This window comes from Ictidomys tridecemlineatus, chromosome 10 (assembly GCF_052094955.1).
Source record: "Ictidomys tridecemlineatus isolate mIctTri1 chromosome 10, mIctTri1.hap1, whole genome shotgun sequence".
Lineage (NCBI taxonomy): Eukaryota > Metazoa > Chordata > Mammalia > Rodentia > Sciuridae > Ictidomys > Ictidomys tridecemlineatus.
This window is the reverse complement of record NC_135486.1, coordinates 16321301-16595268: the sequence shown is the minus strand read 5'-3', so window position 1 is coordinate 16595268 and position 273968 is coordinate 16321301. Positions and strand designations below refer to the sequence as shown.

The window sequence follows — 273968 nt, the reverse complement described above, 5'->3', positions numbered from 1 at the left end:
AGGCCAAACTTTGTGTTAGACTCTACTGATTGTCCTGTGAGTCCTGCTGCCCATTATAGTAACTTTCCCACTTTTCTAGTCTAGCAGTTAAGTAAACTATGTGTGCAATGATGGTTCTATAATGTAATGGAGCTGAAAAATTCCTCTTGCCTAGTAATATCATAGCTAGTGTAACATAGCACAGCACATACATGTTTGTGGTGATGCTGATGTAAACAAACCTGCGCTGCCAGTCATATAAAAATAGAGCACATATAATTGTGTAAAGTATAATACTTGATATAATGATCATCAAAGACTGTGTTACTGCTTTATGTATTTACTGTACTCTGAATCATTGTTTTAGAGTATACTTCTTATTAAAGAAAAAAAAAATCACTGTAAAACAGTATGCCATGTTATGCCAGCAGCAGCTTTGTAGACCTTGTGTTTACTGTGCTTCTTGATTGCATCAAGAAGCTGCATCAAATTATCAACTTAATATATACTATCTCAGTTTGTGTAAGTACATTCTCTGATGTTTGCACCACCTAGAAATCACCTAACACACTTCCCAGAATGCATCTTCATTGCCAAGCAATGAATGACTAATTTGTTTCAAGACACATTAATCTTGACAAAGCACATTGACTTAGGGAGTCCATTTTAACTGAAGCATCTCCCACTGCCCTAGCTTACAGACATACTCTAAATCTTATCTAGAATTCAGGTGCTTTGTTCACCAGTACTTTTTCTTAATGCCTTTGTAAAGAGTTAGCCATCAATTGGCTAGTCTAAGCATGGTGCCAGCATCTCAGCATCTGGTGAGACCCTTACTTATGCATCAATTGGCTAGACTTCTGATAAGGGAAAAATAGCTAAAGGATCACATATATTAAATCTTCTCCACATAGTGTGTCTTTCATTTCCTTCATTGTATTAGTGAATTTCTAGCATTTCACTTCCAATTTAGATGAGCCATTGCTGAATCAAATGTCCTTCAATCAGGTGATCAGAACCACTCCAATTTGTTCAAGTTCACAAACTAAGCCAAAATCTCTACTATAGGTGTACTTGTCTTAGTATTTTTTCTGGTGCTCTAACAGTACTACAGGTGGGTAATTTTTAAAGAATGAAGATATATTCAACTTGTTATTCTGGAGGCTGGCTAGTCTAAGAGCATGTTGCCAGCATCTTGACATCTGGTGAGAGCCTTGCTTCTGCATCAAAATGTGGCAGAAGGCAGCATGATGAGGGACAGCAAGTGTGCCAGAGAGCTGACTTACATAACAAAGCCATTCCCTCAATAATTCAATCCATGAGTGAGTCCATCCCTGCTGGCAGAGCTCCCATGATCTAGTCACCTCCAAAAGTTCTCCCCTCCAAAAACCATTGGCAGAATTCTGGGGAGTTCTCAACAGGAATTTTGGGGGAAAACATTCAAACCACAGCAGTTCACTAATATTGATAATTTGGTGCAATTTAAAATCATGTTCTTGCCTTAAAGTAAGGCCTTATATACTCAAAATCTATTTCCACAGTTATTCTACATATCATCAATATGATCAAGGGGACTGGGAATATAGCTCAGTTGGTAGAGGGCTTCCCTTGAATGCACAAGGCCCTGGGCTCATCCCCAGCAACACACACTCACAAATATATTAAAGTTTTCAGATCAGACTCAAACTGTTGTGTCTTTGTGTGTGTGTGTGTGTGGTGCTGGGGATTGAACCCAGGGTTTTGTGCATGTGAGGCAAGTACTCTACCAACTGAGCTACTTCTCCAGCATCTTTGTTGTGTCTTTGAGACAATAAGGGATTGTACATATAGGGCATGTGGGCTTTTCTCCAAGGCAACTCCTTTAAGTGAGGTTACTAAGGGGTTATCACCAAGATAACAAGGAATTAGGGATTTAGAGGATACTCATCTAAGTCTTTCCAAAATTGATTGCAGTTCTCAGAATACTACTTTCTTGACCAGTTTCTACTCTCACAATACCTACCAAGATAGCAGTTCAGCTATTGTGGAGGATCAAAATGTTTTCCAGCCATCTCAGCCTTAAAGGTACAAGGGGATAAAGTAACATCTCACAATATTAGTCTCAATAGTAAGAATGTGGTTTTCCATCATTAGGAAAGGGAATTTGCCATGCCCAGGAAAATGCTGCAAAATCTGAACATCTAAAACAATAGTGTCAGTATTTGTCTACAATGACTCATCATCCCTGGACTCTTCCCCCCCCGCCCCCGCCAACCCCCCCTCCCCCGCAAAATTTTTTTTAGTTGGTCATGGACAGAATGCCTGTATTTGTTTATGTGGTGCTGAGGATGGAACCCAGTGCTTCACACATGCTAGGCAAGTGCTCTGCCACTAAGCTACAGCCCCAGCCCTAATCCTGTCCTTTGCTGCCAACTTTTACCACTCTGCAAGAACCAACCTCTCTTCCAGCTCAAGGATCCTTTTCTAGCTCTCTGGAGGAGATTATCAATAAAGACTATTAAATTTAAAATATGAATAAATTGTAAGTATGTGTTATCCAAAACGTATTAACTTCTTAAACCTAATTTATATAATTAAGGTGTACTAAGAAGAGCAAATGAGATGACCCCAGTGATAAAACTGTAAAAAACACCTTCTAGGAAGTGAAGTGTTAATTGTAATAGCTTGTATTTATGTGAGAGAGCACTAACCATGTGTGTTGGCAATGTTTATATGATCTATAGCAGTAGTTATCATCCACATTTCATAGAAAGAGATTTAACCAGTGTCACTCAAACTGGCAAGAGCAAGAGCAAAGATTCAACCCCAGGCAGACATCAGAGCTCATGCTTTTAGCCACTTGGTAATCTCCATTTATTAAAGAAAATAAGGACATGTGAAGTTTACGAAGTTAAAAAGGAAGTCCAGTAGAAACTTCTGGAACAGAGTTATTATAAAAGATAACTGTACACTTTTCATTTCTGAAATCTTAATCAGTATACTTTTTACTCAATATTTGTATGCAGAAAGCACTTACTCAGCTTCATTCTCACTTTCTATGGCCCCAGTTTTCCCAAGGCTTAGTTTGTGCATCTTAAGTGTGCCCAAATCTGAAAGATTTTGCTACATAGCTTCAAAGATAAAGCATTCATGTCTCAGAGGTAGGAACAAACAGACATCAGCCCTTCATCTTCTAAGAACTAAGATAACTTTGCTAAGGTTAGGCCTTATCCAGGTACAAAAAGGAGAGCCACTGTTTTATTTTCATCTTTTTTGTTGTTGTTTTACTAAAGCAATACACATTTTTTTTACATCAAATTAATTTTTAGGAGTGGAAATAGGAGGCCAAGGACGACTCACTTCCTATTTCTAAATAACATACCCATAATCCTCTTATTTTCTTTTATTTTTAAAATGATATATGACAGTAGGAATATATGTTGACATGTCATACAATACATAATCAGAGTATGACTTGCCTTTCTTCTGGTTGTACATGATGTGGAGTTACACTGGTTGTGTATTCCTATATGAACATTGGAAGTTATGTTCAATTAATTCTGTCTTTCCATTCCCCCACCCAATCCAATGAAACTCCACTCCTCCCTCCCCTCTGCCTATTGTGAGTCAGCATCCACATATCACAGAGAACATTCGGTCTTTGGTTTTGGGGATTGTCTTATTTCACTTAGCATGATAGTCTCCAGTTCCATCCATTCACCAGCAAATGCCATAATTTCATTCTTTATGGTTGAGTAATATTCCATTACATATATATACACCACATTTTCTTTATCCATTCATCTGTTGAAGGGTACCTATGTTGGTTCCATAGCTTAGCTATTGTGAATTGAGCTGCCATAAACATTGATGTGGCTACCATCACTATAGTAAGTCCTCTGGGTATATGCTGAGGAGTGGGATAACTGGATCAAATGGTGGTTCCATTCTAAAAGTTTTCTGAGGAATCTCCATACTGCTTTCCAGAGTGGTTGCACCAATTTGTAGTCCCACCAGTAATGTATGAGTATACCTTTTCCCCTACATCCTTTACTTTTAATTTGCATTTCTCTAATTGTCAGTGATGTTGAACACTTTTTCACATATTTGTTTGTAGCGGATTGTATTTCTTCCATGAAGTGTCCAGGTCCTTTGCCCATTTATTGATTGGGTTATTTGGTGTTTTTTTTTTTAATTTTTGTTGTTTGTTTGTTTTGGTGTTTTTTGAGTTGTTTGTATATCCTAGATATTAATGCTCTGAGGTTGAAGCAGCAAAGACTTTCTTCCTTTCTCTTAGGCTCTCTCTTCACATTCTTGAATGTTTCCTTTGCTGTGAAGAAGCTTTTTAGTTTGATATCATCCCATTTCTTAATTCTTGATTTTACTTCTTGCGCTTTAGGAGTCACGTTGAGGAATTCAGTTCCTAAACTGATATGATAGAGAGTTGAGCCTACTTTTTCTTCTAGTAGGCACAGGGTCTGTGTTCTAATGTTTAAGTCCTTGATCTATTTTGAGTTGAACTTTGGGCAGGGTGAGAAATAGGAGATTAATTTCATTTTTTAAAGAATTTAAAAAAAAATTTTTTAGTTGTTGATAAACTTTATTTATATGTGGTCCTGAGAATTGAATCAAGTGCCTCACACATGCTAGGCAAACACTTTACCACTGAGGTGTAGGTGGCAAAGATTTTCTCACGCTCTGTCTTCATATTCTTTTTTGAGGGGTAGGTATTGGGGACTGAACTCAGGGGTACTTGATCATTGAGCCATGTCTCAGCCCTATTTTGGATTTTATTTAGAGACAGAGTCTCACTGAAGCACCTCCCAGTAGCTGAGGCTGGCTTTGAATTCATGATCCTCCTGCCTGGGCCTCCTGAGCCACTGGGATTACAGGCCTGTGCCACCGAGCCCAGTTCTCTTCACATTTTTGATTGTTTCCTTTTCTGTGAGGAAACTTTTTAGTTTGATACCATCCCGTTTATTACAGGTGGCTGGGGAATACTAGGAATTGAACCCAGGGGCACTCGGCCATTAAACCACATCCCCAGCCCTTTTTTGTATTTTATTTAGAGTTTCATTGGTTTGCTTAGTGCCTTGCTTTTGCTGAGGCTGACTTTGAACTCGGGATCCTCCTGCCTCAGCCTTCTGAGCCACTGGGTATGTGCACCACTACACCCAGCTCTAATCTCATTTTGATACATATGGATTTCCAGTTTTCCCAGCACTATTTTTTTTAAGAGGCTGTCTTTTCTCCAGTGTATGTTTTTGGCATCTTTGTCTAGTATGAGATAACTATTTAGGTGAGTTTGTCTCTTTTATTCTGTCCCTTTGGTCTTCATATCCGTTTTAGTGCCAACACCATGCTGATTTTGTTACTATAGCTCTGTAGTATAATTTAGGGTCTAGTGTTGTAATGCCTCCTGCTTCACTTTTCATGCTGAGGATTGCTTTGGCTATTCTGGAACTCTTATTTTCCAAATGAATTTCATGACTATTCCAATGAAGAACATCATTAGTCCTCCTTATTTTCAAGCTTAGGCATCATCTATTGAATTTTAACTATGAAAGATAAAAGGGATTACTCTGATTATATATATATATGGTCTATTTTCCTACAGGAGATTCCCATGCTTGCTGTACATGTTTTGTTTTTGGCTTTTTATTTTTTGTTTTGTAGATAGACACACTCTTTGTTTATTTTTATGTGGTGCCGAGGATCAAACCCAGTGCCTCACACATGTGAGGCAAGCACTGTATCACTCAACTATAGCCCCAGTCCTTATTCTTCATGGAAGGCATTGTCTGAGTCCTTTCAGTCTGGAAACCCAGGTCCTTCACTTGAGTCACTTTCTTGTGTTGCTTAATAATTTTCTCTCATGCATTCCTTCTTTCTTCCTAAAACTTTTTATACTTAGATTTCAGAACTTTCAGACTTGTAAATTTTTCTTTTTCTAACTTCCGTCTTTTTACAAATTTTCAGAGATATATTTCACTTTATTGGTTTTAAATATTTCCTGTATGATTCCTTTATTCTCACTTCCTTTAAAAGAGGGTCCTGCTTTTAATTTGAATGTAAGAGTTGCTCTGAGATTTTAGTTTTTAAATTTTTCCATTACTACTTCTTGCATGTCTTAAAGACACCAAGAGATTCCATGTTTGGTAAAGGCTGCCTCCTTGATTCACAGATAGCCATCTTTGGGCTGGGGATGTGGCTCAAGCGGTAGCGCGCTTGCCTGACATGCGTGCGGCCCGGGTTCAATCCTCAGCACCACATACAAAGGTGTTGTGTCTGCTGAAAACTAAAAAATAAATATTAAAATTCTCTCTCTCTCACTCTCCTCCCTCTCTCTCTCTCTTTAAAAAACAAACAAACAAAAAACAGATAGCCATCTTCTTCCTGTGACCTCACAAGGTGGAAGGGGCAAAACAGCTCTCTGAAGTCTCTTTCATAAAGGTCCTAATCCCATTGACATGACAACTACAATTAACTTGTGGGATGTTTCAACATAGGAATTTTGGTTGGCCATCTTTTTTTCTTTTTTTAAGAGGGATCTGAAGTGACTTTACTTTTTATTTCCTTAACTTTAAGCCAATTATGAAATTTCACAGTGATTTCTGGGGTAGGGGTAGAAGAAAGGTGGTGTTCAGAATCGGGCTGTGGCCCAGGTGGCCTGAGGAGGTGTGGGCAGGGCACCCTCACTGGGGGCTGGAGGAGCACAGACTGCCCTGCTGGCAGGTAAGTGATGTTCCAAGAGCGTGAGAGCTGGTATGCTATGTCCTCGGCGGCTTCCAGCTTGCGCAGCTCAATCAGGCCATCACCTGCAGTGGCCAGTGAGTTGGCAATCAGCTCGGCTGCCTTAGAGTCACCCTCGGCAGAGATGATGGCGGCTTTCTTTTGTTGTTCAGCCTTTTCCACCACAAATCTGGCCTTCTCTGCTTCCTGCTGAGCCAACTGTTTGGCTTCTACCACTTCTGTGAACTCCTTCCCAAAGGTCAGCTGTGTCAAGGACACGTCATTCAGAATGAGCCCAAAGGTTGCTGCTCGCTCTATAAGGTCATTGCTCACCTGGAGACCAGCTCTCTCTGGGTGGTCAGTTTGCCAGTATCAAAGCGAGCCACCACTGACTTCAGGAGCTCTGTGGTGATGGATGGCAGCACTCGTTCATCATAGTCCCCTCTAATGCTGGTGAAGATTCGAGGAAGCTGAATAGCAACAGGTCAGAAAAGGATGCGCAGTGTGATGTTGACATTCTGCAAATCTTTGCTACCAGTGATGACTGTGGCACATTACGTGGTCGAGAGCGGCAATCAAAGATAATTGGTTTCTGAACCCAAGGAATGAGAAAGTGAGTTCCTTCCCCTACCACAATGTCCTGTACACCATGGAATCGGTCAAAGATGACAGCTCTGTGCCCAGCATCCACATTATATAAGGCAGAGTTCACCACGCCTCCTGCAATGGCTAAGGCCAGGCCAAACTTGCCAATGGATGCAAACACTTTGGCAGCCATGTTTCCTTCTGCTGGACCCACTCACACCTGCTTACACTCTGACCTCCACATGAATTCCCCTGGGTTGGCCATCTTTAGCCTATAATAGGATATTACCTTTTCATCAATTTTTTTAAGAGAGAGTGAGAGAGGAGAGAGAGAGAAATTTTAATATTTATTTTTTAGTTATCGGCGAACACAACATCTTTGTATGTGGTGCTGAGAATCGAACCCGGGTCGCACGCATGCCAGGCGAGCGTGCTACCACTTGAGCCACATCCCCAGCCCCTCATCAATTTTTTTTTACACCCTTTAACAACATCTCACCTTCCCTGACCCCATCTCTTATATCCTGGCAACTACCATTAAACACTCTGGTTCTGAGTTCAACTGTGTTAGATTCCACATAGGTTAGACCACGCATATGTTTACATATATTTGCTTTATCCACTCATGTATCAGTGGACACTTAGGCTGAGTCCAGAACTTAGTTTTGTGAATAATGCTGCACTAAATGTCTCTTTGACAAACTTTATTTCCTTTGGATATATGCCAAGAGTAGGATTGATGAATGATACAGTACTTTTATTTTTTGAGAAACTTTTATACTGTTTTCCATATGGTTATATTAACCTACTTTCCCACCAACAATGTACAATTCTTTCCCTCCACATCTCCTTATTAATACCTCATTGTGGCTTTTATAGTTCCCCAGTCATTAGTCATATTGAGCATTTCTTCATGTATTTGTCTTTTGAAAAATGTCTTTTTAGGTCCTTTGCCTATATTAGAGGAATTTCTAACTATTGAGTTCTGTAAACATTTTTGAATATTAAACCCGTATCAGGTATATGGTTTGCAAATATTTTCTCCCACTCTGCAATTTCTCTCTTCACTGTTGATTCCCTCCTTTGTTACATAGATGCATTTTAGTTTTCAATGCAGCCACATTTGTCTGTTTTTGCATTTGTCCTGCTTTTAAAGTCATGTCCAAAACAAACAAATCACTGTTCAGACCAAAGTCATATCCCCCCACCCCCCCAGCCTTCTAATAGTTTTACAGTTTTAACTTAGTTAATTCTTTAATCAACTTTGAATTGATTTTGGTAGGTGGTATAAGATGAGAGTTCAGCTTCCCTTCTTCTGCATGTGGAGATCCAGTTTTCCCAACACTACTTATTAGAAAAGGGTTCTTTTTTCATCCCATGTCTTTGGTTATCTTTGTTGAAAATCAACTGACTGTAGATGCATGGATTTGACCTCTATTCTGTTTCATTGGTGTATATGTCTGTGTTTTCACGCCTATACCATACTGTTGTGTATCTTTTACAATCAGGTAGTAGGCAACCTCCAGCTTTGTTCTTTTTGCTCAAGATTGCTTTGGCTATTTAAGGGGTCTTTCAAGATGACCTCCTTGACTGCTATTCAGTAAAATGGAGAAGAATTGTTTGGAAAATAACTTGGTTGGCTTTTAACTTGCAATCCTTCTGCCTCAGTCTCCCCAGCTGCTGGGATTACAAGTGTATCATTGCACCTAGCCCTTTCAGTATTTCCTTATTGTTAATAATACTCCTATATATCCTCCCTTTATGGTGATCTTCATCCCAATCTCAAAGTAGTGTTTCTTCCTCCAAACACCACCTATTTGGTCCACACAGTGGATGAAAGGAGTTATAGCAGGTTGTAAGGCCTAATCCAAGAGGACCACGTTTGTGCAGGCTATTGCTGCAGCTGAGGAAGACACTGATGCGATTGCATCTGTTGACTACACCAAGACTTGGCATGGGCTTAAAGTGATGTCAACAAGGAGGACCTCCTAAAGGTGGTTCTGAGTAACTAATGAAGTTACTGGCAGCAAATGCATAGCTGCTGAAAAAGAACCCCATGAGGAAATTTACAAGGAAGGGTTTAGGAGAAACCTTTTGGGCAGTGGGGTAGGGGTTCAGTGGTGGGAATCAAACACAGATCTCGTGGACACAAGTGTTCTCTGTACACCCAACCCTAGGGGAAACTTTTGCAGACCTCAACAAGCTCCTTAAGAGTTTGAAACACAGACTCCAGCACCAAAAGGTTTCTTCTAATTGAGAGGACTGTTCTTGGTACATTATCTGCCTATAAGGAAATCTGTTAAAAAAATAAAAAAGTAAACCCCTATGGACATTTCTCAAGAGAGACACACCTCAAGATGAACCTAAAAAATGGAAAACAAAAACTTATAAGGTTACAAAAATATTTTTGTACAACTCTACTTTGTTCAAGCTAAATGTTATTATAAGAGTAAAAAAGTTAAAAAATTACTTTGTAAAATGAGAAAGATACTATTATAGGTTGACTTACTATTGGACGAAGAATTTACTTTATCAATTTAGTGTAGCCTGAATGCAGTGTTTATATAAAGTCTACAGCAGTGTACAGTACCATCCTAGGCTTTCACAGTCACTACCTGACTCACCTGGAGGAGTTCCAGTCCTACAGATTACATTCATAACAGTACCCCATACAGGTGTACTTTTAATAAGATCTTGCTGTTACCCAAGCTAGTTTCAAAAACTTATGGGCCTGAGAGTTTGCCCCACTTAGGTCTTCCCAGTAGCTAGACTTCTCATGTGCATCATCACTCCTGGCTTATATTTCTTTGGGGAGGGTACCGGAGATTGAACTCAGGAGCACTCGACCACTGAGTCACATCCCCAGCCCTATTTTGTATTTTATTTAGACAGGGTCTCACTGAGTTGCTTAGTGGCTTGCTTTTTGCAGAGGTTGGCTTTCAACCCACAATCTTCCTGCCTCAGCCTCAAGAGCCTCTGGAATTACAAGTGCGTGTGCCAGCACGCCCAGCCTGGCTTATATTTCCACTGTATCGTTTCTGTTTACCTAGAAAGTTACCAATATAAGTCAGCTATCAACAGTATTCAGTACAGTAACTAAACACTGTAGACTAGGTCCTTCAGGCAGAACCAAATAGCCTAGTTGTGTAAGGCCATGCTATCTAGGTATGTTTATACAAAGAAGTCACCTAATGGTTACTTCTTATAACCTATCACCATCATCAAACAACTGTATACAATTTTCTTATAATCAAAAGTATAAAAAAAATCAAAAAAACACTTCATCAACCAACCATTTCTCCAAATTCCTTTGTTATATTCCTAACCCCCAATGATATTTGGAAGTGGGGCCTTTTGTTTTTAGCCATCTGCTATTTTGTTATAGCAGCCTCAGTTAACATTTTAGCTATTCAATTACCTTTACCAGTGCTATTTCTTTTAGGGGGTAACCAGGGATTGAACTCAAGAGGCACTCAACCACTGAGCCTCATCCCCAGCCCTATTTTATGTTTTATTTAGAGACAGGGTCTCATTACGGTGGCTGGCTTTGAACTCACCATCCTCCTGCCTCAGCCTCCTGAGCCGCTGGGATTACAGGCGTGCACCACCGCACCCAGCACCAGTGCTATTTCTTGTATACTTCATGTTACTATCCAATGTCTTTTATTTTTGCATTACAATTCTTAATACACTATTATATCATAATTCATCATATTTCGGATTATATAAAGTATGTTGACACCAAATTCACATCTTCATACATGTATTTTGTATAGTGATGAGGGTCTTTCACCATCCATGCTATTCCCCTTCTCCCTCCCTTTCCCTCCCACCCCTATTCCCTATCTAGAGATAATCTTCCTCCCTTGCTCTCCCTCCCAACCCCATTTTGAGTCATACCCATTATATCAGAGAAGATATTCAGCACTTGTTTTTTTGGATTGGCTAACTTCACTTAGCATAATCTTCTCTAATGCCATCCATTCCCCTGCAAATGCCATGATCTTATTCTTTTTTATTGATGAGTAATATTCCATTGTGTATAAATGCCACATTCTTTTTTATCCACTCATCCACTGAAGGACATCTAGGTTGGCTCCACATTTAGCTATTTTGAATTGTGTTGCTATAAACATTGATGTGGCTGTGTCCCTGTAATATGCTGTTTTTAGGTCCTTTGGGTATAGTCCAAGAAGAGGAATAGCTGGGTCAAATGGTGGTTCCATTCCCAGTTTTCCAAGGAATATCCATACTGCTTTCCAAATTGGCTGTACCAATTTGCACTCCCACCAGCAGTGTATGAGTGTATCTTTTCCCCCACATCCCCGCCAGCACTTGTCTGTCTTCATAATGGCAGCCATTATTACTGGAGTGAGATGGTATCTTAGAGTACTGTTAATTTGCATTTCTGATTGCTAGAGATGATAAGCATTTTTTTGTATATTTTTTGATTGATTATATATCCTCTTCTGAGAAGTCTCCGTTCAGGTTCTTGGCCCATTTATTGATTGGACTATTTGTTTTAAGTGAAGCATGAAAGACTCCCTTTAATATTTCTTATCTCTTCTATGTAATAAACTGCTTTTCTCTTCCTGCTTCAAAGATTTTTTCCTTCGTGGCTCTATCATAGTTTGTGGAGCTTTCTGTTTGTGCAGTTGTTTTTCATCAAACTCATGTTTCTGACAATGATTTCTTCAAATATACTTCCTGCCCATTTCTCTTTTTGGAATCTACATTCTACCAAATTAGTAATACTTGGTAGTATCCTACAGTCTCTAATGCTAAGACTCATTTGTTATATATATTTGCAGACAGGATATTTTCAATTGAGTTGCCTTCAAGTTCGTTATTCTGATAGTTGAAAAATGCCAAGACCCTCTAGTGAGTTTTTAATCCATATTTCAATTTTATTTTTTCATAATTTATCTCTTGATATTTACTATTTGGTGAATACTTCTCCCCATTTAGTTTAGACATATTGTGCTTCATCTTTTTTCCTTACTTTGGTGTCAAAATTCATGTGTTATAAAGTATTTTTTCCCCCCACAAAATCCCTAGAAACTGAGCTTTTTGCATTAAATGAGCTGAATCAGATCAAAAAAAGACAAGCTCTGAAAGTAAAGCTTTTCAAAAAGTAAAATCAAATAGTGACAACTGATACCAGGTGCGGTAGCACACGCCTGTAATCCCAGCAGCTCGGGAGGCTGAGGCAGGAGGATCATGAGTTCAAAGCCAGCCTAAGCAAAATTGAGGTCTCAGTGAAGTGAGACCCTGTCTCTAAATAAAATAGAAAATAGGACTAGGGATGCAACAGTGGTCGAGTGCCCCTGAGTTCAATCCCTGATACAAACAACAACAGAAACAAATAGTGACAATTGACATGAGACTTGGGGGGAGTTAAAGTACTGTTTTGGGGGGACTCCAAACTTAACTCATTGGGGGATCTTCACTCTCTCTAGTGGTTGGCTCAATGATGGTTTTTACAGCTATCAGGTGGGAGAAAGCATCTTCAAGGTTACTCTAGAGCTTGGGAAAGCAGCATAGGGAACTTTAAAAAAATACTACAAAACTTACATGTATGTTCTTCCAATTCTTAGAAGCCTTTGGTTAATTCTAGAGTTCTGAAAAAGCTGATTTTGACAACTTTTGTTGTTCATGTTGCTTTTACACAACAGTGGATTTTTAAGAGATCCTTGGGTGCTCCACTGTAACAGAAAGGTTAAGTTTTCAGCTACAACTGCACACTAATTAAAATTCCTTTAATTATGCTTGTAAGATGAGCATGCAAAAGGTGTGTGTGTGTGTAGATATTTGCAAGTATTTCTAAATAAAATGCCATGGAAATTTAAGAGATGCCTTTTCTCATCAGTCATTTCAACTACCTTATGTTTGAATGAATCATGAGCCTAAGCTTTCTCAAGTTCACAAGGAAATGATGTTTTCTTCCAAAGTTTCAAAGGATTAAAAATGATAATGTAGGGCTGGGCATGTGGCTCAAGTGGTAGCGTGCTCGCCTGGCATGCATGGGGCGCTGGGTTTGATCCTCAGCACCACATAAAAATAAAGATGTTGTGCCCACCGAAAACTAAAAAACATTAAAAAAAATGATAATGTAAAATTTATTCCTCATGAGGTTCACAGGATTGAAAATGGTAATGTAAAACTTAATCAAAACAGTGTGGCAGAGGGGCTGGGGATGTGGCTCAAGTGGTAGCATGCTCGCCTGACAGGCGTGCGGCCCGGGTTCGATCCTCAGCACCACATACAAAGATGTTGTGTCCACCGAAAACTAAAAAATAAATATTAAAATTCTCTCTCTCTAAAAACAAAAAACAAACAAAAAAAAAAAACCCAGTGTGGCACAAGTGTAACGACAAACAGACCATTAAAATATAAAGTCCCAAAATAAAATACAAAGTCCCTCTCATATGCAGGCAACTGATTTTGAACAAGGATGCCAAAATCACTTTGGAGAATGAACTATTCTATGGCTAAGAAAACTGGATGTCCACATGCAAATAATTAAAGTTGGATCCTGAAATTTCACCATATCCAAAACAAAATGGATCAAAGACCTATGTGTAAAAGATAAAACTATGAAACTCTTAAGACAAAAACAGGAAACTCTTCATGATACTGGATAGCACAATGATTTCTTCAATGACACCAAAAGCACAGCTAACAGAAGAAAAAAAAATAGATGAAATGGATTTCATCAAAATTAAACATTTCTGTACATTAAGGATACTGATCAAGAGCAAAAAACAAAACAAAACAAAAAAACCCCAAAAAAACACAGACACAGAATGGGGGAAACATTTGCATGTCATATAATAATTTCCAGAATATATAAAGAACTTGTACAACCCAATAACAACCTAATTTAAAATGGGCAAAGGAGCCAGGACACCTGCGGTCTTGGCTCCTTGGGAGGCAAAGGCAGAACTGCTTGAGCCCAGGAGTTCAATGTCAGATGAGACAACATATTGAGACACCCCCCTCATCTCAAAAAGTAATATTAATAATAAAGCACTGGGCATGAAGCTTAGTGATAAGAATGCTTGCCTGGCACATACAAGGCCCTAGGTTTGATACCTGCAGTGATGGTGGTGGAAGGAGCCGAGGATGTGAATACACATTTCTCTACACATGATACACAAATAGTCAACTAGTACATGAAAACATGCTCAACATCAAAAGTCATTAAGGAAATGTAAAAACTACAGTTGGAGGACACACCCATTAGGATGGTTAAATATAACAATTAGGATTGCTATTTAAAAAAAATAGTGTTGCAGAGATGTATAAAACTGCAACTCTTATTCACTGCTGATGGCAATGTAAAATGTTGCAGCCACTGGAAAATAACTTTGGAGTACCTCAAAAAAATCAAAGAAAATTACAGTATGATCTAGTAGTTCCATTTCTACCTATATATCTTAAATAGAAAGCAGGGACTCAATTTTATACTTACATAGTAATAATGTTTGTTATAGTGTTACTCACAATACCAAAAAGTGTCTATTAATACATGAGTAAACAAAATATGGTATTTACATGTTATTATCCAGTCACATAACAAGGGAAGAGTTTATGGAGATTATTTACTGTATAAACTTTCTTTTTGGAATGATGAAAAAGATTTGGAAATAGATAATGGTAAACATTACACCACACTGTCAATGTATCTTATCCCAATGAACTGGGCATGGTGGAGTGAGCCTCCATGTCCCAGCTACTCAGAAAGATGAGACAGAAGAATCATTTGAGTCCTGAAGTTTGAGGCCAACCTAAGCAAATAGCCAGATTCTGTCTCCCCTCACCTACCCACCCCCCAAAAAGTTAAAATGGTAAATTTGACTATATATATATTACCATAATAAACTTAAAAAAAAAATGTATACTTTAAAGGCCTTTATCAAGTTTGGTGAGTCACTTGAGCCTGTGGATACAGAAATTACTTGTATTTACGAACCCCTGGCCAGTAGTGATGGCCAACAATCTCTACTTCCCCTGCCACAACACACACACATATATATACACACACTCTCAATGTTCTATGAAATACCTATAATTACATCTTGCAAAGGATTACACATCCAATGACTTCACTAATGATGCAAACAGTTTATGTCCTCCCATACTGACAGATAAAAACATACATTCTCTAAGCACAAAGCTTATAGTCACAAATAACTTTCTGCTTAAAGACAATTTCAATTAATAACCACAATGGGAATTTAGTTATGTAATGCAACCACTAATCTAACATGTCACCAATAAAATCTAAGCAGATTTATCACAAAACCAGGGTTATATTCATTGGACATGCATTAATAATCTATACAACTTAACATTACACCAGAAAAGGAATTTATAAAACTTCTCTTAATTTTTGGTGGTTTTCAAATTTCATGGCACAATTACCAAAAAAACTGTAAAAACAGATTTCAAATATATTCAATAAAATGGTAAAAAATTGAATAAGCCTTTAAATTTTTATACTCAAGTTTTAAAACATCAAGCTGGTCCCAATCTGTCAAAATTGACAGATAAATATTTACAATGACTAGACAGACTTTAGTTACAGCGGTATTGGAGGTCTACTCCCTCCTCTCAAAACCCTTTGGGGTTAATTTCTCAATGCAAAACATGTCTTTGTAAATACTGTGGATAATATAAAATTTAAAACATACCTACAATCAGGACAGGAATGAAAATAACATTTAAGTCAATCTTTTTTCTGACCTGTTAGCATAAAGCCTTCTGGCTCCCAGTCAACACTGTCCCGTAATATAAAACTAGTAAGAGTAGAATAACTTCACCCTGTTGTAGTGGCTGACATTCTTCTACAGAATTACCTTTCACTATTTATCAAAGCAGGGCTTAAGCTCCATTAATCTGCTTCTACAGAGTATAATTAGCAGAGCACCAAATTTATACACTGGTACAGCAACTTAAAATGCTAAGCACACTTTTCAAACAGAAGCAAACCTATTTTTTCCATGTACCACATTGTTCTCAAAACTTATGTGGCTACCAATAAGAAAAGAATTAGGGAAGCTTTGAACATATCTTGTACTTTTCATCAAGGCTAAAGTGCAAAATATCTCCATATTTCTGATATTTTAATAGGGTAAAAAAACATCAAACACATAATAAAGGAACTAAAGTGACAGTAGGAACTAACACAAAAAGCTTAAATAAACAATTGAGGACTACGTATTACTACCAATTTAATTTTTCTTTCTTCAGTGAAATATGTCAATGACCCATGTGCTCATAGAACTTAAGGTTTTGATTCTCTTCCCCAAGACCAGAACATCTAAACTTACAGGAAGGAAAAAAGGAAAAAAAAAAAAATAACATTGCATGACAATGGACACCAAGTTCATACAGAACCTCTTTTAAAAACGAGATATTATGGAAGAAAATACCATGAAAATAATAATCCTATGAGAATTGTTTTTAAGCACAGTAAGTTTGAGCCTCAGTCTTCATGAAGATACTACAGTTTATATAGAAAACTATAAATATACAAGACTCCAAGGAAAAAAAGTCAGAATACATATTAACAATCTGTAGGCCTAAAAAACTTTTGAGGGGAGACGGAAAAGGACGGCCAACTGAATCTTCACTTAAGAATACAGAACTATGAAAAATTCCCAGGTCAAAGGTGCTCCCAATGGAACCATACTTTGTGAAAGCACACAACTTAGATATATTCTTCAAAGGAAAGCAAAAATACTGAATAACTATAGTCCCTTTCAAAAAGTAAATCTTAAATTAAGGGGAAATGATTCTAAAAGTGTAAACGAGTCTGGCTCAGAAAGAAAAATTGAACAACATATCCAAGATCTGTCCATAAAAGTAATGATGGTACATCTTTAATATTAAAGAAACAGGCTATAAAAAAGTTCAGTCTCAGAATTGGTTTTTAAAAGCTCATTTGTGCTCCTTGGTGGGTGCGTAATAAAGTTCCATGGGTTTATTCACTTTCCAGTACTTCTCACTGACCAATTCCAAAGAAAAAGAGCCATTTAATACCTAAAAGAAAAAAGAAAAAAAAATTATAAAAACTGCATGAAGCACAATAATAGCGAGATAAAACGAAAACAGAAGTCTACAGAATCTTTTTTATTTTTAGTCCTGGGGATTGAACCCAGGGGCACTTCACCAGTGAGCCATATCCCCAGCCATTTTTATCTCACTACGTTGCTTAGAGCTTTGCTAAATTCCTGAGGCTGCCTTTGAACTTGTGATCCTCCTGTCTCAGCCTTAGCTAGTTTATAGGCATGGGAATACAGGCATGTACCAACATTCCCAGCTCTTTTTTTTTATAATCTTAGGGAATATCAAAAGTGAACTACTCTGTTGCAATTTCTTTTCTAGGGGTCTTAGGGCTATACATTGTTTTCTTAAGTCTCACCCCACCACTCCCCACTCGAGCTGGTCAAGATGCTCCTATTATTTTATAAATAGTCCATTATTTTAAATACTCACAGTGAACTGGCCACTTGCTGTTGCTATATAAATGGTATACTGCTTCTCACTGGCTGTGTCAAGGTTCATCTGGTTTGATTCTCCCTTGCTTCGAAGTTCTTCTAAAGCTAATCTCACAGCCAGATACTTGGATAAGTGATCAACAGTGGCATTACCTGAAGTCTTTATATATCTGGAAGAATTAAAAATTAAAAATTTAATTTGTAGAATACCCTGAGAAAAATGTAAATTATGCATTATATTTCTAGAAAAGCTAAAGTGAAATGCTAATGTTTCAATTATTGACAAAGTAACAAATTTGTTGCTCTATAACCTAAAACTTTCTAATTGAAAGGTACAACACGCTCACTGTCGGATATGAAAGCTCTACCATCCTTACCTCCTGTAAAAAGTGACAAAAATAAAAAAATATACACAAAGTACTACAGAAAGTACAATATGCCCTTCAACCCCAATGATTAAGATCTACTGCCTATGGCAGCAAGAGGAATAGTAAGAATATCAGCAAATTGTTTATTGTATAAGATTTAAAATTTCTGTTTTTAAAAACTGAGCATAGAAGTTCTAGGGATTTTTTAAAAACATTGTAATTCTATTCATTCATTCATTCATTCATTCAATTATTATTTTGTTAATCTGCACTCAATCACACAGGCAGGATGCTGGGAATACAGAGGCAAATGCATCTTTGCAGCTTGAATTTTAAAAGCCTTTTGGTACCTGATATGGTCCTTTCCTGTCCTCTACCTAGGAGGGTCGTTCTTTTCATATGTACAACTTTGGATGGAGGTACATAGGAAAAGAAAGCCATGCAGGACCTATATAAACAAGCTGAACCCTAACAATAGATGACAAATACTGCTTCTATTTCTTATGCAAAATTGCTCCCTACCTTTTTTATGGGGGACCATAGTGTTAAGAATCAAACCCAACACCATGGTCCCCCATAAAAAAGTCACAGTCACCTTTTAACTCCAAATTAAACATTTTGAACTCATATAGCTAAAACTAGCCCACACATTTACCTTGTCTGTGCACTGTCATCTTTTTCCATAAGTGTGGGATGAGGCCTGAATACTAATTCAATTTCACTAGCACCATCTATTACTGGATCAATTGCCACTGTTGCATTGTTATTATCAAGTTCAAGCCCAGAATCATCAGATGTTTTGGTCCGTTTGTTACTAGGGCCTGCTTCCTGATTGCTATGTGTGGATGCATTACTACAATGTGAACTGTCACCATTATCTTCTGCTCCACTGCCATTTTCAATCTGCTGTTTCTTGCCTCGCTGTAATCTAGTTAAGGAGAAGGGGGAGAAAAAGAAAATAAAGGATGCATAAATTTATATTTAGGCCTTTAAACCATCAAATATGAAGCATGTTTGCTACTGAACTTTAGAATTCTAAAAAATTTTGATAAGTCAATTTGGTTAGTTGAATAATATCATTGCTTCCCACATGTCCCTGAACGGTCTAGAAAATCTCACCACACACTTTATTGATTTAAACCAATTTGTCAACTCACTTTTATACTGGTAAGTCTTGTTTATATTTTATCATTTTTATAAGACTATAATTCTAAAGAAAGGCATGATTCAAATTTGAAAAAGTAAAACCTCTAAGGGAAGTTATTTATGCCTCTTTCAGGTGTAAATTAGAACACTGTTAAGCAAATATAATATAGAGGAGGATGGATATTTAGCACTAGCTCCCGGGAGACTTGTCTCAAAGTCTGCTAATGTAATGCAAATGAGGAAAATGGGATGGATACAGATGCAGCTCAGCTAACAAGCTCAAATTCTAAAGCCAATTACTGGGCAAGGAACTTTGTGTTCATAATCTCCTTTACTCCTCAAAACAATCTGGCAAGGCAATACATTTCCATCAATTTGTAGTTAAGAAAAGCCAAAGAAACTGAGTTACAAAGTTAAATAAATGGCAGGAAGAAAGCTAGAATGTGATAACAGACCACATTCTTTCTACAATATTGCCTGTTTCTACCTGTATGCACAATGAGAGGGATGATGAAAAAGATAGGAAAGAATGACATGTACTTCTGAGATTAGTATGTTTATTGCCAGTAACAAGGATAACCTATTGATTTTAAAAATAATTTAAAAAAGTAAAATTCTACTTACAAAAATCTATGGATCATCTCAAAAATTTTAAAACAAAGATTAATGCATTCAAGGGCAAAATTATGATTCAAAAAGATACACAGTGGGATATTATTCAGTCTTAAAAAGGAATGAACTCTGGTCCCATACTACCATGTGGAGAAACATGTTGAAAATACTATGCTAAAGTGAAATAAACCAGTCACAAAAAGACAAATACTGAATCCCTTATATGAGGTTATCAATTTATATAAACAAAAAATAAAATGGTAGCTACCATGTGCAGGGGCTAGGAAGGGAAATGGGGAGTTACTGCTTAATTGGTAAGCTGGAGTTTTAAAAGATAAAAAGGATTCTGGAGATTGGTTGCAAAACAGTGTAAATGTACTTAACACAACTGAACTCCACACTCAAAAATGGCTAAGAGACAGTAAAAAAATTTTTAAACACTTTTAAATTTTATTTATTGTTTAGCTGTAAATGGGCACAATACTTTCTTTCTTTTTTTCTTTATTTGTGGTGCTGAGGATAGAACCTCACATATACTAGGCCAGCACTCTACACTGAGCTATAACCACAGCCCCTAGACAGTAAAATTTGTTTCATGGTTTTGGGAGGTTTTTGGTGTGTGTGGTGCTGAGGATCTAAGGAGTGCTCTACCACCAAGCTACATCCACAACTCTTTTTAATTTTTTATTCTGAAACAGCATTTTGCTAAACTGCCCAGGCCTTGAATTTGTGATCCTCTCCTGCCCCTGTTTCCCCAGCATCTGGGATTATAGGCATGTAAAACTGCTCCAAGCTAGATTCCGGTGTTTTAAAAGGAATACCCTGAGCTGGGGTTGTGACTCAGTGGTAGAGCACTTGCCTAACATGTGTGAAGCACTGGGTTCAATCTCAGCACCACATACAAATAAATGAATAAAATAAAGGTCCATCAATATCTAATTAAAAAAGAAAAGAAGAAAGAAAAAGGAATACCCTAATTAGGCCTACAAGCATATATTATAATGAAAAGGTACTCATGTAGTACTACGATTTGTTACCATCTTTTATTTACACTTTTCAAAAAGTAAATTCAATATTTAATATTCAGAAAAATGGCTATCAGGTCAGTCTCTCTTTCCCATTTACCTGTTCATGGCCTGTATCTTCAGTCCTTCCTCAATGCTGTGACTGAGTGCCTGTTGATTATTGTGCTTGTTGATCCTGGCTAATACTCTCTCTTGATGAGCTTCATACTCATCACGACTTGGATAAATTTTGCTGATGAGTGCATCAAAGTTTGGATCTGGCCTTAGTGATCTTTTGGAAACTAGCTTTTTCCGACAAGTAGGACATTCTTTGTTGCTAAATAAAAAGAGGAGAGAAAAATGCAAATAATGCTAGTATCTTGGGCTAAAGACAAAAATATCCAGTTCTTTATTACAGTTATCATTTTTACTAAGTCACAGAATTTTAAATGATTAATCTGAACTTTCCTGAAAAATCTAACCAGTAGGTAAGTAAAATTTTAGAAATCTTAGACACCATCACTTACAAATAGAAAAATTTGAATACTTTTTAATAATAATTTACATACAACCATTTTAGAAATAAAAATCATCCCCCCCCTTCTTTTTTCTCACAGTACTGGGGATTGAGCCTAGGGGCATTCTACGGCTCAACTACATTCCCAGCCCTTTTATTTTGAGACAGGGTTTCACCAAGTTGCTGAAGTATGAATATAGGATCCTCCTGCTTCAGCCTCCTGAGTCACTGGGATTATAGGTGTGCACCACAACACCCAACTGTCCTTTTCTAATCTATATTTCCCTCTTCTAATATCCTTGCCATACAAGGAAAAATTACCTTCTACTTACTTACAGGTTATCAATTTTTTTCTTAGAATAACACTTTCATATGGATATTATTTTATATATTTAACAAATAGGAAAGCCATGGTTTCATGTTTTATAATTTTATCAAAATAAATACTTATCCTATGAGACTTCTGAAATTACATGAAACCAATGATTTCAAAACAAATATTTGCCAATAATTAAAAACTAGGCTTTAACCAAATACTTTGGTCGGAATACATTTCTCCAACTCCAGAGAGCCCTGTCATGGTACAATTTAAGTACACAGTATAACTTATTTCAACATACCCACTTCTAAGGGCTGTGATAATACAATCTGCACAAAAACGATGCAAACACTCCTTTGTAGTCATGGTGTTCTTCAACATATCCAAACAAATTGGGCACATTAATTCACTGTGTAGACTTCTAGGTGAAACCACAATCTCCAAGCCATCTGTTATTGCCTCCTGTAAGAGATTCACTTTAAAATTGAATGCTAATTTTTTAAAAAATTATGAACAAATCTGACCATATAAAAGTACTGAAAATGGTAAAAATTAACATGTATGTATCCATCACCCAACTACTACCACTGTTAACTCATAATCAATCTTCTTTCAGCTATAATATAATCTAATTCCCCTCAACCCCACCATCACTTCATAAATACTTTTATTTTAATGCTAAAGATAACAATGTATACAAAAACTTAGTAGTAAAAAATTATCCTGGTGTGATTAAAAAGCACATTTGAATATATTTGAATAGATAACTAAAATGCATATATTTGAATTTGAAATCATATACCTTAGTAGCTCTAGTTATTAATTCTGTACCTCTAAATTATTATGACACTATTTTATTTTGTCTGCAAAATAAGGAAGTTAGGACTAATTGAACTATAAGAATTCTTCCATCTTCAAAAATTACCACTTTATTAAATTGTGTTCCATGCTACCAATGAAAGTATTTTAAGATTCCAACAAAAGTACATATTGATTTATCAATTTAATAGGATTTCATTTCTAAATCACTTTTTAACCTCAAAAAAGTATTATCCTAAGAGCAATTCTATAAAAAAGTGTTCAGGTTTTCAGACTAACCCACAACTATTTTAAACCACAACACATCTGAAGTGTATTACCATATGTAACTGTCCCTAACTGTCTGCAAAAATGCATTTGGAGTTCCAATGAAGAATTCCAGGATACCCTGCAACAGAGTGATTAGTAAATCCTCCCTACAAGTGGCACTAAGAACAAAAGATTACCTAACTCTACAGCCACCAATATCAGCTCAGATGGACTAAAGAAAGTTCTTGTAAGGTGGGTAATGAAAAGTAATAGAGAAGCTGCAAGTAAGGGTTTTCCAGCATGCTACAGACACTTCCTGTTTCCACTGCTCTCCATCTTACTTGTGCTTTCTTCAATATGGCCAGAGATCAACCACTTTCAAGCCAAGTCAGTAATTATAGATAATGTCCATAAAGGGCTCAAGTAGAATATATTTAAATTTACAATAATAATTACCATTATTATTAAGTAATTATTACGTTTTAATCTCTCTACACAAAGCACTGTAAACATTTTACTTTACTTAAACAAGCATACTTTTTTCCTGTGTTATTGTTTTTTAAAAATACATTTTTAATTAAAATATAGTAATTATACATAGTTATGGGACACAGTATAACATTCCAATACTTGTATATAGTGTATAATAATAAGATCAGGGTACTTAGTGTATCTACCACTATCACCTCATACATAAATATTTGTATTTTTTTTAAAATTTTTTTTAGATGTTGATGGACCTTTATTTTATTCATTTATTTATATGTGGTGCTGAGAATCGAACCTAGGGCCTCATACATGCTAGGCAAGTGCTCTACCACCAAGCCACAACTCCAGTCCCTAAATATTTGTGTTAGAACACTCAAAATTCTAACACACAAACTTTTGATTTAAGAATTATAACCTCTATTTTATAGATTAGAAAACTATCACTCAGCTATTATGATGAACCAATTATTATCTCCCTCTTTAGAACAGACCTTACAAAATTGAATCCTGGATAAACGTACCACCTGGAGCATACAACAATGTGGGGGCAAAGAAAGAGGAGAACCAGAATGCTATTGCTAAAAATTTCACCAGCCTGAAATGGGCATCCAAGGCTGCTCAAACTAGTTTTTTCTTTCTCTACACTATTTAATACTTTTTCTTCTATCTGCAGGCATTCTTCTACCTGCAATAGATTACTTTATATGATATTTCATTAAAAGAAGCTTCCTCACTTTCTATCAAACCTATAAATTATCTTCTCTCCTTTCAAGAAGAACTATGCCTCTTCCTATCAAAAGTAAATTCCTTCATTTCTTCTCAAAGACATCCCTCTTTGGATTATTTTATTTGCTCTCAGGCTTCAGCAATCTCTCCCTCTACATTAAATCAGCCTGTGACATTACTATCTCAATAGAGTTGCTGCATAATGAAATGTGAAAGATACATTCTACATATGTCCTAGAATGTGCAAGAGGAAGCAGGGAAAGGGGCATTCTATCTTAGAAAACAAAACAAAATTGAAAACTACTCAATCCACATTCCCCTCTGAAATTTTGCTCCATTTCTCTGCTTCCCTGCACGGCCAAACTTTTCAGAAAAATTACCTATTTGTTTTTTTCCTGTTACACACAATTATGATAGCCTTGGTTCATGACAAATTATATCCTGAATCAATACATGAAGTGTCAGCTAACAAACCTAAGTCAGGTTGTCTTGTATATAAATTTACTATTACTGGTATGTTTTAAGTTTTCAATTTCTAAAACTATATTCCAGTTTACATATACCTCATATTTCCCCTAGGTTATCTTTGTCTATATTACCTGAGGTGTTCGTTGTAATTCATATAAACTGAGTTCCCATGTTTTGCTTAATGGTTGAGTTCCATTTGTCTGCACAGCCTGAGACATTGCTAGGAATAAAAAGAAGACAAAAATGATTTTAGTATTTGGAAAGAAAAATGTATGGTCAGAATGTATGTGTATCCCCAAAACTGAGATTGAAACTATAGGTGGGTTCAGAAAACTGAACTCTAAAATATGTCTCCCTGGGCTGGGGCTGGGGCTCAGTGGTAGAGCGCTTGCCTAGCATGCGTGAGGCACTGGGTTCAATCCTCAGCACCACATAAAAAATAAATTAATAATTAAAGTCATGTCCATCTATGACTAAAAAGGTATTTTAAAAAATAAATAAAAATAAAATATGCCTCCCTGAACTTCAAAAGCGAGAGCACCTGGCAAGTAGCAAACACAGGGAAGAATTTTCTCTGAGGTTCCTTTGCCTGGTTTACCACAGGTTCTGCCAAAGATGAACATACATGCCTCCAAATATTCTTTTTTCTTTTGTGATTGAATTCAGAGAACTTCACACATTCTAGGTAAGTAAGTGCTCTACCATCAAGTTATATCTGTTGCCCCTTTTCATTTTATTTTGGGACAGGGTCTCAGTAAATTGCCCAGACTGCTCTGAAACTTGCAATCCTCTTGCCTCAGCCTCCTGGGATTACAAATGTCCACCATGTCTGGCCAAATATTCTTACTGAAATTTCATCATCCAAGGAAGACTAAATACATGTGAAAAGAAAGAAGCTGAAAAATCAAACACCTGGGGCTGGGGTGGTAGCTCAGTGAGAAAGCACTTGCCTAGCATGCATGAGGCACTGGGTTCAATTCTCAGTACCACATGTAAATAAATAAAATAAAGGTCCATTGAAAAATCACACACCACACCTACAACCCAGAGGAACTATGTCCCAGACCACTGTCTATTGAAGTTCATCCCTACTCCCCTAAAAATTATTTATTAACCCTCTAAAATTAAATTACCTATAGCCTCCAACTTCTCTCTCCCCTATCTATGAAAACAGTAGTTAAGCCTCAACCAACTGGCCTTTCATAATTCATAGGAAATTTGTATGATTTTTCTCCTTTTAATCTGCCTATTATCAGTTTGTTTCAGCAGAGTCAATTATTAAATCTTCAAAGGAAAAGTCTGAACTTCCCTAGAAAACCTAATCTCCAAAGCAATAGTATGAAGAGGTGGGGACTTTGGGAGGTTATTAGGTCTTGAGAAATCAGTGTCCTTTTAAGAGGCTTAGGGAACCATTTTGCCATGCTACTATCTGAGGACACAGAAGGTGCCATGTATGACCAGACTCTGAATTTGCTGGTGCCTTAATCTTGAACTTTCCAGTTTCTAGAACTGTGAGTTGTAAATTTATGTTGCTTATAAGTTATCCAGTCTAAAGTATTTTGTTATAGTAGGTCAAATGGATGAAGACAGAAAGTAAGCCTCAAAACTAATTTTTAGCAATTGTTAATCTTAAAATAATAAAAACAAATTATACTTTGGTTCCTCAAAATTAAAAAGAGGAGAGGTATAAGAATATGTCCATTTATAAACATAAATTATTTACAGCAAGAGACTACCACTGATGTCCGAATGCTGGCATACAGAAAGTACTAAACATTATCAAAAATGCAGAACCATCATTGAATACATAGAAAATGATCTTAGCTCAAAACAATATTTTTATGAAATTCATGGTCATGGAACTTAAGACTGAGTCAAGAAAATTTCAGACACTCCAGTATAGCCGTATAGTCCAGCTTTGCTTACAATATTTTAAACCACAGGTCATTCTGCTCCCACTTTCATAGCTCTACCCTAGGAAGTCAGTTCTAATGCTGAGCTTAAAATTGCTAACTCTTCATCCTATAGCTCCCCTCTAAAGAGAAACTGATTAACATCTGATGATTTTTCTACATGAAAATTGTTTAAATATTCAGAGACCTGATCTTTGTTTTTGGCTAACTATCGTAGTTCCTCCAACTACTTCCCATTTGACAGCATTTCAAGATCTCTTCATTACCCTCATTCATTAATCCTGCCTTCAGTCCCAGTATAAATCAATCAAATAATGTAAGACCCATTTCTCACCTATTTTTATATAGGGTGATGGACTCAAGTAAACACTTGGAGAAGTGTCAACTCTTCTGGGGCACAGAAAAACAAAGGGTCTCCAATTGTACAAATATTTAGTAGGTATCTGTTATTTATTAGCCAAGCATTAGTTTCCTAAGGTCCTTACCTCAAAATTATAGTCTTAAATGGTTAAACCATAGTATGATGAGATTAAGTCTAAGGAGGAGTACGGATAAAACATTGTGGAATTATAGAGAAGGATCAGGGAATTTGAGGAGTCAAGGAAAGCTTTTACAGAGATGAAATAAGCCTTAGAAAGAAGTTACTATAGTGGTATTGGAGTACAAAAGCAATGGGGTTTTAGTCCAAAGAGAGAGCTGATGTATGAAAACAAAGACGCCTAAAAACCAGGTATGCTTATGTTTGGAAGGCACCAGAAATTTAAAACAAGAGAGTAACATGATCCAGTAGTTTTATAGAAACTCATGCATAGTATAGAAAAATAGAAACCAACAGCAATAAAGTCGGTAAAAAAACCATTGGAAGAAAATCTGAGTGATGTGGTAACTATATGCACTAAACCATAGACCATTAAGTGACACACAGGACAAAGGTGTAAGAAATAAGGGTCAAAGATGACTTTGTGAAACCAACCGTAGTTTACTAAGGTAGAGAATATAGAAGGTGTGAGAAGAGTAGTGGAGTTGCTACACGATAAGTTTTAATTACTTACAGACCTTTAGTACAGAGGTCCAGTAGATAGTGAAAAAGAAATATCCCATGCCTACCTGAAGACACAATCTGTCCTTTATTTCTATGCTCAGGGGCTAAAGATTAACAGACTATTAATCATACAGTTTGATTACCATGGACCCAAGCCACCAAGCTGTATGGCTAGATATCTGCTATAGCAACTGTCTCTTTGAGTCAAAGTGAAAGCTGCAAACTTCTCTTGGCAGAACTCGTCTCCTCTACACGTTCTTACTATAATCCTAAATTATTATGCTTACTAAAATTACCTCAGCTTTTATGGGAAATTTTGGACATGTCAAAGATAATATCTCTAAGAGAAGCTCGAGAAAAATAAGGAGAGAAAGTACTGAAAGTACAATGGCTAGCCTTTTTTGATTGGTATGCCAAGGCCTCAAAATGAAACTCTGGCTTCAAAACAACATCCCTGAAAAATTCTCTTGCAAGAGCCAAAGAAACCAAACTCTCTGAAATCTGCTCTCATTATATATAATATCAAACACTTCATAATTTCATTTCATCATCTACCTTCTATTCCTCTTTATTCCCTCCCCTAAAAGCCTAAATCAAGATCACTCTTAAGAAAATAACCATTGACTACACACCCACTTGTAACTGCTACAGTGCTGGGTAAGCCAATGGAAACTAAATTAAGACACAATTTAGGACTGAGTTAACAACCAAAGCCAACAGATGTGTGGAAGAAGTTTTAAAAAAACGTTTATAATATTCAGCAGGGACTAGAGTGAGCAAAAGTAGGGTAACACTTATATAAGGCCTTATGTAAGTGTTTTTCCTTTCAAAGTTAGATTAGGAGTAACATCAGCAAGTTGGCAAAATAGAAAGCCTTGGACCCTCCTTCCTTCCCACAAACACACCAAGACAGATAGATGCCCTTTGTGAAAAATCCAGAAAGTGGTTAGGAGGCTCTGGCACCCCTGCTGAGTGCAGGGTCACCCACATGGGAGCTGGTATGAAAACTTGTTAGACAACTCCATGTCATAACCCCTACCCTGTTAGTAGGAAACCTTCTAGCTCCCAGCTTCTTCCTGGGGAGGAAGAACACAAGCACTGCACCCCCAATGATCCAAACTTTTCTGGGATCCTTTCAGAAGACTGACTGCTGTCTACCCTATCTTGGGAATGCTGGGAGCTAACCCAGGAGGGATCAGTGAGAACAGAGATAGAAGTTCAAGTGGATGGTTTACTGTAGTCCCTTCTCCCCTGGCTCAGGAGAAGAGAACTGATGAAAAAATCACAGCTCCTAGCTTCTCTATGGGAACAGTTGTAAAGATCAAAGACATAACTTATCTAAGTAATGGCTAAGAAAACTGTCTTGCTTGTCTTAGAATGCTGGAGGAACCCAGAATACTCCAAACATCTAGAGACTACTAAGGACAAACACAGCAGACTAGACTAGCACAAAGATTTGTGGGGCCCCCACAATCTCTGGTTAGGCTGATCAGTTATATAAGGTTTTGCCCAATCAGTGAGGCTGATCAGGCTGTCTTCTGGTTTCTGCCTTGTCCTCCAGCCTTTCAGACTGTAACTATTACCTAGACCATCCATCTTTGTTCTTTTCCTCTTCTCTATTTATGTTAGTTTCTACATTTATAGGTGACGCTCAAAGTTTACTCCTAGGACTGGGGATGTGGCTCAAGCGGTAGCGCGCTTGCCTGGCATGCGTGTGGCCCAGGTTCGATCCTCAGCCCCACAAACAAACAAAGATGTTGTGACCGCTGAAAACTAAAAAATAAATATTGAAAATATTCTCTCTCTCTCAAAAAAAAAAAAAAAAAAAGTTTACTCCTAACAGGGTAAGGGTTATAACATGGAGTTGTCTCAAGTTTTCATACCAGCTCCCATGTAGGTGATTGTGCACTTACCAGGGGTGCCAGAGCCTCCTAACGTGTCTGTGCAAGGGCAGTCTGTGAAGACTAGGAAAGGTGGTTGTTTAGTCTGATGCACAGTGTTAAGGAATGAAGAAATAGGGAGATATATTCAAAACAAAAAAATAAAACACATCTCCAGAAACTGACCTTGATGAAACAGAGCTATAATTTCCCTACCAGAGAATTTTAAATAACTGTCCAAAAGCTTTTCACCAAGGTCAGGAGAATAATGCATGAACAGAAAAAAAAAAAAATCAAAAGAAAGAAAACTTTATAAACTACCTATGAGAAAAAAATGATGCTGAAAAATAGAATTTGCTACCATTTGATAAACTAGGATAACAAAGGCTTTGAAGAGGTTTCTTGTCCTTTTCTCTCTCTCTCTCTCTCTTTCTCTCTCTCGTTATATCTGCATCACAGTGTTTATTTGTATCGAGAGTCTTAAATAGTACCCCATGGATGCTATCTTACCTGACAGTGTAGCAGAGGATTCTGAGACCAGGGAGGGAAGAGGAAAAAGCCAACCTTGCTGATTGCCAAAACAATTATCTAAACTGTTAAGAACATGTCAGCAATGCAGATGTTTTACTGGCCTTCCCTTTAACCTAGCTAAAAAGAGTGGCAAAAGAGGACCTGAGAACAAAAAATTCCATTTTTGCCTTGAGACACAATTCACATATACAGAGGTGGCTATAAAGTCTACTCTTGAATGAAGAACATGATAACACACACACACACAATTTCCACTTTTAGCAGTCACTGAAGATAAACTCAAAAAATTATCTTTCTTTGCTCTAGGTCAATAAAGTGCTTCATTTAAATTTAACGTAAATTCCACAAATTTGCTATAAATTTCTATAAAATTTCTTCCCAAAATTTTCTATAACCTTTCTCTTCTTTGGCTTAGTGAGAAGTTGCATTTCTGCTTGTAGTTCTCCCTTGCTCCAGCCAAGCCAAATGTAAAGCACACTTAGCTTCTGCTTTTCACGTCTAAATGGGGACTTCAATCAACAGTATTTGAGCGTCACCTATAAATGTAGAAACTAACATAAATAGAGAAGAGAAAAAGAAGAAAAATAGATGGCCTAGGTAACAGTTACAGTCTGAAAGGCTGGACATAAAGCTGAAACCAGAAGACAGGAAATGAAGTATCAACAAAGTCTCAAGGATTCTTTCCATGGACCTGAAGATTTGTGCCACAACCTGCAAATCTTCAATAGGTAACTAAAAACAAGATTAAAAAATGTGCAGGTCTGCCTCCATTTCACACCTATATTCTTTGCTCTGAGTCATTCTGTCCTGCACTCACTTTGGATTCCAGGGAATAGGTCTATGACAAAAACATCTTATGATGAGGTCAAACTACACCCTAGGCAACAGCAACTTTCTTTTGGCCAAAGGCAAGTCCCCTCCTGACCTATCCAGAGATAATGATCAAAAGGACCACAGTATGACCAAGATTACTTGACAATGCATACTTTTTTTTATTCTAATTTGTTATATGTGACAGCAGAATGTATTACAATTCATATTACACATGGCAATACATACTTTTGCCCTGCTCTGTTCCTTATAATCTGAAAGCTCAGGTGAGAACCTCTGAAGATAGGGCTGAGGACACTTATATCCCTTGTCCTCGTGGTATATCTATACTGATTACAGTTCCTTTCCTGCCTTCACTACACTCCTTCTCTTTGATTGACATCTTGAGATGGGTGACAGAAACTAGTCCATTGGGACTCCTAGAGGAACCTTCACCATTAAACTCCAATAACACTTATTCTATGAAACAAGTGTTCAGTGAGCTGAAACAGAGAAAGCTTGTATTACAGTGAGAAAAGGGCTGAAAACAGAAGAAAGAGTACAACAAACAGATTCGTTGTTTCAAAGTTACTTTTCTTACAGGGTTACAACAGAGGGGACTTCCTTCCAAGCAGGTTCAGGTTAATTGAAATCTCTGCTTTCTAGAAAACTGACCTATTTCAAAGTTCAAGTGGAATAGGTGGCATAAGGCACAAGTGTCTCCACACTGGTTTGGCATGCATGGTCTGCAGTGGCCTGGTTCTGAAGGCTTGTCCAAAACAATGCCCTATCCCATAAACTTTCATTTACAGGACCAATCCCTAGTTACAGGAAGTTAATTGTACTTCTGAATAAAGAATACCTGACACAATAGAAACGTGTCAAAAATAAACAAACAAATAAAATATGTGGAGAATATATAAATGAAAAGTAACATTGGTCTGTCTGTATTAGAAAACTTCAGTAGCAGAAGCAGAAACAAAATAAATCTAATATAAGAATTAGCCACATTGGAGGGAAGGGTTGTAGTAGAGTGCTTGCCCAGCACCTGTGAGGCAGAGTTCAATCCTAGCACCACATAAATAAAATAAAGTTTAAAAATTTTAAAAAATAAAGTCAGTAGATTTTGAAAAGCAGGCAGTTTTAAAAAAACAAAGGGGAAATATCAATAGGATATTCAGAATGCTCATTTGGAAACCGCAAGTACTTGGCATTTGCTGAGCGTAGTGGTGCACATCTGTAAATCCCAACCACTCAGAAGGCTGAGGTAGGTGAATCCCAAGTTCAAAAACAGTACCAAAAAAAAAAAAAAAAGAAATGAGTTAATGCAGAGGCAAAAGACACACTGTAATGGTTAAAGGAAATATCAAATTGAAAATTACATGTTGTTTTTAAGTGAATAAAATAAAAACACTACCTTACCAAAATACATGTGATATGCAGTGAGACAAATTTCACTCAGAAATATTTATAACCTACATTTTTAAATAATAAAACCACAAAGATGGAAAAAAATGAACTAAGCACTAGAAATCAGAAAAAGAAACCTAAAGAAAAGGGGGAAATTATCAATATGAGAGCAGAATTCAAATAGCTTAAAAAATTGCTGAGATTTTTTCAATTAAATCAAAGAAATTAATTTTAAAATTAATTTTAAAATCCTGAAACAATTAACATTAAAAAAACTATAAAACATCTAGAGGAAAAGAGGGTAGAATGTCAAATTCTATTGGGATGAGGCAGCTTAAGCCAAGACAAGAAAGGTTCCTATTTCACCTCATAAAAAAGTTTTAAATTTCTTTTTTTTAATATTTATTTTTTAGTTTTCAGTGGACACAACATCTTTATTTTATTTTTATGTGGTACTGAGGATCAAACCCAGTGCTCCATGCATGACAGGTGAGTGCGCTACCGCTTGAGCCACATCCCCAGCCCCCAAATTTTAAATTTCTATTAAAAAAAATAAACAAAAGAAATCATAAGCAAATTCAAAAGATTAGCAATAGAGAAAAATATCAACAACATGTATAATAATCAAATGCCAATATCCATAATACAGAGTCATCCCCTAAAACAACACTTCTGACACTAACACTAAATGTGTACATTCTTTTATATCAGCAGATGATTCTTTAATTCTCCAGATACCACTGAGTGTCCAGTGATTCAATTTAGTTCTGACACTTAACTGTCTAAAGTTAGTTCAAGACCCCATTTAGGGCTCAGTCCACAGACTGCCCCCACCTGAGACATTCTTTCTAAGTCCGGGCCTCATGTACTTTTGACCAACTGCCTATGTAAGAAATGAGGAAGTCCCACAATCCCCTCCTCACATTTGATAATTTGCTAGAATGGCTCACAAAATTCAGAAAAACACTTTATTTCCATTTACCAGATTATCATAAAAAATATTACCAAGGATAGACATGAACAAGGATAGACATGAACAAGCATCTAGCTGACTCCTTACCTTTAAGAGCAGCCTATTATATGTCAAATATTTCAAGGCACTTAAATTTTGATATCATAATGGCACTTTCGGTTTCACTATAGCACATTTATAGCCTCTAAGCTTCTTGAAAGATGGCTGGCTATATCTTACCCACCACAATATATACTCAATACCTTTTAATGTACCTGGTACATAGCAGTTATTCAATACGTATTTTGCTTAAAAAAAATAAAAGTGACTAAAGGAGCTCAAATAGGCTTCCTTAACATTTTACATTTCCAAGGTGAAAAAAGTCACATTAACACAGGAGTTAAAGTGTCTTGCTTTGGTTTTCTGCTTTAACAGTTTTTGGTCAGAATCCGGTATGTACAGTTTCAATGCCATCACCTCTCAGGTGCCTGCCACAAGAACTGCATCTTCATCCCACATGCACCAAATACAAAGGCTGCCATCAAGTGCCATATCAACCTAGAGCTCTGTCCACCTTACTGCTTTGACAGTGCAAAGATGTAGCTTTGAAGAACTTTGCCAAACATTTCCTTCACCAATCTATAAGAGGTATGCTGAGAAAATGATGAAGTTGCCTAAACTCCTTGAGAAAATCACCTTCAGGAAGAAAGATTTTTATTGGCTGTTTTAACAGTTTCCCTCCATGATTAGCAGGCTCCACTACTATAAACCTGTGGTGAAGTCAAAACATCATGGCAAAAGAATATGGCGGAACGAAGTTGCTCTCCTCATGGTGAGTGGGAAGGAGAAGAAATGGGGGTAAAGGTGTTTCCTCTCAATCCAGTCAACCTGACAACCTAGACTCACCATCATACTCCTGCAGAATATCAAGAAACCAAATCACAATGACTAGGAGAAGAGGCTGAACACAATGGAGTGTGTATTACACTTAGAAAAAAAATGCATCAATTATTACTAGACCCTTGCAAACTTGTCACGGAAAAAAATGACGTATGACTTCAATGAGATGCATTACCTGAATAAGGAGGTGAAATCTACCAAAGATGTGAGACAAACCTGCAGCATGTTAGGGTTGCCTTAACCTTTCTACATGTTGCACCAAAACATCCGCTTAAATTTACATTGTAATTGTACAATGCCTTCAAATAAAAACTTTGGTACTAAAAGGAGGACAGGTGTAAAAGAAAACAAAGATTTAACAATGAACATATTTTTATGTTTCTCTATGATCAGGTATTTTTGAGCAAAGAAATTGTCCTTCAAATAACAAGCCTTGAGGGCTGGGGATGTGGCTCAAGCGGTAGCGCGCTCGCCTGGCATGCGTGAGGCCCGGGTTCGATCCTCAGCACCACATATAGATAAAGATGCTGTGTCCACCGATAATTAATTAAAATTCTCTCTCTCTTTAAAAACAAAAACAAAAAAAAAGGATTTTACATTAATCCTTTCAAAGAGTACTTTTTTTTTTTTTGAGAAGAAAATACTGGAAGTTAAGAACTAGAAGCTTTGGTTATATACCTCATATTACAGAAAGGCAATGAGTAGGCAGATTCTAAATGACTCATTCAAGAATTATAACAAAAATTGTCAATACAGATTTGTCAGTTGCCTGTTAATAACCTGTATACCAAAGATTCCTAGAAGATTAGGGGGAGAGAATGATTTTTTTTAATTATAGATTTTTTTATGTGGTGCCGAGGATCGAACCCAGTGCCTCAGCGTGCAAGGTGGGTGCTCTACCACAGAGCTCCAGCCCAAGCCCAATGGGAAAGAATATTTATTGAACAGAGATGTTTCTGGGTTATATTTCATAAGAAAATTGTGGATTCTTTATAAAATGTTTCTTGAATTATCCCTCCTCCCCCAAACACACACTATCTTTGAGGAGAGGAAGATAACACTGCTGCCTAAAGGACAAGAGCAGAGAATACATGGCCTTTGTTCTTTGGTCAGACTTTCAATAAACCAGTCTCAAGTGACAGACTATGGCATATGTTGGGTTACTATGAACTGACACCTCAATTCTTGGATGAGAGTCTCAAGTGAATATTTTCAATAGCACAGGTAGAAGATAAAACACATGTTAAATACCAGATGGGCAGGAAAAAAGAGATGACATGTCTATTGTAAAATTTTAGGAGTCTGAACTACTCTTACCAGAGTAGTTGAAGGAATAGGCAGCCTCCAAGGAACTTCCAGATTAGATGAAACATTTTTCTCAAAAAAAGGAACTTTAAAATAAAATTTAACTTATTTTGAGCTAAATTATCATGAGTTCTGTGCCTAAAAAGGTTTACCAGCTGCTTTAATCATAAAAATTGCCTGGTATATTCAGAGCATCTAAAATAAAACTGTAGTCCAATATGAGTAAGCTATAAATTATAACCCTTGAAAAGGAAGGAACTTAGGTGAACAGGGTTATTTAGAAAAGTCTATTACACTCTGAAGAATGATTGCTACATCAGTTTTCTATGGCTGCTGTAACAAATTACCACAAATTTGGTGCTTTAAATCAATAGTACTTTATTCTCTTACAGGTCTAGAGATAAGAAATTCGAATTCAGTTTTCACTGGGCCAAGATCAAAGTGTTGGCAGTGTCACCTTCCTCCAGAAGCTCTAAGGGAGAATCTGTTCCTTAGCTCTTTTCAGCTTGGGGTAAGTGCATTTTTTGGCATATGGCCACATCATTCCAGTGTTTGCTTCTGAAGTCATACTGCCTCCTCTTTTTTGACTGTAATTTCCCTTTGCCTCCTTCCTCTTTTTTTCCCCCACATTTTTTTGGTGGGGGGTGGGGTGGTGGTGCTAGGGATTGAACCCAGGACCTTGTGCATGTGAGCAAGCATTCTACCAACTGAGCTATATCCCCAGCCCTTCCCCCACAATTTTTATTGGTGTATTATAGTTATACATAATGGTGTTCACTGTTCGTTATGCACACTATATAAAAAAGTATAATTTGGCCAACATTCCCCACCAGCACCCTTCCTGGTTTGTTTTGTTCTTGTACTAGGGAGTGAATCCAGAGGCACTGAGTCACATCCCTAACTCTTTGTATTTTTATATATATTTAGTTATACACGGACACAATATCTTTATTTTGTTTATTTATTCTCATGTGGTGCTGAGGATGGAACCCAGGGTCTCACACATGCGAGGCGAGCGCTCTACCACTGAACCACAACCCCAGCCCTATTTATTTATTGAGACAGGATCTCACTAAGTTTTTTTAGGGCCTCACTAAATTGCTGAGTATCATCTTGAACTTGAGATCCTCTTCCTCAGCTTCTGTGAGTCACTGGGATTACAGGCATGCAACACAACATCCAGCAGCATATGGATATTTGCAATGATATAAGGACATATGCACTGACATTCAGAGTCCACACAGGTAATCCAGAATAATAGCATTTCAAAATCATTAATTTAATTACTTATGAAAAGTCCCTTTTTCTGGGTTCCAGGGATTGTAATGTGGTTGTCTTCAAGGTTTCATTTATCAACTTACCACATTTGACAAACATAACTATAACATACCAATGAATACAACCAGTTCTCCACAGACAATACTAAAATCTTTATCCTGTATGTGATTAGTTTCCTTAATTTGTTTTTACACCGTGAAATAAATATCAGAAAATATAATCACTTCTAAATTACTTAGATTATCCCATTTTCCTAGGGAGCATTTTTCTTCATTAGAGATATGCTTCTCTAATTACTAATAAACAAAGAAAACTAAAAAGTTTCTATTTTTTATTTTTGGCAATACTGAGGATTGAATCCAGGAGTACTTCTACCACTAAGCTATATTCCCAGTCTTGGCTTTGTTTTTCTAGTCGGATATCACTAAATTGGTCTTGAATTTGGCAATCTTCCTGCCTCAGCCTTCCAAATAGCTAGCTGGGATTACAGGTATATGCCATGGGCCAGTAGTTTCTATGTCTTGAATAAGCAAATTCTTCCTTAGTTAAAACATTGCTTGCTTACAGAACACAGGTGTTAGATTTTAGAAATGAACTCAAGACTAGGCAAATCAGGGAGCTATAAAAAATTCTGAGTAAGCAATCCAACTGCTATCATAACATTGCCTGCAGTGACTATTACCTCATAAATACCACTTTCAGCATTTTAATCTAAAACTACAGCTGTAAGACAGACACTAATTTCTGTAAACTTCTAAAAACACAAATAGTTATTTCCTTATTAAAAAAGCGCCATTATACTGAACATCTGGAATACTCATCTAAATTAGTTTTGGCAAGCTAATAGCTTCTTTATTTAAAAAGGTAATATAATCAATTCCTAATTGGATTATATATCTTTCCCACACTGTGGAATACAGTACCAGGAACACAGAACAGGAACCATTTAAAGGTGATTTTACAAATCCTCATTATTCAGTTTTAATTAAGTTTTTGAGTTTAATTAAGTTTTTGAGTAATAAATTTAATGTTTTCTAGATTATAAAGTTATTGTTACAAGAAAAATAAATGCTGTAAGACTTTTAAGGCTTAGCTTAAAATGCAGACCTAGATTATTTAGTGTGATCTGTGTCCTTTTAACATATTTCTCCTAACACCATTTTATCTCTTCCAACGAGGTACCCTTTTACACACATACAGGTACTTTTGCAGTAGTCCAAATTTAGTCTTCCCTTAAGGTTTCAGAACATACCTATTAAGGTCTAATACTGGTTAACACAGTTATATTAGCAGGAGTCTTATTTTCCTTCTGTCCCTTTGCCTATCCATATTGGAAGCTAACAGACTTATGAAAACCTCCAAGACCTTACTGGCTTAAGGGAAAGGACAGTCCCTAAACATACACGTTTTCAATACAATTTGATAAATGTTACAAGAGCAACAAAAAAGTCAACTGGGGGAGCAGAAATTAAAACAGGTTTCCTAGAGAAAGGGACTCCTCTCTTAGAGGAGCAACTGAAGGGTTAATCAAGTGAGGAAAGAAAAGCTGCCCAGAAGGACGAATATAACAAGTAATAAGCAAAGGCAGAACTCAGCATGGTGTGTTCAGGAAACTCCAATCAGTTTACTATGAAATGAGTCAAATGAGGGCGTTAGGGAGTAGCTTGGGGTAAGGCTGAATCACTGAACTGTGGATTATATCAGGGAGACCTAATATGCCATAGAAATGTGTCAGGAAAGATCCACAGAACAACAAAGTCAGATTTGCATTTAGACAGAGCAGTCACCTCTGGCCAGAGTGGAGAATAGATTATAACTGTTAATAATGATGCCAGAAGCAGTGGCACATGCCTATAATCCCAGCAATCTGGGAGGGTGAGGCAGGAGGACCACAAGTTTAAGGCCAGCCTCAGCAATCGAGAAAGACCTTGTCTCAAAATAAAATGGGCTGGAGATGTAGCTCAGTGGTAAAGTTCCCCTGGGTTAAATCCTGAGTTAAAAAAAACAAAACAAACAAACAAACAAAAAACTATTAATAGGATGAATTAGGAAGGCAGGGCTCAAAAATACTTACTTGTATTTTGATACAAGGAATATAGAAAATAAGAAAGAAGTGCTCCCAAACTTGTGGCTGCAGAGATGTTGTTGACAGAAAATAAGACAGTACAACAAGAAATGGTATTTTTACTACATACATACATATTAGTGAATATTCTAATCAGAATGGGAGGAAAGGGAAAGTAAAAAAAAATGAAAGAATTTATCCAAGTTGAAGGGGAGGCACACAAAAATCAGCTGCATTTCTGTTCACTAACAATGAACAATCTAAAGAAGAAATTAATAAAAAATCCCATTTACAATAACAAAAAATAATAATAGAATATGCATCACATAACCATATTCCAGTAAATGACAGACTATATATACACTGGTGGTCCCACAAGACTATACCACCTAGTGACATCGTAGCCACTTTACTTTGTGTAAGTACACTCTATGATATTCACATGGTGATGACAACTCCTGCCAACTCATTTCTCAGTAATGTTCCCAATGTTAACTGGTGTGTGACCGTACTTAAATTACTTAACCAAAGGAGGCAAAATAAAGTCTGTACACTGAAAATTACAAAACACTCCTGAAAGTAATGAAAGACTAAGTAAATGGGAATACATCCTATGTGCATAGGCTAGACGATTTAATATGAAGATGAGAATAGTACTCAAAGTAATCTACAGATACAATGTAATCCTAATGAAAATCCCAGTGCCTGTGTTTTGCCTGTCTGGTATCCCCAACCCAAAAAATAATGAAAAACTCATCCTAAAAATTCTTACAAACTCTCAAAGGACTCCAAATAGCCAGAATAATCCTGAAATAGAAGAATAAAGCTAGAGGACTCCGATCTCTAGATTTCAAGACACAAGCACTGGGATTTTCATTAGGATTACATTGTATCTGTAGATTACTTTGAGTACTATTCTCATCTTCATATTAAATCTTCTAGCCTATGCACATAGGATGTATTCCCATTTACTTAGTCTTTCATTACTTTCAAGTAATGAAAATAATGCTCAAGTAATCAAAATAATGTCCACTGATAGAAGAATGGATAAACAAAATACAGTGTGTGTATGTGTGTATATACACACACATATGTATATGAGTGTGTGTACACACACACACACACACACACACACATATGTATAGTGACATATTGCCCTGCCTCAAAAAAGAATGGAACTCTCATACACACTATTACCATAAACCTGGAAAGAATTATATATTAAGCACAATAACCAACATAAAAGGACAAAGATTATATAAGTGCATTTGCATGAGGTGGTTAAACTAGTCATGTTAACACTCAGAAAATGGAACAGTGTTGGGCTGGGGCTGTGGTTCAGTGGCAAAACACTTGCCTAGCATGTGAGAGGCACTGGGTTTGATCCTTAGCACTGCATACAAAAAATAAACAAAGGCATGCTGTCCATCTACCACTACAAAAAATTTAAAAAGAAAGAAAAGAAAACAGAACAGTGGTTAGCAGAAGCTGGGGAAAGAACGCAGTAGGATCTTACTATTTAATAAGTAGAGTTTCACTGTGGTTATTATGATTTCCATAGAAAGGAACAGTGGTGATAGCTATCCAACAAAGTTAATGTAATTAATGTCACCAAACTACAGAAAATATGACAAACTTTGTCATGTATATTTTATCACAATAATAAAATAAAAACGTATGCCAGGCGTGATGGTGCACACCTCATATCTGAGTGGCTTGAGAGGCTGAGGCAGGAGGATGCCTCAGCAACTTAGCAAGGCCCTAAGTAACTGTGCAAGACCCTGTCTCAAAATAAAAAAGGGCTGGGGATGTGGTTCAGTGGTAAAGCACCCCCTGAGGGGTTCAATCCCTGGTACTCCCTACCACAAAAGAGAAGAAAAAAAGGAAGTGGTATAACATTTTCTAGAAAGAAATGGAAAGCTGAATTCCTTTTTGGACTTCTTGACTATAAGGTACATGTAGGTCACCAAGAAAACACACACACACACACACACACACACACACACACACACACAGCCTTAAAGACTTTGAATTACAGACTCTCTGTATCTGACTAAAATGTAATACTTCAGGAGGTCTAGGGAAGAATACTTTTCATTTTCTAGCTTTTAGAGAATATCTACATCTTTTGGCCTGTGGCCCCTTCCTACCTCAAGGAAGACAATACTATCTGGCAGGGAAAAAACCTACATTAAACCTGCAACAACTCTTCTGAGACAATACAAAAAAAAAAAAAAAAAACACCAAAGTATAAAATATAAAGTACATATTTAATAGAATTCTGTGAAGAATATGTGGTTATTATGATTGTTGTAATAAAAACAAGACAAACCAACCTATCCTATCCAATATACATTCCTAATAAAGGAGAAATGGCAGGCTGCTCCAAGGGATAATAATAAACATTAATCATAATTCATGAAATAAAAGTTAACTTACCTAGCTACAATGTTACAGCTAAATAAGAAGAAAAAATTCTGGTGTTTTGTTGTACCACAAGATGACTATGGTTAATAAAAATGTATATTTCATTTTGGATTATAATATTTTATCAATCTAAGATACAGTAAAATATCCCATTTATAAATTCTAAACTTCCTTTAGAATTAAGTCTTCAACTAGAGTAGATTGAATAATGGCCCCCCAAGACATCCATGCCCTAATTCCCAAAGTTTGTGAAAGTTACTTTACACGGGATAAGGAATTTACAGGGCCAATGTGGTTAAACCAAGAATTGTGAGAAACTTATCCTGGATGATCTAGATTTGGCCCAATATAATTACGAGGGTCCTTATGAGTCAGACAAGGTGATATGATGACAGAGTACAGTCAAAAAAGGAGACGTGATGAAGGAGGTAGAGGTAGTAAAGTGAGAAATCTCAAAAACACAAAGTTGCTGCCTTGAGACAGATGAGGGGCCACAGGCCAAAAGGTGTAGGCAGCATCTAAAAGCTAGAACAGGAAAGGTATTCTCTCCTAGACTTCCACAAAAAAAAAAAAAAAAAAAAATCAGACCTTCCAACGCCTTAACTTTAAACTCATAAAACCCATTTTGGACTTCTGTCAGAAAGTAACAGAATAAATTCATGTTTCTTATGGTATGGATGTAAGGTGTCCCCCAAAAAACATGTGTGAGACAACATAAGGAGGTTTGGAGGAGAAACGACTGGGCCACAATTTTAATCTAATCAGTGAAATAATCCTCTGATGGGATTAACTGTATGGTGGCTGCAGGCAGGTGGGTATGGCTAGAGGAAATGGCTCACTAGGGGGCATATAGCTATAGGGTATACATTTTGTATCTGGAGAATAAACTCGCCCCCTTTCTGATTATCATTTGAGCTGTTCCCTCTGCCACATTCTTTGCCATGATGTTCGACCTCACCTAGTGTGAAACGGCCCGAGGAGTGGAATTCAAAAACCATGAACCCCTAAATAAACCTTTCCTCCTTCATTGTTGTTCTGGTCAGGTCCTTTTAGTCACAGCAGCGGAAAAAGCTAACTAAAACAGTGTTGTTTCCAAGTTACTAATTTGTTATGGCAATAATAGGAAACTAATAGGACAGGTGAACCCCAATTATCAGGAGAAACCCAATAGTAGAATGGAAGAAGGTGAGGGAAAATACGAACTTTAGTTTATTTGCCCAGTGGAATCTCATCTTCCACAAAAAGAAAACTAAACACACCCACAGGAAAAAGTCTTCCTCTAGAAAACTAGTTCTCAATTTTAGTTGCATATAGAAATTACCTGGAGAACTTTTAAACAATGTTGATATCTAAGTCCTATTTTAGGTCAACTGAATTTAACATCTCTCATGTCACAGTATAATTTAAAAGCCAGACAAATAGTTTTTATGTGCAGCCAAAATTATAAATCAGACAAAAATTAGTGTCCTAATGACCTAAGAAATTTCTGACTTTTCCAACTATGACTAGAAGTTCCTGAAACATTCACTGAAATGTGGCTCAGCATTCATTTATTCCATGGTTTACTGTATGTTTTGCTGACATCAACTTTGACAAAAAGAAGTTACAGGAAAAAAAAAAATTGCTAGGGACAAATTCCCAGAAGTACCATCATTGGATCAAAAGGCAGATATATATATTTTTTTTACTCTGACAAATACTGCTAAATAGCTATACTAACTTACATTTATACAAATTAGGGATTAGCAACATTTTTTAAAAAGCCTGTCCAGTTGGATAAGTGGGAATGACATTTCCTAATTTGCAAGTCTTAATCATTCGTGAAAGGGATTATCTTTTCACAGCTTTATTGGTCATTTTTTGGTCTCTCAATGACTTATATCCATTTTTATCAACTTTTATTTATTTATTTATTTTAGTTGTAGTTGGACACAACACTTTCATTTTATTTATTTTTATGTGGTGTTGAGGATTGAACCCAGGGCCTCGAAGATACTAGGCAAGCACTCTACCATTGAGCCACAACCCCAACCCTAGCTTTTTAAAAGGTTTGTAAGAAAATGACTTTTGTTTGTTAAATGTGTTTCCCCCCAGTTTCTGGCTTTTGTTTTTACTTCTTATTTGTATTTTAACTTTTTCTCCATGGCATCTACACTCTAAAATTATAAAACATCTACCTACAATTTCTAATATTTTCAGATTTTTTAAAAAAATACATACTTAAGAGATCAGGAATCTAATTTTTCCATTCCATGTAATTGGCAAGTTACTCCAACATATTTATTGTTCTCTCTTCTCATCAACAAGTTAGCATGCTATCTTTTAACTCTTAATAAGTTCTCCCTAGCATTTTTCTCCCTTGTTTGTACTCAGCCTTGTGATATATTTGCTGCCACTAGATGGAGACAATTTCATAGTAAGAATATTGGTAACTGAAGAGGAATAGCCACAAAATTTCTACAAAACACCAACTGTAAAGAAGTCGTACTTAATTTTAGGGTGAAATAAGACGAGTAACTTTAGTTGCAAATTCAGTTTCCTCTTTTGTAAATGTATGGCTTTATAGGTAGCCTCAAAAACTCACAACTCTAAATATTCTATGGAACAAACTTGTTTAAGAATGAAAAAAAGAACTGTATCTTTGAATACATATACATATATTTTATGCCTATATAATACGTAGGTAAGTATGTGAAAACTCCATAAAACATAAGATTAACCCACTGTACACCTTTCTACACTGTTGTCAATAATTCTGACATACAGAATATACAAATCCCTTGTATATTCCGTGTATACTGTCCATCAAGTGACCATGTAACAATGCAGAAAGTAAGTCACAGCAACATTCCCTTAGCTACTGAAAATATAAAATACACTATACCACTGAAAATATACTTTTCTAGGAATGGCACAATCAGTTGAATAATTATACCTGTGGTAAGAAAGTAACCTAATAATCAGATTAAGATAAGAAAGACAGAACTTGAATGAAAGCTGAGGCTCCCACACTTTTCAAAATTTTTTTTTAGTTGCAGATGGACACAATATCCTTATTTTATGTGGTGCTGTGGATCAAACCCAGTGTCTCACATGTGTGAGCTACAACCCCAGCCCGGCCTTCGAACTCTTTAAACAGCAACTGAAATAACCCTTTCATAAAGCAGCTAAGCAATTCATTTCTAGAGATAAAAAAAATTCATGCTCTTTAACATACTAACCTTAGTCCTAAGAAATCATGCATTTCCATGCATGGTGGCGCACATCTATAATCCCAGTGGCTCAGGAGGCTGAGGCAGGAGCATCAAAAGTTCAAAGCTAGCCTGCAAGGTGCTAAACAACTCAGTGAGACCCTGTATCTAAATAAAATACAAAATAGGGCTGAGGATATGGCTCAGTGGTCCAGTGTCCCAGAGTTCAATCCTGGTACCCACCCCCCCAAAAAAAGAAATAATGCACTGATAATAGGTAATAGTTACAGAGTGCTTACCACTTTGTTTGAGATTCTGTTTAATTCTAACAACCCTATGAAGTAAATGCCAAATTACTGGCTTCATTTAATAAATTTAGTTTAATAACTAATGAGATATTTATGTAACAAATAAGGAAAGAGAGTCGAAATACAAACAATTTGCTTAAAGGTCTCAATGTAAATGTTAGAGGCAACACTCAAAAACAGGCCTGTTTTACTAAGGTCATGCCCTTAACCAAAACTAAACACACAATTATTATTGGTACTATATAATAAAAATACCATTCATATGTATGTTTACCATAAGCACAATTTTTTTTTCATTTCAATCATCAAAGAAAAGTTATTAATACCATATGCAATGACCAGAAATACCTACAAAATTATGATACCAATCATTTGCATCTGTGCTACAATTAGAGCTGTAAAACTTTTTGGGGGAGTGGGGGTGGGAAGGGGGTACCAGAGATTGAACCAGGGACACTCAACCACTGAGCCATATCCCTAGCCCTATTTTGTATTTAATTTAGAGACAGGGGCTCACTGAGTTGCTTAGCACCTCACTCTTGGGGAAGCTTGCTAAGAACTCGAGATCCTCTTGCTTCAGCCTCCCAAGCCCCTGGGATTACAAGCATGCAACATTGCACCACTGCTAAAACTTATATTCTAAAAGGTAACTTGGAGTTAAGAGTTTTTCAGTTTTTGTGTTTTTTTTTTTTGAAAGGGGAGTTCCCTTACATCTTTCAACTTCAACTATTATGTTACCACATTACAATTAGCACAGACTTTAACAAACATTTTTTTTTTTTTTTAGAGAGGGGGACAGAGAGAGAGAGAGAGAATTTTAACATTTATTTATTTTTTCTTAGTTCTTGGCGGACACAACATCTTCGTTTGTATATGGTGCTGAGGATCGAACCCAGGCCGCACGCTTGCTAGGCGAGCGCGCTACCGCTTGAGCCATATCCCCAGCCCAACAAACATTTTTAATATAACAAGAGACAAGAGCAGGAGTGAAGAAATTATTTCAGGTATCTCTTTCAAATAGGGTAAATTTTCATTTGCAAAATAGACACCCCCTCCCAAAAAAATATTATTATGGAGACTATCAACAACCAGATGGGGATTCAGAAGATCTCAATTCTCATTTTGTGATTTGAAGGAATTGCAAAAGCATATCAATTTTGTATCAATCTCCCTCTCTCTGTCTCTGTATAAAATACACACCTATCTACCCACCCACCCTTCCTTATCTTTCAATTCCTGCAAATTGCATCAAAAAAGAAATTCTGCCAGAAGTACCTCCAGAAGTTCTAAAGGCCAAAACAAAATCAGGTACTTGGAACAGGAAGGGAGTGGGGGACTTTTATAAAGATTTATCTTTTAAGATTAACACAATCACAAAAGCTGCAAAAATTTAGCACAGTTCATATGTTACTGGAAATTACCATGACTTTGAGCAAGTCAATATACAGTTCCAAATATCATCATGTATAAAATGAGCACGTTTTAGATAATATACTTAAAAAAAAAATAAAACTGTTGCTCTGGAAATAATGTAAAGACCGCCACAAAATGATGAAATGCCACAAGAGCAAAGCTACTTATTAACCATTAGTTAGGCTTTTATTATTATTATTATTATTTTGGTGGATCAAATCTGAGGTTAGGAGCATACTAAGCAAGCACTCTACCACTGAGTCATACCCCCACCCAGGCTTAACAATCTTTTTTTTTTTTTTTTTTTAAAGAGAGAATTTTTTTAAATATTTATTTTTAGTTCTCGGAGGATACAACATCTTTGTTGGTATGTGGTGCTGAGGATCGAACCCGGGCCGCACGCATTCCAGGCGAGCGCTACCGCTTGAGCCACATCCCCAGCCCCAGGCTTAACAATCTTAATGCTGAGTTATTCTAACAATAAATGTTAAAGAGAAAAATTGTAATAATGCCTTCCTAATGTTTTTTTTTAAACAGACAAAATAATAAAATCCATCCTCTCATAAGCAAAACTGATTCTACATTATTGGATAATAAAAGGAAAAGAACACTAATATTAATTCAATATAACAGATATTGTTTGTGGAACTTTTTACAGTTTTCAATCAGCCTCCATTTTTAAACAAAATTTGTACAAGTTCATGGTTCTTAATTAACCCTAACCCTAACTCTCTTTAAGAATCTGGTGAGAGCTGGGGCTGTGGCTCAGTAGTAGAGTGCTTGTCTTGCACTGGGTTTGATCCTCAGCACATTAAAAAAAAAAAAAATTAAATAAAGGTCAAAAAAACAGCTGATAAAAGTAAGAAACTCTTATTACTTCTTGGAGGAAAAAAGGACACACAAAAACATGTGTACAAACAATTTCAGAGTATGCATGGATCCACAGAGGGGACCAAGAACAAGATCTACGGGGATCAAGAATACCTGTTCCACACTATGTAAAAAAGAATTTCCAAGACTAAATGGGGAAACCGTTTATCTTCTCTAATCCCTTGTTTTCTCTTCAATTGTACTGCACAAGTTGCTGCCATCAAAGAGTTACAGATTTCATCCTTTAAAGGTAAACTTATGGGCTGGGGATGTGGCTCAAGCAGTAGGTAGCACGCTAGCCTGGCATGCGAGTGGCCAGGGTTCAATCCTCAGCACCACATACAAACAGATGTTGTGTCCGCCAAAAACTAAAAAATAAATGTTGAAAGTTCTCTCTCTCTCTCCCTCCCTTCCCCTCTCTCTGTCTCACTCTCTCTTAAAATAAATAAATAAAGGTAAACTTATACCCAGGCTAGGTGGAACACACCTGTAATTCCAGCGGCTCAGGAGGCTGAGGCTGGAGAGTCACGAGTACAAAGCCAGCCTCAGCAATTCATTGAGACCGTGTTTCTAAATAAAATACAAAGTAGGCTCAGTGGTTGAGTACCTGAGTCCAAAAAAAAGAAAGGTAAATTTATGGAGGTAACAGGTACTTTTTTCACCCCACTGATACAATGATCACTGGACCTCCCTATCATCAACATAAGTAGTAAGCTAAGAGAAACTTTATGATCCAACCACAAGGAAATGATTAAACATACTATGGTATATCCAACCACAATTTGCAATCATTAGAAACGGTACCAAAGCTGGTGCAGTGGCAAAAAAAAAAAAAAAAAAAAAGAATTAAGCAACAACTGAAATGATATCTGATTAAAAGACTATAATTTATGAAAAAGCTTAGGAGGCTGAGACAGAAGGATCACAAATTCAAAGCCAGGCTCAGCAACTTGGAGAAACCCTAAACAACTCAGTGAGAATTTGACTCAAAATAAAAAATAAAAAGGGCTGGGAATGTCTCTCAATGGTTATGAACTCCTGGATTCAATTCCTGGTAACAAAATAAATGAATAAACAAATTACCAAGCTATGACACAAATATTTATGATCTTCGATGTTAGATCTTTTTTAAACACTCAAATTTAGATCTACATATAAAATACAGTTAAAACTGTGGTTTTTCCTTTTTAAAAAAATATTTTTAGTTGTAGATAGACACAATACTTTATTTTGTTTATTTAGTTTTATGTGGTGCTGGGGATCTAACCCAGGGCCTCATACATGCTAGGCAAGTGCTCTACTACTGAGCTACAACCCCAACCCCTAAAACTGTGTTTTGAACAAAACCAAATTTATTCTCAAAAGGAAATACATCAAAATTAAGAGCAGTTGAGTACTGAAAGCACAGATTATTTTTCCTACTTCTTAAATTTTACAAAACTAAAAACCCTTTTAAAAATGAATTAAGCAAGGGCTAGGGATATAGCTCAATTGGTAGAGTCCTTGCCTAGCCTACATAATGCCCTGGGTTCAATCCTCAGTACTACCACACACACACACACACACACACACACACACACACAAAAGATTAAGCAACAACTGAAATGATATCTGATTAAAATACTATAATTTATGAACCTTCTCCCATTCTTAGCTCTTAAACTACTACTGAAAGGACTAAAATATTGATCCTAGAGATTAAAACTAAAAATAATCCATTTAAGAAATGAACGATGAATAATTTATCCTCAAAAGCTTTTTCTCCTCACTGGGACACTAATGTTGTCTTACTTTTCCTAAATCAATTATTTCAACAGATTACACAAAAGATTTGAGAACAAATTAAACTGACATTAATAATGTTATCTATATTATATGTAAGTAACATTAGCCTTTTCTATGTGCTGGAGTTGGGCTCAGGGTGAAGCTCAATGGTAGAACATGTGCTTCATGAAATGAGATCCTGAATTCAACTCCCAGCACCAAATGAATAAGTAAGTCAAAGACTTCTGGAGGGAAAAAAGGAAAGAAATTGCATTAATAATTAAACCCTGGCTAACTCAACCTGGCAAATGGGACCTATATTTCAATATAGCTATATAACTATTATATAATTATAATAACAATATTAGCAAAATTCCAGTTTAATATTTTGGACAGTATAAACTACCAGTATATAAACATATACCAACAACATACATTTCTGTCACTGCACTGTCACGTGAGGAAATATTCCTAGGACATAATCTCATAGCTATAAAAAGCATATTTTCGCTCAAAGAGCTGTTTTCTTCACAAATGTTAACCAAATATTTTGAGGAAGGATAAAAAGTTCACTGAAACTAAATAAATAACAATTTTCAATCTTGCTAAGCATACATTTTAAAAGCAGAGATTTTCTGAAACTGATGTAACTCATATAAACCAAAACTTTTTTTAAAAGAGTAATTTCCAGCCAAAACAGTCATAGCATCTGTTTTTGTACTCCCTTAGGCCCTTGTCACTTAAATAATCTACAAAGTGGCAGTTCTGTTCCTACACAAGTAATGAAATCTGAGGTACTATTTCAGGATATAAGCAAGATACTTAACCCTGTGGAAAAGAAACTAATGAGACATGCCAACCTTAAAAAGCTAGGGTTATAGTAATTTCATAACTCCTCCCACATCCCATTCCACCCTAACAATTTTCTCAAAATGGAAACTCAAAAACTTGAAATTAGACACAAAACTCTCACCAGGATCCAAGCCATGAATCAAGGGATCTTTCTCTTTCTTTCTTCATATGCCTCCCTTACATTTACAATGTGCTTTGCTGTTACAAAAACCCCTTTACCTACATTAACTGAGTATCTTAGCAAATAATCTGTATACACACTCAGAAAGGCCAAGAATATTGTCAACAGTGAAACCAGACCTAGAAATCAAGTCTCCTGCCTTCAATTCTAAAGCCTTTCTATTATATACAACAAACACTACCCCTTCTGTAATATAGTAAAGCCTTCTATAAAACATTTGGCTGGGTTCCAAGACAGCCATCCCAGACTGAATTAGACTCTATATAGTAAATAGTGTAAATAGTAAGGGTTTAAGGTTTAATGCAATTACTGGCATGAAGGCATATGTCTTTTTAAAAGTGAAGCATTAGTTGGTTTTAAATTAAATCAATATGGTATGTACATGGTAGGGGAAAGCAAGCAGAACACTTCTAAAATGAAGTCAAAATGAAGTACTGCAGATTTGCACATTTCACAATAGCTAACGGAGATAGTGTAATCAATACAGAAATGAGGAAATAGAGCGGACAATCTTTAAAAATGTGAAAAAAACTGTATATGGTTTTATTTTTAGGAAAATGAAGACAAATTTCTGTCTGCCCCCCCCATAAACAGATCTTTAGAATATTAATTAAGGGGGCTGGGGATGTGGCTCAAGCGGTAGCGCTCCCGCCTGGCATGCGTGCGGCCCGGGTTCGATCCTCAGCACCACATACCAACAAAGATGTTGTGTCCACCGAGAACTAAAAAATAAATATTAAGAATTCTCTCTCTCTATCTCTCTCTCCCCTCTCTCACTCTCTCTAAAAAAAAAAAAAAGAATATTAATTAAGTAATAAAGGAGGTAAAGGAGAATTTTATTCAATCATCAAAAGGAATCCCTGCCAAAATCACTGCTCTGGAATTCAGCAGATCAGAAATCCAACATCCCTTTAATAGATAATTTACTAGTGCTACACAGTTGAACTTAACTGATTATTTTATCCTTTCACTCATATTCATTAAGTCAAATACCACCACCCAAACAATTTATAATGGCCCCAGAAGCAAAAAAACAATGTCTATAAGATTTTATTTTCCTTGTTCAGTACACCTGTAATCCCATCGATCTGGGAGGCTGAGGCAGGAGGACTGCAAGTTCTAATCAGCCTCAGCAATTTAGCTAGGCCCTAATCAACTTAGTGAGGCCCTGTTTCAAAGTAAAAAATAAAAAGGGCTGGAGATGTGGCTCAGTGGTTGAGCACCCCTGGGTTCAAACCCCAGTAACCCCCAAAAAATTTAAAAAAGAATAAAGTTAGATTTGATCATGTATAGATAAAAAAAAGAAATTGTACTAGTCATTTAATTTGGCTAGAAACAGAAAAAGCAAATTGGTTACTATGTCTTTTGGGTTTCCAAAACACATCACTCATCTGTTATTGCATTTAACACACTGTACAGTAGTTTATTTGTCATGGCCACTAAGACTAAATTCCTTAAGAATAAAAACCTAATTTAATTCATTTTTCTATTCCTAAAACCTTGTGAGAGAGTCTGGCACACAGAACATAATCAATAAATTTTTTTTTTGAAAATCAAACTAAGGACAGAGTTAAAAATTTAAATTATTACATTTAACACTATTTATGCAGGTCATTTATTCATTTCTCAACTCTTAAATTACCCTTCTAAGGTGCTTTATGATGCTTAGGTTGAGACAATGCAACTATATTTTACCATCTCTTCTGCCAGATTTTGCCAACCAGGGTAGCAAGTGGAGACTGGAAAACAGGAATTTCGGACTTTCTTCTAGCTCCTGTCAGTGGCAATGACGGTCCCTGGCTCTGGCAGCAGCAACTGGTTCTAGCCTCCAGCTTCTTTTGGTACTTCCAGAACCAACCATATCACATGCCTTCATAGTCACTAACAGCTGAACAATGCTAACCTTTCCAAAAATTCAGCACCAGGTCCATGGAACCTTTCTCAGAGGGTCTTAGGTTCCTATTAGTGTAATGTTCCCTTTTAGCTCTTATGTCCATCTAATCAACCCCCCTACATTAAATCCTCTGTTATTCTTAGTCAAGTTTCTGTTTTTTCAATACATAATAAACACAGTAGGCCAGGTGTGGTGGAGTGCAGGCCTGTAATCCCAGCAACTCAGGAGGCTGAGGCAGGAGGATTGCAAGTTCAAAGTCAGCCTTAGCAACTTAGCATGGCACTTAGCAACTCAGCAAGACCCTGTCTCTAAATAAAATATAAAAAAGGGCTGAGGATGTGGCTCAGTGGTTGAGCACCCCTGGGTTCAATCCTCAGTACCAAAAAATAATAATAAAATAAAATAAACACAGTGATTCTAACTACTCTCCTCCAGATATTTTGCTGCTTCACTAAAGAGGAAACAAAACGTGGGGTTATAGATAAAATCCATCTTATAAAGGTTAGCCTGGAACCTTCCTTTAAGCTGAAGCATAAAAAAAACACTTTTGTGATTTAATTTACTTTGTAGTTTCTTATTCAGCTTTGAGGGGGGTGAGAAATATTATAAATAATGTAGGCTAGCCCAAGGACACCAACATACCTCCTTTTACTATGACACATATCCTAGAGATAATGTGAGATGAGGTTGATCTTCTATGCCCCAGTATTGTCAGTCCCCATGTGCCTCTCATAGTGTGGTGAGAGACCATGCTGATTCTTGTATTTTAAAAAGACTGGGTTTTGGCCAGGCACAGTGGTGGCACAGGAGACTGAGACAGGAGGATCCTGAGGTTCAAAGCCACCATCAGCAACAGTGAGGTGCTAAGCAATTCAGCGAGACCGTCCCTAAATAAAAATACAAAAAATAGGGCTGGGGATATGGCACAGTGGTTAAGTGTCCTGAATTCAATCCCTGGTATGTCCCCGCCACAAAAAAGAATAGGTTTTGAGGGGAGATTTGTTTTGTTATTGTTCAACATGCTCCTAACTATTTCAGCTAGTGTTCAAGGAAAGAAACAGCAATTTCCTGCAACATTAAAGCTAAGCTGAACTTACTGGTAAATTCTGCCTTCCTATTCTCAAGTATTTTTCTTTTTGTTTTGTGCTGGAGAATGCTATTAGCTCTACCAATGAACTACACTCCCGGTCTCAAACATAATTTTTTTTTCACTACGTATGATTTCCATTTTACAGGTTGACTTTGGAATGTAACATCATCATAAAATACAACTAGTGGAATTCTATTTTGCTCTATAGTATAGAAAGAGGGGGAAAAAATGAAAGAAAGAAGCACCTTTGCAGGAGAGCCCATGTTTTTCACTTGGCCATTAAAATTTCACTGAAAAATGTCCAAATTAGGCAATTTAATATGAGGTTAATTTTTAAAATCTTTTTTCACTATTATATTTAATAAATATTTTTTACATTCTGACAAATGGCAGACATGCCAAAGCAGCAAACTGGTTGTTAATTCACTCTCCAAATGAAATGGGAGATGCAAATTTTAAGCAATGAATTTTTGATAACATAGGTAACTGCTGAGCATCCAACAAGACACACCACAGGGACAGTCATACAAGTCCACTTCAGTAGCCCAACACCCACAAGGCAAAAGAGAAACTGAGAACATGGCTAGTTCTACTGGAGTTCCTCCACATAGTATAGAACTGGATAGTGAGTCATCTACCCTTTTAGCATCTACATTCAGGAACTCATCATCCAACTCCCATCTATGAACAAAGTAAAGTTAGTTTCTACTTAAATGTCAAGGGTCCTATTACCAAAGTAAGAATATCTATGTAAAACCACCAAACTCTCTGCAATAAATACCAAAAGATTCAGTGAACACATTAGGTAGAAGGGTCATGTAAGGATCTTTAGACCTGTAGAGAATAGATTGGGAAACTGGTACTGTACTTTTGTACACCAAAAAATACCTCTCAGTTAAATGCAAAATGAGTCAGTAAGTTACTGACAGTTAAGATTTAAAAAAAAAAAAAAAACAAGAAATCAGACAGTGTGATAACAATGTCTGCCTTCCACAGGGCATGTAACAAACATCACCAATTAAAAGTCATTTGTAGATTTGTATGTGTGCAGAATGTATACATAATCCGACAAGTATCTGTCCTTTTTTAAAAAACAGCAAATAGAGGTAAATTTTTAATTTCTCAGAATTTCAAGAAGTGCTTTAAGTTACACTAGAAACACTGGCCGAATTTTGATAAAGTATATTTTAATGTTAACTCATTTCTCTTGCTGGAAGGAGTTACACTTTTTACTAATGCACAGAAATTAAACTGTCACTGAAACATCTGGTTGTGTATTATTCATTAGGCATATCACACCTTTATTCCAAAAACTGCAGAATTACAAATCATGAGTAAATCAGATTAAAGAAAGAAACCTGAGATGACAAACGGAAGGTCAGGAACAGAAAAATGAAATTCCAATCACGTGTACTGGCCTGGTCCATATTTATATCCCCTCAAACCTGGGCGTTTTGAGTGTTTTTGACACAAGCAAAGAAAAACTCAAAATTCCCAGTATTTGATGTCTGCACTGTCTACATATGTTAGTGATTCTTATTTGAAATTTTTTTGTGCGGCACATTTGAGGAGCCTTAGCCTATTTTTCAAATATTCAAACGAAGTAGGTTGACTCAGGCAGTTTTCCTTCTTAAAGTCACCATTTTATTTTTCATCTATAATTAATCTCAAGCGTGGATTCCACAAGGGTACCTGAGGGAAATAACTGAAGTCCTTAGAAAAAGTAAGGGATCATATTTGCTGTGCTATCACTGGAAAAAGGAAGTCTAATATAACTACCCATTATTTTACTTAAAAAGTTGATTAAGTGCATAATCAAGATTTTAAGATACCTGTTGATTGTGACAATCAGAAATTTCAGGCAGAAAAAGGAATATCAAAGAGTCACAGTACTGCCACTTAAATACTTTATAAATCCAAGGATCGGGTTTCACTTTAAGAACCTATATCTAACATATCAATATAAATTATTTTAAAAACTCAACAATTACACCTAATTCAAATCGGATTATCTACCAATTACAGTAAGTATTCTACTAGATAATTCTGGAGGTACCAAAAATAGATTATGTAATGCAAATTGCTCATACATTCGTTTTAAATATAATACTCAGTTTAAAATATTGAAGCCACGGCTTGATTTTTAATTTTCAAAATAACAGCGTATTCCTAAAACGCTGGGTGCATATTTAACCTTTCTTCAAACACCTCAAAGAAACCTGGCATTTTTAAGCCACTTTACAGCGTAAGACACACAGGTAAAACTTCCGACGACCTCCTAAAAGATGCCCACAGGGGTTTTAAGGAGATGAACCTAGAATTGGTCTTGGTGGGCAAATAATCGGAATGAACCTCAAAAGTTTGAAAGACCCATTTTACTAACACCATCTCTGGGAGCTGGAAAGCGACTTGGGCAGGAGGGAAACGATCCTGACAACCAGGACGACAGCTCCCAGGCGACAGTGTACCCAGGATCTCAGCAGAAACCACAGGGTTCAAAACGCGAAGCTTCCATCAGAAACCCCGAGACACCCCCTCCCCCCACGGCTCCTCCGGGCAAGCTCGCGGCTTTGGAAAGCAGCAACAGATATTCCGGAGCAGGGGGCGGCACTCCAGGAATGTGTGGGGCCCGGCGGGGTCTCCCCGCAGCCTACAGGGAGCCCCGACCCGGAGCAGCTCCGGAGCACAAGAACCCCGACTCCGGGCCCCCGGGGGGGAAAACGGGTTGTTTGCACAAAGTGCCCCTACCCCACCCCCACGGTGCAGACACAAGACCGCGGAGGCGAGGGGAAAGCCCGAAGAAAAAACCCGCATTCCACTCCGCCCGCCTCGGGAGCGGGGCCGCAGGGAGGCTGGGCGCCCGCCCCCGGAGGCAGGGGCCGCGCCGCAGCCCGGCCGCCGCGCTGAGCGAGGGCTCGCCGCGAGAGCAGGAGCCCCGGCGCTTCGCCCACCCGGTCCTCCGCGGCGGGCTCACCCCCTCCCCAGGACTCTCGAAGAAACGCGAACAATGAGAAGCCGCCTCCCCCGCCATCCCCGCGGCCAGCACGGCCGGGGGCGGCGGCGCCATCTCCCCTCACGCCCCCGCGGACACACACCCCCCCCTTCCGGGCGCGGGGCCGCCGTCAAGCGCCGGCACCCGGCCGAGCGGACGCGCGTCCCAGCCCGCCGCTCCCGCGCCCTTCGCCTCGCCGCCCGCCCCACTCACCGGCTCCTACCCCAGCCCGGGGCTCCGCTGGCCGCGGCCGGAGCGAGACTCAGGTATCAGCCGCCGCGGCCGCCGGCGCCGCCGCACAATATGGCGAGCCTCGGCTTCCGCAATGGAGCTCGGGAAATACAACAGGGGCCGCTCAATATTCATGAGAGACGGAGGGGAAGCCGGCTCGGCCGGCGCTACGGGGAGGGCGGGAAGAAGCGAGTGAGGGAGGAGGCGGAGGCGCGGGACGGGGACGTGCACGGCGCGGGGAGGCCCGCGGCGCGAGGGGAGGGGGCGCCGCCGCGTGCTGGCCAGGACGGCCTGGGAGCCGCGCCCCGCCCCGGCCGGCGCCCCGCCCCCGCCTCCAGGCCCCGCCCCCGCGCCCCCCGCCCCCGGCGCCCCCCGCGGCCCGTCGCAGCCCCAGGGCTTCGCCTGGTGACGGCGGCGCCACCTTGTCCTCAGTGTGCACTCTCTCCGAGTTCTCATCCCTAGCTCGGTACACCTGGTGCGCCTCCCTGGTCCGCTGTTGGGGTTCAGGCTCAGACTTGGTCTTGGTACACCCATCCCACCGGTAGAAATCCTCGTTCACCTCCACGACTTCACCTGAACTCCCTGCACCCTGGAGTCCCCTGGACACACACACACGCTTTTCATCCTTGCAGAGTAAACCTGCAAGATCTAATTATTTCGGGAAAAAGTGGCCTTCAACTCTAAAAGTATGTTGTTGGACGTCTGTTAGCATTCTGGTCGTTCTCATCAGGGCTCTTACTGTTAGACCTTGCTGCTGTGTTATTTCTACTTCTTGGCCCTTTCCTCTGCTGCATTGTCTTCTGAACTTGAGAATGCAAGAAATAATAGCTTAAATAGATGTAATAACTACCTAAAACACAGCCTATGGGAAATTTTTGCTTGATGGATATAAATTATGAGCTGAAGACGTAAAAGATTTGAAGAAGTGAAAGATTTGCCTAGCTTAAAGATGTACCATCAGTGAGATGTCATTTATCTGGAAAAGATAACCAACAATACCAGACGATGAATGTAAAGGCACTTGTGACAACAAGGAATGGACTTGCACAAAGAATTCAGCAAACCGGTTTATAGCCTCCAATAACTATGTGGTTTAGGTGGATTACGTAACTTCTCTGGACTTTGTTTTCCTCTTTTGCAAAATAAGAAATTGTGTTAAATGATTCTAAGGTCTTGTCCAGCTCCTGAACTCTTTAAAACTCTAGGTAAGCAATTCCAAATAAATGATATGAATTTACATAGGAATTTTAAAAAGACATATCAATCCCAGCTGAAGTACTCGGGGACAATTTCTTGAGGAGCTGGGATTTGAGTTGGTCTTTGACAGCCTTGGATAGGTGGGAAAAAAAGAGGACAGGCATTAAACACATTATTTATGCTTCCTAATAGCTACTAAAGTAAACAAGACCAAAGCATTATTCTTTTCTAGTGGCTTGAAAAAACTCTCCCTTACTATTCATAGTTTTAAATAAGAAATGACTATTTTCTGACTTTACAAACCCTTCAAGGTTAAGCTCTTTCTCAGATGTGAATATAAAGTCAAAATAATCATGAATCTCTGCTTTTCCCTTATTGTGAGAGTCCACTTTGTAGAGACAATACAGTTGTGGAAGCATCTTCTTTCTTTACTCGAGATGACTGTTTTGTAATTCAATCAAAGGAAGACAGCATGTTCATAATTTAGGACCTTTTGCACTAGTTAAAATGTTTTTGAAAAAATTATAATGTGTGGTTAGATTAAGCAATTCAATTGATTTTGAAAAGTGATCATTTGTAGAAAGCACAGGAATTTTATGTATTAAAGTTAATATAGTACTTAAAAAAGATTCACGGGAGAATTAGTGGAAAATGGAAAACTTATGGGATATCTGAATTAAATGTGATTAAAAAGCTAGTCCTCAGGCTAACATCCTTAATATGAAAGACACTACTGACAAATTAATGGAACTTATTATATCTCTTACTGGAACACTTGGTTCTGATAGTAGCACGTGTTTGGGTAAGAGATCTTCCCTAACTATATTAACCAGGAAAAGTTTATATTATGATGTATAGTAACAGACATTGCCATAATGGACATGCCTTAACACAACAAAAAAGTTTATTCATGCTTCTCGCTCCTTATGGGAAAGACTGTTCCAATCCCTTCAGGAGCTAGATTGACAGACTCTGCCATCTTATAGCTCTATCACCAGGAACACAGCAACTCATTTTCTATGGCAAATAAAGAAAATGACTGAAGGTCTCTATGAACTTTTCAGAGCCCTAACTTGGAGGGGAAACAGATCATCAATCATATTTCTTTGCCCAGAACTGCTTACACAGTCCCACACATCTGCGGGGAGACTGAATCCTTGAACCGAGTTCAGGAGAAGTGGGGATTTTGGTGAACAATGCTAATATCACCCACTTTGACATCACCAGTTGGTTTCTGGATGCTATGAAAAACACTCCAATTTTTCTTGTGTAACTTCAAGAAAGTTACACTTTCAAAAACTAATTCTCTATAGGTGTTCAGCTCACTGTTGTATAGAGTGAACTTTCCAATTCCTTTTTCTTTGTATTAATTGTACAGTATAGATTTTCCCCAACTTAAAATGTTTTACTTGAATGTTTCAACTTTGTTATAGTACAAAAGTGCATTCATGCAACTATTTCATTTCTTCACTTTCAGTACAGTGTTCAATAAATTATGTGAGATATTCTGTGTTTTATTATAAAATAGGCTTTATGTTAATTTTGTCCACTGTAAGCTAATTAATATAAGTGACATGAGAATGTTTAAGGGAGAGTAGGTTAAGCTATGATGTGTAATAGGTTAGGTATATTAAATGCATTTTCAATTTAACAATGCTTTCAAGTTACTATGGGTTTATTGAGTCATAACCTGTTTGTAAGACGAGGATCATCTATATATTAATCAATGTAAACGCCACAGTCAATGGATCAGTAGTGATTTGACATATGGAGAATACATTTCTTTTTCATACTCTGACTTGAATCCTAGCCAGGTATGGTGGTGTATGCCTATAATCCCAGTGAATCTGGAGGCTGATTCAAGAGGATTGCATGTTTCGGGCCAACCTCAGCAACTTAGCAAAGCCCTAAATAACTGAACAAGACCCTGTCTCAAATTTTAAAATTAAAAAAAAGGGAGGCTGGGGATGTAGTTCAGTGGTTAAAGTGCCCCTGGGTTAAATCCCCAGTACCAAAGAGGGGGGAAAGATAGAAAGAGTATTATCCTAGATTGAAACTGGGTTTTTATGTCTCACCCTGTACAAAAATCAATTCAGAATGAGTTGATTTGAAAAAGAATATTTTTGTCTAGAGTTCCTCTAGTCATCCACCTTTAATGTGATACTTGAATTATTTAATGTTAATTTAATGTTCTACTTAAAATATGAATGTCACTTTCAATTAGTACATTTGACGTGCAGCATGTAACTAGAAAATTTTTATAATTATTTTGTAAAATAAGACCTAAGTATAAGATCTTAAACTTTGAAACTACTAGAAGAAAACATAGGAGAGACATTTCAAGATATAAACACAGGCAGCAACTTTGTAAGTAAGACTCCAGTAGCTGAGGAAATAATAGCAAGACTTAACAAATGGAATTGCATTAAAATTGAAACCTTCTGCACAGCAAAGGAATCAACTGAGTAAAGTGAAAGACTACAGAATAGAAGAAAAGTCTTTGCCAGGTAACTCTTCTGATAGACGATGAATACCAGAATATATAAAGACCTCAAAAAAACTTAACACCAGAAAACAAACAACAACAACAAAAAATCAATAAATGGACAAATGAATTGAACAGACATTTCTCAAAAACACTATGAATGGGCAATAATTACATGAAAAAAAATGTACAACATATTTAACCCAGAGAAATGCAAATCAAAACTGTTCTTTGATTCCATCTCACCCCAGTCAGAATAGCCACTATCAAGAATACTAAAAACAAATGCTGCTGAGTATACAGGTGGGAGCCAGGGCAGGGGACCAGTATACACTGTTGGTGGAGGGTGAATTGGTGTAGGCACTATGAAAATCAGTATGGAGGGTCCTCAAAAAACTAAAAATAGGGACTGGGGTTGTGGCTCAGTGGGTAGAGCACTTGCCTGGCATGTGTGAGGCACTGAGTTCAATTCTCAGCACCGCATATAAGTAAATGATTAAAATAGAGGTCCATCGACAACTAAAAAATACATATATTTTTTTAAAAAACCTAAAAATAGAACTAACATATGATCCAGGTCTACCACTCTCCCGTATATACCTGAAGGAATTAAAGCAGCATACTGTAGAGATACCTGTATATCCATGTTTATTGTGACACAATTCATAGTAGCCACTTACGGAATCAGCTTAGGTTCCCATCAACTGATGAATGGATACATATATAAAAGAGTATTATTCAGAAATAAGAAAAGCAAAATCATATCATTTACAGGAAAATAGATAAACTGGAGAGCATCATGTTAAATGAAATAAGCCAGACTCAGAGAAGTATCACATGTTTTATATGTGAAATCTAAGGAGGAGAAAATATTACATGAAAGGGAGGTAAAGTAGAAATGGGGGGTAGAAATGATCAAAGTATATTCTATGCATACATGAATTTGTCATGACAAAACCTATTATTCTGTATAATTAATATGCACTTAAACAAAAGTTGCAATGAGGATTAAACGAAATAATGTTCATAAAGTATGGAATATCATCTGGAACAAATTTTCTAATAACCCTCTACTTGCATGTTTAATGTACTAATTGAAAGTGATATTCATATTTTAAGTAGAAGAACATTAAATTAACCCTACATAATCCTACAAAACCTACATGTTAGGTTTTGTAACCTAACAGTCAAAATTTCTATCAAGATTACATCTGGGGTGGGGTTGTGGCTCAGCAGTAGAGCGCTTGCCTAGCATGCGCGAGGCCCTGGGTTAGATCCTCAACACCACATAAAAATAAATAAATAAACAAAATAAAGTATTGTGTCTAACCAAAAAATAAATATTAAAAAAAAAAACAGATTACATCTGGTCCCTCTTTCACTAACTAGGCAATGTATCGGAAATGGAAAATCAGGCTGCCTATTTTATATCCATCACATGGACTTCTTTTCAACCATGCTGCAATTATCTAATTGCTCTCTGCTCATATGCACTGAAGGCTAAGTCTCCAGTAGTCAGTTAATACTAAACTATGTATACATCAAGGTTCACAGAGAACTTTCAGATCTATTATTTTAATGAATTTTCATAATAATACTCCAAGGTATTATTCCATCTTAATAATTGAGAGAAATGTGATTTCTTTGGTTCAATAAGTCTCCTAAACACTGAGTTAGGAAGTTGCAGAGTTGGGGCTCCAACCTAGGTCAGTGGACTCCAGCGCAGGACTTATTACTTTGGCACACATGCCTCACCCTTCCATGCTTCCTGTACCTGTGGTATCTTTCTCCTTTTTGATCAGCAAGTAGTACTTGAAACACACATCTCCAGGGCTGCCTCTCAACATTACTGTTTATTCTGATCCTCAGTGTGGTTTATTTTCAAGAAGCCAGAGATGCAGATGCTGCTACTATAATAGTCTATGAACCTGATCCATTAACAGGAAACCAGCAGGTTCCATTTTTTGTTTTCTTAGAAAACTTGCTTCAACAGAACAAAACAAAATTAAAATGAAAGGTAAGCTAAAAGACTGGAATAGCTTGAGAATTAAATACCATCTCTATATATACTATTGTCAGAATATATCCTCTACCAAAATCTTTATTTTCCATCTTTTGGATGTGTGTGCTTTCTCTGAAAGAGCCAAGTTAAGTAGAAACATGTAGAAAGGCCGAAAGAGACCTATAATTCAAGGTGGCTTTCGGGAACAGGCAACTCAAGATTTACAACCTCTTCAGCTGGAAAAATATAACCCTAGCCACAAGCCTTAGTGAAGTTTTATTTGTATTTCAGCAGAGTGCATTTCTGTCTGTAGCATTTTCCTTAGTGTGCAACTCCTTTTTATATTCCCAAGACAACCAAAATAATTGGTGCTACTCTTATTCGTTGGCTATTCAACTGAAAGGAATTAAACAGGTTAAATGAGATGGGCTAGTTACGCTTTTGGAGAGAGCAAATCAATATTGCTATTTCTCTCCCATGGAGACTTGGAATGGTATTTTATATGTCCCAGATGTGGCCACATTCTGCCTAACATCTGCTAGTGCATTTTATTAAAGTAATGAACTATCATGTGTTTGAAAAGCCAAGGATGAATTAAAGTTTTCATTCTAATGCAACACAAAGAGCTATTTTCTTATAGTTAATAATTGTTAATATAAGGGGAAGATATTGTGATATTATATTTTCAAATATAAACTAAATATTATTTAATAATTGCTAGCTTTTTATTTTCTAATATGAAGAAAGTTTATTCCATTCAAACAAACCTTTGCAGGGTTTGTATTTTTTTGTTTTTTTCCTTCAAAATGTTTACTTCGAGAGATGGGATTTGTGCTTTGGCAGTGATCTAGAAACATCAAGAGTCATCCTGGAAACTAAGAAGGAACAGATAACTCAGATGCAAATTCAGAACTAAAGTAGAAAAGGCTCTGGAAAGGAAGGCCAGAAAATCCTAGAGGGAAAATAGAGATGGAGAGTGAAAAATATTTAAATCAAGTTACAATTCACTCAGATTGCCTTTATGGACATTTTAATTTTTTCCACCTAAGAGAAACATGATGCTAGAATGGATTTTTGTGGGGCATGGGATTAGAGGGTAAAGACACCTCTTTTCTAAGACAGTTTGTAGAAATGTTTTCTGGCAAAGAATTTAGAAGAATTGCCAAATCCCACCCATGCAAGAAAATCTTATTTTATTTTAGACTATATCAATATTTGGAAACCCCTGCAAAACCTTCTGTTGTTCATTAGCATTTTTTACTCCACCAAAGCAAACAATATAAACATATATTGATAACATACCAAAGTAGGTTATAATTTAGATAACTCTGAAAAATCAATCTGGTCAACCTAGAATATTAAGCTTTTTTTTATATATATATATATTTATTTTTTAGTTTTTGGCGGACACAACATCTTTGTTTGTATGTGGTGCTGAGGATCGAACTCGGGCCACAGGCATGCCAGGCAAGCGCACTACTGCTTGAGCCACATCCCCAGCCCTAGAATATTAAGCTTTTAAAAATATTTTTATATGTATGGACCTTTATTTTATTCATTTATTTATATGTGGTGCTGAGGATCAAACCCAGTGCCTCACACATGCTAGGCAAGCGCTCTACCACTGAGCCACAGCCTCAGCCCTAGGATATTAAGCTTTTACGTGTGACATCTCTTAAGAGATATTTTTTTCTAAGGAGTTCTAGTTTTTCTGTAGAAAATATTTTGTTCATGGATCATGCTTATAAACTCAGAATTGACTGTGGCTTAAGAATTATGAGGACTGCCACATAAGAAGTAAGACGGGATAAAGGTAGCTGTAAACTGACCTTGTCATACTGTCTTGTTAGAGATGCATAGGAGGCCTGACTCACCGGGTTGTGTCCCTCTCGAACATTCACTCCTCCTCTGATCTAATCAGTCTTTATTCTAGAACAGTGTTATTGTCCAGAGTTGGTGGATTTCTGATTCCATGACTTCTTGACATGTACTCATCCATAGGCACCTGTCTTCATTCTCGAATTTCATCACCTTAGCTGCCCTAGTTTGAATTTTTTCCAAAAGTTTGAAAGACTACTGTTCTCAATGCAGTTGCTTCTTCCACATGATTCAGTTCTTAACTAGTTTCCAACTTATTCATCCCCTGACTTGGCTTTTTAATTAAGTTTGGCCATAACTGCAGCTCAGCCTTTAGCTTGGGACTTGACACACAGTGAATGCAAACTGTATTGTAAGGGAGTATCACAAACATAATCTATGTCACTCATGGTAAAGAATAACAATAACAACAAACTTTTCTATCGAAAAATGCATAAAATAATGAAGATCCCTGTAGTGGAAAAGGAGAGAAACAAAAAAGTTGTTATCTTTGGTGCTGAATAGAATATGAGTGATCTTCGATCAGGAGAACTTATGTTAGGAAAGTCAGCTGATACTGTCACAGCTACATAGGAAAAGCTACATAGGAAAGTTTGTTCTTGGTGAACTTTCAACAAGTAGGACTACTTGCAGTTGATTTTGAAGAGTCCTAAAACACATTAACATTTAAACATTTTAAATGCTATACATAATCCCAGGATTTTAATTGGAACTTGAAATTTAACTAGTTCAGGCTGGATTTGTGGCTCAGTTGTGGATGCTTGCCTAGCATGAGTGAGGTACTGGGTTCAATTCTCAGCACTGCATATAAATAAACAAAATAAAATTCATTGACAACAAAAAATATATTTAAAAAAAAAAGAAAGAAATTCAACTAGTTCTGTTCTCAGATCATATTTAGCACTTGTCTTTTCTCCAGTTCACTATCTTAGGTTAGTAGTATGTTAGTAGGTCTTTACCATCAGAGTGAAAACAGCGTTAGGATATCATTTATCTTTATGTGTGCCTCAGTATTTGACATAATACAATTTATATGTGTGAAGTATGTCTTCCAAGATTCTTTTTTTTTTTTTTTGGTGGGGGCGGGTTTAATGGGGATTGAACACACGAGCACTCTACTACTGAGCCACATCCCCAGCCCCCCAAGATTTTGTATTTTATTTAGAGACAAGATCTCACTGAGTTGCTTAGCACCTTGTGGTTGCTGAGGCTGGCTTTGAACTTGCAATCCTCCTGTCTCAGCATCCCGAGCCGCTGGGATTACAGTCATGCGCCACGACACCCAGCCCAAGATTCTTTTTTTTTTTTTTTAATATATTTATTTATTTATTTATTTATTTTTCGGCAGACATAACATCTTTGTTGGTATGTGGTGCTGAGGATTTAACCTGGGCCGCACGCATGCCAAGCGAGCGTGCTACCACTTGAGCCACAGCCCCAGCCCAGTACTGATTATTGATATGCTTGAAAAATAATACAGCCTCTGAAGTGGGCTATTTGGTAGTTATCTCTCAAAAGTTTAAATATGTGTATATTTTAGCCTAAGAAATTCATTTCTAGGAATGTATCTGTTACGGTTTGGAGGTGATGTGTCTCCCAAAAGCTCATATCAGACAATGCAGGAAGGTTTAAAGGACAAATGATTGGGTTATGAGAGGCTTAACCCAAGCAGTAAATTAATTCCCTGATGCGATTAACTGAGTGGTAACTGTAGGTGGGTAGGGTGTGGCTGGAGGAGGTGGGTCATCACTGGGGGCATACCTTCAGGATATATATTTTTTATCTGGTGAGAGGGAGTCTCTCTCTCTCTCTCTCTCTCTCCCTCCCTCCCTCCCTCCCTCCCTCCCTCCCTCCCTCCCTCCTTCCTAATGGTCATGTGAGCTGCTTCCTTCCACCACATTCTTTAGTCATGATGTCCTTCCTCAACTTGAGCCCTGAGAAATGGAGCTAGCTGTCTATGGACTGAGACCTCTAAAACCATGAGTCACAAAATAAACTTTTCTTTCTCTAACTGTTCTTGTCAGGTCTTTTAGTCACAACAGTGAAAAAGCTGACTACAACAGTATTCTACAGAGTACTCACAGGAAGTTGGGCGCTGTGGTGCACACCTGTAATCCCAGTGGCTCAGGAATTAAGGCAAAGACAGGCTCAGCAATTTAGCAAGATCCTAAGCAGTTTAGCAAGACCCTGTCTCTAAATAAAAAAATAAAAAGGGCTGGGGATGTGGCTCAGTGGTTAGGTACCCCTGTGTTCAATATCCAGTATAATTACTCACAGAAGCTCTGGATAGTAGAATCCATGGAGATTTCTGAAGCATGGCACATCTAGGGTGAGCAGGGAAGCTCCTTCCCTCTGACCCCACATCCTGTTCTACACATCTCTTTATCTTAGTGTTTGTAACATTCTTTATAAATAAAATGATACACATTTTTCCCTGAGTCTGTCACTTTAGCAAATCAGTTGAACCCAAAAGTTTCAGTTGAACCCCAAAAGTTGGGGACTCTGATTTACAGCCAGTCAAAAAGCATAGAAACTTGGGTCTTGCAATTGGTCTTCAGAAATAGAAGATAGTCTTATGAGACTGAGCCCTTAACCCAAAGGATCTAATACTCTGGATAGTGTCTGAATTGAATTGAACTAGAGGACTCCAGCTGCAATTCCACTGCAGAATTGCTTGCTTGCTTGATGTGTGGGGAAAACCCTATCCACACATGTAGTGTCCACAGCATGTTGTGAGTGTATAGGAAAAAATTGCTTGATATTTTCTCTGTATTATCAAAGTTTGTGTCAATGAAGTGGGGCTTGCTAGAATGGGTCTGGCTCACAGAAACATCTAGTGAGGGAAGAAAAGGACAAAGGGGTAGGGTATGAGGAACCTTTGGTTCCTGGATGCCACGTAGTCACCTAATGTCCGAAGCCACAGCTGTGCTGTCAACAGTTACTAAAGGTGAAAGTTGATAATGGAATTTAGAGATGGATGCAATTCCCAGAAAGTGGGTTCCCTGGATACATAAGAAAATGCAAACTAACCATAAAAAAATTCCTTGGTTGTTCCTGTCTATAATAACTAAAATCATAAACAGAGTACCAGGTGAAGGGAAAGCGAGGAATGAGAGACAGGTAAGTGACAAATGAAAGACTGAGACCAGGCAGAGATACACACGAGAGTTTATTATGTCAGAGTTGACAAATAAAGGCCATCTCTATAGAGGAGAGAGGGAAAACAGGCTTGGGTTCTGGCACTTTTATGGGGCAGTCTCACGAATCATAGCCGGGTGGGTCCTAATGAGGATGGTTAGGGGTTGGGTTGGTACAGGGAGTGGTGAGCCTTTCTCAGAAACGCCCTTGGGCAGGAAAGTGAAACATTTTCCTTAAAATGGCCATCCAGATGCTAAGCAATGCCTTTATATTCTCCCCTTTTTTGTTTTTATTGGGCCCCTTTAGGGAACAGGGCTGTGGGTCAATCTTCTATAACTACTTCCTGCTGGGAAGGGGTGGTGTTTGAATCTCTCATTGATTAGAGATTTTTTGGATCTGCTTTCTTTTAATATTTATATTTTGATTGCAGTGGACACAATACCTTTATTTTATTTATTTTTATGTGGTGCTGAGGATCGAACCCAGGACCTTGAATGTGCTAGGCTGTTCTTGAGCCAATCTAATGGCGCAGGGGACAAGCATTAACAGAAGGCCTATGACAAGGAGAGAGGTCAGGAAAGGAAGTGCCCACTGGAGAAGGGGGTTACTTAGCTGCCATCCTCCAGCACAGGAGAACTGGTGTTTCCGATGTTCAAGGTACTGTTGGAGTTGTTTTATCTTGTCCTTTACTATACCAGATTGATTGACATAAAAATAGCATTCCTCTTATAAGTACAAAGTCCGACTTTTTCAGCCATAAAAAGATCAAGGCCCCTTAGATTCTGCAGAACCACAGCAGCTAAAGATTCAAGCTGGGACTGTATGGTTAGTATAGTTTGATCAAGTTGCTGTAAGTCTCCTAGAAATTGAAATGGTAATTTCTGGTAATGATACCCTGGGGAGGTGAGTGCAGAATAAGGGAGGAGGAAAAAAAGGGAAGGATGGTGCTCAGGGTTCTGCAGTGTCCTCGTGGTTCTCAGAGATCAAGGAAGATTGGGGGTTCTGGCCTTGGAGAAACGCAGCTTGAGAGGGCCTGTGGGTGTCACTGTATAAAAGGGGCAGAAAAAACTGTTTTAAATGGGAGTTATAAACCCAATATGGGATGACCTCAAGGCGGGCCGCTAAGAGAGTGATAAGAATGACCCGATAGGGTCCAGTCCATTTTGTGGAGAGTTGAGGAGGGGGGTTTGTTGGGGGAGGCATTAAAAAGTACCAGGTCACCAGGAGACAGAGTTGGAGAAGGGGAAGAAGCAGAAATAGGCTTTGCCAGAACATCATCATTGTATTGCCAAAGAAGGTTTCTAATGTATGCAAGAAGGGGCCAGAAAAGATGAGGAGCAAGGATAGTGGAGAATCAGAGGGTGGTGAGCTGAGCAGGGAGATAGGCCGTCCATTTGGAGGCTCAAAAGGGGAGATGTTGAGTGGCTTCTTTGGGAGGACTCATAACCTAAGAAGAGGCCAAGGAAGGAGTTTAGTGCAATCTAAATGTAATTCAAGGGATAGTTAATGAGAGTGTTCTTCAAGGTCCTGTTGGTATGTTTCACCTGGCCAGAGGACTGGGGATGGTAGGGGATGTGAAAATGCCAGGAGATGTTGAGAGCCTTAGCTACAGACCGTGAAACATGGGAAGTAAATTCAGGACCATTATCGGACTAGAGTGAGAAGGGAGGCTGAATCGGGGAAGAATGTGTTCAGCGAGGATGCTGGCCACCGTGGGGGCACGTTTATTGTGATAGCAAAAGCCTCGACCCATCCTGAGAAGGTGTCCACAAGTACCAAGAGAAATTAGTATCGCTTAACCAGGGGGCATATGGATGAATCCAGCTGCCAATCAGAGCAGACGTCCTCTTGCAGGGTGCAAAGGGAAGGCAGGTGGGTGGAGAGTGGAGGTGGGATTGGTTTTTTGGCAGATTTCACAGGAGGCAGAGAGGGTAGAGAGAAATTGTAGGTCCTCTGGAGAGAGTTTAAGGTGGGGAGTGAGAAATTGTTTTAAAGATGTGGAGTTAGGGTGAAAGAGGTTGTGATGAAGGTAAGCATCTGTTAAGTGTCAGGTGGGGAAGAGTCCACGGGGGGACTAGCAAGGCAGAGGACCGCAGGTGGAGGAGGCTGTGGGTGGGCGGTGGCCCTCGCCTCAGAGTCTGCCTCGTTGTTGCCAAGTGTCACAAAGGCAGTGTCTGTCGGGTGGGATTTACAGTGTGAGATTCCAACGGCAGTGGGAAGCTTTGAGGCCTGAAGGAGATCGGAGATAAAGGGGGCATTAGTAATTGAGGTTCCCTTGGTGGTAAGGAATCCGCACTCCCTCCAGTAGCAGAGGGGGAGAGAAGTATGCGGAAAGCATACATAGAGTCACTGTAGACATTGAGGGAGGCTCCCTTTGCCAAAGTGAAGGCTCTGATGAGGGCCATAAGTTCAGCCTGCTGATTTGGATGTGTTACTGGGGAGGGAAGCCGGTTCCACAACTGAAGTTACAGAGACTGTAGCATACCCTGCCCGATGAACTCCCTCCTGAAGGAAGAGGAGCCATCTGTGGATCTCGTGTACGTTGCCTGGAGCAAGGGCCTTCCTGTATGTGGGAGGGATGTGGAAGAAGCTTCTCCAGGGTTTCAGTGAATGAATGGGTAAGAGGAGAGTGCTGAGGAAGAGTCCTGAGGAGCGGAGAGGAGGAGCGGGGTTTAAAGGTGAGCATGTGGGGAAAGTAAGACTGGGATCTTCCACCAGGGAAACCTGTAGGGATAAAAGGTGATGGGGGTGCAGGTGGGTAAGCCCTTGTAAATGAGGAGTTCCTTAGGTGATGGGGAACCAGGACAGTGAGTGTGGCCCCAGAGGTGAGTTTCTTTGACTCATTAATGAGTAGAGAGGCTGTGGCCAATGTTCACAAGCCAGGGGCCCATCCCCGAATAGTAGGGTCAAGACCCTTTGATAGACAAGCTACAGGGGCAAAGGTTGGCCCCAGCATGTGTCCGAGGACCCCTAGAGCAAATCCCTGCTTTTTAGCCACATAAAGGTGAAATGGGCGTGTGAGATCAGGGAGGTGGAGGGCAAGGGCCTGGAGGAGGGTCTGCTGGAGCCTGGGGAAGGCTCTGTGACAGAGTGCAATAGAGGTTCAGAGAGGGGGCCCCAGGCCAATATAGAGTAGTTGGGAATCCAAGCTCTCAGGAATCCTGCCAGACCTAGAAAGGAGAGAATTTCTTCCTTAGCAGAGGGTGTTGGTATATTAGCCATAAGGCTCTTTCTATCAACCATAATGGCTTTGTTTAGGGGTCAGGTGGAGGCCTAGGTATGTTACCATTGCCAAGGAAAGCTGTACTTTGGATGGAGAAACCCTATAGCCATGGGCAGAAAGGAAGTGAAGAAGTTTACAGGTGTCCTGATGACTGACCTCAAAGGAGGGACTGCAAAGAAGTAGCACCATAGAGTGAGTGAGATGTATGGATGCTAGGTCCTTAGCCAAGGCTTGTCCGAAGATATGAGGGAGAACTGTCCATGTCAGCTGAGTGGAGTAATAAGACTAGAGTCTGTCCCTGTAAAGGTGAAAATGTCTTGAGAGTCAGAATGGAGGGGAATAGAGAAAAAGACACCTTTCAGGTCCAGTACTGAGAAGTAAGAGGTCCCGCAAGGAACGTGGAGAGAGGGTATAAGGATTGGTTACCACAGGATGAATTAGGACGACCATAGAGTTGATGGAAGGGAGGTCTTGGACCAAGTGGTACAAATCATCAGGCTTTTTTACTGCCAAGATGGAGGTGTAATAAGGGGAGTAAGTAGGTCTAAGGAATCCCTTTCACCAGAGGTCTTGAGTGATAGACTGTGAGCCTAGGAGATTTTGCTGGGAGAGCAGGTATTGTGATTGGGCCAGAAAATGGAGGGGGTCTTTGAGACAGATGTGAATGGGCTTGTGGTGTGAAGGATGGAAGGACTTGAACATTCCAGACAGTAGGGTCCACCTCGGAAAAGGGTAATGGGAAGGCACTGGCAGACGGAATAGGGCATGGTCCTAAGGTAAGGGTGAGGAACAGGGGAGCAGCAGGCGAGTCTGAATGGAAGTGTATATCAGGGGAGAAGGAGAGCATAGCCCCCAACTTTGAGGATGACCCTTCCCATAAGGGGAACATGGCACTGTGGAATGACCAAAATGAAGTGGGTAAAATTAGAGAGCCAAAACCACAAAAAGGTTAGGTGTCTGTAAGCTTTGGTAATGTTCACAATCTACCCTAACAATGAGGTCATAGAACGAGTACTATGCCCTCAGAACTACTTGAGGACTGAGTATGTGGCCCCGGTGTCTAGGAGGAAGGAGACAGGCCTGCCTGAAATCTGCAGAGTTACCCTGGGTCGCGTGGAGTGATGGTAGTGGTCGGGTGGTGGGGACCTGGGCCCCCTCAGTCCTCTGCAGCTAGTCTGAATAGCTGGGAAGGGGAACCTGAAGGGCCAGATGGCCAGGGGCTGCTACAGGCTCAGGGACAATTAACAGCCTAGTGTCCCTTCTAATAGCTTTTAGGACAAGGGCCTGAAGCTTTTTGAGGCATAGGACATGTAGGAGCCCAGTGACCCATCTGACCACATTTAAAACAGGGTCCACGCAGTCCCAAGGGACCCTTCTGCAGGCCAGTGGAACCAGGAGCAGATGGCTTGAGCGATTATCTGATATTTCTGCTTCCAGGCCTTCTTGTCTCACTCATTATACATCTTAAAGGCCACTCCCAGAACCTCAACTTGGGGACTTAGGGAGCCCCTTCCAGGTGCCTTAGTTTGGCCTTAATATCGAGGAAACTCTGGGAGAAAAAGTAGGTCATTAGTAGTTGTCTCCCATCTGGAGCCTCAGGGTCCAGATTAGTACATTGTAATGAAGCCTTGGTCACGCAGTCTAAAAATGTTGAAGGGTTTTCATTCTTACCTTGGAAGATTTCCTGGAGCCTTTCATAATTGATAGCCTATGGGCTGCCTTTCTAAGTCCTGCCATGAGGCAAATCATGAATTGGTTTCTACAGGTTACTCCTCTAGGCGAATTATAATCCCAATTGGGGTCCCAATCAGGGACTGCTTCAGTGCCAATCAGGTGAGGAGGGGATGTACCTCATCAGCATTATTTCTAGCTTGCTCCCCAACTCGCCTGTGCTTCTCTGGCAGGAGGATGTTAGATAAGATCATATATGGACATTATGGAAGGTCAAATTATATGATGGAGCCAGATATTAAAACTCTAAAAATTTTTTTTAGTTGTAGATGGAAACAATATTTTTATTTTATTAATTCATGTGGTGCTAAGGATCGAACTCAGTGTCCCATGCATACAAGGCAAGTTCTCCACCACTGAGCCACAACCCCAGCCAGCCCCGAAACTTTTTTGATATATGTGGTGGGACTTGAAGTGTAGGACCCAAGCCACTTTTCTGTGAAAGATCTGCCAAAGAGAAAGGCACATGACCCTGGATTACACCATCTACCCCAGCCACCTCATGTAGAGGACACAGAGATACAGGTTGCACAGCGGTAGCCCATGAGCGTGTGGCAGGAGGAGAGAAGGGCGGAGGGGCCGAGGGGACAGCTGCTGAGGAGGCTTCATCAAAAAGAGAATTGTGGTATGGTGGGGGCTCATCTGCTGGGTTGAAGGAGGAGGAGTCCTGGGAAGGATCTTCTGTCCCTTTGGAAGCAGATGTAGGGGAGGTGAGAGCTAAGAGGACAGCAAGAGTTGCAAAGAGAGGGCTTAGAACAGACAGAGGAGAAGGCCTGAATGTATGATATCTCTTTCCATTTTCCCAAATGCTCACAATAGTTTAAAAGATCCCTGATAATATGGGATCTAGAGAGCTGTTAAGTGGCCATTTAGAGTCGTTATCCAAAGGATATTGATGCCAGATCTGATTGCACAAGCAGATATGTTTTGGGGGGGTTAGGTCCGGGGTGAGAGAGATCCTAGGTTAGTCAGGAGGCAGCCTAGGAGACTAGGGGAGGGAATGGATGAGGAGCCGCCCATAGTAAAACTGAGTTTACAGGTGGGGCATCCCCAAGTCTCTAGTATCTCCTAGTAGAAAGGATGGTTCCGCTCAGGGGGTTGTCAGCACTGCTGCATAAGCGTCAGGACAGGAGCCCATAGAGGCAGATGGGTGCCCCACCAGGACTCCGTAGTAGGGGCAGAAGCCTGTAGAAGGGGCAGAGCCCTTAGAGATTAACCCAAGGCTGAGGTCTCACTAGGAATAACTCCCAATCACCCTCAGTGGGTTTTCTCAAAACCTAGGACCCAAATAAAAGACCACTTATAGACCCGGTCAACAGTAAGGATCAGCAGTAGCTGTGAAAACTGTGGCTGGGGGTGCCTCCAACCACACAGTAACCTTGAGAGTATGGGACAATCAATGGTCACTTCCCAGGTCCCATAGGTCATTTAGGTCAACCGGAAACAGGAATCTTACTTGAAATGTCCCGTGATGAGTGCAGAGAGGGCGTTTGGCAGAATGGAGGGCCTGGTCCCACAATGGAATCCAGATTGGGGCCGGGATGCTCAGTGATCCTTTAAGAGGGAAGAAGGCAAACCAGGGAACCCAATCTCAGTTTCGGCACCAAAATGAAGGGAAAGTGAGGATCGAGAGACAGGTAAGCAACAAATGAAAGACAGAGACCAGGCAGAGATACACACGAGAGTTTATTTATCAGAGTTGACAAATAAGGACCATCTCTCCATAGCAGAGAGAGGCAAAACAGGCTTGAGTTCTGGGACTTTTATGAGGGAGGCTCAGGAAGCAGAGCCCTGCGGGTCCAATGTGGGTGGTTAAGGCTTGGGTTGGTAGGAGGGAGTGGTGAGCCTTTCTCCGAACGCCCTTGGGTGGGAAATCAAAACTTTTTCCTTAAAATGGCGGCTGTCACTTATGATGGCTATCCAGATGCTAAGCAAGGACCGCATACTAGGTTGGACCTTAATGCTAGACCAAGCTCAGGTTGTAGTTGGTCTGAACTTTGGCCACCGGCCTCAGGGACAACAGAGAGTACTCTTAAGACCTGTGGTTACTAAGGTGGCAGTCAGGTTTGGGGAAGGGCAAAACCAAAAAACTAGTGAAACGAGGTAGTATAGTGTGAAGGAATTACTTCATTTTGTAGATTGGATCCATCAGCTTCCAAGGAGCCATTACTAAAATGGATTCTGGGAGTAGTTCATTTAGGAGCAGTATCTTTGGTATTAAATGATACAGAATGAAGAGCATATTGGGTTGATCCAGGACCCATACCTCAATATTAAAGACATAATGAAAGAAAGGGGGTTGGCAAACTCCTAACGGGCCCAGCAGACAAGGTTGCGGGACAGCAGTCATGCCCTCTTGAATGCCATAGTTCTATGATCTGGTTAATTTAACTTTTAACTGCTTCAAATAAAGTGAATAAAGAAAACATCAATAAAAATTTAACTAAGAGGAAAAATTTAAAAAATAAATAAAAGATACATAAAACTGGTCCCAGCAATGTGGGAATCTCTAGATAGTTATCAAGAAATGAGATAAGGCCAGAGGCTGTGGCACATGCCTATAATCCCAGTGGCTTATTTAGAGACTCTGTCTCTAAATAAAATATTAAAAAGTGCTGGGAATGTGACTCAGTGGTTAAGAGCCCCTCTGTTCAATCCCCAGTACAGGGAAAAAAAAAAAAAAAAAGAAATGGGATAGGAGCTATATAGCTATGTCGTGTCCCATTTAGGCATCACTTCAATATACCTGTCCTAGGGGAAAGAGGCTCCTTCCTCAGGAGGCTTGCTTGCATGCATGAGGCCCTGCATTCAATTACCAGTGCGTGTGCGTAAAGGAATGGAGTGAGTAAAATATGAATTGATAGAGTTAAAAAAAGGTCTTAATACAACACTATGACCGTTGGATGGACCAAAGATATCCCATGCTGGTCACCCAACATTAAAAGTTTTCAAACAAGTTTGCTGCCTTTACTTCAATTTGGAGACATTCAAAAAGTCAGACGGCAAAGATTACCATGAGAAATCTGACCTGAAATTGCCCTGAGCAATAGTCAGGCAGATGAATCAAGTATGACAAAGGGGTTCCTTGGCTTGACCCACTGATGGGGCCCCAAAGTCCCCAAGTGAGTACAACACTCAGGTGGTGGTGAAGAGAACTATCTGGGACTCCCTGATGTAGGAGCCCTGTTCCTCATACCAGGTTCCATTGATGAAGCCCTGACCCAGGCTACTCTTTGACGAAAAGAACATAAAAATTGGAATATTTAAATGGTCTTTATGTAAAGAAATTGTGTTTCCTTTACCTAAGTGTTCCGTGGGAATGGGTCTTACATCTGGCTGGGTCTTACAGTTGGCTTTCCAGTATTGTAGAAGAGAAGGCATGTCAATGTGTCCTACAAGCAATGTTGACAGAATACGCTACAGAGGAAACAGTAAGACAGCCTGAGCCCACACAGTATAAAATAGAAGCTGGAGGGATGATATGGACACAGTCTCTGTTAGGGTCTGTAAACAAGTCAGGATGGCGCCTGGCATTTTGCCAGAGGGAGTGGTTTGTGAAGTAACGCCAGCGAGCCATTAAGTGTGGAGATTCCTTATTGGTTGATTGCTGTATCCAGTTTATGTTAATGAAGATAAGCTGTGTGGAATGTATATATACCCCTCCTGTCCTACAATAAACGGCTTCCACTCCTGCTGTATCAATGTACACAAGTTGTTCGTCACCCCCTGGTTATTTTGCCCAGCCAGCAGGGATGCGGCAAGTGTCTGCGTAATAGTACTATGTGGAACCCGGAGTGGGGCTTGTGACAAAAGTCTGTGAATACGTCCTAGCAAATCATGTGGCTTTGGACTAGAGAATTTCCACTATAATCATTTATCATCTTGCTATCAGATATTAATTGAAGCTACCCCTATGAACAAAGGACATAAAATATAATCTTGAAGCTTGAGATACCCCCACTGAGTACTGTCAGTATCCAGAAAAATTTCACAATAAAATAGAAATGGTTCATACAGGAACATGCTACCTTGGCAATGCCAAGAGGAGATGCTCAAAAGCAAGGAGACTCTTTTCCCCAAGGATGGACCCTAGAGATGGGGGGCAGCTGCTGGATTCTACAGTACTCTATAAGTAGCTCTCAACCAGTGACAAAGAGTTTCTGGGTTTGTGGATGGCAGTTCCATGGTGAACAGACAACAACCTATTTGGACAAATGCCACTCTGATCAAAGAAGGTAAAAACAAATCAACTCAATAAGCTGAATTGCATGCTATTTTCCTAGCAGTAATGGAAGAATTGTACAGTGGTAAAACCCCTGTGTTTGGGTTTATACTGACTTGTGGGTGGTGACCAATGGTCTTGCCATATACTCAGGCAAGGACCATGAGAAACCTGGTCTATTAAAATGATGCGTATATGGGGTATGACCCATGGAAATTTGAGGGGCGGATTAAATAGACATGCTAATGCTCATCAGAAGAACTTGCTTCTGGGTTTGGAAGTTGATTGGAATTGTCAAGCAGATATCCCCATGTGTTCATTCAGGGAGACCGCCTTCATCAAGAAATGAGTGGATCTTCAGCCCAGAGATGGGCTGAATTTAGACTTATTTTCCTACACCCTCTCAGGCACATAATGCCAATAAAGAACTGTTCTATTTGGCAGCAAAAAGAAACAGAGACGGCAGATGGGTATGTGACAGATTCCCCGGTGGGAAGGCCCTGAACATAGCTGGCATGTCAGACTGATGCTGGGGAACTACAAGTGGATTTTGACAGGAATAGACCCTGTCTCTGAACTGGGCTTTACTTACTCAGTAAAAGATGCAAATGCTCGGAGTGCTAATAGAGAAACAAGAACAGAAGATATTATACAGATTTGGATGGCTGAACATCATTTTCTCAGACCAAAGAACACACTGTATAACCCATAATATCCAACAACTGGCAGGGACATAGGCCTCAGAGCAATAGTTTGATAGAGAAATAGAATGGATAATCAAAAGATCAGTTATTAAAATGGGGGACAGGGGACAGAAAAAGGCATCAAGGGCTGCTTTATACACCTTCACCAGCGTGTGTTCATACTCAGCAGCAGTGCAACTAAAGGCATGGTCCTGCTAGATATTCCTGTGTTTTCCTGGTGGTTGTGGGACGAGGGAGTAGGGATAAGATGCTTATGTGACCATACAATTCATGCTAAGGAAGGACAACACTGATACAACGATTATAGTTTTTTGTTTTCTTCCCCACATCACAAGTTGTTTTGCTTTTTATCCTACTTGATGCAGTGGTCACAGACCAGTGTTGCAACTATTATCTTTGGAAGTCGGGATGCTTCACTCCATCTGGCAAAACTGGGGTTAATAATGAATGCAGCTTCATTAGCTATATTGCCTGGTGGTGAAAACTGCTCACTTTTGTAACCTTAACTCTATTTGAATGAAAATGGAATAGTCATGCTACCTGCAGTGGAGACAAGCACAATGGCTAAACCTAATGGAACTTGCAAAGGCGGAACACTTTAGGTACAAATGAAGAGAGGGAAGAATAATAGCTGAGGGTACAGGAATGAATAAATGGGTTATGAATTGAGGAGAATGCAATATTACACCAACGCTGAAAGAGGCTCAGAGCAAGAGATGCCATTGTTTCTTAGCTCAGTTACACACAGTGTCTGAAAGCATGAAACTGTGTGTTTGAGCAGACCACTGCTTCTTTTGGAAACTAACAAGATTGGACAGAAACTCGAAAACCTTAGTGGACTCACCTTGGAGACATATTCATATGATGCACTGGACTAATTACTAGTGGTAAAATTGGATTCTAGCAATGTAGCAGTATCTTTTGAGTACCTCCTTTTGATGTAAGGGCCTATTGGGAGGTTGGGTGGTGAACTTTGTGATATTGCAAAATTTGTATTTGATTTTCACATCTCCTTCCTGCATATAATTCCTAAAATTCTTAGAATCTTCAAAATAAGTGTCTTTTTATGCTAATGAGTTGACAGATGATTGGCAGCCCTAGGTAGCTTCAAGATGGGGTTTGATCACCAGAAAAACCAAGGCAGTGCTGGGTTTCCCATAATTACGGCTATTTGGGAACCTGAGGCAGGAAGATCACTTGAGCCCTGAGTTTTGGGCTAGCCTGGGCAACATAGTGAGACCCTGTCTTTTACCAAAAAGAAAGACAAGGTAGGATTAGAGGGTTGGGAATTTAGCTTACTGCCCCCCACCCCCCATCTTGTTAGGGGACAGGAGCAGAAGATTAAGTTGACCAGTGATTTAATCAATCAAGCCTCTGTTAATGACAACGCCTTACAACCCAAAGGACAGGATTCAGAGTGCTTCAGGTCAGTTGAACCCAGGGAGGTTTCTGGAGGGTGGTTTGCTTCTGAAGGGCATGAAAATTCTGAACCCTGCCCGTTCCCCTGGTGTTTAAACTAGCTATCTCTTCATCTGCATCCTTGGTAATTTCCTTAATAATGAAACAGTAAACGTGTAAAAAAAGAAAAGAAAAGAAAAGAAAAAAACTACTGTGCTATCAGCTTTTCATTACTATGACCAAAATGCCCAACAAAAATAACGTATAAGAACAAACTCATAGTTGGCTGGATCTGCTACCTCATTGCTCTGTGCCCGAGGTGAGGCAGAACATCATGGATCACGGTGGAAGAGTGCGGCACAGGAAAGTTGTCAGCTCATGGCAGACAGGAAGGAGAGAGAGAGAGAGAGAGAGAGAGAGAGAGAGAGAGAGAGAGAGAGAGAGCGCTAGCGAGCTGAGAGAGGAGAAAGTGGCTGGAAAAAAGATAAACTCTTCTAGGGCAAAACCCCAGTGATCTACTTTCTCCAACTAGGTCCCCCCACACCAGACATCCATTCCTCCGTCAATGAATTAATCCAATGATGAGGTCAGAGCTCCCATAGCTCTAGAATATGAGGAATATTCTGGATCCAAACCATAACAGAACTCACACAAATGTGCAAAGAAATATGTACATGGATATTAATTTTTGTTCTGTTTATGTTTGTAAAAACTTAAAATAACCCATAGTTTTTGTCTAAATAAATTTTGATATATCCATACAGTTCTACATCATATAGCCGTCAAAAAGAATAATATAGAGCTACAGAAATGGTTGTAGAAAGATATCAAGACAGGGCTGGGGATGTGGCTCAAGCGGTAGCGCGCTCGCCTGGCATGCGTGCGGCCCAGGTTCGATCCTCAGCACCACATACCAACAAAGATGTTGTGTCTGCCGAGAACTAAAAAATAAATATTAAAAATTCTCTCTCCTCTCTCACTCTATCTTTAAAAAAAAAAAAAAGAAAGATATCAAGACATATTTTTAAAATTAAAAAAAATCAATTTTTTTATACCAAAAGATTCTACTTTTGTAATCATTAATGGAAGGACTATGATAAAGAAAACAACCAGCTCTTCTGTGCCAGGTATGCTCAGCCAAAAGAAATAGAAAAACCATGGACTGGGGTTGTGGCTCAGTGGTAGAGTGCTTGCCTAGCATGTGTGAGGCCCTGGGTTTGTTTGATCCTCAGCACCACATATGAATAAAAAAATAAAGTGAAAAATCCATTGGCAACTAAAAAATATCTAGGAAAAAAAAAAAGAAATAGAAAAACCAGAACTCTGAAATTTCTTTGCTTCTAGAGATCTGTTTGTGCAGTGGCCTTAAAAATCAGGCATTCAAATGACAGTACTAGACATTACTCCCCATTCCCCTTAAACATTTGTCACTCTACTTAGTAAGAATTTAGACTAAGCAGGGACAAACCAATGATTATACATCCCTCAAATTGCAGCTCTTCTAAAAGAGTTCTAGAACCTATATAATTATATTAGGTCTCTCTTCTCCTAATTTATATGCCACAATCTCTAGGGGAACTATCAGGTGCCATTTGCTAATTAGTCTCCTTAGCACTCACTCAAGAAATTCCTACTGACTTAGCACATGATCACTGGAAGCAACAATCAACAGAAGGCAGAGAACCTAATCATTGGATTTGTCACCCTATACCCCTCTCTTCTATAAAATTTTTTATTTTGCAGACACTGAGCCCCTCACAGAGTCAAAAGCTTGGATAATCCATTAGGCTAAAGACTTGAAACCTGGCTCAAATGGCCTGAAGAGGTAATAGCAAGAGCCCCAGCCACCGCAGTTGGCCTAGCATGGGTTCTGCGGAGTGACTCGGGGACTAGCAAATGAGGAAGTCCAGAGAAGCAGGGCTCAGTATAAGTCTAAGGAGATGAAAGTTTCTCATCTGAAAAACTGAATATCAACAACAACTATCTGTCCTCCAGTGGAGAGGAGTTCAAGTGAAATGGAGTATAAGGGGAAGGAAGGCATGATATGGCTCATGTGAGCTGAGAGTAGTGAAGAGGAAGTACCCTTGACCTAGACTCCAGGGTCCCGAACGTTACCAGTGAACCAAATCTGAAGACATATGTAAAACAGAATTATTGAGTAAAAGGGGCGAGAGGCAGAGGATCTGTCAGGGAAACTAGAAACATGGAACCCAGTAAGCTCACCAAATTTGGAAAAAGTCCCTGAGACAAATGGCGTATCAGAGGGTAAGATGAAAAAAGCCAGGAACAGTGACAACTGGGCATGTGAAGCCTGGCTTTGTCTGGATTCTCCTGAAATCAGCATCCTCTGATCCACTCCAGTTCCATCTCTTTTGTGGCTTCTCATTCTCTTTCTAAACATGCCAGGATGTATTTAGGACCCTTTTTCCCTCTTAAGTTATGCCCTGTCCTTAGGTGATCCTATTCAGTCACATGGCTCCAAGTACCTCTCATTTGTTGACAACTCCCAATTTTCTCCAAACTTATGGACCACTCTAAATTTCAAACTTATAGACGTCTCCAAAATTACGACCAGCTCCCTATTTCTCCTTCCCTGTAAATACCTAACCAGTATCTCAAATACTAAATGCCTAAACTGGACCTCTTCTTTGAAACATAAACACAGTGCAATGTATCATTGTGGACTGTCTATGTATATCTATGTTGCTTTACTAGACCCAGAGGAGTTAAAAGAAATTATCATTACAATCATTTAAAGTCATAAAATAACTCAAATGTAAAATAATATTTTAAGTGTATTTACATGCATTTTCTTTAAAAAAAATTTTTTTTAGTTGTAGATGGACACAATACCTTTATTTTACATATTGTTTATGTGGTGCTGAAGATTGAATCCAGTGCCCCACACATGCAAGGCAAAGGCTTTACCACTGAGCTATACCCCCAGCTCCATACATGCATTTTCAATTAATTGTACATTATTCCTTTATTGATAGTCTACAAATGGCTGGGCATGGTGGTGTATGTTTGCAATCTCAGAAACTTGGGAGTTTGAGGCAGGAGGATGGCAAGTTTGAGGCCAGCCTGGGCAACTTATAGAGACTCTGTCTTAAAGTAAAAATTTCAAAAGGGCTACGGATGTAGTTCAGTGATGTAGTACTTGTTTAGCATGCACAAGGCCTTGGGTTCAATCCCTGTTACTGACAGACTAAAAGACACAGACAGAGAGGGAAGATAAAGAGACAGACAGACTATAGATAGGTAGATTCAGAATTCAAAGAGATGTAAGACATTGACTCTGTTCTAAAAGAACCCAGCAGCTGATGGAGTTTTCAGACCCACTAAACCCTCCCTTGAGGTCTATTATAAATTATACATATGGAATAGTATCTCTCACAGGGATCAAGTCATGACAATATTAGCTTTAATCCTAAAACTTAGAAGAGTTACAGATAAATTCTCAAGTGTGCAAGTAGCCAATAACTTTATCAACACTGTATGTGTCGGTGTGTTAGATTTCCACCAGTGAGACGAAATACCTGAGATAATCAACTAATAAGGAAGGAATATTTATTTTGGCTTATGGCTTCAGTGATTTTGGTCCATGTCACTTGGCCCCATTGCCTTTGGGCCGGTAGTAGCACAGAGCAACATGGTGCGAGCCTGTGTTGGAGGAGATCTGTTCATCTCATGGTGGATAAGAAGAAAAGAAGGGGGAGGGTCTCAATATCCCCTTCAAGAGCACACCCCCAATGATTAACTTTCTTCTACTAGGCCCCAACTCTTCAAAGGTTCCATCATTTTCCAGTAGCACCACAGGTTGAAGACTAATTCTTTAGCAATGAGCCTCTAGGAAACTTTTACTTTTTTAAAAAAATTTTTGATATTGGGGATTGAACTCAGGGGCACTCAACCACTGAGCCACATCCCCAGCCTTTTTTATATTTTATTAAGAGACATGGTCTCACTGAGTTGCTTAGGGTCTCACTAAGTTGCTGAGGCTGGTTTTGAACTTGAAATCCTCCTACCTCATATTTCAGAGCTGCTGGGATTTCAGGCACGCACCATGGCACCCAACCTTTAGGGAATTTTTATAATTCAAACCATAACTATCAGGTACAGTGGTAAGTATTTTATAAATATCATCTGACTTAATTTTTACAACAACCCTAGCAGGAAATTATAATCATCATCATATTATGGATTAGAAAATAGAGGCTTAAAGCATTTCAGTGCTTGCCTAAATCAATTCAAAATAGCAGGGTGGGTTAATCCATACCCTTCATCACTGTTTAAATTGCCTTCTCATAATTAGTGGCCCACCTTTATAAAACAAAGCGGTACTTGGTATTTTGAATACTTGTACTAAAATGAAAGAATAAATTTCTGAATAATCCCAAATAGTGAATATATGCCTTAGATTTGGCAATCATATTAAATTATTAAACATAACTGGATAAAAAGGATAATTGCACAGGAATCCCAGCTCTAGGAAATGAAGTTTTCTTAAGCTAATAAAGACCCAGTAGTGAAACTGGCCCTTTTGAATTTCCTGTGGATGGCCTTGAATACGAGTTCTTCATTCTAATGTTCGTTTTGTGTTTTGGGCCCTCTCTTATTACTATGCCAAGGATAAGATGGAAAAATCGTCAGACTTGCAGAGGCTAAGAGAATAAAAGCTAAAGCCTGTAGGAATATAGCCTTCTAAATTTATTATGCTATGCATTGATTTATCACATATGGCAGGAACTTAAAACAGATGTATTTTAATGGAGGGGGTCATCCCATGGCAGCCAGGATATTAGGAATGTGGCCTCCACTTGAAAGCAGAAAATCAGAACTTGTAGGTGGTTCTGAAGTTTCCTTTTATGCTAGTTGCAAACTAGAGTAAACGTTTTCCAAACATCTCTTCAAATAAACTGGGACTCCATTTCTTAATCTGGAAAGTTGTTGAAACTTCTGCCTTTTGAAATGCAATTATTTTTCATTTTCAGAGAGACTGAAGAATTTTTCTGAGTAATTTTTACTTGATCTACAACAAAATATCCTTGGAAGTACAGCTCTGATATGTAAATATTAACATTTACACACTCCCGTTTGCTCTACTTTCCTCTGGAATTTAGACATCACATTTTTATTGCTAGAATTCAATAACACATCTTTGCCATCTGCTTTCTTTTAACTGAAGCTTTAAAAATTTATTCTTTCATGTTACATTTAAGTATTGAAAATAATTTCATTTTAATGGTATACATCTAAGGAAAACGTTTTTTTCCCCCACATTAGCCCCAAATGAGTTACAGTTAAATAGCTGTATAACCTTTTTATTTTCAAAAACTTTAAAAACTACTAGAGGAGAAAACATTTCTCATAACAAATGCTTTAGCTTAGGGAGAATCCTGGAAACGAAAAATATGCAATATGGAATAAATTTGTAGTCACTGAGGGGAAATTATCTTGAAAATCATTAATTTAGCAAAGATGTCTTTCTCGAAAGTACTTGTGATTTAGTTCAGTTTTTGGTTTTATAATATGTTTAAATGATAAGATAATTTTTTTTTGTACTGAGGATTGAACTCAAGGATACTCAACCACTGAGCCACATCCCTGGCCCTTTTTAAAATTTTATTTAGAGACAGGATCTCACTGAGTTGCTTAGCGCCTCACCATTGTTGAGGCTGGCTTTGGACTCGAGATCCTCCGGTCTCAGCCTCCCGAGCTGCTGTGATTACAGGTGTGCGCCACTGCACTCGGCCGATAAAATAAATTTTTAAAAATACTCACTATAGGCAGTTTTCCTATTGTGGGAGAACAACCTAAGACAATTAACTATATGGTGAACACCCACACACACACACCACACTCACATAAATGATTGTGGAAGAATGTTAACTTGCTCAAAGGTAGAGTGATTGTTGACAGTGTAAGAAAAGCCCAGAAGGCAGATTCCTCTCTATAAGGAGTTACCTATAGGAAACTATCAAGTAGGGCTAATAAAAGCTACCTGAATGTCTTGTGCATCTATTAACAGCCCAAACAGTTGGTTCATTTTTAATTTTCCTTGAACATGTATTGAGTGCTCATTGTGTTCTGGACACTTGTAGACATTGGGCGACGGGGAGAAGACCTTAGTGATGTGGCTTGCTTGACCATTTTAGGGTAACAATGGTCGTATTTCTATTTTACATAGCTGTGAAGTGTTTAATGAAATGAAATACATAATGAACTGCCAACACATTGTCATGAGTCTCTGAAATATTAAATGCATATTTATAAGTATAAATACAAAATATATAGCTACTAAGTGTTTAATTGGATGAGTTTTAACAAAGATATAGACTTACACAACCAACACCCCAACCAAGAAATGACACTTCCATCACCTCTAGAAAGTTCCTTCATGCTTTCCTCCAATCAATCTCCTATCCTCTCAAGGTAATCTTCTTCTGATTTCTATCATCACAGCTTAACTTGTTCTTGAAAGTCACATACATGGAATTACATAGTAGTAAGTATTTTTTTATCCCATTTTTTTCATTGCCTTTAATATTTCAGAGATTCATGCCAATATATTGGCAATTCATTCTAAGCAGTATAATGCTTCTTTGTATAGATATACTATGATTACTTTCAATTCATAATCCTGCTGCTGGGTGCAGTGTGGTGTGCCATGCCTGTAATTCAAGACACTCAGGAGGCTGAGGCAGGAGGATCACAAGTTCAAGGTCAACCTTCCTTGGTCAAGCCTTTTTGTTGATGTATATTTTTATTTTCTTTTTTTGATACTAAGGGTTTAACCACTGTCCACATCCCTAGCTGTTTTTATTTTTTATTTTGAGACAGTGTTGTGCTAAATTGAATGTCTCTCTAAATTGCAAGGCTGACTTCAACCTTGAGATTCTCCTGCCTCAGCCTCCCACTGTAGGTGCCCAGATATTTTTATTTTCTTGAGTCAATACTTAGAAGTAGATCTTAGATGGATGTATAATTTGATAAGAAGCTCTCAGTTTTCTAAAGTAACAATATCATTTTAAACCCTGTCCCCTGCCCCTGCAATGTATGAGTATTCCACTTGGACCACACCCATCAACATTTGATGTGAGAAAAGAGTAGTGAAAGGGGGCATTTTTGCCCACTTTGATCTTGCAGGGAAAATTTGGAGGAAAAGTGTTTTTTTTAAATTTTTAAATTTTATTTTTTTAGAGGAGAGAGAGAGAATTTCAATATTTATTTTTCAGTTATCGGTGGACACAACATCTTTGTTGGTATGTGGTGCTGAGGATCGAACCCGGGCCGCACGCATGCCAGGCGAGCGCGCTACTGCTTGAGCCACATCCCCAGCCCCTTAAAATTTCTTTAATTATGACATTAGTTGTAGGTTTTTTGTAGATTTTTTTTTTGTCAAGTCGAGGAAGTTCTGATCTTTTCTTAATTTGTGGAGAGTTTATCATAATGGGTGTTGTACTTTGTTAAGTGCTTGACTGATTGATTGTACTGGACCTTGCGTGCTAGACAAGGACTCTACTGCTGAGACTTATACTCCTAACCCATTTTAAATGTTATTTTGAGACAGGGCATCCTAGGTTGCTGAGGCTAGCCTTGAGTTTGTGATCTCCTGCCTCTGCCTCCAAGGAGCTGGGATTACCGGCATGTCCTTGGCTCTGTTAAATGTGTTTTCGGTATCCATCCATGTAATTGTGTGGGTTTTCTTCTCTAGTCAGTTGATGTGATGGGTTACACAATTGATTTGTAAATGTTGAGCCACTCTTACACACCTGGGGTAAATCCCACTTGATTATTATGTATAATTCTTTTCATACATTGTTGTATTCAATATTTGCTAATATTTTGTTGAGGATTTTTGCATCTATGTTCATGGAACATATTGATCTGTAATTTTCTTGTCATTTCTTCGTCTAGTCTTCATATTAGGGTATTTGGTATTTGGTATTAGGTCTCATAGAATGAGTTGGAAAAATTTCCCGAGCTTTTTATCTTCTGGAAGAGACTGAAGAGAATTGGTAGAATTTCTTCCTTAAATATTTGGTAGAATTTACCAGTGAGCCTATCTGGATTTTCTGTTTTGTGAGGTTATTAATCATTGATTCAATTTCTTGAATTGAAGCATGCATCTTTAAAGAAATTGATTTTGGGATTTCCATCTTTTTCTCAGTGGATTTCTAGTCAAATTATTTTGTGGCCTGGTAGCAGACATTGCATGATTTCTGAGTTTGTTAAGGTGTATTTTATGGATCAGAATATTATCTGGCTTGGTAAATTTTCCATGTCAGCTTGAATAGAATGTACATTCTGTTACTAGTGTATACATGTCAATCGTATTCAGGTGATTGATAATGTTGTTGTTCATCTGTGTCCTTACTGATTTTCTGCCTGCTGGATCTGTCCATTTCTAGTAGAAGGCCGTTGACTTCTCCAAATATGATAATGGATTCTTCTATTTCTCCTTGAAGCTCCATCAATTTTTGCCATGTGGTTTGATGTTCTGTTGTTAGGCACGTGCATATTAATATTAATAATGGTTGTCAGTCTTAGAGAATTTACCCCTTTATCTTTATGCAATGTCTCTGTTTATCCCTACTAAATTTCCTTGCTCTGAAGTTTGATTTTTCTGAAATGAATATAGCTGATTCTGCTTCCTTTTGATTAGTGTTAGCATAGGGTCTCTCTTTCCATTTATTTACTTTTGATCTATATTTATCTTTGTATTTAAAATGTGTTTTTTGTCGACAACATATGGTTGGCTCTTGTTTTTAATCCACTCTGAAAATTCCAATCTTTTTTTGGCTTTTTTTTTTTTTTTTTTTTTTGGTACTGGGGATTGAACCCAGGGATGCTCAATCACTGAGCACATACCCAACTCTTTTCTGTATTTTATTTAGTCCAGGGTATTACTGAGTTGCTTAGGGCCTCGCTAAATTGCTGGGGCTGGTTTTAAACTCTCAATCCTCCTGCCTCAGCCTCCCAAGAGCTGCTGGGATTATAGGTGTGGGTCACCGTGCTTGGCTGACAATTCTGTATTTTTTTAAATATTTATTTTTTAGTTGAAGTTGGACACAATACATTTATTTCACTTATTTATTTTTATGTGGTGCTGAGGATCGAACCCAGCGTCTCGCACATGTGAGTCCAGGGCTCTGCCACTCGCTGAGCTACAAGCCCATGGACAATTCTGTTTTTTAATTGCTTTATTTAGACTATTAGCCTTCAAAGTAATTATTGATACAATTGAATTAATATGTTCACATTTGCTACTCTTTTCTATTTGTTGCTCTTGTTCTTTCTTCACATTTTCATCTTCTATTTCTTTTCTGCTTTCTGTGGTTTAAACTGAATAGTTTATATGACTCCATTTTCTCTCATTTTATAGCATATTTTTATGCCTATTCTATTATTTTTCAGTGATTGCCCTAAAGTTTGCATATACATTTACCACGAATCCAAATCTATTTTCAAATAACGCTGCATATTATCCTTGAACATTGTAAATTCTTGTTAAATATTATTATAACTATTGGTGTCTTCCAAAATGTATGTGTTGGAATCCCAACCCCAAGTCACATTAAAAAGTGGGGCCTCTGGGCGATAATTGGGTCCTAACCTTGGAATTAGTAAATCCTTGTTAAAGAGGTCCCAGAGAGTTCTCTTGCCAACTTTCAGTCATGAGGATTTAAGAAGTTAGCAACTGGAAACCCAGAAGATACACCTCCCAATAGAATCTAATCTCAGATTTTTAGCCTCCAGAACTGTGAGAAATAAATTTTTGTTGCTTGTAAGCCACCCAGCCTAGAATTTGTTATATTGGTCCAAAGTGACTAAGGGAAATATTATGACCTGTACTTGGCTGGTCCATGGGGAATTAAGGAGAATATCTTTATCAGCCAAAGTTGTTGATTGTCAGCAACAGAAACTGACTTTGGCTGGCTGCCTGGAAAAGGAGTTTTACTAAAGGATAGGAGGAGTCAGGCATAGTGTTGCACACCTGTAATCTCAGCTGTTTGAGAGGCTGAGGCAGGAAGATCTCAATTTTGACAGCTTGAACAAATTAGTGATACTTTGTCTCTAAATTAAAAAAATAAGAAAGGGCTGGGGGTATTATCCGGTGGTAGAGCATGCCTGGGTTCAACCCCCCGTACCACCAAAAAATAAAAAGAAAAGGGATATGAGATAGCTCACACAATGAATTGGGGATGGTTGGAGCATCAGGCTAAGGGATAAGTTTTCAGAAAAATGCTCTAAACCGTGCCCCATGAGCAGGTCTAGGGAGGAAGATACTGCACCACCAGACATCAGAAATCAGTTTGTCCCATAGTAGTTCCATGACGGGAATGCAGTTAGACTGTTATCATTACAGTCATCAGCCCTAGTGTAACATTTGTATCAAGAATTCAGATTTGAACCATGTACTACCAGCACAGAGTGAGAGATTGAATATTTCATTAGTGGTCTACAAAAAAATACTTGGCTAACTGCCAGGACAAGCAAAGTATCTGAAAGGGAGAAAGTCGGGAGAGTAAAGAATTCTCAAGTTCTCAAACATTTCTCATGGAAAAAAAAAAATGATACTCTCTAAAGTATCATCCCTTCCCCACCCCCCTCCTTCCTGATCATCATGTGAGCCATTTCCCTCTGCCACACTCTTCCACGGTGATATTCTGTCTTACCTCGCGCCCCAAGGAATGGAGCCAGCCATCGATTGGCGGAGACCTCGGAAACTGTGAGCCCCTAAATAAACCTTTCCTCCTTTACAGTTGTTCTGGTTGGGTATTTTAGTCACAGCAGCGAAAAAGGTGACTAAAACACTTATTTTTGAAAAAATGGGTATGATATACTAGTTTGTAAGAGATGAGTGGACAGCAGAAGACCCATTACTGCAGAAGGGGTTCAGGGAGGAGCCCCCCATTCACAATCCTTGGCACACCGCCATCTGTGGCAGTCCTGCAGTCCCCATCTCTAGGCTGAGTAAAATCTGCTACTCCTGTTGGGTGATTCTGAAACCGATAAATACCCATAAGGTGATGTTATAACTCAAATTCATAGAATTCCTATTCTTTTGGCAGGACTGAGTATCAAACCCAAGGTCTCGTGCATGCCAGGCAAGTGCTCTATCACTGGGAATGAGGCCTATTCCCAGCCCAGAATTCTACTTTTTATTATTTTAGGGAAACGTTTTATAATTACTGTGGTAATTTCTGTGTGTTTGTTGGTTATTTAAATGTTTAGACAGTTTGCACCTTTTTGATTTGAAAGTCTATTCTGTCAAATAGTTGTATTTGAATAGAGTATGCAAAATTTGAAAACATAGATTAAAATATTTTAGGGGAATTTAATACATTTAATCTTATAATTAGTTGCCTATGAACTTAAGAACAAGTAAAATGAGTCTTTTATGTTTTAAGATAATTAGATTTTTATTGACATAATATTTAAACACATTGATTGATGAGGTACCATACAATAATGTAAGACATCTATATACTGTATAATGATCAAATGGGGCAATTAGCACTTATGTATCTTCAAACATTAATCATTTATTTGTTGGAAATAATTAGATTTATAAATAGAATAAATTAAGCATAATAATTATGTTTATTTTAGAAGAAAACAGGGAAAAAGCTTTGTGGCATGGGATTTAACAATAATTTCTTGGATATGACACCCAAAGCACAAGCAATAAAAGAAAATAAATAAAAATTTATCAAAATTGTAAAAGGATACAATCTACTGTCATATATGAATAATTAGAACAAATAAAAAAATTTAAAAAGGAGCTGGGTGGTGCATGCCTATAATCCCAGGACTCAGGAAGCTGAGGCGGGAAGATCACAAGTTTGAAGCCAGCCTCAGCAACTTAGCAAGACCTTTTCTCAAAATAAAAATATAAAAAGGACTAGAGATACGACTCAGTGGTTAAATGCCTCTGGGTTTAATCCTCCATACCAAAAATTAAAAGCTAACAAAGGACACTATCAAGTGAGTGAAGTAACAACCCATAGAGTAGGAGAAAACATTTGCAAATCAGATATCTGATAAAGGATTCACGTCTAGAATATATGAAGGATTTTTACAGTTCAACCACAAAAATGTAAGTAACTCCATTAAAAAACATAAAGATTTAGAAGTGAAAAGGACTACAATAGATATTTTAACAAAGAAGTATACAAGGGCCAACAAGCACACAAGAAGTGCCTGTTCTTAGGGAAGGGCAAACTCTAACCACAACAACAGACCATTTCACCTTTAGGATGGCTATTATAAAAGAATAAAAAGTCACTGTCATGAGGATGCAGAGAAGTTGGTGCCCTTGTGCATTGCTGGTGAGAATGTAAATGGTAGACCTGCTATGAAAACAGTTTGGCTGCTCCTTATGGGAAATTGCATTATGATACATAATTCCATTTCTAGGTATATACCCCAAAGAATTGAATGTAGGGGCACAAACAGATACTGTATACCATGTTCATAACAGCATTGTTCCCAACACCAAAAGGTGCTGTGAACCCAAATGTCCAACTACATGAGAGATGGGTAAACATGGTGTATATATATAATGAAATCTCTTCAGCTATAAAAGAAATGGTATTCTGATATATCTTACAATAGGAATGAATCTTAAACACATTGATGTTAAGTGATATAAACCAGATATGAAGGAACCAATGTTTAAGTACTTGTGTGGGATACCTACAATAGTCAAATTCATAAAGACAGAAAGTAGAACAGTAATGACCCTGGGTTGGGAAGAAGGGTGGATTGGGAAGTTATTGTTTAGTGAACAAAGTATGTTTGAAACGATAAAGAAGTTCTAGAGATGAATAGCAGTGGTAGTTGTACAACACTGTGAGTGTTCTTTTTTAAATAGTTTTTAGATGTTCATGGACCTTTATTTTGTTCATTTATTTGTATTTGGTCCAACCCAGTGTCTCACACATGCTAGGCAAGCGCTCTACCACTGAGCCACAACCCCAGCCCCACTGTGTTTTAAACACTGCTGTCTTGGACACTTAAATTTGATTAAAATGGTAAATTTTATGTGCATTTTACCACCATAAGAAACTATGGAAATATTTAAAACAATGGTTTTAAAATTTACACCTTTGACAAACTGAATACTGATTTTAGTACAAGTAATTGTAGGTGAGTTTTCCTTTCCAAACACAAATCTTCCCAGAACGGTGACAATGGGTCAGTTGACAGAACAGGTCAGTGCAATTTGAAATGAGGAGCCTTCTTTGGCCTTCCAGAGATCAGTTCACATTGTCAGAAGGGAACAGAAGATGGAAATCAGAGGCCGAGGATATGTGTGTGGTGAGGAAGTTGAAGGTCTCTGACTGTGAATGGAAGAAGTAGCCTGTAATTAAAGAAACACTGGGCTAAGCAGAAATGTTTTCCACTGAGGTTAGTCTCTGACAGGATGGGAAGAGATGTGAATGATGGCAAGTGGGGAAACTGAGGAGAGGAAGTCCCGAGGGTTCGGGAAAGGACACTGAGGAGACTGCAGAAGGAAGGACGCAAACTTAGCTAAGTTGGAAAAGAGAAAAGAACAAAAATGTCTAGAAGTTGAAAAGAGAAAAAAAATTTGACCTGTATAGTAGAGGAGCTGGGAGGTTAAATTGTCCTTGGACAGGTAGGAGTCCTGGGAACAGTGGCCCTTGCTGCCCTCTCCCAGTCAGCCACAAGGCTCGTCTCCCATGTCCAAGTCACCCTCTCCAGGAAGCCAGCTCTAGCACCCTATCAATATCGAACCTGCTCTCTGTGGTCTGGAATTCCTTTACCCTCTTTCTTTTCCCGTGGCTCTTATCTCTGACAAATACACTCTATAATTTACTCACCATATTTGTTTTCTCTTACCCTTTGCCTCTCATAAGGGCAGGTTTTGCTTTCCCCCTACTTTGATGACTCAGAATGGTGTCCAGTGGTCAATGGAGAGTTGTTAAATGAATAAAGAAAAAGGGGCAAGGAAAAAGAAGAGACAGATTTTTGAAAACGTGTAGTTTAGAGCAGAGCTGGTGTTCCTTGCTTTGAATCAGACAGCTGAACTGGTTGTTAAAACAGTGCCACACTCCTGTGTCGGTCAGTGATATCTGCTGCTGGGGCAGCCTCAGCTTCTCCCCAGGTCCCGACTCAGCACAGCACATCCAGAGCCTTTCTCAGACCCTGCTCTAGAGCTCTATCCATCCAAGGTTGGTGCCTCCACCCTATGGTTAGAAGATTTGAAAACTTTCTCTCTCTTTTTTTTTTTTTTTTTATGGTGCTTGGGGACAGAACCCAGGGCCTCACATGTGCTGAGCAAGGGCTCTACTTCAGAGTTATATCCCCAACCCAGAAAACTGGAATATTATTCCTAATATAGATGGTGCTAAAGAATCAGTAAGAAATCACAAGAGGATACTGGGCAGCAATACGAGTCCTGGTGAGATGACAATTGTGGATTTACCATGTCAACAGTCATGGGCCTGGGTACCAGCCCACAGAAAGAGACAAAGATGGTGTAGAGAGAGGAGGTATGGACATGAGAAGGGGGAAGGGGTAGTATTAGATATGGAAAATGACAAACCCCCAATAGTGAGGCCTGGGAAAGGGAGTGAGAAAGAAAGCTATACACTGAGAGCATTGGTCCTTTCCCAATATATTCTTTCCCAGTGATAAAACAAACCCTGGGGAGGAGGTATCCATCAAACTTAGGAAAGCAGTCTTTGAGAAGAGGCCAAAGCATTGATTCTTCCCTAAAGAAATCCTTTCCAGATACCAACCACTGACCCCAGTCCTTCATCTGGTCCAGTAAGATAAATCCCAGATATTGATTGCTGACCCCAGACCCCTCCCATTTCGCCCAGTAAAACAGACCCCAAATTCCTGAGTGATCAAGCTGACATGCTCATTAATTAAGTCACCTCTCAGTATAATCTATACAACCCCAGTCCCCTCCTTCGTTCAGTGGCTCATTTTCCATCAGGAGAGTGGGTCCATTCCTGTGGGTGTCATCCTGTTCCTGAAGAAAAGGTAGGCCCAGGCCTTTTGTACTAACAGGTAGAGAGATTCTAGGTGATAGAAACAAGCCTCCTGGGCATGACAGATAATGGAATAGAGACTAAGGGTTAATGTCATTAGGAGTAATGACTTATAACCAGACTTGAAGCAGACAAGAGAGCCCTACCAAGAAGACCCTTACCAAATCTCCACCATATTTGTAACATATTGAGAAACTCCATTTTTGAGAAACCAGCCTCTATCTCAGAGCAAAGCCTGTCTAAGGAAGGGGGACGTGACCCTTGTCCTTGGAAAAACCCACAGAGCACTCCTAGGCACATACCCACCCTGCTGAGTTGTTTATCTACAAATAACAGGAGAGATCTGAAGACCCATAGCAACCCCCTAGCAATCACCAATCAGCATGAGACAGGAAAATACCTGGGATGCCAGATGACCCTCCCAGTAGTTTATGGTGGTTGATAACATGTTGGGAAACCATGTAGTTCAGCACATACTCTCCTGTGGCTTAAACTAATCAGTTCAAAGGAATCCCCCTATTGTACTAACCAATCATCCCTACCCAACTTGTTCCTGCCAGTGAATGTGCTAATTTTAGAGTTGTTTTATGATTTTTTAATAGATATGAATAAGTTTATTGATTTCCAAATTTATATGAATAACAGGCCCCCATGTCTTAAATAAATCAAGCCTGTTACAGGAAAATTTACTTCAAAATAGAAAACAAAACTGCAGGCTGAGATGGTGAAAAATTGAGGAAGACATAACTCTAATATTTTACAAAATATTTCATTAAAAAAGGGGTTGTTTATTCTCAATTCATTATGAGACTAAGCTAAATTCTGACAAAGATTGTAAAAATATTAAAGACCACTATCTCTCCTGAAAAAAAATACATGTATATACACACACACATACCTAACTTCAAAAAGTACCATGTGGATTCAGACAGTATATTAAAAGCATCTTAAATCTGACTAAGTAAATTTTTAACCCAGAAATAGCTTTTTTTTTGGCAATGCTGGAGAGATTGGGCACAAGGGCCTTGCATATGCTAGACAAGTGCCTACTACTGAGTTATATACTCAGCTCCCCATTTTTCTTTAATATTTAAAATAGATCTATGTATATCAACATATTAATAGAAAAAAGAGGAAAGTTTTATGATTTTCCTGCCGTGTGTGATGATTTGCTAAGAGATGCTATGATGTATGTCAAGTCCCTGCCTTCCCCAAAGAGTGTATAAAACTGCTACAAACCCTGGGCTCGGGCCTCTCAGCGTCACCAGTTGCTGTGTGCACGTGGAGGACTGACTAGCTTGCAATAAACACCTCTTTGCTGCTTACATCGATCTTGGCCTCTGCTGGTCTTTTGAAGGTCCCAAATTCGAGCATAACGTTTGGGGACTCATCAGGGATTCCCCTCATAAGCCTACCCAGACACCCTGATCGAGAGGTGATGAAAACCTGGCTGGTAAGTAAAGGCATTGCCGATCTGTAATTTTTCTATACTCTGGTTGCCTGCAGGTTCTGGTTCTGTATTTTCTGGTCCTGGTGGACACTCTATAGGGCAGCCAACGGGAGTTTGTAGGAGATGTCCCCAGCTCCTTCTGAGTTATGAGTGAATTGCCCTTTATTAAGGGCTCTGTATTTTGCAGCTGATGGATCCTCTATCCGCCTCCGCTTTTAGTTTCTGCTTAGCCATCCACGCCACGCTGCGAACTCTGTGGCCGCGCTGCGAATTTTGTGTTATGTGTGTTTGTTTCTATTGTCCTGTCCACCTCCACCCCGACACCCTGGCAAGGGAACTAATCCCCCAATCTGGGGTCACCAGACCCTGAGGGGCATATTCCCCCAATCTGTTTGTCTGAAGGGAAGGCCCCAGTTGGCTTGGGGCCAGCACCCCTCTTCCAATCTGAAAAGGGAATCTGTGTCTTCGTGTGTCTTTTTGTCTGTGTCTCTGTTCAGTGTGATGGCATTGTTTTACTTTGGACAGATGCAGTGTCCCAAGTTCCGATCTGCCTTAGATGCGTGGAGGTAACTTTAACTAAATTTTAGCCTGAAAATGTCCCTGGTATGCTTCTCCTGCTTCCCTGAAAGGAACCAAAAGTCAATAGAACCGCCAGTTTTTCTGTTCTCACCTCTTACACCCCTTTTAGCTGTGTTTTAAAGAACTTTGATAAACTTTACTCCCCTTTGTTAAATGGGATTAGGGAAGCAATGTTTTCTTTTCTTCCCCTACTTGGCTGGCTTGAGTGCACCCACTGCGGAGGGAAATGCCTGCTGGGGATCTAAGAACTTTGTTATCTTCCTTTTTCTTTTCCTCAAACCCTGTCCTCTGTATTAAATTGGCATTAATTGACTTCCGAAGACAGGAACTGAACTTTCAGTTAGAGGAACCCCTACTCTGCTTTCTTGGGGAAGCCCAGCACTCCAACAACTGCATACGGAGGATTAACTTTTTGAGAGCTAACTACTGGAAAGTTAGGAGATATGTCTCGGATCGGACCTAAACAGAGGAGCTAATCCTGTAAGTAAAAGGAGGGACTGAGGGACTCCCAGCAGCTGCCGAAGCCCCTTTTGCTTCAGGGAACTCCCTCGTTCCTTCCCTGAACTGTAAGAATTGCTCCATCTCTGTCTACTTAAAAAAAAGGGGGGGGGGGACACTGAATGCAGTAAAATCACCACACTGAGACCCTTGATTTTACACTTCAGGTTGCCCCTCTGTGAGAACATCTGGTCCATTTGTGGGGACATCTACGGTGCCACTGGTGTAGGAGTCATAATTAAATGGGAGTTAGAAACGTGGGGAGATTTTTCTCTTATCTGGTCTGTTTTAAAAGTTCCTGTCTGTCAGCCATAGTCTGGAGCTCCTTTCTGTCTGTCTTTGTGTTTTTGTTTGTATCTGTTTCTGGCCCTTTAAAACACGGCAATAATGTGTTGATATCAACTGTGGAGTTTTTAAACATTGCAGGGAAGAGCTCATCTTGGAAAAGCTACAAGGCCTTTACTATTGTGTTATGTGCTCACACTTGTGTTATGTGTTGTAAACAGATGAAAATAATGATGTCTTTATGAAAATTGGCAGATATATAGGGTGCTCATGAAAATTTTAAAAATGGATCCATATATCTTTGATTCACGTGATTTAAATGGTTCGATTTAAATTGGATAAACAGATGAAAGAAAAGATGTCTTTAAAATTAAGCTTACAAGTTTTTCTAGGTGTTCAAAAAAAACTAATAAAATGTTAATGTCTATGAAATAATCTGCCTAAATTCAGAAGTTTACAATGATTGTTTCAAAATGTGGACAGAAAAGGAGGTTAACAGATGGAAAAGAAAAATTAGAAGGTTCTAGGTATGGATTTAATAGAAGGAAAATGTGTTTCTGCATAAGAGAGTCTATATGATTAAGTAAATAAGAGGGTTTAAGTAAGTAATAAAGCAGTTCTGTGTACATTGGCTATATAGGTTTAGGTAAGTGATAAAGAAATTCTGTGTAAGTTGGTTATATATGTTTGTTGGTTATATATGTAAGTTGGTTATATAAGTTTTTTGAGCTAGTAATCTTAAAGAAATTAAAAATTATACAACTATGGTTAAACAACAACTGTTATTTTGCAATATTGTAATATGTTATTTCTTTAAGAGCTAAACTTGGTTAATATAAAAACATCAATGTAATTGTGGTGCTACTAATGTGTTCATATCTTCCAGGTATACAAGTCTGTAAGGAAGAAGCTTTAAAAGAGCATTATATCAAGCTGGTGTTCTAAAGTTATATGGTAATTTTAGGCTTAAAAGAAAAACATATTGGAGATTTATTTATATCATTTAATGTTCTATAACTGGACCTGTTATCAATAAGATATGTAAAGTTTATGTTACTTTTTACACTGAGGTACAATTTAAATGTATTTTTAAGTTAATGAGAGCCTAATCTGTGTAAAGGTTAATATTGTAAAACAAGTACTTTGCTACTTTTCCACAAAAGGTTAAAAGCTTTTAGCCTTTCTTTAATTGTATAATAAGTACTTTGTAAATTGTAAAACAAGTACTTTGCTACTTTTCCACAAAAGGTTAAAAGCTTTTAGCCTTTCTTTAATTTATGTTTTAGATGTGATATTATATTGTGTTAGCTAATATTCATGTGAACTTGAGCAACAATTTATGTAGGCTTTGTAAAATGATGTTTAAAAAGCAAAGATCAGCTTCAGAACTAGAGCACTTTATTTAAGATTTATGAAGAGCTCTGTCTTACCTGAGATAAGGCTCTGTGTCCCATCTTCCTACATGTGAGAATGACTATGAAAGAAATAGACCAGATTTCAGTACATTTAAAGTTGTGTCCAAAAGTTGGGTTTTGTCAAGATTACTAGGATCTCAAACAGGGGATATAATGTATAACTCTGCCAAAGTTCAAGGTAGCTATTACACGAACTAAATATGTTTTTTTTAATGTTTATTTTTTTAGTTTTCGGTGGACCAACATCTTTGTTTGTATGTGGTGCCGAGGATCAAACCCGGGCCGCACGCATGCCAGGCGAGCACGCTACTGCTTGAGCCACATCCCCAGCCCCTATGTTTTTACTCTTGTTAATTTTGTTTTGTAGTTTTCTTATAAATGGTCTAAAGATTGCCTGTTAATGTTTTGCAAAGGTACTGCTTTAAGAACACACAACCTGGGTTAATTTAAGATAATAAGTTATCACCTACAGAATAGAGAGATAGACATTAAAGCCTAGTACTCTTAATTTAAGATTGATGGGATTTATTTGCTTGATGTTTAAGATTAACATTTAAAATTAAAGCTAAATTAAAAGGGCCAAGAAAACCAATATTTGGCTCTTGCCCTCTGAGTCAGTCTGAATCCAGGGAACAGGGGACTTCTCTAAAGAGCTTTGCAACTCTGGGCCACATAACTCCCAATCAGGGAGATTAATGAGACCACTGGAGAACAGAAAGCCAATCGGTGCATTTACTATGAAGGGAGGAGGGTCATTGAAAGAGAGACATTCCTGATGTTTCCAAGGGAAGCCACATGGTCAAGCAAGACCTGGACCCATCCTAGCGCAAATGGCACTAGCAGAACTGAGAAGCTGCTGTAAAGTTCCCCCAGGACTCCCAGGGAAACTCAACTAATTGTTAACAATAGATAGCAATGAAAGACGGTTTGACTGCTTCATCTTAAACACCTAGCAAAGACAGTTAAAACCAAAACACAGTTATTCCTGGGCATTTAAAATAATAATAATAATTAAATGTAACTTAAAGTATATACTTTGTGTTAGCCCCCAAGAATAAATAAGACTGGAGGCTACAGGAGAGATCCTTAGGCAGGAATGCCTGGTAACTATCAAAAGAAACCATCAAGAGGAACTGCCAGAGTAATTTTAGTTTAAGGCCTACAGATATTCCTAACCTACACAGGTAGGCTTGGTGTTTGCTAGTGTCATTATCCAGCCCTGAGTAACAGAATTAAAGGTTTCTCATTTAGAGGTCATACTAGTAAAAGGATTTTGCAAGATCAGATGACATTAAATTATTAAACTGTATCTTACGGGAAAGGGCATCTAACACTAAAAGTTAAATGTTATGCTTACATTCCTGATAACTGGAGATGTTAAAGCCTGGTGAGGAAACTTCTATTATACAGCGACATGTTCCAGCTGCTACAACATTTATTCAGTACTCATGGTTTTTGTTTCTCTCATAGAAGCACCCATCCCCAAATGACTTTACAACCTGTTCTTCCTCAACCAGACCTCAAACTGAACTGACTTCTAAAAGGGAACTCACATCCCCCACGTCGTCCCCCATGTCGTCGACATCCGCTCTCAGCTCTGAAGCAGCCAGAACAAGCCATCGCCCCTTCTCCTTACAGCAGTAAGGAGTTCCTAAAATTAGAGGGGGGAATGAATCCAGAAATATAGACAGTATAGATAGGTAAATCGAGTCATGTTGGATCTAGGAAGCCAATTTTGAGTTGTTATGCTTGAATTTGGGTCCCTCAAAAGACCACCAGAGGCTAAGATCAATGTAAGCAGCAAAGAGGTGTTTATTGCGAGCTAGCTCTGTCCTCTCCGTGCACACAGCAACTGGTGATGCTGAGAAGCCGGAGCCCAGGGTTTGTAGCAGTTTTATACACTCTTTGGGGAAGGCAGGGGCTTTATATGCATCATAGCATCTCTTAGCAAATCATCACATACTGTGGGGAAATCAAAAAACAACTCTAAAACATGATTAGCACATTCACTGGAGGGAACAAGTTGGGTAGGGATGATTGGTCAGTACAATTACCTTTGAATTGATTAGTTTAAGCCAGGAGGGGAGTACATGCTAAACTACATGGTTTCCCAACATGTTATCAATCACCATAAACTCCTGGAGGGTCATCTGGAATAAGCCAGGAGGGGAGTACATGCTAAACTACATGGTTTCCCAACATGTTATCAATCACCATAAACTCCTGGAGGGTCATCTGGAATCCCCGGTATTTTCCCTGTCTCATGCTGATTGGTGATTGCTAGGGGGTTGCTGTGGGTCCTCACCTAGCCTGACTGGGTCAGGGACACCTGGTGCTGCAGATGTCCCTGTTATTTGTAGATAAACAACTCAGCAGGGTGGGTATGTGCCTAGGAGTGCTCTGTGGGTTTTTCCAAGGACAAGGGTCACGTCCCCCTTCCTTGGACAGGCTTTGCTCTGAGGTAGAGGACGGTTTCTCAGAGTGAGCCTGGGAAGTTGAAGACTGTCCCCTCAGGGTTACTGTTTACTCTTCCAAGATGTAGAGCCTGCCCAAATAGACTCCCAACGGAGGGAACCATGATTGGTTCCCAAGTTTCCAGACAAAGGGGGGAATGAGCAACTCCATTTTTGAGGCAAGGACCAAAAGCTTTATTTAAAGGATAGAACAGAGAGAGAGAGAGAGACTCACACAGATTCCTCTGCAGAGGAGCGGTCCAAGTTGGTGCCTGAGGTGTGGTGGGGTTCCTGCCCTGTTGATAGATTTTGGATTTCCTTTGTTCTCATGCTCTCTCCTATTTTGCCTACAGAACCCAAAAGGTGGAGTAACCAAGGATGGGAAAGGAGCCACCCCGCCCAGTAGGGCAGGAAGGGAGGGCCCAGGGGGTACTCATTAACCACTCTCTGTTGCAGGAACTGTTCCCTGGAGGCAGGTAACCTTCACCACAGGTGAGGGGAAGTGCCCTGAAAGAATTCGCATTTTATTTCCTTTTGAACCAGTCCCCATCTTCCCGAGTCAATCATTCATTACCTACACTGACTGCCCTTTTGTTGCCCACCCTCCAACTATCAAGGAGGACAAATTTTCTCTACCCCTTTTAGGTTCAACCTTTGGGGACCCGCAAATTAAAATGATATGAGAGATTATCAAGAGAGAAGACAGATTTAGCCACTTACATATGGGAGTTCATAGGAAAATGTGACTCAAGGATGCAGTTAAAATTTTTGACCTATATGTCCTCCTGATAGGAGAGTGGGTGGGAGAAAAGAGCACTGACAGAAAAACAAATGACCTTTTGGAAAGACGAAGGGGCTCTTAGGACAAGAGATGGCAGAAGGGACAGTTTTGGGACAATGCTTACCTACGTGTGGTGTAGAGACTTTCCTTCTCTGATGGTAATGAGTCAGTCTTCCCTGATTGCTCCCACGGAGGGGATTTGTGACAATTAATTTCTTTTGGGAGGCTCTGCTCTTAGGCAGATAAGAGAATTAGGAATGGAAATGCCTTCTGCTCAGAGTAACTTTCATGCCACAGTGGTGTATCTGGAGCCCTCCCTTCCAAACTCATTTCAGCTTTGGGACTAAAAGAGCAGAAAGACAATGTCAACTTCAATTATTCCCCCACCCCCTGCTGTCATATATTCATGAAGTCCTTGTCATTTTAATATTAAATTGGGACAATAACTCTTTATCATGAATTATCTTGAGCATTATCAGATTTAGTATAGTCATATGAGACATGGTATCTGCCCTCAACACGCCTATCGTCTGGTGACAGAAGCAAGATTGGTATTCTCCAAGCAGGCCGTAAGATTGTAAGATTGTTGCTATGTATTATAAATAGGAATGGATGCAGAGACTCTTTTAAGCAATAGCCTCTCTGGATCCTGCAGCCATAAACCTGCTTCCTGAAAATTCCTTGGGTGTCCAGCCTCTTCTGTCTTATATCAGACTGCGGGTTTCAACCCAACATAAAAATAGTGGGTTGTAGGCAATGTCTAGTATTTATTTTTTATTCCATCACTATTTATTTATTTATTTATTTATTTATTTATTTATTTATTTATATGGTTTTGGTACTGGGGATTGAACCCAGGGATGCTTTCACCGTTGAGTCACATCTTTATCCCTGTTTATGTTTTATTTTGAGACAGGGTTTCACTAGATTGCTTAGGGTCTCACTAAGTTGCTGAGGCAGGCCTCGAACTTGCAACCCTCTTGCCTCAGCCCACAGAGCTGCTGGAATTACAGGTGTGCACCACCACACCTGGAAGATTTCATCACCATTCTGTACTATGGCTTCAGGTTCCCCAGAGGTTTCGGCCTGCTGGTGAAAGCACTACCTTGAGACTCTGCTGTGAAACGTTCCAATTCAGTTCAAATGTGATGTATTTCACCATTGCTGTGATTTGCCAACTCACACAAGCTTTGAAAGAGTTCTGGGAATACCTATATTTGGCCCAGTCACAATTTCTATACAGTTCCTTTCACTTTTAAAGAGATTTTTTGTTTGTTTTTTGAATGTTATTAGTAGTCAAGTAGCACAACACACAGATCCTGCTTTGATTTCAACTCTGAATCATGTCTTGTGTCTGTGTGATTTTAATTTAACTGGAGTCTGCTTTTCAGTCTAGACACATGTTTGCCTGGCAAGAACAGGTGATATCATCTGTATTTAGGAATATGCTTTTATTAGACACATTTGTGGTTGAACATACCATGTTTTGGCAAGAAACTATGTAGAGGGAGCTCTGCTTGTGTTATGGGGGCTGGGGGGAGAGGGAATGATATATTTCTTCCTTGGCTTATTATAATTAGAGATATTTGTATGAAAATAGAATGTCTGTTGCTGAAGTGTTGCTCAGCTCCTGCTGATCAGTTCTCACTCACAGGCACCGTCCTTTGTGATATAATAGTTAGTTGCTGTGGAGATGATTACCCTGTCATGGAGAAAAGAGACTTATGAATTTAAATGAAGAATGAACAGCAGGAGCAAAAGAAGTCTGCCAAAAGCCAAGCACTTCATCTAATTTAATTTTCTCCTGCCTTTTTAATATATGTTATTTCATAAAGTTGCATCTATCTGCTTAAATAATACAGTTTCAGGGCTAATGATGAGTAATGAAAAAAAGGAAAAATTTAAAAGAAGTAGCAAGATATCATGTTGACATTCTTTACAGAGGCAAGAATGAGTTCAAGTTACAGAAAATTCAACCACAATAAATATAAACTATTGAGGCAGACTCCATGGTTTAAATAAACAATTAAACTCTTTGGACAGTTCTATTGCAGTCTAACTTTTGATGAATTGCTGTGGTAATGTAAGCATCATTCAACAAGTAGGAGGCTGAATGATGAGACAGAGAATGGACTTTGCTCCAAACAGCTGTTTTGAATCCTTACTCTGCCATTCATAAGTCACTGCCTCAGGCAGGCCCATTAATCCCCTCTGAACTTCAGTTTCGTTAATTATAAAATTAGGATAAATTTGGGCTGTTTTCACGGCTGTTTCAGTGTATCAACTCATATGGCCATAACTTCTCCCTCTCTCTCCTTTTTAATAGTGCTGAGGGTGGAACCCAGAGCCTTGTGCATGCTAGTCATTGTTGCTTTGGGCCTGTGGCAAGGTAGTCTGCGGGGTTTCAGTTCTCTCCACTAAAAGGCTCAGGGGTCACTCCACTAACTGGGCTGCACAAAGTAACCACACAAGAGACACAAATACCTTTTTCTTTGGAGTCGCTGTGACGGCTCCTCTGACCTTAAGGGTCTGGAGGAAGAAAGAGAGAGAGAGAGAGAGAGAGAGAGAGAGAGAGAGAGAGAGAGAGAGAGAGAGAGAGAGAGAGAGAGAGAGAGAGAGAGAGAGAGAGAGAGAGAGAGCACGAGCACATAGACCCTTTTTATTGAGTAGCTATTCAAATGAGGCAAGGGGTCAGGTTTCAGGGGGCTGAGTCTGTCTTCATGACGTCCACTGTCAGCAGGTTGACTGACACCTGGGTAGGCCACACCCAAGGGCACAGTAAGAGAAGGGGACACACACAAGGCACTTCCATGGAAGATTCTATCCTAATCAGGGCAAGGGGTTATATTATAAAGGAACAGGTGAGCATAGCTTCACCCATGGGGCTGCAGCAAGACACACCCATGCAGGAGACACCGACCCTTGGACCCAAGAAGGGTGGGGAAAGCTCTGCCACATTTCTGTGACTGAGCGCCTCAGTACCCAGCTGGGGAGTGTGACTCAGTCATGTGCAAGGTTGGTCTCCCACACAGTTGATCATGGTGACAGCACATGGCAGGGTAAAACTGCTCACCTCATGAGCCAGGGTGCAAAGAGAGTGAGGAGAGGACCAGGATTCCACAATGCCCTTCAAGGGCACACCCCCCATGAGCTCCCACTAGGCCTCATCTCCTAAGGAATTCACTGTCTCCCATTAGCCCCACTTTGGGCACAAAGCCTATCATGCATAGGCCTTTGGGGACATTCAAGAACTAAACCACAGCAGTAGACAAGTCAACAAAGAAATGGCAAAACTCTATCTACAAAAGAGCGATAACTTAAAAATAGTGTCATGTGAAATAAGTTACTAATTTTGAGGTAAAAATAACAACAACAACAAAAAAAGAAAATAGAAAAAAGAAAATAAAAAGAAAAAAGAGAATTAATTACTAGGAAAGTTAGTAGAACTCAGGGCAGCATTAATTCTCCATGGAAAGTTAAATAACATTTTAGGTTAGATTCAGGTACTACCGTCAAGAAGTACAGAAGTCACATTTAACACCAGAACTAGCCTTGGAGGCTGAGGAAATTTCAACCCAATTGCTCTGGCCAAGGTGACATCAGGAGTAGCAGGTGTGTTATGGGAATGGAACAAAGATGAGACCCTGCGGCTTCACAGAAATGACAGGGGAAGACTAAGAAGGCAGAGCTCAGGGATTGCCATTACCCAGTGAGGGGCAGATGAGAAAGGAAATTGTGCATTAATGTATTCAGACCCAAAGATTATAGGGGGGTTTGAATTATGTCTATATTGTAATCATTATCTATATATAGTCCAAATCTCTTAAAGATTTTTAAAAATTGAGTTATATACATATTGTATTATAAGCATTTTCTCATATTGTGAAGAAATACTTATAATATAATTTGTGGCATAGAGAACAGTGTTTTCAAGTGTTAGAAAATGTGCTGTTCAGCAACATATCTTCTTTCATTTAATTTTTAAAGCATCCATATGGAGGAGGTGCTATTATTGAAGCCAGATTTAAAGTTAGGTAGTGTAGTTAGGTAAATCGGGTCTAATATTGAGTAAGATCCAAAATGGAGGCCGTGTTGAGAATGAATTCTGGGAAAAGTTGAACAACTCTTGGAATGTTAATGAAGTCTGAGAAAAGCCCAAGGCCGGAGCCTGTCCCAAAGAAGTGTTAATGAACAGCCTCCAGCAAACTTGAAGATGCTGACTCAGAAGTCCTTCCTGCCCAGATTACTTCTTTGGCCCACCTGTGTCCCACCCCTCGGGCCTTCCCACCTACATTCCATTACTGAAAGAAATATAAAAAGAGGAAACAACCATGCTTCTTCGGATTCCATCTCTTGGGTCCCTTTCTTCCTCCGGGAGAAGTCTTTTCTGCTGTTCTTTAATAAACTTCTATTTTCCACTCTGACCTTGCCTCGGCGTGCTTCTCTGGTGTTATTCTTCAATATTGGGGAAGCAAGGACTCCTCACCGGTCATCAGCGGTAACATTATTACCAGCTTCAGACAAAACATCCCAAGCTAGGAAAATTTGAAGTCACATAGGAAGTTTCTGATCAGGTCAGATGAAACATTGGTTGGTTTGATTTAGAGCTTCTGTTCTTACTACTTACCTTTCCTTGTATGGCATCATGATGTTTCACCAGTTTATCAAAGAGTTTAAACATTTAAACATTATTAAATTTCCCAACTGAAAAGTTATATCAACTGTGGCTTAACCCGTAGTGTATAAAAGTGACCGTTTCCCTCAAACACCCTCCACAATGGGTACTGCAGCTTTAAAATCTTTTTGGTAATAATATAATGGAAAATTGTCAAAAGTTTAGAATCCCAACAATTGACCATATTTGTAGTATTCTAGTATTCTTGGGGTCCTTTGGCATTCCTCTTTAACACAGTGTTATGTTTTAGATAGTAGGTGTCCTCCAAAATACTCAAGTATGAGACAATGCAAGAAGGTTAGAAGAGAAATGATTGAGTCATGAGAGTATTAACCCAAGCAGTGAATTAATCCCTTGATGGGATTAACAGGATGGAAACAAAAGGCAGGTAGGGTGTGGCTGGAGGAGGTGGGTCTATGGGGACATGCCTTGGAGTATACATTTTCTATCTGGCAAGAGAAGTCTGTGTCTGTCTCTGTCTGTCTCAAAATAAAATTAATAAGAGCTGGGGTAGCCCAGTAGTTGAGCAACCCTGGGTTCAATTCTTTGGGGCCCAAGAAAAAAATAAGTTTTCAAACTATTTTGTATATTGCTTTGTTTGGGAGAAAATAAAAACATGCCAAGATTCACTAAATAATGTCTAGAAAATAAGTATTGCTCACCAACTTAAACACAAACAAGATTATCATCTGAAAAATAATTTACGTGTTTACTTGGAAGTATTAAAATTACTTAAAACTAGTAGCACATTATTTTTTTTTTTTTTTGGCAGGGGGTATTACTGGTGATTGAACTCAGGGGCACTCCACCACTGAGCCACATCCCTAGCCCTATTTTGTATTTTATTAGAGACAGGGTCTCATTGAGTTGTTTGGTAACTCTCTAAATTGATGAGGCTGGCTTTGAACTTGTGATCCTCCTGCCTCAGCCTCCTGAGCCACTGGGATTACAGGCTGCACCACTGTGCCCAGGAAGCAACACATTCTTCTTTTTTTTTTTTAAATCTATGCATATATTATTATTGGTGCCTTATAATTATGCTTAATAAGTGGCATTCATTGTTACAGATTCATACATGTATACTAATCTCAGGAGCTTTTTTTTTTAGGGATTTATTTTTTGTATTTGTTTTAATTAGTTACACATGACAGTAGAATGCATTTATGCACTTTGATAAATCATACATAGATGGGATATAATTTCTCATTTTTCTGAGTGTACATGTTGCAGAATCATATTGGTCATGCAGTCACATATATACATAAAGTAATAATGTCTGTTTCATTCTACTATTTTTCCTATCCCCTCCTCTTCCCTCCCATCACTTCCCTCTACCTAATCTATGGTAACACTATTCTTCCCTAATGAACCCCGCCAACCTTATTGTGAATTAGCATCTGCATATTAGAGAAAACATTCAACATTCGGTTTTGTGGGAATTGGCTTATTTCACTTAGCATGATATTCTCCAACTCCAACCATTTACTGGAAAATGTCATAATTTCACTCTTATTTAAAGCCATTGAGTATATATACACCACATTTTCTTTATCCATTCATCTATTGAGCAACACCTAGGTTGATTCCATAGTCTAGCTATTGTGAATTGAGCTACTATAAACATTGACGTGAATATATTAATGTAGTATGCTGATTTTAAGCCCTTTGGATATAAACTGAGGAGTGGAATAGCTGGGTCAAATGGTGGTTCCATTCCCAGTTTTCTGAGGAATCTGCATACTGCTTTCCATAGTGGTTGCACAAATTTGCAGCCCCACCAGCAATGTATGAGTGTATCTTTTCCCCCACATCCTTGCCAACATATTGTTTCGTGTATTCTTGATGATTGTCATTCTGATAGGAGTGAGATTGAAATTAAAAAGTTTCTTCTCAGTAAAGGAAACAATAATGTGAGGAGAGAGCCTACAGATTGGGAGAAAATCTTTACCACATGCACCTCTGATAAAGCATTAATCTCTAGGATAAATAAAGAACTCAAAAAACACCAAAAAAACCCCCCAAATAACCAATTAATAAATGGGCTAAGGAACTGAACAGACACTTAACAAGAAGAAGAAATACAATTGATCAACAAATATATGAAAAAGTGTTCAACATCTCTAGCAATTACAGAAATACAAATCAAAACACATTCTTTATAAGTAACAAGTCTAAGGTAATCTACTTTGTATCTTTTTAGCCAAGCCACAGTATCAACAAGGAAACTGTTAATTTCTAATTTCAGATAAAAATACCACCAATGTGAATGTATATATTAAAATGAAAAGCAATAGTATATGTCAAAATCTTGCATTAAGAACATATGGGCACCAGCGTGATGGTGAACGCCTGTATTCCCAGCAGCTCTGGAGACAGAGGCAGGAGGATCCGCGAGTTCAAAGCCAGCCTCAGCAATTTAGTGAGGCGCTAAGCAACTCAGTGAGACCCTGTCTCTAAATAAATGTGGCTCAGTGGTTGAGTGCCCCTGAGTACCCCCCACCAGAAAAAAAAAAAATGAACATATGGTGTGTGTGTGTGTGTGTGTGTGTGTGTGTGTGTGTGTGTGTGTTTGTGGTACTAGGGCTTCAATCTAGGGCATCACCCATGCTAGACAAGTGCCCTACCACCAAGCTACATCCCCAGCCCAGAAGATAGATTTAATTTTAATTTTTTTATTTTTTAGTTTTCAATGGACCTTTATTTCATTGATTTGTTTGTTTGTTTATATATGGTGTTGAGTATAGAATCCAGTGCCTCACACATACTAAACAAGCACTCTGCCACTGAGCTACAACCCCAGCCAGAAGATTGATTTTTTTGAGTCGGAATAATAATAATAATAATAATAATAATAATAATAATAATAAAAAAAAACCCTGAAAGTTCTGTCACCATCTAGCTATTTACTTGTGGGGTGGGCGGGAGGCACAGTTGCTTAACTTCTTTTATCTTAATTTCCCAAACTATAAAATAGGGATGCTTATACTCAACTAGTGGCCAAGTTATAAGGGTCAAAGGAGACTATGTATCTGAAATGACTAGACATAATAGATGGCTAATAAGTGTTACTTACTTCATTAGTAAATATGTTCTTGGTAGAGAGACTAGTGACCCATATCTGTAATTATCTAGCTAGTCTGAACTCATCACAACTTGACCTTATAGTAATTTAATTTGCTTAGTTATAACAAGCTGTCATTCTCACTGAGGGTACAATTAGGTGTGAAGTAAACAATCTGTGGCTCATTATTTTAAGCTAACAGTAATCCAAGTCTGTTTCCAGGAGATGAATAAGAGAAAATGGAGACAAAAGGTCCAAGGGCACTAGAATATAAAAACTTTTGGAGAATTTTGAGAAAATGGATTGTTTTTAAGGTTAACATTTATTTGAAAATGAGAACTAGCATTAGATATATGCAGGGAATTTTGTGCTTTGAGTGGACATGGTTCAGTGTTAAAGCCTTTAATGTATTTTATTTAACAGCCTTCTAGTCTGTTAAATGGCTAAGAGATTTTGTTTTTGTGTATTAATGCAGCCAAATGAGTAGCTATTAAAGCAATTTTTGATGTGTGAAGTAATATGCCTTTTAATTGCCATTAGTAGGTGTCTTTGATTTAGTGAAATCTCTTCCCTGTCTGTTGAGAGCTTGCCTCTCTGATAAAGCAGAGAATGTTAGCTTGTTGGTAACCATAGATATTATTAGGATCTTTAATAAACACGGTGACAAAGAATTTGATAATAATATGTGAATAGATAAACATGAGGATTTAGATGAGATTTAGGAATGTGAAAAAGTGTCTTTACAAGTGGCACCAAAATTTATCTTCACAAGGAAACTGTCATACTTTAGGAAAGAGCTTCAGGAGATTGCTTGGAGAGGATAAGGGCCAGCGCAGGTGAGAGGATTCCGGGAAGAAGGGGGAGAAAGCACTAGAAATCTGAGGCGTCACCCAGACAATAATCACACCAGCAGAATCTGTCCGATGTAACTGTTTAGGAATGCGAAAAGTATAAAGATGGAATTCTGCGATGACAACACCTGAAGGGGTTGGGAGCGGAGCAGTTATAGGAACAGAGTTTTTGTAGGTTATTGAACTTAAGCTGATCTAACGTCAAATGAGAGTGTTGTAACTTTAAATGTTGAATCTAACCCCCTATGGTAACTACAAAGAAAGTAGTAACAAAAGATACACAAAAGGAAATCGGGAAGGAATTTAAATGTTTCACTGCAAAAAATCAACTAAGCAGCCGGGTGTGGTGGCTCACCCCCTGTAATCCCAGAGGCTCTGGAAGCTGAGGCAGGAGGAGCCTGAGTTCAAAGCCAGCCTTAGCAAAAAGCGAGGCACTAAGCAACTCAGCAAGACCCTGTCTCTAAATAAAATACAAAATAGGGCTGGGGATATGGCTTAGTGGTTAAGTGACCCTGAGATCAATCCTTGGTCCAAAAAAAAAAAAAAAAAAACTGGAGATGGAGCTCCGTGATTAAGCACTTGACCTGAGTTCAATCTCCAGTACCACAAAAATCAAACAAACAAACAAAGCACATTTATACATCTAATAACAGACCAGACCATCAAAATATATAAAGCAAAAATGGACAGAATTGAAGGAAGAAACAATTTGACAATGATAGTTGGAGACCTCAATACCCTATTCTCCATTATGGATAGAACAAGACAGAAGATAAGCAAGGTCTTAGAGGACTTGACCAGCACTATACGTCAACTGTATCTCATGGCTATATGTAGACTACTCTACCCAGCCACAAAAGAATATATAGTGTTCTTTGAGTTCATGTGGGCTTTTCCAAGATAGATTATATATTAGACCACAAATTGTCAATATATTTGATTTCTTTTTTGTACTAGGGATTGAACCCAAGGATACTTTACTACAGAGCTACATCCCTAAGCCCTTTCTATTTTTAATTTTGAGACCTCACTAAATTGCTGAGGTCTGCCACAAATTTGTGATCCTCCTTCCTCAGTCTCCCAACTTGCTGGTACTACAGGCATATGCCACAATGCCCGACTCAATGTATTTGAAAAGATAGATATCATTCAAAGGATGCTTTCTATATTTTCTTTTGCTTTATTCAGCAAAATTAAGTGGTAGATTCAGAAGCTGGTGAACACATTACTACAAGGAAAAATTAATGTTTTGGGTGGGTGGTACTTATTGAGAAGCTTTCCAATCCACAGTGTGTTGGGGTGAAGGAATATTCATAATTTTCACCTGTAGGACTTGAAAGCATTTAGAATACTTGATTTGGTCAGAAATTGCACTAATATCCTCTCAGCTTTTGGGGGCATCAATGTTACCATGAGGGCAATGGGAAACAGCAGGGGGCACCTGACCCTGGCATCAGTATTTGGGGACCTTGATCCTGTACCTTTTAGCTTTTTTTTGTTCCAACTGCTTATCTTCTCTTAGATTCATTCCTGTTGGCTCAGTCTCAGCAGCTCTAGGCGAAGCTGCCTTGCTCATACAAAGCGTGCATGGACAGAATCTAGCTTTTGTGGGCTTCTGCGATTGTGCTTATTCCATCTGGATGCTCCTGTTATCTGGATTAAGCCTGCCCTTCAGCCTCCCTGTCCTCCTTTGCTCGATGACCTATTTTTTATATGTTCTCTGGCCTCTGCTCTATATTCTCCTTCAGACAGTAACTGTGCAGAGAAGTACCCCTTCATCTCCCTGCACTGCAGGGGCACATCTATACAGGAACTGGACCCACAAATCTGTGGGTCCACAGAGACTTCCCAGTAGAAAGAAAAAAATTGTGTCGGGCTCATTCTTCAGTGTGAGTGCAGCTTTCTGTCTGGTTCTCAGATGAGTATTTATCCAGCCGCCTCTGACTCTCAGATGCCTTTCTGGTCTCTGCAGAGTTCTTGGCGCCTGCTCTCTGTTTTTGGTTCTGGCCTCCCAACTGACTTGTCTCCTTCCTGCCTCCCCTGGCAAGCTCCACGGTGTGAGACTTGGATTTAGTCCTGACACACCCACAATGGCTGTTCTCTCTGCTTCTATTTGCTGATTTTATTTTATTTAAAAAATATTTTTTTTAGTTGTTGATGGACGTTTATTTTTCTCATTTTTTAATATGCAGTGCTGAGAATTGTGCCTCACACATGTGAGGCAAGTGCTCTACCACTGAGCCAAGACCCTAGCCCCTATTTCTTGATTTTAAAGGCACAATATATAAAAAGGAATGAAGTTCTGATACATGCTACAGTATATATGCCTCAAAGACATTATAATAAGTGAAAAAGCCAGACACAAAAGGACAAATATTATATGATTCTACTTATATGATCCTACAGATATTATATGACCTCTACATTGGGCAAATTCACAGAGAAAGAAAGTTGATGAGAAGCTTCCATTGTTTGGAGAGAGGGGAGGAATGGGGAGCAATTGCTTGGTCATTCCAAGATTTCTGTTGGGTGCAACTAAAAAATTTTGGGAATAGTGGTAGTAATTGCACAACATGGTACACTATACACTTAAAAATGGTTAACACGGTAAGCCAGGTCTGGTGGTGCACAGCAGCTCAGGAGGCTGAGATAAGAAAATCACAAGTTGAAAGCTAGCCTCAGCAGTGGCGAGGCACTAAGCAACTCAGTGAGACCCTGTCTCTAAATAAAATACAAAATAGGGGTGGGTAGGTGGCTCAGTGGTCAAGTGCCCTTGAGTTCAATCACTGGTTAAAAATTGTACATTTTAAAAATATATATTTAATTTTATATGTTTTAATAATTATAATTTATAATCACAATAAAACAAAAGAAAAAGCCACAATGACACCTCCTTGCCCTTTTTTGTTTAGTTTCCTGCAGGCTGTGCCTTCTCACATGCCTCTCAAACATGAGGGTTCAGCTGTATTTGGCTCCTGGCTCGTTCTCTTTTTTTTTGAGTATCGGAGATTGAGCTCAGGGGCACTCTACCACTGAGCCACATCCCCAGCCCTATTTTGCATTTTACTTAGAGACAGGGTCTCACTGAGTTGCTTATGCCTTGCTTTTTGCTGAGGCTGGCTTTGAACTCACGATCCTCCTGCCTCAGCCTCCCAAGCTGCTGTGATTACAGGCATGTGCCACCGCGCCTGGCTCCTGGTTCTTTCCTATACTGTCCTGCCTGCTCCCTCTGGCTAATCTCCAGTTTGCTAACGATGACTAGTCCTGTGTTTTTAGCAACTCTCTCCTGAGGGCAGCCCCAGGTTATTAAGCAATGACTTGAAATCTCCACGTGGGGATTGATGCTCTGCTGGCTCATCGATCTCAACATTCCCCAGCAGAATTCATTCATTTTTCCCTCTGTCAATCACCAGTCTTCTGCTCTCCACCAACCACAGTTTCCCAGACCACACACTCAGGTGTCTCTTCTTCCTTTTCCCACATCCAGGGTCTTGAAAAGCCCTGTCTTTCCTGCTTCACCTTCCCCAGTGCCTCACCAGTTACCCTACAGCAAAGCCGAGCGGCTGACCTGTCCGTTTAACTCTGTGTCTTTGGAAGCTCCCTCTTTCTGCCTGGGGTATTTTAGAATCATCTTCCTTATTCGTGGTGTCTTTATTTCTCATTGCCCTCAAAATCCCTGCCTCTTCAACTTGGAGACCTGGGTAGAAGGTCTACCTTGTTGATATTGTCGTTTCTTTACCTTCCCTCTGCTCTCCCTTTCTCTTTGGCAGGATAATCTTTCTGTCCTTCTTGCCTAAGGAAGATGCTTAGTCCATTCAGGCTACCCTAACAAGGTACCACAGACTAGGTGGCTTGTAAATGGCAGAAATTGATGTCTCCTAGTTATGGGGCTCAGAGTCCAAGATCAGTGTTCCAACGTGGCTGGGTTCTCCTGAGGGCCCTCACAAGACTGTAGACTGCTGACGTCTGGTGACATCCTCATAGGGTAGAAAGAGGGACAGAGAGCTGTCTGAGGTCTCTTTCACAAGGGCAATAATTTCATTCATGAGCTCTCCACCCTTATGACCTCATACCTTCCAAAATCCCACCTTTGGCACTAGGATGTTAACATGAACTGTAGAGGGATATAAGCATTCAGTCCATGCCTGTGGGAAGTGGTCTCATAAATGACTGTAAATGACTTACAGCTCTCAAATCACAGGGATTGCTTGTTAACTTGGACCATCTCCCCCACCAGGTTCTTTCTTTTTATTTGTCCTCATTCTTTGCAGGGATGGAGGCTGTGTCCAGCTCCCAGCAAACACTCTGGTCCATGGTAGGTCCCCCTCAAAGTCTACTCATTTAACCTTTCAGAGATCTAAATCTATTTAACACTTGAGGTTCTTGTGGTTTTTCAGAAAAGTCAATTCATTTTATGTTTTTTTCTCTCTTTGCTGTTGGGTGTTGCTAAATGGCTGTCACCTAACCGCTCTGAGCAACTGTTGTAATAGCAATTCCCTCCATTTTTTTTTTTTTTGTTACTCCAGATGTTTTTCTGATAGTCCAAATTTTCTACTTCAGCGGGTTTAAATTTGTTGGGACAGGCAGGGCTCAGCCCACACCTCTAATTGCCATATCTCGGGAGGCTAAGGAAGGAGTATGGTCAGTTCAAGGCCAGCCTGGGCAACTTAGTGAGACCTTGCCTCAAAATACAATTAAAAGACTAGGGATATAGCTCAGTGGCACAGCACCCCTGGGTTCGGTCCTCATGACTCAAACCAAACCAAAACAAGAAAGACACACACACACACACACACACACACACACACACACACACACACACCTTACTGGAACACATCTAAAGACAGATATTGCAACACAATCTGGATACAAGCTAAGAACTGAAAAGAAAATTCTAGGGGATCCCTGAAATTAGCACTTCAGAGGGTATAAAGTTGTAGCATTTTCTCTTTGCCTGATTTAATGACAACCTCAGTATCTCTCACAAGTATAACCACAAGGATTTCTAAAATTAAAATGACTCACAATTAATTTTATTTTTAAGTTGTTCAGTCTATTTGTACTGTAATTAGAGTTTGAAAGATTCCAAAGCTGGAGCTAGGGCTGGGGCTCTGTGGTAGATCACTTGCCTTGCACATGAGAGACACTGGGTTCGATCCTCAACGCCACATAAAAATAAATAAAGATATTTTAAAAATATGCATTATAAAAAAAGATTCCAAAGCATATTTTGGATTAGTTTTTGAATAAATGATATTAGAGGCTCTTATTTGCTTCAGTCATCTTAATACTAGTTTACTTTTGATCTGTTACAAATAATGTAGTTACTGTAGCAGTCAAGATTCTCAAGCGAAACAGAACTAATAGTTTGTGAGAGTGGGCAACTTCGTTTACAAGTCCTGAGACTGGAGAGTCCCCAGGAGTGAAGCCAAGAGAGAAGTAATTGGAGCAAAAAGAGCCAGGATGTGTAGGAGCCAGGTATCCAAATATTAGCGACAGATAGAGCACCTGCCTATTGTTTCTGACCACCCCTATGTTGGTGTATTTTCCTCAAATACTTAAACCATATCATTGCAATTTACAATGAAAAAGAAAAGAAAATCCTTCTGATTATATAATATTCTATATATGTGAAAAGATGGATGGTTTATGGGATGGCAGGGTTGGCAAATATGAAATTTATAAGCAGGCCTGAAAACTAGAAATTCAGGCAAGAGTTGAAGTTGCCATCTTGAATCTGAAAATTTGGGGGCAGGCTGGCAGCCTGGAGAAACTCGGTAGGAATTCTGGATTGCAGTCTTTTTTTGTTTTGTTTTTGTATCAGGGATTGATTGACCCAGGGGTGCTGAACCACGGAGCCACATCCCCAACCCTTTTTAATATTTTATTTAGAGACAGGGTCTTGCTGAGTTGCTTGGGGCCTTGCTAAGTTGCTAAGGCTGGCTTTGAACTTGCAATCCTCCTGCCTCAGCCTCCCAAGCCGCTGGGATTACAGGCTGTTTCAATTGATTGAATGAAGCCTATCCACATTATTGAGGATAGTCTCCTCTATTTAAAGTCAATCGATTATAGATGTTTATCACATCTACAAAATACCTTCACCTTATTTATTAGACCCTGTATGTGTATTGGGGTCCAGAGATGTCATTTCTCTTGTCTGCTAAAATTATTTTTCTAATTAAAAAAAAATCTTCACATAAATATCTGGGCTAGCATTTGGACAAACAGCTTGGCATAATAGATTATATCAATCAACACATAAAATTGAATCATCACAGGTACTCTAGTGGATATATATTTATTAGCAGAGGATAACATAAAGCAGTAGTGTGTTCCTCAGATTGTGTGTAATATATGATTAGTTTCCTCATTTAATCTGCACAATGTTTTTGAATATATAATACACTTAAATGTTTACAAATACATCATATAAGAAAGTGGACACATTTTACAAAGGGTTTTTCCCACTTTCTGTCTGTTCCCCAGCCTATATATATAACTTGTTTCTTGTTTCTTGTGTATTGTTCCAGAGATATTTCTCCATATCGTCCTTTAAATAAGTCTTAGCATGCTATGCATATTGCATCTTGCCTTTTTAAGATTAATACCAAATCATGAAAAATCAGTTACTCCATTTCCAACTAGGATGGACTGATTAGGTTACAGCTCTCACAATCTGTTCATTTCCCTTCTGAACATTTCTATATTTACACAGGAGTTGTTGGAGGATACCTCATATCCAAAACATCACATTTCCTTTTTATGGTTTCTAGGTTTGTTTAGTTTTGAATATTTTATTATGTTGCTATATAAATTGACATCTTTAAAATAAACCAGAACTCTTTAAAACTCTGCAGGAAGTCAAAAAGAATATGGTGGACATAGGTCTGTCGTGACCTCCCCTCATCTCTGCCCATTTTCTCCTCTTCATTCTCTTTGAAGAGCTATAGCTGTTTTTCTTTCCATTAAACATGTGAAGCACATACCTGTCTCAGGCTTTGCCCTTGTATTTTGAATATTCTTCCTCCTACTCTTGCATGGCCATCTTTCACTCACACCTAGCTCACATCTGGGTAAATTTTCAGTATAGAGAATTTACCTAAATCATCTCCTGTCACTCTCCACCACAACATTCTTCATTAGCATTTTCCTAGCATCGTGTATCAGGACCAGAAATGATCTGATTTCTTCATTTACATGTCTTGTAATTACTAGAATTTAAGCCCCTTGAAGACCAGACTTTGCTCTGGGGTATCTCCATTGTCTGAAACATGCTGAATATTTATTAGGTAATGGGCACTTGATAGATGTTTATTAACTGTTTACCACCTTCATCTCTGTTGTGTGCAGCTAATTTATCTCTTTTGTTCTCCATTCCTTCGCTATTAGGATAAAGAAGCTTGAAAAAAGGACACCTGAAGTCCCCTGTGGTTCAGTGCAGATGACTGTGTTCCAGAACCTAGAGCAACAACAGGAAAAGATTCTTGTTGTGCCAAAGATTTTTTTAATATCTGCCGTTGAACACTCATTCATTAAGCAAACATTTGTTGAGTGTTCTGCACAGTAGAGATGACTCAGAGCCATTAAGATAAAAGTGCAACTCTCTCAAAAAACAAAAATCAAAACACAAACAAATGCACAAACACTGACAACTCAGAAGTTTGATGCTATTTTTCTCCAGCAGGTTCTATACTGATACTTTTAAGACAATTTCCTCAACATTGCTTAGTTTATATATACTGGGCTACTTCTAAATTAAAGTTATTATCGCTCTTATGGTAGCTATTTTCAAGAATTTGAAGATTAAGTTGTAAAATTTATACAGCTATAACTTCAATAATACCATGTAAAACATGACCATTAATGCTGTAAATTTTCTATCAGTCTGTTTTAATTCTAATTCAAATTCTGCCATACCTCCTCATTTAAATGCATCATTACTTGAGTAAATTTAGAATTATTTGAATCAAATTTTAAAAAGAATTATATATATATATATGTATATATATATATATATATATAATGATACCTGTACATTTCTCTATATATCCAGATCATGATGTAAAGCAGGATTGCTAATTATTTTGCCAAAATTTGAGCCAGCTGCTTTTAAATATAAATTGGAATTAGTGTATATGTATAGTCAATTATTAATCAAATGCCTAGAATGAGAATAAATCCAAACTGACTATAAAGAATGATAAATTACTGAGAAAAGTCAACTATCATATATAATAACTGACATTTGTTGGCTCATACTGCAAATAATTTATGGACAATGATGCTTGCTTTTATTTGTTTTAATCAACTGTATAAAGGAATATAATTTAGCTATGGAATATTTTAATCTTGCATACAAGCAATTTATTTAAAGCCTTATTTTTGTAAAAATGCTTTTGGTTGGGAAAGAAGACAGACATCTACTTTAAATTTGCTTCACAAACAAAAGCAAGGAGAATTTATGGTTTCATATGAGTGGGTGAGCCAGGACTCAACTAATGAGATGCCATCAGAGAATTATATTCTCTCAATGAGGGTTCTCTCTTTTTGATGGACAGATGTCCACTTAGCAGCTCAAGATTCATATTCTACCAGTTTATCAATCCAGGGGAATCCCAGTCTTCTTCAATAGCTGCAATGCAGAGATCCTGGGTAAGATTCTCCTTGGCCTGGCTTAGAAATAACTAGCATAGTGTGTTTTAAAGGACCCCCATGCTTCTAGATTACATTTCCTCCTTCTTCTTCAAACATGATTCTGGCTGACCCTAGCTAAAGTTTTGGTGGAATGCAATTTGATTACATGGATTCACCTTAACATATGCAATATAATAGCTTTATCAGCTATAACCTAAGTGAACAGAAAATTGGTGTCATGTTAAAATGGGAAAATGAATGAAGTAGGGTGGATGAAAATAGTTTTAAACAGGTACAGTAAGTCATGCCAATGGAGAAGAAGGGATTTTTTTTCCATACTTAAGCTCTGAACATCTCTACCCCACTCCCCACACCATTTGTGAGTATAAATATTCAGAGGTATCTGGGGGTGGGGAATGATGTGGTAAGGATCTGCTCTTAGGTCAGGAAAAAGGGTTACATTGTGGGACATCAAAAAGCAATTATAAGCTGCAGTAGTGCACACCTGTAATCCCAGCTACTCAGGAGGCTGAGGTAGGAGGACCAAAAGTTTGAGGCCAGCCTGGACAACTTAGTGAGACACCTACCTCAAAATGTAGGGGATGTAGGTCAGTGGTAAAGCAACCCTAGGTTAAATCTGGAGAGGGAGAGGGAGAGGGAAAGAGAGGAGAACAAAAATGGGGCTTTACAAACTACATTAAAATTCATGTCAAAATGTGTATTATATACAATAAGTACAAGCTTGTACTGTAAAATAATAGATGTAAATCCCAGAAAAAGAGACTAGGAATGGAACCACATATGTGTTCTAGAGGGGAATTCATTTGAAAAGAAGCTTAATGTTAGTATGTGTAAGAAACAGATGAATAATACTGAGTGACTTATAAACTGACCCAAGTACACTCCTGTTAATTGGGTTTGGACCCCAGGCAGTGCAATTTCCCTGAATGCCAGGTAACCTTGGCCCTGCACAGAGTATCATTAGTGGTCCAGCAGGTGGCGCTCTTTCCTAGTACTGTGCACTAGTACCGAATACAGCATCTTCCCACCCCCATGGCACAAGGTAGTTCAGAGCTTTGCATCCTAAAGAACCTGTGGAATTCTGGTTGCCTTTGGCTATGATATATCTATATCTATATATATATATTTTTAAACAAAGACGAGTGTGCTGGTCTTTGACATATTTGAAGCTATGTGCCTACACCTTTAAATTTCTCTTTGGTTCTAAATTTGTCATTCTTAGTTCTATGCCTTTATTGGTTTCTGCTAGAGCATTTATACTTCTACTTTTTAGAGGTCTTGTGCAGTGCTCGAGGGCTATATAAAATTGTGATGATTCGTGTTTGAAAAGTGCATTGAATAAACATTGCTCACCATAAAAAAAAAAATCAATGTCTTCCTTTTTGTTGTTTGTTTTTAGTTAGACTCGGAGCACAAATAAATTTTTTAAAAATAAAATCCTGTGTTTATATACTTAAATGAACTAACATTTGATTATCTACTGTTATATTGTGTATTAATCTCTTTTTCTCCTTTAGCAACATGCTTTATATTTTTTCTTTGTACATTATAATTATCACAGTAGTGGGATTTGTTGTTATACATTCCTACATGCACATAACACAATCCAGTCAATTTCATCCCCTAGTAGCTCCCCTTTCTCTCCCTTCCCCTGGTTTGCTTCCTCTACTCTATTGGTCTCCTATTTTCACGAGATTCCTCCCTCCTCTGTTTTCTCTCTAGCTTCTACATATGAGAGAAAACATATGATCCTTGACTTTCCAATTCTTGCTTATTTTGCTTAAAGCTCTCATGTTCCATCCATTTTCCTGCAAATGACATAATTTTGTTCTTCTTTATGGCTGAGTAGTTTGTGTGTATACACAATTTCTGTTTCTGTTCATCTGTTGACCGAACATCTCAGCTATTTCCTTCATGTCCTGACTTTAATTAATTAGGATAAATACTGAGGAGTGGTCTAGCTGGATCATTCCTAGACTTGAGAAACCTCCATACTGATTTCCATAGTTGTACAAATTTACAATCCCACCAATAGTGTGTACGTGTTCCTTTCCCCCCAATCCTCTCCAGCATTTATTATTTGTATTCATGATTTTTAAAATGTTTATTCACAATACCTTTATTTCATTCATTTATTTTTTACGTGGTGCTGAGGATCGAACTCAGGGTCCCGCGCGTTCTCAAGAGGAGCACGCGCTCTACCGCTGAGCCACAACCCCAGCCCCTGTAGTCATGATTTTTCAACTCTTACTTATTTATTTATTTGTTTGTTTGTTTGTTTTTTTGTGGTATCATATGTTGTGGTTTGGATGTCAGGGGTCTTCCAAAAGCTCACGTGTGAGACAATGCAAGAGATTTGGTGAAGAAATGATTAAGCCATAACCTTAACCTAATCAATAAATTGATCCCTGATGGGATTAACTGGGTAGTGACTGGAGGCAGGTGGGGTGTGGCTGGAGCAAGTGGCTCATTGGGGCATGGCTATGGGGTAGATATTTTGTACCTGGAGAGTGGATTCTCTCTCTCTGCTTCCTGATCACCAGGTGAGCTGCTTCCCTCTGCCACACTCTTCTGTCATGAAGTCCTGCCTCACATTCAGCGCTGAGGAATGGAGCCTGCTGTCTGTGGATATGAAACCCCGAGCCCCTTAATAAACTTTTCCTCCACTACAGTTTTTCTGGTTGGGTCCTTTAGTCACAGCAGTGAAAAAGCTGACTAAAACATTGGGGATCAGACATGCTGGGCAAATGCTCTACCACTGAGCTGCACCCCAGCCCAATCTGTTCTTTCTTCTAACAAAAGTTTACACACCCCGGAACTCCTGGAGCTCTTTCCCTCTCAAAAATTGTTGATGAGCAGAAGTTGGATTCCATTTTATTCAGTTCAGCTTTCTACAGCTTGTTCTGTGAAACAAAATTAAGACTTAAGATAAAAGAAGCACACTCAGGGTTAAAACAATGAATTCTGGAGTCAGACGAGTCCAGGGCTCCAGTGACCTTAGATAGATTTCTTACATTTCTTTTTTTAATTTTTTTTAAAGTTGTAGATGGACACAATATCTTTATTTTGTTTTTATTTATTTATTTTTATGTGGTCCTGAGGATCAAACCCAGGGCCCCAAATGTGCAAGACAAGCACTTTGCCACTGAGCCACAACTCCAGCCCTAAATTTCTTACATTTCTTCATCTTGGTTTCCTCATCTGTTAAATAGTAATAATAACGCTTACCTGGATGGGTTTTGTGAAGATTAAATTACATAACTGATGTCACCAATTAATCAAGTAATTTAAGAGTTCTTATTCCTGTATTATAGGGCAATATGAGGTACTCAGGGAAATACAAAGTCTGAGACCATTCCTCTTCTGTAGGTGGTTAAATACCCCCAAGAGACAGATGTCCCTATGCAAATGAGAACATAGCAAGCAAGTTCATAATTCTCCTTGCAAGAGAATCCCCAAATACAATATTTTAGGATATTATATGACTATCAAACAAATTTGGTTTTTAAAAAGTTTATCTAAATGGGTGAATTTTATGGTATGTGAATTGTATCTCAATGAAGATGTTGACATCATTATTTTGGTGTGTGATATCACCTGAAAGAAAGGGTCATAAGAGTATTTTAACACAAAATATACTGATACAGAATGGAAATGAACATTGCAGAGGAGATTATCTAAATGAGCTGATTTGAGTGATACGAAATTCAATCTGGTTCCTAAAGTTATTATGAATTACTTGGAGACTTACTTTTAATGTGTGATTAATAAAATGATGCCCACATAGGACTTTCAAATATTAAATACTATGACTAAAATAATGAATTCTTTAATTTTTCCTATAAACCATTGGGAGAAAAAGAATTTTATTTGTTTTGGGAAGAAAAAGCAGCAGTTTCTTTCTTAATGCAGCACAATGGTTTTCAAGATCCAAATAACATTTCACTTTCTCTAGAAAATTGCTTCCTGGATCACTCCTGCCCTCGCTGGTGATGATCCTAGCTTCCATTTATTGGACACTCTAATACTCCTGTGAATGTTAAGCATTTCACAGACCTGACCGGATTGTTTTTTTTTGGTCAACAGCTTGTGAAAGAAATGTTATTAGTTCCATTTAACTGATGAAGAAACCGAGATAGGTGCCATGATCTGGATCTGGAATGTCTCCCAAAGGTCTGTGTGTTAAAGGTTGGTCTCCAGTTCCACACGTAGTGGAATTTTTAGGAGGTGACGTCTAATGGAAGGAAGTCAGGTCCTTGGGCCGTGGCTTTAAAGGGAATATTTGGATCCCAGCACTGTCCTCTCTCTCTTTGCTTCCTGGCAGCCACAGGTGAGCAGCTCCTCTGCTGCACACTCCTGCCCTGGTGTAGTGTGCTTCCGCAGGCCCAGAGGAATGGAAAGGCGACAGAACCATGAGACCATGGTCTAAACCCTCTGAAACTGTGAGCCAAAATAACCCTTCCTTCTTTTAAGTTGATTCCCTCAGGTATTTTGTCACAGTGACACAAAGCTGATTAACATAACAGGCGACTTAAGCAATTTGTCCAGGTCACACGGCTAGTTAATTGTTCAAAGCTGGAGCTGCCAGGTTATAAACCTGTTAATACTACACCATGCAGATCCTTTCTTGTACCTTGTTCCTGGTGTACATGCCACAAAGAGGAAAGAATGATCGATTGGTATAATCAGTCTTTTCTCGGAGAATTCCTAAAGAAGAGGTGACAAGCTAAAGCTATACTTCTGGCAGGAGATCTGAATTAGTTTTCTTCAGTAATAATAACATTTGGAGGCACAATTGCAGCGAATTATGTAATGAAAGGGGTTCCCTTCATTATATAAAGTGAGAATACACTTCATTATCAGTGACTAGAACATTAACAACATTGACAGAAGAGCTCAACACTGAGGAGTTTCAATCATTGAGTAGGTATCTGGAAATGCTCTTCATTTATTGAGGACAGTTTTGGTTTTTAAAATTAATTATTTAATTAATTCTAATTAGGTATATATGACAAGCAGGATGCATTTTGACTCATGGTTCACAACTGCAGCATAGCTTTTCATTTCTCTGCTTGTACATGATGCAGTGTCGCGCCCCATGTGCAGTCATACACATACCTAGGGTAGTGACGTCCATCTCATTCCACCATCTTTCCTGCCCCACCTCCCCCCTCTCCACCCCTCCCTTCCTTTTGGAGAAGAGTTTTTGATGAGTCCATATTCTTAATGTTTTATATTTAATTCATTAATTTTTTTTCAGTGATTTTTGTATTGAGCACCTACTATGTGCCAGGTGCTGTTCTAGACATCTGAGATATATCAGAAGGCATAATAGACACAAATATCTGACTTTAGGGAAAATAAAAATGGAAAAATAAAACATGTATTAAAAAAAACAAACAAGAAAGACCAATGATAAAGAAAATTCATGATTTTATGATAGAGTTTATATATCTACAGGAGAAGACAGAAAATATGTTAGATGATGCTAAATGATATGAATAAATATAACAAAGGGCAAGGGTGGTGTTCAGGACTGTGTGTAGACAGGGGATCAAGGAAAGCCTCTAGGAGATATTAGCATTTAAGTAGAAACTTGAATGAAGTGAGAGACTTAGAGAGTACCGTGTGACTATCTGGGAGAAGATCATTGTAGGCACAGGACGAACAAGTACAAAGGCCCTGAGGTTGATGTGTCACAGGAAAAGCTGGAAAGTCCGCGTGGCTGGAGCAGAGAGCAGGGAGGTAAGTGGTGGTGGAAGGGGTCAGAGAATAAGCCAGGCCTAGGTTGTGACAGATGGTGGCTTTTTTCTCTGAAGAAAGGAGACCAGTTAGGAAACACTGAAATGATCAGTTGAGAAATAATGGCAGTGGAGGGCATGAGAATTGGTTGGATATTGGACATATTCTGAAAGTAAAGCTGACAGGACTTTCTGATGGATTGGAATGTGGGGCATAAGAGATTGGGTGCGAGGTGAGAGAAATGTTTGTGTTAAAGTGCTTGTTGATTAACTTCAGAGGCTGCGGTGGGGAGCCCTCAAAGTCCTCCTCAGGCTTTGGTTGTGGTGCATAGAGACCATTGGACCTTGAGGTTAAGTCAACAGGAGTTGCTAAACATCTGACTACTAAGTATAGGACGGAATCCTGGTGACCCCTCTGCCCAGGCTGATCTTATTTGGGATTGACTGCCAAGCCAAACAGCAGTTGTGGGAAAAGAACAAGGGTCCTTTCTAATGATCTACTTCCAGCTTGATAAGGAGAGGACCAACCTGAAGGTCTTCTGTCGAATCTTCCATAGAGTCTCAGGAAGTTTTAGGGCTGGGAGCATAAGACAGCCTTAGTTCTTCCTTAGGTTTTAACATTTTTCTCTCCTTTCTCCCCTTCGTTTCTTACTCTCTCCTTGGCCCAACTTCTTGGCTGCAGGGAGAGATCCTCTACCGGTTCCCATATCTCCGTGTGCATGGGCATTCCCCGGAGGGCCTGCACCACGGAGCTACACCCCCAGCCCCTTCTTTTATTTTGAGGCAGGGTCCAACTACGTTATCCAAGTTGAACCTTAAATCTGCGGTTCTCCTGCCTCAGCCTCCCGAGTGCGTGGGATTTCAGGCGTGGGCCACCGCACAGGCTCCGTTGGAGCAGATCCTGGAGTCCCAGTCCCAGAAGTTTTATTAGACTGAAGTGTGGGCGTGTGTTTAGGGGGCTGGAGAGGGAGGGCGCTGAGGATCTCAGGTGGGTCTTGAGAACCGGTGCTTCAACAGGAAGGGTGAAAGCAAGGGAAATCTTGCCTCCTCCTGGCTCCAGGTGAGTGGGGAAGGTTCCAGATCAGGGAGCACTACAGTCAACCGGGAAATGGTCCACTTCCTCCAGGACGTTTCTGGGCTGCCCCCAAACTGGTGAAAACAAGCGAAAGTCGGCAATGAGTAGGAGCGGGCAGCCCCTGGGGGCTGGCAAGTGAGGCGAGGGCGGGTAGACAGGCCGAGGCCAGCCCACAGATCCTCCGAGGGCGCGGACCGGGAGGAGGCGCCCTAGAAGGCGACGCCTCTTGGAGGAAGTTTGCCCTAAATTACGGAGCCGGGTTCCCGGTCGCATCAACCTTCAGGAGCGAGCCGCGCGCGCAGTCCGGAGCGGCCAGTCCTGTCCCGGACTCGGGCTGGGAAGTTGCTGCGCTCTGCACGCCCGACACAGCCACCATGGGCGGCTCGGCCTCCAGCCAGCTGGACGAGGGCAAGTGCGCCTACATTAGAGGTACGCCCGATCGCCGGGGTCCCGGGGCCAGGGTGGTCGCTGGGCACCCGCCCCAGGGTGCATGGGCAAGCCGGGGCCAGCGGGGTCCCGGGGGCCCACCTGCGCCACGCCAGGTTTCCGATTATAGGCAGGAGCGCAGCTACCAGAGCGCACCCGCCGGGGTGGGGACCTGGGATGGTCACCGTCTGGGAAGCACCTGCAGATGCTGGGGAGAGGGGCAGGTGTAGGATGCCAGGAGGAGATGACTACTCCTCCGCTCCTCCCGCCCGCCCGGGGGTCATTTCGGTCCCCTCCCGGAAACATCTGGCCTTCTGGTACCTGGAGCTGGATTGAGTTCTGAACTTGGCCGCAAAGAAAAGAGCGGGGATATCCCTGGCTGTTAGAGGTTTCCCTGGGGATTCCCGGCCTGAGAAGCAGAATTTCCCTCGGTGTGATGTTGGCTGGGTTTTGTAAAATGCAGCCTGGGCCACAGCTTCACTTGGACTTCATTGTCGCCTGCAGGATCATTTCATCAGAAGCAGAAAAGACCATGTCATTACGTTCCCAGGTTGCATGGTTCCCTTCCCTCCCCAGAGACGGGGGAAAGCGAATGAGGAACCCTGGCATGTTTTGTAAGAGTTGCTAAAGTTACAGATGGAGAGAAGCTCCTTTGGGGAGATGGTCAGAGATAAAGCGACTTGGTAAAGTGAAAGAGGCAGAAGAAACCCAAAACCAAACCGAACTGAAACGGCAGGAAGTGATGAGCCTTTATCTCCTGGTGTATTTGGCCTCCCCCCCAGCCCAACCTTGCCCTCAACCATTACCTAACGTTTTGTGATCTTGTAAATTTAGGAGTCTCTGTGTGTGTGGAAGGGGGGCGGGGAGAGGTGTATTTCCTGGCTTCAAAAATTCTTTTAATACCTAGGTATTAAACCCTTAAATTTTACTTTAATTCTTCCCAATACCTCTTTCTGGTCCTAGACACTTATTTGGTGGTTTGGTTTTGTTTTGGTACCAGGGATTGAACTCAGGGGCACTCAACCACTGAGCCACACCCCCAGCCCTATTTTGTATTTTATGTAGAGACAGGGTCTCACTGAGTTGCTTAGTGCCTCGATTTCTGCTGAGACCGGCTTTGAACTTGCGATGCTCCTGTCTTTGCCTCCTGAGCTGCTGGGATTACAGGCCTTTGCCATCTCATCCAGTCTTTATTTGGTATTCTTATTCCATATTTGTTTTCTGTGGCCACAACATTTAAAATCACTTTAAAAGGATATCAGATCAGGGCAACTCAAAGGGCAGTGTACTGTAATTGATTTTCCAGATTCTTGCTCTGGTGCTTTTGAAGGTAGAAGATCATCAACAATCTGTACTGTCAGGGAAGAAAAGGTGATCACATATCCCTTTGCTGTTGTTTATTAAAAGGGGCAAAAGATGGATGTTTTGTTAGTTAAACTAAGCCCGCCTGGAAAGTTTGGCAGTTTGCTTGTTTTCAACCGAGGGTGGGGCAGAAAGGTGCAGCAGAACAGTTAAGAAGGACTTGTATTTGGTTCTTAGCAACATTAAATTTATGGCCTCTGTAAGACTTTGTTTCACTGGAAAGTTTCAAAGCACCTGAAGTTGAAACAAAGCAATGTATAGTAATCATCTGAAATTCAGCAATATGAAGATAAACTTGCTTGAAGACTTCAAGGTCATGAGAACTATTGTGACTGATGGAGGTATCACACTCATATAAGAAAATGTTTTCTTCTTTATTCTGAAATAAATTATTACGCATACAAAAGTACAGGGTACATTTGAAGGACTTGTCATGGATGCATTTGGATGAGTAAAATTGTAGCAGATTATGCCATAGCCTGGTTCAATTTTGTTTCTTCTTTCTCTTTTTGGAAGGGACTTTCAAGTATGTGTCATGGAGGAGGGGAGAAAAGAGTTAAAGTTAGAATACCTCCAGATAAAATGAGACATGGCTTCATGTGAGAACACTAGTCTTGCCAAAAAAGAAAAGAACCTTGGAAAAATGCACTGTGTTGTGAATTGTTCTTGCGTGAGCAAATGCAGATCACGGGGCTGGGAGTTCTTGGTGGTTTTGAAGCCTCCAATCCCTGAACAAAACCATGACCCTGTCTTTACCCTTCGCCCATCCCTTAGCCTATAAATTTCTCAAGCTTTGATTTAGTTGTAGGCAAACAATGGTAGGTATGACTGCAAAGTTTAAATACAGTTTTATGAACTGTTTCTCATAAAGAAGCCACCAGTGAAATATGAATTTGAAAGCTCCTGTAGCCCAGACAATAAGTTTTTTTTTTTTTTTCCAAGCCTGAAACATTTTGTTAATATGGGGAATGACCAGTCCATATATTTTTTTGAGTTTTGTTAACTTTATTTCATATGTATTTTAAGCATCTGTACTTTCAATATGCTAATGAGTCAATCCGTGTGTTTCCTCTCAGACAAGTCCTTTAACAGCTGCAGTTTATTGTGTGCCTTAAAACTTTGTGTTCACTGTGATCTGTGTCATGTGGCTGTTTTGAAAACACATCATTTATTTGGATTTAATCAGTCTCTAGGTAAAGAGATATGAGATGCATTGAGAAGTTACTTCATTTGTGAAAGTGTCAGTTTTGAAGATGACAACACCTATGTTTCTTAAAATGGACTACATTTTAGTATGGTTTCTAGAGGACTTTCAGTAATTTCCCATGATACAGTGTTTCTGTTAATAAATAATACCGAGACCAACTTGTCTTCAGTGTCATCATTTAGTCATTAGTGATGCTTTTGGCACTAATCTACAAGGATTTTCCTTTGGTGAGGAACAAAACTCATCTAATCTAGGCATTAATGGTCAATTTAAGGTGTCTTTTTCTTTTTCTGCCATATATTTTTTTTCCTTTTAAAACTTTTGGGCTGGGGTTGTGGCTCAGTGGTAGAGCGCTTGTCTAGCACGGGTGAGGCCCTGGGTTCGATCTCCAACACCACATATAAATAAATATAGATAGATGGATAGATAGATATTGTGTCCAACTGAAAAATAAATACTAAAACAATTCTCTCTCTTAAAAAAAAAAAAAAACTTTTGACATGGCTAATATTGAACTTTAGCTAAAAACAAAACAAAGCAAGCAAACAAACAAAAAACCAGGAACAAAACAAAACGAAAACACAAGTTCCCAAAATACAATGTGTTTTCCTGTTTAAAGCAATGATTTTATTTCCTTTTAAAAATCACTATTGAATTTTTAATGAATCAAAAAGAAAACAAACCTGAAACTCTCCCATGTAAGGAGTCCTGTAGAAGATCACGAAAGTACTGGAAAATCAGTGCTGCGGCTGAGAACGGGGACACACAGGCGCTGGGGGGAGTGCTGGGGAGGGGGCCTTCTAGGCCTGCTGGCAGCCAATAGTTTGGAAAATCTTTTTTTTTTTTTCCCCTCTTTAATTCTCTACTCCACTGTCAGTGACAGTCTGTATAGGGCCCAGGGGTTTATTTGGAAATGCTCATCAACCATCTGATGTTTATAAAGTCAGAATTGAGTTTCAGCTTAAGGCAGCACACGTTTCTCTTAGGGGAGTGCTCCCATAGTGACACCCGTGTTGGTGGCTTTATGCTGATAAGTATCTGAGGTGGAGTCCCACTGGCAATGTAGAGGACGGGAAAGCCGTACCCATTTGCAGTCTACCAATGCAAGTGTGTAACTCTAGGTCACACTTTTACTACTTCTTCTGCATAATTTGCTGATGGGAGATGGGTGTAAGAACTGGTCTGGTTTATCGAGCTAATCCTTTTGACGGTCACCGTGGGGTCCAATTTACCTGGCTAGTAGCAATGGCAGTAGGCTGTGATGGAAACGTTAGGATGTGGAGTATGGTAGTCCTTGCAGGATGCCATCCCAGCTTGCTTTCCCCATTCCTCTTCCTAACAGAGTCCCATTTGCACTGTTTTGGAGAGCCTATCTTCATGTATGGCCCCGGTAGGGTGGTGCTGATTGGTTTGGATTTCATTGCACTTGAATGAGAGGTATGAGTTGCTGTTTTTTCTTGAAGAAAAGAGGGAGCTAGCCTAAAGACAAAGGCATTACTGGACAAAGGTAATACTTGGAGCTCTGCAAAGCGGAGGGAGCTTCTCTTGTTTTTTTTTTTTTTTTTTCATTGTTGTTGTTGTTAGCCAAAATATTATTTTTATTTATTTTTTATTTTTTTATTGGCACATTATAGTTTTACATAATGGTGGGATTCATTTTTCCATACTTGTACACGCACACAACATAACAATATAATTTGGTCAATATCATTCCCCAGTATTTCCATGTCCCTCCCCTCCTCCTGAGGGAGCTTCTCAAAGGGAAGCTATGACATGCTTTGCTCATCACCTGCTTTTCCTACCCCTGGGTCTCTCCTGTATATGAAATGTCAAACTCCCTTGGAGTCGGGGAAGTACAGATTGTTAGTTATCTTCCAGTGTCATTCTCTCCTGCCATCTTCTATAGTAGAATCTCCGCAGTTTAGCTGACCGCATGAGCCCCCAGAATAAACTAGCTTCCTTTGTAACTGAGTTTTGGCTGGTGGGTTATAAGCAAAAGGGTTGTATGCTATTTCCAAAGAGTTGACATTAAAAGGCAAGAGTGGGGTGTCCTTTGTCCTGTGCCCCCATACCGGCTGGATTGTGAACCTGGCTACATAGGCATCTTGGATCATGAAGCAACGTTTTAAGGAGTTTGTGCAAAAGTGGAGTAACTGCACAAAAAGGGCCCAGGCTCCTTTGGCGTTCACACGGTAGAACCCCCATAATGAGTTCTGGAGTACCTTCCTCTGGACCTTAATAAGAGAGAAAGAAGTCTCTATCTTATTTAAGCCAGTGTTATTTGTGTTATTACTCTTATCCACATACAAACTTTATCTGTTCTTTGTGGCCAAAAGTATTGTAGCCAATGTACTAAATGCCATCCTATTTTCTCTTTTAAGAAAAATTAATCCAGAGAAATTAGAAAGCAAATAACGATTCTACCATTAGTATTTGTCTTAGGTTCTAATTTATAGAAATGAGTGGACTCTTCTGAGAAGCAAGGAGTTACAGCTCTTCTGGTGAGAGTTAGGGGGCTGGGTAGGGGAAAGAGGAGGGAGAGGGTCCAGTATATTACATATTACTTTATATTCTTGTGTGTGTGTGTGTGTGTGTGTGTGTGTGTGTGTGTGTATAGTTCTGGGGATTGAACCCAGGCCCTTGTGCATGTGAGTTAGGCACTCTTCCAACTGAGCTGTATCCCTGTTTTAAAAACAGAATATATTCTGATTTTAAAAATGTCTTCAAGCATCCCAAACTACTGATGAAACTACTAGGAGTTTTGAATCAGGAACACTGCTGCAGACTGGGAATTTCCAGGGTCAGCTATTACCTTCTACTTCCTTCAGTCTTCATGAACGGAAACCAAGATTTTGGGAAGGGATGCTCTTTAGAAAGCACCAAATCTAATGTTGGAAAACCATAAAAGATTTTGTGAATGGAGAGGGGTTTTTTTTTGGATTGAATCAAAAAGGAAGTAAAGACAGCAGATTGAGATAAATGAACATTTTCTCCTGTCCTTGTGGAGGAAACAGTGACCTGGTCTCTGTGAATTCTAATACAACCTTTGGTGAGTCTCATGGGGTCTGATGCTGAATCAAGACCTGTTCTCGATGGAGCACCTCATTCCACTGCAAACTGACTGCAAGGGATCACACCATGACGGGTGCTATAGTAAGGGGATAATAGTAATTTATGTTACTTTATTTTTTGCTGTGGACTGCTGAACTGACTGCAGTCTTACTGTAATCTTTGGGAAAGTCTGAACTGGATTCACAGGTAGAAAGTACAACAGCAGGGGTGCAATTTGTAGTAATAGTTTCTAATTTAATTAAAATAAGTGTACTATGAAAGTTTTATAAAATATGCTGTATAAATTACAATAATAGAATTCTGATCTCTTAATTGGAAATTTAAAATTTTTTTTTCTTAGTAAAGCTAGGTAACATCACTCTAAGGAGCAAAGTCCATATAACAATTTGCATCATGAAATGGGAAAAGAAGATAAAGGATGATGGAAAGAATAAAAGCACACTCCATCTGCTACAGTAGTTTAAAGCACTTTCTTAAATTATAGGATACGAAGGCTGAAGTTCTAAGTTTCAAACGAAAATGCACTCACACAACCAAACAAAACCCCAAATGCAGTGCAGATTTTTGTCCTTTGAAACTGGAAAATTTATTTTAAAAAGAGACTAGCAAATTGTTGCCAGTAAGAAAATGCAAGCCAGCTTTTAAAAGTACCTCCCCTTTTTTTGGTACTGCGTGTTTTTCTCACTTGGAGGAGAGCATAAAAGGTTCAGAGATATGAAAGCAATTTATTCAGTTTCACAAATTGCAAGGTCTAAGACCCAAAAAAGCTCATATTTCTATGCTTGATGTTCTATGGAATATGTCTATAGGATTAGAACAAATGAATGGTTTTTGCTAGGAGCCCAGAAGTGATTTTTTTTAAAGCCCATTCTGAAGGAATTTTGGAAGAAGAGAAGTGTCTCTATGCCAAACCATGTGGATATTTTTTTAATTCCTTTTTAAACCTATTCTTATTTTAAAATAAAACATAGGATCAGAAAACCACACAGAAAAGATGCATAGCTTAGTGAATCATATAAGACAAATATCCGTGCAGATATTACTCAGGTCAAGAAATAGAAAGAATAGAAAGACTCTCTACAGCTGGACATGGTGGTTCATGCCTGTAATCCCAGTGGCTCAGTAGGCTGAGGCAGGAGGATTGCGAGTTCAAAACCAGTCTCAGCAAAAGCGAGGTGCTCAGCAACTCAGTGAGACCCTGTCTCTAAATAAAAGCCAAAATGGGGCTGGGAATGTGGCTCAGTGGTCAAGTGCCCCTGAGTTCAATCCCTGGTACCACTCCCACTAAAAAAAGAAACCATTGCTGAAACCTCCATGTGTCCCATCCCAGTTCTCCTTGCCTTTGTCTCTCTAAAAATAGCCATTATTTTCGATAGTCTGCTTCGCAGCAGAGTACTTTAAAGACATGGGCTCTAATAGCATATTTATTTGTTCACAATTCTGCTGTCTGGACTAGGGCCAATTGTGTGGTTCTACTTCTTATTTTTGCTTGTGGTCCTTCCTGATTCAGTGTCAGATCATCTGGTGGCTGGACTTAGCTGGGAAGGCTTTCTTTCTGTTCAGGTAGCCTTCCTACATGGTTGATCCAGTAGATTATCAGACTTTTAAAATAGTGGATCAGGGTTTGCAAGAACACCAAAGCTTCAGGAAGGTGCTAGGACTTCTTATGGCCTGGGTCTGTAGAGGCACGACATCACTCTGCCATCTTCTGTTGGGTAATGCAAGTCTCAGAACCAGCCCAGATTCCAGAGGAGGGAACTATTCATAGGCGAGAGTACCAGGAGGAATGGCGATTTAGGGGCCACCCCAGTCACAGACCACTCATCCTAGATTTATGATAATGACTTTCTCAGATTTTCCTTATGGCTTTATCAACTCAACCATGCATTTCTAAACACTGTAGTCTTATGCTCTTAAAAAACATATCTTTCAAATCTCTCTCTCTCTCTCTCTCTCTCTCTCTCTCTCTATATATATATATATATATATATATATATATATATATTTATTTATTTATTGTTGAAGGAGCTGGGCTGTTTGACATGTGGTTTTCCACAGTGAAGAGTTTGCTCCTGGTGCAGTTCCACACATTTCTCCTGTATTTTCTACAAATAGAGAGATGGTGAGATTTGATCCTCAACCTTTTTTTATTTTTTAATCAAGACTACGTGTGTTGCTGTTCTTCATTTGATGACACATAATATACAGTTGTCCTCCCATTAAAAAATTTTTTTTAGTTGTAGATGGACACATATACAATTATTTTATTTATTTGTTTTTATGTGGTGCTGAGGATCGAACCCAGTGCCTCACTTGCGCTAGGCAAGTGCTGAACCATGGAGCCAGAGCCCCAGCCCCAACCAGTTGTCTCTCCTTTTGATGTTAGCAGCTATGGATGTTCATTGCCAGGACTCGTTAATTCTCTGAGGAATGAAAAATAATTTTTTTTGATACTAGGGATTGAACCCGGGGTCACTCAAACACTGAGACACATTCCCAGCCCGCCCCCCCTTTTTTTAAAAATATTTTAGTTTTGAGACAGAGCCTTGCTAAGTTGCTTAGGGCCTTGCCAAGTTGCTGAGGCTGGCTTTGAATTTGTGATCCTCCTGCCTCAGCCTCCTGAGCCATTAGGACTATAGGCGTGTGTCACCACACCCAGTCCTGGCCCTTTGTTCATGTTTTAGTTTAAGATGAGATCTTGCTAAGTCCTTAGGACCTTGATAAATTGCTAAGGTTGGTCTTGAACTTGCTATCCTCCTGTCTCAATCTCCCAGGTCGCTGGGATTTTAGGCGTACACCACCATACCTGGCTCCAAAAATGATCCAATCTTTAAGTCTCTCTGTAAAAGAAAGAAAGAAAGAAAATCTTTGCCAGATGCCTCGCTAGCAGACTTCCCTGATATCCCACTGATCAGAATTAGGCACAAATGTCTTCTTAAGCCATTGCTGGCAAGAGTATGGAATTATTATGATGTTTTAGACCAATCAAAATTTGCCCCTCAAATGAGGTGTGGGGGGGCTACTTTCCTGATGCACATGGCTACGGATCATGGACACCTGAACAAAATCAGGTTCAGTTATAAGAAGCATGAATGGCTCCAGGGTAGGTGAGCAACATTACAAATTTTGATAAATGTCTCAGGTGGAATAAAAAAGGGAATTAAAATAGAAAACTGTTGATAGAGTAGGAAGATGAGATACATGTGAGAGATAGTGTTCAGGAGGATCATAAGTTGCTCTCTCTGTGAAGAACAAAGGGAAGGACGTGGTTTCTGCCGAGTAAATGTTAGTTTAATGAATGAATGAAAGGAGAAAAAGATTTAAAATCTACAATGGATTTCTTACACAATAAAACAACTGTTGAGTTGTAAAACAGGTTCAGGATGTGATGATATGATAATAGAATAAGAAAGAGCTCTTGCAAATTAAAAATCTGATGCTCAGAAATTTAAAAATCCACTTGGTACTTTACAAAATAAAGTTGAAAAACATTTCAGAAAATATATAGAAAATAGAAAAAAGATAAAAAATGGCCAGGTATGGTAACGCATGCTTGTAATTCTAGTGACGTTGGAGGCTGAGGCAGGAGCAATGCAAGCTTGGGTCCAGTCTGAGCAAATTAGTGAGACTCTGTCTTAAAAATTAGAAATAAAAAAGGGATAAGGATATAGTTTAGTGGTAGAGTTCCCCTGGGTTCCCTCTCTAGTAGCAAAGAAAGAAAAAAAAAAAGAAAGAAAGAAGAGGAAAAATAGAAAAGGCAATATTTAAAAAGAAAATCCAAGAGTCAATCCAAAAATTTTAATGTCTGTCTAAAGAATAAAGATAAGGGAGAAAATTATGAAAGAAATAATATAAGACCATGTTCTGGAACAAAGATCATGTGTCTTTGGGTTTATAGGGACAAATAATTCTTGGAACTCAGAGTTGGGAATAGTTTATGCTTCCATCATCCAAAATAGAAAGACCTTGTAATATTGGTCCTTGGGCAGAGTCTTCAGTAGTGAGCAGAAATTAACCCTAGACTACAAGGCTGCTTGGACCTGCTCTAATAAAAAATTAAAAAAAAAAAAACCTCAAAAGAAGCAAACCAATCCCAAATAACTTTATTGCATGAGTAAACAAAGCCCAAATCTTTATAGGAATACAACAAAATGAATTTTCAACAATGTAAAATGGACAATGTCCAGCATCTAATTGAAAATGACTATGCAAGTGAAAAACACAGGAAAATAGCTATAACTACAAGAAAAAAATAAACACACCAATAGAACGGAGTTAGGAATTACAGGCATGATGAATTTAGCAGACAAGGATGATAAGCAGTAATTACAAATATGTTCCATCTGTTAAAGTACAGAAGAGAAATGAAAGATAGAAGAATACTTCTAGTTTCCTAATATTAATACTAGTCTTAAGGAAGAACAACACAATTTCTGTGTTTCTGTAATTGGTTGGGACATCTGGAGAGAGGATAGCTGTGCTGACCTGCTACTAGTGTTCTTTTCTTTTTTAATTTTGTCTTTGTAGTTGTAGATGGACAGCATGTCTTTATTTTGTTTATTTTTATGTGGTGCTAAGGATTGAACCCAGCGCCTCACACACAGCTAGGCAAGTGCTCTGCCACTGAGCTACGGCCCCAGCCATATGTTCTTAGTAGGTTTAGGAGAGGAGCAGGGTAGCCTGCAGAGAACTCTGTGTAAGGGGAGCTGGTGAGGCACCAGGGCTGGTCTGGGACCAGCACAGATGAGCAGGGGCAATTCAGAAATGAAGGGAAATTATGGGTGTTCTTTTTAAAAAGGGAATTGTTAATAGTGGTCATGTCCCCTTAACTATGGGGCTCACAGAGACAAGTACCAATTTCTATGATTAGCCCAAAAGAATTCAGAGGTTTTCCAAATTTGGACTGCATGTGTTTGTTTAAGGAATTATTTCCTACGTAAGTCATGCAGCATGTGTTAGATAGATATGTCTGAATAATTGCCCAAGCAATGCAGACACAGTTAGAATAAGGATAAATTTTATTAGCAACACGGCATATGTGTAATATCTGAGTATAAATATTTAAAATGGTTATGCTGGAGGGAATTAAATGAATAACAATAATTGAAATGCACTGTTTAAACTTAAAGTAAATAAGACTTTTAGAGTATGACTAAGACCTGTAGCAAATCAACTGAGATGTCAGTTCTTAATTACAAATAACTCCTGTTCTGAGGAATGATAACAACAATAGTAAAAGCTAACATTTATTGAATGCCTACCATGTGCCTGGGAAGTAAATGTCTTAGAGAAAGGGAACAGGATAATTCCACAAATTCTAGGTCTTTCTTCTAGAAATTGCCCATTCACACGGCTTTTTTCTTTAATGGAAAACAGTATCAACCTGATCAGATTTGAGCAGTGTCTTAACTCTTTTCAGCCCTTCAAGTGAGCCAAACCTGTTATTGGTCCCTTGGTACAAGATGAAACATTTATTAAAACTTTGATTTCATGTTTTGATCCTAAATGATCTGGATTTTTGTGTGTGTGTGTGTGTGGTGCTGGGATTGAAGTGCATGTGAGGACAATTGGTACTTGTCTCTGTAAGCCCCATAGTTAAGAGGACATGACAAATATTAACAATTTCCTTTTTAAAAGAATATCCATAATTTCCCTTCATTTCTGAATTGCCCCTGCTCATCTGCGCTGGTCCCAGACCAGCCCTGGTGCCTCACCAGCTTCCCCTACACAGAGTTCTCTGCAGGCTACCCTGCTCCTCTCCTAGACCTACTTAAGAACATTGGCAGTGGCTGGGGCCGTAGCTCAATGGCATTAAAATTCATCTAAACATATTATGAAATTTTCAAATGATGCAAGCAGTATTGCAGGTCATTTTAACTTTAAATAAAATGGTGCTGCTAGGTAACTTTTCCATTACAAAGGGAAAATTTATATTTGGGAAGCAAGGCACAGAAGTCTAATTATTGGAGCTTTCATATTTGAAGAACAGGCATGACAATCTCCTGAGGCCTTGCTGGATCTGAAATTGGATTCTCCATAGATATTGTATCTGTGGGCAGGCTACCTTCAGTTTCTTATATGTAAAACAGGGGCTGTAGCAATGTTTGGGAAATAAATGGAGCTGAGAAATGAATAAGATAACATAATAAATGTAATGCGATTCCCAGATTTCCCAGTTCTACTATTATGCTAATCAATTTGTTTTACGATCAGTAATGGCATCAGCCTTTGCAGAGTAAATAATTGGCTTTCACATACTGCCAAATAATACCTATCTTACACATTTGTTCTGTAGACTAATTAATGTTTGAGTGTTTAAACACAATGCCTCTACAGAAGCAATGGCATTATAATGTGTTGGGACACTCTAGTATTGTAATTAGTACTAATTAGATTCTTTTCAACAGCTTGTTGAATTTCCAAATTACTGCATGTAAGGTATTCTGCTTTATTTACTCATTATGAAAGTGTCAGTCACAATGGTTTAAATGGAAACCTTTAAGTAACTATTCTCAAGGTTCAAAACCATCCCCTCCCCTAAAGCTAAGAAAAGGCAATAGGAAGACACCTTCCAAGGAATTGTCATGGGGTACAGCCATCCAAGGAGTAGGCCAGGATTCCTCTTACACTGGCAGGTGCAAGAGCTTGCTCTGGACATTCCTTTCTATTGCAGAGTTCACAGATATCACATGAGTGGTTGGAACCAGCCATTACATGGGTCCTTTCACTTATTTATTTTTTTTGAGACCCCATTTACCAGCACATGACATCCAGTACCCTTCTCTTCACTGTGTGGAGTCTGCTTGCAGCCGTCCAAAGCTAGATTTCAGCTAGCCAGTGTTCACAATGGGCAAGCAGCTGAAATAATCATCCCTCACATCTCAGTGATCCCAGTGCGACTTGTGGGGCTTAGGAATCAGAGTGGGGTCACAGGGACCCAGACGCTTTTTACCTAGGACATTCATTGTGCCGTGGACCCTTTGGTATTCTAGTGAAACCTATGAACCCCTTCTTAGAATAACATTTTAAAATGAAATTAAAAGCAAAACCAAAAACAACCACAGGACTAAAGAAGTAGTATTACTAAATTAACAAAACATGTTTAGAAGTTGCTGCCATAGTAAGATATATACTTCTTTAGGAATGCACTCAATGGCAAGGTCTTGTGGTGGATTTAATAACTGCTGTCACTTTTAACAAGTGCTGTTCTAAGATCTGTGGCAAATGAAATGTACTGTGAAAACATTCCTGAGCCTGGTGGCAAGGTCACAGTACAGCTAAGTTCTGTGGTTTGTTGCCTGTATTCATAATTGAAGGAAATGCTGAATTGAAGTTGGAGGTTAATAAAAATAAAGGTGGTATTTTCCTCACTCGACTCTAAACCCCTGAATTTGGTCCACAGAGCCATAATAAATCCCTGTTTAAGAACCTTGACGTACCCTGACCTAGGGACTCTCTTACTCAGGGCCACAAAGACCTGATGGAGACTGGTGCATAAACACAGGTAAGGGAAGAAGGGTGGAGGAATTTGTGGGTAGATTTGGTGGACCAGGCCTCAAGGTGGCATGGACCATTTCTATCTAACCTTCCCATTTCAATATGCCAGCCTCCTTTTGTAACTTTCCACAGGTAATTCTTATATTAAAAATGTCCTATTCTTTTCTCTATCAGTCGCCTCTTATATCACCCTGAATATGTTAAACTTAACCTTTTGATGAATGATTTTTCTGCTTCAAGTGGATTCTCACTTTGAAGGCAGACTATATATCTTTTTTATCTTTAAGTAGGAACAGTTGAATCCCTCTAAATCTACACCGTCCAGTAGCCATCAGATGTCAGTGACTTAAACACTTGAAATGTGGAATTCCAAATTTATGATGTAAGTTTGAAGATTGAGTGCAAAGAGTATATCAATCTTGAAGAGGCAAATTCAAGCTATACCAATTTTGAAGATTTAGTACAAAGCAAAGAAGGCAAACTAGCTCATTAATATTACTTAGTAGCAATTATATATTGAAGTGATATAGATTGGGACTAATGGATTGAATACAATATGTTAACATGAATTTGTTCAGTTAAAAATTTTCACGTAGCTACTAGGAAACTTTTTTTTTAATATTTATTTTTTAGTTGTAGTTCAACACAATATCTTTATATATTTGTTTTTATATGGTGTTGGGGATTGAACCCAGAGCCTCGCCTGTGCTAGGCGAGCACTCTGCCGCTAAGCCACAACCCCTGCCCCAGGAAACTTAAAGTTACATTTAAGGCTCACATCTAAGGCTCGCATGGTACTTCTTTTACATTGCTGTTCTTAGATAAAGATTCATAAAAGGACTCATAGTGCTGCAACCCTTTTATTGTACTCTGAGAGGCTGAATGAGCTGCCCTCGCCTGCTTAGCGAGTAATGGCAGAAACACTCCTGGTACAGAGTTCTCATAGTCCGTGATGTCTAATCAAACCAGACCAAAAATTTCTAAGTTTTGAGTTTCTACTCTAACCCTGAACATATTCAATAATTCAGCCATAAGCAAGAACCCTGAAAATATGTGTGTGTGTGTGTGTGTGTGTGTGTGTGTGTGTGTGTGTAAGCTTATATAGATTAAAATTTTAAATCTATGGACTATAGACTTCATCCATAGATTTAACACTCACACACACACACACACACACACACACCCTTATCTGTTCTGGATTTGGTCTTATGGGGATGGAAACATGGGGAACCCATATTTAATATGACTGCCCCTTCCTCACAGCCAGGTGGTGGTAGAGGAAAAGCATTTAAAATAAACCAATGATGGGCTTTAATTCCTTTTGCTCTCCCCCATACTTCTTAAAAATAATAAAGAGGATATCTGTAATCTTTACTGACCTTTTTGTTTCAGAATATTCCTTCCCATGGGGTTTCCCCCCGCTCCAACTCAGTCTCCGTCTGTAACTTACCAATTTCTTTTCTTTTCTTTTTTTTTGTAGTTGTAGATGGACAGAAAACCTTTATTTTATTTGTTTTTAGGTGGTGCCAAGGATCAAACCCTATGCCTCACACATGCCAGACAAGCACTCTGCCACTGAGCTACGGCCCCAGCCCAACTTACCAATTTCTGTAGGATCATATTTGAGACTGTTATGGTTTAGCTATGGGGGGCCCCTAAAAGTTCATTTGTGAGACAATGCAAGAAAGTTTAGAGATGAAATGACTGGGTTACGAGTCCCTGAACCTAATCAGTGTGCACTAATCCACTTGAATGGATTAACAGTAGGCAGGTGGGGTGTGGCTGGAGGAGGCAGGCCACTGGGGGATGTCTTTGGGGTTTATATTTTGTTCCTGGTGTGCAGAGCTTCCTCTCTGCTTCCGGTGGCCATGCTCTTGAGCTGCCTTTTCTGCTGTGCCTTCTGCCATGATGCTCTCCCTCACCTGGAGCCCAGAGGAACTGAGCTGGCTGTCTACGGACTAAGACCTCTGAAACCCTGAGCCAAAATAAACTTTCCCTTCTCGATTGTTCTTGTCAGGTCTTTTAGTCACTGATGAAAAAGCTGACTCAAACAGGGCCATTGTGTAGTTAGGAGATATTTAAGATAAAGGCCTAGATAATAAGGCCCTTATTTTAATATATTGCCAATACAACATTCCCTCCCACCCACTTAGAAATTTTAAATAATGTTAGTGCTCTTTCAAATTGTATATTTTGCCGTTGTAATTGAAATCATAGTTACATTACTTCACATTCTTTGCAAGAGATATGACCTAGACTCAGCAGTTGTCCCTCTTTTTTTTTTTTTTTTTCATTTTCAGTGGTCTGTAGAATTCTAAGATCTAAAATGAGCTCTCGGAGTGCCTTCTGACCCATGATAATTTCAGTGACTCACTGACATGTTTCATGTTTCGGCATTTTCTGTCTTTAATAATTGTTATTTGGCACTTTCACAAGAAACTCTTCAGACCTACCTTAACTAATCACTTGGCTAATTTCAGATCATCACAACCACTGACATCAATGGATGTCCAAGAGAGGGAACACAAACCCTTCCTATCTCCATGTGGGTTTTGTAAAACTATATACCTTGAAATGTGTTGACAAGCCAAACTCAGCACTTCTCCAGGGATATTTTTAAATTTTTGCATTGTTAATTAAGAGAAGAAATAGATACATGTGACATATTTTGCAAATAATTGTGAGCTTTGCTAAGATATGTAATAAAAACTTTCAAAATATTATTTACAATATGTATCTACTCATTTTCAGAAAACTGGATAAAATAAAATGAGCTTACAGAGCAGCAGAATTCTTCTATAATGTTAACCACGTAGTTTTCTTGATTCACAGTGCCTTGACTCGTGGGCAGATACTTGTGTTTAGTCGCTGACCCCCACTAGCTGTGCGGCCTTTGGCAAGGTATCTGCCCACCTTTAACTTTGGTTCCTTACATTGCAAAATGGGAAGAGATTGTTATTTTTAAGATTGTTGTGAAGATTCATGACACCAGTTCTTGTAAAGTACTTAACACTGTGATAGGGACAGGGACTCTCAACAATGGGTAGCTTCTTTCTTTCTTCCTTTCTTCTTCTTCTTCTTCTTTTTTTCTTTTTGGCAACACCATGGTTGAACCCAGGATCTTGTGCTATCTAGGCAAATGCTTTATCACTGAGCCACACCCCAAGCCAAATTGCAGCCTTTAGTTTATTCCTTAAAATCTAAACTTCACGGAACCCATCTATTTCTCACAGTAAAGTGTTCATGGCCGCCTTCATTATAGTCGCCAAATAGAGTATGCCCTGTTTTATGAAAGGCAATGAACAAAACAGGCTGAATCACAGAGATGGTGGTGAGGAGAAATAAAAGAAAGAAATAACAAGACTGACTGTGGTGATAAGGTTTTTGAAGCAAGAAGGCCTGTGTGGGTAGAGGATGAGTGATGGGAACTGTGGGCAGAGCAGGGCAGGGACCCAGGGGGAGTCACATCACAGAGGGGTGGACAGACCATTGTCAGGCTTGGGCTTTTTTCCATGGGGAGTTGTGAGCAGCAGTGATTTCTTTAACTGCTGTGTGGAGTTAAGGAGAGAAGAGAGGGAGCAGGAAGGTTAGGAAGAAGCTGGAGATATGATCCAGGTTGGGGATTATGGTGGTTTCCACTAAGGGATGGCTGGCGGAAGTGAGAAGAAGCTGGGTGATAAATGTATTTTGGAGGTGCAGTCGACAGGATTTGCTGATGAGATATGTGGTATATAAGAGAACAGGAAGTGGCTTCAAGGGCGACTCCAAGGTTTACCATCTGTGTAGTAGAAAAAATGGAGTTGTCACTCACTGAAGCAGGGGGAGACTGGGGGAGCAAATGTAAGGACAAAAAAGAAGAGCTCATTTTGGGTCATGTTAAGTTGAAATTCAAGTGGAGATGTCAGGTAGGCAGATGGATGTCTTGCCTAATAGTGACTGTCATGTGTCGATGAGGCCCTAAATTACCTGCCAGGCACTATGTTTAGAACTTCATACATGTGACCGCGTATAAATTGTCACAATAACTTCCTGAGGTAGGTGCAAGTAACCTCATTTTGCAGATGGTGAGACTGAGGCCCAGAGAGATTATCTGTGGTGACTCTGTATGTCTAACCCTTAATGGACAAAGTTCTCCTTGAAGCCAAAGCCCTGCTCTTCCATATGTTTCTCATATGGAAGAAGAGACTGGACTTGAGAATAACCCAACTGAGTTCATGCTCCCATAAGGAGTTTCCTGTGTAGCTTTATTTCTGTTGTGTTGACTTCTTTTTGTCTTAATACTAGTGGACACCTTGAGGGTTATTGAGTTTCAGGTCAGAAATATCATTTGCTATTTAAGAGCAGAAAGATGCTGAAGACATATATTTATGATATATTTTACTCCTGAGGATTACAAATAATTTTCAGCACCAAATACCATAATTCAAGAGAATAGTAAGAACTGTCATCTGATAAAATTATTGTTTCTAAAGGAAATAAGCTTGGATGCTGATCTATGTCCATTATTGTCTTCTTTTATAGCTGAATAAGGCATTTGGCCGTGAATTTTCCTTTCCAGCATACCCTGATCTGAAACCAGCTTCTTATTTGTGATGCTACTGAGCAAGTGAAGTTCTTCCATCTATATTTCATGATAGCCTTTAGATGAACAAGCAGAAGTATAATCATGATATCCTCATTTGCATAAGCATCTCCCTGACAGGTCATCAGATATTTTTATTGTTCTTGGGTACATTTCATGGGCTGCTGAAGGCATGCATAATCATCTCTAGCAATTCATCTTTTTACCTAGCTTAATGGCCCCTGTTACATATCTGGAGAATGATGGAGTGAAAAGACAGTGTGTCTAGGGCCTGTCTGCCTAAGAATGTGGAGTAAATTAGGGGAATAAATTACATTAACTCTTTCTCATCATTCAGTTACCTTTTAAAATTTTTATCTCACTGGGCTACACAATTCTGGATAACCTGTAAAAAAAAAAATCAGACACTTTCTCACCAGCTGGTTCACATTCCTTGTTCCCTGTTAAGATAATAGAAACTGATTCTATTATCTCTTGAGACCAGCTACTTCTAAATTAATAAGGCTGGTGCATTTACTTGAGTTGGGATTGGGAGAAGGGTTCTTACCTTTTTTTTTTTTCTTTCTTTTTTTTTACTATTTTGGAGAGAAAAGCAGATAAAAATTATCTTGTTTTAAATAAACAGTTGATTGAATTTTCTGTTTATTACTTCTTTCTTGGTCTCCACTCAACAAAGATGGCGGTAGTGATGGTGATGGCTGTTGACTGTGATGGAGTCTGGCCTGTGGCTGGTCTGTGGCAGAGCAGGGATCCAAACCCTGTAGATATGGTCATCCTCAGTTTCCTAATAGACTTCATTCAGACTTATGGTTTCTTTTGTTTTTTAATTTGAATATGTGAAATTCATACCTGTTAGCATTTTCCTGACTTAGCTTTGATAGTCTGAAGGAACACAAGATATTTATTCTCGAAAGATTCACAATTCTGTCTCTGTGACACCTCTTACTCTGTTTTCAAACTTATAGTTGGTTGGACAAAGAGAAGGGACACATGGGTGGCTGTGTGCTTCAGTGGGAAGAGTGAACCAAGGATTCAGAGCAGCTCCTATTTGGGTCACCTTGCACAAGTTATTTACTGAGCCCCAGTTCCTACAAATGTAAAATGGGGAACTAACAACTAATTTGCATTTAGTTGTGAGGATTTAGCCATGCTGTGTTCTATTCATAGGGATTCAATGAAAGATAGTTTTTTTTTTATTACTATAAGCCAACTTTTTTGAACAAAAATTTCAAAGAAAAGAAGAGAGGCAAATCACACACTCAGGAGCTTAGTAAATGTAGAAGATTTTAAAACAAAATTAGGGCAAAATATTAAAGAAAAACATCACTTTTATTTAAATATTTTAAGTAATAATCTACCTGAAAATTACTACATGAAAGATGAAGGAAAATATATAAAAAAGTAAATTATTCCTGATTTCCTCAATCCACTGATAAATAATTTGTTTCCTTTCTTTTTATCTACAAGTATCTCTGTCTCTTTCTTTAATATCATACAAATTTATTAATGCACATAAAACACAAGTTTGAACCATATTTTTCATTCAAACCTATATATTGCTACTTCATATTATATCACAAGTTCTCCATCACTAAATATTCTTCTAAAGAGTGTTTATTGGCTGTGGAGCATGCTAGCTTTTGTATATCCTATAATTTATATAGCCATTTCTCTCTTGTTGGGCATTTAGATAATTTTCAAATTTTTATAATTATAATAATATTTAATTGAATATCTTTATATATATATATATATATATATATATATATATATATATATATATATATATGCTTCTCTGATTATTCTCCTAGAATTATTTCTTGGATCAGAGTTTGAACAGTTTTTTAAATTGTAGTTTTTAAAAGAAGGCATAACAGATGCATAATATATCAGCTACACTGAATATCAAAACTCTTGGAATTCAGTAACGAGTCTGAGCTCTTGGTACCAGAAATTTTATCTCATTCATTTTCCTACCATTTCTGTATTCCATGTTATCTCTCATCAATCTTTGTTTGTTGAATGAATGAGTAGATGAAAACGTATTTCCTCTGAACAGGTGTGAATTGACTCTAGACCTCTTAGAGAGAGAAATGTACTTGAATTAGGCCTTTCTAGGTATCGTCTATACCTGAAGGACTCTTGAAAACAAATTCTATAAACTTATATAATAATGACTGTTGTATTTGACTGTTCTTATGCCAAAGGATTCTTCTCTTTTTATTACATATTCTTGAATCTCCCAACTGAGCTTATCCAAGAGTAGGTGGAATAACTAAATCATCTGAGAGTTATTTTTCTGTATCTCTTATTTTTCTACTTCACCATTATTTCGGGAGATTTCTGAATATGTCTCCTAGTTCAAGGGGATAATGGTAAAGGAATAAACATCACCTGCTTGCCCTTTTGGAAGGGAATTTAAAGGTCATTAAAGGTCACCTCATGCTTGAATGCTCTTATCAAACAGGTGAGCAGCTTTCAGTACCCGCAGTAAAAGGAAACTCACTATCTCCTCAAGCCAACCAATCCATATTTGGACAGTTATTTTGTTCATGAGTTATGCCAGGGCAGAATTCTTCCTAGTTCCACCCCTGCCTCTTGGCAGGCACTTAACTCCCATGCCAAGTCCTCTGCCACCCTTTCTTGCTAGGATCAGCCAGTTCTTCCTGATCTCTGGCCCCTGATCAGCACCAGGACTTCTGTTTGTGTAGGCAGAGAACTCAAATTACAAGAATCTGGAATTCAAACCCAGTTCTGTTTAATCTCTGGTCACAACCAGACTTTTTTTTTCCCTACTCCAAATTGTGGTAAAATACATGTGACATAATATTTATCCTCAACCATTTGTATGTATGCAATTCATGATATTGTATAATCATCACCACTATCTGTCCCCAAAACTTTTCCATAATCCTCATCATTGCCTGTTTTCTGTTGCTATCACAACATACCTAAGGCTAGTGATGTATGAAGAAAAGAGGTTTATTTAGCTCACAGTTTTGGAGTCTGAAAGTTCAAGATCAGGCAGCCGCAGGTGTTTGGCCTCTGGTGAGGACCTCATGGGGGATGGTTTCTCAAAGGCAAAAGCACATGCAGAAGAGATCACATGATGAGACAGGAAGCCTGAGACACTCAGGGTCTGGCTTATCTTATAACAGCCCACTCTAGTGGGAGCTAACGGAGTTTCTGGAGAACTACACTAATCCCTCCTGAGGGTGGAACCCTAATAACTAGATTCCTCGCACTGAGCCTCATCTTTAAAGGTTGCACCACCTCTCAGTGTTGCCAGACTGGGGACCAAGTTTCCAGCACATGAAACTTTGAGGGACACTCTCAGACCCCAGTGGTCCGTATATAAACTCTGAACCTGTTAAGTAACAGCTCCCTGTTCCTCGTCTTCCAACTCTGAGTGGCCTTGCTTTTACTTTCCGTTGACGAGTTTGCCTGTCCTGAGTACCTTCTGTAAGTGGAATCCTGTGACTTTTGGACTCCTGTGTCTGAAGTCAGACATCTTCTCACTGCAGCGCCCGGCCTTAGTGGCACTGTTCTCTAGCCCAATGCATTTTGGCTGTTTAATCTTCCTGTACTCTTTTGGGTCCAAGAGCTGCTACACTTTATAGAGATATCACAGGCTTTGACTATGTGTCATGTGATCCAATAGAGAGCAAGGAGGAGGACAATGCAGGTCTTTGTCTTGAACTCTATATAGACTTTTTAGGCAACTTTGCTTCCTGTAGAGCCAGATTCCTTTTTACAAAAATATGAAGAATGTTCCTCCACCCCCATTCGCAGTCATTCTGGTTTTGATCCTGCTTTAAAAAAATGAGGGGCCAGGGTTGTGGGCTCAGTGGTAGAGAGCTTGCCTAGCATGCAGGAAGCACTGGGTTCGATCCTTGGCACTATATATATATATATATATATATATATATATATATATGGTATTGTGTCCATCTACAATTAAAAAAAATTTTTTAAATGAATGTCTCTATTATTTCTCCAATAAATTTGATAACAGCTGTTAGTTTAGAAACAGATACTACTTCTCATCAATTTGCTTAAATCATGAAGTTGCAAGCCATCCATTAATGTCAACTTTATAATCCTTCCTGGTGTTGAAAAGCTCAAAGTCTTCAATATATGTTTATAAATCCCCACTCATTCCTCCTCTTTTCTCCTTTTGAGAATCAGATCTATATTTTTACATTGAACTCTTCTAGCATCTCTCCCTGTTGGCAATGCTGAGCACTCTTATCCCTAAATTTTCCCAGTACACTGGATTGTAGCTGTTTTATAGTGCCCTAATGCCCACTTTATTTTTAATTAATACATAGTAATTGTACATATAAATGTGTTTCCTTGGGATACTTCCATACATGTGTACTGTGTGCATTGATCTTATCTGATCCCCCTCTCCCACTGTCCCCTGCCTACACAACACTCTTCCCTGTCTTTGGTAATTGCTATTTTTACTTTTAGATCAACACTTTTAATGTTTTTCCTCATATTTTAGAGAGAATATGGTACTTGTTTTTCTGTGTCTGACTTGTTTAATTTAACATAAATCCTCCAGTTCCATACATATTGTTGCAAACGATAGGATTTTGTTCTGTGTGTGTGTGTGCGTGTGTGCGTGTGTGCTAGGGATTGAACTCAAGGGCGCTTAAGCCACATCCTCAGCCCTTTCTAGGTTGCTTACTACCTCACTAAGTTGCTGAGTCTGGCTTCAAATCTGCAATCCTCCTGACTCAGCCTCCTGAGTTGCTAGGATCACAGGTGTGAACCCCTGGCCAGGATTTCATTCTTTATGGCTGAACATAGTCCATCATGTATATGAACCACATTTCTTTATCTGTTCATCTGTGGATGGGCACATGGGCTGATTCCATGCCTTAGCCATTGTGAATGGTGCTGCAATAAGCCGAGGCATGCAGATTTCCCTTGGGAATGCTGATACCCAGGCGTGGGACAGCTGCATCACAGGTCGTTCTACTTTTAGGTTTTTGAGGAACCTCTGTACCATACCCCATAGTCCATTGCCCTCTTTAAATCTCTTTACCAGTCTCGGACTTTCTTTTTCTGTAACAATATTTCATCTATTGAGTCTTAAAACTGTTATTCTCAGAAGACAGGAACAGGAGTAATTGTAGGACAGATGTCCCTTCACCTTGTAATTCCAGCATTGTGTCGCGGACATACCTCTTCCTGGCGTTCCTTTTGTTGTTCTTATAAACCGTCGGTCTCCCCCCAGCTGACACTGTTTTTGGAGTGCCCCCGTAATCTTATGCTTGTTCTTGAGGAGCCCCTCTTTCTTTCATCCTAGTCTTTTTGAAATCAGAGGCAACAATAGAATTACGTAGGGGCTCCGTTATTTCTTCCCTGGTGGAATCACAGTCTGTGAATGTGTGGACAGAACTGCAGACTGAACACGGACTCTTTCAGAGTCTCTTGACATAAAGTCATTTTTTTTTAAAGATCTTTAATTTTTTTTAAAAAATTTAGTTGTTGATGGACCTTTGTTTTATTCATATATGATGCCAGAATTGAACCCAGTGCCACACACAAGCTAGGCAAGTGCTCTGCCACTGAGCCCCAACCCCAGCCCCATCATTCTATTTTTTCTGAACCTTTTGAAATTGGCCTTTCTCAAGCCCAGATCATGGCATTTTCATCCACTACTTAACCTGGCTCTCAGAACAGAAGCATTTTACCTGTTGCTGTTGGAATGGAGTTGGACAATTAATCAAAAAGACATTCAAAGTTCCAAATCATAAAGAGATACGTCTTCCTTGAATATTTGATTTTTTTCCCCCTTTCTTTTTTTTTTTTTATTCTTTTTGGTGTTGGAGAGTGAACCCAGGACTTTGCACATGCCATGGGCATACACTCTACCACTGATCGACACTCAAGCCAAGTATATAGTCTTTGTGTGTGTGTGTGTGTGTGTGTGTGTGTGTGTGTGTGTGTGTGTGTGAGAGAGAGAGAGAGAGAGAGAGAGAGAGAGAGAGATAGAGAGAGAGAGATTCAACTAAGCCTCCCAAGCCAAGTGTGTTAAGAACACACTCTACCACTGAGTTACACCCTAGTCTTTGAAAATTTATTTTAATTTAAAATATATTAATGAAACATACATGTGATTCACCAGTCTTTGGCATGGGCTAAGTTCTTTTTAAAAGAAATTATTTGAGTCCTGTGTTGTAACTTTTTCATTATTTGTAATTTGAATTTTTAAAAAGTTGAGGACACCTTTTTTATTTTTGGTACCAGGGATTGAACTCAGGGGTACTCAACCACTGAGCCATAATCCCAGCCCTATTTTGTATTTTATTTAGAGACAGGGTCTGAGTTGCTTAGCACCTTGCTTTTCCCGAGGCTGGCTTTGAACTCACTATCCTCCTGCCTCAGTCTTCTGAGCCACTGGGATTACAGGCATTTGTCACTGCATCTAGCTTGGGCAACAACTTTAAAGAAATCTTACTAGAGACTCCATCTAGATCTATATTCTTCACAGTTTTTAAGTTTTCAAGTGTAGGGCTGGGGTTGTGGCTCAGTGGTAGAGTACTCGCCTAGCACAGGTGAGGCCCTGGGTTCGAACCTCAGCACCACATTAAAAAAAAATTGAAATAAAGATATTGTGTCTACCTACAACTAAAAAATAAATATTAAAAAAAAGTTTTCAAGTGACCTTTACAGTGGTCTTGCCTACACCTAATTTAACAGCAGTTCTTTTGTAGCTATGAAAACATCCTAAAGCATTCGACTTAATTAACACCTCTTCTTTTTACATTAACATTTATTCAGCTTGTATAACATTTAAGTTATTGATGCATCATGTCCAGGACAACTGGCATGAATAGGTTGAAAGGAAACACAACTGGTTGATTGATAGGCACACAATTTGGCAGGTAGTGCAGATACTAGAGAGTGGTCCACAGAACTGGAGCCCTGGCTCCCTGGACATCAGCAACATATTTCCACAAAGACAGTGGAAAGCGAGTGAGAGTTGGGGGTGGCCGAGAGTGCTTCTGCCGTAAGCAATAATGATACCATTGATTTCATCCAAGCTTCATTATTTCACTTCACTAGCTGGCACCGCTCCAAGTAGCAGTTCCCCTGGCAACTACCTCTTTCTATAGAGAAAGTTGTTATTCTGTCCAAGCACTAACTTGCCAGACATTCTGCTTTTAGTTAAGTCTCTAATTGCATGTAGTGGAAGTTTCCCATCACGATTTCATCCTGCATGCCAGCATTGTAAACTGAATTAGAAACACATCATCCATTTCTTCAATTTGGCCAGAGAGTCTGCTAATATCTGATTCATCAACAGTATGATTTTTTCCCCCTCTCATTTAATCCTCATGCAAATGCTATTTCATTGTCTTTATCACCCAGGTTCATGGTTCCATCACACAAGTGATTGGTGATATTTCTTTATCTCTCTTCCTTGCTGATATTTCTTTGGAGTACACCCGAATTCCAGTAACTAGTATAAGATGGTATTTGTCATCTTTCTCACAAGTTCCCATGCTCTGTACCGGTCCCATACATCTATGAGACTCTTGAGAGTCATGTTGGGAACTTTTCCCAAAAAGTATAGGAATCTCATGACTCCGCATGCATTATTCTTTTTCCCACGGCGTGACCGGAGACTTCTATGGTAACTGGCTTCATGGTTTTAATCTAAGCATTGCTTTCTTCCCTTCTTCATATTCTATCTGAACATAGCCTGGTGTCTCCAAGACTCTTCCCTGTTCTTGCGAGATGTGCTTCAACCCTCCCGAAAGCCCATTACTGTATTACCTGATGGCATTGAATAGCAGTGGCCCTCGGATTCCCTACTCACCTCTTCTAGCCCACCACTCCCCCAGTATTCCTTTTCCAAAGTCTTAATCCTTGAGAGGAAGAGGCTACAAGAACCCCATCTGTACCTCTGGGTCTTTCAGTTTCCAGCCAGTGATTTTTTTAGATGCCAATGATTCTCCTTTTGTCTTCAGTAGTGCAGACACTCCCGTGAAGACCTGGGGGTTAGTGGCTTATGATGTCTCAGGAGACTATTGTGTTCCAGAACCAGTCACCAGAAACACAGACAACAAGTTTGACTGGTCATATCTTGTCTGCACAGAGACCCCATTTCCCCCAGTAAGAAGCGGTGACCACCGTCCCTTCACTTCCTCCCAGGGCAGTGGCAGGTTTCCTTGTACTAGTGGTCCTTGGATATCTTTTGGAGGTGATTCCCCAATGCTCTATGTGCACAGAGGTGGCAATCAGCAATGTCTACAGAGGTTACTATGTAGCTGTTGCATTTGTCAGGGACAAATGCATGCATGACTTTTCCATATATCCTTTGGGAAGAGTGGCCTATTCACCCCACCTCTTTTTTGTGATAAGCTTAAAATTCTGAGTTTTCTTTTTTCCCTTTGGGTTGCATCAACCATAGTGTCTAGTATAATGTGTGAGAAAATTTGGCACTTAACACATATTTTTAAGTTAATTAATTCATCTAAGATTCCACTAACTATATGAGCAAAATTTTTGAGAGTCATTTTTGAACAACAATTTGCAGTTGCTGTGTTATTGGTGTTAACTTGCTACACTGTATTTCCTTAGCACATTGCAAATATTGAAGCAGCAAGATACATCTTCAACTTCTTAACAAAACAGTTATTTTTCTTTCCTGTGCCATTCAACATTAACGTGTTCTAGCTCCATTAACCTGAACCTCAAACATAGCCTCTTTGCCTCTCTTAGGAAAATAGAAATTTCTCCCTAAGACTTTTGTGTTTTATTTTGAGATGGGCTCTTTCCAAGTTGCTGAGGATGACTTGGGACTTGCAATCCTCCTGCCTCAGCCTCCTAAATCCCTGGGATTACAGTGGTGTACCACCCAACCCCGCAGGAGTCATCATTTTTATTTCTTTGAATATTTTCTATTTTTTTATTATGTTAAAATACACATAGCATAAAATTTACCATCTGAACACTTTAAAGTGTAGAGTTTAGTGGTACTAAATAGATTCATAGTATTGTGCCATCCTTACCACGATACATCTGCAAAAAGCTTTCATTTTTATAAAACTGTAACACTATAGGAGTTGTCATTTAAGGAACTGAACTTAAGTCTGAACTGAAACATCCATAAATTTTGATGTAATCTCTTTCCTTTGCCTTTCAGGCCAAGGCCATTGTTTCTCCATTCATGGGCTAATGCAGGCTTCCCACATAATGTATTCTGAGCTTTTATGTATTTATTTTTGGTATCAGGGAATTGAACTCAGGGGTACTTAACCACTGAACCCCATATCTAGCCCATTTACTGCATTTTATTTAGAGATAGGATCTCACTGTGTCACTTAGGGCCTCATTAAGTTGCTGAGGCTTTGAAGGTTCGATCCTCCTGCCTCAGTCTCCCAAGCTGCTATGATTACAGGCCTCCACACCAGGCCTGATCTTCTTTTATAAATGAGAACATCAGGATTGCTAACTTCAGAAGGATGCTTCACAGACATCTAAATCAAAGTGTCTTGACTTGGTGTCAGGGAATTTGAAGTGACAGAATTTTGTGACTACATTAATTTTTTTTTCTGTATTCAAAGCTTTCAGCAGGCTATTAAAGGGGTGCATGGCCCCCAAAGCTTAACCATTTTTCTCCATATTTTGATTTACTGAAAAAGGTATCGCTTTCTCTCCAAAATAAGCAAAACACTTTGTTTACATTCTCATTGATGTTCTCATCTCTGGGTGTGACTTTTGTCCTGTTTGGGTTGAGGATTTTTCAAGTCACTGGCTGAAGTGTCAGTGAGTGCAGTTAAGGTGTGAGTGTGAGAGACGCTCTGGCCACTCGTCCTGGGTGCTGGGCTCCTCCCTAGACAGTGTCCAGGAGAAATGGAATGCTTTCACAAATGGCAGCTCTCAGCACATTTCTACTGCACATATATCTACGAAGTTTGGCTTTAAAGATGTTGGTCAAGATTTTCTTTAAACAGGTGATGAAATTCATGGCTTTTGTCCATCTCATTTGTGTTCTTTCTGCTGTGCTAAGTGTTTTTGTATTTTATAACCCGCAAAACGTACCTCCCCTTTTAAGTTGTAAATAGCTAAATGGATGCAAGAAAGGCATAATTTTCATGCAGGAAGGGGAAAGATACCATAATTATCATGTGTTTTTTTTTTTCCTGATAGTTTATTATTGTATTTCTTGGCCTACATAACTTTCATGATGAGCTCTGTTAATTCCCTCAATTTTTTCTACAGGTCAGTAATTTGTGAGTATTTGAATAAACAACTCAGAAACCCCTGCAAATTTTAAATTGTTTCTCTTACTTTGTGTGTGTGCGCGCGCACGCGCGTGCACGCGCTTTCCTGGGGATTGAACTCAGGGCCTCAGACATGCTAAGCAAGCCCTCTACCATTGAGCTATGTACCAGCCACTTCATTTGTTCTTGCAAACTGTAGGCATTGTTATGGTTCTAAGCACTCTCTTAATATAGTCTTTGCTGTTGAGCTCTGGGCCAGGGGAATTTAAGTCAAGATCGGTCCTCTATTTTGTCATCAGCTGTCATTACACTGTCTCCATATACTTCTCTATGGTTAAAAACTTCCCTCTTCTTCTGGGAACTATGAACATCCTTCTCGTGGGAGACACCTGCTCTCTGTACTTCCATGTTGGAGTAACTGAAGACATTGACCCTGTATGACCTCAAAAACCTCAATGACAGACACGACTCTCCTTATCTATAGTATTGTATGCCTTTCGAAGTCCTAGAGATACTTTTTTTGTTTGTGCTCTTTATTTTTTAAAACTTGTTCTTTTTAGTTATACGTGACAGTAGACTGTATTTGACACATCATGCATACATGGAGCATAACTTCCTATTCTTGTGGTTGTATGTGATGTGGAGTTACACTGGTCATGTGTTCATATATGAACATAGGAAAGTGATGTCTGATTCATTCTACTGTCTTTCCTATCCCCTCTCCCTTCCCTTCTTTTCCTCTTTGTCTAATCCTAAGTACTATTCTTCTCCTCCTTATTGTTAGTATCTGCATATCAGAGAGAACATGGGGCCTTTGAGTTTTGGGGATTGGCTTATTTCACTTGCATGATAGAGACACTATTTTTTTTTTTTTAGATGTAGATGGACACAATACCTTTATTTATTTTTATGTGGTGCTGAGGATTTAACCCAGTGCCTTTACCCGTGCAAGGCAAGCACTCTACCACTGAGCTACAACCCCAGCCCCTTAGAAGAGACACAGTTCTTAATGGGGCTAATACTTTGTGACACATGTTTCTTAAAGAGAAGTGGGAGGATTAGATCTGACTTAGGTCAGAGAGCTGCAGCAGGAGTGGAAGAATTTGTTACCAATTAGGGCAAATATGGTCTCCTTCACCTCTGAGCACCTGATCTACTGCTTAATCTTGGCATGTTGCAGGAAGATGCCTATAGGCACCCACCTGTGATATTGTTTAACATGGAACTCAGGGAAGCAGTGGTAAATGGTTTAAGCAACGTGAGTAAAGTAATAGTAGGATCGTATGCTGTGTTCCCCTTTTCCCCTCTCCCAGGGATCTGAATTCAGGAGATTCATGGAATCTCTCCCAGATTCTCTAAATAAAAGTGTTGACATTTTAGGTGTTTAACTTTCCTAACTTAGAATAAAACTTGTTGGCATTGAGAAGGAAAGGAATGCTAAATAGCCTCAACTGGCTTTAGTGTGCATGCTACAATTTCTTTTCTCCTTTCTTTACATTCTCCTCTTTCTCTTTCTTCCTCCTTTTGTGAATCGGATCCCTGAGTGAAGTTTGGGTATTGTTATAGGTGATGTCAAGAGCTGATGAAATGTATATAAAAATTTCCCAAAGAGTGTACAAGAAGAGCAAGGGACAGAAAGGATAGAGCGCAGGGTGGCCAGATCTGCATTTGTATGTACTGGCCCTGCAGCCAGCTGAGAGGTGAGGGACATCCACCCAGAGAACCCCTCTCCAGCAAAGTGGGTGAAAAGGCTTTGATGATTCTACTGTATCTTTTTGGTTCAGAAGTAGGAAGGCCTCCTCACATTTTTACAAGAACCATTTGTCTCTTAACTAAGAGTCCTAAATGTGTGTGAGCATTTTTACTGACAGAATTCATAAGAAAAAAAAATCGCTTTGCCTAACTTTCTTGCTAAATATTTGCTTTAATAGTAAGTTAATGAGGACTCATATGATTGTGACAAGGTTTTAAGACAGCAGTAGCTCTTTCCCGACTCCTACCCAAATAAATTAGAGGATGCTAATTTACACTACTTAGGGTACCACATATTAGGTGTTTAATATGTTTTCCTCAGAAAAGCGTTTAAAAGCAAAAAATTATAAATTGCTCTCTTTCTTATATTTTCAAGCCACTCACCACTCGGTGGTGTGAGGGAAGTCTGTGGTATTACACAATTTGAGGAATTCAAAGTTTCAGGTCATTGCTGGGTCTGCTAAGTTCATTTGGGGAGATTTGTTCACTACCATGCACCTTTGCTGCCATTCATGATCACTGGTTTCTTCAGAGCCGGGTCTTGCAGTGGGCATGGAGAACTCTTATTTATCCACTGAGGTCCAGCCACAGTTCTGATGGTGCTGGCCACTAGGGGCTATGGCTCTCTCGCCAGCACGGTCTCTGAATAATCTCTTACCCACACTGCCCTTTTTTTCAGGGTTGGGGTGTCTCCCCAGAACCTCAGGTTAGCCCAGGACCCAGGCTTTTTATTCACTCCTTCTCACTCTGTCTGGAGACGTGACTTCCTCACTGTTTTCTTCGTTTGGAGAAAACGCTTCAGTCTAACCCATCTCACCAGTACCAGCATCACTGTCTCCACCCTCACAGCCCAAAATCCTTCCCTTGTTCTTTTCTGTTGTCACCCACGTTGGGTGCTATCCTTTTCTCTCTTTTCTTTAACCACCAAACTTTTTCAAGATTAGAACTTTATATTCATGACTTTTATCCTTCCGCCTTACTACTACTCTTTTGTATTCCTGCCTCTACCTTCACTTGTCCACAAAAACTGCCCACAGATGAATGGTGGCCTCTTTTCATGAAATCCAATTTGCTCAGTTGTCCCTCTCCTTGTCTGTAACTTTTGCCACTGTTGAGACCACCATTTTTGTTTGAATCTGTTACTTCCTGCGCTTTCCATGATTGAGGATGACCTCCAGTTTTGTTTCTCCCTTACCAATCTGGCCAATCCCCCTTTCCCACCATTTTTGCCTTTTCTTTCCTTTCCAGATAGGGAGATTTTTCTTTTCCAGATTGTGAGATTATTCTAGACCTTATTCTTCCTTTCTCCTTTCTTCTTACTATTCGATCTCTTGATATCACTACCGTGAATACAGCTCTCAACTGTACACATCCTGGTGAATGATTTTCTTGTGAGTTCAAATTCTGAATTACTGTCTGCTTACTGAGTATTTTCTCTATTTTCTCCTGAAGGTCTTCTCAGAAATACTTCCAGATCCACACATTGGCTACTGAAATATGCAATCTCTGTCAGAGATGAGTGGAATTTATTCTTGCCCACTAGAGGTGTACGATCTAGTGTGGGAGACAGAGTTCTGAGTGGGTCATAATGAGAGTGGCTGGTACCTACTGAGCCCTGAGCTTGGTGGGCAGGCTGCTAAGCCCTTGATGTCACTTATGCTCTGCCATGCTAGCCTGTAGCATCCCATTTGCTAGATAAAGAGATCAAAGTACAGAAAAGTGAAGTCATTGCCCCAAGTGCTTGAGATGGCAAGTGGCAACATGGGGTCTTAAAACCCGTCAGTCACCCTTAATATTAAGTGATGAATGCATTTAAAATGTGTTCAGAGGGGCTTTGGGAATTCCCAAAAGGAAACTTTAAATTTACCTAAAAAGGTCAGAGAAGGCTTCTTAGAGGAAGCAACCTTTGAATTGAGACTCACAGAAGGAGGAAGGAAGAAAGGAAGTTATTTTAGGCAGAGGAATCTGCACCAGAAAAGGACTGCTTACTGGGGACAGTGAAAAAAAAGGGGGTGGGGGAGAAGGCTTGGCCTTGTCACCCTGTGTGTTTTTGCTCTGGTGGTTCTCCCTGCCCCAGAGTCTTTCTGCCTTGGTCTATGCCTTTGGTTATTTCGCCCTGGGAGCACAGCTGTCCTTGGGTCTCTGACAGCCATGTCCGTGGCACTTACCCGGTTCCCAGTGCCTTCTGCCTTGCACTAACAGGCTGCATCTCACCCTGCACGGTGCTCTCCCTTAGAATTCTAAGGCATCTAGGACTGGTACATATAATAACAACTCGACACACTCTAATTGAATGTTGAATGATGTTAATCAGGGCAAGACAAGCAAAATCAGAAAAGTGAGTAAAAATAATCCATAATTCTTCCCAGATGGAATGGTAATCAATTTGCTTTAGGAGTAAATTATCAAATGGGTATTTGATAATGTAACTTGATTTAGCTACTGAGCTGGCTTTTAAACATGCAGCTTCTCCACTGGTCATGGGATATTGGTGATGATTTCTGTGGTAAGCCCTAAAAGCCTACCTTTAAAATTTTGTTTATATTTGGCATCTAAGTCCTCTTAGAACTGTATAATTTCTTATGGGTGAGAAATATGCTTTAGCTTGGAACTCCCATCACAATCATTACATGTTCTGAAAGTAAAGCTTAACAGGATCTAAAAATACTTTTCCTAGTGGCTCCAAGAGGTCAAGACAACCACTTTAAATCTGAAAAATATGTCCAGCATACTTGTATTGATGTCATAGTTTGAATTTCTTTTAGAGTTACATCACTAGGAAGGATTTGATGTGAAATTAAAAAAACACACAGAGAACAGGAGAGAGACTGAGAGAAAGAGAGAGAGAGAGAGAGAGAGAGAGAGAGAGAGAAAGGAAGGAAGAAAAAGGTAGGCAGGCCCTTCTCTTAGTTGCTTTGAAGTTATGCAGATATAACTTGAGAAATGTGGAGGTGTCCTTATTTTTTTCTTCTCCATTAGCTGCCTCAAACAGCTCATCACTAACTAGTAAATTCTAAAGTTCTCTAATATACCTCTTCTCTTACTGATTTCCATGTCAATGCCAACTCTATGCTTTTCCAGGATTGTTGCACCAAATTGTAACTCATCTTCACGACGCTCATTTTCGATGATCTCCAAACCACCCTTGACATGTATAAATCTGAGCATGTGACTTCCCTATTACAGTGTTTCCAACAACTCTCCATGACCGAGTCCTGCTCACCTCTCTGGCTTTATCTTCTGACTCTCTTTCCAGTCACCCCATGCTCTCAGCCTTTGTCTGGACTGGCCTGATAAACCTCCACCTGCTGCCAAGTTCATTTCAGGCCTTATGTCTGTCAGTCTTCCCCAGTCCTTCTGCAGCCTCAGAGTTCCTTGCACCTGCAATGTCCCATGTGCTGAACATCTATTATGCTATTTAGTTCCCACAACGGCCTGTTTAGAGTGGACAGTCTTTATCTGCACACTACAGGAAAGAAAATTGAAGTTCAAAGAACTAAAATAATTTGCCAGAGGTCACACTTTAAGAAAGTAAGTGGTAAACTGGAATTTGAATCTGGTTCCTCAACACGTTGCTCAATTTTTTGAGCTTCCCCCAGCACCCATGTTTCCTTTTATCATGACATTGACTGTTTGCAGTCCTCTCTTTATGCTGTACACATTGAGGGAATCAGCTCTCATTTGATATCTTCAGAAATTATAGAGCATTTGGCTCAGGAGAGTGGTGATGTATGAATCAAACAATATGCAAACAGTATACAAACCTCACCTGTCTGTGTAGAGTGTAACTTGGTCTTTTCTTTGTGGTGATGCAGAGAAGCAGAAGGGGAAGAAGTAATGGGTACCACTCTCTGGAGCAGAAATGGTACAATAGAAGGTGCATGACCTCTAAAACCACTGTAGGAAGGATTTAAAAATCAGCTACAAAAAGAAAAGTTAGGAGTGAATACCTAATGATCATTTTATTATTTTTGAGTATTTGCATTGCCTAATATTTATTATTTCCTCTGATGAACTTATAATTAATTCCTTTTAAAGAAATATTCCTATGTAAGGAGGAAAGATGCAAAGAAGGAATAGGAAAAGGATGGAGAAGTCTTGGGTCCATATGAGACACTGGGTTACTTTATTTGAAAATATTTTTATTTAACAGTGGAGATGAATTTTCTTAATAAGGTGCATTAGGTTGAAGAATGTCTCCCAAGGATGGTCCTAACCCATGGAACCTGGAAATGCTACCTTATTTGGGAAAAGTGTCTTTGCAGATATGATTAAATTAAAAATCTTGAGATGAGGCTATTAAAATACATTCACATGTATCTTCATAAGAGAAAGAGATCAGTTACACACACACACACACACACACACACACACACACACACATTTGAGAAGCCAATGTGAAGATTGAGGCACTATACAGTAATGTAGCCACAAGCCAAGGAGTGCCTGCAGCCACCAAATATGAAATAAGTCAGGAATTCTCCCTTAACACATCTGGAAGGAGTGTGGCCCTCCAGAGGTTGGTGGGACTGCTGATACCTTGATCTCATCCCAGTAATACTGATTTAGACTATTGGCCTCTAGGTCAGTTGGCCTTTAGGATTTCAGCTTTTTTTTTTTTTTTTTTTAAGATTTTGAAATATTTGAATGTACATAATATCTTTGGACTTTAGACCCAAAGCTAACCACAGGATTTACTTATGTTTCATATATACCTTATACATATAGCCTGAAGGTAATTTTATACAATTTTAAAAAATAATTTTGTTCAGGGAATGGAATTTTGTACTTGTAGTGTCATGTTGGTGCTCAAAAAGTTTTGAATTTTGAAGGACTTCAGATTTTTGGATTAGAGATGCCCAACTTAAATGAAAAATATGAAGCCCAAGGAACAGAGAGCTCTGTGTTATCCCTCTATGCCATCCCTGTTTCTCTGGGGAAACTATCTACTTTCATTCTCTTGGAGATCAAAGACAGGAAGAGCCTGCCTCTAGAACTATGCTCCTGGAGTTAGTGAGCTCTCATCTCGTTCTCTGTCTATCAGGATCCTGATTCTAGCATCCACCACAGTGGAGGCCCAGCAGAGATGCATTTTCTCGAGTGAATAGTATATGGCTTTCCCCATCTGATGAGGATATCTGGGAACAGGGCTGTATCCGGATGAGGTCAGTTCTGAGAGGGCAAGCTCATGCTACTTAATTAGTTTAGCATAAATGTAAACCTTTAGATAGGCACTTAGCTTTCTCTTATTTTTGCATCCTCATAAGAATAAGTAGAATTAGATGACAGCTTTGACTTCTTCAGACTCTGAAGTCCTGTTACTCTCTCACTGGTCTCCACTGACTTTCACCTGAGACTGTAGCTCTTTCTTATGTGACCTTCTGCCACCAGATCCAAGTTGAGCTCTCTCTCCCCATATAAGTTCCTGGAGAAGGAGGTTTTATTTTTCATTCTGGATCCCAGATCAAAGTTCAAAACAAACAAACAAACCTCAGTTGATGTCATTGGATTTTGGAATTTACTCAATTAGGCTTTCTTTTCCCAGGTTCCTATATTTTACCCAAAATTATGACCACAGCTTGATCAAGCCAGGTTGAATTCTTACAAACCACTATTCCATTTTCTACATTTTTTCCCTTTTAGTACATTTCTACCATGTTGCTTACTTTAGATCTTCCATTCTCAATCATTTCCATCAATTATTGCCTCTTTTGAGCCCATGATATATCCACATACATATTGAGATTCTTCACTGTTCTCATCTTTCTCATCCCAGTTTCCAATAAGCGTTCATTTCGCCTCCACCTCTAACAATGTCAAGGAGGCCAGTTGGTCCTCAGACTCCCACCTCTGCATTGCTATCAATCACCATGGGATTGGAATACCTGGAGCACAACTTTCTAACTAAACACACTTTGAGTACCTGCTCGAAGCCAGACATTCTATAGCAAGTGTTCAAACTGATTGTCAGTCATAAAGTCCAAGCTTGTTCATTGTGAAGGGAATAGGTAAGATAACCACACCATTGTAAGATGAAGTAGGTGTTTCTGTTAATGGAAATAGCCTCAGGTACAAAGTCAGTAGACCTAAGTTATGGTCCCAATTAGGATATTTGCCATGAGTGTAAATTTATGAGGATTAGTTTTTTAATACACCCAGAGAGTCTAGGGAGACCCTACTTTGGAAGGTGTGTGGATTAAATGGTGTAAGTATGCATGGAAGTGTCTAGTACTATCCCTGGTTCATAACAGGAGATTGGCCAGAGGTTCTAAAATAGCAGAGAAGGGGATTCAAAGGAAGGATAGATCACTTGAGGTTGAGAGGATTCAAAAGGGCTTGTGGAACATGTGGCATTAAAGAGATGTCAGACTGGTGGATCCTCAGGGAAGGAGACTTCTGTCTTAGATTTTACCTATCCTTAATATTCTACCTAGACACTGGGATTACCTTTTCCATAACTCATTTCAAAATTAGATGTTATGTTTCAAATTTTGCAAAAGGTAACCCTGATGTGCAGAAATAGTTGGGGGTATATGGAAATATCTGAAGGGAGAACCACGGAGAGGGTGCTAAAGATAAAATTGACTGTGACATTTGTTTGATTTGAACCTGACCTCAGTTTTAAGTGCACCCTTATTTTGTGTTCCATTAAGAAAAAAAGTGTTGCCAATTACGTTTAATGATTGTCCTATTCTTCACATAAATCAGTCGTACTAGCTTCTCATTGCTTTGACATTTCTTGCATCTGTTCTGAGATATTTAGCACTTTGGCCTGCTCTTATGTATTGCTTGGCATGAGATAGACAATCTTTTGCACATATCTCTGTAGCCAAGTGCAACTCAGCTCCATTTATCTGTTGTTCAGATGCCACAAAATTATTGTTGCTTTTTAGTAAAATAGTGAGTGGTGGAATTCTTCCAAAGACAAATGTTTATTCCACTAATATTGAATTTATCCATTTTCATGCCTTTCTACTTACATGATAATTTTTGTTTCAAGTTTGAATCACTGTAATTTTTAAAAGACATGTAAAATGGCAATTAATTGAACACAATTAAACAAAGCTCAGTTAAGATGCCAGCAATATGAACGCCTATGACCAAGTTTTGTGCACATGCAACTACTGATAACAACTGGTAGAAGGCAGTTTAAGACTGCATTGATTATAAAACACACTCCAAAATTATAGATGTTAAAATGGAAATAAAATATGCATCTTAGAAACAATGGAATACATGGACTTTAGAATGTGCCCTTGGACCCCTCTACCTTTTGCTAAAGTATTTGCTTTATCTTTCAAAGACTCAATTGGTTGAACTATAGCATATCCCGTTGTGGCTCTGGTTTCCTGATGTGCACTAATGTACCCTTTAACCATAATGGATGTTTGGGGAGTACATTCGTCTTACCAAAGGGCTATGCCAGAAGGGAGGCTGGTGCCCTGAGCATTCATGAACTTGAACCCTGTTTCTCCTATCTGGTGCACGAGGAGGCACCACTGACATATTGGTTCTTGCTTCCGTTCACCTGTTACATGTACCAGTTAGGAGTTGGTTTAATGGATGATTTTGTGATTTTGTTGTGTGTTTACTTCTTTTGTTTTGTTTTGCTTTTGTACTGGATATTGAATTCAGGGGCTCTTGACCACTGAGCCACATCCCCAGCCCTATTCTGTATTTTATTTAGAGACAGGGTCTCACTGAGTTGTTGAGCACCTTGCTTTTGCTGAGGCTGGCTTTGAACTTGAGATCCTCCTTCCTCAGCCTCCTAAACTGCTGGGATTACAGGCGTGTGCCACTGCGCCTGGCTTCTGCTTACTTCTTGATAGTTCACATTTCATAAATCATATATTCTTGTATTGAAATCACATCACTTACCCTCCTTGAGCCAGTTTCATTCTTACCATTTTGAGCTTGCTCATCTCAGACATCCTGAACTACAGAGTGTGCCTACAAATAGAGATGTGGGAAACCTGCCAAAAGAAATCAGGCTGTCATTCTCCTTCTCTTCCAGGCAGCAGGTTGATAGATATATCTGTCTGTGTTTTGGCAGCCTTCACTCTGAATTGAACAGATTTCAAACTTTCCTCTCAGCAGTGTACCTAGAGCGAATCTCTGAAGACTTATTTTATTGCTCATTTGCAAAATGAATAGATTTGAGTTTTACCCTATTCATTTTCTTCTAGTTGCTTACTGGTAAAAGAAATACTGAGTGGGAAGTTATGAAAGAGGATAAAGCAATGCTCAGCAAACTAGACAGTCCTGAAAAGTCTGCAAAAGGCAGCCTGGAAGGTAAACATCCCGTGGCTCTTATTCCTGGCAGTCAAGGTCACTGCAACGTGAGCAGGACAACTTCAGCATGAGTGGACTGATCCTTTGGGTGTTCTCTGAGGCTGAAGATTTCTTAATTCATGCCTTTGGTCTTACTTCTATTGCCATCTTAAGAGGATTGCTTTTGTTCTAATCTACTGAGTGCTGGTTAGATGGTGAAATGTGATGTTTACAATCCTAAGCATGATGTTTAGTAGAGGTTATACAAATCTTTCTGTGCCCTTCCAGGTATACTCTAAAATTTTGAGTACACCTTAGTTGAGCTGAAACAATTAACTAATTCATATATATATGTATATATATATATATATAATAACATATATACTATGTTATTTTATATATTATATATAATATGTATAATATATAAATATAATATTATATTTATATATATTACATATTATATAAATATATATTTAGTTGTAGAAGGACACAATACCTTTATTTTATTTTTATGTGGTGCTGAGGATCAAACCCAGTGCCTCACGCATGCCAGGTGAGCATTCTACCATTGAGCCACAGAATTGTATAACAATTTTTGTTTTCTTGTTATATTAAGTTTGAAAAAAACAAAGTTTAGGGGCTGGGGATGTGGCTTAAGCGGTAGCGCCCTCGCCTGGAATGCGTGCGGCCTGGGTTCGATCCTCAGCACCACATACAAACAAAGATGTGTCCGCCGAAAACTAAAATAAATAAATAAATAAATAAATATTTAAAAAAAAAAACAAAGTTTACATTTAAATGTATAATCCATTTTATGGAGAAAAGAAGACATACTTTCAGAGGGAAATTCTTTATTTTGGTGGGGGGTACCAGGGATTGAACTCAGGAGCACTTGGGCACAGGGGGAAATTCTTACGCTAATGAATTTTATGTCTTAAAAAGTAAGTGTCTGAAAACATATTTCTTCTTCTTTGAGAAAGAAAAAAGCCCAGGAAGTTGCTATTTACAAAAAATAAGTGGCAGAGGCCTTTCTTTCACACTTTTAGAAAATCAAACTTACTAAATATCACTTAGTAAGTCAAAACAAAACACTACTTAGAAGCACTTAAAATACTATTATTTTGAGGGAACATAAAAATTTAATATTTTATATTTTTTATATAAATATTAAATATTTTTCAGGGAACATGAATATTTAGAACAAAAGTAAGTAAGTATTTGTTACAAAAGTAAGTATTTGTTAGATGGACTGAATTAGTTTTTTTAAATCTGTATTTTCTGGTGTGAAAAAATATTTCATATTATGATCATGATGTTTGTACAATTATGAACATTTGTTACAAATCACTGAATTTTACTCTTAAACTTGGTGAGTTTTTTGGTATAAATCATACTTCAGTAGGGCTGACAGAAAAATAAAAATGCTTTGGGACTTAGGAGAGGACTGGATGGAATTCCAAGGAAGGGAGTTTCTATGGACAAACTATGACACCAACATAAGAGATGGGAAGAGAGGTTATTTTAGTCGAAAGCCAAGTGTAATGAAACTGTCAGGAAAATGATTCAATATCTGTGCCTTACAAGCATCCCATGAAAATGAGAGGGGTACAAAAGGTAATCAGTGAGAGAGTCAGGTGTTGTGGAAGGTAGTTCCTTCAACTCCCATGAATTAATTTGCCCTAATTAGGTGCACGTAAGGAAGATCTAATGTATTTCAAAAGTATCATGTTCGAAAATTGTAATATGAAAGCAAAAATGAGAAGAGAAAGAGATGAGCCCGTGTTGGTTTTATTGTACAAAAAAATGGTTCTTTAGGGGCTGGGGATGTGGCTCAAGTGGTAGTGCGCTCCCCTGGCATGCTCGAGGCCCGGGTTCGATCCTCAGCACCACATACAAACAAAGATGTTGTGTCCGCCAATAACTAAAAAATAAATATTAAAATTCTCTCTCTCTCTCTCTCTCTCTCTCTCTCTTAAAAAATAATGGTTCTTTAAAATTGGGACTCCAGGCTTCAAATAATCATAGTTCAGAGTCATGTAGTTTAGCTAAATCAACTGCTTATTTCAACTGTCTGGCCTCAAAAATGATGGCAGAATTGATGCTATTTTGAGGATTGAAATTATTGGATTGATTATACCTTACCTGGCAGTTAATAGACCACCCATTTGCCTTGATTTTTAAGTACGAAGTTAATGATATGTAATATGTAATTTGGGTAAATATTGTATACTCTGTAAGCAGGTTATTACTTTGTACAGTTTCCTTAGAGAAAATTTCTTTTATACCCACTTAAAAGTACGCTATGTCTGTATGGCATATAGCTTTATAAAAACAGAAGGAAAATAATTTATCTATGAGCTATTATCCAATGACAATCACTGTTATCATTTTGATGTATTTCCTTCCAGTCTTTTTTCTCTACATAGCTGGTTTTGTTTCTTTTATTTATTTGTGATATTTCTCTATGAAAGTCTTTGCTCACTTTTCTTTTTCTTTTTTTGGTACTGGGGATTGGACTCAGGGGCACTCAACCACTAAACCACATCCCCAGTCCTATTTAGTATTTTATCTAGAGACAGGGTCTCACTGAGTTGCTTAGCACCTCGCCCTTGCTGAGACTATCTTTGAACTCGAGATCCTCCTGTCCCTACCTCCCGAGCTGTTGGGATCACAGGCATGCACCACCACGCCCAGCTGTTTTTGGTTATCTTTATGATGCATTTTTACATGTTTGATTTTTCTATTTTACAAATATCCTTTTAATTGTTCCATTCGGTTTAAAATATGCCATACTTTACTTCCCTAATCTTACTTTTTTCATACTGTATTACACATAATGAAATCTAAAAACACATTTTTTTTTGTGAGAGAAAACTTTTATTTGCTTTAACTTTTATAACTTTAAAGCAGAAAGTTACTAAATTCTACAATTATGGTATCTAGAATCAATCTATTGAATTTTAAATAGTCATAGGTAATTGTAATTAAAGAGATGATCTTATTCTCTTTAAGATGTTTCCCTTAGGTTCTTATTTGATGACTTACATGCACTTGATGATAAACTTTAAAAGGGTTTTACATATAATACACCTTTTGTCTTTGTGGTTTCTATGGGTTATTTTCTTGAACTCTCCCCAAATAGCCATAAATGAGTAATGGATGGGGCTGGGGTTGTGGCTCAGTGGTAGAGTGCTTGCCTAGCATGTTTGCGGCACTGGATTTGATCCTCAGTACCACATTAAAAATAAATAAATAAATAGGGTAAGCTGTCCATCTACAACTACAAAAATAAAAATAAAAATGGGTGTCCTTCATGTCTTGTGATAAACCAGTCACAGGCTCTGAGTTTCTTTCTTAAAATAAGACCCTTGATTTTCCATTTTTATACATTTGTGAGTTTCCTACTCCTCAATGCCCTTGAGTTTAAAGCTCAAAACTACTTCCTCTTTAAAGTTTGCCTCATTTCCTGTCCATTCATTTCCCTGACTTTGGTTGGCAGATCTTATTTAAGTAAGATCAATCTATCTATCTATATCTATCTACCTATCTATCTATCTACCTATCTATATCTATCTATATATTTTTTCTTTCTATTCCTGGATAATTGAGTGAAACAAAGCTTTTCATCTCTTTCCCTTGTAAGGAAATTTCCTTCCACCTGGAGATTGATTTTGAGTATGTGTGATTAAAAATATTGGAGAGAGTTGGTTATTAATTAGAGTTTGTTTTGTATGTTTACTTCCTTACATGAGGGTTATCAAGGAGCAGGTGACTCAGAAGGCACTGTGTACTCACATGCACTTTACACTTATCACCGAGGGTGTCTACCCTGCCACCCCTGGGCATCCTTCACCTGCTGCCATCTCTCACAGGTAGACAGAAGCCGCTAATGAAAAAGAGCAAAATGGATGAAAAGGTAGCTCACCTCTTTTCTTCTGAAGGGTTGTTCTTTTAAAAGTTTTTTTCCAAAATAAATTTGAGTATTTTCTTTCCTAGCAAGTTAATAATGTCTGATATTCAGACAGTTTAAAGCTGATTCTTTTCCTCACACACTGAGTTGGATTAAATTAACCAAGTTGTGTGTGTGCATGTGTGTGTGCGTGTGTGTATGTGTGTATGTATGCACATGTCACATAAGCAGTATCTTCATCTAAATTTCACCTCAAAGCTTTCTTGGTAAATGTGTGGCTTTGATTCTTTTCTCTCAGTGGGACAGTGAGCTTCAGATAGGATTTGGAGAAGAGGAATCAAATGCTCCCTGTGAGAGCTGCCCTCCTGAGCCCCAGGAGAGGAGCAGGTCTGCTTGGTTTACCTCCAGGTCAGGACAGACCAGTTGATACCAGATGTTAAAACACTTTAAGTTACTGATCATCCTGATCATCCTTTTCCCAATTCCTCTCATCCTAAATTTCTGTATTTTAAAACATATTGCTCTAGGATGAGTCTTCCTGACACATTATTATTTATTTGAAATCTTTCTGGTCCTCGAATGAAGGGAAAATAAACTCGTAGTATATATAAGAAACAGACAGGTTTGGAATGGAGCTTTCTGAAGAATTTCAGAGGTACTACTCCTAAGTGTAAACATTGATATAAATGTTCCATTCATGTGGAAAATTCATTTTCCATTTGCTTTCCTTCAAGTCCCATGGTGGAGGAGTTTGGGAGAGTATACAAGGAAATTGCACTTGATATAAGCTAATATTTGCAATGTCAATTCATCAAATATTTATGGGGGAATACTTTGTGCCTGGTACTGACCTCAAGGTTCTCAGGGACAAAGACGAGTAGTGATTGTTCAGTGAGCTGATGTACTGGAGGAAAAGGGCATGTGACTCTATTACTAAACTACAGTGTAGAAATGGGCCCAGGTAGGGGTGGGGAGGTTCAGGTAAAAGCCAGTGTAAACATAGAAAGGGAGCAATTAATTATGACTGAGGTGGTGGGTGAGGGGACGTCAGGAGAAGCTTCAGAGTAGATGATCCGTTGACTTTGAAGATCAACAGCAGTTTGCCTGGGTCTGTGGGTTCCAGGGAGAGGGAACATTTCTCAAGCTGCATTTGAGAGATATTTCCAAGGTCAAATGGGCATGCTTTGTTGATTGTGGCACCAAAAGGAGGAAAGTAAAGGAAAATTCTGAAATGCTTGCTGGAGGCACCCAGGTGATGGTGAGTCTGTTAACTGAGAGATGGGAGCAAGTTTGAAGTGCTTGAAGGAGATGAGTGCTTCTTTTTCTTTAGGGCTTAAGCAAATTTGTGGGTTAAAAAAACAGTAGAGAAGGAGATAAGGATGATCCAAGAAAAAGGAGATGATTGATAGGGTGAGTCTGCAAGAAGAATATTAGCATGTTTTCCTTTTGAGACAAGCAGGAAGAAGGAAAGTGTAGCTGATGATGAAAATGAACTTTGAACTGGTAGGAGAGAAATGCCATTTATAATACCAGCATTTCCTTCAATAAGGGGATCTTCTGAGAACAAACGGAGGGTGGAGACCAGGGTTTGTGGATACTTATAAAGATGCAATAGCTTCTTTGAAAAGGGGACCAGTCAGCCATTAGGCATGAGAAACATTTGTTGGGTAGTGACGGTCTGGCCGAGGCCAGTGCTCATTTGTTTGTACTGGAACCAGTGCACAGCTTTCCACGATTTTCTGCATGCCTGGGAAGCCTGCAAGAATCAGCCAGAAAAATGGACAGATGGGTTGATCCAGGGCTATAAAATGGCTGGGAAGATTTTGAAGAAAGATAACGAGTGGTAAGAAAATCCAAGTATTCTTGACTATGGTGTTAAAGGATAAACTGTGGAATTCCAGAGGTTAAGGATAGGTAATGAAGGAAATTAACCCTGAAAAGATCCTAGGGGTTAGGAAAATCAAGAAGGGCAAGAGCCAGGAAGGCTGCAGGAGATTCTAGTAAAATAGTAGGAAGGAGGAAGGACGGGAGAGATGGGAAGAGGAAGGGGGGATGGGGAGAGAGAGGGAGGGAGGGAATGTTATAGGCAAGGAGAAGTGGTGTTTTTACCCATACCCATTTATTCATTCATACATTCTTTCCTTTAATAATTGAAATACTTATTTTTTGTTACATTATCATAAATATAAAATATTTCTATTTTGTTACATTAAATGGAAACTTAAAAGCAACCTTCTATCTTATCCTGGCAATAAAATATTTTACTTAAGAAAAGCCCTCATTTTAAAGTCTTGGCCACATTATGTGTAGTTTATCTGGATATATGTAACACATAATATAAATATATAAATAAATTATACTTGTGATAAAGGGAAGTGAATGCATTTTTGTTGTTGTTGTTCGTAGCTGGGTTATCTCCCACTTTATTAGCAAAATAAAAATCAAATACGTAGAATTTTCCTAACATTATCATGTACATGTTAAAATTAAATAAGGTGAAGTTAGTTTTACACGTAAACAATTTACTCCCTTCTTGCAACTTTCTTTCCCTCTCATTACCATTTTTGTGTTCCCCTGTTTGGGGATCTTTGTTATAACGCAGACCCCATGATAGCTCTTTTTACTCTCCAGATCTGTTTCCTTAATGAGCAGAGCCCACAGAAACATTACTAACAGGGGATGTTCCTACTCTGTAAGTAATTACCTTTCTCCTGTAATGTTGGCGCCTTTTATTTGGAGAGCCTTGTTTACTCTGAAAGAATCCCATTTGGTTCCCTGAAGGAAAGTAGATGAGCAGATGGATCCCACAGCTGCAAAATGGGAATGTTCGTGGGTTTCTGAAACTGTACTGAAGTTGCAGAACTCTCTGTGGCCGTGATATGATATGCTCCTGGAAACAGCCGCAGATTCAGGGCTGGACTAGAATGCAGGTCGTTTGCCAAAAAGACATCCTTTAATCCTATTGAGATCATTCTGTTTCTGTTTCCTGAAGTTAACCTGGCCTCCAGGAAGACTTTGCTCTGGAGTTTTTCTTTCAACCTTTGTCTCCTCTGTTTTTCTCTCTCTTTTCTGTTTTTCAAATTGCTTTGAGGGTGCAGCTGCACATCAGTGGTTTTCTCTTACTTCCCACTCCAAGTTCCTTTACCAGATTTCAAACACAATTTATCATATCAAATTGAGAATAGAGTCAAGATCATCAGATCATCCCTCCTTTAAGCTATGCATCAAGAGATCCTGGACTCGTATTGCTGTATTCTTCCTTATCACAACAAAACAAAGACAAGCCCTCTGCACTCTGGAACATGGAACTTGGCAGCCCCCATCCCTACCCTCCAGAAATACAAGACTGTCTTACTATTTTTCCAAGAGCTTTGAAGTGGGTTTTTTGATACCAGGGAACAGGTATGTGAACAATTAATATCTCCAGAACACAAGACTTCTTCCTCTGGAATATGCTCAGCACCAGACATCTTGCTAATGCTTAGAAATGCAGGCATCTACACTTCATTATGATGTCATTAAATACATTGAATTAGCCTGATCATAAGAATCTCCTGGAGGAGAATATTGAAAACAGATTCTCTGTCGTCTTTCAGGTACATTTGGATTCAGTAGATCCGAGGTAGTGAACAGGATTTTCTATTTTTTATCAGGCAGCTGAAGAGACTTTTAGGACCAGATAAGTGATCTTTAAACCCATTTAAATTTTTTTTTGTAGTTGTAGATGGACAGAATGCCTTTTATTATATTTGTTTATTTTTATGTGGTGCTGAGGATCTAACCCACTGCCTCACGCTTGCGAGGCAGGCACTCTGAACTACAGCCCCAGCCCTTTATCCCTGTTTTTAAGATGAAGATGTGAAGGTTTTCTACAGCTGCACTGCTGAATATGATAGCCACACATGGCTATTAAAATGAAATTATTAGTTTAAAAAAGTAACCGTGTGAGATTTGACATATGTTAACCTGCTTTGCAGACGACACTTACTAGACAATGCTTTTAATAGCACAGGAAGGATGTTTCTTGAAATGTTTCTTGAAACCTTTCTTGTAATGTTTGCATCTTTTATTCAGAGAGCTTACTGTACTCTGAAAGAATCCCATTTTGTTCCCTGAAGGAAAGTAGCTGAGTGGATGGCTTCACAGCTGCAAAATGTGTTCTGAAGATAAAGTAACTTGGCGAAGGCTAGGTTACAACATGGTGGAATTAGCTTAACAGGGATTTGGACCTGCATCTTTCTGGAGAAGAATCCTGTGCTACTCCAAGTTCATCTTTGTTTAGCAGATTGAATCTGTGTTGAGATTGAACCAGCCCTCTTTAGATGTATCTGAAACCCCAGAGGTCTCCCATTGGATGTGCTAGTTAAGTGAAATAGTGGGCCCTCTCATAGTGGCTGCGTGTGAACCCCTAATGGTACCATGCTCTGGGCAACACAGACAGAAAACAGCTACTAATCTATTCCACAAAAAGTCAAATTTGTTTTCACAAGAGTAACCTGAATTACCTCCAATCTATATCCAATCAACCGCAGGAAGTTCACCTAATCCAAGAGAGGATTCACTTTTAAAACATTTCCCTTGGCAAAATGGAAATAACAGTTTCTATTCTCATATCCAGGCAGTCCTTCATGTACTCCAAATGTTTGAAATTTAAGTCAGTGGTTTGGATTTTGGAATGCTTTTTCTTAAAGGAATGGTATTATAAATGTTGCTTTGGCTTGGGCTGGGGATGTGGCTCAAGCTTCCTGGCTTGTCCTACAAAAGTCTGCAAGGTACATTAAGGAAATAGTGTAGGGAAGTATAATATGGAACCATAAGTTATATGTAACTGCTATTTATAGTTCTTCTTTGGTGAAACTATACAATGTACATTCCAAATCTCAATGCTGGGAATAATTCTTCCCATTCTCCGTTAACTACAGTTTTAATGGAGGGCTTAAGCTCAGGTGGGTGGGATGATATTTCTGGGCTCTTTATTAACTCTCTACATCTGCATAAAAGAGGAATCTCTCATTGGCAAAGTGGTCTAATTCCTATGGAAGGTAGTTTGTCCATTTTTGTTAAAATTTCAAATGCATTTACTCTTTGTCTTGGCATTTGACTTTTGCAAATGTGTCTGATTTATAATACACCTGCTCAGGCACAAAAACCATATATTACATGATTTATTCCAGCATTGATTATACTTCACAAGGCAAACTTCCCAAGTATCTGTTGATAGGGAATTGATTAACCCATTAAGTCCCAAGTTTTTAATTATGTGAATATTTCAATGAAATTGACACAGGTCCATTAAAATAGCTAGTAAATAAACCATAATCTAGAGCTTATATATCCTTAATATATCACATGTATATGAAATACCTATATTTTTTCAAATGTGCTAAGCATCTCAAAAGAATAGAACCCTAAAGACATAATATTTATTTCAAAAGTTACCAGAAGTGATGTATTTGTTGCTCAATTTAATTTTCTATAGGTGTTCTATATCTGGGACAATGGGACTTACCAGGTTAAACCAATGTTTCCAAACTGGTATATCACAATCACTTGGGGGACTTGCTAAAACACTGATCTCTAGGTTGCACTCCCAGACTTTCTTATTCAGTAGGTCTGGGGCTGCAGGGCAAGCAGCGCTAAAATCTAGCCCACGCTGTATTCTGGGGCTGCATCTGCCTTGAGGCAGGGATGCCTTCCCTAGGTTACACATTGGTGCTGTAGTTGTGGTCCTAGATGGGAAGACTACATCATAAATCTGACAGCCATAAATCCATTATTATTCTGATAAAAAGTCAGCCTTGTTTATCCATGGGACTTGACATAAATCACCCAAAATTCATGTGGAAGAACATTGGCAAAGAATGGCTAAGAAAATTTGAAGAAGGACGAATGGGAGGAATTTTCTTCTTCAGATCTTGGAAATTATTCTAACACTATAATAACTGAGACAGTAAGGTATTAATGACAGTGCTGGATGAACAGTAGACCACTGGAACAGAATAGAGAGCTCAAAACAAACCATCCAAATGCAGAAACTTGATAATTATTTAAGAAGAGTCTCACAATTATCTGTATGTAAAAACATATTTCTAAATCGTACTCTATCAATCCATAATAGCTAAACTATGGAACCAAACTAGGTGTCCTTCAATAGATGAATGGATAAAGAAAATATAGTATATATATTCAATGGAATATTACTCAGCTTTAAAGAAGAATCAAATTATGGTATTTTCCAGTAAATGGATGGAGCTGGAGAATATCATGATAAGAGAAATAAGCCAATCCCAAAAAATCAAAGGTTGAATGTTTTTGCTAATATGCAGATGCTAATTCACAGTAAGGGGGGCACTAGAGAAGAATAGAGTTACCTTAGATTAGGTAGCGGGAAGTGAAGGGAGGGGAGGAGGAAAGGTGTGGGGATAGGAAGTACAGTAGAACAAAACAGACATTATTACTTTATGTATATATGTGACTGCATGACCAATGTGATTCTACAACATGTACACTCAGAAAAATGAGAAATATGATATATTAAAGTGCATAAATGCATTCTACTGTCATGTATAGCTAATTCAAACAAATAAAAATTTAAAAAATGATAAATCATATTCTACATAAAAATAAACCCTCAGTAGTAAAAGACCTTAATGAAAAAAGCATTCAAAAGAAAATATAGGAGACTGTCCTCATGAAAAAAAAAAAAAGAATAAAGGAGGATTTCCTAATCCAGACACTAGTGAAATTTGACTTTATTAAACTTGCAAACTTTTTTTCAACATAACATTATAATTGAAGCAAAAAGTTAAGGCACAGATCACAAAAATATACTTGCAATGTTTCTGAGAAGGGTTCATACATAAACTTTATAGGCAATGTTCTCATGTCAATAAGATAAGATGGCGAAGGGGAAGAGGGTGTGAATTTATCCAGGAAACCTGAAAGGCCAGTGAGTATATGAAAAGATGCTCAACTTCACTAGTAAACGGAAGTTAAGGTACCATTTTTAACCTATCAAATAGACAAAAATGTTAAGTGTGACAATATCAAGAGTTTCTGAGGACATGGGAGGGCAGAACCCTGGTCCTCTGCTGCAGAGAAGTGGCTTACACACTTTGGAGGGCACTTTGCTTCAGTTTTCTGGAAACACATTCTAGGAAAACTCACATATATGCACCAGGAGATACATCAGCTAACGTTCATATCAGTGTTGATTATAAGAGTTAAAAAAACAAAGGAAATAAGTGACAGATCCACTAACAAGGAAAAAGGTTGCACTGTTAAGAGTTATAGAAAGCATTTAAAACAAACTAGAATGAAATATATCATGTGTGTACATAGGTTGTGTATATGTGTGTACATATATACATGTATGCATGTCATATATAGGGTGTGAGTCAAGAAAGCAAGCTGTAGAAGTACAGGTAAAGTTTGAAAACATGCATAACAATGCGATTAATTGCATATGGATACAAAATATGCTGTAAGAGTTTAAAATGATTTGTAGGACTAAACAGTTTCACATGGTGGTACCTGGTGATGTTGTGGGGCAGGGTAGAGGGAGCTAAAAAATATAATTATCATAATTTGCTTAAAAAACTCTTGAGGCGAATAAGCCGTAATGTTGACAGTTACCTAGCTGGGCAGCAGGCATACAAATTATTCACTTTATTATTTTGTATTTTTGAAATGTATCATAATTAAAGAAAATACACACATACACAAAAACCTCATTATTAGTGGTCTCTAGCTCAGCATATCTCATCTCTTGCTTTAAGTTGAATACAGAGCAGAGACAAGAGAAACTTGGTTAAAGGCATTTTAAATACCCGCAGATGATAGATCTGGTCCATAGTAGTACCTCTTAACCTTGATTTCATGGAAAATAAGTTCTTAATTGGTAGATAAGAAAATCTACTTAATTAGTGCATTTCCCAGGGAGCCTTACGTTATTAGCCAGCGAGGACTGCAGCTTTAATTGAGACGGTGATGCCACTTAATTGGAACACCTGAATAGGATTAAGGGGTACTCAGATAAGGTCAACTGGTTTCCCTGGTGCTCAGAGCTCTGCTGGGTCTCTGTCCTCTGGCTGGCAGCTTCTGCCAACTGGATGAAGCTGAGCCACATGCTTTCACTGCCTTTCATAGATCACCTAATAGAATGTTTTAAGCACAGATTTATGTATTTGTGGAACACTGGCATGCTGTTTCTACTGGTAATTTTTAGAATGCATTATGTAGAAGCACTAGGCATTTGCTTGTTTTCAACTTGTTATTGTTCCAAAAGTTTGATATCTGTTAAATGAAATAAATTGATGATTGGGATGGCACTCAATGTATTTCACTCAATGATATCTGTATAAGTCAAGGTTCTTCAGAGCAACAGAACCAGTAGGATACGTGTATCTATGTGTGTGTGTACATACACATAATGAAGAAATATAAAAGCGTATTCATTATGAAGACTTGGTTCATGCAATTGTGGAAGCTGATAAATCCCAAGATCTGCAGTTGGCAAGCTGGGCCCAGAAGGGCTGATATTGTAGTTCTAGTCCAAAAGTTGAAAGGCTGGAGATCCACGAGGAGCCAATATTTTAGTCTGAGTCCAAAGAACAATGTCCAAGCTCAAGGCATTCAGGCAGAATAAAATTTCCTCTTACTGGGTATGGGGGTGTAGAATGAATCAGACATCATTACCCTATGTAGATATGTAACTATATGACTGGTGAGATTCTACATTATGTATAACCAAAGAAGGAGAAATTATACTCCATTATATATGATGTATCAAAGTGCATTCTACTGTCATATATAACTAATTAAAACAAATTTTAAAAATTCCCTCTTACTCAGTGCTTTTGTTCTATACAAGACTTGGACTGGTTGGATTGAGGTACCCCTGCCTTAGGAATGGCAATCTTCAATCAATCTCAGTCTTCCAATCAAATGTTAATCCCACCCAGAAACACCCTTTCAGAAATGGAATGGTATTTGACCAAGCGTCTGGGTGCTTCATGGTCCAGTCAAGTCAACACATCTTTTTACCCCAATTTAAAATCATTTCATAAGGCTTCTTGGCAACGTGATTTTTATTACCAAAGTTTACTTACATTCCTTAATTAATTATAAAACATGCTTGGATTCCTCCATAAAATCAGTATTGGATTAGCAGAGGAAAACTCTTGAAAAGTTGGCATTGGTAATTTAAAAAAACTTTTTTCATGAATGTTCTATTGCTAACTAGTTTTATGACCTTGGGCCAATTAATTTCTTTATCTAAAAATAGGAGAACGTTGGAGATGACTGTTTTGATCCCATCCAGTTGTAGAAGTCTATAAACTTTGATCTTTTTATCCATATAGAAGTTGGCATGTCATTGGCCTGGGCATGTCTGGGCTGCCACCCACAGGAACTCAAGATGCTCACTTAGGTGCACTGAGGAAGGTGGTCTCAGTTATTTACACTGCTACTTCAGACTTAATCCCTTGGATGCTTGAATGACTAGTTAGGGGGGAATTCATTCCAACATGAGGCCTAGACTCCACGCAGAGCTGATATCCTGAGGTTGCAGCACATTTGTTAAGTGCCATGTGAACTCACTTTACAGAAAAGCAATTTTCATCTGAAAAGGGGGTGGCTTGGGAGAACCTAGTGCTTTCTGTATAGTACCTTTGGAGTTTTTGGCAAGCATTTATTTTTCCTTGTTTACTTTTAGAGCATCACATACAATAACTTTTGGATGGTTTTCCACTCATGTTTATCATTCAGGAATTTAAAATTTAATAATAATGAACTGATCTAGTGAATGGAAATTATTGCATTGCCAAAAAAATCAAAATTTGACTGTGGAATGAGCTGTATTTTCTTCTTTTATTTTTATCAGATTTTATTGTTGGCAATGTTTAGATTGTTATCAAGAGGACTATATACAGAGACTTAGTGCCTAATCAGTTCAAGAGGATGGTGGGTAGAACCATGATGGCCGTTCTCAAAAATCTTGTAATGATATGCTAAAATAAATTTTTCTAATGGATACCCTGTCATCATTGTAAATAGTTTCAAAAAAGTTGTTGGCCTACAGAAGTGTTGAATAATCTTCAAAGTTTTTGTTAAAGCCTACAAATGCTGCCTTTCATTTCTTGGCCAAGCCTGTTCCTTATTATTTCCCATGTTCTCAGGTGAACAGAATATAAGCACACCTGAGCTCAAACCACAGTTATCTAGAAATGCATTTTTTTTCACACGAATGGCATAGATTCTTGAGAGAGAATCTATAAAGTATTTGAAACAAACGTACCTCTATGTGGAGAGGAGAAAAGTGACATGAAATAAGAAAATGGGAAGGACACCAGAAGACCAAATGGGTTGCAGAGGGAAACCAGTCAAACTCCTGTACTTGCTGCCTGGTCTATTTTGAGTCTGGCCTGTCTTCTTTAATGTCCATGATGTGTTCATTTGCATGGTTGCAATCTCTAAGCAAGGAATATTTTCAGGATTGTGGAGCAATTTGAAAGCTTATGCTAAAAATATGTACAGAAAAGATTTAGTAACTATGATTAGACTCAAAAAGAGCAAAGGGAATCTCATTCTTTGGATTTCTGAATTTTGGTAATACACTGTCCTCAAAACCAAAAAAAAAAAAAAAAAAAAAAAAAAGAAAAAGCTTGTCCACTAAGCAAAAGCATTATTATTTCTCTCAAAATCACAGTTCTTCTGATACTGTCTGAAAATTCAGCTATCAGATTAGTTTAATTTCCTTTTTCACATTCTTCCCTCTCATTTTTTTTGTAAAGAACAGACAGCCAATCTGCAGCTTCCTTGGAGGACATTAGCTTAGAAAAGAGGCAAAATAAACAAGATTTATTCTCCTCCGATGTGTCATGAGAAAATGAGAGGCATGCTGTGAGGTAATGGCAAAATAATCTTGGAAATTTCCACGTACTTTATCCAAATGAAATGGAAGAAAATTCAAAGCTACCTCCATCTAATTATGGCTCAAGAAAGATGTGTGCACAAATGTACTGACATATATATATATATATATATATATATATATATTCTAACAATAATAGAGAAAGAGGAGACCAAACTCAAGTCCTTATAGTTCTAGAAATCTGTTCCGGATTTTTCTAAATGTGAAAAAGGTGACCACAGTGAGGTTTTTATTTTTCTATAGAATAAGGTAGTAGAAATTAAAACTTACAAAATGGTAGTTTGTTTTTCCTTTCTATGTCTTCTCCCATTTCTCTCTCCTTCTCTTTTTAAGTTTTGAAATACTGGAGATTGAACCCAGAGCTTTAGCATGTGCTAGATAAGCACTCTACCACTGAGCTGCACCCCCAAGCCCTTTACTTATTTAGAGGCAGGATCCCACTAAGTTGCCCAGTCTGGCCTCCAACTTTGGACCCTCCTGCCTCAGTCTCCTGAGCTGCCACGCCTAGCTTCCCATTTCGCTTACCTATATTAATATGTGAAAGTATTAGTCTACAAGTATGTAGAGCAGATAGGACCTTGATTTCAGTGACTGTGCTCCTTGGTAGAAAGTACTGTTTCTGCGTCTCCTGGTGCTTGCTCTTTAATGTAGCACCGTAAGTGCCTTTAAAAGACGGGTGGCCATGGAAAAGATACAGGACTTGCTTTTTAGAACAGGCTTGGGAGAAACGTAGGGTTTCTAGTAGTCTGAGGGCAAGCTTACTCTCAGCTTTACTCATAGAGTGAGGAAGGCTGTGAGTGTGAGTGTGGGAAACGAGGAAGGTGTGTTCTATTGTTTGTTCCTGAGTGTGTCTGCTTTTCTTCCAGATGCTCACCGAGCCCTGGGAGGGTCCTGGCATGACTTTTAATATATTTAATGTAAGCTCTGGTGAGCATGAATGCTGTATGTTTCTCTTTGTGGATTAATATCCAAAGTAAATCATAGAGAGTTTAAGTTGGTTTATAGCTCATATTTTTAACTCAAGGTGGAATTTCCGCAGGGGAGGCTGTAGAAGCAAGGCTGCCCATGAATCATTTTGCCTTTACCTAGTGGAGTCTGTTCAAAAACCTGTCACTTGAGCACCAGTAATAAATGTGCTTTAAAAAATACAAACACACACACACACACACACACACACACACACACCCTTTAGTTCAATTATGGAGAATCCAATTTATCTTCATTCTCTAGGGCATTTGCTAGAAGAAAAAGAGAGTCCTTGGGCATTATTCTGTGTAATTAGATTTCTGCACCTCTGTGTGGTGAATTGGGATTTCCGATTTCCCCACCCTAAGGGGTAAAGAGATGGCGCTGAGCAAACTGAGATCATAGCTGATGCTATAATTCATAAGGCTTTCAAGCTTTTATAATTTGAGGAAACTCTGGGGAAAATAAACAGTAGTGGATATTGTACTTTAGTTTGCAATTATTAAGAATATTTTATTTTTCAGAGGCATTTGTCTTGTTTCCTCAAATTAATCTTCACCTGAAACTGTCATGGCTTTTAAGAAACAATGCCAAAGGCCTGATTAACCTTCTCTCATGTGTGGATTTACATCAGTTCCCAGGAAATAGCCATCTTGTTAAAATATATAAATTTTTAAAATTCTGTATTTTTTCTTAATAGCAATAGAAATGTATCATGTGTAAAATCATGATTTATTTAGAATATCTAGGAAAAATAAAGATGAAGTGTTATGTAAATAAAACTGGATACGAATACAATAATCCTGTTTTTTTAAAAATTTTTTACTTGTCGATGGACACAATATCTTTATTTTGTTAATTTATGTGGTGCTGAGGATCGAACCCAGTGCCCTACGCATGTGAGGCATACACTGTATCACTGAGCCACAACCCAGCCCAATAATCCTGTTTTAAAAAATAGAAAAGAAGGGAATATAGAAAAGATAATGTTTGGATTTTTTTTATATCTTTTTGTTCTTCTGAGCTCCTTTCCCCAAAATAATAGAAACAGGGAGGAATCTGAATTGTCAGATGTTCTACAATATATCATAGTTGTGACACTGGAATAACAGGGAACTACAGATCCTCGACTATAAACAGTATCTTTCAAGACTGTTGAAAAAGCATAGATTTGAGTTGGACTTTTGTAGGACTGGGAACTAGCTTTAAAAGAACCTTCTAGAATGAGAAACCCTTTCATTCATTCAACAAATATTTGCTGAGTATATTCAGGTTCTTCAGACTTCATGTAAGTTTTAACTAGACCTCCTATGTTTCTAGACTGGTCAAGGAAAACGAACAAACTAAGAAGGGATTTTGTCTGTAAATAATTTCCCACAAATATTTCATGCACAAAAATCATTTAAAATCTTTAAAGAAATTACCCTTTAAGAGTCTGATTTTTTAAAATTTTGGTAAGCAAATATGAATTAATTGAGTGTATATTATTATTATTATTATTATTTTTGTGCCTCATTAAGTTGCTGAGGCTGGCTTTGAACTCCCAATCCTCCTGCCTCAGCCTCCTGAGTTGCTCCTGGGATTAGAGGTGTACAGGACCATTCCCGGTGGTATATTCTTAATAATAAATATTCAAGCCGAAAACTATACCTTTCTCCTTTCCTGGGAAATTGGCCCAGGTTTCATTATTATTATGCATTGTGATTTGCTTTAGTCAGTCTTGAATATTTACTCAACCACTCTTTCATTCGTTCAACAAATATTTGCTAAGTGTATAAATACAGTATACCCTTGGAGGAAGGATGAACTATATTTAAACAGCTGTAGCAAAAGCAGTGAATGGTTTCGGGAGAATGCAGAAGAAGAGCTTATTTCCTGCTGAAGAGATCCAAAAACCTTCTTTAAGGGTTGGGATTGCCTTCTAGGCTCCAAGGGTCTGAAAGTGGTGGCTGCAGGGTTCTTGGGGGCAGAAGGAGCAAGGTCATGAGTATCCACAGGGCCTGAGGGTTGAGTGGAAGAGGCGGGAAATAAAGGCAGCTGGTGCCAGATCCCGCCAGCACTAGGCCGAGGCATCCCCGCTCTCAGGCAATGGGGGAACTGCTGAGGGTTTTTACAAAGGTAGTGAGTGACAAGGTCTGGCAGCCACGTGTCAGATGAAACTTGGCTGGCCAGAGGTTCGCGCCTCCATGACTAATGATGTGTGCTCCCTGTGGCTTCTGAACCCGTTCCCTAGTAGCATCAGTGCCACGACTTGGTTCTGAAGGACGGTTCCCCACGTTAGCTTCTGGGGCTTGGTAACTTGTGCCAGTTTTATCTTTAGTGGGACCACTGCCAGCTTGGTTTTGGCTTCTCCTGTTCTGCCCCATCAGCTCTGGACTCTGGCCCTCTCAGAAGCTGCCTCTGCCCCACAACCCAAGCTTTGGCATCCTCCCCACAGTTCTCTGGGATCTGGATATCAGTCCCACTCTGCTTTTGACTTTATTGTTCCCTTTTAAGAGCTGAGAGCTAGGTAGGTTTCTGCGCTCTGCTGTGGTGCTGACTTAGGGCAGATTAAAAGATTTGTTGGGGCTGAGTTGTGGCACAGTGTGAAGCACTGGGTTCAATTCTCAGCACCGCAAATAAAATAAAGGTCATTGAGAACAGAAAAATATTTTAAAAGAAGATTTCTTTATAGTTATGGAGAGATAATAAAATCTTTATAGAAGGCGCTGTGGTTGGGGTGGGGGAAAAGGAATAGATTCCAGAAATATTGTAGAAATAGGATTGACAGCACCCGAGAACTGAACGTGGGAGTGGAGGAGGAGTCAAATGAGGGCTGCAGGTTTGAGGCTGTATGGGTTAAAGCGGCCTTTTAAAGGAATACCAGATAACTTCTCTTATTTTTCCAAAGTTGAAGCGAAGCTCCATTTTGTGGATAGAGCTGTGGAAGGGGCTTCTTTTTGGATTGCTTAATGACTGTGGCCTGTGGAGTGAACTGTACCCACACAGTGCACAGCACAGGCCACAGTCATTGAGTAGGATCAAAAGAAATACGCTATGTCCAAGAGCTGATGTACCAGATTGTGGAAGAAGCCCTTCCATCTATCCTCATCTTTCTATTATCCAGTCACCAACCTCCCTCTCATGGGAGAGCTGGCACCATTTTACAAACAATTTAGGAAAGAGAATGTCATCCTAAATCTGGGGGCAGGGAAATGAAGGAAATTCAATACTCAAGAATCTTGAAAACTTGTAGAAAACAAGCTGGTTTCAGCTGAGTTAATTTTGTGTGGCGCCTGTGGGATGATCTGTTTATCTGAATGCTTTCACCATAAAATATTAAATAATAGCAAAAATTCATTGATCAGCTAGTGGATAGTCATTTTAGACACTTTGTTTATACATGGTGAATTTTTCATTGACTCCTCACGAAACGCTGGGCATTTTATCCCCGTTTGACAGATGAGAAAATCAAGACTCTGAGAGAGAGAAGCTTAATGCAGCATTGCTACTAATGAGTGCCTTTTGCCCTAATGTTTTACTTGGTTGGTTTTAATTCATCAATGCACGGATTGTCTCTTTTTCTGATATATCTGTGAACGTACAGGTTGTATTTGTTTTGAGCATGCAAAAGGTGGGGCAGCTGTTCTGTTACAGAAGGTCAGGATGCCCCCTGAGCAAGAGTGCTTTTGGGATTCTTCCTGATTCTTAGTTCAGCTTGAGGACCTTCTCCTGGTACTTGACAGGGGGCTTCATTGTTATCATCATCTTAGCTTGAACACCTTCTGTGTGCCCGCTTCAGTGCTGAGCTACATTGCTGTATGTAACCATTACAACCAGCTCAGGAGGCTGCTACTCTTGGCTTTCTGTAATGCTCATGAGGTCCCACAGCTGGCAAGTAGCAAAGATGGGACTGGAAACCATGTCCATCTACTCCAGAGTGTGTCTTTCTGACTACTGTGACACTTGCCCAATGTCAGACCTTATTTTTATCCTCAAGATCCCCACACCCAGGGCTCCTTTATTTTGGTTCAAATTTATTTAAACTAAAATCCAGATACATTCGGAGAATAAGCATTAGGTTCTTTTGTCCTTAGAACTTAAAAAAAAAAAGCAAAATGTTAGTATTAATGAGCTAAGACAAAAAGCATGTGTGAGTAGGAGTGTTACCTGGAGTCTTTCCCTGCGCCTCAATTTCTTAGCTGTACAATAGGGTTCGGGGCTCATGTCACAGGAGTTTGTGAGGAGCAAATGAAATGCTCAACATGCGCAAAAATACTTAGAACAGTGCCTGATCACACATTCATTAATCAATACGCTTTTACTATTATTTACATTTCTGAACCTATCATTGGATTAATTACCTAAGAAAGCTTTATAAGTGCTGCCTGGCAGGTGATGTGCTGATAGTACCGTATGCACATATTTAAATCACAGAAGCATTCTTCTCCTGTATTAAAAGGGAGTGGTGGCATCAGAGCACATCAGTAGAAGCAAGGTGGACCTGGGAGAAGCTTGGTGATGTGGAAGGTCAGCTTTTGACGCTCTATAGAGGTCATGGTAAAATGACCACAACCTCCTTTTATTTCCATCCAAATGCTTGCAAGAGTGCAAAAGTTAGCATCAGCAATTAACAGTCTGCATTTTTGATGCAGAAAGCAGTGCTTACTTGGAGCTAAAGAGCAAATTTTGTTAATCATTTTGTTTTGGTAAAGAGAGACTCATTCTCATTGTGGGATGACCCACTCCTATGTAAGAAAATTATAGACAAGGATATAGAATTTTACTATGGCTGCATGGTAATAAAAGCTAATAAAATAATAACCAATTAGATGGTTATAAAGCTTGAGCATATTAAAGTATTATGCAAATACTGATTAACTATAATACCATAAACTCACAAAGCAAGCAAAAGCATGCTTGATTGAAATTATAGGAGCTTTTATTTGCATGTCTACAGAATCTATTATTAGTGGGTCTCAAAGGACCTTACAAGAAATAATTACTAAAGCCCATAAATATGACCAGTAAATGTCATTTTGCTAAAGGAATGCAAAAGAATTCTCCTTTATCTCATACATATCCCAAGACTAAGATGCTTGAGCAAAAGTATTCTATCCATATAGAGAGGGTATTCATATATTCTGGAATTTTGGGGTGGTAATTTTCTAAGTGTACAAACAGATTTTTGTACACATCTTTTATAGAGTAGTATCTCAGTACACTAGATTAGAATGCTTCACTTATTTCTGTAATATTACATGAAGAATAGCTTTAAACAAATTTTGCCAATAAGTTATATTTTAATAGTTCTCTGTTGACTATAATATCAAATTTGGAAAACAAAAATTATGCCAAGTTCACATGAAGTGTTTAAAAAATATTTTGGAATGTGACGTCAGGTTTATTTTTCCTCAGGCCGATATCCTATTCCATGGGCTAACTACTTGTTGGTACAGGCAGAGAAACTTCACATTTTTTTTTTCTTTCTTCTGTAGCAAGTACTAAAAATGTTGTGAGGACTTCTAAGCTGCCCTTTCTGGCCCACCTTCCCGCCTCACATACTCCCCAAGCTAAGGAGGGATTGGAAAAGCAGGAGGAAGTTCCCAGGGTCCAACTCTCTCTCTACTTCTAATCCTCACACTCTCCACATGTGGTTGAGACTCATTCTGTGTCTGGTGCTGATAGACTATTTATGGCAGCTGCCAATCACTATTGTGAGGGAGCTGTACCTCTGTGATCAGACCTGCGTGTGGTATGGGACACTGGAGCCCGGAGAGCTGAGTGGGTCGGCTGAGGTCAGACAGCTGGTTTCTGCCTCACAATTAGATATGGGACCACAATGGAGGTCCCCAGACTCCTAAACCAAAGTTCCCTCCTTGATCTCATGGTGATTATATAATGCTTTGAATCTCTCTCTCTCTCTCTCTCTCTCTCTCTCTCTCTCTCTCTCTCTCTCTCTCATACACACACACATACATACACAATCTTGAAAGTCAGAAGCAGAGGACCACAACTAGAGGAAACTCTTTGTTGCTTTATCCAGGACTGTGGGTTGAAAGTCTAGAGGTGGAACTTCAGGGATCTGGAGAAAAATGGAGAGACATGTATGCAGAGTTGAAAGGGTGGACTGTGGGAGGGTTGGGAGCAAGAAGGTGAACAGTTGGACGTGCAGGAGAATAAAGAGCAAGGCAAAGTAGAGAGACCAGGCAGAATGGTCTTAGAAGGACTAGGAGGATGATTGAGTTTGTGCCCATGGCACATGACAAAAACCCCTCTTGGTTACTGGGTGAGGAGCCTTAGGTTCCCTGCAGTCTCTTGGGAAGCGGCCAGAAGGGAAGGAGAGAGCCAGGCAGGTGCAGCGGCCATGGACATTCTCAGGGAACACAGGCTGGGAACGAATCCCTGGGAAACAGTGGCATGAAGGAGACTGTTGAGAGAATTGTGTAGCTGGTGTCTATTCTGTGAGAGATGCTACATTTAGAATTATAATTTTCATATTTTTCCAGGGAAAACTGAGGCTGCCATCAAAAACTTTGGTCCATACTACAGTCGCCAGTATTCGGTGGCTTTCGGCAATCACGTGCGCAGTGAAGTAGAACAGCAAAGAGATTTAACGTCACAATTTTTGAAGACCAAGGTAACTATGGACCTTTGGCTCATGAATTTCTCCCACTGAAGAAAGCTTTATAGTTCAGAATGTTTCAGAAATAAATGATGATTTGAATGGTAGTTTAAAAAATATGTCCTGAAATCATTCATGTTCAAAAAATCCTGTTTGCTTAGAAATTAGAATATATAGGATTTCTTTTTTTAATTCATTATTTTAGTTGTGGATGGACACAGTATCTTTATTTCATTTATTAACTTTTTGTGGTGCTGAAGATTTGAACCCAGTGCCTCACATATGCCAGGCAAACACTCTTACCACTAAGCTACAACCCCAGCCCAGCTATAATTACAGCCCTGTATGATTTCTTGCTGATGGTATAATCCATATAAAAAGAAACTGGCACGAGTCCACTTTTAGTATGTGATTTTTCCACATTGATGCTTTGATATCAGGAAATCTGACCTGCTGTAGGAAAGTTCAGTTTCTAAAAAGTCATAATTGCAGTGTCTTCTGCTAGGGGCATTTTTATTTTGGTTCCTGATCAAATATGATTTTTCTCTTTGAGCTCTCTAATGTATTCTTATTATTTTGCCCCATTATTAACTTTAACCTCAACAAATATTTATTAGCACCTCCTTGTCAGACTGTTGTTTCTGACAGAGTGCTAATGCATATTAGAACTGGAGAGTGAGACCAATTCTCTGCCTTCCTGAGTTTTATATTCAAACATAGGAGTCAGGCCATAAACTAACAAACAAACAAACATCGGGTGATGTCAGGTCATGGAAAATGCCACAAAGAAAAATAAAGCACACATCTTCTTTTGGGGAAGTTGGTAGGCGAGGGAAGCCCTTTGTAGAGATGGCTGGAATGAATGACAGCTCTGTGAGAGCTTATGGGAAGAGTATCCAGAGACCCTACAGTCAGGGTGGGAAAGCTGGTGTGCCCAGAGTGCTGTGTGCAGGGGACAGGGATGAGAAGTGATTACAGAGAGGCAGACAGAGACCAGACGGTGTAGACCTGTAGGACACCAGAAGGGTTTGATTTTGTTTTAAATGTAATGGGAAATCCCACTGGAGGCTACTGAATACAGAGTGACCTATGAAGGGTGGATAGAGAATAGACTATGGGAAGGGAAGGGAAATGGGAGACTGGCAAGGAGGCTACTGCAGAAGCCCAAGAGAAGAGTGGAGAGGAATTGAACTAGGAGGGCAGTGGTGGTAGAGAGAAGTACTTATGATAGAGGTGACAGAACTTGCTATTAGCAGGACAGGATCAGTGCGGATCTCTTGGTCTTTAACCTGAGTAATAAGTGGATAGACTTGCCTATTACTTGGAAGTGAATGGGAGGTCTGAGTTCATTTTTGCCAAGGTTAAGATGCTTATTTTACATACACCTATGGAAACATTGAATAGGCATTTGGGTATTCTGATCGGGAGCTCAGTGGAGAGATTGGGACTGGAGAAGAGCCATCTGGGGAGTTGTTGTCTTATAACCAGGAGGAAAGTCATGGGGTGTAATTGAGGAATGAACGTGGAGAAGAGGCGCAGAGTACTGGCCCCACCAGCATTTGGACATCAGAAAGAGGAGAAGGATCCAGACACGTGGGCTAAGAAAAAACAGCCTGTGGAGTAGGAGAAAAATCAGGAACGTGTAAGGTGCCAATAAGGACAGGATTTCAAGGAGGAAGTGGGTGATAAATGGTGAAACGCCACGCAGAGACTGTTAGCCACTAGGTTAAGCAACACGGGTATGTAGGGAGAGCTGATAGGAATCCCTGTGAAGCTTTGGTTCTTAAAATTTAGGGAGCTTGTTTAAAATGCAAATTCTGAGCCGGCTGGTAGTGCAAGCATGTAGTCCCAGCATTGGGAGATTGCTTGAGCCTAGGACTTTGAAACCAGCCTGTCCCCAAACAAAATAGATGCAAATTCTGGTCCACACCCCAGAGAATGTGATGCAGTAAGTCTAGGCTGAGTTCACATTTTTAGCCTGGCAAGCTTATCCACTGATGGCCCAGCTTGAGGAAAGCTGCATGTAAGAAGATGAAGTTCCCCTGATATTGGTTCCAACCTCATTTGACAAGGGAGTGAGGTCTTCCTGACCTTTATTTTTGGTACTGGGGATTGAATTCAGGGGCACACGACCACTGAGCCACATCCTCAGCCCTATTTTGTATTTTATTTTAGAGATAAGATCTCACTGAGTTGTTTAACGCCTCAATTTTGCTGAGGCTGGCTTTGAACTGGCAACCCGTCTGCTTCAGCCTCCCAAGCCACTGGGATTACAGGCATGAGCCACCGTGCCTGTCCTCTCTGAGTTCTTAACCAGGCAAGATATCAAGCTGCCACATTGTCTGTCACGATGGAACTTTAAGCCACTTTGCCTGACTATATTTTGAAATAAGGTGGGAATTGTACAATGACACGGGATAGAAATTATCCCTACACAGCAAGCCCAATGGAGGACCTACGTAGGAATCTACTGGAGATTCCCCTGTATCATATCTGTCATCAAAGTTAAGGAGAGATGCCCAGCCTTTTAAATCGGAGAGGTAGTACTGAGGTTTGCTGGCTTGATGCCTCCCTGTTTTTGAACCCAACAGGATATCAAGGAGTGTGAGGAGGGGTGAAGTGTTTGTAAGCCTGGGTCCACGTGGCTTTTGGGAAAGCCACTGAGCACTGGCTCTTGAAGCGTGTATGGAGGTGTGATGAATTGAGGAATCACCTGTTCATTCTTCTACTTTTCTGGGAATTACCCTGAGACATGCCAGGGATTTGGGGTGGATGTCCACAGCTTACATTATCCCAACTCACTCCCTCTCCCCCACAGCTTATCGAGCATTTATTAAGTGCCATGTGTATGCAAGGTACAACTTGATTGTTATAATCCCTTCTACCATATGCTCCCATACCTACAGCATAATACAGGAAAATGAAAACGTTATTTTTAATACATAAAAATAACAATAGGACGAATATTTGTGTTTGGTCAGGAGGAAGGGGCGATGGTGGAGGAGAGGAGGAACGGCCATTGCCCAGGTTCTCTGCACACCATGATTTCCTCAAACAGGCCTTGAAACACCAGGACTAAGGCCATGGTAACCCATGGTCCTCTCTTGTTGAGGTGGCTAACTTTGTCCATCTTCTTTAAGCCACCGCTGGAACCAGGAACCGTCTTGTACGAAGCGGAGCTCTCACAGTTTGCTGAAGACATACGGAAATGGAAGGACAGATACGTTGTGGTTAAAAATGATTTTGCTGTGGAAAGCTATGAGAACAGAGAGGTGAGACCTTTCCCTGTGACCCCAGGTTCTCGCAATATTCTTAAACCCTTGGCGAGGTGGATCGGCTCGTCCTCTCCTTTGCCACAGATCCGTGCAAGAAGCACGCATTCGGGGATTATTTCAATTAAAATGACATTTATTGAATTTTTATTCTGGGCCAAGTGTTACACAGGTTCTGGTTAAATAGCTGTTGATTAGACAGATGTTTCAGTCCTGGGGACAAGATAGACTTTGAGCACATGATCACAAGCGAGTGTGAAAAGGGAAGGCTGCGCAGAGTGGCTGAGTTCACACAGGAGCCTTTCCCACGGTCCTTCAGCCTCCAGGTCTTTCCCAGTCACTGGCTTGACGTCCTTCCCTCTGCTGTCTTCATGTCTTCCCACTCTTAGGCCTTGTGTGTGACAGAGGCAGAGGAGTTACTTATTCACTAAGGTTGTGATGGGATTTGCCTGGGTTCCTGGGAATTTAGAACACTCCACATACTTTATTCCACTTCTTGATTATTTCCCCCGCTGCCTCTGGACTTTCTTCCTGGTTATTTTTCTTGTTTGTAAAAGGTCGAAAGATGATATATGTAAAATGTCTAGACCTTAAGAGGACTTTAGTTTTTTTGGTTCCTATTTCTTTCCCCCCATAGGGAAAGTATACTGGGCAGCGAATTTGGGAGAATACAGTTTAGGTCAAGTGTCACTCATTGGAAGTGAACTCATGGACAAGTGACCTGCTGTCTCTGGGCCACAAAAGTAGAAAATTTGGTTGAATGATCCCAATGGCTCCTTTCAGATCTCAGACTGTACACAGTTTTATCTACATAAATCCTCAACCCCTTCCTTGGAAATGAGTAATTACGATTTACCAGTTAAAGATCATAACATGTTTAAAATTCTGCAAAGTTCAAGAGTGGTCAGGACAAGCTGCATGGTAAGGAGCCATCTGCCTGATACTAAACCATAGTAGGAAGCTTCAGGCTGGCAGACCTATGTGTTTCCTTCCCATTTCTGGTAGAAATTAGGAATAAAATATAGCACAAACATATTTCACAGGCTACTGGATGAGGTTCAAGTGCTCTCTTGAGTAGACTTACTTCCTTCAACATTGGCTAAGTTTATACTTTCTCCACTTATCTATGTTAGGATTTCATTCAACACTTAATTTGTACTCAGAAGCAAAGTATTAATACACTGCAAATTGCAATGGTAGTAATAATAGATTGCCTTATTTTTTTTAAAAGAGAGAGAGAAAGAGAGAGAGAGAGAGAGAGAGAGAGAGAGAGAATTTTTTAATATTTATTTTTTAGTTTTCGGTGGACACAACATCTTTATTTTATTTTTATGTGGTGCTGAGGATCGAACCCAGAGCCCTGCACATGCCAGGCGAGCGCGCTACCACTCGAGCCACATCCCAGCCCTGCCTTATTTTTTTATGGCCCCTTATAATGTCCTTTCAGAGAAGCTTGAGGAGAGGCAGTGTAGCACATTGGTTATTCTGATAGGTTTTGAGTCACATCTTTGCCAGGTTCTAGGGAAATGTCCTTACCTAAATTGTAAATCTCCTTGAACCTCAGTTTTCTCATTAATGAATGCATGATCCCTTTGTTGTTTACAATAAATAAATTTATTGAGGCATTTAGCACCTAGCCAGGCCTTTGGTTGAACCCAATGTTGTGCAGATATGATTATTTCTAACTAAATTGGGAGGAAACCCTGAAGGGCTTTTTCTTTGGTTTACTAAGGTTTTTGCTACATTTGACGCTAATTGAAATTTCTCTGTGAATCAAATTTTGGTGGTTTGTTTTACTTCTTGGTTCTGAAAACTTGCTCCCTCAACTTGAAATTTATGAGTGAAACTGTTGGGTTATTTATTTATTTTTTTTGGTCCATTACTTTCCACCAACCTGTGGTCATTGAGATAGAATGACTGAATTTTATAATAAACACACATTTTTATAAACTCACTTGGATATTTTAAGGGAAATTCCAGCCATTTGTCATCATTGCTTACAATTTTAATAAAATCAAGATTTTTAATTTATAAAAGTGCTTTTAAAAAAATACACACCCCAGAATCGCACATTAAGAACCTATAAATTGCCTGTTGTTTTATTGTGAGTCCAATTCTGTGTGGTAACTAAGCAGGAGCACTGATAAGCCTGCCTTCTGCACACTGGCCCTGGGGCTGGACAGACATGAGGAAAATCCTGGATTTGTTACCTACTCACTGCTGGGCCATCGGCAAGTGATTCAATCTCTTTGAGCTTCATTTTTCTCACTTGTAAAATAGAGATAATACCTAACTCATTGTGCTGTTTTAGGATTAAACAATGTAATGTTTATGAAAGCCAATGAGCTTATTATAACTAATAACAATTCACATTTGAGTCCAGCCTGAATCAAATTGCTTCTGAAATTTCTCCAAACCATATACATTTAGATTGTCCTGTGTTAGGCTCTGGATCCCAGATGTGTTGAAGCTGTTGATGGATGGTTCTCACAAGTATGAAAACAAACTTCTTAGATATCTGAGAGTTTGTTTAGTTTGGGTTTCTTCACTCGCTATCTTACTGATGCAGAATGTGTTATTGTTATTCTGAGTTTGTTGCCTAGATCAATGTTATTTTAGTTATTCCCAAGAGTACACTTGGGCGTTTGGGTCCCACAGTTTCTTGGTTTCAATTCTCAGCTTTCGTTAAGGTTTCTATTTTCAAAATTCTGCCTGGATGTAGGCATCTCCCTTCCGGCACACATACTTCATCTGGGTGACTTTGTGGCTGTGTCTGCCTAACTGCTCTAGCGATGCTCTGTGCCTCTTCTGCATTTCTTAAACAGCAGAGCTTCCTGTCTGCCAGCCAGAATGGTTTGATGTCACAAAACTGCACTACCATCTCAACTATTTTATGCCCAACAGTCACATCTGAGGGCCAAGCCGTTGGCATATTTTATCACAGCAACATTTTAAAGTTTCTGATGGAAATCCAGTAACCATCATAACAGTTCCTTGTTGCATCGTCTGGTTGGTCATTGAACCTGGTCCACATCAGTCACCGAGCATTTTGTGCAGCAACTGTGAGGTTGTCACCTTCTCGGTTATCAGAATGACTCGGCATTAGTGACTGAAATGGTAAATGTGGTGTGTGCGATTCTGGGGTGTGTATTTTTTTTAAAGGCACTTTTATAAATTAAAAATCATGTGCATGTTGCTGAAGTCATTTTTCCCATTCGAGAGCATACCTACGAGGAATATTCCCGAGATTAGGGACCCTGATTTGACGTGTTGTGACCATCACACAAAAGTACTAGATACTGCCTTGCAAGTGGCAGGTATGCAGAACAGATTTTTTTTTTTTTTTTAAATAAATGGCTCTGACTCAATGACCTAGTGTGGAGATTTCTGTCTCTGGGCGTGTGTATCTGTGTCTATGTGTCCATTTTTAATATGACTTTCAAAAAAATCCAAATGGGGAAGAAATTCATTCACTTATGCCTTTTCCTCCCAGGCCTATCAGAAGGGAGCGGCTCCTAAGAGTCGAATTCTTCCAGCTGGTGGCAAGGTGTTAACATCAGAAGATGAATATAACCTACTGTCTGACAGGCATTTCCCAGACCCTATTGGTAAGTCACTGAGCCTCTTTTTTCAAGGAAAAAAATTTAAACTGATTTTATTGAGCCAGAGCAGTGGTTCTTAATGGGGAAGAGGAATTTAACTTTGTAGGGCCATTTATCATTGTCTGCAGATATTTTGGTTGTTACAATTAAAATGGGAGTGCTACAGGCCAGGGATAGTGGATACAGGCCAGGATGCTGCTGGAGATCATGTAGTGCATGGGACAGTCTCCAACAATGAAGAGAAAAAATCAGTAATGTCCAGGTTGAGAAACCCATGCCCCACAGACAAAGGGAAGACATAATTTTTCTTGTTTAGCCAACATTATACCACTTCTGTTATTTGATGTCCCATTTAGTATTGCACAAATCAGTTACGTGTTTCTAGCACATGGAAAATTTGCTATTGGTCAAGTACCTGGAAGCTTTTGAACATATTGCAGGCTTTGATAGCGCTGCCCAGAGCAGTGGAAATAAACAGGTAGGGCTCAGTCTGTGAAAAGCACAATCCCATTCTTTCAATAAACAAGACTGACCCTGTTGGGGGATTGTTGTCTTTCTAATTGTGGGGTGATATGCAATTAAACATCCCAAATTGACAAAAAAATGAATTTAAATATTATAGCAATTCATAGCTAATATGTAAAAAATTTTAAAAAGGCACTATATCAATTCACCTGTCTATAAATAAAGCTGAGCGCTGCCATAGAAAGAGCATGGAACTCAGAACTGGGAGCCCGGACTTTTATCTACTTCTCACTGTGCCACTTATCAAATGTTTTAGAGGAGCAGGCAGCTGAACCGTTCTGGTTTCTATTTCTCCAATTCTAAAATGGGGCTTTGAACTTGAAAGTCTAAAAGGGTATTTCTGATATTTCTAGCTTTAACATTCTTTGATTCTCATTCACTCCTTTTTTTTTTTTTTAAGAGAGAAAGTGATGGATAATGTATAGACTAAATAGGGCAATTCACAGAGATTCATGAACTGTGAATAATGTGATAGCTCCATCTGGCTTTGTATAAATCATACCACATAGTAATTACTTGGCTTCTTGAAGAGAGGCCTGGTTTTTATTAATAGGCACAATCATTTCATTATAATTTATGGGAGAAAATGTAATCATTCCATCAATTGTTATTTTGGTGCAGAATGCTTAGCATAGTGTTTTTAATAACACAATTATGGGATTAGTACATGGATCATAAACCTAGATTAACAAATTATTACTAAGTAATTCAGGCTAAAACAACACTTTATGTGCACTATACACATTATTATATTTTATATTTTCTTCAACATTTATTTATTTGCCATCCTGACTACAGAGCTGTAGCTAGAAATGGAATACCAACATGTTGGCTGTTCAGAATTTCTCCAGAACTTTTCAAGGAAATCCATTGGAACAGACAATATACTTATTGATTTGTTGATGAAATCATACCAGAGGAATGAAAAGCAATGAAAAACACAAGGCTTATGTGACTAATGCCATTGTCCCAAGGCTTCAGATTGGGGCATTTCAATGACTATTTTTATCATATGGTGTGGCCTTCTGAGTTTTAAAAATAGAATATTCTATAGTAGGTCATTTGTGATGTCTTTGTGATACAATTCAGAAAATATGCAGATGGATGGCATTTGGAAAAATTATTGTAAAAGGTTAAGTGAGGGAACTCTAGGCTAATAGGAGTGGATTTTATGGGTCTTGCTGAAGCTTTTAATTGCAGAGGGTCAAAGTTGATTTCAGTTGTTTGTACAAAATTGTGACATCTTGGAAAGGGCAAGGAGAATTGATTCACAAAACCATGTTAATCAAGAGGACTTACTATGTGATAGTATTTCTACTAAAAAGAAACTTAGGCAAGATAAAAGGAATTGACCTTGCTTGATTGAGAAAAGGCACCGGAGCTTATGAATATTAAGGCGACTGTTGTTTTGCTAAAGTGATTCACTTATTTGGCATTTTATTAGTTAGATCCTGGTTTGCTGCACATGAAGAAAAATTCAATTAAATACACAGTTTTTATTATTATTTTTTTTGTTCTAATTAGATATACATGACAGTCAACTGCATTCTGACACATCGTACATATACAGAGTGTAACTTCTCATTCTTCTGGTTGTACATGATATAGAATCACACCGGTCATATAGTCATATATGCATATAAGGTATTAATATCAATGCATTCTATGTTCTTGCTAGAAATATTGGGGTTTTAATCCAGAGTTGGTGTGGCAAATCCATAAATTTGTCAGGGACAGGCTCTGTCTAGTTTTGTCCTATTTATTTCTAGGCTGTGGACCTTAGTAGCAGAGTCCAGGATGGCTGCTGGAGCTCCAGCCACAGCTTTCTCATTTCAGGCAACAGGGAGGACAAAACAGAAGGAGAGATGTTCATTCCCTTTCTCCAAGGTTACATACGCCACTTTACTTACATCCCATTGGCCAGAACTTAGTAGCGATGGGGTACCAAACTACAGGGAAGCTGGAAATATGTAACAGTCTTCATGCAGTCATTTGCCCAACTGAAAATCAGGGTTTTTATGCTGAGAAAGAAGGGCTGAAAGGATGCTGTGACATCTAGAGGTGTCCACAGCATGCATTAGTTTGTTAACTCACATGGCGATTCATTCTTAGTCACTGTGTGCCAGGCTTTGTGCTGGAGGCCAACTCTTGCCCCCAGTGCTTCCACTCTGTTCCCTTCAGGTCCCAGGACAGTGGAACAGGGCTTCTGTATATGCCTCCTATAAGTCTGTTCTGTCCTTGAGTCAATCCCGTTTTATTAACTTACCAGGAACTGGCTCCTTTTGGGCCTTCCTCCCATCATTAATGTTTTTTTTTTTTATTTATGACAACAGAATGCATTACAATTCTTGTTACACATATAGAGCACAATTGTTCATATCTCTGGTTGTATACACAGTATATTCACACCAATTTGTGTCTTCATACCTGTACTTAGGATAATAATGATCCTCACATTCCACCATCTAACCCCATGCCCCTTCCCTTCCCCTCCAACCCCTCTGCCCTATCTAGAGTTCATCTATTCCTCCCATTCTCCCACTCCCTATCCCACTATGAATCAACCTCCTTATATCAAATAAAACATTCAGCATTTTGAGATTGGCTAGCTTCACTTAGGATTATCTTCTCTAACTCCATCCAGTTATCTGCAAATGCCATAATTTTATTCTCTTTTATTGCTGAGTAATATTCATATATATATATATACCACTTTTTTTATCCATTCATCTATTGAAGGGCATCTAGATTGATTCCACACTTTAGCTATTGTAAATTGTGCTGCTATAATCATTGATGTGGCTATGTCCCTGTAGTATGCTGTTTTTAAGTCCTTTGGGTATAGACCCAAGAGAGGGACTATGGTGGTTCCACTAATGGTGGTTCCACTCTCAATTTTCCAAGAAATCTCCATACTGCTTTCCATATTGACTGCACCAATTTGCAGTCCCACCAGCAGTGTATGAGTGTGCCTTTTTCCCCACATCCTCGCCAACACTTGTTGTTGTTTGTCTTCATAATAGCTGCCATTCTGTCTGGAGTGAGATGAAATCTTAGAGTGGTTTTAATTTGCATTTCTCTAATTGCTAGTGATGATGAATATTTTTTCATGTATTTGTTGATTGATTGAATATCCTCTTCTGAGAAGTGTCTGTTCAGGTCTTTGGCCCACTTATTGATTGGGTTATTTGGTTTTTTTGGTACTTAGCTTTTTGAGTTCTTTACATACCCTAGAGATTAGTGCTCTATTGATGTGTGAGGGATAAAGATTTGCTCCCAAGACGTAGGCTCTCTATTCACCTCACAGATTACATGCATTGGAGAAAAGATAGCCTCTTCAACAAGTGGTGCTGGGAAAACTGGAAATCCATATGCAACAAAATGAAATTAAACCCCTATCTTTCACCATGCACAAAACTCAACTCAAAATGGATCAAGGACCTAGGAATAAAACCAGAGACTCTGCCTCTAATAGAAGAAAAAGTAGGTTCTAATCTCCATCATGTAGGATTAGGCCCCAACTTCCTTAATAAGGCTCCTTTGGTTCAAGAATTAAAATCAAGAATCAATAAATGGGATGGTCTCAAACTAAAACGTTTCTTCTCACCATCTCATCATTACTATGAACGATGAGTTTCTTGAATGCCAGGGCTCTCTGCAACCTTCTAGAGGGTCCTCTTTCCTCCCATTCCCTGCTCATTCTCTACACCGGGAACACCCAACCAGCTTTCCCTTCTGCATGTTCTCTGTGACTCTGGGAAGAAGCCGGGACTTTTAGCCATGTGCAGTGGCTTGTAACCGGAATGCAGGGAAGGAGTCACGCAGAGGCAAGGCTTCTGCAGAGTCGCCTGGTTGAACATGCGTTGCTTGGAAAGGATTTGGAGTGAAAACATAAGTCTCATTTTTTAGGGCTTCTAAAATTCCCCAGGCCAACATAGCACATCTGTTGATTGAACACGCTGACGCTAAAGGTCTCCTGGTTTCCCTGATTGTGCTGCGGGCTGAGGATACCAGGACATGTGAGAGGCTGTCCCCACCCTCTAGGAGCCCACGGTTCAGGGTGGTGGCTCTGCTTCCTGGGGAGGCAACTGTGAGAATCATTGGGGAAGCTCACCTCCCTCTCCCCACCACTGTCCCCTGAGTGTGGGTGCAGACATGGCAATCGGTCATCACAGTGGTTTTGGGGAGCAAGGAAAGGAGCACCCAGTTCTGTCTCAGGTGGCAGAGGAGGTGCTGGCGAAGGCATCCCAGAGGAGGTGGCTTCTGAACCAACTTTTGCAGGAGGAGGGAGAATGTTCTATGGGAGAGCGTGACAGGAAGGAAGGCAGGAAGGGTCTTGGGGAGTCGAGGAAGGACAAGAAATATCACGGAGGGGATGAGCTCACCCTGGGCTGGTGTAGACAGAGTGGAGTAGAAACCACTGAAGACCAGCGCAAACACCGTCACTTAATGTGACTTGGAGGGACAGCAAAGGAACCGCAAGGTGACAGAGAAGAAAGAGCTTTAAAAACAAAACAAAACATACAGGAAATGGGGAGAGAGAAGCTCTTAGAAGTGAAGAGGTGTTGTTAGCAGCAACAGCTACTCGAGAGCAGACTAAAAGGACAGGTAAGAGAGAAGAAGCCACGGGCCGGCAGTCAGGATGACACCGGTGACATCAGCCATGGAGTGAGACTAGAGGCGGGGGGTGGGAGGGTTGGTGGAGGGATGGACAGAAGTCCGAACTAGCGTGTCCCTCACCCTGTTCCATCCCAGGGCCTGCCCCAGATACCCTCCCAGCCTGAAGTCAGTATTTAAGGTAAGAGACCTGTGTGTTGAGGTTGTGTTTCAATATGTCTTCAGCTTCCAGTGAGAAGGAGAACGCTCAGCCATTGGTGGTGCTGCCCAAGCCATTCCCAGTATACCTGTGGCAGCCCTTCCTCAGACATGGCTACTTCTGCTTCCACGAGGCCGCGGACCAGAAGAAGTTCAGCACCCTCTTGAGTGACTGCATCAGACACCTGAATCATGGTACGGCACAGCTTCCTTCTCGTCCCCAAGGGGCTGCCTCTCCTGAGTTGACTTGGTCATTCGAGATTCCTAGAAGGAGGGACAGAGAGTACTGCCCCTGGGGTGGGGAGGGACCCCAGGGAAGTGACAGTTCTGTACTGGAGGACTGTGACCTGCTCACTGGTTGTTCTGCCAGGACTGGGAAGTCTCAGGAAGTCAGAATGGGGCGTGATGATCTGGTGGCCGTGGCTGCTCTGTGACTATTCATGCCTATCATTCCACACGTGATTCCTCCTCCTCCTCCTCTTTCCTGATGCTTTTAATCCATATGCCAGCAAGAATGTGCCAGTTGACCCCGGCAAAATTCTAGTCTTTATGACATTTCTCGTTTCTTTTCATCTTTATTTCTGAATAACCGTGCCACTTGTCTGAAGTCAGCTTTCAATGTGTCGCCATAACAGATAAGGTTCCTGTGGCTCAGGGTTGGAGGCTGCAGTCTGTGGTCTCGGGCCCATTGCTTTGGGGCCTGTGGCGGGCAGCACATTTTGGTGGGAGCAGGTGGTGGAGCAGAGCCCCTCACCTCATGGCTGGGAAGCAACAGGGAGTGAGGAGGGGGCCAGGGGCCCATGTTCCCCTCCAAAGACAGATCCTTAATCACCTTAAAGACCTCCCAGAGTGTACTCACTTTTAAAGATTCCTCTACCTCCCATAAACACCCAGCTGGGGGCCAGTCCTTTACCACATGGACCTCTAGGGGACATGTACCAAAAACCAAAGCAATGGCTCTCAGAACTTGCAAGTCTGTAAGACTCACCGGGAGAACCCAGTTAAAACCCAGGTGTCTGGGCTCCACCCGCAGACGTTCTGACTCCCTGGGTCTGGGCTGGGCCCTGGGTTTTGCTTTTCCTACAAACTGTCAAGTGACTCAAGGGCTGCTGGTCCAAAGGCCACACCCGGAGTGACATTGCTTCAGACCCTTTTGCCTCTGGTATTGATTTGATGAATATTCCAGCTATAATAAAAAGATCTTTCGTTCCATTATGTAGTGGTTTTGATACCTGGATGCGAATGCATTGTGTTCTTTGGAAGTCAAAAAGGCAGCCAGTCAAATGCCATTGGCCTTAACTGTGCCCAGCTCCACGCGGGTGTTAGGAACACAGGAAGGAAGCATGCAAAGTTCCTCTCTTGGGGCATATTTAGACTCAAACAGGGGGAGCGAAAACATATTCTGATTTGATAGTTATTAAAGTTAATGTGTTAAAGAGTTAACTAGAGGTCACAGCCTAGGGAAGAAGCGGCTACAGATGGTCTCAACTTGGCAGTGTTAGAATTAATGATTTTTCTAGTTTATGACAGTGCAAAAGCAATATGCATCTGGGTTCATAATAATGAGTGTGATTCTCTCTTGAAGCTGGACAGTGGCAGTGAGGGCAGCTCCCAGGCAGCCACACGATCATGAGGGGAAACAACCAATACTTTTTCAGTATATTGTGTTGACAGAGATTTCTGGATCTCATGCTTTGTGTTTTTGCATCCTTTTATGTCTACAAAACGCCCACCTCTGTGTGCATGAGGCATTCAACATGTTACTATAAAATAGGTTTTGCCTTAGATTATTTTTCTATGTTAAGTTAATGCAAGTGTGCTAAGCACATTTAGGGAAATCTAGGCAAGCTCTGGAGCTGGATAGGTCAGGTGCATTTTCAACTTGTGATGAGTTTATTAGAATATAGCCCCATGAAGGTCAAGAGGCACCTGTCTAGTGCTGAAAGTCTTGAGCAGTTGACATTGAGCAGAGTTACCTTCCATGAGGACCTTTATTTCCTACTATGGTTAATGTTACTGTACACCATGAAGTTCAGGGGTTTTCCCAAGACCATCAGTCCCACAGAGCAAGTCACTAGTGATGCATCTCAGCCATTTCTTGGGTTTTAACTTGCATATCAATAGGAGGCTAATGGAAAAAAAAATAATGTCACTCTGTCTTGCTATAGCAACTCATCATAATATTGACTCCTGACTAGTTAGAGTCTTTATAAAAATAATTCCCTTATTAATATCTTGCCTTGTGGTTTTGATGTTTCAGAGACAGAATCGCCCAGCTCTGCCTGTTCCATCCAGCTCATTTTTCAATACTCTTACCACCTCTGGGTCTAGTACGAACATGCAGTTGGCACTGAACACAAGAACTGCGAAGTTTCACTGAACAGAGAATGTTCTGGGCCCAGCCAAGCGGGGCTGACCACACTCCCCCTCCCATGTACATAATAGGAATTTCTCTGGGGAGTTTCTGAATGTTATGTAGCCTGCATTTAGACACCATTTATGGAAGACTCCAGCAGATTCAAAACCCAAGTCTGCTCTCCAGTATGTTATCAAAGGCACTAAGATAACGAGGCCTAGTTTTATTACCCTGGATCTGTGGCACATTCTTCTGTCCAGAAACCATTTGTCCCTTACTAAGTCCTGATGCAGAAAATCTGGCCTAACTGCCAGTGGCTCCAGTCAGAGTCACAAACCATCATGACATTACAGGGAACAGTGGTTGGCTATTGTGGGCTGGTGAGCTCATGGGTCTTTCCCGTTTCGCTTCTCTTTCTGTTCATGTGTGTGTGTGTGTGTGTGTGTGTGTGTGTGTGTGTGTGTGTGTTGCTGGGGATTGAACCTTGGGCCTTGTTCACTCTACCAACTGAGCTATATCCCTACTCCCCCATCCAAAAAAAAAAAAAACAAGTAGGAAGCTTTATGCTTTTCCTTCCTTCAAGGGAGGGGAACATTTAGGGGCCAAGAGATTTTTACACTCTTATGGAACATGGAGGTGTGGGGGTGTGCACACATGTGTGTTTTGCTTTGGTTTGATTTTGGTACCTCTTTATTGAGCGGGCATAAAAAGAACTCTCAAGATTAATCTTTAGCAGAACACCTCACTTGGAGCCACTTAATATTAAGCCCATCGAATGGCATATGCCTAGAACCACAGCTGCTGCTCCCTGTCTCTTGTCCCTCACCAGAGAAGGCCAGGGTTCTTAATGTCAGCTGCTCCAGAATGGGATTTGCATAAATCCCAAAATGTTCTGAGTCAAGTGCTATCATCCCAAATTCAGTCCTATTTTTACAAATTTTAGTTTGCAAAATCTGGTCATTATAGATACAGTTAAAACTTCAGATAAATGTAGAGGGCTGCACACATGCAATATGGAATAATGGTCACATGGATGTGAGTCTGCTCTTCTGGCTCAGGATCATCATTCCCTGGCATGTGACTTTGCAGGAAGAGGAAAAAGTGTTCCTGGCAGGAGGCATGGGATATGTAAGAGCCAGACACAAGACAGAGCCTGGACCATCCAAGGAACTGGAGGAAGTTTGTTGTGGCTGTTGCTTAGATAGGAGTCCATCAAAGATGGGGAGACAGGTGAGATCCAGGTTATAAGGGGCTTTGTGATGCACCTTAAAAATTTGGATCTTATTCTAACAGCAATAGGGAACCACCTAAAAGTTTTAAGTAGATAAATGACCTGATCAGGCACCCACTTTAGAAAGATCATAGTGGCTGCAGTGCACGGTGACAGTAGGGGTAGATATAGCTTTCTGGGGTGCCAGGAGGCCACTTAGGAAGCTTTGGCAGGTAACAGATGCTGGTAGCTTGCAGGGAGGAGTGCAGTGTTGAATGAAGGAATGGGTCAGTGTTAAGCCATTGACCTCCACCTAAAGGATTGAGGCACAGAAGAGGTGGATGTTAGAGGACAGCCATCACTGGATGAATGATAATTCTTCCGAGTAGTGGAATACTGGCAAAGTTTTATTCAACAGTGCTGTGCTGGCCAGAGGACAGCCCAACTGCCCTAAGCAAATGCCAGTGTTCCCATCATTATGAGCACTAAGGAAGAAGGGACAGTAGAGTATCTGGTAAGCACAAGGGCAGTGGATTTAAAAGTATAGAAGAATGACCCAGGGGATTTTGACAAAAATGACCACAATGATGTGAAGACACTGTGTAAACCTCAGCAAGCTGTTCAGTCACCTGTGACAATTGTCACCTCCAAGGGTCCTTGTGATGGGGTCAGCAGGCTGGATGTGGAGCTGTGAGGGTGATTGCATTTTGGCACTGGTGATTGCATTTTGGAGCTCTTATCCCAGAATTCCCATATGAAACCAGACCTCTTTATTAGATTTGATTTTGGCACTTGGACCTTTTAGGTGTTCAATACATGTTGCTGAATTAAACTGAATTTTAGAACAAAAAAATCACTTATAATTCAAATCAGATACAGCAAATAGTTTTGGTGTATTTATTTATGCGTGGAGTTTTAGGCTCTCTAGTCCTCAGTGGCAGATCTCAGATCTATTTTCGCCAAGTGAATTTCTTCCCAGAGCCCATTTTTACCTATGAATCAAGTTCATTAGTTGAGGGACTAAGTGTCGGGTGTGGGCATCAAACAATTCTTGCTGAAAATTTACAATGAATTTTAGTTTGTAATAGATGAAAACATACTTCTGAATTTCATGGCACAAACATATTTTTGGACAAACACGTATCTATGAGTTGGAAAATTGCTTAGGCTTTTTGGGGCACTTTAAATGAATAATGTTTGGAGAATGCTAAATAAGAATACAACTTTTGCAAACATCTTTTTGGATGCTTTGACTTAAGAAATATTTTATAGTATACTTTTGTTGCAATGCATAAAAACCTTTATGCATGCACACAAAATGCTTGGTAATTACCATTCATAGAAACTAAGTACCAATTTTCTGTTTTAGTAGGACTGTGCCAAACTAGAGTCTTTAAAAGGATTTTTTTCTGCTTGGATTGCAGTCTCTCCTGGAGTTTAGCTTGAGTTCTTTGTGTCACACAGTTAGTATTCTACAATTATAAATATTTCTCTTTCTTCCTTTGTGAGTATGTGGTTTTCTCTTAAGAAATCATCACTTCCTCTTTCTGGTCCTTGGTGACTAGTCATCAAACTCTAAATTTGGGAGAGACCTTTGTGGTCACCCATTTGTCTCCTTAGAGTTTATTTGTGATAAGGCTCAAATAGGTCATAGCAGGGGGTCAGTTATCCTAATGGCCCTCAAAACTGTTTCAGTTATACATGTCAGGCCTTATAAAAATTTATCTTTGGGGAATTTTAAACATGCTCCTTTTTGAATCAAATCACTCTTGTGATACATTTGCATGATCGGGAGTGAAGCAAATCCAGAGCTATTCTTCTGAGGTCATCAGAGAGCTGGGACGGGTTTCTTCATTGGTACTCTGAAAGCTCACCTTGGCATCTTGTCTGCCTGCTAAACAGGATTTTATCTTTAGGTTTGCTCTGGAGATAAAGTGGCTGAGAATGTAGCTTATTTACAGGTTAAATTTCGTGTAGTCTAAAATGCAAATCACATATGATTTTATACAACTTAAATAAAAAGACTTTACACTGCTTGTGAGCATATGGGTCGGAATCATTTTAAAATAATTGATCTGAAACATGCTTTCATAATATTTAGTCTTCTGATTCTACTTCAATTACCTGAAATTCTCAAAGAAATCTAAGAGTTGGAGCTGAAGGGACGGGTCTCCACCGGAGACAAGAACAACAGAGAACTGCTCCCTCTCGGCTATTTGTGTTTATGACCATTGGCCCATCTCCCCATAAGTTCATTGCTGCCTAGAGCTGTGTTGTCATTGAACTGCTTTCAAATGCTTCTTTTGGCCTGTCCAACCCGATATTGGTTCATTGAAACCACTGATGCTCGACCCCTTTTCTACTTCCACTCACCAAACAGTTATTTTGATATGAAGGTCTAAAGAGTGTGTGTTTACAGTAGTTGAAGGTGACAAATTGGAACAATTACAATTAAAAAAAAAGACTAAATAAGCAGAGCATTGAAGTTAATTCAAGCAAAAAAAAATTTTTTTTTTTTTTTTTTTTTTGGTCTGTGCTGTTTAGATTGTGTAGCCTCCAAAAATCACTGGACAGTTTTTGAGATGATTGTGACTGATTGTGGCAACCTTTGAATAGTTTTCAAGTTTTTGTTCCTTTTTTTCTGTTAACTTGTGGTTGGGATCTGTTGAGATTGAAACATACTAATTAAAGTGACAGAACAAATGTGATGGATGTTTTAATCAGTGGTGAGATGATCAACATTTTGAAAGGATTCTACTTAGCATCTATCCCTGAATTTCTTTTAAAAATCTTCGGTAAGATTAAATTGCACCTTGCATAGGGTATAGGCTTCTTTTAAAAGTCAACATCCAGGAGCGCTTGGAGAAAATGCTCTCCTGTTGTTCTAGAAAGGGGAGCTATATTTATTTCCTCTCCCACACACACATCGAGAACAAACTTAGAGAAGGGATGTGAGAAGGAAGAGAAACACAATAAGGGCTACATTGTTCGTTCCATTAGCTACTCAGAGTTTTTTAAGTTAAATATTGAGCAGACATACACGAATGCTTAGGATGTATTTAGGAGACATAGAGAACATCCCTGCTCCCTCTGAAATTTCCTGTGTTCTTCCCTGTTACTGGTACCTTCTTTCCTTTGGAGAGAATACCATCCTGGATTTTGTGCTCTTCTTTTTGATAGCTTTACCCCATGCGTTCGATCCTGTTGCATATTTTCAAACTTTATCCATGGGGCATTTTAACCACATCTGTTGTCAGGAGGACCCACCACAGGGGACAGCTTGTGTGTTCCCACATGTCAAGGGTGAGGTTCTCCCGAGTAAGTGATCCAAGAGACAGAGAAAGCAGGCAGCAGTTTTTCTGATTGTGACCTTGTCCTGGAAGTCACATAGCATCAATTCTGCTTCGTTCTGTTCATAATTAAGTCACTGTGTCTGATCCAAATTCAAAAGGAGGAAAATGGGGCTCTCTGGTTGAAGAAAAGAGCACCAAAGGACCATGTGAGTCATCCAACCTTGGAAGCCTGTGCTTCCTCTTGTCAGCCTTCAGATGGCTGCAGGATTGGCCATCCTGGGCTGCAGCCTAATGAGGGACCTCAGGCCAGAAGCACCTAGCCAAGCTGCCTTGGGCTTCCTGACCCACTACCATGAGAGATAATGAGTGTTTGTTACTGTTTTTTTTTTTTTTTTAAGTTGTCAATGGACCTTTTTTATTTGTTTATTTATCTATGGTTTTGAGGATCGAACTCAGTGCTTCCCGCATGAAAAGCAAGTGCTCTGCCACTGAGCTACAGCCCCAGCCCCTGTTACTGTTTTAAACTAGTAGCTTTGAGGGTAATTGGTTTTGTAACACTGGAAAACTAAAATACTTAATTCGTCATCAGTCTTTCTTTTGCTAAGTAAAATGCCATAAATTTCACTCTACAAACTATTTTAGCTGATTTTCTCAGGTTTATTGTGCAGTATTTTTCATCATCATTCAAATGTTTCCTAACTTATGTAATTTCTTCTTTTACTTATGTGCTACTTAGAATTGTGCTTCTGAAATTCCAAATATATGTTGTGTGTTTATTACTGATTTCTAGCTTAATTTCATCATGGACAGAGAGTATAGTCTATATGATATTGTCCTTGAAAATTTTTTGCACCTTGCTTTGTGGCCCGATATGTGGTCAGTAAGCTCATGGGTCAATACCTACTTTATAATCATAGGTGCAATTGACATAGCAATGTCAGCTATGCCCTTCAAACCTAAATCCTGATTATTTTTTTGCTATGCTAAAATGATCACTTACTGATCATTATGTTCACATCTACCACCATGATGTTTAGTAGATTTATTTATTTTATTGTGTGCATTAATTCTATTAATTGTTGACTTCTAATTTTAAGATATATGCACACAAACACAGTAAATGGATACACAATTTAAAATTGTTGTAGCTTCCTAGTGAGCTGAGTCTTTTTTCATTATATAATGATATATTTTTCTCTGTTAATGCTATTTGCCTTAAATCTTTTTTGTCTAATATTTATGTAGCTATACCAATTTTTTTTTTTTTAGGGCTTGAGTAGAAAATCTACCCAATAAAAGCACCTGACAGTGTCTTAGATGGACCATTCATTCAGTTTATTTATACCTATTATAATCACTCTTATTTTTGGTTTTAAATCTACTATCTTATTTTGTGTTTTCTATGTATTCCACCTTTCTGTTTCCTCTTCTTTACTCTCTTGCCTTCTTCTGAATTATTATTGCTATATAGTAGAAATATATTCTATTTCTATTTTGCAAGTGGTCCCAGAAAGTTTACCCTGTAGGACCAAACTTTAATCCAAAAATTAATCAACGTGTTTAGCTACCATGAAAAATTAGAGAACTTAAAGTACTGTAATTTCTTTAGCATACTCCTCTACATATAGGCTATTGTGAACCTGAACTTTAATTGAATCTTTTTATTGTCTATTTTAAACTTGGATTCGGTTACTAAGATCTGTGAATTAAGCTGACCAAAGATGGATTAAGAGGACAAAGGTCTACAAGCTTAATTTAATGTTGATATTTTAACGTGGTATGGAGGCTTCATGGAAATGTATAGAAAACCCCAAAGAATTCGTTAGACTTGAGTTCTGGTACTCAGCATTTGAGGAGGCCGTAAAAGTGTCGCTTAAGGTCACTAGATTCTACTATTGCCTTCAAAATGAAAGGTAGCTTCAACGCTTGGCTTTTGTTTTTGTTTTTTTGTATTAGTTTGCTAGAGCTGCCATAATGGCCAAGTACCACAAACTGGGTGACTAAAACAGTAGAAATTTATAGTCTAGTTCAAAATCAAGATGTGGTCGGATTGCTTCTCTCTGAGGGCAATGAGAGAAGGATCTGTTCCAAGCTTCTCTCCTTGGCTAACAGAAGTATCACTATGATCCGTCTGCATCTCAGCGTGACATTTTCCCTATGTATGTATTCATCCAAGTTTCCCCTTTTTATGAAGACACGAGTCATATTGGATTAGGGACTTACCCTACTCCAGAATGACCTCATCTTAACAAATTACATCTGCAATAAGCCTATTGCCAAATAAGGTCACTTTCTGAGATTCTAGGAATCAGAACTTCAACATATAAATTTGAGGGCTATGCATTCTATCCATTAAGAAACCCATAAAACAGCCAGGGTTGTGGCTCAGTGGTAGAGTGCTCCGCTCTCCTGTGTGGGGCATTGGGTTTGATTCTTAGCACCACATAAAAATAAATAAGATAAAGATAAAAAAAAGAGAAACTCATAAAAATAAAGTTTCTTACTTTATTGTCAGTTCCTGGGTATTTAAAATATTTTTGAAAGTGTAATTGATCTAGTATATCTTTTTTTTTTTTCCTAATGAGAGGATTGTTAGGATATAGAGCATGCCATTTTGCCAGACACCCATAGAAAAAGTTGAATGGTGTTGACAAGGTGACTCACTAACAGCAGATTTCTAGAGGCTGCTTCTATCTTGAAGCCCCCTTTCATCCCCCATTACATTGTCCGTGAGATTCTGCAGCTGCACATTAGCCATTTGAGAAGACTCAAAAGTTAAACCTGACATTCTGAACTTGAAACTTGGCCACAGTTATAGGGCTACTATAGTCCTTCAGGTAACTCTATGACAAATGCTCTCTGCAACTATAGCGCACATCATCCATAACAATAATTTAAAAAACCCCTTCAGTAAGATAAAATTGCACCTTGTATACTATATGGATAAGGAAATGAAAACTGGACATGGTAGTGCATGCCTGTAAATTTCAGTTACTTGGGAGGCTGAGGCAAGGGGATCTCAAGTTTGAGCACAGCCTGGGCCACTTAGCGAGACCCTGTCTCAAAATTTAAAAAATAAATTAAAAAAAAAAAAAGGGCTAGCGTTGTAGCTCAGTGGTAGAGTGCCCCTCGGTTCAATCCCCAGTACTGAAAAAAAGAAAAGACAGGGAGAGAAATGTGGAATACGTTTTAGGAAGGCTTCCACTAAGAATAGTTCCAACCTTAATGGAGTAACTCTCAGCTCTCGGAAAACTCTGCTTAATCAGAAGATGTTATTCATGTAGGGTTAGCCATAGGCAAAGACTTTAGCAGTGCTTTTCAAAATGTGATCTGTCCACAGCTTGCTTCTAAACAAATTGTGTTCAGTCAGGAAGGAGGGGAAGAAACTTTAAAGTTTCAGATTCCCTGGCTCTAGTCCAGACCTGCTGAATTAGAATCTCTGAGGAAGGGCCCCCCAAACCTGCCTTTCAAACAGCATCCCTTCAGAGGTAGAGAATGACAGCTGCCTGGGGTTTTCCTCTCAGATTAAGGTGTTTTGCTTTAAACAACTTAGGGGGTTTTTTTTAGTTCTTTTTTTATTGGAAACATTATAATTATACATAATGGCAGGAGTCATTGTTACATATTTATACATGCACATGACAGAACAGTATCATTTGGTCATTCCTTGGTACTTCCCCTTTCCCTTCTTTCCTCACCCCTCCCTGTCCCTTCTGGCGTCCCTTCTATTTTCATGAATAAGTCACTTAATTTTTATTTTTCTTAAACTATATGATTAGTAAAGAATTAGGATTTTTACAATGTTAAGCTGGTATTTGAAATGATATTTAATAATATAGTTAGAAAGTAATCAATGGGGAAAAAAAGCATTGAATGCCCAAAAGGTGTTTAGCATTTATATGGTAAAATGAAACCATTTATATTATTTTAGTTAGGGTACCACAACTGGGCTTTTTATAGCATTTCCTTTCTGAAAGTAATCTTAAACTTCATAGTAAATACAATGGAGATACATTCTCTTTACCGAGTTTGGCCTTTCTAATATGACCCTTTTTCTTGCCTTCTTATTATTTAATTCTATGTAATAGAAATTCTCTGTACTGGGAAAAACCACTTTATGAATTTATCTAATCCTCACAGCAATCCTGTGAGACAGGCAGTGTAATTTGCCTCATCCCTGTTTTTAAGATGAGGATCCTGAAGTTGCAGCTGAGGTTTTAATCCCAGGCAGTCAAACTCCAAAACCTGTGCTCCAACCCACTGTACCATGTGACTTCCAATCAGCAAGTACTTAGTAAGCACCTACTGTATGCCCAGGATGTGACTAGCTGCTACCAAAAAAAGAAAGAAAGAAAGAAAGAAAAATAAATAAGAAAGGAAGGAAGAAAGAAAAGAAAGAAAGAAAGAAAGAAAGAAAGAAAGAAAGAAAGAAAGAAAGAAAGAAAGAAAGAAAGAAAGAGTGTGAATCCAAATTCTTATTCAGGACCACATGATTTGAGGTTGGTCACTTCTTACTAAACTTGACATATTAGTTTCTTAATATTTGTTTAAGAGGGAAGTGAGTTACTGTACATCTGTTGAAATTTAGATGGCAACTGAGATGCAGAAGTTGTCTTTTCTTTGCTCTGAAACATGAAGTTGTGCCTTAACCCAAGTGGGTGTTCCTGTGATAAATTGTGACTGTAAAAAATAATGTTTTCCAACACTAGAACTTTCTTGGCTTATACAAATTTACAGCTGAGACTAATTTTGTAGGGTGTTACAGGGGTGGGGTTGAAAAATGGATGGTGCTTATGTATTACTAGTTCGCTGTGTTTTCTATAATTAACCTCATTTTACTTTTCCTTTCAGCATTTTCTTATGTTAACTAGATTCCCATGTTGGCTCTTGCTGGGGGGATGTCCCAACTTGACCTGATTTTTTTTTAAGAGTTTTCTTTTGAGAACCACAAGTCGTGCTTCAGATCCCCAGCCGATGGCTGTTAAGGAGACATTCCTTTTTTGTGGGGCTTGGAAAGGAATGGAAAAGAGGAGGAAGCTGGGGAGAGGCAACGGTATCATAATACCTACTTTCACATTGTACCACACTAAGCCACTGACGAGCAAGTTCCTTTTGTGGAGATCAGGCATGGTCTCGGCCAGTACCAGCTCAGAAGGAAACTGAGACTTCTTACTTTATTTGTACTTCTCTTTCCTCCCCTGCTTCTATAGAAACTAGAGGACAGCCCTGACTTCCCGGTCGCCTAGATTGGTGATTACCATTTTTCTGCTAGTTTGTGCATGTATGTCAGGTACAAATGACACTTTAAGTCTCAGGATAGACCAAAGTGGGAACAAAGGAACCCGTCTCAAGGGTCTGATGTGTGCAGAACATTGTCTTAGCTGCAGGTCATGAACAAGACTCCATTTGTAAGGCTAGCCCATTTTACTGATGGTGGAGTGTTTGAGGAATTATTTTCTCCTGATATTTGGAAAGGTAGAATAAAAAAATGTAAAGTAGACCAGGAACATCATTTCAGCTCATTCTTATCTCCTTTCGTGTCAACTCTTGGCCAAACCCAGTGGTTCTGTTCCAGAGAACATGGTGATTTAGGCCAGATGGGCTTTAGAACACATTTGAACCATTTTGCTTTGCTTAGATCCCTGGTGAGGAAAGTTGAAGGTACCCTTCTGGTTTTCTTTTCCAAGTTGTGAGAATGTGTCTGTGTGTTGCAGAGAGATGCTGGGGATCGAACCCAGAGCCTCACACATGCTAGGCAATCACTCTACCACTGAGATAAACCCTTAGCCCACTTTTCCGAGTTTTAAGATATCAGCTTAGATATTTTCAAGTTGAGAATCAAAAACCTTTCCAGAAAGTCATAGACTCCTTTTGGCAACAGTAATGAGTCATCTTTGCTGAGAACAGATAGCTTGCACTTGCAGTTATTGTCTGCAGAAGTTTAACACATACAAAGTTGTATTTCCTGGCACTTGTGTGCCCTAGTCACAGGCCACAGAATTTTGCAACAAGGCTGTTCATTAAGATCATTCAATATTATATACCTTGGGTAAGTGTGGCGTGTGTATTGTGTGTGATGGGGCTGCACCTTCCTGGCTGGCACTGCATTTGTATAGATACCACACTTTGTAACTTTTGTGAGATTCAGGTCATCATATTTAATGTCCATTTTCAAAATGAAACAGTTTGCTCACTTGCACATTAATAAATGGATACTAGAAGGGAAAAGAAATATTGGATTCTGTTTGGGTAGAAGAGGTACAGAATTTCCATGATTTCTTCTACAGATACCTTGCAAGCTAAAAGCCACCTGGGATTGCCTGGTGAGGTTCTCAATATCACTAGTTTTTAAGATAGGTTGATTGACATTTATAGTGGGATTGGTTGTGATGAAGTACAGGGAAATTCCCAGCATAGATTCCCATTGGCCAGAGAAGGGAGTCTAAATTTTTTTCATCTCTTGAAAAATTCCTCTTCTGATTTCTGGTTTCACATTGATTGTTTTAAATGAGCACATTTAAAGTGCTGCTCAGAGGGTACCATTTATCCTTTCATCAGATCAAGAATCTAAGTAGTTTATGATCTAATTAAAATGGTGCTGGAAATATGAATATCATTACTGAAGAGAAGGGAGTAGATTTGAAATTGTAAAATATTAGGGAGCCGTAATGGAGTTGAATGGATCGTTACACCTTTTAATCTTAAAATTATATTTTTTTTGTCTTGTGAATTTTCCTCCAAAGAACACCTTTTAGTATTATAATACTATTTCACTGTCCTTTGCTTCTTTCTGCTCTCAGAACGAAATCTTGGGCCTTTAACTCACTGGAGAGCTCTAGTTTTTCTGAAGGCCTTAGATTATGTGTCATTTCCTCTAGAAAGCCTTCTTGCTCTATCGGAGGTGGATGTCCGTCCATCTGTCCTTCTCTCCTCTCCATTCTCGCTCTCATCACCGGGCACATTGTACCATCGCTGAGTGTTTATTCATTTGACTCCTAAAACAAGAGGCTCCTGGAGGTTGCCTCTGCCCCATGGAACATCTTGCATCTCAGCCCCCAGCCCTGACCTGGGCCACAGTGAGCACATGCTCCTTTTCTTTTTCTAACTGAAAGAGCAAACATTTGAGGAAGTGTCTGGAAACCGTAAGAATGTTAAGGAAGGCCAATTTGTTTGGGAGCATGGTTTATTCTTCTTCTGTTATCAAAGAAGACACTGTTTTTGGAAGACTCAGCACTATTCCTTGACGCCTCATGCAGTTACTTGCGTTTTTCCATTTTCCTGAGGCAAGTCAGTTTTGCAACCTTGCCTCATGCTCCTCATTCCTTCCTGTCGCTCCTGTTTAGTCTTCCTTCCTTATATAAAGCAGTGTTTGGCGCTTATTACATATGTAATTCATGAAAACCCATCTTAATAGTCAGATTTCTAAGACCAGACTGGCAAAGTGAGATGTCTCACATTATGCCATGCTTTAAATTATTGTTTTCCTGGCTGTGCCCCATGGAACATTCCTTTCTTTTGTTTAAAAAATTCTTTATTATCATCTACACATATGTTTTCATTTAACACATAATTCTTTACAGTCACATTGGTGATTTAACTTTACCATTGCTTTAGAATAAGTGGCAAAAACAACACCACCAACAAGCCCAAGCCCGTGCAGACACTACCCCTCCTCACACTGACGTGATTTCTGAACCCCAATCCCCTCCATGCGCTTTCCTGGAGCAATGGCAGAGAAGATCACAGCTTCCCTTAACTCATATTTGTTCACAGAATTCAATCATACCTATATAAAATGTTTATTGATTACTGTACAGTTCCTAAAGGAAGAAAATAGAAATAAAATGGTTTGTAACTTCTAACTTGTCAGAAATTCAGTTGCCAATAATAATGACAAAACACTCACTTTGCTGATATTTACTGAGCACTTACTGTGTTCCGACCACTGTTAGGGAGGAGAGCAATCATTTTGGTTAGAGATTGTTATTGTTCCGGAGAAACAGGCTTAGAGAGGAAAGTCACTTGCCTAGTGGCAGGCAGTTATCAAGTGGTGGACTTAGAATGTTTGCCTCTCAGCTTCTAACAGCGTGTGTCAAAGATCCCAGCAAGCACTTTCCCTGCCACGTTTTGAGAGGGATTTTAGAAAGTGGTAATACTAGAAACCTATTGCTGAACACTGGGTTAAACCAGGTACTATACTAACATGCTCTCTCAGTCTGTTTGGTAATACCAAGAGGAAACAATTGTGTCTTCATTTTGTAGGTAAAACGGAGGCACACGGAGATGAAGAAATTCAAAATCACAAAGATAGCTAAGCCCAATTCACGATTATACCTCTGCTCTTGCTGTTGTATTCTAGAATGTGTTCAGACTATGCGGGGTCTGGAAACCAGGTTATATCCCTGAGAAAACTGGGAATGTGTTATGATTTGGCTGGAAGACGTCTCTCAAAAACTCCTGTGTTAGCCCAGGAAGAGTCAGAGGTGAAATGATTAGATTATGAGAGCTGTAACCTCATCAGCCTACCCTAGTGGGAATGGACTAACTGGGTGGTGACCATGGGCAGTGGGGCATGGCTGAAGGAGGTGAGTCACTGGGGGATGCATCTTCCTGGTGGCCCCTTCCCCAATCTCTGCTTCTTTTTTAAATTTTTTATTTATTTGTTTTTAGTCATACTTGACAGTAGAATGTAACTTGACATATAATACATACATGGAATGTACATACATCAATCATATTGTCCATCACTGCTTCTTGGCTGCCGTAAGGTGAGCAGCCCTCCTCCACCGCACCCTTCCGCCATGATGTTCTGCCTCACCTTGGGCCTAAAGCCATGGAGTCCCCCCACCACATACGAAATCTCTGAAACCATGAGTCAAAATAAACTTTTCCTCCTCTGAGTTATTCTTCTCAGGTATTTTGGTCCCTCCCAGGAATTTGTTAACTAATACAGTATGTTCTGCTGGTCAATGATTGAGGCGAGGAAAAAGTCTTCAAATATCTTCTGTCAATTAGAAGAAGGATCAGACATTTTCTTTTGCTCCCAAAGGTGCGAGTGTCTCCCGTAGGCCTTTCTCTTTCTGCCCTCTTGGAGCCTGAGGAGACCTGTTGTAAACAGGACCTTCTAAAAGGCAGATGTGTCTGGCAGGCTATGTGCAAGGCCATTTTATTCTGGCTGTAAGTGGAGTCTCCAGAGCCAAACGGAGCACACAACACTTCTTAAAATTGAAGGCATTTATTCCAGAGACAAAACTGAATTCTACCTGGGCAAGAGCTGGGCTCATGTGTACAAAGCAAAAGATATTACCCTGACTCCTCGTGGCCAACCAGACAAAACCAAAGTAATCTTGGGAAAGGTAACTCCTCGTGTCCGTGGAAACAGCATCAGGGCTCCGGCCAAATTCCAAAGCAATCTTCCTGCTAAAGCTGTTGAGGACACAGAATCCGTGTGATGCTGTCCCTCTCAAGGATTTAGACTAATGAAAATAAGTAAAAATGGATTTGTGTTTGGTAAAAAAGAAGTGTCTCTTACAAATGTAGGCAATCAAATTCCTGAAATTGCCATTGCAGTTGCTTGCTTCTAGGAATTTTTATTTAATTAAAAGTGGAAACTAAATGTATAATTCCAAGTTAGGACAAATCAAATCTGAATTCAGTTAAAGCCCCCAAACGGCACCTGTTAACACGCGCCATCTATTGTATTACAAGGAGCGACACCTTCAGAGTATCAGAGGAGAGACCCTCAGGTCAGTTTAGAATCCGCCAGAATGAAAATAAAAGCCATCTTTTAATTCTTGTCCATCTAGGAAGAGGATGTCAGCTGTGCTGAAGGAAGATGAGGCCTCTCAAGGTATGGGAGGACTTAGTGTTCCACAAGGCTGAGAACCCTGGGCAAGTCACCTAGTGATCCTGCCACAGCATGGGGGGAGGAGGTGAGGGAGAGTGGACTTGGGAAGTCCTTGGCACTCATGGAGGAGGAATGGAACCTTAACTAACAAGACCTGGTGAGCGGTGGAGCACCCAGGGGAAGGGGACCCGTGGAGAATCGCGAGACCCGCTGTTAGCCAGTGGCTTCTGGTCATGGTACAGCAGCTGCTGTGAACCAGGTGGGGGAACCTTTGAAGACAAAGCAGGGAAGGTCTGCAGGTGCCAGGGAAAGTCGGCAGGTGATTTCATAATATTTACTTTCACATGGTCTCATGTTGACCTCTGGCAAGAAAAAGACCAGGTGGATCTTCTCATTCTTTCCTTTCCTTGGAGAATAACTGTGGGTGCTCTTGCACCTGTGAAGAAAAGGCTAAAGAATGATTTCTTTCCCACATCGAAAAGGCACTTGGTTTCTAATGGTCTGTAAGACTGCGTACTCCCAGAGGTGCTGGGAGAGGTGGCTTTTTGACTAATTCCACTTTGGAAGACAGACCAGGTTAAGTCTGAGTAACTAACTGACTCTTCCATCCCCCACCCCCATCTCTCCCTCTCTTCCTTCCTCATTTCCTTCAGTCAGCAAATACTTGCTGAGCACCTTTTGTATCCCAAGCATTTGCTGGGTGCTCGGAATCCAGTGCTGCACATAGGATCCCTGTCTTCTTGGAGGTTACAAACTCATACTAATTTTTTAAAAATTCAATTACAAATTGAGACGTGTGTAGAAGGTGCACCAAGAAGTTATAACAGAGAGGTTGGTTTAGATGGGTTCAAGGGAAGGATTCTGTGAAGGAGTAACACAGCAAATTAGTCTGAGGATCATGTGGTCTAGGGTGAGAATTGGCAAATGGGTCTAAAGGCCAAATCTGACTGTCGCCTATTTCTGTGTGAAACAATGCCACATCATTTGCCTGGGTATTCTTGGGCTGCTTTTGCCAATCAAGGGCACATCTGAGTAGCTGTGACAGAGGCTGTGTGGCCTGCAGTGTCTAATATACCTACTGTCTTGCTTCTCACAGAAAAAATAGAATATGTGAAAATAAAACCCAGGCATCTTTTTAACAGAGAAGGCTAGAGACTTTGCATAACAGATCTTTGTGAGAACAAAGTACTTGGATGTGATAGTAATATGTCTCTTCATGAAGGAGATGTTCAGCCCACAGGAAGCTTTTCTCAGAACTTGAGATTGCATATTAAAATGGATTTTCTCTTTGTGGGGTAGGGGGTATAGTATACCACTATACTATAGCTTCATATAGAGAATCAAGACTGTTTTTTGGTTCTGGGAAATAAACCCAGATGTGCTCTACCACTGAGCACATCCCCAGCTCTTTTGGAGACAGGTCTTACTAAGTTGCTGGAGCTGATCCTGAATTTATGATCCTCTTGTCTCAGCCTCCTGATCACCTGGATTACGGGTGTGCATTGCTATGCTCAGCTGGAATCAGACTATGTTGGGTTCAGATCATGACTTTATCACTTAGGAGCTGTGTTACTTGTTCTTATTACTCCTCAGATCCTGTCGGTAGGACAGAGACACTCATACTGCCTCCCCCATACAGCTGTGGTGAAATGACATGAGATTAACCTAAGCAACGTATTAGGCACAGTGACTGATATACAGTCAACACTTCATATATAATCAACCTTATTATCAAGATACAAAACTATTTTCATCAACTAACCCATTGGTTTTTGTAATGTCGTCCCATAAACCATGTTTATTGTTTTGGTTTCACTTTCAATCCTAATCTAACAATTTTTTTTTTCAAAGTCTCAGGATAAACCAAAGTGGTGACCTGTCGCTATTTTACAATCTTTTGACGATGATTTTGTAATACTTGGAACGTTTTAGCATGTATACAAAACCAATCTGTTTCCCTCTGGAAGTTTGGGGAGTTTGCCTCCTGGGTCTCCCCCTCCCTCCGTGCTGTACTCTGGGGGAGCTCTTCCTACTGAACTCCCATCCTTATTCCCGACGGCTTGTGGTTTCGCATCCTTAATGCCACGGAGGCTTGCCTTCCTCCTCATGGCCCCTCTGCCTACAGCCCTGACCTGTATTCCTCCTCCTCAATGCCAACCCCTCCTGGACCACAGCTCTCGGGTTCACGGCAGGGTCTACTCTTCCATCTTTTCTGATTTTCTCTTCCTTTGCTATCTACAGTCTTTGCATTGACCTGACAGCTTCCCCCATTCCCGTCCCTTCATCCATTTTTCCATGAGGTTTGTGCCCAGGCTTCAGATTCCTCTCTGCTGACCTGCAGAAGTGCGGGGGTGAGGAGGGATTGATTCTAAAGCCCCAGGCAACAGGGCGAGGGTGGAACCGGCTGCCTCGCTCGCCCTCCTTGGCCGTCCCCTTCCCCTTGGCTGTCCAGGCCTTCCCTTAAAATGCCTGTTTGGTGACCAGCTGTCACTGAGCAGAGTTGGATGGGCATTGCGGAGCACACCAGCAAAGCACGGGCGTGCAAGTTTGCACACACAACACACAGTGGCTCCTTGTCGTGGTGAAAATCGACACCAGCCAGGTCAGGAAAACAAAAATCACAACAGTTAAAACAGAAATCAGGTGTGGTGTGTTCTCAGCTTCTGCTTTTAGATTCCTTTGGGGCTTTCCATAGACTGTATGGTTTGGGGGAAAATATGCCAAACTGATGTCCTCAATCTGGCGGCACAGGAAGCTGAGACATCCAATGATCATGCCACAGCTGGAAAGTGCCTTAGAGATCATGTACTTTGTTACCATCATTTGATAGCAGATCCATGGAGGGAGAGAGGTGCTGACAGATGTAAGCCGGCTGGGGACATGCTTGTAGGCAGCAAAGTTTCAATGAACCAAATGATTTTTTGAGTTTAATATTGTTCCCCCATTTAAAAAATTTTTCTTTTAAATATATATTTTTATAGCCGGGTTTGGGGGTGCACACCTGTAATCCCAGCAGTTTGGGAGGCCAAGGCAGGAGGATCGCCAGCTCAAAGACAGCCTCAGCAATTTATTGAGGCACTTAGCAACTCAATGAGACCCTGTCTCTAAATAAAATATAAAAAAGGGCTGGGGATGTGGCTCAGTAGCTAAGCACCCCTGGGTTCAATCCTCAGTACCAAAAAAAAAAAAAAAATATATATATATATATATGTATATGTACATATATATATACACATATATGTGTATTTATATAACATATATTGTATAAAACATATTTTAAAATATACATATATTTAAATACATTTAAATACATAAACTCATGTATATACAAACATGTAATTTTATGTACATGTGTGACTTGGATCTCCTCCATTCCCTGAATCCTTCCACAAACAGTATTAAAAACCCTGTATGAATCTTCCCATGTCTTTTATCAGATACATAAATACATGGTAAGGTTTCTTGGTCACTGTTTATGAACAAGAGGACCATGTGATACACATTCTTCTGTATTTTGTTTTCCTCACTCATGACCTCATGGAAATTCCTCAGAGTGCACTAGTTTGTTTAGAGCAGACACAGCCCAAGGACTGCACTCTGCATTGATCAGTTCTCCTGGTGTCGGCCTTCGCTTTCTTTCCCAGTTTGTCTCTGTGCTCCCTGATTAAATATGTCCTCGAGTTCTTATTTCTGGGAGGCAGGTCCAGGAAGAGGGGTTGCTGGATAAATGCATTTATAATTTAATAGATGTTGCCAGATGAATTTCCAGGTGGACTGTCAAGTTTCACATTTCCAGAGTGGGTGAGTGTAGGAGAGCACCCCTTATCTGTGTTCCTCCGGGCAATAGGTCTTTTGGCTCTTTATTTGTTCTGACAAGATGACAAGGTGGCCTTTCCCTGACTGCCAGTCTGAGCAGGTTATCCGATATTTATCAGCATTTGGATTTACTTTTTTCAGAATTGTCCATCAGTGTTCTTGACCCATTTTTATTTGTTCATGCTTTTCTTGTTCTTTTTTCAGTAAAAGCTCTGTGAAAACTTATATATTGCCCTTTACAATATCTATATATCTATGTCTTTTATATATTTAGAGGCATTCTTTTGTGTGTTTGGTGGGGATTGAACCTGCAGCCTCATGCATGCTAGACAAACATTCTACCAAATTTTACCACATTCCTGGACCAATTAAAAACTTTTAAAATAAAATCATCTCTTATCTGTTACCAGTACTGTTTGTTATTATTAGCCTTTAATTCTGATATATTTTGCCATGCAAGGATGTTTGATTTTTATACAGCCAAATATATCCATCTTTTCTCTATGGTTTTTGGATTTCCTGCCTTTGGTAAGAAGATTTCCCATAATCTTAGAATATATATATATATATATATATATATATATATATATATATAAAATTTCCTGATTTTTTGAAAGTTTTCATGTTGTTATTCTTTTAATATTGAAGTCTGTAGTCTGTGTGGAAATCATGTTCATTTATATTGTATGTCAGCGGCCTAACATTTTCGCTTGATGGGTAACCAGTTGTGCCGGCACTGTTTATGAAATAATCTAACTTTCCCACTGAATATAAAAATTACGTATATGAGTGTGTGTGTATATATATATATATTTGAGTTTAACTAGGTATTTTCTTTTCTTTTCCATTGGTCTATTTGTTTATTCCCGTGTGGATGAAATTTTGATTTATAGTAAATTACAGATTTTTGTTGTATATTTGTATATCTGATCAGAAAAATTTTCCCTTACAATTCATTTATTTTAGACATGACATTCATATTCATATTACGTCTTGACTTTTTTTAGAAATAGATTCTTGTAGAGCTTCCATTTATTGTAATTAATTAGCCCCTAATGCCTGCTGGGATTCTAATTACAACCACATTAATTTAAAGGTTATTTTAGAAAATATCATGGAACTATTACATGTCATATTCCATGGGCAGTCTTTTTTAAAATATTTATTTATTTCTTAGTTGTAGTTGGGAACACCTTTGTTTTATTTATTTATTTATTTTTTTATATGGTGCTGAGGATCGAACCCAGGGCCTTGCACACGTTAAGCGAGCACTCTACCCACCCTTGAGCCCCAGCCTCAGCCCTCCACAGGCGATCTTAAGAATTCATTTTAGAGACCAGTCTCATGCTCTCAGGGATAGGCTCATCATTGTCACATGTGCTCGCTCTCTGAGTAAAGGACACCAAGGAAAGTACTGTTAGCTGCAGAGAGCCCAGGGCCAGGCTCGGCTGAGTCCTCCCTTTACTCATGATCTGTCACCTTAAACAAGGTGCTGCTTGTGAAAATGTCCTCAACTGTAACCCAAGAAATAAAGGTCACACACAGTGGAGCCTGCCAACCTCAGGAACCTAATGTTCTCATGTGTGACACATGGACGGGTGGAGACGGTGTCTTCCAAACGATGCACACGTGTTGGATTTTAACCTGGAGACCCACACTATTTACACATTAGCACTTACTATCACCAGTACTGATTATAGGTCTGCAGTGATTGATCCGCCATTACACTTATTTGTCATGTAAGTGCTGCCTGTTGTAGGGAAGTGACCGGACAGAAGTCCATTCTAGCTCTATGATTCCGTGTGTCTTCCTTAGTCACAGAAATACCACTAGAAGCTGGGAATACCCAAGAGGCACTTACTTATAACAAACTCACTACCATAGGAAACACATGCGTGCATACACACTCACACTGATTCATCCGAAAGCTCTGACACAAGAATTGACGATTTTTTTTTTGTCTTAATTTCCTCTTTCTATGTTTTACCATAAGGGAATCAGATCATTGCACCAATTCTTTCAAATAAGTCCATGGAATGAGTTCAAGTCCATAGCCACTACTGGGATTGTCCACAAGTACTGGGGCACCTAAATTCATGAAATATTTTCTCTGTTTTTGTTTTTGTTTTTTTCTTTTTGGGAGAGGGTATGAGCTGAGTGAACAGCTTCTTGCTAAAAATATACCAGGTTGTTGTAAGGCTGTATCCTGTTTGGAAATGATCTCATCTAATGTGTCTGTTGGCGGTTGGCAGTTTTCGACCACACTGAGCAGAAATATTATGCGATGGCATTGTTGTTAGAGAGTCTCAAAGCTAGCACTGCAGGGATTCCTCACTGCCCATAAGGTAGAGTTTGTGAGTAAGATCTAATTGTCAAGGGGCTTAAACTTGAACTAGTGTTAATCTGTTCGGGGACTTGTTGCAAGCCACTTGATTTCTTATTTTTGTGTATTACTCTAACCCTGAGATCATTCTAGGAGATGAACTGTGCCATGTGTATAATGATGAATTAGAGAAGAAGTCAGATCTTTCCCTTCATTGTTCATTTAGAACAGATCCTCTTGGTAATCATGCTGTTGGAACCTGGCCAGGTGAACAGGGACATGCTCTCTTTCATTGCCTTCCTCCTTTCCCCTCAGATGAACAACTACCTCTTAAACCGTGAGCTGTGTTGTTCAATCAGGCAGCCACTGGACATGTGCAGAGTCCAAACCAAAATATAAGTATAAAAGGCACATCAGGTTCTGCAGACTTATTACTAAAAAGGATGTAAAATATTTCATTAATAATTTTTAGAGTGATCAGTTGCATATTTTTTTCATATTTGGGGTTAAAATATTAAAATCAATTTTACCTATTTTTATTTTTTGATGTGGCTACTGTTAAAATTTAAAATTGCACACATGGCTTTCATTGTATTTCTACTGAATGGCATAAACTAGAGTCTCTTTGCCCTTCCATTTCCCCTGCTACTACTCCAAGGAAGGTCTTTACATATAGATGATGATGATGATGGTGATAATAATGAGTACTGGGGGTTGAACCCAGGGGCACTTTACCACTGAGCCATATCCCAATCCTTCTTATTTTTTAGATTTTGAGACAGGACCTTGCTAAGTTGCTGAGGCTGGCCTCAAACTTGAGATCCTCCTGCCTTAGTCTCCCAAGTCAATGGAATTACAGATGTGAGCCACTGTGCATGGCTTAAAACTAAGATTATTTCATGCAGCTGAGAGAATGAAGTGTGTGCAAAGGTACTTGTGTGCATGTGTGTGTCAGGGTCGGAATGGGAGAAGGTCCCATGGGAAACCTAAGGAGCAAAAGAAGAGAAGCAAGCTGTTTGGGCCAGTTGAGCTGGGCCGCCACCACCCTTTGCTTCAAGTAAGAAAGAAAATAATAGCCCGCACAAATCAGGGCCTGAGAGGGCAGATTTGCTTAAAATGGGATTAATCACTGGAACATCGGGCTCAGCTGAATTCCAAAGTAAGTGCACATAACGCTTCCATAACTTCAGCACAGAAGCAAACAGAAAGTCTTAAGATTCCTCAGTTAACAAGAACAATCCCAAACTGACCAGTATCCCGACTGATAGTCCTGATTTGGTCAAAGGGTATGTGATTATATTTGTTCTGCAGCCCTTTACGAGAGAGAAAGTTCTGGTGGAGATAGGATTTCTTAAATGGGCTTAGAGTTTTTATGCAAAAAAACAAACTAAGATGGTACTTTTTTCTGATAAAGTGAATGATTTTATCAATCACGATGCTTTTGTTAAATGTTAAAAAGAATATTAGACAGAGTCTAGTTTTTCAAAGGAAAAGTGGAGGGCTCATGTAACCATCTTAGTTAATGATTTCATGTTTTGTTGGTCAGTTTTACTACAATCTTGTCATAGGTCATGAAATGGCAATCTTGAATATTTGCACTATTTTATTAGCTTAGTTACTTAGCCCATATGGTAAGCCCAGGGTCGTAACCAAGATGTGAACTGTTACTCAGGGAATTGGGAGGGCAAAGAGACTCTGGAACAAACCCTGCCCAGAAGAAAATAATGAAAGGCACATATGTCATTGAACATTTTCTAATAGTTACGTGGATCACTTTATGCAGCTTAGAGAAAGGTAAGTATTTGGGGAGAGAAAGAGAGAGAAGGTTTGACGGGAAGAAAAGGTCACTGTGGCCTTGAAGCTGGAACTTTCTGGCCCAGAGTTGGAATAGTGTCATGGAAAGCACTATCTGAATGTTAATAAAACAAGTGGTACTTTAAGATGGTCACAGAATTAACTATTTCATAGCCAAAAAAAAAGGAGAACCACAGTTAGCACGTCTTCTGAAGTGAGGAAATTAGGCACAGAGAAAGAGAGTAACTCGCCTCGAGTGTCACAGCAAAAGTGTCAGGAGTAGAAACAGCACCCAGTTCACCCCGTTTTGATTTTCACTGGACCCTGAGCTGTAACCTACAGGGACAGCCCCTGTCCTCGAGGACATGACTGTGTGATGGGACACAGTTCATGCAGCTGTGTCACGGGTGACCTCTCCACTTTCCAATGCATGTGCATGTGTGCTGTCCGGGATCTGGCTGTCAGGTGGGGAGCAGGAGGTAGTAGTCCCACACACTTGCAAAGACCTCTGGGACAGGCCCCAAACTGCTCCAGGACGGGAGGGTTTTTTTTACCCTCTATTTATAAAAAGCAAGACACAGGAAGGAGGCAGTGGAGTCCTCTTTTGAGTAAACCACCCTGAACAGTCTCTGTCGGGAGGAGAGGTAAAGACTGGGCTCTTCGGTTGAAATCCCACGGAAACCCCCGGGGCTGGGCTCAAGCTCCAGAGAGACGCACATGCACCTTGCGTGTTGGGACTGTGGAGCCCGCTGTGGTCTGGCAGCTGCCCCGGCTTGTGGGAGCTCTCTCAGGTTCTAAGAGGCAAACTGCCGCAGTGTCCTCTTGGTTCTGGAGAGGCAAATATCACCCATGGTCATGAGAGGATAAGTTAAAAAAAATTCATTAAATCAGCATGCATCTTCCAAAGGATAATTAACAGCATAACATTTACAAACGTCAAGCCACAAATACAAAAATCTCCTATAATTCACTTTTCATTTCTTATTCATTCCCTTTCAATCTCTGCTCACACGGGTGTGCATTTCACATTGCTTAATCAGCTCAGATATGTCATTGCATAATGTCATTGCAATTAAAAAAAAATCATCCTGAACTACTTTTCCATGATATTTCTAACTCATCACATGTTATTTTGGTGCCTGCATAATATTCCATTCAGTAATCCTATCTTGTTTTGCTTAAATTTGTTGTTAGCTAAGTTATTAAATGACATCCTCCTTGGCCTTTACTGAAAATGATTTTGAATGCTTAGAGTTTCACAATGAAATCATGTAGTTGATCTTAAGTGCAAAACCACGCGAATTGAATCCCTTAGTGAACAACACATACTGACATACCACACAGGCCTTCAACCATCCCAGCAGCAAAATGCTCTCTGAGTATCTTTTGGTTTTAAGCAATTAGGCAAAATTGTTGTGCATCATGGACTTTGCTCACACAGAAATTAAAACATGCTCCATTGAAGCACTGTTCCTTCTTGTACTGGGTCAGGAATGTAGACCTATTTTTATTAGTACATGACTTCTTAGGCTTCCATTTACAAAAAAAAAAAAAATTATCTGGGCTGAGGTTATGACTCAGTGGCTGAGTGCTCGCCTCACGTCTGTGAGACCCTGGATTCAATCCTCAGCACTACATAGAAATAAATAAAATAAAGGTACTGTGTCCAACGACAACTTTAAAAAAATAAATATTAAAAAAATTATCTGTTTTCTAAGAACCTGATTACTAAATTGTTATTGTCCCTCAAAACCTAAGGAGGGACTGGGAAGTCTGCCAACTTCGTCACCTTCCTAATCAGGACAGGTGATGGTTTTCCAGGAGTCCGTGGCTGCCATTCCTACTTCTTACAAAAAGAATGGAGCACAGTCGATTTAATTTTTTGGTCTTCGGGAAAAAGTCACAAATAAGGAAAGTGAGTTATATTACCCTAGACAATAGACTGCTGGAGTTAAGAAGCTTAAAGTAAGGTTAGCTCCTTTTAAAAGTTGAATCTATATCAGACAAGGAATTTTTTTTTGTTATTTTTATTTGTATTGGTAAACTAATAAAATTAATTTTTTGACCTTGAGCAATGACATGAACTTCTTTGTTTTCAGTTTTCCCCCTTTTTACCTGGAATGATTACCTCTGGTTAACTTGTCTCATGAAAATTGCTGAATGAATCAAATGAGTTAATGTAAACTGTAAAATCTCTTGACAAGTTTGAGTAGGAGATCCCCAGACAGCATCATTAGTGCTGTGCCCTGTAGGTGCCATCTGGTCATGGATATGGAGAAGGGACGCCTGTTGCTGCCAGTGATTTGTTCTCTAGTGTAAAACCTGGCCTCATTTTATCATCTGTCTTTACTTACAAAAGTGTGCTGTCACGGATGTGGGTAAGATGAACTCTGGGCTCTGCGTTCAGAAGGTAGAGTCACCCATAGAACCAGTCAGGAAGAAATTCTCTAACACTTCTGTGTGTCATGACCATACACTGTCCCCTATTCCAGGACTAAAAGAAAACTATCAAAAAATGAAGGACCAGGGCTGGGGCTGGGGCTCAGTGGCAGAGCGCTTGCTTAGCACATGTGAGACACTGGGTTAAATCCTTAGCGCCACATGCAAATAAAAATAAATAAATAAATAAAGACAGACAGACATTCTGTCCATCTGTAACTACAAAATAATAATAATAATAATAATAATAATAATAATAATAATAATAATAAAATTTTTAAACAAAGGAGCAGTCTGTGACCAGAGGAGTATCTTCCTCTTTTGAAAACTCAGGCCTGCTTTAATTGTGCCGGGTTGTGTGGTGTGTCTTGCCTGCAGGGGTAAGCCACACCACTCCCCACAATGTCACTGAAAGATAACCGAGCCTGTGCATTGCCACAGCTACCTTTTAAACTTTACATGGTTGTGGCTTTTCGACTCACATTTTAAACAGGGAATTAGATAGTTTTCATTTGTTTTTCTGAAGTTTTTGAGTGTCATCTTTTTTTCTCTCCTGAATACGTTTCAGTAGCACCTCTTCAGATAGCTACTAGAGGACTGGGAGAGAGTTCTGCACTCACTGTCTTAGAAAACAAATCTGCTCAGATAAAGCCTGGGATATTTGTCCTGGGCAGAGAGGAAATAACTGATGGAGTCGTTATTCCTGTTGGCCTGGTTCTGCCCAGGTAGCGGAGGCACAAAGGACAATAGATTATCAAAGGCTCGTGGAGGACTTCCATGAATCACAGCTTCAGGGCACAGGGTATTTTCCTGGTATTCAGAAAGAAGCAAGTTATGACAATAGCCTTACTTTTTGGGAGAAACTAGAGCATAGGTCATTTTAATTTTTTCAAGCCTTTGGTGGGAAAAAAAAAAACTTAAGGTAAAGGGAACTCAGATCATTTATGCTAGAGAAGAGGCTGTCACATTCTAGATGCAGACCACAGAGCCACTAAGTAAGTATTCAAAAGGAGAAATGAGATCAACCAGGGTTACAGCTGAGGACTGATGTCTGGTGATGAGGGCTTCAAGGGAGGAGGGCGGTTCTCCTCCTCGGGCAGAGCTCTGGTTGTTTGGAATGGTGTGTGGAACTGGTGAAAAAGGTCGACTCTTTACCCACATACTTTTTTAACAAAGCTCATCATAACATTATTTTTAAGCATCGCTTTGAATTAGGTACATTGGTGTAAAGCGGGTGGGCATTGGTAAAAGGGATATTTCCTAACCTATTAATGGGGGAACAAGGTCATCAAGAGCCTAACCATTCAAAGGTCCAGTCTTCTCCTCTAGGTTATTTTCTCCCCACACTGTGGTCCTTAAACCACCTGCCACAGAATCACCTGGAGAGCTTGCTGAGTTGCAGATTCCTGGGTCTCATCCAAGACCTGCTGACTCAGAACCTCTGGGGCAAGGTGGAGAATGGAATTAATAACCAGCACCACGGGGGACTGAGGTGCTTGGGAATGACTCCCTGGGCAGAGGAGGGTTCTCAGTGGGTTCCTAGACCTGCAGCCTTAGCCTCACTGGAGTTTGTTAGATGTGTGGATTCTTGGCCCCTACCCCAGGCCCACAGGGTCACTCTGGGGCTGGGATTAAGCCTAGGGGATTTTGAGGCTCACTGAGGTCTGAGATACATTAGGTAGAATATATCAGTTCCCTTCCAGAGCTCCTTCTAACAGTAGGGAAGGGGCTCACTATGACCCTCTGATATATTTGCAACACTTGAGCTTTGTTTGTAACCATGAAATTTCAGATTAGAAGATTGAGCCCAGTCCTCCCTCTGGTGTTTTAATCCCTCCCCCTTCCTCCCTCCCTCTCTCCTTTCTTCCTTCTTCCCTCCTTCCTTTCTTTGATTAATAAATGCTACGTGCTAGGGGTTGTACCATGGTGAATACAAACAGTAGCCCCATCTTCTCTTGAAACTTGCAGTCAAAGGGAAAATCGTATTTCACATGATTATAGTAATCATAAAATTATTGCCATAGGCACGGGCTGCCATGACAGTGAATGATAAAAGGATCTGAGCAAGTCTGTACACGTTCTACATGGTTACTCAGCCCTGATGGATCCCTGTGAAGGGAATGTTGACGTCCTATTGGAACCTATTTCAGTTAAAAAAAAAAAAAAAGATAAGCCTAAATGTTAAAAAAGTGCCCCTGTATTGAGATGAAATCCGCCACACTCTGTTCAGACTCTAGCATCTGAACCTATGTAGGACAAACGCACTGCTCTTGACCCAGCAGATCTTCACATAGATGGAGACCTCCTCTTTCTGTCTTTTTTTTTTTTCCTTCTAAAGCTGTGAGATTCCTCTTAAATTAGTATGTAAGTTGGTAAAGGAGGGAGGGAGAAAGGAAGCAAAGGAGACAGGAAGGGAAGAACAAACTCCACCTGTTTTCTTTATTTTAAAATGTTTCAAAATATTCTGATGCTAGCAAGAGGTACAGGTGTAGGACTGGGGTTCGGCTCAGCCGTGGATCGCTCGCCTAGCATGCACGTGAGGGTTGCTGGGTTTGGTCCTGTGCACCACATAAAAATAAAATAAAGGTATTGTGTCCAATTACAATTCAAACAAAATATTTTTTTTAAAAAAGAGCTACAGGTATGGAGCAATAACTCAGGAGAGTGAATGTCAGAATCCGTCTCTGACTTTCCTTGCCATCCACATTTCTGAGATCCAGCCTCAGCTGCTTTGTGGACACCTGTGACATGCACCTCTGACCTGCACTGATCTCACAGTTATGTGAAACCCCAGGGTCTGGGTTTGATTTTTCCTTCAAAATTTGTACCTTTATTCATTCAATGTACTTGCTAATTTTTTGTTGCACATCTACTATGTATTGGGCACACATTGTTCATTATTGTAGTTGTGTTTGTGGATTAAGTGCTACATTTATCCATATTATACTTCATTTTGAATCTTGATTCTGTAATCCTGTAGACAGTGAGGAACTTGATTTTAAAAACCTTATATTGGTGTGATGTAGTGACACATGCCTGTAATCCTAGGTACTTGGGAGGCTGAGGCTGATTTCAAGTTCAAGGTCAGCCTGGGCAATTTAATGAGACCCTGCCTCATGATAAAATAAAAAGGGCTGGGGATGTAGATCAGTGGTAGAGCACTTGCCTAGTATGTGTGAAGCCCCTGGGTTTAACCCCCATTATGCCCACAAAAATATTATCTATATTTTTTTCTTTGCAAGGACCTAACTATGTTACTGATATACAGTAGGAAGTAAATAAAATTTGATAACTGTAAGGAGATATACCTCACATATCAGATATATGTAGATATAGCTCCTTTTCCAAATAATTGGAAATGTTTTAGGGGAAGTATCCTCCAGCAATCGCCTCAGCCGTTTAACCAGCACCCATCCCTTGGGTTGTCTAACTATTTTGCTGTTTGCATTATCAGCCGATCTAAACTTCTTCAGCGTGTCAATCAAAATCACGCAAAGCGTTGATAATTGCCTTGCGAAAAATCTAGACACAGGATGTCTCCACCACCCTTCTAATCTACCAATCTGGTCCGTTTAAAGGAAATGAGGCCAATCTGTCTTCACTTGTTCTAGTCATCACCACTTCCTTTTCTCTGTTGACAAACACTCTTTTAATTTTTATTGACGAGTCAAGAATTTATGAGATGACTGCTTTTGGCTGGGCGAGGCATGCGTCATTTTTCTGGGTGTTTAATATGTTCTTTCAAAACAAAGTCTTCACTAGAAATGCTTTCCTTCTCTTTGTCTGAGTTGCATTTTGTGTCCTTCAAGGGAAGACCATAACATGGTATTTTCATCTAGACCAAACCCACGGTCCCTGAGTCCCCATGAGGGGGACATACTTTCTTGGCATGCTCCTCTCCACTATAGCTGATAAGGTCTGTGATATAGACAGTAGATTAGTATTTTAATCAAAGAGTTTACAAAATATAGTTCAGAACCTCTGAAAATTTACCAGTTTATTTTCAATACCTTGGGTTAGTTTTTTTTAATATTTATTTTTTAGTTGTAGTTGTCAGTACCTTTATTTTATTTTTTTATTTTTATGTGGCACTGAGGATTGAACCCAGGACCTCGCACTCACTAGGCGAGTGCTCTACCAACTGAGCCACAACCCCAGCCCCCTGGGTTAGTTTTTACAGGAATTATCATCTAGAGTGTAGTAAAAAAAAAAATAACTGCTTATATTGGTCATGTATAAATAGGCTTTTAAATATAAATTAAAATGTTTAGTACCATTTCTTTAGAATGGACACCATTCATTATGGATTCCGGGGAGGAGGTTTCACTTGTTCTGTTTTATTTGTAGTAATGTCATGCTACATTCTGTCTGGCCCTCAATGGACTCACTTGTAAAGTGGGGAGTTTGAGCTAGATAGATCAAAATCCGGAATTACATGATTCTAAACTTAGAGAAGGAAGGCTCCTTTTAAAGTGACGCTTGTGCTCACTTTGGTAGCACATACTCTAAAACTGGAACACTACAGAGAAGATTAGTGTGGCCTTGGTGCCAAGGTGACATGCAGATTTGTGAAGCGTTCCATACTGTTACACCCAAAGTGATTCTGGGCCCAAGGTAAATGCTACTATTAGCTACTGTAATTGTGAACTGGCTTCTTTCTTTTTAAGAACAAATAAAAATAATGAAGCCAAGAAGCTTCTCGAGACTCTAAGAAATGATATTGTAAGAACCACTGCTTTATTTAAATTCAACTGGTGGTTGAAATGTTCAATAAGCCATTTAGAAAAATAAATAAATAAACAACTTTAAAATTAAACCACAACACACATACACATGCACACATACACACGAACACACAGGAGTGCCGGTGACATCTAAACAAGAAGTTTGGAGCGCATCAATGTCAACTTCATGGTTGTGCTATTGTACTGCAGGAGGGATACTGGGTAAAGAGTATGTGGAATATCTCTGTGTTCCTTTTTAAAATAGCATATGAATCAAAAAATCATCTCAAAAAGTTCTCTTAATGTTAAACCACAATGGGATTTGGAAGTGAGCAGATTTGGAGGTGAGTCGACCTTGCTTGACTACATTAAGCTATTTGTGTCTTCCTGCAACTCTGTGAAGTGGAGGTTACTTCCTACCTAGCAGGATTATTGGTATCGTGAGACATGGTTCCTGATTCGTGGCAGGGACTTACTCAGTATTGGTCACCTTCCCCTGCACACCTTCAAGAGAAGATAGATCTAAAGATAGATCTGGAGAAGAAATTGGGGCACGCAGCTTCAATGCCGATCTCCCAGGAAGGGTGTTATAAGACCTGAAGCCAAAGATGGTTTAGACGATGGCTACATGAGGGAGAAGCAGCCATAGCAGTGTAGTGAGTAACGCTGTTACATAACTGTCACAGATCACCAGGCGGATCAGCTAACATGGCTTGGCACCGTTTACCAATAAAATAAAATAACAAGGCAGCTTCCAAACCGGGTCCTGACACAGCAGCCAGGGTCGCAATCCACATGGACTTCCCGGGCCTAGGAGCTCTGGTGTTTCGGTTGACTCAGACATGTTGTAAATCTGTATAAGTGGAAAAAACCAAAAGCGATGCCTCTCTGGCTGGCCTCCTGAATAACTGTCCCCAAGAGGCCGAGAGAAGCTTTCCTTCGCTTGCAAAGTTTTTAATCCTATCTCCCAAATATGAGTTTTCCATGCAGCTGTGTGGATGAGGAAATAGGGAGAGACAAAGGAGAACAGTGCATTCCTAGACATTTCTCGGTCCTGGGATGGGACTGTTGGATGAATGGCCAAAATGTGTCTCCCACATGTCTCCCCAAATACTTTGTTTCCCAGGGCTCTCAGTCTGTGCCCCTGATCTGGGGAATGTTTTATCCGTGATCAGTGACAGAAACACAGAAGGCAAACCTAGCAAATTTTCTAACAATACCGAGGTAAAAAAAAAAACACAAGAGGACAGAATCACAATTTTTAAATGACTTTGGCAGGCTTCGGTTGACTGGGCTGAAAACACTAAGTAGTCATTTGATAGGGAGAGTGTTAAAAATCCATCCTACAAAGTCAAAAGCAGAAATACAAGTTAAGAGAGGCTTAGGTTGGCAAGAGTTTTATATGAAAGGATGTAAGGATTTTATTGGATACAGGAAAGATATGAGTCAACAATTTATTGTATTAAAAAAGAGGTTAGAGATCAAAAAAAGGAAAATAATCTTTCTACTTTATCTAATTTGCACTAATCAGACAATATCCAGCGTCATGGAGTCATTTCTAAGGACTAAGTTTAAGAAAGATGTTGATAAATTAGAATGTATCACCGAAAGGAGGAAGGAAAAGGGAGGGTTGAAATTAAAATATATATATATATATATAAACTGTAAATATGTGTATATAAATGTATTATATATTACCGCATGGAACAGGAGTAAACTTGCCTATTTTGCTCTGAAAGCGAGAAGTGGGATTAATGAGACAGAGTTCATGGCAACATATTTTGGCTCTATAGAAGGAAAAAATTTTCAAATAATTAGAGTAGTTCTTGACAGGAAGAGCTATTTCATGAAATTGTGAGCTTTCTGTTATTGAAAATGTTCAAGCCAAGGCCAAAATGAGTGTTTGGGATTCTGAAGGATCCCAATGTGGAAGGAGAGCTTGGGGGAGGTGACCTTTAAGATCACTTCCAACTCCCATAGTCCATGATTTAAATTAGCGTGAATGCCAAGGCTGCTTATGACACGCTAGAGCTGCTTTTTCAACTCTTGGCTCCGATACTGACCAGCTGTGTGACCTTCAGCTACGAAATTAACCATTTTTTTTGGTCCCAGTTTTCTCATCCATAAAATAAAGGAGCAGAATTTAATGATGTCTACGTTGTTCCCCGGGGACATCTGTCTCCTTAAATGGCCTCATAATTACAGCACGCTGGGCTGATATCTGCCATTTTCCTGAGTCTGCTTGCAAGGAGGAAGTCTAAAGACCAAAATCCATTCTTGATCCTGGGGGCCACTGAACTAAAGTCTCAATTTGCTTGTTGGAAAGAGAGCGTGATTATGAACCTGGAATTTTCCCTTGAGATCTGCAGGAGGAAGTTGATCAAATAACTGATAATCTGGTTTCTCTCAAACACCTGTACATTCTGACCGACAGTTCAGCAATGCCTTTTAAAACAATTTAAGAGAAATGAAGATCATATTACTATTGCAGTGTAGCTCTGTCTTTTGCAAAGCAAACCTTTGTTTTTTATCTGCTTAATGACCCGGCAATTGCCATTGAGTTTTGTTTATAGCCATAAGAACAGATACTCATAAAGCAATTTAGTGACAAATTTGTTCTAAAAGCTTGGTATAAATAGATTTATTTAGTTGACTTACAAGCTGAAAATATAATGATAAATCAATAGATGAGGTCCTTTTTCCCCTTAAGGAAAGGGCAGAGTTAAAATCTCGTTTGTCTGTCTTCGCGGTAAAGAGTGGGTATTCTCAGGCTTCATGGCTCAATGACTATGATTTCTTTTGTGGTCCATCTGGTCACTAGTGCTTTTCTTCTCTCCTTATGGTAGGGTGCCTCACTCCCACCACTGTTACATTCTCGCTCTTCCTTTATTCCTTCTTCGACTTCTCTCTGATACCCATATCATTGTCTCCAAATCCCACTTCTTTGGTTATTTTTTCCAACCATCTTCAGCTACCCAGCCATCTGTGTGAGTGTCATTGTTTGCTTTGATGTAGACATAGAAGGGAAGGCACAGGATTTACAATATCTCCTCCAGTTACTGAGGTCAGCAGGGGAAGAAATAAGAAAAGTTATTCTTCTCAAAAGGACATGAAGAATTTAAAACTTCATTCCTTGGCCAGGGATTATGGCCATGATCCCTGTGTCCAAATACAGTACCACATTTTCTTCCATCTCTTTGTTTCCTTGGGTTGGAAATAAAAACAGCTGTTAAAAATAAGAGCATATGAGTCAATCTGGAATCCCAATGTAGTAATTACCATTTCCATCTCCTTCGGTCAAGTCCCTCCCAGCGTACTGAACCCCATATCAAGCCCCTAGAGAGAGAGAGAGAGAGAGAGAGAGCACTACCAATGGTGCTGTGTATTTTATAGCAAGACCTTAATTTTCATTTTCTAAACCTCTGAGGTTAAACACTCAATCAGTTGCCAAGCCAAGAAAAATAACAAGGAAGAAAAGAAAATACTTTAACTCAAAAACTTGGGACATGCCCATTTTCTGATTTTCGACTTTGATGAGATCTTTATATTGATATTAGAAATGTCATTTTCCTAGTTCACATTTTTGAAAGTGGAAAACTTGGTCTTCAGGTTATCTCTGAAGAACTTTTCCTGAACCCTTTTAGAGTCTACACCCTGAAATGTGTTTTCTCTTTTCCAAGTTCCTGAGACTTGGGACCCAGGAAGCCAATCTCAAAAGAGTTCCCTACAGCCTGTTAATTGGTTGTCACCTTGCAGAGAAGATTCATCCTCTTTTAGTTCTGCCCAGTTGCCCCATCAGTCAGCTGGCCCTTGACTGAATAACCCACTGTCTAAAACTAGGAAGGTCTTCCAGTGAATCCACATCTTCAAGTGACCGATTTCATCTTCCTGGGTAAGTGCAGATCAGATGCTGCTAGCAAGACAACTGTGTGTGCCCTGTGGTGAGAGAGACAGGGAACTTGTCCCTTTCCCTCACTTCATCCTCGCTTTCTGAAAGTTGATTTCTTTACTGTTTGATTAGATCTTTCTTTTTATATTCTTGGTGTTGGGGATTGAACCAGGGCCTCATCCATTCTAAGCACTCACTATACCACTGAGCTATACCTTCAGCCCTGGTTAGATTATTTTAAAAGTTCATTTCCCACTAAGATTTCTACAGCTGTGTTATCACTGTGTCCTGCAAAATCTCGTCTTATGCGTTGGAAGGGAGGGCCCTGGCCTGTATGGTGCAATTGGTGAAATTCTAAGATGGACATTTGGCCCCAGCTCCCTCTGTCACACATCAATAAAATCCCACCATTGGATATCGATGCCTTTGTGGTGGGATATGACTTCTTACCCATAACACCACTTACAGTCCAATATTTTTGGAAGGAAAAACCCATAAAACTAGTATGTAAAGCAATGTAGTGTGTTGATCAGAATAAAGTTCAAAGTCAGTCACCCTGGATCTGCCACTTACTATCTCTAGGTCTTTGGGCCATTAATTCATCTTTCTGTGCTTTGGGTCTCCCCATCTGTAAAATCATAAGAAATAATACTTTCCTCCAATTTTTGCCAAATCTCAGTGAAACAGGTCAAGTGTTTCAAAGAAGGGTATTCTGCTATAGGTGTATTAATAATTATTGTCTGATGTTTGCATGAATTAGCATATTACGTAGATGTCCTTTTCCCAGATAGTTGACATTAGGTCACAAAGAAATCGGGGTTGTATTTGGGAAACTTGGATACTTTGGACACAAGAGGTGCAGTATGAGTGAGATGTGGGGTTGGTAGGGCAAAGTCACTGGTGCCTCGGTGGAGAGAGAGAAGCATTTTTACAGGAGGAAAAAAAGGAGGTTTTTCTGCCTGCTTCTGGCTGATGGAATTAATCAGCTAGGGTGGGTGAAGAAGTAACGTGATGCCCACCTGCAAATGAACTTTGAACTGGGTGCTTGCTCTGCTTTTTCTGTGTCTCATAACTTCATGACTTGTAAAAGATAATGCTAGGCCTCAACCTTTACATTTGAAGAACCATGGAAAAATCTACACTGGAGCATTTTCCTCTGCTCACTGTCCCTTCCTCTGTCCTCCAGATTACATGAAGCAGACGACATTTGAAGCCCAAGCCTTTTTAGAAGCTGTGCAGTTCTTCCGACAGGAGAAGGGTCACTATGGATCCTGGGAAATGATCATTGGGGATGAAATCCAGGTAACGCAGGGCTCCGAATTTCAGATCTTCTCTCTTTCTGGTTGGTAGGAAGTCAGGGTTATTTTTAATAAGCAATCAGAAGAGAAGTGGCAAGAATGAAAATGTCATTCCAAAGGCCATTTCTCTCTTGGCTCAAAGCGGTTAGTCAGTAAGCTCCCGGGCACCCACTACAAAGAACCCTAGGCCAGGCACTAACAGGGCAGCCCAAAGCACCCCAGGCACAGCGGAAAGCTGCTCTCACTGTCTTTTATCAAAACACCGCTTCTCTCAAATGACCTCATCCTTCCAGACTAGAAGCAGATGTGAGTAATGGGGTATTGTGCAATGTGTGTATGGGGGGTGGAGACAGGGTCATTGGACTTGGATTTAAATCTCGCAAATTATTTAACCTCTTTCAGCCTCAGATTATTCCTCTGGAAAAAAATGGTCATAGTAATGTTTACCTTGTAGAATGGTAAGAATTCAGTGAGATATTGTTGAAGCAACATTTGGCACAGTACTATCTTTGTCTATGGAATATTATATATTTTAATTAATTTATTGGATTCATTGTGACAGTCATACATGCACATGACAGAACTTGGTACTGAATGACATATAAGTGAAGTAGTAAATAGAAACAAATTTCAAAAGCACTAGCCCATTATCTGTTTTGTTTACCTTTTCTACTTTTGTGTTCTCTGTGATCCCTTATAATTTCCCATGATCCCAGTAAAATGCCAGTCATGGCCTAAATACCTCAGTGTGAAGCAAATCTCAGTGTGGCCACAAATCTCCAAAGGAAGCTGATTTGTGCTCTGATCCCAGCCTCCGTGATGACCCCGTTCACGTGGCTGATCATGCGCATTATTCAGTTATAGAAACATGGTGTCCAAGAATGATATTTATGCATTTATATTTGCTGCATCTCCAAGAGAGCCTCTTTTGGAGGTTGCTGAAATTTGCTATCAAGAAACGATATTTAGGAGGTGCTGGATGGTGTTTTGCCCTCTGTATGTTCATTAAACATCGAAAGCCCAAATTTTCTCATGATGATGGAGCTGTTCTTCACTGTTTTGCCATGTGAACTGGAATCTTTCTCCCTCCCCAGCCCCTTCTTCGATTCTAAATCCTTTTATTTCCAAGTACTGGGGATGTTTGGTGGCAGTGCACTCGCCTGGCATGTGTAAGAACCTGGGTTTGATCCCCAGCACACCCCACACACACATATACACACATAATCAAATACCATAAGTCAGGGGAAAAAAATCCAGAGGAGGGACAATAAGAATGACCTTCTAGGAAACAACTGTAGCATTCCATCTTCTATCAACTAGACAAGAGTTACCAAGTGGCCCCACGAAGAATCTTGAGTTTCTTTAGTGAAATCAGACTCATAAAACCTGAGTGCTAAAAGTGCCTTTCAGGGTGTTTGTCCAGCACTCTCCAGGTGAGGAAAAGAACATTCAGAAAGGTTGTCCAAAGCCAGTCTGTGACACAGATGGGCCTGCAGAAGCTGGCGAAAGTAAACGGCTTGGTGAAGGTTAAGATTCACCATCACCCTTCATACCTGGAATGGTACCGTCAAGCTCCTAGCTCAGAGCGAAGAGGTCAGGATCGAGGAGCTAAAGAAAGTGGCAAAGTGTAACTGAATCTGAGAATATGACTTCTTTTACCTAAAGCCCTGGGTTTATTTGCATTTTTTCCCTCTCTATGACAAACTTAATCATAACACTGTGTGACCCCCCCACCCCCACTCCTGGGAACCATATCAGAAGATTCTCAGCCTTGTTCCATTATCTCTTCATAGTAGTGACTCACACAGCAAGTATGGCGGGCTCCCCTGGCAATGGTTATTTTCGGCAAGGGTCCAGACAAAGACGTATCTCAAAATATCTGGCCGGACAGACTGTTAAGGTGAAACTATTTGTATATCAAAAAAAAAAAAAAAAAAAAAAAAAACACATTTGTTACTTTGTTACTTGTCAATATAATATATCAAGTGAGATCATGAGAGACAGTCTTCTGCAAAATGTAAAGTAGCTCCCAGTTGGTAAGTTTATTATTTGCCTTTCCATCGGCCAGATGGGAGAGACCATCGCTCCTAATTCCCAGAGCTGAGTGGCTTCAAGAAAACTATCCACCTTTCAGGCCTCGTCCATGCATTCCAGAGCCGTCCTCTTACTGAAGGGTTTTGAGTGTGACCTTCTAAATAGATTTCTCACCCACAGTCCTTCAGTAGCACCAGGGCTGGGGGCCCAGCAGCCTCGTCAGACCTGAGGCCTACCTCAGGAAGTGGGTGCTGTCCACTGGGCCCCACCGCTTTCTCAAGCTTCGGTCTCTGAAAGGAAGACTGTGGTGTGGCCTTCAGTGAGTGAGCCCCAGTTTGTTGGCTGTGATCAGCCTAATGACATGCTTGATTATATGCGTGATAAAACTTTAAAATCTTAGTATCCCAGTGGTTAGGTTCTCCCCACACTCTCCCTGTTCTTTTTTACTAGATGAGATTACATTCTTAGGACCCTCATGGTAAAACTCAGTGGATTCTGTCTTGTGTGGAGGAGATTAGAGAACGCTTTTGTTGTTATGATGTAATTTGTTAGATTAGCTACTTTCCCTACAAAAGCCCAAGGCCGATGGCCCTGGTTATGGAGAGCTGACCAGGGTCGTGAACCCCAGAGTGGGCCCTGGGCGTGTGAGGTGGGATGGGCTGAAGGTCAGAGGAGGCTGATGTGGGAATGAGACAGCTGGGTGTCAGCACCCACAGCTCTTTCTAAGCCCCAATCCACTCACCCCACTTCTACCCTCCTCTTTCTTTTCCCAGACATATTTACTTGTCAACTCCATGGTTGTAAAATGAAACCAAATTTTTTGGAACATTGTGTGGGAAAACCCAGAGAAAACCGTAAGCCCACCCAAATGGAATGTTCTTCCCCCCACCCCCCCTTTGGCCTTGTCATAAAACATTTGCCTCTTTTTCAAAGCTATTCATACTCACGCTCAAATTCAAACCGATCTCAGCAACAGAGCGCATTAGGACATTTATTATGATTTTTGAGTTTAATACTTTACAACCAAGATAGTATTTCCTATTGGTCATAAGCTCCGGTGTTAGTTTCTGTGCCCCTTAGCTACCTCTCCTCATGCCACACTTGGATTGCTCAGGCAGGTGCATTCTAAACGGGAGCTTGCCCATCTGAACAGGATGGAGCCCTTCCCAGGGGACTATTAATTACTTACAGAATGTAGTTGTTGGACTTGCTGATTTCCGTGGAGTTTGTACATGTCAAGTTCCTGTTCAACTCCTCAGAAAATGATGATTCATCTCTTAACTGCCCCCAGAGAATGGTTAAGAAAGGTAAATACATCTCTACCAATGGGCTCCCAGGACTGGTGGAAATCCCATCCCCATTACACCGCTCATCCCAGTAGGCAGAAGCACAGTGCAGGTGAGCAGCCCCACCTGCTGCCCTGACCTGAGCAGCCTTCTCTCCTGGAAGCCAGGGGCACAGGTGGACTAGAGGGCTGGTGCACCTCCACCTGGGAGTGTGAGCAGAAGCCTACACCCTTCCCTAACAGAGCCCTCGTGAAAGGCAAAATCTAGTGAGCTCACAAGTGTTTCCACTAGCATGCAGCAGATCAGTGACCTCAGAGGAAATCTTCTGTAATCCCCAAAGCATCATTTGAATTTTTATGAAAAGCGAGAAGGAGAAGATCAGTTTTTTTGGATAAATATTATTTTAACTTCACAGAACAGATATCTTGAGTGAGTCTCTGCTTTTCTGCCTGTTTCCATTCCCACCCATCACTACACTTGCCCTTTTGTACATCTTTTTTTCCCCCCAATACTAGGGATTGAACCCAGGGTGTCATGCATGCTAGGCAAGTGCTCTGTCACTGAGCTAGCTACACCCCAGATCCCTTTTGCAAATCTTAATCTGTAGCATGCTGTTGAAAGTTGAGCTGTGAGCCCCAGAAGACTCATTGTAAAAGTGAAGCTAAGCAGCAGAGCTGCTGCAGTTTGAGGGTGGGGTGTGGGGTAAAGACAGAAGGGTCAGTGTTGAGGGAGCAATAATGCATAGACGTAGATCTGCTCAGTTTCAAAGAAATGTTTTCACTGATCCAAGGAACATTTTAGGAGAGATTTAGGAACACATTTTTTAAAAAAAACACCCTGGCCTCCCTGTATTCAGCTTAGCCTACCAACGTCCGATTGTTTCAAAGTATTTCTTTCTTTTTCTTTCCTTTTTGTTTGTCAAGCTGTGTCCAGATTTATTTAAGATACTTTTCATAAACACTCATACTATTCCAGGCAGGATATGGACAGACAACGGTATCCAACAACTTTTAAACTCCCTTCTTAGTGTGGACTACCAGCGTCCAAAAGCCACTGTAAGTCCCAGTGACATCTTCTTTCAGTGCTCTGAACTGGACAAGTTCAGGGTGACAGTTGACACCACATTCAGCATGTTTTTAACTACTTTCCATGAGCCATCGCTGCTTTCAAGAAAGGAAAGGAACATGGCAGAACTCTCCATCTGGAGATCCACTATCTAGAAAGGGAAGCTTTTTGGAGGGTACAGGTGGGTAACGGGGATTGAACTTAAGGGCACTCGACCACTGAGCCACACCCCCAGCCCCATTTTGTATTTTATTTAGAGACAAGGTCTCACCAAGTTGCTTAGTGGCTTGCTTTTGCTGAGGCTGGCTTTGTACTCATGATCTTCCTGCCTCAGCCTCCCAAGCCACTGGGATTACAGGCTGCGTCACTGTACCCGGCTAGAAAGGGAAACTTTTGAGGGATACTATCTTAATGGTATCACTGGAAAGTCCAGGTTGTCTGACATACTGATAACCAATTTTGCGAAGAAGAGGTTCCCATAGGTCTCTGGGTTTAAGGAGGTTAAGTGGATACTGAAGACAGACAGTGAGAAGAGAATGTAAAAACTAATTTTAGTGTTTCCATGCCGTGAGGCTGTGTGTCATCGTCAAGGAATCCCTCCTCTGGGAGCCAAGAGGAAGTCCCTCAAAACTACAAGAGAAAAGTGTTTTCCCCACAACAATCCAGCTTTGGAGACTTTTATTTGTGATACATGCTTCTTGCCCCTAAAACAACAATAACATGTTCTATGTGTTAACAACATAGCTTTAAAAAAAGGAAAACAAAACTCTCTGTTTTTATAAAACTTGATTTAAAAATAGTATTTAAAGCGGTCCAGTCCCCAGAAGTAGAGAGTCATCTACAAAGCAGACACTTTCCTTGGCATCTCTAGGACTTTCAGGCCTCTGTGCCTGGTTTGTTTGGACATCTCCAGTTTCTGAGGGTTATTACCATTCTTGCCCATGTCAGTTTTTTCCTTTTGCCCTTTGGGTACATTCTCTTCCTTCTTGGCAGGAGCATTTTTGAGGCTTGAGCTCAGCCTTTAGAGAGCAGGTTTAACCAACAACCTTGCAGATCTTCTCTGTGGCTCTTCCTTCACCTTGGCATTAGCAAATCTTTAGCGTTCCTTTTAGCCTTTCTCTCTCTCTCTCTCTCTCTCTCTCTCTCTCTCTCTCTCTCTCTCTCTCTCTCTTTTCTTTCTTTTTTTTTGGCCCAAGATTGAACCCAGAGGCACTTAACCACCGAGCCACATCCCCAGTCCTTTCTATTTTAAAAAATGTTTTGAAACAGAGTCTCACTAAGTTGCTTAGGGACTTGCTAAGTTGCTGAGGCTGGCTTTGAACTTGCGATCCTCTTACCTCAGCCTCCCAAGATGGTGAGATTACAGGTGTGTGCCACCACATCTGGACCTTCAGCTTTTCTCTTGGGCATGGTGGTGGTGCAGGATGTAAGTGCTGGACAGGGGAATGCAGTGGCTCAGGGGCTTTAGGCCGTCTGGGGATTGTTCTCCAGCTCTTCTTCTTTACATTGCTCCTCTTTTCTTTTTCTAAGTATCAGAAAAGGTGAAGATGGTGTTCTTTCCATGGGGAAATGGCACTGGAGGAGGGTTAGCAGATGGTTCTGTTCCTTGTGAATGTTTAAGCATGTTTACTCCACAAGATTGTCTTAGTTGATATTTCTGTGGCCTCAGAACCAGGGGTAAGCTATTAACCTAGGCTGGGGGTCTGATTCATGGTGGAGTGGGTCTTTTTTAAATGCACAAGGTCCTGTGTCCATTCCCCATCCCTAGCTACACACACACACACACACACACACACACACACACACACACACACAAACCATTACCCCAACAGAGTTCACAAAGACCAGGACGGGGACAGCCACCATGAGATCTCTAGTAGGCCCAATGCTCAGACCCAATGCTGGCTGACCTAGGGCTCTCTTCCACACCCCAGATCCTGAGCAACCTGGTGATGGAGGAGCTCCTGCCAACCCTTCAGACAGACCTGCTGCCTAAAATGAAGGGGAAGAAGAATGACCGGAAGAGGGCCTGGCTCGGTGTAAGTGGTGAGGTTGCTCTGCAGCCCTGCTTCTCAAAATGCACCTCCTCTTCCCTTTCCTTTTCAGGGCATTTGTTGTTGCTGATTTTAAATAGTTTATTTCCTGGGTGAAGAAATGCCCACCTCACGCCTGCTTAGTTCACTTATATGAGGACTAATCCAAACAAACTTGAACTTTAAAAGAAAAATTCAAATGCGTCTGCAGTTCATTCCTGCCGTGGGAGTCTGCGTCCACCCTCCTCCTCCCTCTCCTTGAGCCCCTCATGCACTCGCCGCTGCAAGCCAAGATTCATGTGTCCTTCCCTTTCAGCTGCTGGAGGAGGCTTACAACCTGGTTCAACACCAAGTTTCAGAAGGATTAAGTGCCTTGAAGGAGGAATGCAGAGCTCTGACCAAGGGCCTGGAGGGAACCGTCCGATCAGACATGGATCAGATTGTGAACTCAAAGAACTTTTTAATTGGGAAGATCAAAGGTCAGTGGAGATAATCCATGCTCCTACTAATTAAATAAGCTATATGTTTAGGGATTCATTCATAGTGAGATCTCTAACTAGCCATCTGTATCTGCAAGTCTCACATCGGTGGTTTCAAACAGCTTCAGATAAAAAAAAATATCTATTTTTAATTGTATTCACCAGGTACAGATTTCTATTCTTGAAAATTATTTCCCAAATAATACAGTGTAACGACTATTTATGCAGCATTTGTGTTCATTAGGTATTATAAGAAATCTAGAGATGACTTAAAGTATATCATGTATACAGACAGATGCACGTAAGTAAAACACAAATACTGTGCCATTTTACATCAGGAACTTGAGTGCCCTTGGGTTTTGGTGTTCTCGGTAGTGGACGTAGATGGGTCTCGCCCCAAAATACTGAGTGATGACTGTTCATAGTTTTAGAGAATTAAACGGAGGGAATTGGGGAGGTGATAACAGTTATACTAGGAGCCCGCTGTAGGTGCCATGAAGAGCCTGGGTCTTTCCTTGGAAGCTTCGTGGACACGAGGTGGAGGGAACTTGCTTTATGCCCTGTGGTGTTACCTGTGTATCCTGATGCTGTCTGTGCTGCCCCAGTTATTGGACTTCTTACATGGACTTAAAGTGGCTTCTATCCACCTCTGCTGTGCTGTAAGCTCTCAAAGACCAGAGCCAAGCCAGGCGCGGGGACACAAGTCTGTAATCCCAGCAGCTCGGGGTGCTGAGGCAGGAGGATGGCGGGTTCAAAGCCAGCCTCAGCAACAGTGAGGCTCTAAGCAACTCCATGAGACCTTGTCTCTTATAAAATACAAAATTGGGCTGGGGATGTGGCTCAGTGGTTGAGTGCCCCTGAATTCAATCCCTGGTACCAAAAAAAATAAAAAGGACCAGAGCCATGTTGTCTTGGTTTACTTAAGTATATTCTTGCCTAGTACCATATCTGGCATAGATGGACTCTCAGCAAATAGTTAAATGAATAACAGACTTTCTTTTGACTGGAAAGCCTACAATTTTGGCTTAGAGTCAATAAATCTGCGTTTCTAGATCCAACTCCAACATTGGCCAGTCCTATGTACTAGGAGGTCACTTGAATTCTGTTTGCCTCTCTTCCTCTCTGAAGTCAGGAGGGCTCAGAAGGGTGGGGTTGGCAAGCGGTGGCCCACCACCTGATTTTGTAAATGATGTTCTATGGGACACAATTATGCTCATTCATTCACGGGTTGTCCGTAGCTGCTGTCTGCTGTAACATTAGAATTGAGTAGTTGGAACTGAGTCCTTATGGACCGTGAGTTGACAAAATTGACTATCTGGCTCTTGATGGAAAAGTTTGCTCATTCCCCCATGAGAGGACTTAAGTGGCCTTGAAGGAACCCCCCAAGATAAATGCTAAGATTCTAAGGTATCTGGGGCCTCCATAACCCCATGAACATATCAACCTGATGTCATTTCAGAGGAAGAGCAGGTAGGCTCATTTGTGATTGGTTATTAACAATCTTTTTAGATAGTTAGTTCTCAGATATCATTGGCTTATTAAAAAATGTTTACCACCCGCCTCCTGAGCTCGGTGGAGCTTTGTCAATGCACACGGAGGCCCCAGTTCCTGGACTCCAAGGCGTGCAGTCTGATGGGATTGTCCGGTTGGGGGATTCTCCTGTGCAGTTCAGGCCCTCTTCCTACTGCAGCTCAGCTTGCTTCTGGGCTCTCAGAACAGGTCCTGCCTGAGAGAAGATGAGAGAAGGCCTAACACCACGAGTGCGTGGTGTCTGTCTGGGTCTGTTCACACTGTGCCTTCCAAAGCCAGAGGCAGAGCAACTCCAGAGCGCTGTCCGATTGCTGTCATCCAGGTCTCATTGCTCCATGAGCGCAATGATCTAGGGTTGACTGTACGTTGAAACACTCTGCACAGCTTCAAACTGCCAACACCAGCTCCTGCACCAACTCTCTGCCCTCTGGGGCTGCGCTGGGCCCAACCACAGACATTCCCATGGCTCAAAACATTCTCCCATCTAAATCTGTGGCTCTGTGTGTTCTCATACACTGGAAAAAGATTCCACCCTGGACTATTAGTTGTTTCCTAAAAGAAACCTTAAAAAGCTGGGCATAATGGAGTACACCTGGAATCCCAGAGGTGTGGGAGGCTGAGGCAGAAGGATTGCAAGTTCAAAGTCAGCCTCAGCAACTTAGTGAGGCCCTCAGCAACTCACTGAGACCCTGTCTCTAAAGAAAATATTTAAAAGGGCTGGAAAGTGGTTCAGTGGTTAAGCACTCCCCAAAAAATTAGAAAAAAAAAAAAAGAAAAAAAATTTTAAAAAGAAGTAAACCCTGAAGTCTTTTTAAAACAAAATATCGGAAGCACATTTTAACCAGACCTCTGGTTTCCTACCTTTAAACAAAGAGAGAAATCTCAGGCTGCATTGATAAGGGGCCTTGGATTTCAAACAACCACAACAACGACTGTGGGAGTGGTGAGCAGGGCTCTGTGCACTTGAGCTCTGCTCCGCAGCTGTCTTTTCATTTCTTCAGCATTTATTCTGCTTCTGCTGAGTCCAGGGGCTGTGAGAATTAAAAGACAACACGATTTTCCGGGTAAGAAGATGAATATCTTCTTGTCACAGATACCGAGACAGAAGGAAGAATATGGGAGAAGCCCTGAGAGGTTGGAACAAAGCTTAGTGGTTCCCAGTCAGGATCCCATTTCAACTTCAGAAAACTGTGCGGGTGCATCCTAAGGAGGGTGCTGTTTGAGTGTTGGGCAATTAGAAAGAATGATAATGCCAACAGGTACAGTAAGAGTTAGAAGGAACTGCAGGCTTCCAGGGCTCCTCCTCCGTTCTAGGCACTTTTCAAATCGTAAACCCATTTAATCCTCATCATAACCCCAGGAAGGAATGACTTTTATGAGCTCCATGGTACAGATAAGAAAACTGAGGCAGAGATTAAGGAACTTGCCCAGCTAGTGAGTGGCAGTCTGGCTCTGAACCCTTCCTTTTGGCTCCATGGTCCCCTCAGGGCTTTGTGACAGTTGTCCTCCCCTGAGCAAGCCTTTTGAATTAACATGTCACAACACGGTATTCGTCACAACCGCATCTTTGCATGCTTGAGAAAATAGCAGAGCATCCAAGTGTGGGACATGGAGTTCAAGCAGCCCATGAGAAGACACCTGAAGACCGTAGTTCAGGAAGCTGTCACCTGAAGATCATAGTTCAGGTGGTACCAGGGCATTAGGCTGTCCCCGATGGGTGGCATTTGATCTGGGCCTTGAGGACATGAGAAGGATGTTTATGAGTAAAAATGGAAGAAGGAAGGCCCAGGTAAAACAGGGGTGAAAGAAGGCAGGAGAGCTGGCTGGAGCACCCTGCGGCTAACAGGAGGCCGGAGCAAGTGCCCTGAGGAGCATCCCCCGCCACGCCCACCCTCCCAAGCCTTGTCCACCCCAGGCTCCAGGGGAAGTCGGCCAGCTCTGCCGAATCACGACCTCACGTTGCAGGATTATTCCAAATTTTCAATTAGATTCTTTTCAAGTAGTTCCTCTCACACTTAATTAACTAATAATTAATTTATTCTCCTGGCAAACAGTTTTGCATTTTAATATCAAAACAAGTCATTTTTACCAGGCATAGATTGTTTCATATTTGAACCATAAAACCAAAATGGTTTTTTTCCTAGTCATTCCAAGGCCTGTTTAATAGTTTACATCCCAAATATTTTTAGTACTATTCATCTAAGACTCTCAGAATCAAAGGACCCATTTGATCCTCCATGACTCTGACTTATTTCTGTAAACCAAAACCATTCATCTCCCCATAAGCAAGTTCTTTGCCAATAAGAACTTTAAAAACACCCTTGAATTTAATGTCACTTTCGCAAATTGGGACGTGACCTTGGCTGAGTCACCCATCACTGCCAGGCCTCTTTTTTCCCCATCTATAACATGGAGGTGGGATGCTCTGGGGGCTTGAGCTTCCCTTGAGTTCTGGGATGCTGTGTCAAGGCTTGTGACCTGTCCAGCTCCGCAGAGCAGGCTCAGCCCTGTCCCCTACCTCAGTGCTTCTGAAGCTGCCTGATCCTGAGAATCCCCCTGTGCTGGCTGCCACAGGCTCCCCTGCCCTGCTCTGTCGCACCCAGACCCCTGGTCTTCCTCCTCCAAGTCAAAGCGGGTATTTGTCTCTGGGGAGAGGAATTATGGCAACATTTTTAAAAATCCCTCTTTGTGATTTTCTGTTCTCTGTACATATCTGTTGCTAAAATATTGTGGTCTTGTTTGGATTTGCTTTAATTGTGAATGGGGACAGAAAGCGTCTTGGCAAACTGAATGCAAGTTTGTTCCATTTGACAGAGAAAAGATTGTCCTTAAAAAGTTTGTGGGTGCGGGGCAGGTGATGGAATTACATTCGTTCTCTTAAAGAAATGAATATATAAATTATAAAATAATAAATTATGTTTATAGAAAAATAACCTGCATGTATGAGAATGATGATGGATAGGAGCAGGCGGGTCCCCAACATTTTCTTCTTAGTATTAGGTTTTGCGTGTTCACAGAAACCAAGCAAAAGAGAAAGAAACCAGGCAGAGGAAACTCAGGAGGGCAGAGCGTCTGTTTGCGTGGCTTCTCAGAGCAGCCATTGGTTCCCGTTCTGATGAGCCCTGGCACTGGACCCTGGTGCCCATCTGTCTGGCCCATTTGAACCTGCCTAGGCTGCTGGGTGGTTCCATGGGGCACCGTCCAGCCCTGACCTGGCCCCAGTGCCCTGGATCCAATTTTACCCGAAGTCACACTTTTTTTGGCTATTTCCTACCGCAGCATTGGTGGCCCAACCCGCAGAGAAGAGCTGTGGGGAGAGTGTGCAGCCTTTCCTGGCCTCCATTCTGGAGGAGCTCATGGGGCCAGTGAGCTCAGGGTTCAGTGAGGTGCGCTCGCTCTTTGAAAAAGAAGTGGATGAACTCAGCCAGAGCTTCCGCACCACCAAAGACAGCGCCCAGCTAAAGCAGGTAAGATGGCAAGCGGAGGAGCTGTGGGCAGCTGGGCTGCTGGGGCTGCCCTCTCCACGTGCTTCATCTGCCCACCCGCCTCCTTTTCTCTCTCCTCCCTCTCCTCTGCCCTCCCATCCACTCATCTGGCCTCTCTCCCACCCATCCAGCCACCTCATTCATTTGCCCATTCACACATCCATCCATTCACCTAATTTTCTTCACTAAAGATGTTCAGTTGCAAAAATAATAATGTTTGTATAAGTGAAAGAGTATACTCAGTTCATATATGCACAATATTCACAGGCAAAATTAATCATCATCACTGATACTCACAAATCCAGTCCACGCCCAACTCCTAGCCACCTTCATTCCCACTCCCTGAATTAGTAATATAAGTAGCTCCATGTGTTTTCCTGTGGGTTTTTTCTTTGTTCTTCCAAATATATAAGCATATACCCTCATTGAAAGAACTTTCTTTGATCCTTTTATTTTCGAAACTATACACTCGGGATATAGAATGGGGTCTTTCAAAGTGGGGTCCCTGGACCAGCATGTCATTATCACCTGGTTGTTAAAAATGCAAATCCTCAGGCCCCTCATCATGTCAGGAACTCTGGGGAAGGGACCCTGATATCTTGTTTCAGCAAGACTTCCAGAGGATATGGTGTACCCTAAAATTGAGAATAATTGGCGTGTACGTAACTTGGCACCTTGGTTTTCTACTTGACATATCGTGATGAACATCCCAACAAGTCAGTAGATTAGACCAGATGATTTAATTCTGAATCTTTTCCTTCCTCTCTCCCTCCTTTCTTCCTTCCATCATCAAAAGCTAATAGCGATTTTTTTCAATTGTACATATTTATGGTATACAGTGTGATAATTTGATACATATATATAGTACATAAGTATCAAAATCGGAATAATTAGCATTTCCACCTCCTGAAACATTAGCCATATCATTGTGTTGGGAACCTTCAAACGTGTGTAGCTCTTGATAAAATAAGACTGTTTTGTAAACCCTTTGAGGTTTTCCTTGCAGCCGGTGTTTTTAAAATTTGCCTTTACTCCCCTTCCTCCCGAACCCCATCCACCTCCTCTTAAATAACTAGTGTCACTGACTTAGCAGGTGCTACCCTGTACTTTCCCCATGCTTATATAGTATATAAACATGCATATTCATAAGCTATTTTCTTATGATTTGCTTTTAGAAAAGTGGCATTATATTTCCTACACGGCACTGCTTATCAGTTTTCTCATTCAAAAATACTTCATGAAACTGTTTCCACGGTAACCATTCTAGCTCTAAATCATTCCTTGTGATGGCTGCATAATATTTCCTATATGAAAGCACCATGATTTATTCAATCATCCCAATATTGCTGGCACCATGAACAAAGCTACAATAAATTACCTGTACATATATCCTTATATATGATGTTTTTATTTCTGTGGGATAGATTCCTGGATTGAAAGGTATATTTCTCATGTTAATAGATGTTTTCATTGTACTTTTTAAAAAATGTTTAAATTTTACATTCCACTAGTTGTATATGGCAGGGGCTTTCTCCCCCACATTGCCGTCAGTGATAGGTGTTATTGCCTGTTTGAACTTTGACGATTTAAGAAGAGCAAAGTGACAACCCGTTTTTTCCTCCCCTGCCTGCTTAAATAATTGACATATATTTTTTTTAAGTGACACATTCCTTAATCACACAACAAGGGTCAAATTCGACTGTGCTTCTGATCATTAATTCCACTTCAGTGAACCAGTCCATAATTTGCTTCTTAAAGAGAGTAATTTTTCCCTTTGAAGAACAACGGGAATGGCCCTTGGACACTTCCTGACAGACGCTGCGTCCTGTATTCCCGAGGTTCAACCTGCCTCTCTCCCTGGAGTCCTGATTCTCAGCAACCTTCTCTCTGTCTTCTTCTCCACCTAGTCTCCTTTTTTATATTAAGCGTCCATTCTTCAGTTTAAAAAATATTTTAAAATAAACTTTGAAGATAGAATGCTTCCGTTGCGGCAACATTTGCACGTGAGAGTGTGTTGACAATCCTGGGGGTTCAGCAGCTGGGCTCTGGCTGGAAGAAGCCCTGTGGCCTCACTGATTAAAGGTGGCAGTTGTGCAAACTGAGGAGGAGAGACCCCAGCTTTCAAAGCTGGGTGTCTGCTGCCAACCCTCTTCCTCTCCCCCCTCTCCATCACGAGCACCTTAGGGTGGCCTTCTGCAGAGGGAAGCCCTGTGCGCCCTGCAGAGCCTTGGAGGGGTGTGAGGAAGCCTGCTTCCCTCCCTGAGTCTGGGAGTCCAGGGAGCATCCTAGTCTCCCTGGGGTGTAGGAGAGGGCTGTCACTCCTTTACGAAAGTCTTGCCCATTCCACTTGCCAAAGAGCGAGCCTGCCTGGTTCTTGAGCTTTGAAGTGGGAACTTGGAGTCCCCCTGCAGGCACCCCTGTGTCTTCCTGTCACCCGGTTGTTTCTGACATGGGTTTCTGTCCCAGCAATAGAGTGGCCCAAGGGACCCACTGAAGAATGAAAACAAAGCAGCTGGAAACGTCCCAGGTCTGAGTAGTGACTCACTCTAACTGGATGACATGTATGAAATAGGGCTCCAGCCTGAAGGTACTCATTTTTCTCTCCACTGAAACGCAGCATCTAGACCAGCTTATGAATCTTCCTCTGGATTCTGTGAAGATGGAACCTTGTTACACGAAAGTCAACCTGCTCCCAGAGCGCCTGCAGGAACTCCAGAGCCGCTTCCGATGCCCCCACGTGGATCTGGTGGTCCAGAGGACACAGAACGACATGCAGGAGGTGGGAGCCGCAGGGCAGCCCTGGTTCATGAGGACGGAGAGGGGCCAGAGAAAGGTGCTGGCAGGCAAGCGGGTACTGGTGCTACGCAGGCAAATGGGCACGATTCCTGCGTCCTGTTGACTGAAGACACACTCTGTCCTTCACAGGGCTTCTCCTTCCATCTATGTTGATGAGCATCACAGAGAAGGAATACCTGAGGGACTGGAGTAGCATTCATTGGTTATTACCTGGTTGCTCGGTGCTTTTCATCTTGCTTGGCCTGCACTTTAGACACTTCTGGGGAGATTTTAAGACATATTGATGTCTCCACCTCATCCCCAGTGATTCTGAATATATATTGACGTATATAAGTAGGTGGACAGATATTTTATATATGTGATAACCATAAATATTAATTTATATATGTGAATATTTATAATTTATATATATGTAAAATTTTTAAAAGAGCTTCCCCTGCCTGCCTTCCCACTCTTTCTAATACACAGCCGGGATTGAGAACTACTGGCTTAAGTTAATTTCCTAATCTGATTAAGAGTAAGCCAGTCAATCAATCATGACTTCATATTTGAATTTCTTGTGTCTATTGATAGATTCTCTCTCTCTTTTTTTTACCCGCAAGGAATTTTTTTTTTGTCCCCAGGAACAGAAATGAATACCAAACTCTTTCCATATTACAGTATTCCTAAATGAAGACAGGTGTAATCAGACACTATTCTGTTTCACAGATATTTTGGGGCAAGCTTACATTAGGCTGGACATTGTGCCAGATCCCACTTCACAGTTCAGTAGTGACACAAATTCTTAGATAAGTTCACTGCAGTGTTGAAAATGGGTTGAATGGTGTGGGATCAATCCCAGACATGGGAAAGAAAGGAGCGTTTTTTTGTTTGTTTGTTTGTTTTTAACAGTTATGGGTAGGATTCATCAATATATCTTATTACCTAACCTCTGAGTCATGAGGGATTAAAGATGGGCTGGGAACAAAACTGGACAACAGTTTAACAGCAGTCTAGATAAGAGTGCACCCCTGAGCACTGGATACAGGTACAACTGTAGAGAATAATACATCTATCTGAACCGTCTCTGTTTCCTGACCTCACCCTCTCTCCCTTCCCAGCCTTGCAGAGAAAGGAAGGGTGTGAGGTGGTAGGATGGGAAGCAGAGAGATGTGCTGTGGAGTAGTTGATGTCCGCCTAAGCCTGGAGGTGCAGCCCGTAAATGGTTGGCAAAGGCTCCCACCTCATCTTGTCAATCTGTGGTTGCAGCACCAGAGCATGGAGGAGGGGCATCTCAGTCCCACAGCCCTGGGCTTTCTAGATGAGGGACGATGGGAAACAGATGAGGAAAAATATATATATATACATGCATGCAGATCTGCATACGTCCCTCCTAACCTCTTACTGATTGCCCTGTAGCCATGTGGCTGTTGGTCTCACAGCCCAGGTAGTGGATGAGAACTGGTTGCCCTGGGTCACCTCCCAGAACAGCAGGACTCTGTGGGCTCTTGGGACTTCTCTCCAAGCCCAGATGGTCACCGCTGGGTGGTCATCCCAGCCTCTCACTTGTTCTGTTTCTGTGTTGTTCTGGTTTCTAGCTCATGCAAAATGCAGTGTTCACTTTTGAGCAGTTGCTTTCCCCACATCTCCAAGGAGATGCCTCCAAAATTGCAGCTGCCATTGAGAAGGTCAAGCTCCGAGTCCTAAAGGTAAAGGCTTTTTCTCATCTGTGGAAGCATAAAACAAAAAAGCCCCTGTTTCTTTTGTTAGGCGAAAATACCTTGTCCTCCCTTTCAATCTGCTCTTCCCCTCTCCTTCTTCTCCCCGTGACTGTCATCCAGCAGCAATTCCCCCCAGTGGCTTTCATGCCTCTTCTGCCATCTAGTGGACACTTTAGGGACTACAGCTACTAAGCATCCTTACCCACCGCTTAGTTGTAACTAAGCTTACTTTCACAGCAGTCGAACTTGACAAATGTAATTGGCTGTCCCCACAAGCACTGTGACAGGTATTGTATAATATATAAAAACAGACAAGGCACAGATTCTCTCTTTAAAGAGTTTACAACATAGTAAAATCCATAAAATCAGCCAGCATTTTTAAGAAAAATCAAAATCTGAAGGCAAAGGAATCGCAAGGAAGAGCTATCTGCCAAATAAAATTGTTTTAAACTGGCTTCACATGTGAGTGCAGAGTAAATGGTTGCAATAATAGGAATTTGTATAAATATAGTTACTACAGTTATTGTTAAAGCTTTTTAAAAACACCTAGGCTGTTTCGTTTGATTCTCACAGGAAGTTGTGAGATGATTAGAATGTATCCCCAATATACAGATGAGGAAATGGATCCTCAAAAAGCTTAAGTGATTTTTTTTTTTTTTACCAAAGCTCAATCAGCTAGTCAGTGGTGATCTGCTAATTTTCTACCACCTGCTGTTTCCCCTAAACATTGCTCTCGGAAGGTCAAAGCCTGGAGGAGGTCCTTGGATTTTAGACCTGCTCTTGATGTCTCATAGACCAGAGGAAACTAGCAACCAAATCATTGCAATTAAAAACAATGATAAAAACAATGAAAACATGATAATACAAATAATAATAATGCACTTGCAATCGACCTGAAAGATAGTGCCACTATCAAGTGCTCCCATCATACTTGATAAATGCCCTCACCTAACTATCCTTCAGTTGGCCTGACCATTCTGCTCATATGCCTGTGACTGTTCTCTACATTGTCTGTGATCACCTTGAAGTGACATCGAAAATCAAATCCTGGGCTCCAGGTGTGGGTACTCAATTCAGAACAGAGAGAACCGTCATCCTTCTTGTTCTAGATATTGAATTTCTTTGGTTGATAGGTCTCAGTGTTGAGGGTGCTATGAACCAGGCCCTCTCTTCTCTGTGCGAATCATTGCGACACACTGACCCTGCCTGCAGAACAGAGTGTAATGCAATAGTCAACCGTGACTCCCAGGGGCCCACCCAGACGGGGTGATGAGGTGCACACTCACCCTCTACTTCCATCTCCAACTGCTTGATAACACGGATGGCACCTCTCTGTTTTGACCTTGCCTCAGTTTCCATATCTGTCAGAGGGGATGGTGAGAGGGGTCATTCCATCACAACCTGCACCTAGAGTATATGCAGGAATGACACAGAAAGATCTCTGAGACCTTGAAATGCAAGAGTCCTCAGAAGTTTGGGTTGGGGAAGGGAGATGACGTGGGCGTCTTGAGTTTTTTGTTTAAGGGAAAGTTAACAGATTGTGGTGCTCCTGTTTAACATATGTTTCTGCCTTGACAGCAATATGATTATGACAGCAGCACCATCCGGAAGAAGATCTTTCAGGAGGCGCTGGTTCAGATCACACTTCCCACCATGCAGAAGGCACTGGCATCCACGTGCAAACCAGTAAGCCAATGGGTCACCCTAAAGAGCCTGCTCTTATTGCCTCTGAAGTTCAAATGAGCTCTTTCGCTGCTCTGTACCTGCAAACATCTGACTGGGCCTGGGGAGGGGTTGGCACACTTTTTTATAAACAGTAAATAGTTTGAGCTTCATGGGCCATTTTACCACTTCTGTTGTGACTGCTCAACTCTGCGGTTGTGGCACCAAAGCAGCCAGAGACGGCGCACAGACAGATCTAAGTCTGTGTTCCAATAAGCTTTATTTACAAAAACAGGAAGCTGCCGGGATTTGCTGACCCCTGAACTAGAGGAAATCTCAAAGGGTAATTATCTGAACTTGAGCCAAGCTAAGGGTTGGCACTGAATGCCTAAGGGGAGCAGGTGTTCCCTATTATAGCACGGCTCATAAGTCCAACATGTGCTCCGAAACTTGACTTCAACATCCAGAAAATCTCCAGCAACATGATTACAGTAGGGTATTTGTTCTGTTACATCCAGTAATGTTTGCTTACTGAAATCAATGACATTGTGTAAATGTGCTGCACACAGCCGGCACACAAGGATAGCCATGATCACAGAGGTGTGACTTGGTCTGAGGGGAAGAGTAGTGGGCAAGTGGAGTCTTAGGGCTGGTTCAGAACCAGGGTTCAAGTCCCAGATCCTGCATGTATCTGCCCTTGGGCCCTGGGCCAGTCACTTCTCCTCTTTTGGTCTAGAATTCATCTTTTTAAAATGTAGCCAATAATATTTTGTAGTATCTTTCTTAAGACTGAGAAGACTAGAATGATACCCTTAACACTTGATGAATGCTTACGATGCTTAAACAAAGTGGATTATTGCAAGAAATTTCACAATAGCCCTTTGAGGAGGTCCTGTTTATATCCTCATTGTGTAAATGAGGAAATCTGAGAGGTTAAGCAACAAGCCCAAAGTCACAGTGCACGTTCCCACCCGAGTTTAAACAGTCCACACTCGCCTGAACCATGGTGGGTTCCCTGAAGCTGTTCGCCTGTCACACTTCTGCATTTTAAGAATGACTTGCAAGCTAGGGCATTGGCAAGGCCTGCTCCCTCTTGGAGTAAAGATTCAAGAACTTCTTTATCCCAAAAAGGGCTTTTTGGCAGCTTGGAGAGTCTCCAAGCAATGACACATTAAAATTCATCTGTGAGTTTATTTCACTGTGGAATTTTCTTTGGTCACTTTTATATTCTGTAAATGCCATTTTCCTTCAGCTAGTCGTTGGTGTATCTAGTATTGGCATTTATTTCTGGGGGCGTATTTTTTTAGTAGAAAAGCATTTGATTAAGCTAAAGGGGAAAGAGTTGGCCTACATGACTGTCCCTTGGCCTTATGTGCAGAAAGTGCCGTCGCCCAGCCCACCACTGAGTCCACCTCTAAACGTGCCTGCAGTTGGACTTCTCTTTTTCAGTCCCTAAGGCAGTTTGGAGGTCTCAGAGCCACCTCCTCCCAGACAAGGGCAGGGCAAAGACGGTTCCCCTTCCTGTCTATACCTTGCTTCCGAGCCTCAGCAGAGTGAGCTGGGTCCAGTCCACAGAGACCTGCAATTGAATCTGCAATTGACACTGCTTTCAGAAGAGCCGGTGACTCCAAGTCATGTCAGTGTCATGAGCTTTCAAAGCTTTGTATTTACAGAATGGGTAAATCTGGGGATTATCTGCTTCATAGGAGTCTTTATTTTACTGTCACGTGTTTGCCTTGGTTCTTGGGAACTTCCTAGTTCTGTGGCACTCAACCCTATCCTAGCTGCTGTTAGAAGAACCTGGGGAACTTTGGGAAAAAAAAAAAAAAAACATTCCCAAGACTCATCCCCAGGATTCCAATTTAATTGGTTCAGAGAATTAAGCATATGATGAAGTTCAATCAATTCAATATAGAAGACCTGTTTTGTAAAACTGGGCATGTCACAGCAGTACAAATGTCCCTCCATTATTCCTTCTCACAGAATTATTCTGTTGGTTGAAACTTTAAAGGTCTATTTATTCAGTCACCACGTATTAAAACGCATCAAATACGATCGAGGCATTGTGCCCCAGCAGTGTCCCTGCTGTCCTGGAGTTCACAGTGTAGAGGCAGGTGACAGCCACGTGGGATGCCGCACGGGGAGCACAACAGTGGCCCCATGCAGGAGGATTCCTGGGACTGTGCTGGACCCTGCTTTTAGGATCAGGGAGGACTTGGCAGAGTCGTGCCTTCAGTTGGTCCTCAGGGATGAATGACAGAGGAAGGGAAGAAGAAACGGTGTTCCACGCATGAACCTCTGTCCCTCGTTTAGCAGAGGAAAAGACAGAGGTTCAGAGTGGTGACATGGCTTACCCAGGAGCCAGTGGTACATTCAGGACAGTGTCCAGTCTCCTGGGCAGTAATCTGCCCATCTGCCTGGTCTCATAAACTGTCTAGAAGTCACTGAAGCGCATGTCTCTCCAAGCCTTTGGGTTTCCTCTCAGGTGGGTATCAAGGGATCCCTACTGGACCCCTACTGCCTCTACACTGTGAACTCCAGGATCCCTACTGGATCCCTACTGGCAATACAACCCTGGACCACAGCACCCCCAAGTCTTAGCACTGAAATCTGTTTGAATGTTGTGATTCCACTCACTTGCTGAAGGCATCAAATCCCACTCCAGTTCTCTAAGAGCCAGAACCATCAGTGCAAAGCTTGCTGACTTGGTCACTGGAACATGATTTGGTACACGATGACCCCTGCCCTGTCCTTGTGCTGATCACAGGCAGCCACTGGGAAATCCTTAGACAGCAGAAAAGGCTAAGGGATTTGGCATCATGCTTGGGCTATCTTAGAAGGAATTAGTAAATGTCAGGGTCAGTTGGAAGAATGGGGGAGAATGTTTTTGAATAATCCTTACATGACTCTTCAGCCAGAAAAGGGGTCTTATAAAGTTATAGCTATGTCTACCTCATGACCCACAAACCTCACTTCTAGGTATAGACCCAAGATAAATAAAGTCCTTAAGGCCTCAAAAAAACCCCTATTCAACTAAAGAAAGAAATTGAAGAAGATGGCTCTGGAGGCTGAGGCAGGAGGATCACGAGTTCAAAGCCAGATTCAGCAACAGCGAGGCACTGAGCAACTCAGTGAGACCCTGTCTCTAAATAAAATACAAAATAGGGCAGAGGATGTGGCTCAGTGGTCAAGTGCCCCCAAGTTCAATACTTGGCACCAAAAAGAAAGAAAGAAAGAAAAAGAAATTGAAGAAGACCTTAGAAGATGGAAAGATCTCCCGTGTTCTTGGATAGGCAGAATTAATATTGGAACATATCAAAATGGCCATGCTACCAAAAGCACTATTCAGATATAATGCAGTTCCTATACGTTTCTAATGATGTTATTCACAGAAATAGAAAAAGCAGTCATGAAATTTGTTTGGAAAAAATAAGAGGCCCAGAATAGCCAAAACAATCCTCATCAAGAAAAGTGAAGCAGGAGGCATCACAACACCAGATCTTAAATTAATTATACTAGAGAGGTATAGTATCAAAAAAAAAGCATGGTGTTGGCACCAAAACAGACATGAAGACCAATGGTATAGAATAAAGATACAGAGACAAACCCACACAAATACAGTTATACTAGACAAAGGCTCCATAAACATATCTTGGAGAAAAGATAGCCTCTTCAACAAATGGTGCCAGAAAACCCGAAATCCATATGTAATAAAATGAAATTAGACCCTTATCTCGATCCCTGTACAAAACTCAAAAGTGGATAAAGGACCTAGGCATTAGACCAGAGACTCTGTGCCTAATAGAAGAAAAAGTCGGCCCAAATCTCCTTCATGTCAGCTTAGGAGTTAACTTCCTCAACAAGACTACTAAAGTGTAAGGAATAAAATCAAGAATCAATAAATGGGATGGTATCAAACTAAAAGCTTCTTCACAGCAAAGGAAACAATCAAATCGTGAAGAGAGAGCCTACACAATGGGAGAAGATCTTTGCCACCTGCACTTCAGATAGAGCATTGATCTCCAGGATATACAAAGAACCCAAAAAACTTAACACCAAGTAACCCAATCAATAAATGGGCCAGGAACTGAACAGGTACTTCACAAAGAAGAAATACAGTCAGTGAACAAAAATAGGAGAAAATGGTTCAATATCTCTAGCAATTAGAGAAATGCAACTTAAAACTACGCTGAGGGCTGGGGCTGTGCCTCAGTGGTAGCACGCTCGCCTAGCATGCATGAGGCCCTGGGTTCTATCCTCAGCACCACATAAATGTAAAATAAAGATATTATGTCCACCTAAAACTTAGAAATAAATAAATATTTTAAAAAATTAAAACTACACTGAGATTTCATCTCACTCCAGTCATAATGGCAATTATTAAGAATAAAAGTAATAGCTAGGCATGGTGGTACACAACTGTAATCCCAGTGGCTCGGGAGGCCGAGGCAGGAGGATCACGAGTTCAAAGCCAAGAGTCTCAGCAACTTAGCAAAGCCCTAAGCAACTGGAAATACCATGCTATTTTTGTTACTATAGCTCTATCCTGTCTCTAAATAAAATATAAAAAGGGATGGAGATGTAGCTCAGTGGTTAAGCACCCCTGGGTTCAATCCTGAGTAACAAACAACAACAACAAAAAAAACAAGTAACAATAAATGTTGGCCAGGATATGGGGAAAGAGGCAATGCACTCATACATTGCTGGTGGGACTGCAATTGGTGCAACCACTCTGGAAAGCAGTATGAAGATTCCTCAGAAAACTTGGAATGGAACCCAGTTATCCCGCTTCTCAGCAATCTTTGCACTGATGGTTCTGGCTATTCACGCTATGATGAATGGATAAAGAAATGTGGTACATATACACAGTAGAATATTACTCATCCATAAAGAAGAATGAAATTGTGGCATTTGCTGGTAAATGGATGGAACTATCATGCTAAGTGAAATAAGTCAATCCCAAAAAACCAAAAGCCAAATGCTCTCTCTGATAGGTGGATGCTGACTCATAACAGGTGAGGGGTTGTGGGAGGGAAGAGTGGAGGTTCACCAGATTGGAAGGGAGGGGGAATGGGTATGTGAAAGACAGTAGAATAAATCGGACATGACTTTCCTATGTTCATATATGAATACATAACCAGTGTAGCTCCACATCATGTACAACCACCAAACTGGGAAGTTATACTCCATGTACGTACGATATGTCAAAATACATTCTACTGTCATGGAGAGAACAGTGGGGGTGGGTGCATATGATCAAAATATGTACTATGCATGTACGGATATGTCCCAACAAAACCCATAATTTTCTATAATTAATATGTACCAATAACATGGCAGTTCCAACAGTCAAAAAGTGGAAAAATCTCAATGTCCGAGGAGTATGGATAAATAATTTTAGTTTATCCAGATGGTAAACGCTATTTATCGATGGAAAGGAATGAGCTACAGATACATGCAGAAACACGGAAAAATACGAAAAGCAAACACAAATGAATATATAATTTGGTTTATTCATGAACAAGCAAATAGGAATCTATCATGATGAGTGTCAGATGGTGCTTCTCTGTTGGAGGGCTGTGGGCTTGAGGGGGGCCAAGGAGGAGCCTTGGGGGCAAAGGAAGTGTCCTCCATCCTGATCTGGGTTGTGGTTACATGGGCATATTTATATATTTAACATTATTGGACTGTACTTTTAAAATCTATGTATTTTATTGTATACTATGTATAATATATGATAACATATATTATATATAATATATTTATATATACAATAAAATACTGTTGGCATTAAATGAAAAAGGAAAAAGGAAATACATGAGATTTGATAGAAAATAAGGCAGCCCAGGCCCTTATTTTCTATCAAGGCCTGACAAGGTCTTGAGATGATCCAAAAATCTCTTCTGTCTTTCCCCTTGAGGCACCTAGGATGTGTGCCCAGGATGAGGGAAGGGACTGGAACTGCCCATGGTCAAGCACCACCCTGTCCTGGGCAGTTAACCCTGCCTACGTGCCTGCGTGCCTAGAGTGACTCAGATGGGAGAGGACACAGTCAACGATGGCTGGACTCAGCTGTTATCTAAGCATCTTTTGCCTGTGGGCCAACATGACCCTCGTCCTTCCCTCCCTCCCACTCCCAGGAGGGGATCACAAGTGGGAGTCACCCTTTCCGTATCTTCCCTGAGACCAGAAATCCCACTGCACGGCTTTTCCTCTTCATCCTCTTATTTCTCTCTCTTCAGGAGCTTCAGAAATACGAGCAGTTCATCTTTGCAGATCACACCAACATGATCCACGTTGAAAATGTCTACGAGGAGATTTTATATCAGATCCTCCTTGATGAAGCTCTAAAAGGTAAGAGGGCTTACGGGGGCGCTGGAGGGAACTCTCTGAAGATGGAAGCACTTCTGAAGTGGGACTTAGGAAGACTCAGAAAGGGGAAGAGACAGTTGGCATTAGAGAGAGAGCAAGGAGGGTGGGGAAGGAAGGAGGTGACCTTGACTGAGCACCCCTGATTTGGCACCCAGTGTGCTAGCCCTTCAGATATTATCCTCTCTCAACAAACATGAACTCTGGAGATGGGGATGTTAAGCTTCCATTAACAGATGAGAAAATTGAGGCTTAGGGGGATTAAATGAGGGTCTCTTCTGAAGAGCTGTCTCCATGCACCGTGCCAGATGGAACCGGGGAAAGAGCTGTGGGCAGAGGCTCAGGGCCCCTCCCGGAGCAGGGCAGCGCTGGCTCCAGCCGCAGGCTCCACCCAAGCTTGCTCAGCACATTCCTCACCTCCGCTAGGCCAGACAGAAAAAGACACAGAGTGGTATGATGACACAGTGCCCTGGGAGCCTTACTAGGACTCTGGCACCCCGTGTGCTGTGGAATCGGAGCTTGCCTGGAATTGGAGTGTAAATGGGGACACTTTGATAAAAATATGCTGGAGAGGGCCACCATCAAACTGCAGGCCTAGGAGGCATCTGGTCTCCGTGGCAGAGACCTGGAGTGTCCCTAAATGCTTCCATACAGAAAACTGGCCGTGCACAAGGCCCATGCATGTCACAGTAGCTAATCACAGGGATTGAGGAGATGAGGAGTGTAAAGGGGCCGGCATGGTGTCCACACCAAGGAGGACCCTGTCAGGGCCACAGGCAGCTATCACAGCCACCTCTGGGTGATTTGGAAGAAGGCTCCTTTCCTTTGGACAGAAAACTATCAAAACTTAATTATATCAGTATTTCCCCAAGTGTGTTTTTTAATGAAATTATAAAGAAATGTTTAAAAAAGAAATTGTCACAATGCACTTTAAAAATTCCACGTCTTCTGTATTTCCCTGTTTTTCAAATAAAATTCTATAATTTTTTAAAAAAATAAGAAAATGGTCACGATATTCTAATTTCATTAGAATAGTCTATGGGGACCTGATGAAAAATTATACCAAAGACACAAATCTATACTGCCTCTGATAGGGATGGCACCCCCAGGAATGTGGCCTTATTGGGACCGAAAGCCCTCACAGCCAGGAGTGGAGGCCTGTGGCCAGAAACGGCTGCTACTGTTTTGTTGTTGCTGTCTTGCCTCCCTCCCAAGGCTTCGAGGCTGGTCTCCGTGAGCAGAGATTTTCATGCCAACGAGGCTCTGTCAGATGCATGATCAGAACTGAACACCTAGGAGACACTCAGGAATGTACTCTGAGAAAGAGCAGAGGTAAAAAGGCTGCCCCTGCCCTGCAGGAATTCCAATCTAGGTGGACACACAGAGCTACACGTATTAGCAGGCAATGTGAAGGGCCCTCTCTGAGTGAGACGCTGCTGGAGACTGAGCCTCCGGAAGCAGAGGCCGTCTCTAATTCACTCTGCATTCCCAGTGCTGGTTCCAGATCGATGCCCCACAGACATTTGCAGTTTGAATAAATGAATGAACAAATGCCGCCAGGGTTGAGTCTGGAGAGACATTTGTAGTCACTGGTCATCAGGGAAGGGGACCCGGGAGAGGATGGCCATAAGCCGGGGCTTGAAATTGAGAATGTGGGTATCCAGAGAGGAAGGCGGGGGGGAGTTTGGTTTCAGGATAAAAATGAGAAAATCCAGGTTTGCCAAGCAGAGTGCTAAGGTTGTGTTGTGTTTTCCCGTGTATCTCAGTGATAAAGGAGGCTGCGATTCTGAAGAAGCACAACTTATTTGAAGACAATTTGGCCTTGCCCAGTGAAAGCGTGTCCAGCTTAACAGATCTTAAAACCCCCCCGGGGTCAAACCAGGCCAGCCCTGCCAGGAGACTGTCTGCCCTTGTCCCTCCGGAAGCTGCAGACAGCGAGACCCCGAGTGGCAGCGAGGTGTCCCGGGAGTCCGGGGAACACCAGCAGCCGGAGGCAGAAGGAGAAAGCCTTTCTCTCCCTGGGCCCAGCCCCCGTCCAGGTGGGGATGAGCAGGTGCTCAATGACCTGGCTGCAGAGGACGCTGCAGGAGCCCTGAGCACACCTTCTGCAGAGCCCAAGTCGGGAAAGCCACCGGGGGATGGAGAACCCAGCCCTGAGAAGCCCGAGTCCATGGCTGCCTCTGGATCCCTGCAGGAGCTCAGAGAGCTGTTGACGGTGACAGTCGATGGACCAGCGGAGTCAGCCCCGGGGATGGGAACAGACACCGATGAGACACTGGTTCCCCAAGAAAATGAAAAAGAAGAAGAGGAACCCCCAATCCACACCGATGGCAGTCCAGCAGCTGCCCCCCAGGACAACTCTGAGGAAAGCCCAGTCCGTGAGAGGGAGGCCCAACCTCCCCTTCCAGAGGCTGAGGTCCCCGGAGTGGACACGGGGGCATCTCCAGAGGCCAGCAGCCCTGCGTCTCAGCCAGCCCGTGGAGAGATCAGCCAGGAGGCCAGCTGTCCAGGCTCTGCGGAGGGGCCAGCAGAGGCCCTGGAGCCCCCGGAGAGGGAGCCGTCAGCAGGGACCTCCATGCCGGAGGCCCGTGAAGGAGAGGCCGTGTTGCAGGAGGGTGGCACTGTAGGTTCTGACCCCGGCTGCCCCAGAGAGAGCCAGGTTTCTGAGGAAGGAGAAGCAACGGGAGGGGAAAGCGGCACAGCCCCAGCCGTGGGAAGTGTTACTGAGGTTAAGGCTGCCCCCGTTCATGAGTGTCCGTGGGTGGTCGAGAGCGCCCCCCACACCCAGGGCCTAGAGGACGGGAAGGAGCAGGAAGCTTGTCAGGAGAGCGCCCCAGAGCAGCCCTCGGAGGAGTGAGAGGGATAATCTGGCAAGAGTCTTTCTTCGAACAGAGTCAGTTAAAGGGTTCTAGTTATGGGTAGGCTTAGGAGTTGCTATCAAAAAATTCTGAACTATTTCCAGAGGTCACACACGCAGGGTGTGAACACAGAGGCAGACTTTTGTGGGACAGGACGGCTCCACCAGGAATGATTGCTTTAGCATTTTAATAGGCATCACCAAAGGGCTGGGTGAGAGAGAGCTCAAGCCAGGAGAGGGAGCTCAGGGCTTGGTGTTCTCACATTGCACGGGTGCAGTTTTCCACTTGCTCTTTAAGGCTTTTAAATTTTGAGTAAGAATACAAATATACACTGTAACTCCAGCCTCACCATGTACTCTGTCAAGCTCACAGCCTCTTCAGCATTTGTCCTCAGTCAGTCTGCAAGGAAGGAAAGGTCAGGAACCTAGTGTCCCCTGCCATGTGCAGCTCCAGGGGGCCGCCCATGCCTGTGTGGTCTCTGGAGAAGCTGATAGAAACTGAGGGAGGAAGGTTGTGATCTTGTCTGGGCCTGTTCCTAATTCTGCTATCAATTTCTTGTTAATGAATCTTATTGATTCTTATCAGTTAATCACCTTTTAAGGAAATTCAGATGAGGCAAGGAAATCTCATGGGCGTATTTAAGCCTGAAAGCATTTCAAATTAGCCATAGACGGTGCAAAGAACTCAGCTAAATTATGGCGCTTAAAGCCTACTAGTTAAACAAAACATTATTTGAACAGCTACATACAGTATTAGGCATAGTAATGACAAAAGAAAAGGTAAGGTGCTTTGTCTTATACAAATTAAAAGACCCATGAGAATTTAGTCTAGAAGAAAAACAAGTGCCAATTGTCAAACCATAGCAGCTTTCTCTCTTTCCATTCAAATGATCCTGACTCATTCACAGAAGGGAACAAAATAAATGAATTAAAAAAGGAATGAATAAAGACAGAAGCCAAGGTTTGTATAATCAAGTTCCAAAAATGTTACCAAAAAGTAGAAATCATTTGGTCGTTCAGCAAGTTAATTGAGTTCCTGTGAGTTAAAAACCACTGGGGATACACCATGGAAAAGCTGCTGTTCTTTCTTCTTGGAAGGAAATAGAAATATTTGTGAGAATACCAAATCTTCTAAATGGAGCATAGTCTGTAACCATTAATGTTCAAGATAGAATAGACTTACTTGCAAAAAATTAAGATTTGTTCTGTTGTCCTTCAAAAAATGCCGGATTGTCCCAAGTACTACATCCTGAAGATTCCTTCCAGAGACTTTTTAATATTAGATTTCAACATATTGCCCTAAGAGGCTGTTTTGATTATCCCCATCAAGTACATTTGTATCAGTTCTTCAGAGAATTGGTTTCACAGGTCAGCCATTTAATCAAGAATTAAAATATTTCCCTTCCCCATAAAGGATGAATAATAGTATCCGAATGGTCTCCTGTTGAATTGCTTCAGCTCCTCTTAGAGTGGCTAGACCCTCCTGTCTAGGGGTGACCCCATCACAGGTGAGGAGGGCAAGAGGCCACTCCTCCCTTGGTCCCTGCCCACCCTGGGCTCCCTCCCTCACATCCTGGCTGAATGTTTACTTCCTGCCTCTCCCAGAAGCGCTCTTCAAGGAAAGAGCCTAGGGGTTAGTCATCCTATGTGCTTCCTGCTGCAAGCCCACAGCCCTGAGTAATGGCTTCCTGCATGTGCAGTACCTTTCATATCCCTGACGCCTAGTGCAGGAACTGGCACGTGTCACCCTGCTCAGGAAACGTGGGAACTGAACACCCTGCTCGCTGCTGTGCAGGGGCTATTTGGGGCTTGCTGTTAGGAAGGGAGCTGTTTGTAAGCAGGCTTTCTGCCCTTGGTGAGTCTTCCCTTCAATAAAGTTCAAAGTCCAAGGGGCTGACAGCCAGATGGCCAGAAGCATCGCCCAGTAAGGCAAGGAGCCAAAGGAGCAGTGCCCAGCCCCACAGACTGCGCTCTCCCTAGGAGATCCCGTGCGGGTGCAGTCCCAGGGCACAGCCAGCCCCCCTCCAGAGCCTCTTCCCTTTGCTCACCTCAGGACTTCTCGCCCGCTTTTAAAAAGCTGAGAACTTTCCAACCCTAAAGGAGGATTCATTTGACTGGGTCGGAAGGACCAGTATCCATGCCCTTCTTTTATACATCAAGGATGAGGCTCGAAGTAGCAAGATGTGCTGGAAAATGCATTCGAGGAACTTTGCTTTTACACACTTCTCAAGTTCTCTCAAATAAGCAGAGTGCTTGTTACATACTAGGATGGAGCAGGAAACAGAAGCGCATTAATCTGTAACCGTGTTAACAGTTTGAAGGGAAGAACTTCCAGGTGTTTGTCTTGCTGCTCACTCTGGTTTGTGTGTTGCTTTGGTGGCTTCCTGGTGGGAGCCAGGCTACTGTGATCTCAGTGAGCAGCGTGAAAGGCCTCCACGTGTTGCTCTGGGGGCTTTCTGCTATGGGCAAAGCATTAGAAATGCCTAAAATCCGAAGACATGGTTTTTGGCAAAAATGATGACATTAAACCATTTATGTTACTGTTGACCTTTCACAAAGAAAATATTTTCCTTGGAAAAAAACTTGGCTTGTCATTTTTTCCTATGTAGTTTGGAGGACAGAGAGTAGTGCCTTGCATTATCTATTTTTTTCCTAACCAAAAAAGAAAGAAAGAAAAAAAAAACTACCCTTGTGACTATAAGGATAAGATTTCAGTTTTTCCAAAAGCTTTATAAAGAGGCTGAAGGTGAAGAACAGCAGTTTCTTAGGTCTGACCTATATTTGATTATAAAGATTCTCAAGGCTGGTTTTGCAGTTCTCGGGATCAGAGCCCATGACTTCAGAGAGTTTTACTATTCTCCCCGACTTTCCTTCCTTATAAAAAGTGACTGTTAGGTGCTACACAGCAGTTTCAGATGGGGAAAGGGAAGGACATTGCTGACTTAACAACACAGTTTCACTAGGTGAAAAAGCTGGCAACTTGTGCCTCCGTACTTTTCCATAAACAATTGGGTTTGGGGGTTTGGCTTCAGAAGTCTGCAACTTCATGAAGAAACACAAAAAAAAAATAAATCTATACTGTAGTTTTATTTTTATGGTCACTATTTGAAGCAAATAAACTCAAAACACTTTGTAGCCATGCATTTACTCTGCCAAGTGCCTATATTCCAATAAAATCCTCATCCTTGAAGAGCTGTCCAGATGTCATTTATTTGGAATAGGGCTGGTTTCATCTTTTAAGCAAATGTCATACTTGAGCTGGAAGGAGCAGAAATGAAAGGTGAGTCACCCTTGCTACACTGTGGAACTTTTGCTTTTCTGTTGTTAGGAAGGAATCTGCATGGAAGCCGCTTAATGCCAGGGGAAATTACACTTTGATAATGCATATGCTTATTTTTCTAGGAATTGGATCACACCCGTAGTACAGAAATGGGCCATTACTCAGCGCATTAAATGGCTGTTCAATCTTAAATATCTTTTCAGTGGGTAACATTGGATGTTTCTTGAGCATCTCTAAATCTTTGCCATATTCTTCACTTTACCATAAGCATCCAACTCTCCCTTTCCATCTGGCCAGTTCCCACTTTTCCTGAAAGTCGGGACACATCAGGACAAACTCCCCTCCCTGCCCCCATACCCAATAACATTTTCTGAACTCTCACCCTGACTTACTTGCCTACTTCTGTTCTCCTCTCTTACTCTAATGTAGCCATTTACCTTCTCTCTGCCTTTGGGGCATGTACCCCCGTCTTCAATCTTTGTGTCCCTAGCAGACAGACAGTCCTTATGTATAGTAAATGCTCAATCCATGTTGAATGAATGAATAAGTAAATATCACCCATTCCAGATGTTGGATAAAGGTAAAGCTGATGACCGTTCAGCGTACCTGAAGGATGTGTAAAGATGGCAACTATTCAACCTGGTGTGCTGTTTTACTGATGAAACTTGACCATGAATTTATGCAAACCCATTTTTTCAGGAGGGAGTTTGAAGGCCAAGTTACCTCCAAATCAGGGGTACTATGAACCACCTCCTGGTTTTCAGGAGAGTGGCTTCCATTGGGCTTTCCCAAGGTCTCCATGATATAAACTATGAAAAAAGGTTAAAAAGTTCCCTTGCTTTGTGCCCTAGTCTGCAAAACCCACCAGTGCTCATAGAGAGCCTTTGCCTTCTGGCCATTTCTCCTCTTGCTGGGCAAGGAGCAGGAAAGAAGATGTGGTCCCTGCTTTTTAGGAAGCTCAGTCTAGTTGGGAAGACCTAGAAACCAATGGGAGTTCTGCAAGAAGAGGAGGAGAGTCCTGATAGCACACATGAGGAGCAACTACTGACTATCCACCCAAGTTCATGTTTAATTATTGAACCTATTCAGCCTGTCCTCTTTTTGCCTCTTTTAAACCCTCAAGAAAACTTGGTAATTACCAAAATTCCTTTATCTCATTCCTACAAACTCTTTCCAGGAATCTCGCGTCCTCTGTGGGTGCTGTTCTAGACTTTCTGCAGACCTGGTGTGTCTTCCATCTGGTGTCTACACAAAGCAGTACTTACATGCAGTGGGGAAGGACTCTATGTGGGTTAACCATCCCAAGAGGCGTGGGAGACAAGGCACACTGGCCAGGGAAGTGTGTTTGTGTGCTGAAGAAGCCACTGAGGTGACGTTGAAACTAAGAGGTGACTTCTCCTGGTATGACTTCAATTCCTGGCTTCTACACTCCCATTTTTTGGGAAAGTGATTTTATTTGAACATAGAGATCATGAGGGGGAAAAAGGAAGGTGTCTTTATTTCTATCTATTGGAGGCTTCAAGTTTTTGAGTCCTTGAATTTTTCTATTTGTGTTAGATGATGCTTTCAATGTACCGTTGCAGGAAGCCATCCGTGAAATGCGTGAGGACCTTGTTCAGCATCGTAGCCAATGGGGGAGTAGATCTGGCATCGGGAACTTCCTGAGGCAGTCCCACAGGGATAGATATCCCAAATTCAAGTGACTCCCCCTCAGCTCTGCTAAGTGTTCTCATGCAGCATCAAAGATGGGCGTGAGCAGCTAGGAACTGAGCAGCCTACCTGCCTCCACCTCTATCCTGTTTTGGTGAAGAACTTTCCATAGAATCTCTTGGATGTCTTCTGATATAAATAAAGAAAACTCAGACTCCTTTCTTTGTTAGAACTTGGACCCTTCTGGTTAGCTTTGCCCTTCTCTGCCCCCTCTTTGAAACTACTTTCTGTTCTGCATATTCTGCTAGGCCCTGAGAATAGAGTGGTAAGCAAAACAATCAGTCCTTGCCCTCATTCCATTCAGACTTGTGGGCTATCTTTTCTGTTCTGAAAATTTCAATTATTTAACTTTAGGGAGAAATTCAATACACATAAAAAAAATCAAATCACATTTTGGAACTCCATGTCAGCTTTTTCTTGCTGTGACAAATACCCGAGAAAAACAACTCCAGAGAGGAAAGGTATTTGAGGGATCTTGGTGGCAGAGGTTTCAGTATATGATCAGCCAGCTCCATCACTTTGGGCCTGATGTGGGGCCGAACATCATGGAGGAAGGACATAGTGGAAGAAAATTGTTCACTCATGACAGCCAGGAAACAGAGAGAAAGAGAGGGACCAGGGACAAGAAATTATCTTCTGAGGCGTCCCCCCAGTAACTGTGACTTCCTCCAATTGCGTCCCACTTCCCAGAAGTCCATTCAACTATCAATGGACTAATGCACGGATGAGATTAGAGCCCTCATAATCCGATCACTTTCCAAAGGCTTCACCTCTGGTCTTGCTGCACTGGGGATCAAGCTTCAACGCATTAGTCTTTGGGGGTCACTTTGTGTCCAGACTGTAATAAATTCTTCATTAAGTCTGATTGTCAATTAGGTTCACCTTTGTGAGAATGCTGCACAACTGTCACTTCATTCACTTTCCTTTTTAAAAGTTGTTGTGGGGATTTACAAAGGTAATGTTCTATAAAACTTAAGCCCAGATGAATAAAATAGGCTCAGAGAAGTTAACTAATGTCCTGCAGGTACATAGCTGGTGACTAGTTAAACAGTTGTACCACGTAGCAATCATCACAAAACAAACCATTCTTAACACTCAGTAGCTTAAAACATTCTTGAGCCAAAGACTATAGGTTGAGCATCAGGTAGATTGTTCTCTGAATATGGCTCTCTCGATATGTTTGGGAGTTGAGTGGCTAGATGTCAGTCTAGTCTAGACACCTTTGGGACAACGGGGCTCTACCCCATGTGGTCTCCCAGATGTCAGCAATCTAGTCCAGGCTTATTCTTCAGGTAGAAGCAAGGTAAAGAGAGAAAGAGAGAGGGAGACAGAAGGAGAAGCCAGAAGAAGGCTCTTAGAATCCTGGGCCAGAACTGGCCTGCCATCACTTCCTCCCTATTCTGTTGGCTAAAGGAAGTCAAGAGGCTGGCCAAGTTTCAAAGGATAGGAGAGCTGCAAGGTCACACCACATTGGGCGTAAATCCAAGGATGCCATTAACCAGGGACTATCAGTGCAATCTGTCTACCTCACCAGGATTCAAATGACTCCTGCTGGTCTCTAAAACCCACACTCTTGCCTCCAGACTGCACTAACTATAAATACTCCCTCAGCCAATCTAAGTCACTGTCATGCACTCTTCTAATATCTAGTCTCTGCTGGAGCCAGACTTGCTATTGGGCAAACAAAACATGATTGTTCCCAACTCCAAGCCTTTGATCTATCAAAGAACCTTGATTATTACTAGTATTATTTGTGGTGCTGGGGATTGAACCCAGGGCTTTGTGTGTGTGAGGCAAGCACTCTACCAACTGAGCTATATCCCCAGCCCCAGAACCTTGATTTTTGCATTGGTTTTGAGAATGAATCTTCTATTAAAAATATCTGTTTTAGAATTCATAAACCTTGTAAGAAAAAAAGATCTAAAGAAGATTTTACCACTAATTTAGCACAAAAAAAATTTACATTGTTATATCTCTCTTAGGCTAATTATAATAAGTTCAGTGGTGACAGTTAACATGTTAATTATCTCAAAGAGAGTGCCAAAACATCACATATGACAAAAATAGTTTGTAACTGATGTAGCAAGCACAATTCTTTTTCCAAAATGTTAATAACCAATGCATTTTTCTATGGCAAATAATTATAGTCTCTATAAAAAGTTAAATTCCTTTAGGGGGATAACTATAAACATGTACCTGCTTTTGAAGGAAGCTCTTTTCCTTTCTCCCAATTAAATCAATCAAACAAATAAATAAAATAAAACACTAGCTAGAAACTCAATTTCCTACCACCAAACAATCAAATAAAAATCTTACTTACAACCTTTATCCTGCTTGGTTAATACCCTTTATTCTTTATAATGCTAAGTTAACTGATTTGATGAACATTATTCATTACCCCTCTCCTTTGCCTATTAAAATGTGACCCCCAGGATACAACATTCTTGAAAACACTTGTTATCAGATTTTGCCCGTGAGGTTTTCTCATTAGAATATTGTTGTGCTGGGCTCGGTGCTGAGAGCCATAGCCAAGTAGGAATGACGCATGGCAATTTCCTTGTCAGCCTACCCGATGTTGCTTAGAGGGAGGACTCTCCATTATGGAAATGGGCTTGCCTTGGACCCAGGTCATTTGCAGTGACATTGAATGAATGTTTGAGAAAGGTGACCCTGCTCAAGGACCAGGGTGGATCCGGGTTTAGGGTGGATCCAGGTTTAGGATGGATCCTGCTGGGAATAGGGCGTATCCTGCTGCCTCAGGTGCCCGCTCCTTGAGTTCCCATTGAGTTCTCTCGGGATTCAGAGAGTATTGGGTATGCAGAGCCCGGTGGAGTGTGTGGATTTTCCCAGAACGTGTGTGTAGAGTGCTGGTGACAGTTCAAGAATAAAGAGTTGCTATTTGAATCTACAAGGCTTTTGTGGTGTCTCGGTTATTTTGTGCCCAGCCAGACTGCGGCATTTGGCGGCCCGTGCGGGGAACATCTGAAGCTTGGAGGTAAGTGAAATTGCTCGCCCCTGAGGGAAGGCGAGAGAATGGGTGACCATTTCAAAAACCAATGTGTTCTTGTTTTGATTTATTTCGTTTTTGTTTCAAGCTGCCTATCCCTAGAAATTTCTCAGGCAAACTGGGAAAAATGGTTGGCTCAAGGTTTGAAGTTTGTCGGCCCTGAGGAAGAGAAAATTGATACAACGATTTTTTATTCCGTTTTTGTTTCATTCAGTTTTGGTTTTGTTTTGTGTTATCTTATTGGGTTGCATTATCTTTATCGTAGATTAGAAATTAGTAAAAAACAAACCGAAAGAATGTTAAGTAAATTGTTAGAGGTTCAGACCATGGAGAAAGACATTTTAGATCAAGCAAAAGAGAAGGTCTCTCGAGCTAGTCAGACAGAGGAAGAAAATTTAAAGGAAAAGGGGCTATTAGGAAAAAGGCTACAACAGGAGGCTGCTACTAACTCTGTTTTATCACCAGACGGTGTAATTCAACCAACAGCTCCACCTGTGGAGACAGCTGAGTGGCCCTCAAACCCCGTAGTTGATAAATGGGATCCTGAGACAGGACCTCAAAGATTAGCATGCCCTGTACTTGAGCAGGCAGGAGGGCAGCGAATTCACCGTGCTTTAGATTTCAAAACAGTGAAGCAGTTAAAGGAGGCTGTAACAACCTATGGTCCCCAAGCACCCTTCACGGTAAGCATGGTCGAATCCATTATCAACTTGGACAGGATGCCGGCAGATTGGGCTAGCATGTGTAAATCTGTGCTAAATGGAGGACAATATTTGTTATGGAAGGTTGCCAATGAGGAATTTTGCACAGAGACAGCTAGGCGAAATGCAGCAGCTGGTTACCCTCAAAGAAATCTAGATATGTTGTTAGGAAAAGGACCTTATGAGGGTCAACAGCAACAAATTGAATATGATCCTGCTATATATGCACAAATTGCTGCAGATGCAGTTAGGGCATGGAAGACTTTACAAGGACATGGAGATTTACAGGTCAGCTATTTAAGTAATACAGAGAGCTAATGAACCTTACGCTGAATTTGTAGATAGGCTTATTCAAATTGCTGCCAGAATTTTTGAGGATACAGAACAAGCAATGCCATTAATAAAACAACTGGCTTATGACCAAGCAAATCGTTGCTGCAGAGAGGTTATTAGACCATGGAAACATGAAGATTTAAACACATATATTAAATTATGTAGAGACATTAATGAACAAGGGCAAGTCTTGGCAGCTGCAGTATAACAGGCTTTAGATGCCAGGCCAAAAACATGCTACAATTGTGAACAAACAGGACATTTTAAAAGGAATTGCCCCATAGGAAAAGGGATTAACAAAACTAGGTATCAAAGGAATAGAATATTGGGTATTTGCCCACGATGCCGTAGAGGGAGACATTGGGCTAATGACTGCCATTCTCAAACCACCATAGAGGGTACTCCCTTATCAAAAAACAGACAAGGACCAGGTATTTACCCGTGGTATCATGTAGAAAGGCATCAGTCTCCATTGCCAAAAAACGGACTAGGGGGCCCAATGCTCCGGGGCCCACAACCACAAATATACGGGGCAGTGGAGGAACCCAGAAACATCATCAGGGTAGTGCCCAGGACACATTGTCCATTAAATCCCTCATCAGACAATCCCAAGGGAGTGCAGGGTTGGACATCTGCACCTCTGCCAGAGCAGTACTAACTCCAGAGATGGGAGTTCAAATCATTCCCACAGGAGTAAAAGGACCTCTTCCCCAAGGAACAGTAGGCTTATTATTGGGACGCAGTTCTTCTACACTAAAAGGACTTATGATAAGTCCTGGGGTAATCGATCCCAATTATGTAGGTGAAATAAAAATTATAGCTAGTTCTCCAAGAGATATATCAGTAATTTCTCCAGGAGATAGAATAGCACAGTTGTTAATAATACCCAGCCTGCATGATAAATTTTCCAGCCGTAGTGTAGAAAGAGGTTCCAGGGGATTAGGCTCCACAGGTGTAGATTGGGCTATGCTGTCTTTAAATTTAGATTCTCGCCCCATGCTAAAACTAAATATTCAAGGACATGAATTTAATGGGCTGCTGGACACAGGTGCTGACCTTAGCATCATCTCTCGTCAAGAATGGTCAAAACATTGGCCATTACAACAAGCCACTCAAACACTTCGAGGCCTAGGAGTGGCGACTAATCCCCATAGAAGTGCAATGGTATTAGATTGGAAGGATCCTGAAGGATGTGAAGGAACTATACAGCCATATGTATTGGATCATCTTCCTATAAATTTATGGGGACGAGATGTCCTAGATCAATTAGGTTTGATGTTAACAAATAACATCAATCCTAATGCCCCCACTACAAGGGCTAGACAAGGTTTTAGGAAAGAAAAAAGATTAGGAGAACAAGAACAAGGTATAGCAGCACCAATTCAAATAGATCAAGGAATAAATAGACATGGATTGGGTTTTCAGAAGGGGCCACTGAGACAATCAAAATTACTTAGAAATCAGAAAGACCAGTATGGGTTCCTCAGTGGCCCCTGACTAAAGAAAAGATACAAGTAGCCCATGACCTGGTCAAACAACAATTATCGGAAGGACATATACAACCTTTTATGTCTCCCCATAATACTCCCATTTTTGTCATCAAAAAGAAATCTGGTAAATGGAGATTATTGCAAGATTTAAGAGCCATTAATAATGAGATAGTTATTATGGGACCTGCTCAATGAGGGATTCCTCAATTGTCTGTTTTGCCAAAAACCTGGCATGTTTTAGCTATAGATATTAAAGATTGTTTTTTTTTTCAATTCCAATTCATCCCGAGGATAGTCCACGTTTTGCATTTACTATCCCTGCACTAAATCATGAAGGTCCTGATCAGAGATATGAATGGAAAGTACTCCCTCAAGGGATGGCTAACAGTCCAACTATGTGTAAAATCTATGTTAACAAAACAATCCAGCCACTTAGAAATCAAAATCCTGAACTACAAATATTTCACTATATGGATGATGTATTATTAGCACATAAAGATAAAAACACATTGCTAGAATGTTATGCCACACTTACAAACTTATTAAAAAATTATAATCTAGAGATAGCAATAGATAAAGTACAATCAAATTTTCCAATTAATTATTTAGGAGTTCTATTATCCTCAACCATGGTCCGTCCACCAAAAATTCAAATATGAGTAGATCAACTCAAATCACTTAATGACTTTCAAACGTCATTGGGAGACATAAATTGGATAAGGCCTTATCTAGGCATACCAACAGGAGAGTTGGGACCTTTATTTGATATTCTAAAAGGTCCATCAGATCCAAATTCACCCCGCATGTTAACTCCTAAAGCAAGAAAGGCATTAAAAATTATTGAAACATACATGGAAAATATGCATTTGGATAGAATTGATATAAGTTTGCCTTTATTATTTATTGTACTACCAACAAAAAATATTTCTACAGGAGTATTTTGGCAAGAAGGTCCATTATTGTGGATACATTTATCTTATTCTCCTAACACTATTCTTACTAGGTATCCTGAGGCTGTAGGACAATTAATACTCAAAGGAATAAAAGCAGCGAAGGGAGTGTTTGGAATTTCTCCCAATAAAATTATTACTCCATATACTATGGATCAAATTGATGAGTTAGCTAATGAGTTAAATACTTGGGCAATAATCATGTGTAAATCTAATGTTTCATTTGACAATCACTTACCATCTAATCCTTTGTTGTCTTTTTGGTCTAAGCATTAGGTAGTTTTTCCAAAAATGACAAGAAAAACCCCTATCATGAATGCTCCAAATATATTCGCTGATGGGTCAAATAATGATATAGCAGCAGTTGTTACCCCTGATCAAACTTTTACATTTTTAGTACCCAAACAATCAGCTCAAAAGGTAGAGCTTAATGCAGTTTTACAGGCTTTAGTGATGTTTAAAGATTCTGTATTTAATTTATTTTCTGATAGTATATAGTTAATGCTATAGTATCCCTTGAAGATGCTGGTAGGATTTCTCCTTCCTCTACTGTTTTCTCTTTGTTTTCCACTATACAAAGTCTAATCTGGGACAGAAAAGATCTATTCTTTATAGGACATATCAGGGCACATACAGGATTGCCTGGAGCCCTTAGTTTGGGCAATGATTTAGCAGATAAATCTACACATTACATACATATTTTCTCTAGAAGAAGCTACAAATTTTCATAAAAGGTTTCATGTTAATGCTAATACTTTACAAAAGCATTTTAAAATAACTAAGGAACAAGCCAGACATATAATAAAACAATGTCAAAATTGTGTGACCTTTTTACCACAAG

At 40.1% G+C, this 273968-nt stretch overlaps 2 protein-coding genes, 1 non-coding gene and 2 pseudogenes across 4 annotated transcripts; 3 read left to right on the top strand and 2 right to left on the bottom strand.

Annotated features, from left to right (window-relative positions):
• Window positions 1-6483: 6483 nt before the first annotated feature.
• Window positions 6484-7547, bottom strand: LOC101963381 (prohibitin 1 pseudogene; annotated as a pseudogene).
• A 7783-nt stretch (window positions 7548-15330) lies between these two features.
• Rnf2 (ring finger protein 2) lies at window positions 15331-55918 on the bottom strand. 2 transcript variants are annotated; one of them, XM_005319692.4, is made up of 7 exons: window positions 55779-55918; window positions 24629-24717; window positions 22048-22208; window positions 21032-21247; window positions 18804-19076; window positions 17779-17950; window positions 15331-17322 (listed from the first exon to the last, which is right to left on the bottom strand). In XM_005319692.4, the coding sequence occupies exons 2-7, from the start codon at window positions 24713-24715 to the stop codon at window positions 17221-17223; spliced, it is 1011 nt and encodes a 336-aa protein (XP_005319749.1). In that variant the 5' UTR covers window positions 24716-24717; window positions 55779-55918; the 3' UTR covers window positions 15331-17220. The 2 variants fall into 2 exon arrangements, with proteins under 2 accessions (XP_005319749.1, XP_077878608.1); XM_078022482.1 differs by lacking the exon at window positions 55779-55918 and adding an exon at window positions 52126-52249.
• Window positions 55919-124540: 68622 nt separating this feature from the next.
• Window positions 124541-264846, top strand: Niban1 (niban apoptosis regulator 1). The gene is made up of 14 exons (XM_005319693.5): window positions 124541-124754; window positions 185042-185172; window positions 188298-188429; window positions 191923-192037; window positions 197399-197566; window positions 234249-234364; window positions 240680-240784; window positions 241095-241257; window positions 246067-246254; window positions 248890-249051; window positions 250646-250756; window positions 252347-252454; window positions 258673-258784; window positions 260566-264846. Exons 1-14 carry the CDS (start codon window positions 124700-124702, stop codon window positions 261654-261656), a joined length of 2757 nt encoding a protein of 918 aa, XP_005319750.2. The 5' UTR covers window positions 124541-124699; the 3' UTR covers window positions 261657-264846.
• Window positions 212789-213705, top strand: LOC101959115 (large ribosomal subunit protein eL33 pseudogene; annotated as a pseudogene).
• On the top strand, window positions 228931-229037 carry LOC120887788 (U6 spliceosomal RNA). Its single transcript, XR_005731111.1, has one exon. It is a non-coding gene; the product is annotated as a U6 spliceosomal RNA (small nuclear RNA).
• Window positions 264847-273968: the final 9122 nt, after the last annotated feature.

Coding starts and splice junctions, on each gene's coding strand:
- Rnf2 (XM_078022482.1), bottom strand. CDS start 52,234: ATGGTCTCTCACCACACTATGAGAGGCACATGGGGACTGACAATACTG. Junction 21,248..22,047: donor ATCACAGCCCTTAGAAGTGG/GTATGTTGAAAT, acceptor CTTTTTATTTAG/CAACAAAGAATGTCCTACTT. Junction 17,951..18,803: donor GATGACAGTGCACAGACAAG/GTAAATGTGTGG, acceptor TAATTCTTCCAG/ATATATAAAGACTTCAGGTA.
- Niban1 (XM_005319693.5), top strand. CDS start 124,700: ATGGGCGGCTCGGCCTCCAGCCAGCTGGACGAGGGCAAGTGCGCCTAC. Junction 240,785..241,094: donor GGAAGAGGGCCTGGCTCGGT/GTAAGTGGTGAG, acceptor CTTCCCTTTCAG/CTGCTGGAGGAGGCTTACAA. Junction 241,258..246,066: donor TTTAATTGGGAAGATCAAAG/GTCAGTGGAGAT, acceptor TTCCTACCGCAG/CATTGGTGGCCCAACCCGCA.